This window comes from Physella acuta, unplaced genomic scaffold (genome assembly GCF_028476545.2).
Source record: "Physella acuta isolate Inbredline_101_S28 unplaced genomic scaffold, ASM2847654v3 ptg000511l, whole genome shotgun sequence".
NCBI lineage: Eukaryota > Metazoa > Mollusca > Gastropoda > Physidae > Physella > Physella acuta.
The window spans coordinates 547,878-836,235 of NW_026732030.1; the positions used below are offsets into that span (position 1 = coordinate 547,878).

General features: G+C 36.4%; 12 protein-coding genes, 2 long non-coding RNA genes and 1 other non-coding gene across 34 annotated transcripts in view; 7 read left to right on the forward strand and 8 right to left on the reverse strand.

Annotated features, from left to right (window-relative positions):
- The first annotated feature begins 353 nt into the window (after positions 1 to 353).
- LOC131944824 (histamine H2 receptor) lies at positions 354 to 17,758 on the forward strand. The gene is made up of 4 exons (XM_059305652.1): positions 354 to 1,151; positions 2,593 to 2,830; positions 14,883 to 15,006; positions 15,448 to 17,758. The coding sequence occupies exons 1-4, from the start codon at positions 472 to 474 to the stop codon at positions 16,224 to 16,226; spliced, it is 1,821 nt and encodes a 606-aa protein (XP_059161635.1). The 5' UTR covers positions 354 to 471; the 3' UTR covers positions 16,227 to 17,758.
- On the forward strand, positions 1,786 to 1,857 carry Trnac-gca (transfer RNA cysteine (anticodon GCA)). The gene has a single exon. It is a non-coding gene; the product is annotated as a tRNA-Cys (tRNA).
- A 90-nt stretch (positions 17,759 to 17,848) lies between the features above and the next one.
- Positions 17,849 to 26,034, reverse strand: LOC131944829 (corepressor interacting with RBPJ 1). 2 transcript variants are annotated; one of them, XM_059305664.1, is made up of 10 exons: positions 25,824 to 26,034; positions 22,300 to 22,394; positions 22,069 to 22,147; positions 21,758 to 21,843; positions 21,196 to 21,347; positions 20,669 to 20,772; positions 20,252 to 20,340; positions 20,018 to 20,073; positions 19,480 to 19,551; positions 17,849 to 19,103 (listed from the first exon to the last, which is right to left on the reverse strand). In XM_059305664.1, the coding sequence occupies exons 1-10, from the start codon at positions 25,893 to 25,895 to the stop codon at positions 18,514 to 18,516; spliced, it is 1,395 nt and encodes a 464-aa protein (XP_059161647.1). In that variant the 5' UTR covers positions 25,896 to 26,034; the 3' UTR covers positions 17,849 to 18,513. The 2 variants fall into 2 exon arrangements, with proteins under 2 accessions (XP_059161647.1, XP_059161648.1); XM_059305665.1 differs by having other exon boundaries at positions 17,851 to 19,103; positions 21,758 to 21,825.
- A 1,767-nt stretch (positions 26,035 to 27,801) lies between these two features.
- On the forward strand, positions 27,802 to 118,547 carry LOC131944822 (leucine zipper putative tumor suppressor 2 homolog). 6 transcript variants are annotated; one of them, XM_059305644.1, is made up of 4 exons: positions 27,802 to 27,888; positions 67,698 to 67,785; positions 97,242 to 98,254; positions 114,112 to 118,547. In XM_059305644.1, the coding sequence occupies exons 3-4, from the start codon at positions 97,259 to 97,261 to the stop codon at positions 115,696 to 115,698; spliced, it is 2,583 nt and encodes an 860-aa protein (XP_059161627.1). In that variant the 5' UTR covers positions 27,802 to 27,888; positions 67,698 to 67,785; positions 97,242 to 97,258; the 3' UTR covers positions 115,699 to 118,547. The 6 variants fall into 6 exon arrangements, with proteins under 6 accessions (XP_059161627.1, XP_059161626.1, XP_059161628.1 ...); XM_059305643.1 differs by lacking the exons at positions 27,802 to 27,888; positions 67,698 to 67,785 and adding an exon at positions 71,502 to 71,693; XM_059305645.1 differs by lacking the exons at positions 27,802 to 27,888; positions 67,698 to 67,785 and adding an exon at positions 71,502 to 71,693 and having other exon boundaries at positions 97,249 to 98,254.
- LOC131944825 (rhodopsin) lies at positions 32,164 to 36,644 on the reverse strand. Its single transcript, XM_059305653.1, has 3 exons — positions 36,524 to 36,644; positions 34,699 to 35,707; positions 32,164 to 33,396 (listed from the first exon to the last, which is right to left on the reverse strand). Exons 2-3 carry the CDS (start codon positions 35,670 to 35,672, stop codon positions 32,676 to 32,678), a joined length of 1,695 nt encoding a protein of 564 aa, XP_059161636.1. The 5' UTR covers positions 35,673 to 35,707; positions 36,524 to 36,644; the 3' UTR covers positions 32,164 to 32,675.
- An 84-nt stretch (positions 118,548 to 118,631) lies between the features above and the next one.
- Positions 118,632 to 128,322, reverse strand: LOC131944831 (protein farnesyltransferase/geranylgeranyltransferase type-1 subunit alpha). The gene is made up of 8 exons (XM_059305675.1): positions 128,071 to 128,322; positions 123,867 to 123,981; positions 123,617 to 123,721; positions 123,193 to 123,303; positions 121,863 to 122,024; positions 121,404 to 121,466; positions 121,061 to 121,235; positions 118,632 to 120,894 (listed from the first exon to the last, which is right to left on the reverse strand). The coding sequence occupies exons 1-8, from the start codon at positions 128,213 to 128,215 to the stop codon at positions 120,784 to 120,786; spliced, it is 987 nt and encodes a 328-aa protein (XP_059161658.1). The 5' UTR covers positions 128,216 to 128,322; the 3' UTR covers positions 118,632 to 120,783.
- A 4,565-nt stretch (positions 128,323 to 132,887) lies between these two features.
- Positions 132,888 to 141,301, forward strand: LOC131944836 (cyclic AMP-responsive element-binding protein 1). 4 transcript variants are annotated; one of them, XM_059305682.1, is made up of 7 exons: positions 132,888 to 132,986; positions 135,009 to 135,181; positions 135,615 to 135,700; positions 135,804 to 135,886; positions 137,761 to 137,934; positions 138,090 to 138,237; positions 138,977 to 141,301. In XM_059305682.1, exons 1-7 carry the CDS (start codon positions 132,911 to 132,913, stop codon positions 139,119 to 139,121), a joined length of 885 nt encoding a protein of 294 aa, XP_059161665.1. In that variant the 5' UTR covers positions 132,888 to 132,910; the 3' UTR covers positions 139,122 to 141,301. The 4 variants fall into 4 exon arrangements, with proteins under 4 accessions (XP_059161665.1, XP_059161669.1, XP_059161667.1 ...); XM_059305686.1 differs by having other exon boundaries at positions 137,878 to 137,934; XM_059305684.1 differs by having other exon boundaries at positions 132,895 to 132,997.
- A 5-nt stretch (positions 141,302 to 141,306) lies between these two features.
- On the reverse strand, positions 141,307 to 157,296 carry LOC131944835 (putative ATP-dependent RNA helicase DDX41). Of its 3 annotated transcripts, none has more exons than XM_059305679.1 (16): positions 157,144 to 157,296; positions 153,302 to 153,417; positions 152,193 to 152,285; positions 149,701 to 149,950; positions 147,645 to 147,719; positions 147,502 to 147,562; positions 147,094 to 147,303; positions 146,793 to 146,946; positions 146,150 to 146,286; positions 145,676 to 145,838; positions 145,363 to 145,566; positions 144,973 to 145,069; positions 142,623 to 142,772; positions 142,442 to 142,513; positions 142,017 to 142,127; positions 141,307 to 141,492 (listed from the first exon to the last, which is right to left on the reverse strand). In XM_059305679.1, the coding sequence occupies exons 2-16, from the start codon at positions 153,314 to 153,316 to the stop codon at positions 141,356 to 141,358; spliced, it is 1,929 nt and encodes a 642-aa protein (XP_059161662.1). In that variant the 5' UTR covers positions 153,317 to 153,417; positions 157,144 to 157,296; the 3' UTR covers positions 141,307 to 141,355. The 3 variants fall into 3 exon arrangements, with proteins under 3 accessions (XP_059161662.1, XP_059161663.1, XP_059161664.1); XM_059305680.1 differs by having other exon boundaries at positions 157,216 to 157,295; XM_059305681.1 differs by lacking the exon at positions 157,144 to 157,296 and adding an exon at positions 156,957 to 156,975.
- A 34,379-nt stretch (positions 157,297 to 191,675) lies between these two features.
- LOC131944848 (uncharacterized) lies at positions 191,676 to 204,089 on the reverse strand. The gene is made up of 2 exons (XM_059305701.1): positions 203,542 to 204,089; positions 191,676 to 192,483 (listed from the first exon to the last, which is right to left on the reverse strand). Exons 1-2 carry the CDS (start codon positions 204,087 to 204,089, stop codon positions 191,676 to 191,678), a joined length of 1,356 nt encoding a protein of 451 aa, XP_059161684.1.
- A 1,359-nt stretch (positions 204,090 to 205,448) lies between these two features.
- LOC131944850 (uncharacterized) lies at positions 205,449 to 206,225 on the reverse strand. Of its 2 annotated transcripts, none has more exons than XR_009387082.1 (4): positions 206,114 to 206,225; positions 205,858 to 205,898; positions 205,708 to 205,732; positions 205,449 to 205,603 (listed from the first exon to the last, which is right to left on the reverse strand). It is a non-coding gene; the product is annotated as an uncharacterized LOC131944850 (long non-coding RNA). The 2 variants fall into 2 exon arrangements; XR_009387083.1 differs by having other exon boundaries at positions 205,858 to 205,919.
- A 3,868-nt stretch (positions 206,226 to 210,093) lies between these two features.
- On the reverse strand, positions 210,094 to 211,884 carry LOC131944851 (uncharacterized). Its single transcript, XR_009387084.1, has 5 exons — positions 211,735 to 211,884; positions 210,683 to 210,815; positions 210,427 to 210,488; positions 210,277 to 210,301; positions 210,094 to 210,172 (listed from the first exon to the last, which is right to left on the reverse strand). It is a non-coding gene; the product is annotated as an uncharacterized LOC131944851 (long non-coding RNA).
- A 36,297-nt stretch (positions 211,885 to 248,181) lies between these two features.
- Positions 248,182 to 254,272, forward strand: LOC131944820 (serine protease 1-like). 3 transcript variants are annotated; one of them, XM_059305641.1, is made up of 10 exons: positions 248,182 to 248,334; positions 248,735 to 248,773; positions 249,223 to 249,268; positions 249,781 to 249,807; positions 250,635 to 250,827; positions 251,143 to 251,185; positions 251,950 to 252,067; positions 252,789 to 252,950; positions 253,677 to 253,813; positions 254,051 to 254,272. In XM_059305641.1, the coding sequence occupies exons 2-10, from the start codon at positions 248,771 to 248,773 to the stop codon at positions 254,213 to 254,215; spliced, it is 894 nt and encodes a 297-aa protein (XP_059161624.1). In that variant the 5' UTR covers positions 248,182 to 248,334; positions 248,735 to 248,770; the 3' UTR covers positions 254,216 to 254,272. The 3 variants fall into 3 exon arrangements, with proteins under 3 accessions (XP_059161624.1, XP_059161623.1, XP_059161625.1); XM_059305640.1 differs by lacking the exon at positions 249,781 to 249,807 and having other exon boundaries at positions 249,223 to 249,295; XM_059305642.1 differs by lacking the exon at positions 249,781 to 249,807 and having other exon boundaries at positions 248,201 to 248,330; positions 249,223 to 249,295.
- A 3,602-nt stretch (positions 254,273 to 257,874) lies between these two features.
- LOC131944878 (uncharacterized protein DDB_G0283357) lies at positions 257,875 to 262,433 on the reverse strand. The gene is made up of 7 exons (XM_059305755.1): positions 261,130 to 262,433; positions 260,891 to 260,955; positions 260,622 to 260,707; positions 260,033 to 260,088; positions 259,569 to 259,597; positions 258,904 to 258,971; positions 257,875 to 258,729 (listed from the first exon to the last, which is right to left on the reverse strand). Exons 1-7 carry the CDS (start codon positions 262,314 to 262,316, stop codon positions 258,622 to 258,624), a joined length of 1,599 nt encoding a protein of 532 aa, XP_059161738.1. The 5' UTR covers positions 262,317 to 262,433; the 3' UTR covers positions 257,875 to 258,621.
- A 731-nt stretch (positions 262,434 to 263,164) lies between these two features.
- On the forward strand, positions 263,165 to 278,704 carry LOC131944863 (protein SFI1 homolog). 4 transcript variants are annotated; one of them, XM_059305732.1, is made up of 30 exons: positions 263,165 to 263,202; positions 264,870 to 265,069; positions 265,426 to 265,606; positions 265,866 to 265,999; positions 266,744 to 266,815; positions 267,353 to 267,463; positions 267,695 to 267,789; positions 268,438 to 268,555; positions 268,735 to 268,837; positions 269,295 to 269,451; positions 269,903 to 270,064; positions 270,273 to 270,343; positions 270,548 to 270,640; positions 270,913 to 271,010; positions 271,178 to 271,244; positions 271,332 to 271,462; positions 271,880 to 271,961; positions 272,231 to 272,409; positions 272,506 to 272,581; positions 273,135 to 273,307; positions 273,481 to 273,583; positions 273,937 to 274,033; positions 274,173 to 274,333; positions 274,480 to 274,629; positions 274,852 to 275,273; positions 275,716 to 275,826; positions 275,918 to 276,002; positions 276,832 to 277,583; positions 277,850 to 277,955; positions 278,162 to 278,704. In XM_059305732.1, the coding sequence occupies exons 2-30, from the start codon at positions 264,876 to 264,878 to the stop codon at positions 278,276 to 278,278; spliced, it is 4,401 nt and encodes a 1,466-aa protein (XP_059161715.1). In that variant the 5' UTR covers positions 263,165 to 263,202; positions 264,870 to 264,875; the 3' UTR covers positions 278,279 to 278,704. The 4 variants fall into 4 exon arrangements, with proteins under 4 accessions (XP_059161715.1, XP_059161714.1, XP_059161716.1 ...); XM_059305731.1 differs by having other exon boundaries at positions 263,170 to 263,257; XM_059305733.1 differs by lacking the exon at positions 263,165 to 263,202 and adding an exon at positions 264,046 to 264,073.
- A 5,754-nt stretch (positions 278,705 to 284,458) lies between these two features.
- The window catches only part of LOC131944860 (uncharacterized), a 7,993-nt gene continuing 4,093 nt past the window's right edge, over positions 284,459 to 288,358 (forward strand). The window contains exons 1-3 of one of the 3 annotated variants that reach the window (XM_059305721.1): positions 284,459 to 284,666; positions 285,021 to 285,114; positions 286,377 to 286,507. In XM_059305721.1, coding sequence (XP_059161704.1) covers positions 284,506 to 284,666; positions 285,021 to 285,114; positions 286,377 to 286,507 — 386 coding nt within the window. In that variant the 5' untranslated portion in view covers positions 284,459 to 284,505. Of the gene's footprint in view, positions 284,667 to 284,786; positions 284,897 to 285,020; positions 285,115 to 286,376; positions 286,508 to 288,358 lie in introns of those variants that run through there. The other 2 variants (XM_059305722.1, XM_059305723.1) reach the window with 2 other exon arrangements.

A 288,358-nucleotide genomic window follows, 5' to 3' on the forward strand; every position in this document is an offset into this window, starting at 1 on the left:
CACCCCATACCACCCCCCCCCCAAAAAAAAAACACATCACAACACTGATAGATTACGACTGATAGGGGGAGGGGGTAAACGTTCGCTTTCTTAGAATAAACTCTAAATAAGAACCAAAACAAAAAAATATTCTTGTAACTCTATTTTGGAGCAGGACAGACGGTAACGTGATGGAAAATCTGGCACTTTTTACCTCACGTTATCAGCGTGAGCAGAAGTTGCCAGGAGCAAGCCGTGTATATAAGCCAAAACCTGGTTCAGCGCTGGACTAGTTTGGTGTAGCACTGGTGAAAGGTGGTAGTGGTTCCTTAGATATTTTTAAAATGAATCTGTAGAGTTATCGTTCCTTCTGGGGAATTCTACTTATCTTCTGCGTTTTTTTTAAAGATTTTTAAATTAAGATCTCACAAGATTTAAAGTTGTTTTCTTTTAAAAATAAAAATTGTTTAATTATAAACTTATGTGGCTGTAATGATGATGGGATTAATTGGAGCGACATTTGCTGATAACTCTAGCAGCAGAAACTCTGTTCGAATGGAAGTGGAGAACCGATCAGCGATGAACAGCACGACGACCATCGGGCTCCAGACACACTCTCTGACCAACTCCTGGAGCACCGAGTTCGTCACCATACTCGTCATCGTCAACATCTTCGCCGACTTCTGCATCGTCGTCGGCAACTCCATGGTCCTGCTCGTCATCGTCCGGCACAAGAGGATGCGAACCAGGACGAACCTTTTCCTGGCGAACCTCGCAGTCGCCGACCTGCTGGTGGGGCTTGTCGTCGTCCCCTTCACCATCACCACCCTTATTGAGCAGACGTGGATCTTCGGCCACACCGTCTGCTTGATGAACGGCTGGATGAACAGCTTCTGCCTGATCGCGTCGTTCCATACGTTGATGTACATCAGCGTCCACAAGTACTTCTCTATCGTCAGCCCCCTGCGCGAGCCGCTGACCTTGAAGTACATCCTAGCCATGATGGCCGCCGCCTGGCTGTGGGCGGCCGTCTGCTCCAGCATGAACGTTTTGGGCTTGAGGGTAGAGTACAAGGTGGGCACGTCACAGTGCGGCCCGCGTTACCCCCACGACACGACGACGTACCTCATCCACGGCGTCATCCAGTGCACGTGTCTGGTGATTCCATTTTGGTGAGTAGCCCCCCCCCCCTGTGTCTGTGCAGGTTACTTGCTTGCCGTAAACAACATGTCAGTCTCTTCTTATAAGCTATAAATCTTACAGCACGTTATGTGTAAGTTAACGTAAACTAAAAAATGTGTTATTTTTTCACATTTCGTATAAGATAACGTAGGCCCTAAACTATGATTTCTAATTTCCCTTTTTGTATAAGATAACATAGGCCCTAAACAATTACTTCTAATGCACATTTTGTATAAGATAACGTAGGCGCTAAACTATGATTTCTAATGCACCTTTTGTGTAAAACAACGTAGACTTAAAAACGAATGACGCCCTATTGCACACGGGTATAGATTAGATCAGCTCTCCGTGTCGGTGCGTAGAACAGGATGCTAAGTGCAGTATGGACGTAGTTACGTGTGTTATCAGGGTTTTCAAGTATTGAAATACATTTTTTTATCTAACATTTAAACGTTTTACATTAATAACGTATGTATGATATATCTGAATGTATCTTTACACCTCCACCTCCTCCACTACAACTCGTAAAGCCTTACCTCATTAAATACCTGCTGTGATAACACTGACCAGTTTATTAAAACACGGGCTGTTAGGTCAAAATAAAATCACATCGATTATGTATATGGGGATATAGCTCAGTGGTAGAGCATTCGACTGCAGATCGAGAGGTCCCTGGTTCGAACCCGGGTGTCCTCTTTGATTTTTTTCCCTTTTTTTTATTGTTTTATTTTATTGTTATTTTGAAGCTGCATGTTATATCGAACATATTTTAGTTGTTGCTTTTATTTTACTTGTGTCATATAGGGTCTTTTAACTGGCTTAATTTGTTTAAACGTAAAGCTAATGTATACATTATTCCCCTTTTTCTAACCTTGTGTAATGATACCCATACACTTGTGAGAATAATTTCCTTTTAGAACCTCCTGATCTTCTAATTACTCCCCTTTACAACACATCCTAATCTTCAAATTACTCCCTTTTACGGCATCTTGATCTTCAAATTATCCCCCTTTACAACCTCCTGATCTTCAAATTACCCCTCTTTACAACCTCCTGATCTTCAAATTATCCCCCTTTACAACCTCCTGATCTTCAAATTACCCCCCTTTACAACCTCCTGATCTTCAAATGACCCCCTTTACAACCTCCTGGTCTTCAAATTACCCCCCTTTACAACCTCCTGATCTTCATATTACTCCCCTTTACAACCTCCTGATCTTCAAATTACCCCCCTTTACAACCTCCTGATCTTCAAATGACCCCCTTTACAACCTCCTGGTCTTCAAATTACCCCCCTTTACAACCTCCTGATCTTCATATCACTCCCCTTTACAACCTCCTGATCTTCAAATTACTCCCCTTTACAACATCCTGATCTTCAAATTATTCCCCTTTACAACCTCCTGATCTTCAAATTACTCCCCTTTACAGCATCCTGATGTTCTGCTACGTCCGGATCTTCTGGGAGATCAGGAAACTCTCCAAAAGACTGATCGACCACTCGTCAGCTGAGACACAGGCCATCATCGCCCAGGAGAAATCCGTGGCCATCACCATGTTGATCGTGCTGGCCATCTTCGTCATCATGGCCCTACCGTACCTGGTCTACGCCTCCTACACGACGGTGGTGAAAGACAAAACCCATTTCCCGAGCTTCATCAACCCGCTGGTAGGTGTCGTCTGTCTTTGGTAGTGTTGGTGTTGTGTCGTCTGTCTCTGGTAGGTTTGGTGTCGTCTGTCTGTGGTAGGTTTGGTGTTGTCTGTCTGTGGTAGGTTCGGTGTCGTCTGTCTGTGGTAGGTTTGGTGTCGTCTGTCTGTGGTAGGTTTGGTATCGTCTGTCTGTGGTAGGTTTGGTGTCGTCTGTCTGTGGTAGGTTTGGTGTCGTCTGTCTGTGGTAGGTTTGGTGTCGTCTGTCTGATCTAGGTTTTGTGTTGTATCGTGTCTGTGGTAGGTTGATGTCTTCTGCCTGTGGTAGGTTTGGTGTCGTCTGTGGTAGGTTTGGTGTCGTCTGTCTGTGGTAGGTTTGGTGTTGTGTCGTCTGTCTGTCATAGGTTTGGTGTCGTCTGTTGTAGGTTTGGTGTCGTCTGTCTGTGGTAGGTTTGGTGTTGTGTCGTCTGTCTGTCATAGGTTTGGTGTCGTCTGTTGTAGGTTTGGTGTCGTCTGTCTGTGGTAGGTTTGGTGTTGTGTCGTCTGTCTGTCATAGGTTTGGTGTCGTCTGTGGTAGGTTTGGTGTCGTCTGTCTGTGGTAGGTTTGGTGTCGTCTGTCTGATCTAGGTTTTGTGTTGTATCGTGTCTGTGGTAGGTTGATGTCTTCTGCCTGTGGTAGGTTTGGTGTTAAGTCTTCTGTCTGTAGTAGGTTTGGTGTTGTGTCGTCCTTGGTAGTTTTGTGTCGTCTGTTTGTGGTAGGTTTGGTGTTGTGTTGTCTGACAGTAGTAGATTTGGTGTTAACAAAAGTTAGCATTAAGCACAAAATCACAAAAAGCACATCGAATCTTAAAGTTTAAAGCTATGCATTACGAACCACGATGCGAATACGAATAAATTGTCAAAGTAATTTAGAGAAATATTTCTTTTTAAGAGTTCTTCGTATGCTTCATATTCTTCGCCAGACTAAAATAGACAGAGCAATATTCTCCACTGTGATAAGGTTTACATCTGACGTCACGTCATAGCAATGTGAAACTGTCTAAATATAGGCCTCGTCTAACGCTTTTAAAAATAAGAGTGAGCATCAACAACGGCACCCACTGTGTGTGAGAACAAACCCCATTGGTTTATTTGTTAAGCTAGATCAACATCCTGTAGGCCAAATTTTTGTCAATATTTGCCGTCAGAATGGTCGTAAAATATGTATTTAAATTTAAACTTGAAAGAAACGTTACATTTTAATAATCAATATTAAAAAATGTCCAAGTGTGGCGAACTTTTCTTACATTTTTATTTATTTATATTTATTTATATCAACTCGAAATTTTAATCTAAAGTTTGAATTTATTTAGAAAAAGTTTGGCTATTTTATTAAATGCTGGTTTTTAACTCCGCAGCTCCATTTTTGTTCAAATTTTTACCTGTAATTTTTTAAAATAAACTTTCAGTTCTAAACGTCAGCATGGACTATAATGTTGCACATTTGTTTACATTTCCATTTGAAAATGAGATAAATAAAAAACAAATTGTTTTTGCCTTTTATTACTTTCTCGTATATACGAAGTAGAGAGATAGTCTAGTAATCGTGCAAAAAAAATCGAGATTTTCGCAAATTTCATATATAAGTATTTTATCAAAATCGTAGATCCGTATAAACTTTTGAGCGATTTCCGATAACCGGAAGTGGTACTTTTTTTACTTTGAATTTTTCAAAAGCCTATTACATGAGTACTATTTCAGATAGATAAATGAAATTTCAGATGTAAGTAGAAGATCTAATTCTCTACCTTCTGTCAAATTTTGAGTAATTTCCGATTTCTCAAAAACTAATGTAAATTTATAAAGCACTAATAATATTCCGCACTATTATGCACATTTTATTTGGCGTTCACTGGTGTGAATTATTTTTCTACGAGATTTTTTTTTTTTAAAGTTTGAAGTATTTAAAATGTATTATAATTCATGTCTATATCCCGAGTTCCCATCCCCCTTTTTTTACTTTCTCGTATATACGAAGTATAGAGAAAGTATTGTAATCGTGCACAAAAATCACTTGAAATTTTAACAATTTTCACCGTATTACACCTCAGTCCTTCATCACATCCGAAGTATAGAGGACTTATTTTAATCGGGCAAAAATTATCAATCCAGATGTATCAAAATTAAGAGGTTTTGTGTGTAATCCAGTCTGAAAAACTGGGCTTTGCAACTCTGTCCGTATGTCTGTGTGTGTGTGTGTCTGTGTGTCTGTCCGTGTGTAAACACGATTACTTGAGTACCGTTACAGCTAGGTTGATGAAATTTCATATATAAGTAGTTTATCAAAATCGTAGATCCGTATCAACTTTTGAGCGATTTCCGAGAACCGGAAGTGGTACTTTTTCTACTTTGAATTTTTAAAAAGCCTATAACTTGAGTATTATTTCACATAGATAAATGAAATTTCACACATAAGTTAAAGATCTAATTCTCTACCTTCTGTTAAATTTTGAGTAATTTCCATTGACCGGAAGTAGTAATTTACGCTACTTCCGATTTCTCAAAAAACTAATGTAAATTTTTAAAGTACTAATAATATTGCGCACTATTAAACACTCTTTTATTTAGCGTTCACTTGGTGTGCAATTCATTTGTCTACGAGATTTTATTCTATTTTTAAAACTTTAAGTATTTAAAATTGATTAAAAATCATGTCTATAGCCCGAGTTCCCATCCCCTGTTGTTTTTTTTTAGAATATTCGAGAAAGTTTAGGGGAGATCACTCCCGGTTTATTATATAAAAATATTCGAGAAAGTTTAGGGGAGATCACTCCCGGTTTATTTTTAATTTTCATGACCAAACATATTTTTAAAAACATAAAATGAATCCAATCTTTAGAAAACTCATACAAAAACCACAAAATCAAGTTTTTAAAACCACATCTGTTTTAATAATACCGCATTGCTATAGAGTTTTCCCAGTGGATGCTATTGGGGATTATATAAATAAAAATTTTCTTTTTTTAGAATCTAAGAGTAAAAATTCTTGCTCTTCTTAATTCTTTTTTTTAATGTTCCAAGGGTTAGGCAATTATAAAAGACAGCCTAAAACGAAAAACACACAAAAATTGCATATAAAACATTATTTATTTCAACTTTTCTTTAACGACGCAAGCTGAACACACTATTTAATCGCGTTTAACCTCACACACACATGCGAACTAATTTTTTAAAGATTAAAGATGATTCGTAAACTCGAGAGAATCTAACGTTGGAGCGATAGACCAAGTCACTCTCAGATATTAGAAGATAATCTCAGATTTGACAACTAACCTGCGGTGTTAAATCAAGCATGTTAAACACATGCCAAGGTAAATGTTATATCAAATAATCTTAACCAGCACCGCACAGCCGAACCTTGGCTAAACAAAACTTTCAATCTAAACTAATCTTAACCAGCACCGCCACACCACACAGCCGAACCTTGGCTAAACAAAACTTTCAATCTAAACTAATCTTAACCAGCACAGCCGAACCTTGGCTAAACAAAACTATCAATCTAAACTAATCTTAACCAGCACCGCACAGCCGAACCTTGGCTAAACAAAACTATCAATCTAAACTAATCGTAACCAGCACGTGCAGTTGATATTAGGTTACACTAAACTTAACCAGTCTAAGGAACACATCTGGTCAAGCCACACTTAACCTAACCAATCTAAACTAAACTTAACCAGTCTAATGAACTGATCTGATCAAGCCACACTTAACCTAACCAATCTAAACTAAAGCAGCCCAAGGAACTGGACCTAGCCAACCCACATTAAACCTACCAATCTAATCTAAACTTAATCAGCCTAAGAAACTGGACCTAGCCAACCCACATTAAACCTACCAATCTAATCTAAACTTAATCAGCCTAAGAAACTGGACCTAGCCAACCCACATTAAACCTACCAATCTAAACTAAACTTAACCACCCTAAGAAGCTGAACCTAGCCAACCTACCTTAAACACAAACCAAACTAAACTTAACCAATCTAAACTAAACGAATCTAAACTTACTCTAAGTCTACGGACATTGATTTCTCGGAACTTTGCTATCACATGCCGTTAAGCTTATCAGCGAGAGTATAATTGTGTGGTGCCCACCTAGGGTGTATTCACCTGCTGCCCCCAGGTAAGACCTAGGTGTAACATTACTCAACCAAAAAAAAAACAACATTCGCTGCAGACTCAGATTTAGCCTGGGCCAAATAATTTTTTCTTCCAGTGTTTCCTACCTGATGGCTTGCTTCGATGCAGGGAGGGAGAAAAAATGTCAAGTTTTTTATAATAAAACACGTAAACCGCCAGCTCATTTTTAACAGCCTAGTCGACCTCACAGCATTATTTTTATGTTATTTACCTTATTTTTTTCTCTTTATCTCAAACAAAGTCTTTTTTATCTTTCTCCTTTAAGGAAATGATAGTCGGATGATTCAGTCAGTCGTAATTTTTGTAATGATCATGTTTTTTATAGTCCATCATGTTTGATAGATCATGTGTTTTATAGTCAGTCATGTTTGATAGATCAGCTGTTTTATAGTCAGTCATGTTTGATAGATCAGGTGTTTTATAGTCAGTCATGTTTGATAGATCAAGTGTTTTATAGTCAGTCATGTTTGATAGATCAAGTGTTTTATAGTCAGTCATCATGTTTGTTAGCCAAGTGTTTTATAGTCAGTCATGTTGTTTGATACATCAATTGTTTATATTCAGTCATCATGTTTGATAGATCAGGTGTTTTATAGTCAGTCATGTTTGATAGGTCAAGTGTTTTATAGTCAGTCATGTTTGATACATCACGTGTTTTATAGTCAGTCATGTTTGATAGATCTGGTGTTTTATAGTCAGTCATCTATGTTTGTTAGATCAGGTGTTTTATAGTCAGTCATCTATGAGTTTGTCCAATGATCAGATTTGTATCCTTGTGAGCAAGCAGATGTAATGTGGTATCCCCGCCTCTACAACCCAAAGGTCTAAATTTAAGTTAAATCGCAAAATTAAAACTAGTTATAGCAGTTAAGTAAAGTCGCGGCATCACCGTGAAAGTAACAGTGACGTTTGCTTGTGGAAGACATAATGCTGCCGTCTTTAATTACATCTCCCTGGCTATTAATTCGGCACACACGGTGCCAAGGCTAGTATATTTCAGGCAGACTCTGAGGTAAAAGTCCCCGGGAAAACACACGAAGCAACATGTCAGGCTGACGGACATGTTTATCTCTCCAGCAAAAAAAAAAAAAATCGCGAAAATAAAACAAGACTGCGAGAGCACATAGATCGAATGAGGAATTTTTTTTTTAATTTATCTCTCGAGCAAAAAAAAAAAAAATGTAAATAAGTTTTTTAAACTACCTCAATCGCGATTTGTGTACAGGAATTTTAAAAAATCTTCTTGGGATAACTTAGTCACTTGGATCAAACGATGAGATATTTTTTGTTTATTTCTCACAATTTTTGTTGGATGTGTGTGAAATACTTTCGTTGTTTATACAATATTTTATTTGTAAGAGTAAAAGGTTTTCAATGTTCAGTTATATTTGAGTTAGTTTGTTTGTTTATCCAATAATATTTTTTAAATGTGTGAACTGTTTTTGTATTTTAAATCCAATATTCTCCTATATCTATGTCACAAGTTATTGTTTATTTATCAAATGTTTATTTGATATGTGTGAAATAATATCTTTTATTTAAAAATGTTGTTGTACATGTGAAGAGAAAACTATATCAAATATTTTGTTGTGTACTATGTTTGTGTAATTGCTATTTTTTGTGTTTGTCTTTATGTGTATGCGTGCAGATGTCAATTACACATAGCGAAAGTAAAATTTAAAAAAAGGAGATTGATTCTCTCCCTAGCCAAATTGTGAGTACAAATTGTATTACCTTAACACTGGCAGGGGTTGTTGTTGTGTTCCACGGACTAGACTAGAAACTAAATATGTTTTGAGAATTAGAAAATAGAAGTTACGTACGTCACGGATAGGTGTGTTTTTACAATCCCGCATTTAATAACGATATTCTATTTTTGTGTAATATAAGGTGTACTCTTTATTAGGAAGGGATGGTAAAATGCGAGTGCACCGCTAGAAAGAAAAAAAACAACCTCTATCTTTCTCTTTCCCTCCTAAATTTCACCCCTACCCCCTCCCAATATACACTCACAAAGACGTACTGTCTGGGACAAATTTTATTTACTTTGCTCACTCGTGCATATCTGCTGCTAAAAAAACGTATGCAGATCTGGCGCCAATCTCTCGCCTGCCGGTTTCTGACGGTTCAGACTCAAGTACAGCAGGTCAATTGCTGGGAGTGACCTTTGACGTCATCGACCTCAAGATTATTGTGGAACTGAGGAGACTTTAAAAGAGTCAATGAAGCCGAGGTTTCTCTTCGTCCATCTCTCTCTCTCTCCCTCTCTCTCATTGATAACAGAAATGGGGAGGGGGTGGGGACAGTGTTTCTTCCAGACTTTTTTCGCCGGGTGGGGGTACTTGATATATTGGGGGGGGGGGGGGGGGGGGGGGACGGTCAACATTTTCCGGGGGGGGGGCGGACACTGGTAAAAGTATATGTTTTCTATATAAATTCCCCCCCCCCCCCACCCGAAGAGATGCCTGGAATAAACTCTGGGTGGTGATTGTTTATCTATTAAATCTTAAATTTCTTCTAACAACAATCTCTAATTATAAATTAGCACATGACAAGCCTCATTCTCAGTAGCGTCACGAGTCACGAGGATGGGGTGCGGACATCATTTAGGGGGTGACACCAAATCGAAGAAATCGTACAACTTACCGCCCAAACAATTTTTCATTCAGTAAAAACAATAAAATGGTAGAAGGTGGGGGTGACACCAAACCCTAAATGCTACATTATTGAGGGAGTGGGGTGACACCTTCAGTTACCACAGTGAGTGTCATCCGACCTGGTGACGTCACTGCTCACACAGCCACATGTCTGGAGCCTGGACCTTAGACAAAGTGTTCCATTCCATGTAACGGCATCACATCTGGACCAGTGTTTCTTCCAGACTTTTTTCTCCGGGGAAGGGGGGGGGGCACTTGATATTTTCGGGGGGGGGGGGGCGGTCAACATTTTCCGGGGGGTGCGGACACTGGTAAAAGTATATGTTTTCTATATAACCCTTCATTTCATGTTGTATCAATTTTGATACAAAGTGAAATAACCCCCATTGAATCTACACAAATGTTAAAATCTGAGTTTTTAATATGCCATACACTAGCTTGATCACTTTTGAGCCAAATTCATACCCGAAACAGACTATAGGTGTTTTTCGTCTCACACAATTCGAGTTTGATTCTGTTTTTTTACACTGGTCGGACAGCTGTGATCGAGGTGTTTTTGAGAAAATAATAAAAATTCACAGGCCGTGTTTTTCTTCTTGAAAAAAATATTCACCAATCTCAGGTGAGTAATTTTACCTAAAAATAAGTTGTTTGCATATTATTTCTTTATATTTGTGCTGATAATGTCCAATTACGGTATGTAACAGTTTTGATACACCATGCAACGGTATGACCATAGGGGGTGTGGCCCGGGTGTGGCACATCGCAATTATAACTTTATATTTCTGTGTTTTATGACTATATTTGTTCACAATCAGCATGCTATGTTTTTAAAATTGATAAAGGGTAAGTATACCAAGTTACAAAATCTGCAATCTAACTAATAATTCATACTTTCAATTTAAAAAATAATAAAAACAATCATCAACGAAGAAAGCGTAAACATTCTATTTTTAGGTGTGACATAAAAAACAGTCATAAATCTAGCCAAATGATTGGATTCTTACGCGGCACACATTTTCCCGCGCCTCGTTTTCACCAAACAAGAATATAATAAAATGGCATTATTACTTACAGCATGAAAAACATTGTTGTCAGCCTAATTATATTAAACAATTCTATTTTTATTTGATAGTAAAGATGTTATAAAAATTGGGTCTAATAAAAAAGTTATTGGATAACGCACCTGCTTTAGTTTATTCGACTTGAAACGCAAGCTAAGTAAGCGTGACTTTCTCTCGACGGCCTCGTTAAATACAAATAAAGAAATTAGGTCAAAAGTACATCTGGGAATTCTTAAATAACAGACTGAAATAGAAACGGATAGTTCCGATGTCTAAAATTAACGATGGCCTCGTTATTATTAGTTTTATCCCTCTACCGTTTAGTGAAAGCGAAACTGGTCGCCATTTTGAGTAAGCGCATGAGCCGTGAGATGCCACAAAAATGACAAACCCGGAAGCGTTGAACCGAACGGCCTAGTAGGCTTTTTGATGAGAATTACAGAATGATTTTTTTATTAAAAATGTATCAATAATAGCTAGAACACTAGTAAACTAAGCTAATTTAGCATATTTTAACTTTCTGTGCAAAGTCATTATTACTGAAAAAAATTCCAAAGTCAGGTCAGCCTGTGGCACCCTCCACTGAACGTGACAGAAGGAAAAAAAAACTTCACCCGTGACCTTCATTAAAACAGAATTTGCTTTTTTATTTTTTTTATTTTTGGTAAACATGTGCTTAATCTTACCCAATAAGTGATAAAAATTTGAAAATTAATTTTAATTACAGTTGTAAAGTAAGATAAACAGCTTAATAAACACATGCTTTCTTGAGGCCTCATTAGCTGGGACTACTGTATAGTGACTTTTCTGTAGTATAATAATTTGTTGATAGAACAATTCCTAACACATAGTAGATAGACTCTAGTCAACTGTTGGTTCTTACACTAGCTTAGGTTTGTTTTTCTTTCATATTTTTACAATAATAATATGTAAATTATAGAAGAAAAACAGTGTCAAAATCTGTAACAATAGTAACATAGTCAAGCTGTAGACTATTGTATACTAATTTTACTTAGATTTAGCACTTACTCAATACTATATATATACAGATGATCAGTGTGCTACTATAATAAGCCTATAATAAAGGGTGTACAGTGTAGTGCTGCTATTGAAGACCAAAAAAGTGTCATAATGTATAACAATAATAATATAGTATTAGACTGATATTTGCTAGCTGCTGCTTAGAATAACTTGCATATAATTCTCTAACCATACTAATTCATACACAGAGACAGTGTTTGGGTCTAATAAGCTTAGAAAGTAGTATAGTAATTATTATGGAAGAAAAATAGTAATAATATTAGGCATAGGCCTACATACTTAGTCTACTTATTATTTACTTCATACCGGTACGCAAACAGTAATAATTACTATAGGCAGTGGTGGTTTACTTTTGTTTTTAATAGTAATTAAAACTTAATTTATAAATCCATGAAGTTCATGAATGATTAGAGATTGTTTTAGTGCTGACATTGTTTTATTTATTTTTACAGGATATCTTTTTGTCTAGAGCGAGCGATAAATTTTGTCGCAAAACTGTTCTGAATGAAATAGATGATAGACTTCAAGGAGAATGTAAATGAAAGTGAAGTTGGTGTAATATTTGATTATTCATCTTATGAAGTTACAATCTAATAACTAGGCCTATAGTAAATATTGTACTTATTACTTGCAATTATTGTTTTTAAAAAAATGGCATAATAATATTTGATTGACATTCTTGCATATAGTATTTATACTTGCAAATAAAATCCTAATCCTCTAGTATATAAAAAGTAGCAGTGATACATTATTTATATTTAAATTATAATTTAATTTGTGCATGCATGAAGATAAAGTAAATAAATCTAGAAATAATATATAGTTTATTTTAGTAGTGAATTTTTTTTTTTTACAGGATGGGTAAAGATTCTCACAAAAGAATTCTGTCTGAAATAGAGACTGCATATTTCTTTGGTCACTAATGTCTAATTATTCATCTATTTATTTACCTGATGTTGAAGGTGTTACTGTAACTGAAATTGAACACTTAGAAAGTGATGTAGAGAGAATAAAGGGATTGGTTCGAAGCAAGTAAAGCGGTAGACTTTATTCTGATATACATTCATAAGCTGTAGGCCTACATTTATAAGATGTACATTCATAAGATGTAAGCAGATGCTAGTCCTGCAAAGTGGTTAACTAAAACACATGAATGTTTTCTATTATTTGTGAGGAATAGGAACTGACCAACATAGTTTTTAGAGCAAGGCCCTCCGGCTGTTCAAGATTATTTTATTTCACACCATGGATAAAGACTATCTTAGTATACTGGGTGAAAGGATTTTCTAGATCTACATTGCACAGAGGAATCCAGATAAAGCTTGAAGTCTTTGATATAGCAGAAATAAATCAATTCATTGGCTTCTAACAGTCATGTCTCTGGTTTCATTGCATAGGAAAAAGTTCTAATAATGGCCAAATATCAGCATTGTAGATATATTCTAATTTCTTTCATATCAACAAGTTTGAGTCATTAAAAACTACTTTGCATTTAAATCAATAACAATTTCAAATTTCTACTAGATAGAGGTCCTGCTGAGCAAAGTGATGCTGCTTATTGACTTACACAATAAAAAGATGCATGATTGCTAAGAAATATGACATAACTGGAAATAACAATTTTGTGAAAAAAATGTAAATTACTATCTTGTAAATGAATTTCTGATGCTCCAGATTTGGGATGAATAAGTGTTTTACTCAAATTAATAATTACTCAATAAATTTTCAATGATAAGTAAAAAATAATTTGTTGTCAATTTTAACAAATTTTTACCCACCGTTGCATACTGTATCAAATCTGAGACATACTGTTATTTTGCAAAATAAACATTATTTGATAAAATAATTCAATTTCCTCTTTATTTATGCTCTCTACACACCACAGCCCACCTTGTAAGATTTTTTTTTCTCAAAAAGCTTTCACAAAATTAATTCATGAAATGAAGGGATAAATTCCATTTTGTTCGGGGGGGGGTAGAGATGCCTGGAAGAAACTCTGATCTGGACGCTACAGGAACGAACTTTTTTTGTGTGTAACAGCGCTAGATCTTAATGCTGCATGCGTCTAGCATTAGACAAATAAACAGAGACGTAGTTATACATCTCCGCAAACTAGCGGGATTTCTATTCTAACGTCCAGTGGACAAATAAACATTGGAGAGTACACATGATTTGGCTTGACTTCATATAAATGTAGACAACCTGGATCTGTCCGACCTTGGCTTTCTGAATGCATTCTGGCAACATCATTTTTAACTATCTAATTTTCCGCTTTGTTGAAAGATTTTTCTAACGTTTCGAAACCCGGGGGGGGGGGGGGGGGGGCATTTTAAGGAAAGCCCAAAATCAGACCCAAAACAAAAAAAAAAATTTTTTTTGCACCATGATAGATTAATGGTTTTTTAAAAGAAAAAAAACAGAACTTCTATAGCAGTGATTGTTCTACAGTAGCTAACACACACTGTTGCATAGACAAAAAAAAAACTACATGAGTTGTGGTATGAAAGATAGGCAAATCTTCAAACCACTACTCTCCTCTTTAAATAGTATAATAGGGGTGCTCAAAAAGCTCACTAAGCAAATTAAAATGCAATTTCTTCTCTTAATTATTATTACTAAAAATTACACTGGTATAAAAAGTACACCCATTAATTAAGTACCTCTTTCCCCATTAATTAAGTACCTCTACCCCCATTAATTAAGTACCTCTACCCCCGCCAATTAAGTACCTCTACCCCCATGAATTGAATATCTCCCTCCCCATAAATTATGTACTTCTAACCACATTAATTAAGTACCTTTCTCTCCATTAATTAATTCTACCCCCATTAATTAAGTACCTCTCTCCCCGTTAATTAATTACCTCTACCCCCATGAATTGAGTATCTCTCTCCCCATTAATTAAGTACCTCTACCCCCATAAATGAGTATCTCTCTTCCCATTAATTAAGTACCTCTACCCCCCCCCCATTAATTAAGTATCTCTACCCCCTCCCATTAATTAAGTACATCTACCCCCACGAATTAAGTACCTCTACTCCCATTAATTAAGTATCTCTACCCCCACGAATTAAGTACCTCTACCCCCATTAATTAAGTACCTCTACCCCCATAAATTGCCTACCTCTCTCCCCAGGCCTACACCTTCCTGTACCTGAGCTCCATGTGTGACCCCATCATCTACGCCTTCAGGTCCCAGTCGTTCAGGGAAGGTTACAAGGAGATTTTGTGTCAGCCGGTCGATTACCCCGCAGCGGACTGTGAGTATTCGTTGGGTGAGAGGTGGGGGGTTAACTGTCAACTACATTATCTATTTTTATCTGGGGTAAGGGTGGAGGGGAAGTTATATAAAGTTCAAATTTCTAGTACTGCCATGAAATACCGTATATGAAATTAAATTGAAAAGACAAATGGTATTTTTTCGTATTTGGTGATATCCTGATATCAGGTTGTAAAAATGTGATAACCGATAGATCAGATTTCACATGCCGCCTTAGCTGATAAAAATAAAAACAATTTAATTTCCATTCCAAACACCTTTCCCTTTTCATCTTTATTCTTCAATATCCTATTATTATTTGCTGTTGTTGTTTTGTTTATTTTTATTTATTTTTTCATGGCTTATTATATAGCTTGATGTCTTCTTTCATGTTTGTGTAACAAGCTTGTGTGAATGCATAATAATTTTTTTTTAATTTCAGCCCCCCACGCGCTGAATAAAACCAAGAGATTCTCGACTCTGATCTCCGTCCTTCAACTGAAGCGAGGGACAAGCTCACAAAAACAAACGATGAAAAACGGAGACATCGTGGTCAAAAAGGGCGGCAAGATCGTGTGTATCAGGAGGGCAGCCGTCGAAAGAGAAGACACTCTCCAAAAAAATAGGTCACGGCTACCCTCCGGGGTCAACGTGAATCTCATTAGCGAGCGCATCACGGAACTGGATGAGGAGAAGTCTACCGGGAAATCCCTGACTGGTGCGGAATCAGAAGAAACGCTGGGTGAGGAAAGAGCAAGCATTCCAAAGTGCCAGAGCGAAGATTCGTTATCGCAGGCGTACGACAACTCTGTCGCTAGCTCCATGTCTAGTGATGTCCAAATTCAAGCAGAAGATGAACATGTTGACGACAACAAAATCAAAATGTCGTACCTGGAAAATCTAAAAATGTCTTCACCAAAGCACAAGCACACATTCAAACTATCGCCCCCTCTCAAGAAAGCAGACAAGAAACACATCTCCCCCGATGCTAACTCGACACCGGCCTTTAGTTCCCAAGCTCTAGTTGTGAGCCAGGAGCGTAGGTCTAGCATGTGCGATATTTGGATACGAGCTCAGTCGGTGGAATGTTTGGACGAGCCGGTGCAGATTTTTAGCAAATTCAGGAACACTGTACGAAATTTCGATCGGACCAAACACCAGTCTGAGCCGAAACCTCTGCTGGTGGCGAGATTAAAGAGCCCTATAAGGTACACTAAGTAACCTTCAAGCAGCCATTTGACTAGATCTGCTTCATCGGTGTACTGGATGATATAAACTGGTTTTGTGTAATAAATTATATAAACAAGTTTGGTCAGTTTGATGTACTGTGATATAAACTGGATTTGTAAACTAGGTAATATAAACTGGTTGGGAATATTGTTATTAATGTTATAAACTGGTTTGGTGTACTAAATAATATAAACCGGTTTGGAATCTGAAGATAGGAGCCCTCATTAAACTTGACATTGAACTTGTTGTAGGAGAGAGATCATAATGAAATAGAAGCGTAATGAAACTCCACACAAGAGCTCTGTGTTGAAGAAACCCAGCATCGCATGGTTGTTTTGTCATGGCTCTATCAAGTACAGTACAGCAACTGAACATAGAACACACAGCTTCATATGTGACCATACCACTGCTTTAGGGACACCTACTGACCAGTACACTAGGAACAACTGGACATAGATCACACAGCTCCACTTGTGGTCCTACCACTCCTTTAGGGGCACCTACTGACCAGTACACTAGGAACCACTGGACATAGATCACACAGCTCCACTTGTGGTCCTACCACTGCTTTAGGGGCACCTACTGACCAGTACACTAGGAACAACTGGACATAGATCAAACAGCTCCACTTGTGGTCCTACCACTCCTTTAGGGGCACCTACTGACCAGTACACTAGGAACAAATGGATATAGATCAAACAGCTCCACTTGTGGTCCTACCACTCCTTTAGGGCACCTACTGACCAGTACACTAGGAACAACTCGACATAGATCAAACAGCTTCACTTGTGGTCCTACCACTCCTTTAGGGGCATCTACTGACCAGTACACTAGGAACAACTGGACATAGATCAAACAGCTCCACTTGTGGTCCTACCACTCCTTTAGGGCACCTACTGACCAGTACACTAGGAACAACTGGACATAGATCAAACAGCTTCATTTGTGGTCCTACCACTCCTTTAGGGACACCTACTGACCAGTACACTATACTAACTGGACATAGATCAAACAGCTCCACTTGTGGTCCTACAACTCCTTTAGGGACACCTACTGACCAGTACACTATACTAACTGGACATAGATCAAACAGCTTCATTTGTGGTCCTACAACTCCTTTAGGGACACCTACTGACCAGTACACTAGGAACAACTGGACATAGATTACACAACTTCACTTGTGGTCCTAGCGCTTCTTTAAGTTTGCCTATGACAATTCAGACACCATTTGACATTAATGGTATCCATCATTTGGAAAGAAATTTCACTATTTTATTTATAGGACTTGAGTCACAAAGACCCAAGGTTACTTCCCTTAATGTAATGAATCCCCATCAGTTTTATGAATATTTGTAATAGATATCTAAATGTTGCCAATTTTCATCATGTTTTAAATATTAATTGCTATAATAAATGACATTCTGTGTATTTAAAAGAAAATTTCTTGTTGGTGTATTTCAAAACAATATATAATCATTCTTTTATTTAAAAACTAGCATTCATTGATCATATGTGGTACAGCTATAATTAACCATACCATTGAGTAGCACAGTGAAAAAAAAGCATTAATAAAGTTAAATGAATAAAATAACAAGGAAATAAAAAGCTTGTGGTATTGATTAAATGTTTATTTGTTGACTCTCAGATTTTAAAGCCTAAGACATGAGGTAAAAACTTGTTTTATTTCATGTTTTATACCCCTTACAAAAATATGTGACCTAGTCGAATTTTGTCTGACACATTTTCTTTTAAAAATACATACCATAGAATTGAGTAATTCTCTTTTAAATTACATTCTACAGGAATTTAAAACACATGATTAAAAGTATGATAGAACAATTTTGTTACAAGATGATTAGTGATTTTTTATTTAACTTATTAAATAAATTTTAAAACCCCTTTTAAAAACTAGATAAAAACAGAGAATAAATCATCCATACAAAAAAGATAATCCAATGTTGTTGCACTTACAACCTGACAAGCTACTAATAAGTCTGAATGTGCTGTAACTTTAAGAATAATTACTGACAGAATCCATGACTTCTGCAATACAGTTATGAGCATTTCAGACAACACAGTGTCGTCAGCAATTTTCAGGAAGTTCAATTGACAATAACATTCCCACATTCATAAACTGAACTTTTTCGACGTGCATGATGCATTCATTTGAGTGGACTAAACTTCCATCAAATACAAAATATTGTAGTGACACACTCAAGTTCTGAAGCATCACCATGGTGCATATAAATTCTTCCTAACCAGTGTACACTACACATTTTCACCTTCTATCTCTCTTTCCTTTATGTTCACGACTTCTTGATCTTTCTCTCTTTCTGTCCCTGCTTCTAGACCTATCCCTTGTATCATTCTTCCTGTCCCTGCTTCTAGACCTATCCCTAGCTTCATCCTTTCTGTCCCTACTTCTAGACCTATCCCTTGTATCATTCTTCCTGTCCCTGCTTCTAGACCTATCCCTAGCTTCATCCTTTCTGTCCCTACTTCTAGACCTATCCCTTGTATCATTCTTCCTGTCCCTGCTTCTAGACCTATCCCTAGCTTCATCCTTTCTGTCCCTACTTCTAGACCTATCCCTTGTATCATTCTTCCTGTCCCTGCTTCTAGACCTATCCCTTGTATCATCCTTTCTGTCCCTACTTCTAGACCTATCCCTAGCTTCATCCTTTCTATCCCTACTTCTAGATCGTTCTCTCCTATGTCTCTGTGGTTCCCTGCCAGAGGGCCCTGGCTTTGGCTCATCTCTTCTTGATTTCCTCCCCTGCTCCTCATCCTCAGAACTTGTAGACGTCTGCCTGTCTCTGTGACTTGCTTTGTGTGAACTGCCAGATAATTTTTTGGGGTTCGGTTTATCTGAAGAGAACAATAGGAAATTTACAATTCAGACATAACAATGGCACAAGTCAATTTTTTTTTAAGGATACTGACTAACAGCTTCTAAATCAATCTATGATGAAACTTGGGGAATGTGGGCAGGAATAGAAAAACCTGTTATAGTTTAAAGTGAAAATAAATGAAGTTTCTTTTCTTCTAAAAGCACTTTTTTAAAACCAAGATTTTTGCACTTTAGAAAAACGCTCTATTTTAGGGCAGCTCTGTTTACTAGACAAATTATTTTTATGTCTTATATACCAGCTATTTCACATAATATTATAACAATTAATTGCTTAAATACTTTGTTGGAGAAAGCAATATAGAAATTCATGCAAACAGATAAGTAGGTTCTTACCTTCAGATTCTGATGATGAACTATGATGATGTTTTGTCTTCTTTGACTTCTTACTTTTATGTTTGTTTTCACCTTTAGAGAATAAAAACAAACAAATAATATGAAATGACAGTTCTAGAGATTCAAAAGATTAACTACGAGGTAATGAGAAAATGTTTGTAGTCTAGATAAACATTGTTTTAGCTGGGCTATACAACATCAAACTGTCATATTTATTCAACTCGCTAGCTGACATATTCTAAGCGTGTGTGTCAACAAAACACCCTTATGAAATGTATATTTTCAGTAAAGATTAATTTGCCACACACAACCAAGGAAAATCTATTACAGGCTATTATTTTCAGCCATTTTTCTTGTGGGTAACAACCCCAGTTATTGTTGAGTTATTAAGCGAAGTAGAAGGTTTTCATCTAGATCCATGACGTCTTTGAATTTCAGAACAAATTAAAAAAATAATGTTGACTAGATCCTTTAGTTTTTAAAAGCACGACATGAGGCAAGAAAGAATTGATGAGAGATACCAATTTCTTTTACTTACTTTGTTTAACTTTTTTGCTTATTTCCCCTGACTTTGACTGTAACTTGTTCAGCTTTCTAAACATAATGAAAACAATAAAAATACAAAATATAAAGAATTGTGCAGTGCAACAAAACATGCAAGTTTTCAGTAGCATTGTTCTTTATCTACTAATAAAAATACAAGGCCAGTACAGTTTTAAAAGCTGAATAGTTAAAAAATACATTCGAATTTGAAATTGAATTGTTAACTCACTTGAGTAATTTCTTCTTCTGCTTTGGTGTAAGAGACTTGAGAAACTTCACTTCAGGGTCTTCATCATCTTCTTGAGATAAAATTTTGTGCTGCAAACAAAAGAATAAATGTTTTAATGTTTCATAAAAGTGTACAACCAAAAGCTTCAATAAATGCACTAGAAAGAAAAAAATGTAAGAGGTACTATATATAATTCATTTGACCAATTCTAAATGTAAACAGGTCTACAAATCGATAGATTCTTAAATAATGGTGTTGCCATAGGTTGTTCGTATATAATCCTACATGAGATAGTAAAACTAAGAACTTAAGAGTGACCCCCCCCCCTGCAGTTTACTGCAAATAAGACTTGCCATCAACAACACAATTAGCAACCAAAGAAAGAACCAGACAATGAGATAACAACATCTGAATTACCTGCTCTCCAGGCTGTGACTCCATCATTTTACTGAGAACACTGTTCTTCAGGGTAAATCCATCTTCTCTCAAACCATCCAACAGGCTCAAGTTGCTGGATTTGGCTGGGGATTAGTAGTCAAAATTGTAATAAGACAGTTTAAATTTTAACTGAAAACAATTGACAGAAGAAACTTGAATTAGTGATACACAGACAAAAAAATCCTAATGTTCCTTTGAACTGAGCCTAAACAGATCAAGAAGTCACTAGAACAGTTGTTGAAACTTTAAGAGCACGATAATATATAAAACAAGGCTATACCAAATGCGTGCACAAGACCTAGAGAAAAACACTAGGATAATGGACACAAACCCAGAAAACTGATGTATGCAATGCACTAGTAAGTGACCAAAGCTCCAAAAAAGGCTAAGTTACATGAATAGAATTATTGACTGTTAAAAAGTCTAAAACAAAAAAATCAGTCAAAATTAACAGAATGATTATATGAGCTGTTAAAAGAATTTATTAACAACAATACACTACTTACGCAGTTCTGGCTCAGCTGTTAAATTTTTCCCATAAAGAGGACAAATTTTATCCGTGTTCACATGTCCCCATTGTCTACACTTAATACAGCGCACATTTCTTACTTCAATACCAAAAGGCTGATCTCGAATGGTGTCATCATCTTTGGCATAGCTGTTAACAAAAGAAATATACTGATAAAAATTAAGTGATAATATGATGTGCCTTGAAATCAGACTCCTTGTGCCTACCCAGCTCTGATGTGTACTTGACTCAAGTTATGGAACATTAAGGTAGTAAGTATAATTACTCAGCTTACTGTTCATGGTTTTATATGTCAGCACCACACCCCCCCCCCCCTTATAAACCATTCGATCAGTAAGTTTGAAATGATAACTATTAGTAAAAAATATAGCATACATGCAGCTATTACTGCACAATACAGAAATATAGGTCTATTAGAAAAAAAATGTATTTTAAAATTCTGACAATATCATCAGTTATAAAGAAGATAAAGTCGATGCTCTAAAAATGAGTAATAAACAACATTTTTTTAACTAATGAAAACAACAAATGGAACTTACGCCTCTCTGGGAGCATTATATTTTCTCTGCCACTCAAATTTAACTTCCTGTTGCAAGCCCTCTGATTCCTGGAAAGTAAAATCAATCTCAAAAAAATCAACAGAAGCCAGTGGGAAACTGCTATAAGATTAAAATCAATCATTATAAATTTGTCTTTCTACATCAACAAAATGTTAAGATGAACATAGGAAGACAAATTTATAATTTAAAATTTAGTAATAATTGAGCTTGTAAATAATTTTAAGGTAATTTTTAAACCAGACAACTTATGTTAAATAAAGACAACATAATGACTACTAAGAGTGACTTACTTCCTTTTTCTTTAGGCCTGGTGGAGCGTCATATAGGAAACTCAACCCTAATTTAGCCTTCTCATCACCTAGCAGGGCTCTGTAAATAAATGTTACTTGTAATTTTAAAAATGTCTAAGTTTCTCTGTTGAAAAGTAACAATGTCAGTTAATCAAAGTAAGTCAAAAGATAAAATAAAAATGATACATATAAGCATTGGTCATGATTATTAAAGATTCTGTACATTCATACCTATTGCTAAGAACTTCTTGCTCTTTCTGATACTGTGCAAGCAATTCTTCTTGTTGTTTTTTTTCAAAAGCTGTCTTCTGCTCTGCCATCCATTTCTAGCAAATAAAGTTAGTAAAATTTTATTTGAAGAGCCGACCACACAGCTTAAAAATGAAATGATTTATGAAAAATAATATTAAATACGAAAATGCATTGTGATAAAATTGCACAACAAAAAGCATAGTCCTATTCAGTCAGTTTTAAATAAATTAAATAGCGCCTAATGACGTAGTTATTTATATCACATAGGCCAATTAGTTAATAATTTTTCCACCTGCGTTTCCAGTAGTTTTTTCACTTAGCATCACATTTGCTCTCTTCTTTTAACTTTCTTGTATAAAAAGTAAATAGTAAGTACTGTAATCGTGCAAAAAATCAGAGATTTTGACAAATCTTGATGATTTACATTTACACCTCATGTATGTCTATCTCAGTGTTTGTGAACATGATAACTTAAGTACCGTTTCAATTAACATGACAAATTGGCAGAAAGCCATAATGCTTTATCAGGAATAAAAATTGTAGGTTTCTACTTCACAGCATGTATTTTGATATCAATTTAGTGAAATCCATTTCAATTTGTAAAAAGATATGTTTTATTTTGCGGTAGATTTTTTTTTTTAGCGTTTTTCTGTTGTAGAGAATCGATATTCGCTCTATGCACGCACATGTTGTAAAACTAGACTTATCATTAAAACAAAAGAACTTTGAGTAAACTTTTGACTGAAAGCCATTTGTTATAATATAAATCAAAATTAATTGATAATGTAATTATTTCAAAGTAAAAATTTTGACACTTATGCGGCGTTTCATTTGATTACTTATGTTGGTGTTCAATGAAACAGCCCCCACACATCTATCCCTCGACCATTTAAATATATGTTGTTATTTCTGCAAGCTTGCTGTCTTGAAACTTTCGGCCCATTAAAAATTTATTAAGCTCCCACCGTATAGAGCTAGACTACCCATATTAAGTTCCAAAAGAAGCTTGGTGAAAACGGGATGGCCGTCCGATTTTAAAGCTGCTCTGCGCTTTATAAAAAGCACAATAAACGATAAGATGACACTTATATTAAAGTAAATTATAGTTCTGAATCATGATACATTACAAGTGATATTCAAAAATTAAGAGCCAGACAGTCAACATGATATTTTATTTTAAGTCCAAGAAAAAAAATGTCATCAAACATAACTAAATTTTCGTGCAGTTTCGCGAAATTGAATTAAAGTATTTACGTCACCTTACAAAGCGCGATAGCCTACTGGTGCTCTAGCGCGGACCCATGCTAATGGCCGTATTCCTAACGCCCCGCATTAGACGCGGCTTATTCGTCGGTATGTATTTGGTGGCGAGCCTTTTGACGGGGTTGTGTTGAGGCCATTTTGCCAAACGTCTCAAACTAGCAGGCTTGCAACATTTATGATGATTCGTTTTGAGCAAGGTACACGTATAGGCCTACTTATGCTTATTTATCGTTATTTTGATTGAACAAAGCATTATAGAGGTTCTCCATCAATCACCTAGGTATTTTTCCCCGTTCACCTCCTTTCATGAGACCGACACGTCATAATTTGCGGAGCCGCGTAGCAAACCATATGCGACATCATTTATGGACAACCCCATATCACTCATTTGGTCACTTGATATTGACATTTTGACAACAAAGGATAACCAGAATGTGTCTGACAGATGGAGACTTGCGATCGACTAAAATGACAACACGCACTTAGGGGTCATCCATAAATGACGTCACGCTTTTTTTGATGATTTTTACGGATGACCCCTTAAGGAGTGGAGTGGCTGATTGTTTTAGATGATGTTTTACAAGGGAAGCTGATGGTTAATACATTCTGTCTCTCTGTATATATAAATGATGACAAACATTTATTGTTGTCAAAATTATGGCTAGAGATCTTAGATAATGCAGAGCGAAGCCAAATTTTTTACATTATGACTTGTTGTGACATTGAGAACAAAAATATGATGGAGGTTGGGGTTTAATTAAGGTAAAGAGAAGTAAAAAAAATTGCCATAAGTTACAATAGAATCACTAATTGATGAAAAGAAAAACCTGAATTGAAAATAGTGAACATTCAAACAATAAGAAAAAACTCAAACTATATAGTAATGATCAAATAAACATTAGTACAAAAAAAACGTGATTTTGTACATGGATACAAGTTGCATCTCACAATACTTCTAGAATTAATAAAGCTGTTTGTTAGGAAATTAAGTTTTTAAAGTAAATTAAAGGGCAGAATTTTAAAAAATAATGCTTTGTAGGACGGACTATACCACAAGACAATCATATTTAAATACATTTTCATACGAATAGAAATGAAAGGAAGCTACTCTAAATAACATTTTCTTAAGATGGCTGCTGTTTTTAATAGCAAATTTTCAATCTCAAACAGGGTTGATAAAAATCAATTTCAGGATATTTAAATTGATTTAACCATAAATGGCATAAATGAAATGGTGATCTATTAGGCCTATTCAATTATCGGTAAAACCTTAGTTTAGCGTCGGTTATTATTCCGGAATCGTATAGCAGTAAAAAACAGTAAAACAATGCCAAAGTCTGTCACACACTTCCGGAATTCACCGGAAGTACTGTAGTAAACCATACTTTATTTGGCGTCATCTTTTATTTTTATACAGAATGTTTAAAATTTGGATAGATTTATTTTTGTAATCATTTTTACATTTTTTAATCATTTTTACTATTTTCGTAATCTACATTTTTTTACTTGGCCTAGCAGCTAGATAACTAGCTAGATCTAGATCTAATTAATTAATGGTCGCAAATCCGTTGCAAGCAAAAAACATTAAATTATTACATTTGACTTCATTATTTATATTTATATATGTTTTTTTTTTATTTTTAGATCTACTTATTTAAATCTACGGATGATATTTATTCTTGTTTCCTTTTGTCGATTAAACTTAAAAAATTAAAACATTAATTTACTACAATCGACTTTCAATTGATTTATATTTCAATGGTCAAATAAACCATGGTTTACCGTAACTCTAGTTACCGAAACTCAACAAACATTACCTGATAATTTCCGACGCTAAACTAAGGTTTTACCCAATTATCTATAATATTTTATCAAAATATACAAAAATATAGGCCTAGGCCTACTCATATTTAATAACATATTGTCATATTCATTGATTCATTATCTCCCACATTAAAGTGACATTAGGCCTACTAGTTTTCGCCGAATTTACGACGCTAAACTAAGGTTTTAGCAAGTTTTTAATAAAATTTTAACTTTTATTATTTTTATGGTCCTAAATCTAAAAAAGCACATTTTTATTCCATGTCAACAACGTTATATATATATATGCTTACGGAAGAATTTTCGTCAACTCACTGGCCCTGGTGTCCATTACTGAACTCAACTGAACTGCATTTGACTTAGATTCAGACTTAACTTAGATTTTAGAATAGATAATAGATTACTTAGTAACTTACCCGTTTGATATTATCTTTACTGGCAGGATGAAAGAACTTCTTTGTCATATAATTATTAAATCCTTTACCCATGGTTGAGTTTTTTAAGGGACTTCAATAAATTAAAAAAACGTCGTACTGACGTCCTGAACGCTTTGGTTTTCAAGCTACTGGGCTAAGATCTAAATAGTAAATTTTGATGTTCCGCTAAGTACCGCAACATACCACACCTAACGCGGAAGTAGAGGTTGAAAGTAAAAAGGGGCAAGTAATTACTTCTGAGCTGATAAAATGCGCTTATCAACTAACTTGGGCCTTTTTGTCTATTCCTATGACTTTCAAAAACTTAGTACATTTGTATGTTTTACGCATAAACACATAGATCTATATAATATAATGTTTCTGCAACCATTATCTTATATGCAGATTTTTTTTTTAAATTAAGAAATTAGGCCCTTTAGGTCTTTAAGTATTCCTGTTGAAGCACACCACAGTCGTTTTTACTTTCTCTTATACAGAGTATAGAGGAAGTATTGTAATCGTGCACAAAAATCAAATGGAATTTTGACAGTTTTCATCGTTTTACACCGAAGTACTTCATCATATACGGAGTATAGGGGAATAATTTTAATCGGGCAAAAATAATAAATGCAGATTTATAAAAATTTCAGCCATCTATAATGTGTAATCGAGTTGGAAAAACTTGGCTTTGCAATTCTGTCTGAATGTCTGTGTGTATGTGTCTGTAAACACAATAACTTGAGTCAGTGGCGTTGCGAGGTCGGGTGTCACCCGGTGCGGCACTTAATGGTGTCACCGCCCCCCCCCAGAAGCGTAGCGACTCTTCCCGGAGACAAACTTTCAATTTTCGATTTGCACCCCCCCCCCCCCTCGAACTTTCGATTCGCACCCCCCCCCCCCCCCTCAAACTTTCGATTTGCACCCCCTTCAAATTTTTCTCTATATATTTTACTATTTTTGGCCTTGGGGTCACCCTCATAAATGGTGTCACCCGGTGCGGTTCGCCCCCGCCCCCCCCCCCCATCGCTACGCCTCTGACTTGAGTACCGTTACAGCTAGGTTGATGAAATTTCATATACAAGTTCAAGTATTATATCGAATTTGTAGTTCTGTATCAACTTTTCAGGGATTTCCGGTAAACGGAAGTGGAACTTATTATACTTTTGGTTTTTTAAAAGCCTATAACTTGACTACTTTTTCAGATAGATAAACGAAATTTCAAAAAATAAGTACAATATCTAATTCTGTGCCTTCTGTCAAATTTTGAGTAATTTTTTAAAGGTAACATGCAAAGTAATGTTATCACTGAGTTTCTGAGTGAGTCTATTGTTAAGTTACCATTAGATATGGCAAAACGAGTAGCAACCGGGTAGACAATTGATTTAATACGCTCTAAAGCATGGGTCCAAAAAAATATATCACGGATAAATTGCTAAATAGTTATAGTACTAATGGTGCCTTAACCGTCCCTACTTCCTGTTATTAATTTTTTTTTTAATTGAGCTATTATCATCTGCTGTGTAGAATTAGAATAGAACACTATACTGGCAGCATCAGTACAGTATAACTCAATCTAGACAAACAAATTATTTTTAAATTTTAAAATTCGAGGTTGTCCGTACATAATACTATCAGAGTTTATTTCAGTTTGCTTAACCCGGCTCTCAAAAAATTTTAAATGATCCCCTCCTACCTCCCACTGTGAAGTCAATAATGTTAAACATTTAAAATATCGGACGATATAAATTAATTTAATAAACCCCAATATTCAGAGTTACTGGATGGTAAGAAAATAATACGTTATTTAAATTATTGTAGTGTATCAACTACACCGCTAGCCTATGGACATTTAAAAGGCTGATATAAAACTAGGTATTCACCGCAATGATTTGAGAAAAAAAAATTAAACTTTTGTTGACATTTTTAACTTCCTGTGTAGCTTTACGAATCAAAAGATACCATGGTAATAAATTCGGCGTCTGCGTCGATGGATTTGAAAGTTTTACACAAACAGGCTTAAAAGTCAAAGCTGTTTTGGAAATTCGATTTTAATAAATATTTTTATGTAAGTAGCGTTAACACTTAGATTCTAACAGTGAACTGAAATCTAGATTTAATTTTTTATTTACGATTTTATTTAATTTAGCTTTTTTAAAATTAAATGCTGGTGACAGTCTGGTAATCTATCGTTTTAGGTAGGCCTACGTAAAATCGCCCGCGGCTACTAATGTACAAAAAAGTTACCTCGTTGTCAAGGCTTTAATAGAAGTATACTGTGATATAGTTGTGTCAAATATTATATATAAATGAATAATAAACCTAAATCAATGGCTAAACATATCAATATTAGGTAGGTAATCTATCGTTTTGGGTAGGGGCCTACGTAAAATCGCCCGCGATTTGTAATGTGAAAAACAGGTGACTCCTTAAATTTTAATAATTATTTTACATTTTGAGGAAGATTTATGTTTTAAAAAATTCAAAAATGTTTCCTTGATTCATTTATGTACCTGTTTTTTAAACAATTAAATTAAAACTTTTCCGTAATAAATGAAGACTAGCGATGTTTCCAACAGATGCAACCATGCTCATTTACTATAGCAGCCATCTTGTCTAAGTTTTATTTTCATAAGCTTTTAGCGCCAGATTCAGGGGGAAGCCACTCTATTTTACAAATGGCTGCTGTTTATATAGCAAATCTTGCTCTCAGACACTGCTGTTTAAAGTTAATTTCTGGCCTATATCGATATATTTAGCCATTGATTTAGGTTTATTATTCATTTATCTATAATATTTGACACAAAAGTATGACAATACACTTCTATTAAAGCCTTGACAATGAAGTAACGTTTTTGTACATAAATAGCCGCGGGCGATTTTACGTACCCAAAACGATAGATTACCCAATATTATTATATATTGCCAGAAATTAACTTTAAACAGCAGTGTTTCGAGCAAGATTTGCTATATAAACAGCAGCCATTTGTAAAATAGAGTGGCTTCCCCTGAATCAGCTATAAGTTTACATGAAAACAAACTTAAACAAGATGTCTGCTATAGTAAATGAGCATGGTTGCATCTGTTGGTAACATCGCTAGTCTTCATTTATTACTGAAAGTTTTAATTCAATTGTTTAAAAACAGGTTCAGAAATGAAACAAGGAAACATTTTTGTATTTTTCAAAATGAAACCCTCTTCAAAATGTGAAATAATTATTAAAATTTAAGGAGTCACCTGTTTTTCACATTACTAGTCACGGGTGATTTTACGTACCTAAAACGATAGATTACCTATAGTCTGTAGTTACACTGTAGTCACACTTCACTTTAGTGTGAAGTTGTGTTAGTCTAGTAGCTATAGATCTACTATAATACTAGTTATATTATTAATAATATTATTTAATATTTATTATATAAGCCTAGATAGATTTACAAGTACTATCTACTAACTTTTTTTAGTTAGCCTACTACTTAACCTTATGGTATTTCACTAATTGTCAATAGAAGCGACCAGGTTAAGTCCCAAAGGTATTTGAGAGGCCCATTAAATAAATATTTAAAAAATCATACACGGCGTAGTTAAAAACTTTATCTGCAAAGTTTTGTAAACAAATAAATATCGATCATGGAGTTCCTGTACAGCCAATCAATATTTGTCTTACGAAAGTGAAACATCATGTTATAACTTAGGCTTGATGAAAATAAATAGAAATGTAGCCTTAAGCTTAAGTTTTTACTTTTTATTATTTTACCGGTCACTTTGATTGCAAAATCTAAAAAAGCATGTTTTTAATCCATGTCAACAATATGATGGATGGATTCTCCTCAACTCGTTCGCCTCCATTGATGAATGAATCTACTATATGTAACTACACTATAGTCTATACTTTTAAATTTTAAAATATAATCTAGATCTTCTATACTGTATACTATACACTCTATACTCTATAGTTATATAATATAGAGTGTATACTCATTGCCCAGGGTGTTAGTAAATTGCGAAAAGAAAATGCCAGATAAATCTGCAGAATCACTGGTAAATAGCGAGACACAATTTGCAAGACATTTTTTTTTATGGAGTTTTGTATGTTGTTCTTTGAAAAAAATAATTTTTGTTCTAGTTTAGATTTTTAAAAAAAGATTGTATTTAGATTCTATTTTAAATATTCAAAATCTGAACATCGACATGTTTTCTTGTCTCAACAATATAGATGCCTAAGAAGATGTTATGTAACATTACACAATGGGTTAGGAGGCGCTTAAAAAGGGATTTTGACAACACTCCCCTCCCATTAATTAGCCCCCCGGTCATTTTACTGTCATTACCCCCTGTCAATTACCCACATTCCAAGACATTACCGGGACCCAAAAACATTACCTACCCCCTGACAGTTACCCATCTGTCAGGGTAATGGTAACACACCAATTAGCGGTAATGATAGGATATAATAATAAAGATGATGGATTGAAGATTTTGGATAAGCATTTGGTTTTGGTTAGAAACAGGTTTAGGAATTTGGAGGAGGTTATGGGTAAAGAAAGGGGTAGGCATTGGTATAATGTAACTGGTATAATATGTATTTTGCAGTGTAATAACACATGTTAGTAATTGAGAGGAGGTAATTGATCTCGGGACTAATGACCAGGTGGGGGTATGGTAGGGTATCGTCTTACATATTAGGTTGAATTTTGGTTATATGCTTATTTTATGTTGGCTATTATTATTATTGGCATTTCCATGCATATAATTTAACATTTAATACATACTGGTTAGTTATATTGTTGTACTAGATATAGAGTATGCTGTATGTGTACAATGGTCTGTTACAATTTATTATATTTTGAAATTGTTTTTTAGTCTACATTAATGTTCTGCTTTGCAATTGTTTGCTATTACTGTGTAAAAAGCTGTATACTCTTACATCATACTATTCTGATATTTTATGTTTGTATATTTTAATTGTATCATATGGGGTTGTCGCTCACTATGAGGGAGAAAGTAAATTAAAAGCAGTTTTCTGTTTAATGGTTTTTACCTCGATGCTTATCTTATTTGTGTAACAAAACGTGATAATGAGGAAAAGCAGGTGATGTGTAGGTTAATTTTTAGAATCACTTGCTGTTCTATCATAGCATTGTGTAATACTCTTTAATTTTTCTCTAAACATTTTGTAAACAAACTGCATTAACATTTACATTTGGACATGGCTGGACCAAAGCCTGGCCGGTAATGGCTTGTAATGTATATGTATATGATTTATATAGGTCAACTATCAAATTATATAAATTTGAATTAATATTATACATTTATACATCAATCAGAAATTTATTTTTCAAAAGCATTTTTAATAAATGTGTAAAGAAATGTTTTCCCACTTGACACAAATAAAGGGATGTAACCATGCTAGGTTGATTTATTTCAAATATATTATTGAGTTGCATCCCTTTACACGAAAATTGCGAAATTTTTAATAAACATTCGAGTAACTTAATTAATTTTATGTCAGATTGCATTGTCATCGGGTCTTGACCCACGTCTCAAGGTTGAAAAAATTAATCAGCTAAAAGTGACCCATGACTAAGCACGACAGCCAAAGGCTTGAAGTAGGTTAAGCATTAATCACCAGAAAGCAAGTTAAATAAAAACATTACGTAGCAACTGTTAGTGTTAACTTCTGGCTTTTTAGGTTGATTTAACACTGAAAATGTTAGCGAATCAGGGTCAATATTAGTTATTAGATTAATGAACACATTTTTATTGTGACATCACCTTGCCATTTCTGTGTCCTGAACCATATGAACAAGCTTGGTGGACTTACCAATACCAAGGGTTTTTTTTTTATGACGGCTTCTTTTCTACATCCATTTCCAAATGTACAGATGTGTTTTAACTCCAGTAGAGGCTACACAATAATTTTCCCGAAACTTTTGGTTACCCAGTATATGAACTCCCCACCAGACTACCAAAGTATTCACTATGTAATCCACGCTGTAAAACATAAATGTAGAAATAAACGTTGAAACTGTTCCCTGATTAAATACCTTTACTTGTACTCAGAGCGAGGGGTGGACTGGCTGTGTCTGAGAGGCCCGATACATTTTCAAAGGGGTCCCTTACCTCTAGATTGAAATGTTCATTGTGCATTTTTTCCCTGTCCAGTCATGTTCAGAGGAATCGATTTTTAAAATGAACTGTGTAAAACAGCGTGGTTACACATTAGTTTTGTCACAGCCAGTAAGAAACTAAGTTATCGGTTTACACTCGTTTACCAGTTAAAAATTAGCGAGTTTATGAAAGATCTCGTGTTAAAAACCACTTTAGATCAGTTTTTAATACCCAATAAAGCAATGACAACTGTTTATTAAAAGAAAGTTAAAAATGTACGTAAAACATCATAAGCATTAGAAAGCTGAGAGTTTGTACTTAGTTAATGGTGACATGAAGATATGGAAGTTTAGAAGAAATGTGACAGAATATACATTTTATTTATTTTAATTAAAAAATAAATTTAAAAAAAAAGTTAGATTTGTGGATTAGAAGGCGGGAGGTAGTTGTTGTGGTGTGGGTTTTTCTTTATTTATAGACGAATTTCTGGACCACCCCTAACTCAAAGCTGGTAAATATTTACTCTTTCAGTCAATCACAGTGTTAAAAATCATATAGTATTTAAACAAGGTGAAGCAGCAGTCCATTAGTTAAGTCAAGGAGAAAATAAACTACAAAATGTCTGAACCAGTAACGCTTGTACCAAGGCAACTGGTCTTTCAAATTGAACACAACCTCTAACAAAAATTCAACTGATTATCAAAGTGCTTGAAACAATATAGTAAAACATCATGTGGTCGCGTCCCTCTAATCCCGCTCCTCCAGTCCAATGTAAGCCTTCCCCGAAACCTTGCTGGCCCTAGACTTCCCACCCGCCTCCCCGCCACTGGCTGTGCTGTCTTCTGTTCCCTGACTAGCGGTGGCGAAGCTGCTGTCACCCTGGCTGTCGCTGCCGCTTTTCTCCTGGTGCGGGTCGACGCTGGTCCCCATCCACTTCTCGGCTTCCCTCTCCAGCTCCTGCAGCTGTCTGGCCGCCCCGCTGCTCATCTTGAAGTCGTCGCTCTTCTTGCTCTTGCTCTCCGCTTCTGTCAGCGTGGCGCGGCCTTTAAAGATGATGCTCAGTATCGTCTCCACACTTTTTGCCGACTGACGGCTCCTTCTGACCACGGTCGTCCCCTCTTCCTTGGAGGACTTGGCGGGGGGATCGCTGTCTTTGAACTGCACACTCACGTGACTTTTTTTGCTGGTGTTGTTCTGGTCCACGTTGGACTCGGTCTTCTCGACGAGTGGTTCGCTGCCCGCGGAAGAGCCGTGCGCTTCGCTCTCGGCCTCTTCGCCCGCCGTAGACTCGGGTATTATAGACAGGTTGGGGACGAAGCGGTTCTTCTCTACCCTGGCAGCTTGGTCCTGCTCCCCGAGCCTGTTTCTGGGAGCCTTGACGGGTTTGCACAGGTACTCGCAGTAGGCGTTGATGAGCGTACTGTGCCACTTGCACGGTCTTGTGGTCAGCATGTGGCCATACACGTACCTAGTAGTAATAAAAACATGTAGCGTTAGTCTGTGGTCAGCATGTGGCCATACACGTACCTAGTAGTAATAAAAACATGTAGCAATAGTCTGTGGTCAGCATGTGGCCATACACGTACCTAGTAGTAATAAAAACATGTAGCAATAGTCTGTGGTCAGCATGTGGCCATACACGTACCTAGTAGTAATAAAAACATGTAGCATTAGTCTGTGGTCAGCATATGGCCATACACGTACCTAGTAGTAATAAAAACATGTAGCATTAGTCTGTGGTCAGCATGTGGCCATACACGTACCTAGTAGTAATAAAAACATGTAGCATTAGTCTGTGGTGTGGCCATACACGTACCTAGTAGTAATAAAAACATGTAGCATTAGTCTGTGGTCAGCATGTGGCCATACACGTACCTAGTAGTAATAAAAACATGTAGCATTAGTCTGTGGTCAGCATATGGCCATACACGTACCTAGTAGTAATAAAAACATGTAGCGTTAGTCTGTGGTCAGCATGTGGCCATACACGTACCTAGTAGTAATAAAAACATGTAGTGTTTGTGGTCAGCATGTGGCCATACACGTACCTAGTAGTAATAAAAACATGTAGCGTTAGTCTGTGGTCAGCATGTGGCCACACACGTACCTAGTAGTTATAAAAACATGTAGCGTTAGTCTGTGGTCAGCATGTAGCCATACACGTACCTAGTAGTTATAAAAACATGTAGCATTAGTCTGTGGTCAGCATGTAGCCATACACGTACCTAGTAGTAATAAAAACATGTAGCATTAGTCTGTGGTCAGCATGTGGCCATACACGTACCTAGTAGTAATAAAAACTACAAGTACGGTGGGTGTTTCGACCCAAGGTCATCTAAACAAAAAAGACAAAACCTAGTATGAACCGCGTTTCTGAGTCGCCGTATCGGACAGCGGTAGCACAAAAATCTCTTTATGTTGTGTTTCTTCATTTCAAAGTGACCAGCTACTGGAATATTGGCATAATGCTTTTTTTTTAAATGTCACATAGCTTGCATTAGAGGACGTAAACCACATTAAGGCAACGGCAGTTAAATTGATGGTAAATTTTAATAATAATCTACCCTAGGCTGAACTCAAATGTATTACATATGCGCGTGCATAGTATAGTAACAACTCTGGTGGTGATTTTAGCTGGCTGATATATCCGGAAAAATAGGTATCGTATATCGCTTTTCCTTCTAAACACAATCCAATAATATATGTTCTAATTGGGGGTATAATTTCAGGATAAAATAGTTTTCAAGAATAATTTCCATTTTACACGTACCTGTGTTCTTCACTGAAGATGGCGAAGATTGGCAAGCACATTAACGGGTTTGTAAACCCTAGAAGAAGAGATATTGTTTTTGATATTTCTAAATGTGCCGCCGAAGCCTTTTCGAATTGCTGCATGTAAATGACGACCATGAAGGGGGACCATAGCATGAGTGAGGCAGCCAGCAGAAACACCGTCAATTTAGCGTGGATGGAGCGGCCGTGTGTTGGTTTTTCTATTTTAGCAATGTCGTTTTCCTGAGCGGGTGGTCTCCATCTTATTTTGACCAGATTTTTTATGCTTATGAGAGTGGATACGGCAAGGCTGCCCATACTTGGGCCTATGAACGTGGCGTACAGAAAAACTTTAGATAACGTACGGAAAAAGTTGCAGTTCTCAGTTGCGATGTCGTTCTTGAGCGCCTCCTCGAAATTGTTGAACCCTACCAACGGAAGAGATCCGACAGCCAGTGCTATGCTCCAAAAGAAGACGATGAAGAGCAGCATCTTCTCTATGCTGATCTTTTTCTGGTGGCAAAGTGGTTTGCTCAGGTACAGATACTGTTCGATGGTGATGAAAAACAAGGACCATAACGATCCGCCGGCCGAGGTTATGAAGGAGGAGAACCGTATGAGACAGCCTACTTTACTGCCGAGCAGCTCTTTCCTGGCCGTGGTTGTGTAGCTGGAGCCGAACAGGGGGACACAGTAGAAGCCCATCAGCAGGTTGGCGATGGCCAGGTTCATCAACAGAACGTTCAGGCTCGTCTTGAACCCGGGGTACATGACGATGGCCAGGAAGAAGAAGATGTTGGTCACGACGATGATGGGGGTGTACATGAAGCAGACGAGAGAAAAGATGCGGTAGGCGAGTTCGATGTCCGGGTTGGGCGAGTCTAGCCGGGCCTCCAACAGGTCGTCCTCTGGGTCGCGGGGCGGCCTGGTTGAGTAGGCCGGAGGGGGGAATAGACGTTCGGGCCGGGACATTTATGATGTGTGCAGCTCGCCCATACTAGTGGAATCTGAAAATAGATGTTTAACATTTATGATGTGTGCAGCTCGCCCATACTAGTGGAATCTGAAAATGGATATGTAACATGTATGCGGTATACAACTCGCCCATACAGCTGGGAATCTAATGTTACATAAAATCTGTTCACCGAATTATTTATTTTTACCATTTGTTAGTTATAATGATTGTATTTTAGTTTATTTATTTTTTTTTATTTAAAGGTTGAAACGGGGTTAGACAACATGAACTTAAGGAAGTAGATATTGTTGGCCACATTTTTTAAAGTTAGTTTTTTTATCGTGCGAGTTAAGATAAAGAAATTCACTAATTAGTAAAATTACTAGTGTAGAACTTGGGAGAAGAGTTAGGGGAGCACCGTCCACATACTACTTAGGGTGGTCTTGAAATATAATCCAACTGTATCATATTCTAAAGCATATTTAAATACGGTATGTTTTCGTTTTTTTTTATTCGTTCTTTGTAATAAAAATTCGTTTTTCTTAAGCCGTATTCGAATATCTAGTATTACGTAAAGTGTAAATCATATTATAAGGAATATCTTTGTTTCTTTCCCTTCTGGCTTCGTGATATGTACTATAACCAATGTATCATTGCCCTGTCTCAATATGAAAATTTGTTTGAATTATTTATATTAAGTTTTTTTTTTTTAAATTATACACGGCTTAGGTTCGGTTAAATTAATGAGAAAACGGGCTGAATTTAATATTATCAAGTCTCAGTCTATTTTTGTAAGCCAATATGATATGGCTAATCAATGACCTACTGACGTCAATAAAGAAACAGTAGCCTATACAATATCGAGCACCTTGTTTGACTAACGAACCAGCGGTCTGTTGAAGAAAGCGCCAGTAGGAAGGTAAACACGAACTAGGAAGTCATCAGCTCCAATGTATCGTCTCAAAAAGAACACACAAGGCTTCTGTTTATCTGTCGACACCTACATCCGCTTCCGTTTTTCTGTGGACACATTTGGTGCTTCAATGTTAGTGTTTTGTATCCCACCAAAAAAAATATGTGTAAATATTGATTCGCCCTGACATAGGCCGTTGTTGTATCAACCAATATTTCATGACAGAGATTTTTGGACATTACTTGAATGGAATCGATAAGACCCTTCTCCGTACCCCGCACCCCATCCCTCTCCTGATAGCCCACTATCCCTGGCTAGTTACAGCTCCTCAGCATTTAATTAACCGGGGAATTTTGCTCTTATCGTTGTCTGATGTTAAAATGGGCCGACCGTCTTCCGCTCTGTCAGTCACACGTCCACTTGAGTAACGAGGGGAATCGGAGCGGCGAGACGTGACAATGTCCTCGAAATGGTTAACAACAGGGTGTGGGGGGATCGTTACCAATTCCCTTTACTGGGGTTAAAGGTTAGACCAGGGCAGTGACACAGTAAGTGTAATAGATGGAGATGCAAGTGTGTATTACTGTAACAGTAGAGTACATTGCTGTTTTATTACTTACATAAAGAGAGATAACTCATCCTTACATAACCTATTGATTTTAAACCTCGGTTTACTCCCCCCTTTAAAAAATGTAAATTAAAACGAAAGACGTGCTGGTATTTTGTTGATGTTTACTTATTCTTTAAACTTTCACCGTTATTCAACTTTTAAAAGATAATTTTTAAATTACTATTTGATTAAATTAAATAAGTGTTATGCCCTGTTCTCCTATTTAACGAGTGTGTACGATTTAAATATCCATAATTCAACTTCGAAACCGACGTATGTCGCTTACCCAGAACCAGACAGTTCTTACCTAATTTTTTAAAATGTTCCAAACAAATTTTAAAAGTTATGTTTTCCTTAATATTTCTATATTTAGCACTTGATGAATGGTAACAATGGTAAGAGATATGGCATCAGATAATTGTTCCATGATACTTTGATGGCTTTCGAACAAAACGGGTGAATTAGCATAATAATATACAGATAAATATTGAAGACCTAATAAAAGGAGAAAATTAATTGGCAAAGAAACATATAATACATTTGAGTGAAATAATGTTAGCACCCCTCCCCGAGTTATGCAAAACCTATCTTAAACTACTGACCACCAATCTGTAATCGGTAATTTCTTCCTGCCCTCGTCTTTCCGATGTAAGTCATAGGCCTAGATATTGCGATAATAATGTATAAGACCTCGCTTATCTTTCTTTCCTTACCTGATAACCCTGACCTTGGCCCGGCTCATGTTTCCCATGATGTATTACTAAAGCTAAGATAAAATGAATGCTAGGTTGGAGAGTGGGTGCCACTAAGAAATGTATCCCGTGGGCTGGAGTTTTTAAGGTTGTTTGATTTTGCCTGCTGCTTGTAGGGACGTTTGTCGAGAAAAATGTGTCCACATTGATGAGTCCACTAATAGATTTTTTTATGGCGTTTGCAAAACAAAAAAATTTAAAAGATTAAATATTTATATGAGTCTTTGTAGGCCGGTGGGGAACAAAAAAAACGGTAGTAGTGGGTACGTAAAAAATAAAATGCATGACTTGCTCTATTAGTTTCTGTTTATTTCTTAATTTTGTGTTAATTAGATCAACATTTAATTAAATCAACAATATGTGAAAACCCTTTTGGAAGCATTGTGTCTAAATTTCTCGCAATTCATTGTCACAAAATGTCAGGTTTCTAGAAAATTTATTGTCACAGAAAGTGTCTCACAAAATGTCAGGTGTCTAGAAATGTGGCTCACAAAATGTCAGGTTTATAGAAATGTGGCTGACACAAAATGTCAGGTTTCTAGAAAATTTATTGTCACAGAAAGTCAGATTTCTAGAAATGTGGCTGACACAAAATGTCAGGTTTATAGAAATGTGGCTGTCACAAAATGTCAGGTTTCTAGAAAATTTATTGTCACAGAAAGTCAGATTTCTAGAAATGTGGCTGACACAAAATGTCAGGTTTCTAGAACGTGATCTAGTCAAATGGTTTATATCGAGTGTGATATTTCTTCACGATTAGGTAAAATCATATGACAGAATGTTTGTCTTCCAATCACATTACTAGTCTGTGTCAATCTTTAAACCCACAATAATTTATCAAACAGCTGCAGTGCCAATTAAACCTGTTAACATATGCACACGTAATCGCTGTTTGAATTGTAAATGAACGAAGACAGTATAATCTGTTGATATAACGTCAATTAGTTCGCGTGGACTTAGTGAAAATTATTCAGAATCCAGCGCTGCATAATGTTAGATCGCTGACCGAATAAAATTCAGTTAATGCTATTGACAGCTTTGTTTTAGAGTTACTTCCCTCTACACAGCGGCCCAAGCCCAATATTTTAGATGCCAAAAGCAAATAATAGGAGTACATAAGGTTATTGGGCGGGATTATTAATGCATTGAAAGCAGGCTGGATGGGCCCAGGTACATTAGCATATGAGCGCGTGAGCTGGAATCAATAGGAAAATTTAAATCACTGGACAATCCGATCTGTCTAACCTTTTGGCGTGGGTGTGTTAGAAAATATTGCCTGGTCGCGCCGTGTTTTTAGTGAATAAATAGCGTGTCCTTTAAATTACACGACCCCACCATTATGATACCTATGAGAACAGATTGTGTATCATAATAAATTAATAAAAATATTTCGTGGTTGTAGACTGTGACTATATGTACGTAAACAATATTTTGGTTTTGCTGTGTTTCACAATTTATTTTTATAATTTACCACCTTAAACGAAAGTAGCTTTTGACGCTGACTGCCCATGTCGTATCTAGCCGTATTTAGATGTCCATTAATTTACCACCTTAAACTAAAGTAGCTTTTAGAGACAGCCTAATGCTGATTGCCCATGCCACTATCTGTCGTATCTTGCCGTAACTAAGTATGTAGATGTCCATTAATTTACTACCTTAAACTAAAGTAGCTTTTAGAGACAGCCATATGCTGATTGCCCATGCCACTATCTGTCGTATCTTGCCGTAACTAAGTATGTAGATGTCCATTAATTTACCACCTTAAAGTAGCTTTTAGAGACAGCCATATGCTGATTGCCCATGCCACTATCTGTCGTATCTTGTCGTAATTAAGTCTGTAGATGTCCATTAATTTACCACATTAAAGTAGCTTTTAGAGACAGCCTAATGCTGATTGCCCATGCCACTCTCTGTCGTATCTTGTCGTAATTAAGTCTGTAGATGTCCATTAATTTACCACATTAAAGTAGCTTTTAGAGACAGCCATATGCTGATTGCCCATGCCACTCTCTGTCGTATCTTGTCGTAATTAAGTCTGTAGATGTCCATTAATTTACCACCTTAAACTAAAGTAGCTTTTAGAGACAGCCTAATGCTGATTGCCCATGCCACTATCTGTCGTATCTTGTCGTAATTAAGTCTGTAGATGCCAAAGCTGCAGGAGGCGGGTGTGCCTTAACTTTCTGCTTCCTCTAGTGTCCCCCGCCTATAAACGCTATCTCAGTGTGTAACGCTTGAGACTGATGCCTTCTTTTTATGCTGTTTTAATTCTCTCTATTCGCGCTTGTGCGATGCTTTCCTTTAAAAAAAAATGTAGCGAGAAGACGGCTGGGTACGACTTTTACCAGATGTCTTATGTGTTTAAAAAAATCTTTATCGCTATTTTCCCACGGTTAGAAACGTGTCGTTGGTTGCAGGGTGTTTTTTTTTTAAACTCTCAAACTTGAAGGCGTTAAAACAATATCATGATACAAAAACTTCTGCTTTCAAGTTTTTAAATGTAGGCTATTACATTTTTTCCCTTTCATATTTTTATTTAGAGAATACAATACATTAGACAACATAATGGCTCGTTATATATAGTTTTTGAAACACCTAAACTGATTGCAACATCTGTGTGGAGTTGCAATGAAATATGTAAAGAACATACATTTCAATTGAAGACCACATAGGATAAACTTTTTAGTTTTATGGTAAAATGACATGTAAACAATGGACAGCCTTTGTTGTACCTGCTGTTAAATTATTATTTAGACGTAGTAGTTTGATGGGACTCTAACAGTAGTATAGTAGGTCGTGTTTGGGTCGATTTTGTGCAGACATGTTTATATAGTAAAATATTGAGCAGCCAGAGCAGACATGTTATATAGTAAAATACTCCAGCTGGAGCAGGTGTTCCCCTCCTCCTATTGTCTTCCGTGACGCTCCTTTACGGCCGCGACGACAAACAATAGAGTATCGATTTTTTTTGTTGAAAGATATGTTTAAATAGTCATTAAAAATAATTTATTCAGCTAGGCTTGCTTTACAATAGGCCATATTTCTCATACAGTTGATCTATAAATAGCCGTTACTATTTACTATCAGTCTGTTTTTGTCCTGTTTTTTGTCTAATCGTGTTAATTATGTTAAGTGGGATTGCTTTATTTGTTGTGGCTGTTTGCTTTGTTGGTTTTTAATATTTACATATGTTGTAATCACAACGTTTTCATTGTTTTCATTGTTTTTTTATTTATTTTTTAACCACCTTTTAAGGTTCTATAACCATCATTTTGACGACCACTTATATATATTTAAATACATTTTGTTTATATTTTTATAATTTTCTAAAAAATATTAATATAGAAGATCAACAAATAATTTTTTTTCTTTCTGTGATCTCGGCATATGAAGTGATAGTGTGTTCATCACTATGTCCAACCGCCTTACTTTCCCTAACGTAAGTTAGGTACCCATCAGAGTTGGGTAGACTCGGGGACAGTCTACTGTCTTTGAACCTGGATTCGAATTCGGGACTTTTGGGTTAGCAGTCGTAAGTTCTACCACGCTGCCCCCTTCATTCATGACTATATAAGTTCCTATTGATTTGGTCAGAATAATTGTCAGGGGCACAGTTATCTCTTTACTAAATAAAACTAATATAGAAACGAAGGCAGAGTCGAATTTTTCTAGAACAGTCTTGTTAACAACCACGAGTAGCGTCCCGTAAATTTAGGATCCCAATGGTTTAACATAGAAATGACACTAAACACCCTTGGTGATGTCTTTGGAAACGAAAAGTCCGTTAAGTTTCAAATCTCAAGTTTTGTAAACGTCTTTGTTTAAGTATTTACATTGATTTATGTAGGTTCAGAAGTATTTCATAGCGACAATGGAACAGTGTCCGTGCGCGTTTGTTTACATTTAAAAATACATGTCGCGTGCTTTGCGCGCGTCTCACGACGTTTTAAGTTTTCCTAGTGTTTTTAAAACAGCGATTTCTTTCTAAAATAGTGACCAGGGTCAGACATCAAAGAGTATATTAATCAATTATCATTAACAATTTAAAAAGTAATTTAGGATGTCAATGGTTTAACATAGAAATTACACTAAATACCCTTGGTTATGTCTTTTTGATTTTGTAAACAAAAAGTCGATTATGTTTCAAATCTCAAGTTTTGTAAACTTCTTTGTTTAAGTGTTTACATTGTTTTATGTAGGTTCAGAACTAGGTTTATTTTATTAAAATAAAAGTTTTGTCTTAATTAAAAATAATTGTCAGACTAAATAGCTAATTAAAATGATCAATAGCAGTTTGGTTTAATAAGTAATATATGTGTTACACCAGCGTTAGACTTAGAAAAATATTTTGATTGTTATGATTATAATTGTTTTTTTTTCCAATTGTCTTATTAATACTCGGCCCTATGATTTGTGAGATAATGACCAGCATGGTATATATTATATTTATATACACTGTTATTATTTTTTTAAAGTCATCACTACCCCACTGAAACCTCTTAAAATAAGACCATTTTCCTATGATCAAAATTTTAGCTCAAATCAGTGAGAAATAAATCGGGTCTAGCATATATTAATCCAACTGATGTCGTTTAGAAGAAAAGCTGTACCTACAATTAAATTTACTGAAAGGTTTGCTTAAAAGCTTTTATCAAAATGGTTGTGCATTTATACTTGTAATAAGTTATAATTTTTTTACTTTTCATAGATATGTATTGAATTAGTCCATTTTGATTATGACTTGTTGTCCTGGCGTTGACATTTTTACACTTTTTTTTTGTTTTTTTGAGACTCACATATACACATACATACACACACACACACACACACACACACACACACACACACACACACACACACAAATGAAACTAAAATCAAATCACAACAAGTCTTGTTTAATTTTATTAATTTTATTTTCCCTAAGCCGATAAAATACTATTGTATAATATTTACAAGCTTGCAAAACATACACGCGTCATTCACTCTATGTATTTTTTAAGTGCAACGAAGGCACGAGACCGCCTTTTATTGTGTGCCGTGAGCACAATACCCATTGTATGGGTATCTGAGCATAGGGCAATAGCTATACCCCAACGCACATGGGCGGTTAGATAATAAGCGAGGTAGCTTTTCCGCGGAGCAAGCTGTGAAACAGGTGAAATAAAGAAAGTCGCTTTTTTTTTTTTGTATTTTATGTCTCAATCAGGGTGGCGCGATATTTTTTTTTCTCTTTGTATCCGTGTTGTAAACAAAATGAGGAGGAGAAAGGGTAGTGACCTACCTTCCCACCCGTGTGTTCCATGATGGCAAACACAATTTTAAATGTGTATTTGTTAGGTTTTAGTAGCGATACATCTTCTACTTGTTTCTTCCTTGTGACATCATTAGCAGGGGAGACGATTCGTTTCAGCGGAGCGAGTCGTGCGTCATTTAAAGACATCAAATAGGGTAATGTTACACAAGACAAGCTTTTAGTACTCTGTTGAAATTAATTAAAGGGAGAAAACCCTAAAAAAAATATTTACTAATGTCCCTCTGGTGTAATCTTTACAAGCTAACAAAACATACGCCGTCATTCACTCTACGCATTTTTTTTAAAGTGCTACGAAAGCACGCGGCTACCTTCCATTGTGTGCCGTGAGCACAATACCCATTGTATGGGTATCTGCGCATAGGACAATGAATCAAACAGACAGTGTCGGAAAAATACTTCCACACAACACCCTTCTCTCGAAGAAGACAATTTATTTTTAACTTCACGTTGAGTAATTTTTATTTTTTTTATTTTTTAAAAGTGTTTTTGGTACGTTTTAGTAGCGAGATATCGTCTACTCGTTTCTTCCTTACGATGTCATTAGCAGGGGAGATGATTCGTCTTTTACAGTGAGCTAGACCATCTCTTTTCCAAGTGCAACGTACGCGAAATAAAGACACTAGCTTTTGTATTTTATATCGCAAGCAGGTGACGGGATATTTATACATCTGCTTGAGCGTTATCGGCGAAACTTGTTTTAAACATTATTAATACGCTAAAATTTTAAAATATTATTGTTTCATACACCGATCTCAAGATAGAGTTTTTAATCAGATCTATTATTAACAAATATTGTCATTTTAACACACTGCGTAACCATCAAGTTGAATCAACCACACCTGATGTTACCACTCGTAAAGTCAAGTCTTCAAGACAAAACACTGATACTAAACAAGACATTCAACTGAATTATATGCCACTATGTGATACAACTAATATTATCTTTGCAATGTTAAAAGAGGGGGTATAACTTGTATTGAGTATAGATGTATAGTGTTTAATATTTAATACATAGAACACAGGACAAAAAAAAAAAAAAAAAAAAAAAAAAAAAAAAAAAAAGATTTACATCACCGCAACATCCGACATAAGGGTTGGGGTGGGTACGGGGAGGGCGGAGGAGAAGAAAAAAAAAACACCATAAAATGTGTAACGCTACAAATGTTTGGCTTTATTCAACGACTTAAGAGTAGAAATGTGCTATAATTTTATGTAGTCTTCATTGTAACAGTCACCATAACCAAGGATTAAACTTTATGATTTTTTTTTGTGTGCGAGAAATGCTACCAGTGTGATTGCACCAAGTCCTGCCACTGACCATTTAATTAATGTTTTAAAAGATGCCCAATCTCTCTGACTTTCAGTGCGGCGTGAATAAAACTCAACCAGACCTTGCTGTAGAAGATAAAAATAAGAGAGACTCAATTTCTTAATTTCTCTATCTTGAAGATGGGTAATCAGTATACTTTAAAGTCATGGGGAGAGGGGTGATAAAAGATGATAGAGATAAAATATAGCTGTAGCATACATAACAATTATCCTAAACGCAATATGCATTCTAATGAAAACACAGCACATAAATTTGAATTAATCAATATTCTGTTGTTCAAATGTATCAGTTAAAACAAGTCAATATACTGATTTAGATTCTTCTTAACAGGTGATATAATTTTGATATTATGATGTATGCAAATAGAAACTATTCTTACCCATTTATCATTAGACGTCAACCATTCTTGTAAGTTAGTGTCGATATATGAGGTAACCCATTCAACAACATTATCCGCCAAATGGCTTTTATTATGTACGAAACAATATACCACAAACCATCCAGCGAAGCCTAAAAGCGCCACAATCCTGCCCCAGTTAACACCATCAGAGAAGGTTTCATCAACTATTATTTTAAAAGTATCATAAGCGTTGTTATCAGTAATATTAAGCTGTTCAATCAAATCATTGAATCTATTTCGAAATCGTTCCTCAAATTCATCACCAAGATTACGCATTGCCGCTTGGACAACATTTGGAGTAACACTACTTTGTCGCCCATCATTTTCCCACTGAAAACCTGCCTTCGCTACTCGATGTTTGATATAATCCACTACTATCGAACGAGTATTATAAGATTCCATGTTTTCAGACAATTCACTCGAACTTAACACATCTGTTTTTAAAAAACCATCTCAAACTTTAAATGAGATTCATTTATATTACACAAAAACAAAAATACCTAATTCAGCAAACAAAAAAAGTGAAGACCTTTTGTTATTCGTAGCAACTAAATCGCCAACCAATCTTACGGCCACCTGCATAATCGATCAAATTATAGAAAGAACGTGGTTTGCATCGCAAATTTAAAAACATGGCGATGTTTACCTTTGCTTACAGACCTCAACCAAAAAAGGCAATGAAACTATAAGAAGGAGGAATATATATCTTAGTCATGCAGCAGATTACCTGCCCATGTTCGCTTTAGTATTACAGTTTTCATTTAATTTCTTTTTGACTTGAACTTCTTTAATTTAAGAAGGTTTACTTATACATAATACATTAGGTCTAATTACAATTTTTTTATTTTTACCACTCAATGTATTTTGTTTTTTCTATATCTTGCATTGTCATCTTAATTTTTGACCACCTTAGTAAAAATTTGCTTAAGATTATAAACTTCAAGTTTTAAAAAAACATCAACGTTATAGTACGTCGTGTCAAATGACACACCGTTTAAAATGTCTACATTTAAAGTTCACCAACATAATGACGTAAAAACTAAATATGATATGACGTTAGCATACATATCATTCAATCTAATCACTCTAAAGTACAAATCAATCATTTTTATTGATTGAGGGGCTGGGTGAGTTATTTTTATCACTATTCGCCCTTCCCCTTCCCTTTGTCCGCAACCCCTTTCCCCTTCTCCCATTCCTAACCTCAATACCAACCGTTAGATACACAGACCGTACCACTACCCATTCTATTCCATTTAAGAGACAAAGGATGTATGACAATCTTACAGACAAATATTTATTCAACTAATATCACAACTCCTAGACACTACTCCAACAGACTGGGATATTTAACTTATAGACACCACTCCTCGTTGAATATCTCTTGCAGCCTAGCCACCTATGTCCGCCGCCCTCGCACCATCCCTAAACACCTGCTAGATAAACACACCGTACCTCTACCCACACTATTACTTGGACAGACAAAGGACAAAGTAACAGACAAACTTGTATCTGTATTCAACTAATGTTACAAGTGACATCGTTCTCATCCAACTCCGAAACATTCGTGGCCCAATTTCGAAACCAGCCTCGTTGAAAACTCCCTGACCCTAGTTTAACTTTGCCTCACCGATTCCAAAACAGTCCTGTACCAAACATTCATGTACCAACTTTGAAACCTGTCTTGTTGAAAACAAAGACCGTCCCACTCTAGTGTAAACTCTAACACAACCAATTCCGAAACATCGATGGTCCCAGTTTGAAACCTGTCTAGGTGAAAACGAAATCCATCCCACGGTAGTATAAGCTCTTCCCCGATCACTTCCAAAACATCCATGTACCAAGTTTGAAACACGCCTCTGTGAAACCCAAACTCCCCCGACACTAGTTTAAACTCTACCCCCATCAATTCCAAATCATACCTGTAACAACTTTGAAACCTACCTAGGTGTTAACAAAACACCTCCGACCTTTGTATAAACTCTGCCCCTCATCTATTCCAAATCATACCTGTAACAACTTTGAAACCTACCTAGGTGTTAACAAAACACCTCCGACCTTTGTATAAACTCTGCCCCTCATCTATTCTTAAACATACATATAACAACTTTGAAACCTACCTCGGTGAAAACTTCACCGACCCTAGTATGAACTCGACTGACAACAATTCCTAAACATACATGTCCCAACTTTGTAACCTGCCTCGGTGAAAACTTCACCGACCCTAGTATGGACTCTACACCTACCGATTCCAAAACAGGCATGTTCCGAGTTCAAAACCAACCTTAACCGACACTAGTATGAACTCGGTTACCAACAATTCCTAAACATGCATGTACCAACTTCGAAACCACCCTCGGTGTAACCAAAACACCTCTGTCCCTAGTATAAACTCTACCTCATCCAATTCCAAAACATGGATGTCCCAACATTGAAACACGTTTCAGTGAAATACAAACTCCCACGACTCTCGTATAAACTCTCTACCTATCAATTCTAAAACATGGATGTACCAACTTTGCAACCTGCCTAGGTGAAAACTCCCCCGACCCTACTATAGACTCGAACCCTAACAATTCCAAAACATGCATGGTCTAGCTTCGAATCCTGCCTCGGTGAAAACGTCACCGACTCGTGTATAAAATCTGTCCCAACCAACCCCAAACCTTCCCTGGGCACCCGAATAAAAATAACTCACCCAGCCCCTCAATCAATAAAAATGATTGATTTGTACTTTAGAGTGATTAGATTGAATGATATGTATGCTAACGTCATATCATATTTAGTTTTTACGTCATTATGTTGGTGAACTTTAAATGTAGACATTTTAAACGGTGTGTCATTTGACACGACGTACTATAACGTTGATGTTTTTTTAAAACTTGAAGTTTATAATCTTAAGCAAATTTTTACTAAGGTGGTCAAAAATTAAGATGACAATGCAAGATATAGAAAAAACAAAATACATTGAGTGGTAAAAATAAAAAAATTGTAATTAGACCTAATGTATTATGTATAAGTAAACCTTCTTAAATTAAAGAAGTTCAAGTCAAAAAGAAATTAAATGAAAACTGTAATACTAAAGCGAACATGGGCAGGTAATCTGCTGCATGACTAAGATATATATTCCTCCTTCTTATAGTTTCATTGCCTTTTTTGGTTGAGGTCTGTAAGCAAAGGTAAACATCGCCATGTTTTTAAATTTGCGATGCAAACCACGTTCTTTCTATAATTTGATCGATTATGCAGGTGGCCGTAAGATTGGTTGGCGATTTAGTTGCTACGAATAACAAAAGGTCTTCACTTTTTTTGTTTGCTGAATTAGGTATTTTTGTTTTTGTGTAATATAAATGAATCTCATTTAAAGTTTGAGATGGTTTTTTAAAAACAGATGTGTTAAGTTCGAGTGAATTGTCTGAAAACATGGAATCTTATAATACTCGTTCGATAGTAGTGGATTATATCAAACATCGAGTAGCGAAGGCAGGTTTTCAGTGGGAAAATGATGGGCGACAAAGTAGTGTTACTCCAAATGTTGTCCAAGCGGCAATGCGTAATCTTGGTGATGAATTTGAGGAACGATTTCGAAATAGATTCAATGATTTGATTGAACAGCTTAATATTACTGATAACAACGCTTATGATACTTTTAAAATAATAGTTGATGAAACCTTCTCTGATGGTGTTAACTGGGGCAGGATTGTGGCGCTTTTAGGCTTCGCTGGATGGTTTGTGGTATATTGTTTCGTACATAATAAAAGCCATTTGGCGGATAATGTTGTTGAATGGGTTACCTCATATATCGACACTAACTTACAAGAATGGTTGACGTCTAATGATAAATGGGTAAGAATAGTTTCTATTTGCATACATCATAATATCAAAATTATATCACCTGTTAAGAAGAATCTAAATCAGTATATTGACTTGTTTTAACTGATACATTTGAACAACAGAATATTGATTAATTCAAATTTATGTGCTGTGTTTTCATTAGAATGCATATTGCGTTTAGGATAATTGTTATGTATGCTACAGCTATATTTTATCTCTATCATCTTTTATCACCCCTCTCCCCATGACTTTAAAGTATACTGATTACCCATCTTCAAGATAGAGAAATTAAGAAATTGAGTCTCTCTTATTTTTATCTTCTACAGCAAGGTCTGGTTGAGTTTTATTCACGCCGCACTGAAAGTCAGAGAGATTGGGCATCTTTTAAAACATTAATTAAATGGTCAGTGGCAGGACTTGGTGCAATCACACTGGTAGCATTTCTCGCACACAAAAAAAAATCATAAAGTTTAATCCTTGGTTATGGTGACTGTTACAATGAAGACTACATAAAATTATAGCACATTTCTACTCTTAAGTCGTTGAATAAAGCCAAACATTTGTAGCGTTACACATTTTATGGTGTTTTTTTTTTCTTCTCCTCCGCCCTCCCCGTACCCACCCCAACCCTTATGTCGGATGTTGCGGTGATGTAAATCTTTTTTTTTTTTTTTTTTTTTTTTTTTTTTTTTTTTTTTTTTTTTTTTTTTTTTTTTTTTTTTTTTTTTTGTCCTGTGTTCTATGTATTAAATATTAAACACTATACATCTATACTCAATACAAGTTATACCCCCTCTTTTAACATTGCAAAGATAATATTAGTTGTATCACATAGTGGCATATAATTCAGTTGAATGTCTTGTTTAGTATCAGTGTTTTGTCTTGAAGACTTGACTTTACGAGTGGTAACATCAGGTGTGGTTGATTCAACTTGATGGTTACGCAGTGTGTTAAAATGACAATATTTGTTAATAATAGATCTGATTAAAAACTCTATCTTGAGATCGGTGTATGAAACAATAATATTTTAAAATTTTAGCGTATTAATAATGTTTAAAACAAGTTTCGCCGATAACGCTCAAGCAGATGTATAAATATCCCGTCACCTGCTTGCGATATAAAATACAAAAGCTAGTGTCTTTATTTCGCGTACGTTGCACTTGGAAAAGAGATGGTCTAGCTCACTGTAAAAGACGAATCATCTCCCCTGCTAATGACATCGTAAGGAAGAAACGAGTAGACGATATCTCGCTACTAAAACGTACCAAAAACACTTTTAAAAAATAAAAAAAATAAAAATTACTCAACGTGAAGTTAAAAATAAATTGTCTTCTTCGAGAGAAGGGTGTTGTGTGGAAGTATTTTTCCGACACTGTCTGTTTGATTCATTGTCCTATGCGCAGATACCCATACAATGGGTATTGTGCTCACGGCACACAATGGAAGGTAGCCGCGTGCTTTCGTAGCACTTTAAAAAAAATGCGTAGAGTGAATGACGGCGTATGTTTTGTTAGCTTGTAAAGATTACACCAGAGGGACATTAGTAAATATTTTTTTTAGGGTTTTCTCCCTTTAATTAATTTCAACAGAGTACTAAAAGCTTGTCTTGTGTAACATTACCCTATTTGATGTCTTTAAATGACGCACGACTCGCTCCGCTGAAACGAATCGTCTCCCCTGCTAATGATGTCACAAGGAAGAAACAAGTAGAAGATGTATCGCTACTAAAACCTAACAAATACACATTTAAAATTGTGTTTGCCATCATGGAACACACGGGTGGGAAGGTAGGTCACTACCCTTTCTCCTCCTCATTTTGTTTACAACACGGATACAAAGAGAAAAAAAAATATCGCGCCACCCTGATTGAGACATAAAATACAAAAAAAAAAAAAGCGACTTTCTTTATTTCACCTGTTTCACAGCTTGCTCCGCGGAAAAGCTACCTCGCTTATTATCTAACCGCCCATGTGCGTTGGGGTATAGCTATTGCCCTATGCTCAGATACCCATACAATGGGTATTGTGCTCACGGCACACAATAAAAGGCGGTCTCGTGCCTTCGTTGCACTTAAAAAATACATAGAGTGAATGACGCGTGTATGTTTTGCAAGCTTGTAAATATTATACAATAGTATTTTATCGGCTTAGGGAAAATAAAATTAATACAATTAAACAAGACTTGTTGTGATTTGATTTTAGTTTCATTTGTGTGTGTGTGTGTGTGTGTGTGTGTGTGTGTGTGTGTGTGTGTGTGTGTATGTATGTGTATATGTGAGTCTCAAAAAAACAAAAAAAAAGTGTAAAAATGTCAACGCCAGGACAACAAGTCATAATCAAAATGGACTAATTCAATACATATCTATGAAAAGTAAAAAAATTATAACTTATTACAAGTATAAATGCACAACCATTTTGATAAAAGCTTTTAAGCAAACCTTTCAGTAAATTTAATTGTAGGTACAGCTTTTCTTCTAAACGACATCAGTTGGATTAATATATGCTAGACCCGATTTATTTCTCACTGATTTGAGCTAAAATTTTGATCATAGGAAAATGGTCTTATTTTAAGAGGTTTCAGTGGGGTAGTGATGACTTTAAAAAAATAATAACAGTGTATATAAATATAATATATACCATGCTGGTCATTATCTCACAAATCATAGGGCCGAGTATTAATAAGACAATTGGAAAAAAAAACAATTATAATCATAACAATCAAAATATTTTTCTAAGTCTAACGCTGGTGTAACACATATATTACTTATTAAACCAAACTGCTATTGATCATTTTAATTAGCTATTTAGTCTGACAATTATTTTTAATTAAGACAAAACTTTTATTTTAATAAAATAAACCTAGTTCTGAACCTACATAAAACAATGTAAACACTTAAACAAAGAAGTTTACAAAACTTGAGATTTGAAACATAATCGACTTTTTGTTTACAAAATCAAAAAGACATAACCAAGGGTATTTAGTGTAATTTCTATGTTAAACCATTGACATCCTAAATTACTTTTTAAATTGTTAATGATAATTGATTAATATACTCTTTGATGTCTGACCCTGGTCACTATTTTAGAAAGAAATCGCTGTTTTAAAAACACTAGGAAAACTTAAAACGTCGTGAGACGCGCGCAAAGCACGCGACATGTATTTTTAAATGTAAACAAACGCGCACGGACACTGTTCCATTGTCGCTATGAAATACTTCTGAACCTACATAAATCAATGTAAATACTTAAACAAAGACGTTTACAAAACTTGAGATTTGAAACTTAACGGACTTTTCGTTTCCAAAGACATCACCAAGGGTGTTTAGTGTCATTTCTATGTTAAACCATTGGGATCCTAAATTTACGGGACGCTACTCGTGGTTGTTAACAAGACTGTTCTAGAAAAATTCGACTCTGCCTTCGTTTCTATATTAGTTTTATTTAGTAAAGAGATAACTGTGCCCCTGACAATTATTCTGACCAAATCAATAGGAACTTATATAGTCATGAATGAAGGGGGCAGCGTGGTAGAACTTACGACTGCTAACCCAAAAGTCCCGAATTCGAATCCAGGTTCAAAGACAGTAGACTGTCCCCGAGTCTACCCAACTCTGATGGGTACCTAACTTACGTTAGGGAAAGTAAGGCGGTTGGACATAGTGATGAACACACTATCACTTCATATGCCGAGATCACAGAAAGAAAAAAAATTATTTGTTGATCTTCTATATTAATATTTTTTAGAAAATTATAAAAATATAAACAAAATGTATTTAAATATATATAAGTGGTCGTCAAAATGATGGTTATAGAACCTTAAAAGGTGGTTAAAAAATAAATAAAAAAACAATGAAAACAATGAAAACGTTGTGATTACAACATATGTAAATATTAAAAACCAACAAAGCAAACAGCCACAACAAATAAAGCAATCCCACTTAACATAATTAACACGATTAGACAAAAAACAGGACAAAAACAGACTGATAGTAAATAGTAACGGCTATTTATAGATCAACTGTATGAGAAATATGGCCTATTGTAAAGCAAGCCTAGCTGAATAAATTATTTTTAATGACTATTTAAACATATCTTTCAACAAAAAAAATCGATACTCTATTGTTTGTCGTCGCGGCCGTAAAGGAGCGTCACGGAAGACAATAGGAGGAGGGGAACACCTGCTCCAGCTGGAGTATTTTACTATATAACATGTCTGCTCTGGCTGCTCAATATTTTACTATATAAACATGTCTGCACAAAATCGACCCAAACACGACCTACTATACTACTTCTAACACAGATATTTGTTAAAAGGTCTCATTAACGAATGCTGTTATAGAATATCGATTGGCTGTTACAGCATGGGCGACATTTCTTAGACAAGTGAACTTAGTATTGTATTATCATCTGGTAATGCCCTTTACATGGCTGGCCGGTCATTAAGTAAATGAGATAAAAGTTCATTTTGCCATCGCCCAATGTTCACTTGCCGCTTCTCCTTAACTAATGTAAGCTGGCGATTGTAGCTTGAAGTGAGAATGTCTGGGTCAAATCTTAGCATGGCCGGTACCCGACCTCAGTACCCACGGGCGGTACCCGACCCCAGTACCCACGGGCGGTACCCGACCCCAGTACCCACGGGTGGTACCCGACCTCAGTACCCACGGGCGGTACCCGACCCCAGTACCCACGGGCTGGTAAGTGGATGCTCTACCACGACGTCCACGAAACACGAGCTTGACACACGTGTAAAATAAACGAGTCAACGTCATCTGCACAAACTTTGCTCATTCCATATCCCCCCCTCCCCGCCCACCATCACTCCGCCGCGTAAAGGAAGTGTAAGACCTTCACCTTGGCACTGGTGGAACCACCCCGCCCATCAACATTCCACAGGTTCTAGCTGAGCCGAGAAACCTCATCCAAAGGTTTATTTTTCTTGTGTCCTTCGGCAATTTTTTTCTTCATTTTTAAAGTAGAATTTTTTAAGACTTTAAAAAACCTTATATCTAGACTCTACATCATTTAATTAAATAGCAGTAGGCTTGTGAAAACGATTGACACACCACTATAGTAAACTGTCGATGTATGTCTTTAAAAACATTTTGCCAATGTCTTGAATTTTTTGTTTTTAAACAGTCTATACCGGAAGCTCAGCGTTTACTTGTTGTAACTGCGCTAAAAGTTGTTTCACTCCTGCCATTTTGAACTCCCTGGGAGGGCAAGGGTAACGAACCGCCAGGTCAGGATGACCCCGTGAAACACCTCACTCTGCCTGTAGTTAACACAATCGGATATGTGGCCAATTTTTATTTAATAAATGTTTGATTTTTTAGTGCTCATAAAGCATTGAATGTGTTTCTGAGGGTTGAAAATTGTTTGGGCTGGTGGTTATAAATTAATCTTACAAACAAGTTTAGCTCTATTCATACATCACTCCTCACTGTTTACTTTACATTTCATTGTATGTGCCCAATGAGCGTTAGTTCATACACTACTCCTCACAATTTACGTTTGACTATATGTGCTTCACTTCATACATTCCTCCTCACTGTATGCTGTATATCTCTTCAGTTCACTTTTCACTCCTCACTCTTTAGCTCACCCCCCCCCCCCCCCCCCCACACACACACACACACACCCACTAAGACTTGAGATTGCATCTCACGTCCGCCAAAAGCACGTGTACATGACCCCGCCCTATACATGCAGCACCCGACAACAAAGAAGACAAGAAACACATTCCTTCCCCCCGCCGGCCATCTCGTCCCGTCAAGAATTTAAGTGCTGATTGCGTTTCTTGTATGTTTGTATGTCATATACTGGTTAGGTCAGACAGTGCCATTTTTTATGTTATCTCGTTATGTTAATTTTTCGAAACCCTGTCGAAATATCTGTAATCTAATTTTCCGAAGACGCCATTTATTTATTTTTCTTCCATTTTCTTTGCGTTTACATTTTTTTTTCAGTTTGCGTTTATCTTTTTTTTTAAAGAAATAACAATTAAATTGTGAAGCTAATTAATCAAAGCTGAGGTCTGCAGCTCGTCAAGTTAGATAAGGAGCTCAACACGTTTTTTATAACAAGAACTTTATTCATCGCCTCTTCAGCGGGACTTTTTTAATGGTAAAACGTTGCTTTGTGTATATTTTTAAAAGCTTTATTCCTCCTGTCGTTTAAAGTACTTTCGCCTAACATTTCCCATCGCGTGTTGAGTTGCGCATAATTGACACCCCCCACCCCCATTTCAGATTATTTTTAAAACACCCAAGCCCAATTTCTAGCAAAATAATCTAACGTCGACACATTTTTACAAATTTCTTATGAATGCAAAAGTTTTTACCACATGACTTTCATCTGCCACTCTCTCTAATGTAGCCCGTCCTTAGTGTAGTCACAACCCCCACCCCATAAGTGTCTGCAATCATTTATGCCCTGGTCATCTTTATTGTAAGTGTGGCCTACCAGAAATAAGTGTATGGAATTATTCTTCCAAAGGTAGTCCATAATCAATTACAACTTTTTGGATCTGAGGTTGAAATTTTAATTTAATACAAAAACTTGTCCGAGTGCAGTGGGAAAACATTATATCGATCATGTGTTCACCTGTAATATTAATAGATCGATTGTGGTACCTGTTTATATGAATGGATCGACCGTGTGTTGATCTGTTGTATCAATAGATCGATCGTGTGTTCATCTGTTCTATCAATTGATCGATCGTGTGTTCATCTGTTGTATCAATGGATCGATCGTGTGTTCATCTGTTATATCAATGGATCGATCGTGTCATATGTTCTATCAATAGATCGATCGTGTGTTCATCTATTGTATCAATGGATCGATCGTGTGTTTATCTGTTATAACAATGGATTGATCGTGTCATATGTTCTATCAATAGATCGATCGTGTGTTCATCTGTTGTATCAATGGATCGATCGTGTGTTTATCTGTTATAACAATGGATCGATCGTGTCACCTGTTATATCTATGTTTGTAGTAGCGCTGTCCACGCTAATTGCAATTAACATCTGTGCATCTCAATCAAAGCACAATAAATCATGCAGTATTATATACACAGCTCAACACAGAAGCATGCACGAAGAGATCGAAATCAAATTAATGGTGTCTGGGTAATTTGTCCATTCAGCACGTAGAGAGCAGCACTTATTTATCTATTTAAGCAATACACGCGCCACTCAATGAACAGGCGATCCCCATGGTTGGTCGTCGGGATGTTGGGATTCTACATGGCTAATAAACTAAAGTTAACCTGAACTCTTTAGGTGCAGAAATTAGGATAAACTTATGATTCTATTTTTTCTTCAAATGTTTTTAAAACCTTTTCTTTGTGCACTAATTGATCTCACACGATCCGAACCCAGAGCTAATTACCCCGCGTTTCTCAAACTTCACATGCACTCCTCATGAAACGCCTCTGTTAAAAGCCATCTCCCATCCTTCCCCATCTATCCTAGCATGTAATAGATCACTTGGACAAAGACCAACTCGTTTTATGTAACCGCTTTGTTTAAAAAAAAATCTTGACATTATAATATCAAGTGATCCAACAATGAGCTATCCTGTAAGCGACTCAACACAGTTGTGTAACTGGCACAGACATCTCCGCTGATAGCGGTGTTGTTTGGGGAATGTTTGCCACTGTGTGAAACTAAATGTTGACGGTACGAAAAATACATACCAGCTGCCAGATTTCTTCGCATTGTTACAAGTGGCAACATTGGCGTCATAATTTCATTTTGTGCGGCGTTCCCTGTATGTAGTTCTTTGGGTAATTAATGGTTATAAGATATAACATGTTAAATGGTGCGGCGTCAATTCGGCCAATGACGAAACGGCCCCGTCAAAACGGCCCCGTCAAAACGACCCCGTCAAAACGACCCCGTCAAATCGGCCCCGTCAAAAGGGCCAACGACATATGGACCCCGTCATATAGGCTCCCGACAAATAAGCTCCCGTCATTTAGGCTACCGACAAATAGGCTCCCGTTATATAGGCTCCCGACAAAAGGGCTCCAGTCAATAAGGCTCCTGACAAATAGGCTCCCGTCATTTTGGCTCCCGACATATAGTCTCCCGTCATTTAGTTTTTTCCACAAAACGGCCCCTGTCATTACGACTCCCGACAAATAGGCTCCCGCCATTTAGTTTCTCCACAAAACGGCCCCGGTCATTACGACTCCCGACAAATAGGCTAGCGTCATTTTGGCTCCCGACAAAAAGGCTCCTGTCAATTTGGCTCCAGACAAAAGGACCACTGACACAGTGGCGTAGCTACCGTAAAGCTAGCGTAAGAAAGGCATGGGGGCCCAAGGTACATAGGGGCCCTTTTCCCTCATAAAAAATTAAAACTTTTACAATGGAATTTTAATATTTGTTACATATAAATAATTTTAAAAAAGAAAAAGGTTAAAAGTTCCAAAAAGCCCCCCCCCCCCCCCCCCCCCCACCGTTTCGGCAGTGGGATTCAGTGTTTGTGGGTCAAACAGAGCCCAATCGTTATAATAACACTACAGGCGATATCACTTTGTCGTGCAAGACATTGAGAGAATCAGCCTATAAATAAACTTTTTAGCAGTAGTAGGCAAGCATAATAATATAGTATAAATACAAAATCAGGACATATAAAATACAAAATGTTGCCTTCAGAATATTTATATATTAAAAAATATCCATCGTAAGTAGAAGTTGATCTCTTCGTTTAACTCCTCTGTAGCCTAACGCAGAGGCGTAGCGAAGGCGAGGCGGGGGGTGCGGACCGCAACGGGTGACACCATTTAGGGAGGGTGACACCAAAGGCAAAAAATTGTAAAATTTATAGAATAAAATTCCATTTTCCAGATCCATTAGTTAAATTTAAATAGTCTTCTAAATACAAATCGAAAATTATATCAAGAGGGGGGGGGGGTGTGACACCACGACGTAAACGTAAACTATAAAGAAAACAATGCTATATCCAACTGTATTATAAACAGACTGTAGATAAACATCGTTACTATTAAGTCAGCAGTGATTAAAGCTTAAACACGTACGTGTACCAGTATGTGGCATATATATATATAAATTTTAGGCCTATGTAGGCCGACACACACACACACACACACACACATATATATATACATATATATATATATATATATATATACATATATATATATATATATATATATATATATATATATATATATATATATATATATATATATATATATATATATATATATATATATATATATATATATATATATATATATATATATATATATATATATATATATATATGCTTTGTTTCCTGAGAGGGGGTGACAATACGAAGTGCCGCACCGGGTGAGACCCGACCTAGCGACGCCACTGGCCTAACGGCTGACGAAGGGGCCCACTGATAATTTTTGCATAGGGGCCCAAAAATCCTAGCTACGCCACTGCACTGACAATACCGTTTCTGTAGAGACTAAGTCTCCCGGCAAAGCGGTCTCATTGAATATGACATCTGCCAGTGGGACCCCTTCATCAATATTCTTTAGAGTTAGCTTATCCAACGCTCTTATGTAATACAACGTATGCATCTCTTGTTCGGCAGGCCTTATTTTTATATTAGTTTATCTATTATAAAATATAGTATGTTTTAATTTAAGGGTCATCTATCTATGACATCCATAATTAAGTCGGTTATTGGCTGTTCCAACTCATTGTGTGGGGAGAAGGGTCCACGCTGTACCTTCCTAACTGCAATATGCTTGTACAGGGGCGTAGCGAGGGGGGGGGGGGGGCGGGGGGTGCGGACCGCACCGGGTGACACCATTTAGGGGGGTGACACCAAGGCAAAAAATAGCAAAATATAGAGAGAAAAAGTTGAGGGGGGGGTGCAAATCGAAAGTTTGGGGGGGGGGGCAAATCGAAAACTTGAAAGTTTGTCCCCGGGAAGGGTCGCAACGCCTCTGGGGTGGTGACACCATTAAGTGCCGCACCGGGTGACACCCGACCTCGCTACGCCACTGTGCTTGTAGGTTATCAAAACAAAATGCTGTTATCATGTTAACATCATGTATATCATACATTTACACTTCTGTGCTCGCTTTTAAGCAACAGATCTTTTCTGTTGTAAATTAAACATTATCAAAACTTTAGAATTGGTGGAATTTAGCTGTTAAGGGCTCGATTTGTTTGTGAATTAATGTTGGTTCATGAAAAAATAATTTCATTCGGGCATTAAAAAGAGGTTATGGTGGTATTGGAGGTAGGACACAATGGTTACTTTTATGCCAATAGTGGTCATATCATTCATTTTTCTGGAGCCAATATGTCGGGAGTCATTTTGTCAAAAGCCAATATGTCGGGAGCCCAATTGCCGGGAGCCAATATGTCGGGAGCCCATTTGTCGGTAGCCAAAATGTCGTGAGCCCATTTGCCGGGAGCCCATTTGTCTTGAGCCCTTATGTCGGGAGCCAATATGTCGGGAGCCGCTTTGTCGGGAGCCAATATGTCCTGAGCCTATTTGTCAGGGGTTAATATGTCGGGAGTCCATTTGTCGGGAGCCTAAATATCGGGAGCCCATTTGTCGGGAGCCTATATGTCGCAAGTCAATATGACGGGAGCCCATTTGACGGGAGCCAATAAGTCGGGGCCCTTTTGACGGGGCTATTTTGACGGGGTCGGTTTGTCGGGAGTCGATTTGACGGGGTCGTATTAACGGGGCCGTTTTGACGGGGCCGATTTGTCCCGGGCCGTTTTGACAGGGCACCGCAAAAGTCATAGATGTACGAGGTACATTGAAAGGTATTCATTCTACTATGTATCGGTTTTGTTGTTTACTAAACGTCTTGAAACTTTAAACGGATGTATCAAAAAACATATATATATATATATATATATATATATATATATATATATATATATATATATATATATATATATATATATATATATCCCTGATTACTGTACTTACACTATTGGTATTAATGTAAATACATGTTTGCCCTTTCTTGTTTACTAACTTATGTGACACATACTGGGTAAATAATACATAGTTTTCCTTATTCTTTGATGATTCTTCTAAAGCAGTGCCGTCACAACAAACGCCACGTATGATTTCACCACCACCCGCCCATCCGTCTACCTGGCGTTTGTGTAAACATTGCTGTCTTCTGGTTTTTAGACACACCGGTTTGATAAGCGCATAGCACCCCGGGGCAAGAGGGGGGGGGGGGTGTGCCTGCCCTGTGGATCGTGTGACCTAACAAACAAATGAGAGCAGATACCAAGCATCTCTCCGGCACTAGAGCGGTGGTTCTGTTCATGATATGTAGAGATGGGGAGGGTGTATATCTGGAGCACCTCTTCACCGGTAGTTGAGTGGTTATGTACTAGGTGAGTGGTTATGTACTAAGTAAGTGGTGATAGACCCAAAAAACAACTCAAATATGTCGTAACATATCCTTAAATATGAGTACATATACCGTACTTTATGTAATAGAAAGACTACTTGCTTAATTTTATACATTAATTCAGTTACCAATTATCTCACCCAAAACTACCCCACATCACTAATTTTTATGGTTATCATAACCCTTAAACCCCGTCGTCTCCTTGTCTCTGGTTAAACCCGGACTTACCACATACCAAAATGTCTAGTAATAATTCCTTAGCCTGCAGAGCTTCACTGAAAAGAGCAAATACATGGACATTTCTCTCCGCCCCCCCCCCCCCCCCACGTGTGTACACATCTAACACAAGTCAGACCTACCAGAGCCTGGTTCCAATTTGTGTCTTGTATTCTAACCCTTATGTGACCCAGCGATTGTTTCCTTTAACCCACCCCTCCCCCATCGTTGTACGTGCAATGTAACATGTGTCCCTAGCTCTGCCATCTAGATCTACACATAAAGTGATCAAAATGTTTTGTTTTTAGTTTCTGTTAGAAAACTAAACATCGAGAATGTAGATGAATACGAAATAATATATCATGTAGATAAATGACATGTGAGCATTTGATCCGTCTAGCTTTAATATGAAAATGACATCTAATTGGATCCCTCTAGAAGATATAGGAAAATGACGTTATAATTTTCACCCCTCTAGCTTGTATACGAAAATGACATGTATTTACTTGAATCCATCTCTCCATAGCACATCTACATGATGACGCTCTATTAAAACGGTGGATCCGTCTGAGGAAATGCGATTTAATTAAATACAAGTAAATTAAATCGTGTAAAGTATTTTATTGAAACTTATAGAGGTGGAATAAGTGGTTATGTTATAAGGCGGTGGAGTAGAAAGTCAGGGAAATATAGAACATATACGGCGGTGGAGTCAGGGGGTTAGGTTAATACAGATCATGTGGGGGGGGGGGCGGGTTAATACAGATCATGTGAAGGGGGGGCAGGTTAATACAGATCATGGGGGGGGGGGGGGCAAGGTAATACAGATCATGTGAGGGGGTCAGGTTAATACAGATCGTGTGAGGGGTGTTAGATTAATACAGAGCATGTGAGGGGTGTTAGATTAATACAGATCATGTGAGGGGGGTTAGATTAATACAGATCATTTGAGGGGGGTCAGGGTAATACAAATCATGTGAGGGGGTCAGGGTAATACAAATCATTTGAGGGGGTCAGTGTAATACAGATCATGTGGGGGGGGGGGGTCAGGGTAATACAAATCATGTGAGGGGGGGGGGGGTTCAGGTTATTACAGATTGATTATCGGATTGGTGTCAGAACATACAGAGACATGTAATTGCTGTTGTCTGTCGTTGAAATATTCGCGATATTAACTGTTATTTGAGGTGGGGTAGGTGTGAGCTTCTCTGAACTTGCTGTTCGTTAATTAGTGGGTACTTGAGGTAAATAGTGGGTGCATTCCGGTCTGTTTTATGGGCGTGTTGGCTACAACCCTTGATTAAAGGAAGAGCAACGTTCGTTGAATACTGAGACGATATAAAGGAACAGTTGGACTACACGAATTTATTTTATTTTTACTTGTTTATTTTTGTTTTGTTAAGATATTTGCGATAAAAGTTGATTTTAGTTGATTAAGACCCAACCAACAACCACTGTACGACCATCGAAATCAGTAGGAAATAACCATCAGTAGCTATGCGACCATCCAAAACTTGGATTTAGTTTAGTCCAACTAGAATATTGTTAGTGAAACATTTGCAGAAATAGAATCCAAGATGGCGTCTTGGGATGGCTGGAAATAAAATGAAGAGATAACTCTTGTTGATTTCTTTCGAGTTACAGCGTGCTGACGGATAGCCGCACTAATGTCTTGTACACTCTGGCTATGTGGCTGAAGAATGTAAATCGTTCGTTTTAGGAACGGTTCACACTTGATTTATAGAATGGAAAATTGTTCGTTTTAGGACCGGTTCACACTTGGTTCCCAGAATGAAAATTTGTGCGTTTTAGGAACGGTTCACACTTGATTTATAGAATGGAGAATTGTGCGGTTTAGGACCGGTTCACACTTGGTTCCCAGAATGGAAAATTGTGCGTTTTATGACCGGTTCACACTTGGTTCCCAGAATGGAAAATTGTGCGTTTTATGACCGGTTCACACTTGGTTCCCAGAATGGAAAATTGTGCGCTTTAGGAACGGTTCACACTTGGCTCCCAGAATGGAAAATTGTGCGTTTTAGGAACGGTTCACACTTGATTTATAGAATGGAGAATTGTGCCTTTTAGGACCGGTTCACACTTGGTTCCCAGAATGGAAAATTGTGCGCTTTAGGAACGGCTCACACTTGGTTTAAAGAATGGATATTATTCGTAAAAGAAACGGTTCACACTTCGTTTATTGTCGTTCGGGTGTGTGTGTCGGGGGTGGTGGGGGGGGGGGGGGGGGTGGATGCCTATGTTTAACTATTTCTCTCATCTTCATTCCTTCCCCCCCCCCCCACATACACACTAGCATACACACATTAAAGAGACGGCATGTATAAACAATGAACTAGCGATACCGGTACTTAGATAAACACCGTCTCAATCAGGACAACGCGCATGTAATCCATTTCTAGTCCAGCTTATCGCCAAGAAAAATAAAACACCTTCCCCCATGCACCCACACCTCGCCGATACTGAATAATTATTTTCCCTACACAATCAGAGCCCTGAACGGGTTATTCATTCTTCGAGATAAATCCTCTTTAGATCTCCCGTTCAAGATCTACACCAGCCTTAGCGGACAATAAAAAACACAGGCCGTAAAAAGAACGGTCAGCTGAAACGTCCCGCTTTGTAACGCTGACACGGGATAATAAAATAGCACTTTGTTCTGGCCTGGTAGCCTCTCGTCTATAGCAATAAATACACGTATATAAACAACACACGTACATAAACTGCCATAAACAATACACATGCACTCTCCCATAAACAACACACGTACACACTCGCATATGCAACACACGTACACACTCGCATATGCTACACGTAAACACTTCCCATAAACAACACACACTCGCATATACAACACACGTACACTCATAAACAGCACACATACACACTCCCATAAACAACACACGTACACACTCCTAAACAACACACGTACACACTCTCATAAACAACACGTACACACTCCCATAAGCAACACGTACACACTCTTAAACAACACGTACACACTCATAAACAACTCTCATACACACTCGCAAACACGACATACATATACTCCCATTAACAACACATATTCGCATAAACAACATACACACTCCCATCAACAACACACACATGTAGCACTAAGTTCTTGGAATGGTACCAACAAAAGTATATTTAACTGAAGATGTGTTGCAGTTTTAACATCTTTAGAAATGACCCACACTACTGGTATTGTGTACTAATCATGGTAAAAAAGTTTATACCTTTGGGTCTTTTTCAATTGTTGGCTGGTTTGAACGAATATATTAATCGTCATGTTAACACAACAATGTCATTTTTAACGAATTAGATACGAATATATTTATGTCATACTAACGTATGACATAAATATATTCGTATCTAATCCAAAACTATCACAAGTGTATCCCAAGATAATAGTCTAGCAACCCAAACATCCAGTTAAGTTTTCCCAGCCACCGGCAGACCTCTGACTGTAGGACTGGGATACAGCAGTGAGGCTTCCTACTGAAACCTTACCAGATCGTGGCCTGAAGCCGACAAACTGAGACAAGTTTTAAAAGTCTGTGTCTATAAGTTTATGTGCTTGAATATACCTACACTAGTGTGGGAACATTTAAGACTTCATATTGCGGACCAACACTTTGATCGGCAGTTTTCTAACTTTTTTGGTCACTGCGCCAATTTTGAAAAACTAAGAGAATCGTGGCGCCCTCTCCTTCACCTCCCCCACCCATTACCCTCTTGAACTAATGAAACACATTTTGTATCCAAGTTTATATAGTTGTTAATATTATATTTATATTGTATTGGTCAATATTTCAAAGATGTAAGCTGTCGGCGATTAGAAAATATAGAAACTGACAATAAAATAGTTCAAAAATTGATAGTCTTTTTAAAGTATGCTGTGGACAAGATTTTTTTAATGAAATAAGTATGTAACTATTTTTAGCTGTATATTTGTATTCATATAGAATTTATTTTAGATTTTTTCATGGCTTCCTGGCACTTATCCGTGCGACCCACTTTGGTAAACGCTGATTTAGATGTTGCGAAAATAGTCCTCTATGACCATGGTCACATAATGGTCACTAAGTTACATGACGTTAACTAATTTACCTTTAACCCCGCCCTGTTCTCGGATACCTCTGTATGTCTCTTTTCCAACACAGTTTTAAACCATTTTATTTTAAATGATAAGGCTATTTTAAGAATTTCAAATAAAATGAATAACCTTTATTCTAGAACTCAGTTTTACCTTTTTTGTTTTCTTTACCTTAGAGAGACAAATTATAATTTCAATGTCCTACCAGAGTATGAACAATGATGAGTTTTATGTCAACACTCATAGAAGAATGTATGCCATCACCTAAGTTTGTTTTTATGGTTTGATCGATAGTCTTATCTTTTTATATAAGTTGCACGATTTAATGCATCTTGAAAACGTCATTATTCTCTGTGAAAAGGTTGCGAAAATTTATCATCATACATCATATACATCTTTTTTAGTGTCACAGTTCATTGTGTTTTCTGAAGCATCTAGTCATTAAAAACATCAATCTAATGTGGTTCAAGCACCAGGGGACATAACATTTTCCTGCCAGACACCAGAGTTATCTCTCCCCCAGCCTCCTCACATCTGTTTCCACTTGTCTCATATACCCTCTAGGTGCCGGGGATGGCCGCAATTAATGATAATAGCCCACCGGCCTTGATTAGCGGCTACCGCTGGCCTTTTGACTCTGAGATTTGTAAACAGCGACTTTGATTTGGCTGGCTGATTAGCCGTTGATTAGTCTGGCCACCAGCTGCAGCTGTTTGCTACAACACATGTAGATAGTTGGCGCATTCGGCCACTCTAATGAAATAAAGTGCGTGCTTTGTTTTGATGTCGGCAACTTTAGATGATAGATGAGGGGACTCTTGTGATGAACTGGTGTTACGGACATTTAGCGCATTAGCACGTTTCAGTTGCGTTGACTAGTGCGCTGTGATAGATTTTAGACGTCCCATTTGAAAGTGGGGTGTTATTTTGAGGATTGACCATTATAAGTAGACATAATATGGCAATGTTCTGTCACTTGTGTGAGGCCTGCTTTAATGGCGGATACCAGTTAGCTAGGATAGAGATATGGTTGCTAAGTGCATACCATGTTGCTTTGATGTCGACATGGTTGCTATGCTACAGACAGAGTTGTTAATGTACATAGGATGTATGTAATTTAAGTCTAATAAAGTAAGTGCTAACAAATCTGTAATCACAGTCTCCATAAAATTTATAAGAAATAATAAAACAATGAAGCCGAGCTCATAAACCTCTTTAAAATATTTTTAAATGAAGTAATCTTCTGTACCGGCGAGACAATGACTGACACCCAGCTTGCGTGCTGCTCCAGTGTTCAGTGACAACCAATGTCACATCAGAGCAAGCCTTCCAACAACCGTTTTGGTGTAAAAGAAATAACTCCTTTAACAACCAGTACCCCACTGGCTCACGTTCGTTTGGCCACAAGTAGACGTCGCATGCCGGACGTTATTAATAGACTCGTACCGGGCTTTAATAGTAAATGTCTTCAGAATGGAACGTGATGTTTCCCCGACTAGAGGGCTTTGACCTTAATTAAACCGGACAAAAATCCGAGACCGTCTGTCGACTTGTCCGTGATGCCTCAACTAATCGGCTCCAACTCCCCCCCCCCCTCACTCTCCGGCTAATCTCCCCATCACTCCAACGCCCCCACCCTTGTCCTTAGGTACCTTAGAACGCTTTCTCGCGGGAGTCGACTGGTAGTCACTATAGGGCGTGATGATTAATGCCATGGAAAAAATATTCGTTTTTTTTTTAAAATTATTTTGTCAAACGGCATTAATGATAAATATTAAACTCACCTTTAATTGTCCTGATGAAGTCATTTCTTCAATGGATGTACAGATCTATGCTTAGGGGGTGCCCTTGACCTTACATGTCAGAACTAGGTCCTGATATACGTAGAAAACAAGCCAACGGTTTTACTTTGTTTTACTACAATAAGAAACAGATGTTTGTATTCCTATATGATGTGTGCTTGTCATCGCCCCTCAAGTGTACTGAGGTTACTCCCCATCTCCCACCATACTATCAAGACTCTTGTCTTCTCTGGTCAGCTGTCTCAAGTCACGGCCCTTATCATCACGCCTTTGGGGGTACGCTCCGTTTTGTGAGGAGCTTTTTAGGGTTCCTAAATGTGTCGCAATTAGGTTTCCATGATATTTATTTAAATTTTTAAATAAATCTTGAATCGTCGGATGTGTGATTGTGATCTACATGTTACGTTGAAGAAGTTTAGTTGTTTTAAATCATTTGTAATTGTAGCTCATCTTTTCGGCCTCTTTTATTTCCCTTTCATCGATTGTAGGCCTACACCTCTCATTCTCGTCTATTTTTTCTGCTTCATTTAATAACTGCTCCCCTCCTCTTGTCACGTCTTTTGTTCAGTAGTTGATTAATATTCGCTGGTCTCATAGTCGATTCATGTCATATCCCCTAAACATCCCCAAACAAACCAGTCTCGAGCCAAAGGGAGAGAACTATCGTCCCCAGGACAAGTAGCGCCCCTTGGACGTGCCAAATGTTCGCAGTTTGCTGGTGCCCTGATATTTGGCTCGACTAGCAGCGCCGCCTCCCACATAACTATAGCATAATTAATTGTCGTCTGCCCAGCCAGGGTGGGAGGGAGGGTGATCAATTGTATGCACCGAGTGGGTGCATTTGTTACGTCATCACTGTCCAGCTCAGTGGTTCTACAGCTGAGTTAGTGCTGCCCACACACACGAGACAGGGTCGTCTTTTACCTCCATTTTTAAACATAAATGACACTTTCATTGTTAGCAGCACACAGGAGGTTAGTGAACGTGAGGGTTTAGGTTAGGATATTGTTTCGGCTAACTACGGGCCCAGCACACAGGAGGTTAGTGAAACGTGAGGGTTTAGGTTAGGATATTGTTTCGGTTAACTACGGACCCAGAGCTACATGCAGATTTTTAAATAGTCGAATGTGGCGATTTTAAAAAGCTATAATAACGTGTCACAATACGCAGTAAACATCCTACAAAAGTTTTAATGGTTTCTACATTTCTGTTAAAAAAAATCATGGTCTTAGCCCTAAACTCTTGTGTCAGTATCTGTCTGAGTGGGATTGGGGGGGGGGGGGTAGTCTGTCGGCGAACATATAAGACTTATGTTTGTGCACATTGACAAATGTTTTGTCTATGTCCGCAGGTGGTGCATGTCAGCATGGACTAGCGGCGAGAAGAAAGAAAATTCCAGAACGAAGCTCAAGTGTTAACCTGGAGCTTTACTTATGTGGGTGAGTACTCCCTTGTGTTTTTTTTATCGAAGGTCGTCTCATAAAAACACGATTGTTACATCATTTTATATTTTACATATACTCATGCAAACTCATCCAAGTGTATGTGCAATATTAATTCACGCAATAGCCTAGTTCGGTGTCAGCTTATGCAATAGTCTAGGTCCAGTGTTAAAATGACTGTACTCATGCTAACATCGCGACTGTCTGTGTCTATGATCACATCGAGATGTTTCTCTATCCCGGATAACATAACATCACCACACTGAGGATAACATCAGTGTTGTGACCTGGTGTATTGCAGTACTTGAGTAACCTGACTACATTATCGGATTACTTCCATCAAGATAACCGCTAGACCGTGCTTTAGGTAAAATCTTGGGTTACAGAAAGTTGTTGTAGCAATCTCTCCCCTCTCCACTACCACTCCACTAGCCCCCCCCCCCCCTTGCTGTTTGTGCCACACTGTTGTCTAGAAGAGGTAGGGTGAGAAAGAATTAGGGCGGCTTTGTTTACCAGGCGTGTGTGCCGTCACGCTTGGATGCACCAGGGACAGTGAACTGAAAGTGAACCTTACAGAGCTAATGTCCTGTACGTCAGAGGTTTTATCTCTTTGGGGGCCCGGGGGAAGGGGGGAGGGGGGTGGCGCATTACGTGGATTTTAGCAGAAGATGCTAGCAAGTTTCAGTCAAACTATGTCACATTTTCTTATAGTGTTCTGTTATCATTGTTTGCTTTACTTGGGTGACTTGACTTAGTCCTCTTTGCTTGGGTACTGCTTACAATTTACGCAGTTCTAGTTAAACTCTTGTTGGATTAGAAAGAGCGGGTTGCGTTAAATATCCTGTGTGAATCCCCATCCACAACCACCCTCAAAATATCATCTTTTAAACAACGACTATAACTCTCTACACGAGAAGAGTGTATTGTCTTAAATAACTTGAAATGTATTGCAATAAATTATTGATGGACAGAATGAAAGCGGGTATTGCGGCAAGGCATACACTTATTTTTGTTAATGCTCTGTTGAATGGGGAAATAATTTGATTCTATTACAAATGTGATCACCTTTGACATCTTTTTACTTCTTGAATAAATCACTTTCTATGTCGGTTGTAGCACCACCACAGTCAAATGTTCTAGTCAAAATGCGTGTACCGTGTGTTGTATGGACATTTCGCTTATTACTAAATCATAAAACTGCATCTAAACTATAGGAACTTTTGGTTCAATAAAATTCGTGGTTTAACTAACTCCAGGTGCTGAACCTGATGGTTAGCAAACAAGAGTTCCTTCCCCTTCTCCTGGTGACTCGGTAACCTCCCCTACCACTGAACTGTGAAACCGCCTTGAGGTGGGGAGATTATTTGTTGAAAGGAATTTTTCCAGGCACTTTTCCTACTTGTTTGAAATCAGATTTTCGACGGCAGGCACGAAATTTTTCACATTAATCCCTTGGGTTTTAGCTTCGTTGTCTTAAATCCCCGCTCCTCCATAGTAACTTGATTCTTAGTACCCACACTTCACTTTGTTTTGTCATGTCTTCTTACCCCTCGAAGCTCGACAATAGAAGCGGAATAAAAGTTTAGACAATCAAAATATTTCGAAGTCAAACATAAACATATTTTTTTTAATAATGCACCTCTAAAAATATTAAATAACAAATGAAGTAATATTTCCTTATCAAAACGCGATTTGTTGTTTTGTTATTCTTTGATTCTTTTATATACATGTGTGTTTGTTGGTGTGGGATGGGGGTAATTAGGTGTGAGTGTGTGGGATATGTGTGTGGGGGTGTATGATGCATGTATAGTATACACACCCGCCTAGTTTACTTTTAAAGGCCTACGAATTCCATTCAACTTTTTTTTCTCTGGGTCACTAATCGCGAGCTTATTTTCCTGGTATGAGTCGTATCGTATATCATAACGGTGTGTGATGTACACAAATCACACCCCGCGCCCACACCACCCAATTAAAAACACGCCAGTAACCCGCGCCAGCTGCTGCCGAGCCTTTCAAGTGAATGAACCATCACCCGTAACACCCTGCGTTAACTTTATAAAGGCAAGTTGGTTTCAAAGCCACGCTTTCACATTTTTCCCCCCACATTAAAAAAAATGGCTACGATTGTGTCCGATAAACACGTTCACGGCCCTCCGGTATCGGACTGGTCGTGTTGTCGGCACGGTGTCATGTGTGCTGGTGTTTGAGTGCCTCCTCACACCTCCCCCACCCCCTCACACATCCCACCCACCCACACGATGAACGTTTTAAAGAGGCATTAGCCTCATGTTTGTTCAAATTTCAACCTCTGTTTCTAAACGAGTTTTTTTTAAATATTATTTTGTTCTAAAGTAGCCTTCTTTTTTTATGCCCCCTCCTGGCTCCTTCCTTAACGGCCATCTTCTTTCTCTGAAAGAAGTGAAAGCAGTAACTTGAAGGTAATTTACATCAGTGTGTTGACTCGTGAACACACGACGTGCTTTTACTGCCTGGGGACTCGTCTGTTTTAATAAAGTTAGTGTCCAATCATTTCATGTGATTTTAGTTAGGGATTTGGGTATTTGGGGCACAGGGGTAACTAAATTGTCTAGTCATTTCATGTGATTTTAGTTAGGGACTTGGGTATTTGGGGCACAGGGGTAACTAAATTGTCTAGTCATTTCATGTGATTTTAGTTAGGGACTAGGGTATTTGGGCCACAGGTACAACGATGTGGTCCAGTCATTTCATGTGATTTTAGTTAGGGACTAGGGTATTTGGGCCACAGGTACAACGATGTGGTCCAATCATTTCATGTGATTTTAGTTAGGGACTTGGATATTTGGGGCACAGGGGTAACTAAATTGTCTAGTCATTTCATGTGATTTTAGTTAGGGACTTGGATATTTGGGGCACAGGGGTAACTAAATTGTCCAATCATTTCATGTGATTTTAGTTAGGGACTTGGATATTTGGGGCACAGGGGTAACTAAATTGTCTAGTCATTTCATGTGATTTTAGTTAGGGACTTGGATATTTGGGGCACAGTGGTAACTAAATTGTCCAATCATTTCATGTGATTTTAGTTAGGGACTAGGGTATTTGGACACAGGTATAACGATGTGGTCCAGTCATTATAGTTTTTGTGTGTTAAGACTCAGGTAATTGGGCCATAGATCACAAGATAACACAATAACTAAGAAAACATGTTCTGCTTTTCTTCAAGATCCTCTTACCACTTGTCATAAAACAATCGCAGCTGATTTCACTCTATCGATTTGCCTACCACCGTTTAACTTTTTTTTTTGGATAGCTGCTTTTTTTAACCTGAAATATTTGCTTTATGTTAAGGGTCAGGGTTACATTTGGGGTTAAAGTGTTGTTATCGGTAATACTAGCCATGCGGATAATAAAGACTCCCCCTTTTTAACACTATCTTTTATACACAACTTAAAATTATAAATATTACTCTGACTTTGCAACTTAGACATGTTTTTTCTTAAACCGAAAAGTCAAAAATCTTTTTTTTTCGCTGTCAACTTTTATATTGTTACGATATCACAACACAAAAACAGTACTTTTTGTACTTTCATTCATCCCCGCCCATGGTCCCGCGTTTATCGTCGGGTTTTTTTTTCTCCCCGGTGAATCGGGAGTTTGTGACGTGCCACGCCTCCTGCCCTCCTGTCTTTGTGCTGACGCGGCCCACAGTTGAGCTCCCGACTGCGAGTGTTCACAACAGCGGGGAAAAAATGGGCAACGTTTAAAAGTGTCCGAGTTTCTTTTTATTTTTCATCTAGTCTAGATCTACCCAGATCTACGTGAAGCTGTTGTGTTTTCATTACGACGATTACGTCTTTCGCTGGATAATTCTGTGACCATAATTTTGTGATGTTTAAAGGGAAGTAATTTGTCTCGTAAGGGTAAGAGTTGTTTCCCATTTACTTTTTGTTTTGATGTCATTGTTTACGTGGGTTTGTTTACATTACTGGTGAAAGAAGAATAACCCCTCCACAACACAGCTATTGGTATTAGTAGGTTGCAGCAGATTCCATCATTTGGTGTGTAATGTGTTTCATGCTTGATGGGTGTAGGTAGGGGTTGGGGTTCTAAACATAAATCTAGGTTTATCGTTAATCTTCGTGTTTGGGTGAATCAGGGTGTTATCGTCATATCATCTAGATCTAGGTAAGACTAGACGAGTCGGGAGACTAGCTTTATCATTGGTGCATATGGAAGACTCAAGTTCTCGACTTCTCTAATAGATTCGGTTTTAGGACTTGACATTTTGTGTATACATACATATATTAACAGTGACCACATAGGCCTACCATGTGTAGATTGATAACCACATTACTAAAGCGATATGAGAGCAGTTATTGGCAGTGTTTCTTCCAGACTTTTTTCTCCGGGGAGGCACTTGAAATCTTCGGGGGGGCGGTAAACTTTCTTCGGGGGGGGGGGGGGGGGGCGGACACTGTTAAAAGTATATATTTTCTATATAAATTATATAAATTTCATTTCGTTCGGGGGGGCGGTAAAAATTTTTCGGGGGGGGCAAAGCCCCCCCGAAGAGATGCCTGGAAGAAACTCTGGTTATTGGTATGGTATAAAGAGAGTTGTGACTATGGAGGACGTACTTATTCAGTACGTATAGCTGTATGTATAGCTGTAATACTAATTTTGTAGTTGCACGAGTACTAGACCTGATGACGGAGAGAGAAAAAAAAAACAGGACTGTGAGTTCAGGTGTCTGTTACCTGGATGCTAGCGGTATTGATTGGTTTTACAGTAGTTACATGTTGCAGAGAAGTTTTTAATACATTTTAAAAATCTTTACATTACGCATGAGGTATTGCAACATGATCATATTCAGCCTTGCTTTTATTATGGTTTTACCAGCCTTAAATGTTGGTTGCCATGGTGACAGCCGACTCTTGGCATGTTTATACACGGTATTATCTCAGTGTGAGATTCGTGTTGCCATGGAGATTCAGATTTCTTGTGGCGTATGTCTAGCGCAGTTTCACGTTTGAAATGTATTGCAGCAATAAATAGTCAGGACGGGGGTTCTCTACTTATCTACCGTGGGGTGAGGGATGGGGAAGGTTGTATACCCAACTGTTTTAGCTCTTGAAATTATGTACATCGGGTTGTATAACATAGTCAAATGTTTTAGCTCTTTAAATTATGTAGATCGGCGTGTGGGTTGTATAACATAAGTTAAAGTTTTAGCTCTGGAAAGTCTGTACATCGGGTTGTATAACATTAGTAAAAAATGTTTTAGCTCTTGAAATTATGTACATCGGCGTGTGGGTTGTATAACATAAGTTAAAGTTTTTTCTCTTGAAAGTCTGTACATCGGGTTGTATAACATTAGTTAAAATGTTTTAGCTCTTGAAAGTCTGTGAAGTTCTAGATGTTGATCACGTTTGTCTGAAATATGATTCAGAAATGTCTGCTCTGTTTAGACTGTACACAAACTGGTCAAGAGTTTGCCTTGACCTTTCACTGGACATACAAACAGTTTTTTTTTAACCCTTGGAGTTTTTAGTGAAATATGTTACGTCCAGGCCAGAAAATGGCTGGGAATTTCCCCTCTCTTGTAGAGCCTTGTGAAATAATGAGCCAAACCAGCAGTGGGTTGAACAAATCATTATAAATAACGAGTGAAGAGGCCTGCATAAGACATTGCTTTAATTTAGTTTCTATTGCAAAGGGACCAGGGCTAAAGATAACATTTAGCGTGCTCGCTGTACGCTATTTAAATTTATTTATTTTAAAATAATTTTAAAGCGAGAGATCCTGCTATTTCGTGGAGCTACTGTATGACCAACCTTCATGTTGCCTACCGATAGCCATGTACACGTTTCTATTTTTCAGCATTCGTATATTTGACCTAGTCAACGGCTTTAAACGTAGAATTTCATGAATTGTTTTCGTATTGACACAAGGTCCGAACAGATATGTTGTTGACTGTTGTTATAAATAATTTTCTGAATAATTCGACGTGTTTTTTTAACCGGGGTTAAAGTAAAGTGAAAAATTAAATAATATAATTAACGAGTGATCAGAGATCAGCAAATTCCAACGCTCAAAGACTAAACCAATTATTTTTTAAAAATCACGTTATCTCCTATTGCGATCCGCGCTAATGGTAGTCGATGTCAATGGAGAAACGCTCTCCTGTGATAAAATGGCTCCTCTTAAAGTTATACCTCCGTAATTAAATTCTGTTTATTTTATAACTTTTATTTAAAACCCCCATTAAGCTTATTGCCTTTTCCTCCCCGACCTCCCCATACTTTCCATATTACATGCCCCGTATTCCCCAAGAACCACAAGAGCTATCTACCCACAATGCACGGTTTCATCACTGTCCGTGAATTCATTAGCTCCCCTGTGCTGTGTCTAGTGTAATGGTATCGCCTCCCAATCCTCGAGCTTCTCTCCCTTTGGATCCATTAAAATTCTCCGGCTTCGCGGATTTGTATCTGGCCGAAGGTAGTGGGGTGGGCGCTGAGAAGGTTTTTGAGTGCTGCTCCACGAGATAAAGTGCTTCATGGCTCGGGGTGCCGTGTAATCATGGCGTCACCCCGGACGATTTCATTGTCCTCATGTTTTCTCATTTATCTGATTTCTCTCTTGGTTGGTTGCTAGAGATTAAATGACGAGAAGGGTTGAAGAATTTTTGCTACGATCTTAGTGCATAGCCACAAATAAAATTTGGCTCATTGTTTGTGTGTGTGTAAATTATAACGTCTCTTGTCAGAATCGGCATATGTGTAAGAAGGCGATGGGGGGGGGGGTATTTTAGGAGGTGTCTATTTGGATGACATTTTGTCGCGAAGATAATTATATATGTATTTCAGGTGATATGACAAGATATATAGTTCATGTCCACCCATTTGTCGGGCGAAGTTGAGACATTAAGGTATAAAGCTGAACATACAGTTCTCATGTATACTTTTCAGAGGGGGGGGGGGGGGGGTAGTATTCTATTTCATTTGTCATTTAGACCACATAAGTCTCAGCGTGGCTCCTAGATTCGAGAATAAAAACCCGATTCGTCTATTCTAACCCAACACCCCAAACTTCACACCGCCCGCCTGTGATGTCAAAAATCTGACGGTCCTTTTGTGCATCGCCTCCCGCGTCTTCTGACAAAAATATTGAAAAGCCCGGGTGCACATGTTGCCAGATTTTTTTCTTTATGTTGTGCCAAGTTGGCGATCCGCAGACTAAAACACATCATAAAACCAAGTTATGAAAGGTTCGGGTACACCATATGGTCCCGTTTCCGGCAAATCTGTTAAAGTCATATTTTAAAAAAACACAACGCTCCTCGCTTGGTTTCAATTTTGTACTTAGCTCAGAATATTTATGTGTACAATACACAGTATAAAATGTTTGGTCGTTCTATGCTATTTTGCTACCTAGACTTAATTAGACCTGATCTAACCTAAGTGGGAAACAAGTAACTCTAAACTTACATCAGTTTAATCCCCAGCAACTAATTTGATTCCGTTATTTATTTGCATAAACATGTACAAGATAAGTTATAACCCAGCCAGAAAGAATAGGAGTGCTTGATGGATCCTGTACAACTGCTAACGATCTTGAGTAGTTTAAACTCCGACAAATACCCTTCTTTCCTTTCTACTTCTCCTCACTAGACCTACAATGCCATTGTCCTTATCTCAACCTCTCTCTAGCGTTGTTTTATTTTAATTTTTTGCCTAGTTGATCTCGAGATTAAACCTTTATTGGAAAACAAAGACCTGCTCTAGTTGATAGCTCTACATCAAATGTTATTTGAAAGTGCTGTAAATCTATCGGGGGCTAGGGGCTTGATTGATTGTTTCTAATTATACCACGTGGTGGGACATTTTGTAATCGTTGTGATCCGGGGGTTCAGCTTGTCACGATTGTACCGATAAAGAAGTTGCGTTTGTGTGTGTGTGGGGGGGGGGGGGGGGGTTAGTCCTTAGGCTAATTCACGTTTGAATGTGTTGCTTAATTCAAAATGTAATCATCGGCGTTTAGACTTTGTTTCCCTTTTATGTCGCGTTTTAGATTTGATAACAATCTTGGAGGCTGTTTTGGTGCGTGATTAACGAGAGTGTGTTGTGGTGTTTTTACTAGTTAGTGTTATATGTAGTGGTATTACTAGTTCGTGTTTTATGTACTGTTTTTATTTGTCAGTATTGACATATATAGATGGGAGGTGTAATGTATATTGTCACATCTAAAATGTATCTGTTTCTTTGACCAAGGTATATGGAGAGAATGTTTACCCGACTAGAGTAAGGTACCTTTAAGAACTGAGTGTACCCGTGGATATATATGGACTTAATGAACTTTGTATTATCTAAGGTAATTCAACATGTGTTGCTGATGGAGACGAAAATGGTAGTCGAGTTGTACATTCACAAAGTAATAGATCTGTAAAGTAACTGACTTTGTAGATCCAAAAATAATCGAGTGTTTAATCCAGCACCTAATCGAGTTTGTAGATCCACAAAGAACTCCATCCAACGTAATCCAGTATTCAGTGTATACCTGGGCATGTGGCCAAGACCCCTTGACTGTTGAAGTAATCAGCCTCCTGATCACCTCCCCTTATAACGAACCAGCTGACCCTTGCAGGCATCGCGTGCAGCGTTACGTGTACCTAATCAATAGATTGGTATGGAACCCGGGGACTACGGAACTCTTGGGAGACTTTGGTCTACATTGGTTGGGTGGACTGCCTAGAGTTTAGTCTTAGAGACTTCAGACATCCGTTGATCGTAGGGACTTGAAACATGCCTTGGTCTTAGGGACACAAGATATGCTTTGGTCTTAGGGACTTGAAACATGCCTTGGTCTTAGGGACACAAGATATGCTTTGGTCTTAGGGACTTGAAACATGCCTTGGTCTTAGGGAGTTTAGTCTTAGAGACTTCAGACATCCGTTGGTCGTAGGGACTTGAAACATGCCTTGGTCTTAGGGACACAAGATATGCTTTGGTCTTAGGGACTTGAAACATGCCTTGGTCTTAGGGACACAAGATATGCTTTGGTCTTAGGGACTTGAAACATGCCTTGGTCTTAGGGAGTTTAGTCTTAGAGACTTCAGACATCCGTTGGTCGTAGGGACTTGAAACATGCCTTGGTCTTAGGGACACAAGATATGCTTTGGTCTTAGGGACTTGAAACATGCCTTGGTCTTAGGGACACAAGATATGCTTTGGTCTTAGGGACTTGAAACATGCCTTGGTCTTAGGGACACAAGATATGCTTTGGTCTTAGGGACTGGAAACATGCGTTAGTCGTGGGGACTTCAGACTTGCGTTGGTCGTAGTGACTGTAGGCATGCGTTGTTCGTAGGGACAGTTAACACGAAAACATAAATTCTATTATGTTGGGAGTTTTAATCGAAACCTTTCACATAGTAATGTATGGTGAGTGGTAAACTGTATGATCGATGAAGAAAGGAGAGGCTTAGTGTAGTAAAAACATACTTAGTGTAGTGTACATACTCATGGTTTACAGTAGATAATTATTTATTTCCGTTTATTGTATTAATTTTTTTTATATTCTTTACAACACAAACTTGTAGTTGATATTACAACGAATGACGATATTGCCTCCTCATCGCCAGCTTCCATCCCACATTTCTGGCCGCCCATTTTTCCACTTTCAGCATTCGACTTTGGACAACATCAAATATTTTGCCATCCGTCCGTTCTTTGCACACACCTGCCAGCCTTTTGCTCGCTGTGTGTCGTTGAGAATGATTAGGGGACCTGCTGACCCTATCGCATTCCATGACGGCCGCATAGGACGGCTCGACCATTGTCCAGAGTGTTGGCATAGACGACAAGAGCAGCCGCTCGGGTGATGTGTGTTTGAAACTGTGGTACTTCTAGACCAGCGGCTTGAGTGATGTGTGTTTGAAACTGTGGTACTTCTAGACCAGCGGCTTGAGTGATGTGTGTTTGAAACTGTGGTACTTCTAGACCAGCGGCTTGAGTGATGTGTGTTTGAAACTGTGGTACTTCTAGACCAGCGGCTTGAGTGATGTGTGTTTGAAACTCTGGTACTTCTAGACCAGCGGTCCGCGTTTAATATATGCGAATAATATTTAATACATTACAGTAGTAAGATCTTAAGTACAGCTTGTTTTGTTCTTTAATGTATTTAATGCATATGGTATAAATGTATTCTACTCATATGAACTGATATACATTTAAGAAACATTTGATTCGGTGACATGAAACCATTTTTTTTTTTTAAAACAGCATGATTTATCTTTTACATTTTGATACACTCGTGAGATCTGTAAAATGCTTGTTTTACTTGATATATCAGAGTGAGGTCTTTAATCTAATAACTTGTCTTCTCCAGCCCAGCTAATACCAGCTCCATTTGATAGCCCAGTAACTGTAACCTAACTCAGACTATGACAGCCCTATAAATGTTATTTAACTGTGAAAGCCCAGCTAATATAATTTTAACTGTGAAAGCCCAACAAATGTAATGTAACTGTGAGGGCCCATCAAATGTCGGTTATGTGTGAAACAGCTCAACACACCGGTTTGAAACTAGCACGTCAGTGGTGAGCTCACCAAATAGCTTGAGCACATGTTAGCCAACACGCGAGCGATACCATCTGGAACTCTTTGATAAGTCAAAACATCCTCCACCCACCTCCCCTTCACCCTCGGCTGCCTGCCTCACGGGTTAGAGTTTACGCGAGCTGCCCGTGTTTTGACGTGAAATAAGTTTCCAGCTATGTGAGGTAGATAATTACAGGTTGTGGCCTCCTGACTTGCATTTTAACACCTCTGTTGTTTTTTTTTTTAAATTTATTTTCACGGCGTTTAAACTTGAGTTGATGTTTTTAACTACATAAAATAGGCAGAGAAGATAAGCATATGATAGAGACTGTAGTGAAATAAAAGTCACCGTGTTAGTGGTTGTGAGTGTAAACTGGCATTAGCACTAGAAAGAACACGTAGGTGAGAGCTTTGGTTAACTGTCAGGTATTTTACATAGGTGAGGGGTCTGGGTTAACTGTCAGGTATTTTACATAGGTGAGGGGTTTGGGTTAACTGTCAGGTATTTTACATAGGTGAGGGGTTTGGGTTAACTGTCAGGTATTTTACATAGGTGAGGGGTTTGGGTTAAACTGTCAGGTATTTTACATAGGTGACGGGTTTGGGTTAAACTGTCAGGTATTTAACGTGCTTCAAACTTTTAAAATTGCTTTCTTTTACTCAACAAAACAAAAGATGGAATCAACTATCACTTATATATGTATACTGTTAGTGTTAACCGTTTTATTTATAGTTCATTAATATTTTAAGACAAACTAATTTCATCATAAGCTAAGCGAAATGCCATTTATTTTATTTTATGTCGAAAAGAGCAGCGGATTTTGGTCACAACAGGACAGCTAGTGTATAATGTGTTGCCTCTATATTGTCCGCTGGTTGACTCTGATACATTTGTCAATGTTAGTGCTCGCTATTGTATAATTACGTTAAAGCTAGAAACAACGAATCAGCTTCTCAAAGCTAGCAACAACGAATCAGCTTTTCAAAGCTAGCATCAATGAGTCAATTTACACACTGTTATGGTCTTTGCTATGATCAGCGTCTTAAAGCTAGTATCAACGAATCAGCTTCTTAAAATAGCTAGCATCAATTAATCTATTTACAGTGTAATGGCCTTAGTTGTGATCCGCCTCTTAAAGCTAGTATCAATGAATTTATTTGCATAGTGTTAAGGCATTGTCTATGATCAACTTCTTGAAGCTAGCATCAATGAATCTATTCACACAGTGTAATGGCCTTAGTTGTGATCAGCTTCTTAAAGCTAGCATGAATGAATCTATTCACACAGTCTAATGGCCTTAGTTGTGATCAGCTTCTTAAAGCTAGCATGAATGAATCTATTCACACAGTCTAATGGCCTTAGTTGTGATCAGCTTCTTAAAGCTAGCATGAATGAATCTATTCACACAGTGTAATGGCCTTAGTTGTGATCAGCTTCTTAAAGCTAGCATCAATGAATCTATTCCCATGTTGTTAAGGCCTTGACTGTGACCATGATTGATAGCGCCCGTGTTACGCAGGTATGTTTAAATCGCCGATGTGTTTCTCTGGTATTCGGCCCGCGGGGTATGTACATGTAGAGTGTGGGAAATGAAATCGCTGCAACGGCTCTGTAATTACGTCAGCGACGGTTCTGTAATTATATCGTGCGGCATTAATTACACCCCGTAGCTTCTATTTTAGGGTGTTGATAACACTTGATACCGTTAATGCCACCAGTTCCGTGTATGTGTTAAGGGTATAATTACCACACAGCTAATTAAAGACTCGACCCGGCTTTTGCGGAAATTCCCCGAGCAGACTAAATTAGCTGTGGCATTTCCCGTTGGTCAAGTCAAGAAAAAAAAATAAAGCGTGCAAATCTGATTACTGATTTACCCGTCACATTAGCAATTTCACGTTTACCCGTCCAGACCAGTATTTTATTTGAATTCACAATATTTGTGTGTTAAAATAGAATACAATTAAAATAACTGCTGTAAAGAGTCAAATCGCGTCAGCTGTTCCTTAAAAAGCGAAGCGTGTAATTGTTTGCCTTTTGTCTGTGTACCGTCGTTTCTCACTGTCCAGTGTCCTCTCCTCACAGGCTACTGTTATTCTCTTCCCCCCCCCCCTACGATAGCCACTACTGTCCCCTTCCGCTACTGTTGACTGATCCCCCCCTCCCCTTCCCATCGCCATTCACACCCCTCCACCAATTTCACTTTCCTGTGCTGCCATCTGTGTTTGCCGGCCTGACGTGTAGATGCGCCCATTAAAAATGTATCACTCGCCACTTGAAACAAAAGATCGATATCCGAATCCCGCGGGGGAATCAAATTTACAAGACGCCCGTCCCCGGGGTGGTCGCTTGAGTAAATGTCAAGTTTACTTGTCAGATATCACGTGACTGTTTCAATAGTGAGCAGCACATGAAACAAGACGAAAGTGAGCACTCATTACCATTTATCGAGATCATATCTAGGCTATACGAGCAGAGAGCCATAATATACACTTTTATATCTATGTGTGGTTGATGCAGTTAATTTATCCGCTAGTTTTTCGTATAGTAAACTACAGCTTGTGAAAACCACGGACATTCCTTTGGTTTGGTTTGTCAGTCATTGAATCAAGACATGGTTCCCTGCAAACAGGTCACCCACATGAACCACTCACACCCATGGGGTACCTCGGGTATCTTTTTCACCTTCCTTCACCCATAGCCACAATCACTTTATCTGTCAGACATTATTTAAACGTTTACAATTTAAACGCTTGAGAACTACTGCCTACAAGGACAGGTTTTTTTTTCTTCTTTCGCATGCAATTTAAAAAAAAAAACTTTAAAAAAACAACACAGTGAATGCTGAAGTTACAGGGTCAGGCAACGGTTTCCTGTTTGACCCGGCATTCACGATTTTTTTGTCCTGACTTCCTGTCTTCTACCACCCCCGTCGTTAAGGCTAACCCTCTAACGTTCAACGGGCTAACATTGTGCTGCTCGGTGGATGGGGTGGGGGTGTTGCTGGGTGGGATGGAGGAGAGGGACATTAGTTAGGACATAGATCTAATAGCGCTGTTAAATTTACTACCCCCCCTCCCTTTTTTTCTACCCGCATTTTTCTTTTTAAAGAGTGGGGCATTATTTCGGACACAGATCTAATAATATCGGTGTTAAATTTACATCTCCCCTGCCAAAATGTTTTGTTTGCTATTGGAAACGTGCTTTGTTATATCTTTGATTTCTATTTCGAGTTCGATGTGAACAATTTTAGAAATTGCCCTTAAAGTTTTGATGACTTTATAAACGTTTACAAAAACAGTAATCTTGAATTCTGATTTGTATTGACTGGTTGGAATACAATCTGAAAATAAAACTAGTGTCTATTTTACTTTATTTTTATTGCTTGATTTGTAGCCCCGTGTTTCTGTTATTCCTACTTAACTTGCTACGGTTAAATTCATCCTCCTAATTGTAATAACTTTTAGCTTTAACCCCCCCCCCCCCCCCCACAAACACACACGCACACATAACCACAACCACACCCCAAACCCTTCATTGAATACATGCATGTCGTCCCAATACTTAACTCGTTCCATCAGCCATAACAAGATTCAACTCTGACCCGTATGCTGTGTGAGTTAAAAATAACCCATCATAGTTTGCTACTCTACATGCCTGTATAATGGCAGCCCAATTTACTGATCAGCTCCCTCCACCCCACCCCCACCCTACCCCTCCTCCACCCTACCAAAGGGAATGTGGGAACCCAAGGCCTGTCATGTAGCCTCTCCCTTGATACATACCACACGGAACGTAATCAGCGGCCGTCACGCCTGGCTTCACATCATCGTCCAGCCCTCCCCCCCCACACACACCCTTGTGATGAGGGTGAGTACCCATTCATCTCCATTACCCGCTGGTCGGGCTTTGAGTGGACTAGCACTTTACTGACCAGCGCCTGCTGGCTAGTGACCATTTGGTATGTCAATACAGCCAGCCCTCTCCACGCGTAGTGGTGTCCACTAGCCTGCACATTTGGGGTTTGATGAATTGTAAACATTAGACGTGCTGCAGGCTTGACCACAATGTGTAATTAGAAGTAGCAGACAAGGGACAGAGCTATAGGCTTGACCACACTGTGTAATTAATTTTACAAGACAAGACCTGTAGGACTACCAGATAAAAGCAGTGCTGGACCACAATGGTAATTAGTTCTACCCAGACCACTCAACAAGATCTTTCTACGCGCAACTTGTAGGTTTATCCATCCAAAGGTACAAATATATCTGGTCTTTTCGTCTTGCTCCATCTATAAACTATAACCCAACAGCAACAGCATCTAACCCCACCCGAGAAACACATAGTTTACATGCTGAATACCAAGTCTACGTGTAGGATGACTAACTGTGGTTTTGCTAGTTATGTGGAAATGTTTGTGTATGCTGCGACACTAAGCCATTTTTATTGTTGTACTTAAGTGTGTACATTAGCGGGCAGAGAAAACATAACCTTACGCGTTCCTTTCTAAAGTATACCATGCATGAATAATGCGAAGACGATATCCGATCTTTACGATGTAGTCATTGATTTCAGCGCTTCTCAAACTGTCTACGCTGGCCTACGTGTTGGATATAGAACACAAGGGAAAGCGTTTAAAGGATAGTTACAAACACGGTACAGTTGACTCGTGTCGTAGCTGACTCGTGTCGTGCGTGGTGCTACATGTCAAGAACCTGTGTACCTGACTTAAGCACCTTGGTATCGTGTTCCATCAATCTGCCATGCTATAAAGTCACTGAAAAGCTCTTGCTAAACACGACTTGGCCCGATATTCAAACACACTAATAATTATTCTAACCTTTGCAGCAGTAGCGTACGCAGGGGGTGGAGCAGGGGGAGCAGCCGCTCCCCCTCTGGCCATTTTCAGCAAAGTGGCGCCTTTTTGGAAACTTTTTAAACTCTAAGTTTTAAACAATGATATTTGTTAAAAATATTTTTGGTCGGCACATCTATGTAAATCTCAAGATTTCTTTTCATGCAGCAATTAAGCATTTTTGTACTAGTCTAGTAGTGTTTACGTTTACAACACGTATTAACAGCTGCATCAGTTTGCCATTCTAAAAATAACCATTACGATGCATTGCAATGTTTAAAAAACCTTTACGGGTAGTACCACTTGGCAAGAGGGGTGTTAAGTTTAAGGCAACTGTATAATTTATTTGCTTACGAATAATTGAATTACAAAATGTTATACATAAAACTTCACACATAATTACTTTGTATATACAGTTGGAATCGTGTGATCAATTAAAAAAGAAATTACAATACAGAAACAAATACAACTGATGTGGCACCTCTATTTAAATTTACTTATGAGCAAACTGCGTAGTGGTGGGGAAATTTTGACAAGGTCAAAAACGTCATCACGATGAAGTAGTAGTATTCTTACAGTTTGGACGATAGTGATTACGATTACAAATTATAAGAAACAGTTACAACCCCCCTCCCTATTTCTTTAATATGTATTTGTGTAATATATATATTTGTGTAATATCCTATATGTATGTTTAGAACAGTCATCTAAAAACTGACGCTATGTTCACTCTGAGTTGGTTATCTCCACAACCCCCCCCCCCCCAACACACACACACACCCCACCACCGCAATTGTGTAGAGCGACATTAATGTCACACCTAGGTATACACTGGGTTGGATAATTGACCTAAAGTGACCGGACAGTGGTGAATGAAGTTGAACCCCCCCCCCCCAACCCACCCCCAACTGATCTGTTAAGTACATGTAGAAAAACGCGTAATGATGTACCAAAGTAATATGCCGCCAGAAAATCAGCTTTTTAAACGTAAAACTCTGAGAATACTGTTTTTGCAATTACCAGTAAATAGGTGTGTGAACAATACAGTGATCTAACCCATACCTATCACTAAGTTAAAAAATGATCTTTCAAGAACACAAAGAAGCAGTAGTTAATTAAAAATATATGATCTGAACTAAAAGACAAATGTTTAGTTAAATGTAGGCTGTTATTCCGAGCGTTTTTTTTATTATATTGAAAAGTGTGGTTTTATACCAACTCTGATTTTAAAAACTTTCATTTTGCTGTAATACTTTAGCATTTATGATGACGATATATTAAATTCTGATTATAGACAAAAACATTTTGTAAACACGAATAGTGTTAAACAATTTCATTATATTCTAAAGTAACTATTTATTTGTTTTGACATTTATAATTAAATTTGTACATATTTATATTAAGAAAGTGATTATTTCCCCTATTTCACTTGTCTTAAATAATTTCTCAGGAATTATTATGTAAGAAATTTTTTTACAAGAATTACAAAACAGATTGTGATACGTTCATTGTTTTTGGTTGTAGTGTGTGTTTTTTTTTTTTTAGATTGATACAATTTTTGTTTGTCGGCCTACATTGTGTGTTTTTTCTTATTTACATCATAGCGAAGTAATGACATACAGCTAGTAATTATCTCTCTCTCTCTCTCTCTCTCTCTCTCTCTATATATATATATATATATATATATATATATATATATATATATATATATATATATATATATATATATATATATATATATATATATATATATATAATACACGTATATAGAACGTGTTAAAAATTCGGCGCCTTTTTTTGCTCTTTTCGCTCCCCCTACAACGAAAACCTGGATACGCCTCTGCTTTGCAGTCGCTCCCATGAATAAGTTCAAATAAACACCGTGCAGATATTTCTAGTAAATCGGGATTGTCAGAGTGCAGTGGTTTTTTGGTACTCGCCGATTAGCCATACCCGCATACACTTACGGTTTTAATCGCCCACAAATATTGTAACTCAACACACACCATTAACCCCAACATTAAACCTAACTGTTATCGAGCTTCTCTCTTTCATAATGTGAGGTGCGGTTAATCAATAAGGCGGTGGGAACCATGTCGTCCGAAATATTTGTTAACACCAAACCCCCTGTGGTCCACGTGTTACGTGAGCAAATATTTTACATAAGCTGTACAGTATGAGCAAATATTCTACATACGCTGTACAGTATGAGCAAATATTCTACATACGCCTTACTATATGAGCAAATATTCTACATACACCGTATTGAATGAGCAAATATTCTACATACACCGTATTGAATGAGCAAATATTCTACATTCGCCATACCGTATGAGCAAATATTCTACATACACCTTACTGTATGAGCAAATATTCTACATTCGCCATACCGTATGAGCAAATATTCTACATACGCCGTACCGTATGAGCAAATATTCTACATACGCCGTACAGTATGAGCAAATATTCTACATTCGCCATACCGTATAAGCAAATATTCTACATACGCCGTACCGTAGAAGCAAAAATTCTACATACGCCATACCGTGTGAGCAAAAATTCTACATTCGCCATACCGTATGAGCAAATATTCTACATACGCTGTACCGTATAAGCAAAAATTCTACATACGCCGTACCGTATGAGTAAAAATTCTACATACGCCGTACCGTATGAGTAAAAATTCTACATACGCCGTACCGTATAAGCAAAAATTCTACATACGCCGTACAGTATGAGCAAAAATTCTACATACGCCGTACAGTATGAGCAAATATTCTACATACGCTGTACCGTATAAGCAAATATTCTACATACGCCGTACCGTAGAAGCAAAAATTCTACATACGCCGTACCGTAGAAGCAAAAATTCTACATACGCCATACCGTGTGAGCAAAAATTCTACATTCGCCATACCGTATGAGCAAATATTCTACATACGCTGTACCGTATAAGCAAAAATTCTACATACGCCGTACCGTATGAGTAAAAATTCTACATACGCCGTACCGTATGAGTAAATATTCTACATTCGCCATACCGTATGAGCAAATATTCTACATACGCTGTACCGTATGAGCAAATATTCTACATACGCTGTACCGTGTGAGCAAAAATTCTACATACACCGTACAGTATGAGCAAATATTCTACATACGCCGTACAGTATGAGCAAATATTCTACATACGCCATACAGTATGAGCAAATAATCTACATACGCCATACCGTATGAGCAAATATTCCCCATACGCCGTACCATATGAGCAAATATTCTACATACGCCGTACCGTATGAGCAAATATTCCCCATACGCTGTACCGTATGAGCAAATATTCTACATTCGCCATACCGTATATGCAAATATTCTACATACGCCATACAGTATGAGCAAAAATTCCACATACGCTGTACCGTATAAGCAAATATTCCACATACGCCGTACAGTTTGAGCAAATATTCTACATACGCCATACAATATGAGCAAAAATTCCACATACGCCGTACCGTTGTTTTTATGGTGGAGAGATCAGACGCTCCTCCAGTTTTATGGCTTTGGATTGGTGTCAACAATGTGTGGCCGACATTCCTTGTACCTTCCTGACCTGGCGTCCTATGTTCCCTCACAAGTGGCAATCAGTTCCATCTGTGTTCCCAATCTGATCGGGAACTCAAGTTGTCAGCAAAAGGAAGGGGTTCCAATCAGGCACGCTGGGGGGTAGGATTAGATTGGAGGGGGTGCGTGGGGGTCTTTACATTATTTACAAGGATTGATCTCTCCAGTACTCCGGACTTTGCACATTTTTTAAATGAGCTTTTTAATGACTTTTTTTATATGTGTGTTATCTTTGGGCCTCTATAATTGTGGTAATTGTGTTTGCGTCCCCTCTTATCAGTGTCATTCAGATTTCAGTTCAGCCAGCAATTACCTCCCCTCCATCAATCTGCTTTTCTTCCCTCCCTTCCCCTATTGTTTTGCGAATTAAAATACTATTTATAGTCACCGGTTTCTTTAGTCTCCTGACTCCTTTTCTATTTCTATTTTTAATCATATATAATCAGTATTTTTTTTACTGTAATGTTAAGTTTAACAAATATGTTTTGTCTAAAATGTAGTTTTAGAGCTAATGTGAATTTAGATAATTCTGAACAATGAATGGCATGTTCGAGGTCATCTGTTACTCTGTTTTAAGAACTACCTGCACATTTTTAAAATATCTACATCATTGAGACAGAAGTATGAAAACGTTTATATGAGCTTCAGCTTTCTAGCTGTCCTGTCCAAAGTTTCGGCCTAAAGTCTCCGTCAGCACTAAACATGACATCGATGTTGGCATTATCAGCGTTACCCAATTTGGCACGTCGACCTGTTATTGTATGTACTCTGCTTTTCACTTGGGTCTGCTTCTGGGTGGTGGGGGGGGGGGGGGTGATTGCTTAGGTTAATTAATTCTAGATAAGATTTCCGCAGATTGGACGGGTAGTGTTTCACTCGAGCTGACGTAACGGATAGCCTCTCGGGTAACGGAAACGGTTCGTGACGTCACCATCACGTGATCCACACGTGCTGGAAATCTGCAGCAGATAGGCGTATACGACATATAGGCATATAGATATCTGTGGGAAGAGGAGTTGATTGGGGGGGGGGGGGGGTGCAGGCACCTTGTGGGAGTTTTGTTGTTGTGATCCTGTTCTCTATTGTTTACGTTAGGGTATTTGTAAGGGTGACGAACGGTGTAGGACTTGGGTGGTGAACTGGGCAAACGTTATATACTTTGTGATGATAAACTGGGCAAATATTTAAGAGTTATAAAGACACTGGACAATGTTACATGTTACTAGCTAGCTAGACACAGGTGGTCATGTTTCTTGCTAGCGAGCCATCATATTTAAGGGTTAGAGTTTAAAATATTGCCGTATAAAACAGCCCCATCACGTCATATTTAACACCTGTGCATTTTACACTAAGGCGGTGATACAAATCCAGACGAATAGTTTCCCTTGCGTGTCTGGGTGTTAAATAACCTGCCCTATTGTATCTCCATTGCCAGCATAGCTAGACGTGTGTCAGGTTGTTGACTTGAATTTGTCTCTCAATTTTATGGAAAGGGGGGGGGGGGTGCCATGGATGGGGAGGATGGTCATAGACTGCCTGGCCAAGTGTGGCCAATACGTCCACAGAAACCTGGCCATAATTTCGCCTTGGACAACCCGGAAACAGTTGGACTGAAAAGGCCATTGTTAGTCCTATAGTAGTCAGTCCAATTCTAACCTCTGATTCTAGAAGTATTTTAACACGTGTCCTAATTCCTGCTATGTTTGTGTGTTCCCCGTCGTTTTAAACTTGCAGCCAAATAAACCCGTGATGTAGGTTAACGATGGTGCCTTAAATACAGGTAAGTCAGCTGATCCAGCCAATGAAATAGATTACAGTAAGGCAATCAATAAATACACCCCCCCACACACACACATACACCCCACACACACACTCACACACATATATACACGCACCTCGGTGTACCTTATACTTAAGTTACCATATTCTATGCTACTATGTTCCTTAACATTTTCTACCACCCAAAACTTTGAATGATAGAATCTCATCATGTACCTGAAAATGTCTGAAGTCTGATACCTGTATCAAGGAGGATGTGTAATAAATTCATTAAGCATAACATCTCTGTTATTAAAATCTCTTAAGCCTGACAACTATGTTATAAATTCCTAAAGCCTGACATATCTGTTATATAAATTCCTTAAGCCTGACATATCTGTTATATAAATTCCTTAAGCCTGGCATATCTGTTGTAAAAATTCCTTAAGCCTGACATATCTGTTATATGAATTCCTTAAGCCTGACATATCTGTTATATAAATTCCTTAAGCCTGGCATATCTGTTATATAAATTCCTTAAGCCTGACATATCTGTTATATAAATCCCTTAAGCCTGACATATCTGTTATATATAAATTCCTTAAGCCTGACATCTGTTATATATAAATTCCCATATCGCCTGCACGCAGCGTCTCACGTCTGTCACGTGACTCAAGTTACTCAGTGTCTATTGATTGACGGGGGAATTTCTCGCCTGGTTAATTTTAACCACAGGGGAAATTTTTACCGGGATTTTCATCAATGTGTGAGTGTATTGAGGTACATCAAATGGTGGTTTCATCTTGTGTGACAAACCTGTTACTTTCACTATACCACAAGCCGCTGGCTATGTAACGTCTTCAGGTGAGTCCGTGTATATACCATGTATGAAGGTGGGGAGGTAAAAATAAAGATTCGTTGTTTTGTTTTAATTGTTTGAGCTAAATAATAAATGTGCACAATCTAAATTTTTGTTAGCGTACATGTAACTACTTAATATTTTTTTTTAAAATGAATTGATCGAAATGTATTTCGATACCTTGATTAATTAAGTATTCAGCCAATTGGCAATATATACATGAGAATGTGATTTACCTTTATTGGCCTGAATAGGACACCTGGTGCAGTGCAATGAATGGGACGTGAAGAATGTAAAGATTGGGTTTTATCGTGGTGGTGGTGGTGTCTGTGTGGTTTCTTTGGTGGGGGGGGGGGGGATGATTCACGTGTCGGATAAACAGCCCAACTTGAACAATTGAAGACACAGATCCCTGGCAGTTATAAGAACTTACAGACCTGTCACAGAGTAGGGTTTTGATTTGATTTGAGTGTGAACAAATATTACAAAAACGAAAAAAATAGTAAACTTATGTATATAAAATTTAAACTGTGTACAAATCTTTGGTTAAAAGAATTATTTAGTGATACAATATTTATTTGGATAAGAGAACTATACAGTAATACGATATTAACTGACATTAATAAACGTTTCATACATAAAAAGGATGCCTAATTGTTTGATTAAGTTGTTATTACCATAATTTAGCCATGGCACTTAAGTACTAATTGAAAAACCCTTGTGAAATTACTAACAACAATAATTGGCAGAACTTGTAAAAATTTATGAAATCATTACTAAAGTACCCCGGTAATTATCTTTCGAATTGTTTAACAGTCAATTAAGTTTGATAGCTGCAACTTGGCATTTTATGGTTGTTAAGTGCTGTTGTTTTATAACCTTCTCTCAAACCTGAACTTAATATAAGAAACTGTAAGCACTTAACCGTAGAAAAATGTGAGCAGTTTTGTTGGATGCAGCTATAGTAGGCACATTCCACAGAGTTGTCTAATTTTTCCCATTGATGTGTCACCCCGTCCCATCCCTACGCCTCACAACTTACCCTCCATCCCTACCTGCACATTAGCGCTGTAAACACAAACATTATTGCAGGTATTCCTGGTTTTACAACTCTGGTTTAATATTTTTTTAAATATGGAACGAACGAATTTTTTGTCTTTGTTGTTGCTTGTAAGCCAAGCAAATATCCCCTAGTTTTATGGCCCATCATAAGATTGGAGCCATTTTTTCAGGAGTTAATCACGTGATATTTCGGGCTCGTGTAATTGGTGTGCGTGATTTGTACCTCCTACTGGACGGTGCTAACAGGGTTAACGTCCAGGCCGTCGGTTCAATTCTTCTGATGCACCGTCCACGCCCCCGCTACTACGCGCAGTTGCCTCCCCTGGCGCTGTTTCCGTATTCCGTGCGAGTTGCTTTCCTTGACGTGGTTATTGTCCCTGGGACCGCTTGTGTCCCCTGATATAAGGAAATCAAATTAGCGCCGACGTGCCATTTCTTAGCGGCTATTGGCAGGGCTTTGTGTGGACTAGGATGTACAGATGGAAGGGTGATGTTTTATTGTTGTTTCTTCAGTTTTCGTATTTTTTGTATACATTACGTAAATAGACTCGCGTTAATAGAGTTGTATATAGGTACATAAATTAGCATACACAAATGTGAAAAATCATCATAAACAATATGAAAATGAAAACATAAGAACTGTTAAAAGTACCAGTATAATATTCGAGTACTGGGGTGCGTTTTGATGAAAAACAAAACTTCCACACGGGTATACTATTCCAAATCGTGAATTTTAAAAAAATTAAGTTTTGAAATTTAGGATTAAAAATTCTATGAAGTTTTTTACCGTTCAGGGTAAATACATCCATTAAATACATCACCATGTGATTTAAATTATAGTACTAAAATAGTCCGTGATGACCTGTGTGCTGGTCTGTTTTCGAATTTGAAATGATCGACTCATTAATAAAAGATGGCTTTTGTTCATTTAGGAACATATCATACCATCTCTTACTAACAGTTAGTATGGCTTTCGTTGATGGGTGAACTTTATTAGATTACTTCAAAGTAAATACGATTTTTCTCGGTCTGGCCATGAAACGAACTAGAAATGACACAACAGCGCCAGCCGTAGTTTGGTGTGAGGTCATCGTGACATTCATTGATTCACGTCTCTGGCCATCACGAGCCAGACAAAGCCCTGTCTTGTTTTTTGTTTTTTGTGTGTGGTGCCTCCTTTGGCGCGCGTGAGCTGTTAAAATTGGGTTTCTTTTTTTTTTTTAAATTATGGTCGTTATGAATCATTCATTGGGCTGGCTTTGTCCTTCATGTGTGTTGTTGTGAGTCGACGGTTTGGGGCGTCCTAAACTTTTAGTGTTATAAATACATAAACAGATATATATATATATATATATATATATATATATATATATATATATATATATATATATATATATATATATATATATATATATATATATATATATATATATGCGTGTGAGTGTATGTATGTATATATATGTATGTATATGTCGAGGTTACAGAAACAATTCTTAACTTGCCCCATTGACCGTCAGGTTCGAAAGGGAACTTTTCTACTTACTATGTATGAATGTATTTCTGTACGAGTGTATGTATGTGTTTATGTTGTGAAATTGTGATGTATCATGTCTTGCATAAGTTGTAAACTTAACCACACATGACGCCAACTGTGCTCACACTTAAGTCACGGGCTGATAACGCTTGACCCGGCAGTGTCTTGTTTTATCAACTATGGCCAAGATTTTTTTTTTTTTTGAAGTCCAGTGCTCTTCTAGACAACTTTTTTTTTATCTTAACCACTGAGAAATCTGATCTTGTTTGTCACGTGATTAGATGAGAGTTATCTCCCCGTGTCGTTTTAGAGGTTGTTGGTTTTTTTAGTCAAATTTTGTATTTTTCTTGCTTTGAATCAAGACCTAGATTCCTTATTTTGATCTTTTATACAATTATACTCTTACACATATATATATATATATATATATATATATATATATATATATATATATATATATATATATATATATATATATATATATATATATATATATATGGCCATCTAATGTAATATCCTACCTGAGTTAAGAAAAGATTACATTAAGGTTTACAGAGCCACAGGCTGCGCGTGATGATAGTACCTGAGCTCCGCACCTGAGTTTACCTGGGGGTTTGTCTGGCACCTCCGCAGGTAGCAACATTTCAACAACACGCCGCCTGGTACCAGGTCAGTTGGAGCCACCTGGACAACACACCAGGACCAGACTTGCAGCAATCGCCTGCCAGATTCTGGGAGTGCTAGTCTTTCATTTGTTTTTCACAAGCCACTCACTTTGTTCAGTTTATATTTACTTTGTAAAAAAAAAACATTACTTATGTAATAACGAGCCGTAATAACCACCTTGCTTCTAGCAATGTCAAATCGGCATACTGCTGTGATAGCTCTACATCAAGTAACGATAACTGTGCATCATGTGAAAACTACATCAAGTAACGATAACTGTGCATCATGTGAAGATAAATACATCAAGTAACGATAACTGTGCACCATGTGAAGATAAATACATCAAGTAACGATAACTGTGCACCATGTGAAAACTACATCAAGTAACGATAACTGTGCATCATGTTGAGCTAACTACATCAAGTAACGATAACTCGACTCTGTATGACGATCATCGTGTACTCATAACTCTTCATCATATAAATATAGATCAAGACATCATCGCCGATATCAAATCTATTATCACTGGTTCAAGTTACGGTTGTGTTTGCTCGCAAAGTAACGAATCAACTACTCTAATTTTTTAGATCTTGGTATAAAAAAAATATGTAAGTGTTGTGTGAAGGGGGAGGGGGATAGGGTGTTTGGTTTACTATTTAAACTTGAAATATACGCAAGAATTTGTCTGCGACTTGTATTGAGGACTAAAAACTGGTATCCCTGGATTCCTGTGCTGTAAAAATGTTTGGGTGAAGCGAGCCAACCAACATTGCTTAATGTAACCTGAACTTCACCAACTTGTTCCATGTAGCCCAGCCACGAATACTTTCTGCTGGTGTGGGTTTTACGTCAAGTCTGGGACATTAAAGGTGTGGATTGGTGGGGGGGGGGGGGTGTATTAATTTGGTACTAGTCTATAGGCCAGGGCCTCCTTTTTGTACAACTTGTCTAGCATTTACGATACTTAAACTTTAAACTTAAGAGTAAGTATCGTTTAAGGCAATCACTCACACAACTGGTAGTATTAAAAGGCGTACTTGTTTAATCGGTATGTCAACTTCATTTCCTATTGGTGTAGTTGGTTAGCCTTAGTGTGAGGTATATCGGCGTGTGGGGGGGGGGGGTACCCTTCAGCAGCATAAAATAGTTTTAGTGAGGGTGTAGTTGGTTATCTGTGTGGTATATGGGCGTGTAGTTGGTTAAGTGTATGGTATATTAGTGTGTAGTTGGTTAAGTGTGTGGTATATGGGCGTTTAGTTGATTATGTGTGTGGTATATGGGCGTTTAGTTGGTTAAGTGTGTGGTATATTGTCGTGTAGTTGGTTAAGTGTGTGGTATATGGGCGTTTAGTTGACTATGTGTGTGGTATATTGTCGTGTAGTTGGTTAAGTGTGCGGTATATTGTCGTGTAGTTGGTTAGGTGTGTGGTATATTGGTGTGTGGGGAGAGATGGGTACCTATCAGCAGCATGTAACGCGTCAACTTTTGTCTCATGCGCCGCCTATCTAGTTCCTAGCACATTTCCATTTCACACATCAAAGGCATTTATCTTCTTTTTGCCACTTGAAGTTCACATTTTATAGCTTTTTAAAAAATATCAACTTTCTTTAAAGATTCCAACTTTATTTTCTGAATGCATTCGTAATTTTTATTTAATTTTTTAATAGAACTGTATTATAATTCTGTAATAGTTATTTTGAACTTGATACTTGAAATGTTGAAGTGTTTGAGCTTGAATTAATTGCTTCTTAATAGTATAACGAGGTGGCTTAGTTTTTTTATAATTTTTTTAATGGAAAATTTAATCAGCAACATGTAAATAATCAGCCAATTAATTACTTAATTAAATCCAGATTTTTTTCTCTTAACAGTCTAAGCGTTATCTCCCTTCATTAATTGTCTCCCTTGCCCACGTATAAGATTCGTTCCGTTTAATTGGCTGTGGAAGTTACATAAAGTTTCCAGCGTGTTGAAATTTGTCAAGCAATGCTGGTTTTATTTATACATCTTTATTTATAATATGTTGAATAATGTACTTTAATAAAACAGTTAAATCTGTTTATTAAAAATGTATTCTCCCGTTGTTTCCATTACTATTAAAAAAGGGTAGATCTATATCTTCCACAAAGGTAGAACACAGTTATTATGTCTTTCTTCTATAATTTTAGAAGAAAAAAAAATTGTAATAAAAATAACTGAAACGCCGAACATATCTTTTATGTAGTAATTTTTTTTTAAAATACGATTTGATATTATATATATATATATATATATATATATATATATATATATATATATATATATATATATATATATATATATATATATATATATATATATTAAAAAACACGGAACTAATTAATTCGCTACTTCATAAATCGAACATCTCGATTTCCTTGACATATATGATGATATATATAGTTATTATAGTACGATTTGCTTGCACGGCAACGATGTGTTTAATAGGGGAAGTCACCCATACATTTTTATTTTTATTATTATGACAAGATTCGTCTCCCTTGTTTCATTCCCTCTGTAATTGACTTGGATTTTGTCAATTGTTTGAGCTCCCCGCACGCATACTAGAAAACGAATAGCTGGTAACCTTATCTTACAGATCTAGCAGTAGCTTAACATTATGATTATATCATTTTTAGCCAAAAACTTGAATTTTTAAGACATGTAAAGAATATAAAAAACTAATGCATGCAATAAAATGTTACATAATTTTTAAATTCTATGACGTTTTTTTTTAATGACACAATATCAATGCCATCTCAACTGTAGGTGCAGTTTAAATATTCACTTGATCTACCTGGTTTCTGTAAATCTGTTTCATCGCTTGCTTGCTCCCTTACTCTCTTGTCACGTTCTTTTTCTCTTCCAATAAATCATTTCAACAAACAAAACAAAAAACTGGTAGATTTTAAAAAATGTGAGTTTAAAATATGAGGGAAAAAGAAAATCTCCTCCTTACCTACTTTCCCATGGTGTTCCTCCCCATCTCCTACCCTCCCCAGCCCCCCCACTTACCTGGCTTAATGTTGACTGTGAGAGACTAGTGCATGCATCTTCTGCTGCACAAGCTCATATTTGCAGTCTCTGGCTGCTTGCTGTGTAGATAGATGTTCAACAGTTCACATTCTCTAGCTGTTTAGTGCGATGTCTTGGTATGCACATTGTGTTGTTTACACAGTGGGGTTATATTCCTTTGCATCACATTATATTTAAACTGCTGTGATGAAGAAAATCTTCATAATTGATAGTGTACATAAGTTTGACATTATCTACTTATACTAACTGTGGACATTATTTACTTATACTAATTGTGTTGGAAGTTTTTAAAATAAGTTTTATACTTTGAGTCTGGTATATTCTAAACTTTAAAATGGTAAGTTGGGATTTTGATACTTTTTCTGAATTTTTCTTGTTTCACTTTACAGCAAATTTAAAGGTAAAAAACAAAAATGTATAGCAGATTTAAGTTAATGCAAAGTAATTTTGATTTGTTAAAATAACAGCATCTATCTCAACTCTACTTTAATGTTTAAGCTAATATTTATAGTTTTTTTTTTTTTTAAATAGCTTGGAGTAATTTAGTTTTACTGAAAAAAATGTTCCAAAATTGCTCAAGAATTTGAACTTGGAATATAAGTTTTAAGAATAAAATAATTAATAGTTATTTGGAGTATTTAAAAAAAAAAAGGTTATTCAAAACATTAATTTCAGAAATATGTGGGGCCTAACTCCCATTTAATTTTCTATAATCCTTTTCGTTGCATTTTATTTAACTCCTGGCTGATCATTCTAGTTGCCATTAAGTTAAAAGCAGCATAATTGTAACAGGTGTAAAATGCATTTGCTTTCAAATGCTGCACAACTAATTGGGTGGTTAAAAAATACCTGTGGAATTTTTTCTTATTCTTCACTGGTGTTTCTTCTGGATTGTGACCAACGCATTTCCATTAGAACTCTATTTATAGTGCCTCCTCGTGTCATCTTGTCTTTGCTTGTACAAGAGCTGTTTGAGAAATTTCAGCCTTTTCTTTGAAGATTTGCCCTGCTTGTTTAAAGTTTGTTTGCTTGAGTCATTCCCTGAGTGTTTGTGTTTTAGCTGTGTCCAGGCACTTAGAAAGTTATTGAAGGTTTTAATTGTTTCTACTCTGATATCATTCAGAGAATCTTATAAGTAGTTTCTGTATTTAAATGGCTCCTGTCTTTAAAGTATGTTGATTGTTTGCTGTTGTGTTATATATTTTCTGATTTCACATTCTTGTCATTCTTGAACTAAACTGGTGTATTTTTTGGTTAACAATGTAACTGTTTAGACCTCTATAGCTCATGCTAAATAGAAAACTACATGATTCAAAAATTGATTGTTTATATTTTATATTTTGTGATTAAATTAAATTTATTATTATAGGAAGCACAACATTTACAGTTTAATATGTAATTTTATAATGTTGATTTTTTTTTTTAATTCAAACTGAACTAATTTTTGAACAATTTTCTATTAGACTGCAGGCTTTAAGTCATGTCCCTTGTTGTGGAGGGAGGGATCAACCTTGCCATGGGAGAGACAGAAAGCCGTGAGGTCTACAGCCCAGCCTCCAGCTACTCCACCTTCTCACATGAGGTCAAGTACATCTTTGACCCTGAGGAGGACAGCCAAGACCAGTATGCAGATTACTCACACATAACACCTCGAGCCAAGCAGGGCTACCTCTCGTACACCCCTCGGACACTGAGCGCCACCTCTCCCATGTCAGGTAAAGAGAACCAGACCCCGCTAGCCATGAGAGAAGAGCAAGAACCACTGCAGGCAAACTCTAGAACAAACAGCGTCATTTCCTCTGGTTCACGGGACAGGGGACCCATCAGTCCTCGCATGGAGGAGGTTCTGTACTCCTCAACAAACTATGGCTACGGGCAGCGCAAGTCTGCCCCACACCCTGAGCACGCCCCCAGGGAGAAGGCCTACTTCAGCCCTGTCACAGAGGCCCCATCCTACCCATATGCTAAACAGGCGTATCCAGGTTGGAAAAACAACAGCAACAAAATAAACAGCCACAACAACAACAATAACAAAGTGAACAACAACAATCTGCCACAGTACCAGCAAGGCATGCACCAGAAGAACTCAAACTACCACCAGGAACAGAGCAAGCAGAACTGGTCTGGCGGAGCAGCGCCTGTCAACACCTTCCAGACACACCACCCATTAAACAACCTCCACAGCAACTACCACTACCATCAGCCTCACCCTCACAACCAGCCTAACCACGAGCCACCGTACCCGCTCCCGCCCCGGTACAACCACCAGCACCACATGAGGAGAAAAACATGGTCGCCCCCCACCCTGAAGATGAGCCTGCTCAATGCTGGTTCTCAGGGCTCACGGGTCTGCTACAGCAACGACTCCATAGACTTTACTGAGGAACCTGGTGTAGAACGCAAGAGCCAGAGTTTTTCAGAGGACCTGGATGTAACGCCACCCAAACTGGCGCCAATCAGCGGAGTACTAGCCCAGGTATGTACTCATTCATGACTTTCTTACATCTCCTACATTTCAAATTTTGTTTAGCAGCTTTTAGATTAACAAACTGCTTTTGGTTATTGAATGAACTCATCTTCTGTGCATGAAATATTGTGTACTGCTTAGCCAGTCACCTTTGGGGTCACATGGTAAAACTGTAAGGAGATTAAAGTTAAGGAACAACAAGCCATTCTAACTGTAGCGGCTCCAACACCATTATATAACAAACATCTATGTTGAATGTAAAACAATAATAGCTCATTAATAAAATATAACAAAACTCATTATTTCCTGTGTTATTAAAGAAAGAAAATGTGTTTCCCAGGTAAAATAGTGCTTTTACTTTGTAGCAAACCTTAATACTATCACTTAAGTTTGTTGAAAATATTACCAGATAACGTTAGAAAAAAATCTTACCAACAGAACAAACTTAATTCCGTTTTTCAAATATATTTTGTTCAATATGATAGACAGCTAGGGCTTAGTGTGTTGCACTAGTTTTGATGTATAGAAAAAAATGTTTCTCTATGGAAAAGTTTTGCCAGCCTAGGCATTAAAAATCCTGCCAGATGTAACATGTTTGTACATGCTTGCCCGAGCTTTCATTTTTTAGCATTCATGTGATCATTATTGCTTATACAAAGGAAATTTCAATTTTTAACATTAAAGCCAACTAAAGCTGCTGTTCTGTAGTTTAAAGGATGCACATTATTTTTGTTAGCTACATTGTGAATAAAAAGATTTCTCTTTAAATTTTTGCAAAAATCTATAATAATTTGTATCCTCTAGTTTAAATTAAATGATTTTCTTTCAGTAAACTAATTATAAACAATTACTTACTCCAATCTATATTTTTAACGTGCTGATTAATCTTGTCGGTCAATTATTATGGTACAATTAACTGGCCTGTTAATGTTAAAATTAATTACACGTAGTAATTATTGTAGCAGACAAAAGTTAAGACAGCCAGACAAGGTAGACAGACGTGCACAAACTCTCTCTAGAATTACGTGTCTCTAGCTTGCAGACAACCAGGCAATCAATCAGTGGGGGTTGCCTTTTTTACTCTCGGAAAAACCTGGCATAGGTAAAGGCACGTTTCTAATGATGAAATGGGAAATGACTTACGCCAAGGGGGGTAATGAGGCGCTTTTTCAAGACCATCTTGTTGATATGTAAAGACTAATGTTATTTTAGTTTCTTCGTGACTGAATTTTGTTGGCATACGTTTGCTTGAATGGGCAGACGCAGTGACGTGGCAAGATATGAACTTTGCTTTGGCTAGATGAATGAGATTGAGAAGGCTCTCTCTAATATAACCTGTTCAAGTATCTAACGCTAAACCAAATCCAACTCCAACATTTTGTTTTGCTTCTTAGTTTTTACTTCTGCAGTAAATGTATCGAGCATCATATTAAAAAAGAAGGCTCCCAGTGATGTTTTAATGCTGGATAAATATAATTATGTGTTAATAAGGGAATGCCTATTTTCCTTACCCAATACATTTTCAAATAAAAACAAGTTTGTGTTGGAAATTTCGATAAAAAACAAGTCTCGTATTCCGGGTGGGTAGCTGGCTTTAGCTGAGTAGAGGTTGGGACATGCTACTGGACACATTATCTAACTTAATGCCGATGTCACATAAAGAGATGAACATTAGGCCCTAGGCCTATTATGTGCAGTACATATAAAACAAGTGTTACGTCAGTGATAAAAATAGCTACGACTATTTCCCGGGGGGACAACTGTGATGAGACTGGATGTAAGCTAGGCTACCCCCACTAGTGTAAATACTGTCACATCTCTTTGTGTTGAGTGCTGGTCTCATGTTTCACTCAGGCTTTAGTTCGAGTCTTAATCGTATTCGTGACTCTATGTGGTCAGTATTTTTTCTATATCAGTCAAGGTAAGGAAAGATTTGGATCCTCTTTCTTGATCAGCCCGTCGTCAGAAATTGTGTTAAGTTAAACAGAACTAGAGTCTATGTGCATTCTCTAGTCTCTAACTAACCTAGCATAGATCTGCTTTGTTACGAAGCTCAATAAAACTTCTCTAAAACCCTATAAGGCGGTATAAGCTCACGTGTACCGGGAGTCAAACTTATCTGTGTCCTCTGTCAGTATTTACACCTTTGTGGTTTATTCCTTAATATAACACTAACACTGTATTCAGCTGGTATAAACAACACTACAATCGTATACTTGTTGACATCATAAGATTGTAAACACACATAACAAATCAGGTGTTGACGTCATAAGATGTTTTTTTTTTGTTTAAACTTACCATCTGACATATTTGACACCATAAGCTGGTACAAACAACACTAGTCACATACATGTTAACATCATAAGATTGTAAACACGCATCACAAATCAGGTGTTGACTTCCTTAGAATTTTGGGGTTGTTTTTTTTTTGTTGTTGTTGTTGTTTTTTTTTTTTTTGTAAACTTACCATCTGACATATTTGACACCATAAGATGGTATAAATAACACTATAATCAGGTACGTGTTGACATCTTAGTAGTCGACTTAACATCTAAGTTGGGGGGGGGGGGGAACACTACACAACGGTCTACACTCAGACGGCCGACCCTCGCTGTGTCATGTCGTGGCTGAGACAAAAGTTTTTCATTAACCCCTGGCTATGTTGTCAAATCCCTCCCACCCCCTCTCTCCAGACGATTGTGAAATCCCCTCCCCCCTGAGGCTAGTATCAAATTTCCCCGACCCCCACCGAAGTGTCACATTTCCCCGATCCAATTGACCTTACGTAGACCAGTCACCACCGACCACTCTGGCCCACACTTCCGGTGCGCTGATCTCCCCCTGACGCCGTGTTCCCGTGGCTTTGTTTATCAAATAAACCACTTGCCAATGACACGATGTCATGTCATTTGCCTTCATTTCACACGACGTTTGGGGGGGGGGGGGGGCTTCTTGAATAATTAATTGAACGATCATCATGACTAACGCATCTCGCAATCAGTTTCTGACCCGCCTTTATTTCTAATTTATTTCTACGCTTTTTTTTTTGCTTTTAATTTTAACCTAATTGTTATATAGTCGATTGTCTAAAAGGGACTTACTAATATTTTAATTTTTTAATCTCCCATCAAGAAATGTTCATATTAAATAAATCCCATACTATAGCTATCAACGTCACTATAATAATCTACCAATAACATTAATTCTTTTTCAATTGGATACGTTGTTTTCTCTATTGTAGTTGTACTATGTTTACGACATATCCGTTTTAAGTAAATAATGTAAGACATTTTTTTTCTCATTGTAAATGTAAGTGTACCTATGTTATGAGCTGGTTCACACGCTAGCTACTCAATGTGTCCAGTGGCGTAGCGAGGTCGGGTGCAGAGTTTCTTCAAGGCATCTCTTCGGGGGGGGGGGGGGCGAAAGGAAACGAAATGAAATTTATATAATTTATATAAAAAATATATACTTTTAACAGTGTCCGACCCCAGAAGAAAGTCTACCGCCCCCCCCCCCCCCCCCGAAAATTTTAAGTGCCCCCCCCCCCCCCGGAGAAAAAAGTCTGGAAGAAACACTGGTCGGGTGTCACCCGGTGCGGCACTTAATGGTGTCACTCCCCAGAGGCGTAGCGACCCGGGGACAAACTTCGAATTTTCGATTTGCACACCCCCCCCCCAAACTTTCGATTTGCACCCCCCCCCTCAAACTTTCAATTTGTACCCTCCTCAAACTTTCGATTTGCACCACCCCCTCAAGTTTTTCTCTATATATTTTGCTATTTTTTTTGCCTTGGTGTCACCCGGTGCGATCCGCACACCCCCCCCCCCCCTCGCTACGCCTCTGAGTGCGTCTTTTCCTAGCGGAGTACGCTTGTCAACTACATCAAAGTTAAGTTAAATTAAACATTTTTATACAGGTGGCTTTTCCTTGTTAAAATCTAAAGAAGATGTCGAAGCACTTTGTAGCATAAGACAAAACATATTTAATTATGGTAATTTACGATTTTTTTAAAGAATCGTACAGATAAGGCGTATTTTTTTGTAATGACGTTCCATTTGTCATTATTTACGTTTTTAGAATGACTTGTCTCATGTCCGTATCATTGCACAAAAATCTGGCCACATTGGTAGGTGGGAGGCGGGAGAGTCAGCGGTATTTCATACTCCGTCATTTTCCCCCTCGACCGTACGAACTCGGCTTAGCCTCGAGGTATCATGACGTGTGGTTTCAGCGTTCCACTCGGTTAATGTCAGCTTTGGGAATTCCCGCAACATACGCAGTGGCTTTTGTTTACATTATGACGTAACGGTGCCTGGTGGACACCGAGTTTTGTTTGTGTGTATCCTTGCGCGGAATCAGAAAGTTGTTATCATTGTAATTAGCAGCTCGCACTGGGTTCACAGCCGTGGCGTTGGTGTGTGTTCGTGGGGGGGGGGGGGGGGGGGGGATCAACACAGTGAACGTGTCTTGCAGTTAAACTTTTTTAAAATTACACTAGTAGGCCTAGACATACTTCAAATTCTCACTTTAAAAGATCAATAATTTACTATTTATAGTTATAACCTAACGTATACGATTGGTAACATTAACCTGACATATGCTGTTTCAATCAAAATGTAATCACTTTTACATGTTTTAAACAATGCTGTTTTAATTCAAGGGGACTTACTCGTGTTGTTGCTTCCCCTTTGATCTTTCTAACCTCGTCTTTGATTAGCCTACATTTTTTTCCTGGGAATATTGTACTTTCTTTCTATTTTTTTAACCGAATCTCCCTAATTTTTCGCCCCTGGGGTGTGGGGTTCGTACCTTCTACTGCGGCACGCACTGTTGTCGGTTTGTATCGCAGTCACGCTAAGCTCGGTATTGTATTTAATCCCATTCGCCTTCCCGCGTTGGCGAAGGGTTAAAAATTGCGCCTGTTTCCAACAACCGAAGCGGGGCTGACGTCACTGCCCTCATGGCGTAGGATGAACATCTTCTCAGGGGCCGTAACCTCGTGTGGGTAACATGTGACAGGGGAGACAAGTCAACAGAAGTAACCTTGTCGTTGCATTCAGCGTGACTGATACAAGGCTACACAGGCTGATTCGAGTGGAGAGGTGGATATTTTCATAGGGCAATCACATTTTATTCGTGGCTCATGTAGGATAATCACATTTTATTCATGGCTCTTGTGTGAGGTGGATATTTTTATATGGCTATCACAATTTTTTTATTATATTCGTGGTTTTTTGTGAAAAGTGGATATTTTAATAAGATAATAACATATTATTCGTGGCTCATGTAGGATAATCACATTTTATTCGTGGCGCTTGTAAGAGGTGGATATTTTCATAGGGCAATTATATTTTTTATTTTCTTCGCGGTTTCTGTAAAAAGTGGATATTTTAATAGGTGGATATTTTCATATTTTTTTTATTGTATTCGTGTTTTTTGTGATAAGTGGATATTTTAATAAGGTGATCATATTTTATTCGTAGCTTTTGTGAAGTGAATATTTACTATTATATAATTATTTACATAGTCATAGTACTAGTATTAGTACAATCACAAGATAGAGAATATTTTATTTCCTGATATTTCTTGTTGTGAATGGTTGATATTGTGTTAGAACAGCTAGATTTGGATCTATGTCTTGTTCTCTGGTGCAGTATGTTGTATCACTTTATGTCTATCTAGAACAGCTAGATTTAGATCTATGTCTTATTCTCTAGTGCAGTATGTTGTATCAGTTCATGTCTTTCTGGGAGCTAATACAGTTTTCGCTTCTCGTCCTATGTGATTTATATTCACGATAAGCCTAGTTTTTTTAATCAGTCGTTTTTATAAACTTCGTTGAGTGATAACCATTGTATCGAGTGTCTCGAGCTGCAGGTGTCTAATTACAATAGCCTACATTAATTCCTTTTTGACATATTTTTATATTAAGTGTAGTTTTTAAACTCGTACAACAGGTTTGTGGGGTGTTTTTTTTTCTCCGCGTAAACATCTGTCATTTTGATTAGCTTACTAATGTCTTCTTCATTACTTTATAATGATCGCATACCTTGGTGTAATTAGTTACCTGCGCTGATGATGTGTTGAAATGTCAAGGTCGACCTTGTAGTAATACTCAGAGTCTAAGAGTTGAAAATGAACTAGCCGGTTAGCTGAGTGAACCAGCCGTTTTGTTGACAACGTGAATCTGCCCACATTGACTTGCCTTTAATTTTATGTCCACGGTTTTGTTTGTTTTCAGTTTTCATGTAGGAAATAAATAATGCGCTAGTTACTAAAGATGTGACATCGTGTTCTCGTGGATTTTAGTCGGTTGCTGGCTGCTTTTGTTAAAGCTGCTGTTTTATAGCAGGGGAATCCCTAGAACAAGTCAGAAATAAACACAACAGTTATATTACGTTCATGTTTGGTGAACATATCTTTAAGTACCAACCTTGATAACTGAACAGCTTATAATTCCTTTAAGTCAGGTGGGAGGTGGGAGGATTAAAATGTCAAATCACTCGTGTAGAAATCAAGCGTGGAAATATGACAAGGGTGGGGACCGCTTTGTTTTATCTTACCCTGATAGTCTATCTGTTACTGGTTGATTTGTTCTAGATTGTGTATCATACAGTAAATTGTCTTGTTAGATACAGATTGTGTATCATACAGTAGATTATCTTGTTAGATACAGTCTGCGTGAATTAAATGGACCAAACAGCGGGCTCTTGGAATGGAGCTTTGTGTACTTGTGTCAAGACCACTTCTGCTAGTGTGGTCAATGTTGTAGCTCTCAGTTGTCAGGATTTTGTCATAGGCCAGGTTTTGTCTTGTTAGGACAATTACTGTCAAAAATTTATAGGAGTTTTTTGTGTTGTGGCAAATGTCCTAAGTCCGGATTTGGTGTGTGTAATACAGATATTAGGTCAGGATTGTGTTGTGTGTAGTACATTTAGTGTAATAGGTCGTGTTTTGTTGTGTGTAGTACAGTTACTGTAATAGGTCGTGTTGTGTGTAGTACAGTTATTGTAATAGGTCATGTTGTGTGTAGTACAGTTAGTGTAATAGGTCATGTTTTGTTGTGTGTTGTAGTTATTGTAATAGGTCATGTTTTGTTGTGTGTAGTACAGTTACTGTAATAGGTCATGTTTTGTTGTGTGTAGTTTAGTTAGTGTAATAGGTCATGTTTTGTTGTGTGTAGTACATTTAGTGTAATAGGTCATGTTTTGTTATGTGAAGTACATTTAGTGCTATAGGTCATGTTATGTTGTGTGTAGTAAAGTTATTGTAATAGGTCATGTTTTGTTGTGTGTAGTACAGTTACTGTAATAGGTCATGTTTTGTTGTGTGTAGTTTAGTTAGTGTAATAGGTCATGTTTTGTTGTGTGTAGTTTAGTTAGTGTAATAGGTCATGTTTTGTTGTGTGTAGTACATTTAGTGTAATAGGTCATGTTTTGTTATGTGAAGTACATTTAGTGCTATAGGTCATGTTATGTTGTGTGTAGTAAAGTTATTGTAATAGGTCATGTTTTGTTGTGTGTTGTACAGTTATTGTAATAAATCATGTTTTGTTGTGTGTATTACAGTTAGTGTAATAGGTCATGTTTTGTTGTGTGTTGTACAGTTATTGTAATAGGTCGTGTTTTGTTGTGTGTAGTACAGTTAGTGTAATAGGTCATGTTTTGTTGTGTGTAGTAGTTAGTGTAATAGGTCATGTTTTGTTGTGTGTAGTACATTGAGTGTCATAGACCCGAGACAAGTTGTCAGGCTGAAACCTTGTACTTACCGCCTCCACCCACCCAGGTGACAGCTCTAATCCCCGTGTTGTCACCAGGTGAAGAGGGTGCACCTCGTCTCGTGCGTGTCTTTCAATTCATTAGAAATTCTGGGATTTTCCCGCATACCTTTGTGATAGCAACTTTCGTTTTTGGAAGCTTGCCAGCTTCGTTTTATTTACATTTCGCAAATAAGAATGCATGTTTTTATTTTATTTTTATCAGTTGTCTTGGGATACAAAACTCTACTCGTCTATAATCTGTGTGACTAATTCAGTGTTCAAGTCAGTTTTAATCATAGGGTAATCAACTAAAAATAAGGGTACACTTTTCCTTTATAGGCCTACGTCTTTGCTTGGCACCCTTAGCTAGGCGAATTGTCTAAAGTGCTGAACACTTATGTGCAATGGATTCTAAGATTAGGTTCGGATTAGGATTAACGACGCTTAGTAGCTGCCTGATACCCCATACAAAAAAACACGCTAATAATTATTGCTTCTATCTAATAATATATATAATCATATGTATATATAGGTTTTATATATATATATATATATATATATATATATATATATAGAGAGAGAGAGAGAGAGAGAGAGAGAGAGAGAGAGAGAGAGTTGATGTTTTAATAGCTGGAGGTCTATATCCTTGCAATCAATGATAAATCTATATTAGTGTTGAGTCAGTTTTTAATATACCATCTGTGCGCCAGTCAATACGCCAATAAGCCTTGACAGGCGGGCGCCATATCTCTCTAGATATCTCGACTCCTATTAGTGGAGGAAATGCTTGAGGTGGCGTCTGGTATTCACCAGGGCTAACTGCGATGTTTATCTGTGTCACCGCCCGTGACAGCAACAGCACGTTCATCGCTGCCATTTTCCCTTCTGTCACCGCCCGCACGCTCAAGGAAATTTGAGCATTTAATGTACGCGCTATTGGGCTCGGTGTTTAGCGCGGTGGTAAAGCCAGATTTGTGTTTGTTCTCGCGGTGGAATCCTAGTTATGTAGACTTTGATGATACACGGTGTGGAATTTTAATTAGCGGTGTTATATCACACAATAATTGCGTAGTAGTTCTTTGTGTTTTTATACGTGTGTATTGTAAATTCACTTTTTAATAGAACTGTGTCTGCTGCACACAATGGAGAAAACGCTGAAAAGATTTAAAGTGACAAATGGTGAACTTACTCAAACCCGGATTTCCTATCTGTGGCATATTTATGTCTAGACGGGTGCGTGTGGGTACATGATTTCTATCAGTACTGTGTATCATTTTAGTTATTAAGGTATGCGACTAGAAGACTTTGTTTACAATGCTCGGATAGAGTTGGATTGGATGTCGAGTATGTACAAGACGGACATTGAACCTAGTGTGACTAGTCCACTGTGCTGATGTGATGTTATTTATTATTTGTTACGTGTTTTTAATTTGAACATTCTTAAATGGATTAGACGATTGGAATGCATGCATGGATGAACAGGATTTAACAGATTGAATTTTCACAAGTCATGAAAGTTTTGAATAGTTAAGCCATAGTTGCCCATCAATAGCTAAAGTACTGTGTAACTAGCGACGGATAGAGTACATTGTATAGTTTACCCAGCCATGGCCACCTACACGGCCAAGCCGTACGCCATCATGGAGTTCGACAGCCTGCTGGCCACGGCACTCTCCAACAAGTACGTGGACGCCAGCTACCACCCTACGTCCAGGGACTTTTTTGAAGGACGCTCATTCGACCATCGATCGGTCGATCAGGGAAAACGACGCCCGCCCAGGGCATTACCGGGCGCTGAGTTGCACGGGGCTCCCCTTGCGGCGGAGCTCAACTCCCCAAACGCCCTGATCCACAGCGCGTCCTCCTGCACGTTCACCAGGTTCGAGTACCCCGTGCCCCAGCACCGGCACCACTCGGCGCCTGACATCCTGCCACACTTCCACGACAGCCGCCTGCAGTACTACGACCCGTACTCCACCAACGACAGCGGCACCACCAGCTCCACCTTGCAGTCGGACGGCCCCATGCCTATAGGAGACGGAGTAAGTTGTTAGATCCACTTCACCTTGTCTGTGTCCACTACTAGCCATGTACAACCCTACCCCACCCTCATTTCCTTACCTTTTATACGCCAGACCAACAGAACCACTTGAACGCCCATCTTAAAGTGGCCACTTAATTAAAAATTAATCTACGAGTATCGCTGTTAAATTAATTATCCAGCCATTAGGAAATGAAGAGGGCAAAAAGGTGTTTAACTAGACATATATAATATGTGAACAGCTCTCATTCCACATACATAAGTGTTACATATTTAAATTACGTGTATGTGAGTGTGCGCGTCTTTGTATTTAGGTATAGAGTAGACACGAGTGGTAGGACAGCACGTTAAGACATGAATCAGCTGTCTGACGAGTGTCTCAAGTATGTAAGACATGTCGTTACAAGACGGTCTCAAGTTTTCATCCCTCGGCTGTAGACCGTGGACGCCATTTCACGGCTAAATGATTCCCGTGGCTCTAACAATGTGCTACACCCCCCCCCCCGGGATGTCACTGGCACGTCGTTGTTGGGACACGTCCTGTGTTTTTTTTTTTACCTCGTTACCTGGATAGGTAAGTGGTTGTGGGAGGGGAGGTGACACAAACAAATACTGGACCTGTGTAGGGTTAACGTTAGTATATGAACCCGGCTTGTATCTTCGTGTTTTTTATTGCGGTTGAGTTCACATCGTCCTACTCCATGCGTTTTATAATTGTGTTGTTTCACGCTTCGCTAATCTGCCTAGCGTCAGAAACAATATATGTCGTGTGTATAGGGATAAATGAAAATGTCTGATCGCCAAGTCAAGTATCATAACAGTCTATATTCGTGCTATTAATTAATTACCGAACAGTTCGAGACGTTATTGTCTGCTAACAAACTTGTTTTATGTTTATACCAGCCGGCAGTCAAATAACACCACTAAAACGTTGAATACTTTACTGTCAACAATGTCTTGACCAAAGTGTGACTCCATTTAAGTTAGACGTACAAGCTGTTTTACTGGCAAGCCCCGTCATTAAGTTGGCCGATTTCTTGTAAGAAAAGCTGGCAATATGATTATCAAAGAAAGAACGGCCCCACCAACAGCCTTACCCCCAACTGTTTAATTAGCCTACAACCATCTAGTTGACCAACCTATGTTCTCAAAGCCAAAATGAAACCTTTGTCAGCATCGCTTCTAACGACCAGCCGTTGTCCACTCTTTGAATGACCAACTACGTTCACTTTCGCCGTTTCAACTTTGCCCCACCAGTCCCGCGACTTTTTATGGACCAAAGATTCACTGCTTTCTCCAGTGACCATTGCAGGTCCACGAGAGCGGGGTTGTTTGCTGAAATAAGTCAGCGGCCCAGGGTTATTATTTGGCTATCAACTTGTCTCAGCTTGTGTTAATGTTCGCGGCCCGATCTCCCCCATTCACCGACCTTTCCCCACACAAAGACCGTAACAAATTGTTGTCCACCAGCCTAGTTTGTGGCAGCTTTTTGCCGGGACTATCGCGCCGGTTATTGCCGTCTTGTCGCTCTTATCCTGGTTTCCGATCGCCTCCGGTCAGCGGGATTACGCGCAGTCTAGCGGTCAGCAATGATGCGTCACACGTCCAGCTTGATTGACCGGACGTGGATACGGACGGCTTCATTATCTCGTCTGTCGTCTAGTGTTTCCCGCCGGCGGCAGGGCTAAGGGCAGGTTACGGCACAGTTATATATGGGCTGTCAGGGTCACATACTATAAGCACATACAAGGTCATGGGCAGCTTACAGCACAGTTTTATATGGGCTGTCAGGGTCACATACTATAAGCACATACAAGGTCATGGGCAGGTTACAGCACAGTTATATATGGACTGTCAAGGTCACATACTGTAAGCACATACAAGGTCATGGGCAGGTTACAAAACAGTAATACATCGGCTGTCTAGGTCACATACTGTAAGCACATACAAGGTCATGGGCAGCTTACAAAACAGTTATATATGGGCTGTCAGGGTCACATACTGTAAGCACATACAAGGTCATGGGCAGGTTACAGCACAGTTATACATGGGCTGTCAGGGTCACATACTGTAAGCAATGTGAATAATAATACAATGTATTCAGAAAGATGGGAGAGGGGTTACGTATATAAAGCTACTATGCACTTGATGCACTTAATCTCTAAAAGTTTCTCCGAGGTAGAAGCTACATTTCTTATACTCTATGGTATATTACAGCTGTTATCTTTGCTTCTAGCGTAGTAAACAAAAATATAATGTTTTAACCAAGCTGATGTCTCCGTAATATAAGGGTGAAACATTGACCATAGCCCTATAGCTCTTCCCTTTCTTTATGCAAACCCCATTATGTTGGTGAAACCTGAACTTGTGTGTGTTTTTCTTCACTTTTCAAGGTTTTTAAACTTACTTTGAACACTGACATTTGAGTATAACCTGATTTCCTTCATTGCTACACACGCACACTCACGCATGCAAAGATACACAAAACACAGATACAAAAACACACACACTGAGTCTCTGACTTCTGACAGCGCAAGTTTTGTATGAACTTTTCGTTTCGCTGACATCAGCCCGGAGTTCCTATTTTAAACAACACTGGAGTGTTTGCCTCGCGAGCGTCGTTGTTTGGTTCGTCCATGTGGGGGTTAGGTGTGTGTGCGTGTGTATGTGTAAGGGGGGGGGGGCTAGGGAACAAAATACGGTCACCAGTTGATATTTAAAATTAACTTTATTTATGTCTACTATCATAAAATTAATACCAGTTTTTATTATGATCTCTTTATAAACATAACTCCATTTGCTGATAATAAATGTCTTGTATAAAGTTTTTTAAGCCAAAATCCGAACGATTCTCTAAAAGATGACTGTAAATGAGCAATGTTTAATGTTTTGCTGGTGTGTTTCTGCGCTGACCTCCCGTTAATGAAGTTACCTCCCTGGACAGGTGTTAAGGCTGGCAAAATTCCGTGAAATATTTGTATACACACAGGGCGTCAACAGCTGAGATACGTCTTGATGTTTGTACTACGTCATCTCTTTACCAGCTGAAACAGGTGGGGGGGGGGGAGGAGGGGGGGGGGTAGTTTTATTCGACCCCTCCCTCTATTTACCTGACTTGTAAAGGGTACCCTATACCTTACCTGAAATGTAACTGGATCAGTGGACTTGATTACCAAGGGGAAGGGGTCTGCAATGGAAATTTAAGACCTGTCCGATTCTTTAATGTGTATAGAATTATATCGTCGTCCTTGACATTTCCTGTTGATTACTGCTGCTCTTTAGTCTGCTGACCGTTTGATTGCTGCTCTTTAGTCTGCTGACCGTTTGATTGCTCGGGCGGGTGGCCACAGACAACCGGCCGTTGATTGCCGCTGCTGGTCAGTCGCCGTCAGGAGTGGCGCCTCCCACGGTGGCTGCTGGTGACCCAACCATTTGTAACGCCCGTGTCGGCGCCGACTTTGATGTGCAGCGGTACATGAATGCCGGTGTACGAGTCGAGTGCGTCAGCTCAGTTGTGCGGACAATTCAATGGGATTACTGGGACAATTCAATGGGATTACTGGGACAATTCAATGGGATTACTCTCAGGGCGGCGCTGACCTCAGCAGTCAACCAGAGCCTTGGTCAAACACGCTAGGAGCGCATGAATAGGGAGGTTTGGTCTTTTGAAGTCGACCCTGCCTTAGAATGGTCATTTATTGCAGCGGCTCTTTTCCCTCGTCCACTCGCCGTTTATCCGTTACGTCTGAGCGTGTGTTAATTAGAGTTGTGTGACCGCTGGTCAGAGGACCCGTAGGTCTAGTGATGGATGAATGCAAGTGTAGTTTGGAAAATGTCATTCAGGACGGCCAGTTGGTATGTGGTCGCTAAACTGATGACCAAAGGACTGGTTTAATATATTTTATGACAAGGCTTGGCCTCTGGTATTCGTCAAGTATGAGTCGTTAAGTTTGCTCCCCCGTCCCATATGTCAGGCAGGGTGGCCATTTGGTACTTGGTTAAATTAAAGATGGTGTCGTCGGGCATGGGTGTCGCTCAAAACACTCGTTTGTTTTAGATCTGGGTCTGGCCTCGGGGATAGTATGAGCAATAAAGTTCGCTCTTTCATCCAACCACACTCGAATATTGGGGGTGTGGAGGGGGTTGGGGAGCGTACGGTTGCTAACCCTGTCCCGAGACCGGACCCTCGGGGAGATGAGGCACGTTATCTGAGGACAGCAACCCATCTGAGAGAGAAAACGTCAAAATTAAACCACTGCTGCCGTGTAGTTTGTTCTTGGTTGGACAAAGGCTATTGACGCTAATCCAAAAAGAAAAGCAGGCTGAAATCGGGAATCCACAGACCAGATATGGCGCATAACTTGTTGTCACGTGTGACTTCATTATATTTAAGGAAATGCCCTCGTATATATCAATTATGAAGGGGGAAGAAAAAGCTACAATACTCCAACGTTGGTCTCTGATATGCTAATATAACCATCTCGCTGGGTCCACATGTAAGCATCCACGCTTGGCTATTGTTAACTATCATAGCGTGTTGACACATGGCTTGCTCCTCAATATACCCCCCCCCCCCCCCACCAGCCTGCTGGTTTGGTCCACAGTGGCCGTCAACACGTCAAAGCATTCTTTATAGAGCACGTCCTGCCGCGATTAGCTGTCCTTGTAAATACTTTCTGGACTTGTCCATATGTGATGTCTACACTGACAAAACGGGTTGTCTAGTGTCTAAACGGACTAAAGGGTTGTCCACTGTCTGTACTGACAAAACGGGTTGTCCATCGCAGAGGCGTAGAGACCCTTCCCGGCGCCCGGGGACAAACTTTCGATTTGCACACCCCCCCCCTCAAACTTTCGATTTGCACACCCCCCCCTCAAACTTTCAATTTTGGCACCCCCTAAGGTCGGCGCCCTGGGACATATGTCTTCCCCCCCCCCTCGCTACGCCTCTGGTCCATTGTTTACATTAACAAGACGGGTTGTCCACTGTCTACACGTACAAAACGGGTTGTCCACTGTCTGACTAAATGGCTTATCCAATTGTTATATTATCCTGAGCACTGACCGAGACGTAGACTCAGCTGACACAATCTATTAATATCTAACAAGACCCGTGGCACCCAACGATAGCTGTGTAGCTGTACGCTGATGACCACAGCAACAGATGACCGTTGTGTTTACTAAAAATGACCATTAGCCTTAAAAAAACTAAACAACACGTCGAATCCAACTCAAGATGGTAAATAATTTCTTACCTTGCTGCGGTCTACATAGTTTCGAACTTTAAAATATGTCGTAGGCTACACGAAACAATATTGAAACTTTTTTTTTAAATGTAGGCCTATCGTTTATTCATGTTGAACAAATAAAACATTTTTTTTTAAAAGAGGGTGGACAGGGGAACGGCGTTTTTTTTCTTACTTCTTTCCACCTAGACACCAGATTTGTTTTATTCACGTGACCTTTAGTCTGTTGTTCCCCCCACCCCCCCTCCCGTTTGACCGAGCGAGTATCTACCTGACTTAGCTTGTTCACTAGTGGTTACCTATCTGGTCCAATCTGTGATCTTTTCATCGAGCCAGCAGACGATACAATAGCCTCCACAGGTAGGATGGTCTTATCTGTTGTACCTGGCCATAACAAACACAGGTGTTTCAGCCATTGGCAGGGTTTTGTCTAATCTTTTGCACTCAATAATAGAAACTAGTTGTATTGACTTGTGGTGTTTACAGGTAGGAGTCCTAAGGCTTAATTTACACCTACAATAACTAGTTACTTGACTAGCTTCCTCTTATTACAATTCAACATTTAATACATAGATTATCAACACTATTACATGCTGGTGTTTTGATGTGCTGATTGTTGTTTTATCTATAGTTGTGTAGTTTTCCTTATCTGATCTTTCATGTCTAATACATTGGGTTTTTTTTCCCTTTAGTTATGGTGGCTGTTTGCTTACTCTACTAGTATTTCTGGATTTGTTTTTCTCTTCAGTGAACTTTTTTCTTGCTTGATGTAAATTAAAAAGGTAATTTAATAAATAAATGTTTGTGTTTGTTCCAGAAACCTGGGCCAAACCTGATCAAGCCTATAGCTTTTAAACCGGTGCAAGTGAGTCCAGTGGGCCAGTCAAACAGGAGAACATCAGGGCTAGATGAGCACCTTGCCAGCTCTCAAGAAATGACCAGACCCAATGCCATGAAGCTGGGGGTCAGCATGCTAGGGGTCAGGAGCAGCCCCGACTCCCAGACAAGCAAGACCAACCCTGGGGCCTTCAACTCCATGGCCAAGAGCCAACACCATGCCAGCCCTGGCCAACAGGGCCACCATGCCAGCCCTGGCCAACAGGGCCACCACTATGGCCCTGACCACCACTACCCAACATCCCACCCTTCCAGTGTCAACAGTTCTCACAGTGGTTCTCAACACAATTCCTCCTCGGGATCTTACCATAATATTTCATCCAACTCCTACAGCAATATCCCTGCCAACTCCCAACACAACATGTCGGCTAACTCCTCCCACCTCTCGGCTAACTCCTCCCACTTGTCCAGTGCAGAGGACACCAGCTTTTCTAATGAGTTGACCCGTGCCTCAGACAGGCCTGAGTCTGTGCCCTCCATCAACACAAGCAGGGTCTCGTCACACACAGTGGAAGGTGTGCTGCAGACACCTTCTCCCAGTGACAGCGGGGTGGGAGAACTCGAGGCTATACTGCGGGAAAAAGACGCTGAAATAAACACTTTAAGAGAAGTCATGGACAGAAATGAGCGTGCAATATTTCAGGTGTACGAAGAAAGACGCCACGTCTGGCTTCAAGACACTCAGGAACTTCGAGATGAGTATGAAAGAAAGCTGAAAATCCAAAGCCGCAAGTCATACAAAACAGAGCAGGTTCTGTCCCTTCAGGTTTACAAGCTCCAGCAAGAGCAGAAAACTCTGCTGGAGGAGAACCAGAAAATCACAAATGAGAAGGAGCTGCTACGACAGCAAGTGGAAGAAAATCAATCAGAAATACAAGAGCTGCAGTCAAAAGTTGCTGCCCTTGAAGCAGCTGGTGCCAGCACCCTGACAAAGTCGGGTAGTTCCAGCTCCAGCAGTTTAGAGAACCAATCTCTAATGGAGGAGCTGGCTTTAAAAAACAAAGAACTGATCACGTTGAAGTCACAGCTGCACAACTTTGAAGCAGACATGGAGAAGAAAAACAAAGAGGTGGCTGAGAAAGTGCGTGACGTGGCATCCAAGTCGGAACAGCTGAAGTCTCTGAAGGACGAGCTGACCAGGTTGAAAAACCCACCCGTGTTTTTAGAGGCGTCAACTCAGACTCACGTTCCCAGCGAGGTAGCGCCTTTAGAAAATATGAAACCCACAATGCTTGGGGAGAGGGACAGGACAATCAACAGCCTGCAGGAGGAGCTGCAGGAGATCAAGGCGCAGGTGAGCGCACTAAAGCAGGAGCATGAGAAGGAGAGGGAGCAGTGGCTGGATGAGAAGAACAAAGTTGTCCGCTATCAGAAGCAGCTCCAGCTCAACTACGTGCAGATGCAGCGCAAGAACTCTGCGCTGGAGACAGAGGTCCAACAGCTGACCCTGGAGCTAGAGAACAGAGATATGAAGTTGATAGCACTTGATGAGGAGAGTATGTGCTAGTGCATGTTGCTGGTAGCACTTGATGAGGAGAGTATGTGCTAGTGCATGTTGCTGGTAGCACTTGATGAGGAGAGTATGTGCTAGTGCATGTTGCTGGTAGCACTTGATGAGGAGAGTATGTGCTAGTGCATGTTGCTGGTAGCACTTGATAAGGATAGTTTGTGCTAGTGCAAGTTGCTGGTAGCACTTGATGAGGAGAGTATGTGCTAGTGCATGTTGCTGGTAGCACTTGATGAGGAGAGTATGTGCTAGTGTATGTTGCTGGTAGCACTTGAAGCTAGCACATGAAGCTGGTAATACTTGATGAGAGGAGTATGTACAAGCACTTCACATTAGGCTGGTAAGACTTCACACATAACTTGTAGCCCTCCATGAATCTGGATTCACTTACTGAACAAGTTTGTGTTTAATTATGCACTAAATATTTTTTCTTATATTTGACATGCACATCACCTATAGGAATATAGAGAAGAAACATTTTCTTTTGTAAATTGCTAAAGTCTGTACTAAAGTTGAATGTAGGTGTAGATAGCTGGTGGTTAGGCCTCATGAATCCACATGGTATCACATAACAAACTTGTCTCACAGGAATTCGTGGCACCCAGCTGTTGCTACTGAGCATATTCTTGTTCATCCTTTTTTTTTTGTTCTTTTCTAATCTGTGATTTAAAGTTCTCCAAGAGATGAGTTTACTAACAATGATAATTCAATCAGACTTTATGTAAGACTGGCCACTAGGAGTGACCTAACCTAGACATGATCCTGTATTTTCATCAGATTTGTAGCTTTCATTTGTTTGTTGTTGTTTGTTTTTTTTTTTATTTTAGTAAAGAAAATTTTAAAAACATTTTAATATAAATAATGACTGCATTTAAAATGTTGAAAAATATATCTAAGAATGTTTTGCGAATGTGTTTTGAAATTATTGATAATAGTGTAGTTGTAGACTTAGTATTTAGCAAGAACAAAACATGGTTTGTAGAACAGTGAAATCAATAAGCTGCTAAAAAATATTGAGACAGTGGAGGGTGTTGTGCAATATGTGTCTTCAGTGGGAATACACCAGCAGTTTAAGTTATCTCATGGGGAGTTCACACTCCATACCAAATACTGTTAGAGAAAATTTTTAGAAATTACTGGTTTAATTAAAATAGTTCAGCTTATCTGTATGTACAATAAAACTAAATGATTCCAATTGTACATGTAATTTCATACATGGAGTCATATTTTATGTTAGTTATTTTTTAAATACTTAATTCTTCTTCATTCAAAATGTGTGTGGAGTGTTACATAAATGTTGACCAGCTAGTCTTGTATATTGAATAACAAAGTGCCTGTGTTTTATAATTCAAGTCAATGCAGTGTTTTCAACTCTTTATTTTTTTAAATGTAGTATTTAAAATTGATTCCTACATTGCAAAATTTCAAATGTATTGCTAAAATTGGGAGACAATTTAATTAAAGTCCCTAGTCAGCCAAGTGAACAGTGCCATGTACTAAGAACATCATTGTTCCTGATATTACTATTTAAATGGGTTATCTCTCAACATTATTTTTTAGTTCTATATTCAGCCAACAATGAATGTTCACATTTAAAATAAACCAATGTAAAAAATACTTCAAAGAATAAAATAATGCTTCATTGTTTTTCATATATTTCATTAACTTAAATCTCATTGCAGTACCAATTGTTGTATAAGCTTACAAAACATCTTAGTCTGTGTATTAAAATGTAAATAAAATAAGTAAAGTATTGGTTCCTGTTACATGTATAATAAAGATTTCATTTTTTATTACAAAAATTTTCAAAGTTAATTTAATTATTTATGTTACCCAACAGTCAGTTTATAGTGATTTATTATAACCTTTTTCAATTAAAATAAATTATTAATCAGTTTTTTAATTACATAAAGCAGTATTAACAGTTCAGAGTTTGAATCTATCCTGGCATTAGTTTGATGATGACTCATCTTTTATTTTTGTCATATTTAATCCAGAGAAATTTTGACGCAGAAAACATTTAATCAGTGACTTATTCCAATCAGTGTAAGATTGGGAGTAATACTTAATTATTTTATTGCTGGTCCCTTTTACTGAGTTACAGTACCATATAAGCAATCATATATTTTATTTTCTAAAAATGACCCTGAAAAAACTATGGTCATATGTTTCTGTTTTAATACAATTAAGTCTGTTTAAGATAAAGCTTCAGTACTTAACATTTGTTGGCACACAATTGTTACAGCAGTGGTTGATACTAGCCAAGTTAACTGACAATCTTCCATACTCAAGGTTTTTACTATGTACAGCCATCACAAGATGTGATGACATTTTTCACTTGTTTATTTGTGTAATTAAACCACATAAATGTGATGCAATAATCATAATTAACCACCAATCAATGATAACTTTTTTTTTACACAGAAGTCATCTGCATGTCTGATTTTATCATGTTTGTGCCTTGTTATCTGAGTATTACAATATTAAGAAAAAATCCTTGTTTTGTTTGAGCTATGCATGTTTATTTAATTGTAAACAGAATATAAGTAATTCATCAGTGCCAATATTTAGTTGGTTGTGAACTACATAGCAGGTCAGAGTGTACACAGCTTTTAAGTATCTTTTTTTACAATCTTTGCTAAATTGAATAAAAAGTATTTCTTAACATAGGGATAACAATTTCTTCAAAAATATAGTCAGTAGGCAACTAACTCTGTATGAATGGCAAAACTTTGAAGTATGTTGAATGAATCAAGTGATTATTTTTTTTGTTTCCTAGTCATTTATGTTAAATACAATTTTCTGCCTAGAATGATTGATCATTAATAAAGTAATGTTTATAAGTTTTCTATCCTGAGTTTGTTTTAGCCTGACTTGAACTACCTCTGTAAATTAAGCTTAACTATGTGTAATAACGATTAAGAATGAACCATCTTTCCCACAAACAAGCAAGCAGGAATGACTGAAATATTATTTCTCACTAAAAAATGTAATTGGCTAAGAATAAACATAAAATTTGAGAACAGGGTTCATATGTTTTAATATTCAACACTTGAAGGATATTACAATCAATACAACATCAACCTTGCAAAACCCAGAAAATTTGTTATCTTCTATTAAAATCTTGGCCATGCTCTATCAAAAACAGGAAAAGCATACTAATTAAAATAATGAGAATTTCACATTAATTAAACTAACATTTTTATTAATTAACCATTTTAGTTTTTCAATTTAATTAGAAAAATGAACAATGAAAAGTTATAATCACTGAGAACAATTCTATTGAGAGAAGCTAAAAAACATTTTGGTTCTTAAGCAATATTTAAAAAAGATTTTAAAAAAATATTTTTTCACAGAATTTTTAAAAAGTAGCCTATTGTGAATTAAATCAGGATACTAAATACAATGGGTTTTTACATTATTTGCAATTATAATTTTCTAAATATCATTGTAGCACCTTTTATATTTTATAACATTTTAAAAACAGATTTCCATAATTAATTTTTAATCTATAAAAACAATTTTAAAACTCAACCTGAAACTATGAAGAGAGATTGAAAAAGAGGCATTCTGATTAATTGTTAAAGTGCTGTTTTATGAGGTTCTATAAACGTGTGGTTTTTCATGTAATGTATTAAAGAGAGCTTAAAGTAAAAAAGGCTTGATTACAAAAACGAATCAGAAAATAATCTGATTACTGTCACGAATAATTCAGTTTCATTTATTTACTTATGTGCAATTTTATTGGTAGAAATTACTAAAGAGATTAATATAATCAACTTAATGTGTAGTGATATGCAGTCTGAAAAAAAAATAGAAATTTAAACATTATAATATATCTAAAGTTTTTATTAAACCATATTTTTAAACAAAATAATTGCATACTTTATATAAGTCACATTCATAATAATGTAAATGCTTACTCTAGTAGATCTAATAACAGAAGCAGATTATGAAACAAAATAAACGCTTCTAGAAATATAATTCAAATACTATTCAAAAGTGCACTGTTGAGTCTGAGAAAAATCTACCTAAACAAGATAGAAGAAAGCTAAAGCTTATTTAATACTAAACGTAGATTTGAAAAATTCAATGAAATATAGGTAATATACCTGCATTGCAAGTTAGAAATGTATTTTATATATATGCTTATATATATATATATTACATAAAATAAAGATAAGTTTCAAAATTCATTCCACAGAAAGCAGGTACACCATCACTTAGCTCCACAGCAAACACAGTTACCATAATATGTCCAATAATATTTCACACCACAAAAGAGTCTACATGACCATGTTTAGAAGTGTGGAAACCATGTTACTACACAAGCGCAGCTTTATATGAAATACAATTGAGATAAGATTTTTATTGAACTTTTAAAAGTTCTATCTTATTTTAATGACTAAAACCATTTCATTAAAAAAATATGATAATCAAGAAATAATGAACACTTTTGAGAATTTAGGCCCTTCTGTTGATAAAGAAGATTTAAATGGTTTCAGCAACAGCTCATTAGGTTTCTAACCTTAATGTTCAGGTGAATACCAGAACTGAGCCAGAATAAAAACACTCTCACAAAGTTTTAGGTCCATTCTTGAATACTTAAAGAGTGAACCAAGTCTTTAGGTATAAAAATAAACAAAATGTAGTGCAGGATAAAACAAAACTCGTTACCTGGATGAACAAAAAGTTAGTAACAGGGTGTATGGGAAAATGGCTTTCAACTTTACAAAGGATTAAACCCTGTTGTTACAAAATCCAGCAGTATGTAATTATCTTACATGACGATTTTTAATTAATTATAAACCATTTGACCAATCTTAATATTAGATTATACACATTTTCTTATGTGTCATTTGACAAATTATTTACTTAAATTATCTATTCATTGTATCATTAGAAAAGTTTAAGAAGCTCTCCAGATTGTGAAAAATAGTAGTATAAAAAACTAAAAAAATCAGCCAATGCATTATTTGAGGTCTATTATAAAAATATAAAATCCTGACTGAATCACTAAACATATAAAGCTTAAACAGATTTCCTCACTAATATTTATTAAAACATCACTAGTTTCTATTACGGCTACGAGTCTCCTGATACTTCAGTGCCATACTTAGAAGCTAAAGAGCGGGCCATGTACTGCCAGTATTCTCGTCTCAAAGTGTCATGTTCTTCAGCTAATTCATTACACAACTGTACAAAAGAAAAAGGATAAATAGATGAATATTTTCTCCCATATCAATGTCAAATACTGAATTATCAATCAGAACAGAAACAAACTACTGCTGGCTATAAATTGTCTGCTTTAAATTAATAATACAGTAAAAAATTTGAGACTTAACAAAGCAAATCTGCATACCTGTGTTGTTTTCTGTAATGTCTCTTCTTTATTGCACTTGCCAAATTCTAAGGTTTCTTCATAATTATCAATCATGCAAGCAATGAGAAAAGGGGAACGAATCTGCTTGGAATACAACTCATGACAGAACTCCAGAATGCTGGGATAGTCCATTAGTTTTTTATCCAACACAACCCTACAGAAGAAAAATTGGACAACGTGAGTTAACTCCCCTTAAATTTGTAACTTATAATTCCCAGCAGCTGTTAAGAAATTTTATATTTTCTAACCATATAAATTTATAAAACCATATGGCTCAATAAAAGTATAATTTCTTCACTAATAAAAGTAGTAAATCAATTACCCTTTCATATAGTTCCATGAGCTTTCATTGTTAGGGGCTTTTCTTATGAAATCTTGAACATATCTAGAATTATTAAAATTTAACATTTATTAATTAGTCTAACCTGATAGATAAAATAAAAAGATTTGACATATCACCATTGTATCTAACAGAATGATAATACAAAAGAGGAATGGTTCAGTTTATCAAATTAATTTTATTTGCTGTTATGTAAATGATAACACAATAACCTACACAGGTGGGCAGAAATAACCATGATTAATAGAAAATAGATGTAAACACATAATTCACTAAACAAAAAAAGCGATCAATGTCATTTTCAATTGTATATTTCACCCCATGAAGTTTGGGTACATAGTTAAATTTTAACAGGTACTGAGGAAATTAATGGTAAAATCATTCCTAGGACTAGAGCAACATGTAATTAGGAGCTGTATGCGTTTTAAATAAATCACTTACTTTAACTCTTTCTGTATGACATCATCAGTAAAACCAGTTGTATTTTTTATGACAAAATGGCGCTGATTCCAAGCTGAATTGTTGCGGAGATCTTCTTTAAGTAATTTATCAACATAGTCCAGTTCTTTGTCCCACAGAGAAAATTGCTGAATACACCACTGCCTAAAATTGAATTATAGCAAAATAAGTTTTAAAAGCATAGTATTCCATTTTTCAAATATATAGAATAATGAGAAAAATTGCCAGTCGAGGAAGGATACAACGGGCGCTAGGCTGATAGTGCTGTCTCTTTTCTCTAAACTAAAACCACCCCACCCCACAACCGCCCCCTCCCCGAAAATTCTACCCCCCGCCCCCGAAAATTTCAAGTACCCCCACCCCTCTCCGGGGAGGAAAAAGTCTGAAAGAAACACTGGTGTCGCGCTTAGCCACTACCCGAAGAATTGCATTAAAGAAATTGCAAGAAAACCACTTTTTAGATTAGACAAATTAATTAGGCGGTAATTTTATTATAGAGTATCGATGAAGAAATTTCTTTTGAGTTGGGGAGGGGGGGGGGGGGGGGGCTCGGACGTTCTTATGCGGGGGTGGAGGCTTTGCCCCTACCCGAAGAATTGTATGAAAGAAACTCTTCACGCAAACCACTTAGATTAGACAAAATTTCCTTTTTATTCAAAGTTTACTCGAGAATCAATGACGTCATATTACTGTGTGCACTCTCCGGCTTAAGATTATTTTCTACTCTTATGCTAAATGTGATGACGTCATACTTCGTTTTTCGAATTACTATGCATGTTTTTAATTTGCTTGTGTTTTCTCTAGAGCGTTCTTGTCAGATAGATACACAGACAGCGAAACTATATATAGAATAATTTTAAAGGTTTAAAATTAAAATGCTTTTGTGCATAAAATACATGATTTAAAAATGCAAATGTGGACAATGACATTTAGGTGCTAATGCAGATTGCCATCTTCTTTAATAACACAGATTTTAGACATGTATAGGTTACTTCCTTATGTATAAGACTATGTAAGTGACTGCAGTAGAGAGCACATGATTACTAGCCTAGAAGTATTGTGTTTAAATTGAAATCAAAGAGCTTAAAATAACTCCCATTAACTTTATTACATAAATCCAATATTACAATTACTACACTAGAAGTGTTTGTATTTAAAGTGAAATCAGACTTTAAATAACTTTCATTAATTTTAGTACATAAATCCAATATTTTGCCCCACTTGTTTAAAACAAAGTAGGCTACACCAGAGAAAAAATTTTCTCCACAAAAAGAAAACAATGTAATGAAATTAGTGAATATAAAACACTTACCTATGCTGCCATGCATGATAGTTTTTGGCATCATCTTGCAAAATTTTTTCAGTAAACTGAAGCTCTTCTTTTGGATCTTCCAACCACTCAACAATGACTCGTCTATGATGCCTTCAAGATTAACATAAGCATGTTTTTAAAACTCTAAAAAATTTACTTTATCTCAAATATATTTCACAAGGGCATTTTAACAGACACAATCAAACAATAACAACATTTTTACATTAATCGTTTTTAACTTTTAAACATCAACCATATTAACCTATTTGGTTTCCTTTTTGAAACCTACATTCTTAGGGAAAAAAAAGAAAAACTGATCAAAGACTAGTAGCAAATATCTTTTTGAAAATTATGAAGAAATAAATACTACAAAACAAAGAAAGAAATGTGTCACATTATGTACATTTTTTTAAAAATTGCATACCATACTTGATAATTTTTTGGGTTATCTTCTATAACCTGTGATATATACTTTAATTCTTCTGCAAGGTCTTTGTTTAATTCTTGTATGATGTTTCTTCGGTAGTTCCTAAATAATCATAATATTACAAATAATTCTTACACATAATTTTAAAAAATTATATAACTGACAATAGGTTTAGATGATATATAAAAACAAATTAATTTACTAAAAAAAAAATGTATATGGATTCGTTACTTTTAGCCAAACTTACCATACAGAATAATTAGCTGGGTTTAACTCTGCTGCTTCTTTAGTAAGGGCAAGAGCTCGTTCAGACTTTTCATCAGCAGCAATCACAGCCCGAAAATAGTCATACACATCACGAACTGAAAATAATAGCAAAACATTATTCATCACAATATTTTTCAACCTAGAAATTAAATACAAACTGTAAGTACATGCTTCACATAAAGCAATAATAGAAAACCTGAATTAGTTAAATGAATTTGTAATATTTCATGGGATTTAAATATATTAAAAAATGGTAGAGTATGGGATCGTTATCCGGTAAGTGTTGAGTTTGGTTCAAGGAACTCATGTCACTGAGTTCAACCAGTTCTAATGGTCACTTGACCCAAGTTTGAGAAAGTAGAGGCGACTTGGGATGGAACTTAACCTAATATGAACATTCATTAGCTGAGGATACTGGAACAGGTGAACTTTATCTGTAATTTTAAAATGTGTGACTTCAACACAATTTTTAGTCATTTTTTTCTTCATATTTTATGCAGGCCTGAGCAAAATAAAATGGCTTAATATAACCATATCTATTTTAAAATAACAGAAAGTTGAGAGAATCCTACCTTCATGCAATAGTAATAAGCATGTAACACATATATAACTTATATCAGCTTGTCACCTGACCAAAGGACTGAAATTATGACTTAATGTAAGCTATTGTTTTTTCTTTTTCATATTTTTATTAACTAGTCAGATTATATTAAAGTGAGACAGACTTTAACAGAAACGGTTTCGGTCTTACTAGATCTATGCTGATTTACTTCTTACAATAATCAATCAATGCATATTACAGCTGAATTAAACCTACTAAAAAGTCTTCTTAACATTAAAGGCTCATCCTCTTCTCAGTACAGAGCTTTAAGTGTAATAATATTCTAACTAAGACATTTACAATAGTATTTTTATATTACATTCTTAACCCTTTGAGCACAGGCCTCCCTGGCCTAATTTCTCCCATTTCTTGAGCTCCCAGGCCCAAAACAATTTTCACTTATCTGCTTCTAACTGCCTACTACAACTTTTGAACCGTTTGAGATAATCAAGCCACATATGATATCAAGGCTCAGTATTAAACAACAATTTAGCAAGATTCGGAAATTCTGTTTTTTTTACAAATCAAAATTATTTTTTTATTAAAAAAAAGTATCAGTAATAGCTAGCACACTAGTAAACTAAGTCAATTTAGCATATATTAACTATCTGTGCAAAGTCATTATTACTGAGAAAAATTCCAGTCAGGTCATTAAAACATAATTTACTTTTGTTTGTTGTTTATTATAAGTAAAAATGTGCTTAATCTAACCCATTTAAGTAATAAAAAATTGGAAATTAATTTTAATTAGGCTACTGTTGTAAAGTGAGATAACAACTTAGTAAACATGTGCTTTCTTGAGAGGGTGTGGCACATCCAAATGGAACTTTATATTTCTGTGTTTTATTACTATATTTGTACACAATCAGTATGCATTTTAAATTGATAAACGGTAAGTATACCAAGTTACAAAACCTGCAATCTAACTAATCATAGTTATTTTCAGTTTAAAAAATAATAAAAACGATCATCAAAGAAGAAAGCTTAACACGTCTATTTTTTTTTAATTGTGACAAAAAAATAGTCATAAATCTAGCTGTCTAAAATTGACGTAGGCTTCATATTCATAATCATTAGTTTTATCCCTCTACCGCGTAGTAAAAGCTAAACTGGTCGCCATTTTAGTAAGCGCATGGGCCGTGAGATGGCACGAAAACAACAAACCCGGAAGCCGTGAACCGAATGGCCTTGTATACTAGTATAGGATAGGCCTAGTTTTATTTAGAATCTAGATCGGTAAAACTCCATTTTAGCGTATTTTATTCCCCGCTCAACGTTCACTTCAAGTTGAGCGTATTTTATTGTAAACACAACCGAAACATACAAAAACGTTAGGAAAACACAGATCTACTTATTTTTTTTATGAATGCGATTTTTTATTAGAAAAGGTGAAAAAACAACATAAAAAAGCATTAGAACTGTTCCAATTAAATGTCGTGTGATCGTCAGCGGGAGAAAAGTCCTTACACGGTCGCGGGTTCGCCGTGAGTTCACATTGACTTTAATTATCAGCATACGTCATAGCTCTGGCAATATCTGTTTGAAATTGTGTTGGCCTCAGTTTTGGGGTCATTGTAAGCTCATAAATGTTTATTTATAGTATTAGGGATTTTGGTAAAAAAACACTAATCATCATATAAAAATAAAAATTACATATTCTTGTAGAGCTCAACTATATGAAAACAAAACAAAAAAGATTTTCTGTCTAGCTCAAATAGTTTTTTTTTAGCGAATTTTTTTGTGAGGGGTGGAATGCCCTTGCTTTTGCATTGGCCAATTGTGACAAGTCATGGTATACCTGAATAAATTGAGCATAGTTATTTTACTTGCAGTTGTATTTTGTTCATATTTGCAGAGTTGAGCTAGAATGATATATAGAACTTGTATATGCTGTTGAAATAAATAAAAATAATACAGAAGTATATTTTTGTGTTGGCTTCCTTCCATAACCCCAAAAAAACTGTGCTGCGCAAATATGAAAATGTTTCTAAAGCAATGTTTTACAGTGAATGAAAGAACTACAAAGTTAGCAATCTAAAGTAAATGACTTGAACACTGAAATGTGCATATAACTGCCCCATTATTTTGGGTAGGTGAAGTAGAGTCCATCTTTAAGACATTTTGTTATAAAACTGTGCTGCGCAAATATGAAAAAGTTTCTAAAGCAATGCTTTATATAAATACAGTGAATGAAAGAACTACATAGTTAGCAATCTAAAGTAAATGACTTGAACACTGTAATGTGCATATAATTGCCTTATTATTTTGGGCAGGTGAAGTAGAGTCTATCTTTAAGCCATTTTGTTAAAAGTGAACTGAAGTTATCTGATCAATGTTTTATGTGTGTATTGTGTATGAATTCTGATTTTCAGCATATAAATATAACTAAGTAAGGGTAAGTAGAACTTGAATACTTAAAATTACAGTTAGCACATAGCTAGTGTAGTGTATTCTAGCAACAGACAGGTAACCTATGTCTGACTCAGCAAAATTTTACTTCAAGCAAAACTAGAAACAGAGTTGAAAAAATGAAAGACAGGTAGATCTATATTAAAATATGTTTAAAACAACAAGTAGGAGATTTGTTTGTACATTACATAAGAATACTGTTGTTAGTGTATCAAAACTAAAAGCCGGCAGATCGGGATGAAGAAATATAACATTGGAGTCAATGGGGGCAACGTGACCTACTTACGGTGACTACTTTCAAATGAGTATTTACTAACGTCAAAGTCAAAATATCCAAAAATAAATATCATTTCTATAAAAATGGGATGTATATGCTTTGGAAACTTTCATTATCTAAATGGAAACTTTTCAAAAATCGCGCTTTTAAAGCATTTGAAGTTAACCTTTATACCGCGGTAAGACCAAAGCAGAGACAGCATGCAATCAGATCGCTAAGCCATCAAAACAACTGGAAAACCATTCTACTTTTCATTTAACATTAGGAAATGACCTTTTAAACTTAATTAATTACCATAAATTAAAAACTTATTAGTATGCAAAACTAAATCTCGTGCGCCCGGTATCAGAAAGTAATGGGAGATTTCGGATCATGTTTTTACCGCGATCTCGGCCGATACCGACAAGCCTAATAGTATCATGCCTGGGAGATACTTGTAATAATACAAACTTAACCGCCTTGCAATTGTGAGTTTCGTTTACGTACTTCACCCATTGCACATTCAATATTCTAAATTTGGATTTTTCTCAACTTTTAACAAAAGTAAACTATCAAAATCTTAAACAAAGGTTAAAACAAAAATACAATACAAATAGGCCTAATAAATCGTGTTTTCTTGACTTAATGTTTTGGTGTGTTTCAGTTGTTATAGGGGCCCCCAATAAAATAATTTAAAATATGCTCAACTGGAGGTAAACAAGAAGCGGAGAATAAAATACTTTTAAAATACGCTAAAATGGAGTTTTACCTCTAGATCTAGAATTCTAGATCTAGATTCTAGAATCTAGATGTAGGCCTAGATCTAGCTAGACTCTAGACTCTAGAGTAGAGTAGATTTTAATTTTAGTGCGTGCATGAAATATCAGAAATAAGAAATTTAAATATAAAAATACACACATTGTTCGGAATATGCTATTTGAACAACAGGATCTGGACCATCGTCTTGTGGGACTGGTTTAACATCGTTCCATTCCGGCCTATCTTTAAAAGGTATAAAAGTGTTACGGTTGCTACTGTCATCTAATGCGCCTTCCGACATCATGGTTGTGAAATTGTTTACAACAGACCACCAGAAATAGATTTCTGTACTCTCTACAGCCCACTCCAAATATGAACGTATTAGGTGCGATACCTGGTGGTATTGTTCTACGATTACCAATATACTGAATATAGTATGGTAATCTACGTCAATATGCTTTTCGCATTTTATCTTCCTTAAGGGTTAACGTCAAATTATGTTTAATATAAAACATTAAAATATATTTTTATAATTAAAAACACATATTTTGATTTAACTTAACTCTTAACTTTACATTCAAAGATCGATATATCTAGTGCATATTGTCATATGCCTGTTACAGTGGATGTTTTAACTTAAGGTAGCCAGCTTTTTAAATCACTCGAAGTCAAAATAATAAATGACAAATTCTTTCCCCCCCCCCCCCCCTCTATGCAAAAAGGAAAAAAAACAACTTATAGGCCTATATTTTATATTTAACATGTATTTTCAGGTGCTGATCATTGATTTTTTAAACAATTAGATAATCATATCATTAGACTAATTGACAAAATTTATTCAGTTGTCACTTCCTTTTATTTTTAAATATTTGCTCGAACGGTAAAACAATATGTCAAATCAGCAAATTTAAGAAATGTTCGAGTAAACAATGTTTTCAATTACAAATTTCTTGAAATCATTCACCTCCCATCATACGTTGAGTTTTATTTAAACAGCTAGCGGTACATAGCTTCACAATGCTATTTTACTAAACAAATGCCAGCAGTGTTTTTTTTTCTATTTGAGCGTTGGCGATTACCTGCATTTTCCTTACCCGCCGTTAATAATGAGTAATGATGGTAATACTTAACATAATTGGCCTTTTTCCAAAGCACGGTTTCGTATCGACTATTATTGGGAAAGCAAAATCTTCACTAAATGAGGAACTCCCTATCCGTTATATAGGCCATATATATATATATATATATATATATATATATATATATATATATATATATATATATATATATATATATATTTACAGAGGGGTCGCGAGAGGGTGCGGTCCACACCATCGGGTGACACCATTTATTAGGAAGGGGGGGGGGGGGGGTAAATCCAAGGCAAATAAAATGCAAATTTTACTGAGAAAAAAAATTGCCAGTTCAGTTATTGATTAAATTTAAAAAGTCGTTTAAATACATGTTGGCGATCTCAACAGGGTTGGGAAGGTGACACTATGATGTAAACTTCTAGCTTTAGAGGAAACAATGCAACATCCAGCAGTATTAATAGCCGACTATAAACATTGATACTATTAAGTGTGCACAGATTAAAGCTATCCCCGGCCCGGGAGAGTGTCACCAACTGCAAACTTTACTTTATAGAGGTGGGAAAGTTTTTTAAAAAATATTTACAATATAACTGATACGTAAATCAACGACCGGGGGAGGCTGAAACGATATAAAGGAATTGGGATCAGCTGAAAAAAGTGGCATGAGAAGGAAAAATTGTTGATGATGATGATGATGAATCAACGACCGGGGGGGGGGGGGGGGGGTGACACCATATCTAAGAATTCACTATAGCATCGAGGTTGTTTTTTTATACCTTGAATTAATAGGCGGATTAATATAATGTTTAATCAAATTGACGACATTAGGCAATGGGAGGAGGGGGTGACACCAATCGCAACTTTCACAGGCAAACAAAGTACTGATCAGAACGAAAACACAGTCCACTGGAGTGGGTAGGAGAGACATGCTTACCAGAGGCGTAGCGACATTTTGGCGCCCCCTAAGGTCGGCGCCCGGGGACATATGTCCCCCCCCCCACGCCCCCCTCGATACGCTACTGATGCTTACCGCATTTTAAAGCTAAGTCATTGTATAGCTTTTCAACATTTGTTTCATTGTCAATTTGTCATATGTATTTTTAATAAGTAACTTTAAAAGTTGTTTTTTTTTTCTAATTATTATTTAGAATTATGTTTTAAAATTTCATAACTTTTGTAATGTTTTTATTCGTTGTAAATTTAAAAAAAATTAACACACTAAAATGAATAATGTAAACCAAAAGAATAGCAATCGAGCAAAAGTCAAATACATCAGGTCGGCTTGCCACATTTTCACGTTCTGCGCCGGTCGTTAAATAAAATAAGTCGTCAAACGTTAACTAAAGCGGTTTAGTCCTTAAAGTTTGGTATTTTTTAATTCAATAGATTTAAGTTAATAAAAGGTAAAGAGCTTCTAAAGGATTCAAACATTGGAAATAATATCTTTGGTCGCTATATAACTCATTTCCCTATAGCTCAAAACTGAGAAACTTCAAAATTTGAAAATACAACGAGAATAAAATACGGTGTTAATACAAATCCATCTGCAAGCGAACCTTTAATGAATGTGGTGTATTTCTGCGTTGGTAGCCAGCTTCGCAATACCCACATTTGTAATATGCGATGTCTGTGTGTACTTTAGCATGATGTCCAGCGAACTGTATGCTTTATATCGGCTTCGCACAGTGTGCAGCTCGCTTCTCCCCTATTCTGATTGTGTGTTGAAAGGGAGTAGGCAGTATCCGCACACCACTTTACTTTGATGTGACTGTTTTTAACGCTTTCTATTTCTATTTCCTATGATCTGTTATATTTAAGGCTGATGTTTTGTCTTCTTTTAACTGTGTTATGTCTGTATCAACGTTAGCCTGTAGTTTTATAGCTTGAGATTTCTCAATTTCTGAAACTATTCATGAGGTTCTCTGCATTGTGCCGTGCTGATATTGTGAGTTGTCGTCGATTTTTCGTCATTTGCTTTTTGTATTGAATTTACCAACTGAGTTGCGTCTGTATCCTTACTTCTTACTTAATCCTCTTTGTATAGGGCCTCACCGTAATCTTCCATTTTGTCCGGTCCCTGACTGTTAATTTTGCAATCTCCGGTAGATGACAATTGTTAGTCCAATGCTGAGTTGATGAGCACCTTTGACATGTATGTCTTCTTCCAGGGAGTGCTATTAGAATATTATTACTTTATATTTATAGTTGAGCTCGATGGGATGGATGATGAGTTGTCTGAATACATTGTGAATTTTAAAACGGAGTTTAAAAATTGTTTGAACAATACACTTTCACGGCATAATTATTTTTAGAACTCTAGTTCCGACGTACATTGGCTGCTGGTAATTTATCCACATGTTTTCATGGGGCGGTGTGTATTGGGCAGTGTTTCTTTTAGGTATTTCTTCGGGGAGGTGGAGGGCGAAGCAAATCTACCCCTACCCCGAATGAAATAGAAAAGTGCATGATTTATAGTATTTATACTCGGGCAGATTAGACTCGACAGATGGTGACAGGAACTCTTCTATGAGAGACAACTCCATAATCAAATAACTGCTGCCTGGTAGAAAATGTAGTTTGTTCTTGGTTGGACAAAGGCTATGGAAGCAAATCCAAAAAGAAAAGCTGGCTGAAATCTAAGTCAGCGGTCTATATGGCGCATAACCAGTTGACAGGTATACTTAATTGTGTTAGAGGGAATATCTCCCAACACTAAAATTAAGAACGCAGAAGAAGAATAGAAGAATAAAGAAAATATTAAATTTAAGTCCGCCCCCCCCCCCCCCGGAAAAAAATATTCTGAAAGAAACACTGGTTTCTGATGAAGTAAGTGGTTCCCTCGGACATCTCTCCGGCGGGAGTGTGTGTGTGTGTGGGGGGGGGGGGGGTTAATATTCTTCAAAGGAACATAATATAACCACCGTTAAAATGTCTCATAATTATCGTGCTAAATCTGCCTTTGGCCGAATATTTACACCAAAAGCGTGAAATAATTTATAGATGTTCTGAAATTTCTGTAGATGGGTTTAAAAAAATAATCCTAATTTGGAAATCCCGCGAAAACTATTAAAAAGATACCTAGGACTTAATCGTCTATTTTTCACTATTGTGTTTTCATTATTCATATTGATTATTAGGCGCTATATTGTTTACTAAATAGTTTCTATAAAGAATCACGCAATACACATTTAATGTGGTTTATAGTAATTTAGTCTATAAGCCTACACAAAGAAAAGCAAAATAGTTTATTAATAATCAAGGGAACATTGACAGTTTTTTATAGATCTAGATCTAATAGTTTATTATTTAGAAATGAATGTGCATGCTTTTTTTTTTCAAGATAAAGCTTTAACTTTAACGATTAATGAAGAAGTAGATCTAAATATTTTAAATTTTAAAAAAAAATGAAAAAATATAATATCTTTATTCATTAGTTTAAAAACGAAATGAAGTGACAGATTTTTGTTAGATTATAGAACTAGATTCTACATTAGATCTAGACTCTAGAGATCTAGTCTAGATTATTATATCTAACTGTAGCCTAACAGAAATCAGATGAATCCTCAGGAAACAACGTAATTATTGCTAAAATCTTAAGTACATACTCTATAAAAAAAAGTTCCACTATAAAATACTTCAGCCTAAAGAATATTGCTTAAATGTGTTATAATTTATCTTAATTAAAAATATTTTTTATTTTAAAAGTACTTTTGATTTTTTTTAAAAGATTATTTAGTCAAATATTTTATTTTAAAAATAATTATTAATCTATTTTTAGCTTGCAAGCGTCAGCAGTGGCTTTACTGACGTCATTCCATAAATTTCGACCAATCAAATTTGGCGAGCGTATGAATACTCCAATATTTCTATGTAGAACGGCCTTGTTATTTGGCCTTGTGACGCTGATGGTGTATTTTGACGTGGCGACTACGTATTCTACAAATTTATCCACTCCGATTGCAGCAAAGTTGGTGACGAAAAGTACGTAATTGGTAAGAACTCATTGACGAATCACAACAATCGAGCATGGTGATGGTCCTGGAATACGTGTGTGCTGCTTAAGTCTGATTTTTGTTTTAATGGAAATTTAGAGAACAGACATTTCTGAATCAGGATGAACGTTATTAACTGGAGCGACAACAGCTCGAGGTTGGTCCGATTCAGTGGGTGGCCTAATTTCGATTCTGAGACCATTTTTCTCAGTTTGTTGATATCAGGCAACTACGCTCATCCTCGAATATCTGTCGCTAAGACAAGCATGAATGAAAGAAATTTCGTTTTAGAAAAGGAGTTGTATCCTACACTTATCACTAATAAAGAAACGACTGTTTTCAATGCTAAAATAATTCGAGAGAACTTAACATGAGTCGAGTTTACTAAAAATAAAAATTCATTTTATTAGTCACTCTGTGTGACACAGCAGGCATGGATGATTCATAAATTTTTCTGAAATTTTTACACATAGATCTAGTGATAGCTAGACTCTAGATCTAGATTCTAGCTCTTCTTAGTCCTGCTAGTAAGATCTAGATCTAAATCTAGACCAAATCTTCTGAATCTCTAGATCTAGTAGTCTACTGATTGTTTCCTATGGTAAATGCCACTAAAATTTAGTGACTAAATGGTTAGACATCTGAGTCTAAAGTTGGAGTACAAGAGTATGACTATGAGTAGATATTATAGTATAGATCTAGAGTAAGTATACTACTCAGTAATACTGTTCATTTCAGGACTAGATCTAGACTATCAGTCATTGACTGTATTAGATTCTAAGCTGGAGAGCTATACTAGATCTAGATCTTCAGAGATCTCTTAAGCCTAAATAATTTTAAAAAATGGACGGCATTTTCATACATTTGGTACATCTATATTCTAGAATCTGGATCTACTTTATGAGCAAGATCTGGATTCTCTAGTCATTTTATTAGAATTTGCCAGGCTAGTTTCAATTTTTTAAAATCTTTACTTTTCTTTAGGCTACCGGCTACACACTACACAGAAGAGAAGTCATTTAGATCTAGAAACATTGATTAGTACCAGATGATTAAACATGGCATAGATTTTAATTTGACCTATAAAATAAAACAAATCAGAAATTAAAACAAACAATCCTAGTAACTGCTGTATGACATGACACAAAGCTAAAATTATTTAATTAGATCTACATCTAGCTAGGCCTATGTGAAAACAAAACTAAGCCTGTAACTTTTAAAATGGATAGGCCTATATTTTTATTAGGCTACATTTTTATAGTAGGGATACTATGTTGGCCTATACTGTATGTAGGCCTGTGCATTTAGGTTGAAGCATACATAAACATTTGATGGTCGATATTTCCAGTCAATCCTTTGTATCCCTAGCAGGACATCTCCCACAACGAGAAACGTGGGTGGGGGCGAAGGTTTAATTTTTTAATTTGTGTCTGTTTTGTAAAAAGTGCAATGGTTTACTAATTTCTAGTTTACACCATCGTGGTCTGCAGCTGATAATTTTCACTTGCTGTTGTTAATCAAAATACAAGTTGTCTCTTCTCAGTGATTCAATAACTTGTCGCTCTTTAATCCTTATTCTAAAACCTATTGATCAAGTATTTGATGCCTGTCAACAATTGGTGATGACATTTTTAAAATATCTACATAAGCATAAAACTGATCAGTTTCAAACAGGCAGTTCCTTTCTTTCTAAATTGTAAAACATTTTCCTCCCAGGAAGTTACTAAAATGTATTCAGAAATTAATGCTTGTTTGCAGTGTTATCAGTGTTGTATAAAAAGCATACTTCATTAAGGGGGAAGGGAAAAGGATCTGTGTTAGTTCCACCAGACCTATCTTTTATATGTAATGGAATATTACATTATTTGACCCCAGATAGGTAGCCCTTGTATTGTTTGTTCAAATTATTTGAATGAATGAAAACTTCTGTAGGACTCCAGTGACCAATGTAAAATACAAATGGTTTGCAACAAATGACCACTTTGATTTTCTCTCCGTTTCTTTTTCCCAGACATGTCAGCAGGGAATGGTCCTGGAACAGCTGACATTGAAAATGGCACCCAGGGCATTTCAGTGGTCCATGTGAGCATTCCTAACCAAGCCATACAGGTTCAGCCTGTCATTCAGGCAAATCCAACTATCATACACAGCGCAGGCAATTATCAGACAATCCAAGTTGTCAGGGTAAATTGTCTATTTTAATATCATAACCTGAAATGGAGGTTAGGAATAGTTTGGGAAATTGGAAACCTTTCAAATGCCATTGCATGCATATTTTTTTACTAAGCTGTTGTGTATGTGTGGTTAATAGAAAGAAAAAAACGCCCCCACCACAATCATTCTTTTTAAAGGGCCGATAGGTAGAAACTGTTGAAATTTCTTTCAGATCCGTGAGGCGATTTGTCCTCCTACTAATTTGATCAAATCTTACACTATTCTTATTTTTTTTAACCAGCAAGGTGTGGTTGCTTTGTTGGGATTTTCATGTCCCAACTACATTTTTGATAGCTTTCTTGATGTTTATAATTGGAATGGATTTTGATCAATTTTTTCAGCGATATGAATATTATTGATGTAAACGTTTGTATTAATTTTGGTGTTATTTTCTAAAAATCAGGTTGCCGCAGTTGACGACGATTTATCTTCTGATGACTCAGATGCCAAGAAAAGAAGGGAAATCCTAGCAAGAAGACCATCATATAGGTAGAATGGCATATATTTTCAATTGTTATGACTTTTTGCACACTTGTCTACTTAATAAGAGAAGTGTTATTCTTGGTAAATAGTCTATATTCTATATTCTCAGGAAAATTCTTAATGACCTTTCCTCTCCTGTTACAAAAATGGAAGATGATTCAAATAGTAGTCAAAGTCAAGATGGCCAAGATTGTAAGTATTATATTTTAATGCAGGCAGCTCCCGATTAAAGAATAATTGCTACCCCTTTGGTAAAAGGTTTGAGTCTTAAAAGTCAAACCACCAAGAAAGTTAATTGCATTCACTGGGCAACTATTTATTTTTTACATCACTGTTGGAATTTGTTACATTTAAAAAAATTGTATTGGTACATTAAAATGTTAATTTTAAGTCAGTGTGTAGTTTTATATATTTTTGTTATCGAAAGCTGCCTGTTATTATTTTTATTATTATTTTATAAATGTTTTTAAGAAGTGTGTTAAACAAAAATATTTCTTGATTCCATTATTGTATTTTTTAAAACAGTGAATACATTAATGGCTTCTTTGTATAATCATCTTTATACATGTATTTGTAGCAGATATTACTAGAATTCCTTTTGCTTTGATGTTAAAGGTTCATTCAGGCCAATGTGACTGCAGATTTTTAACGATTCTTTTTAATTCACAGTGATATGACAAGTACAGGAATGTGACTTTTCCAAATTTCTGCGGATTTCAGAATTCGAATTTTCCGTTACAATTTTTTCTATTTTATATTTGCACCAAAAATATTTTGGGTGTTTTTTTAATAGCAGGCCATTCTAAAAGAATAAATTTTTTGCTCAATTTTAAAAAAATCTTATTTCCAAAACACTTAAAATAAATTGATCTAAAAAGTTAAAATTACAATTTTTTTTTTCATGGTCACATCCCTGCAAGTGTTATTAGTATATAGGCTGGATTTAGTTGAAATTATTCTTTCTTTGGTATGAATGCGAATAGCATATAATGAATTTTTAAAATTGAGTTTTACAGTTTTGGGTAGTGTAACCATAATATAATGAGGTAAAGGTTTCTACTCCTGATGTCTAGGTGCTTTGATTAATTATCCAACCAGCGCTGATAAAAAAAACAACCGCTTCCATCAACTTCTGTTTGCTGTGTTTACTTGAACAGTTATGGATGAAATAATCAACAGACTCGTCCAGGTGTCGATTTCTCTCAACAGATCACATGATGGGATAATACTTGATTACTCTTCTTCGACTTAAGAATCCTGGGATCACATTAAGCTTTCCTTTTGGTGTAATAGACAAGACTTTTTCTAAATAACAACAAAAACTGTCACCTACCATGTTATTTCATGCTCCTTCCAGTATACAGGTACTCATATGCCCAAACAACACTTAAAAGCATAGACCATGTATCATACTAAAAAAAATCATCACGTAGCAGATTTTCAAAAATATTTAATAATAGACATGTTTTTTATTGATGTAGGTTGCGAGGATATAATTGTCATATGATGCAATAAAAATAAATTTGGGATACATGTACAAAGACTGGTGGTTCTTCTATATAATTGTTTTTATACTTCAAATCAGCAGGATGCGGGATTCAACATGCAAGTCACATTGGCTTAAATTTATTTTTATATAACCTTTGTTTACTTCTCTTTTTGATACATGCACATCGGAATTGGAAGGGCCTTTTATTTTATTGTTATATTATATATTTACATGTATTGGTTTCCATTACTAAAAATATGTAATGCTGTTTTGCCAATTGTTTATGTTCTACAAAAATCCAACCTGACTGTCTGGGATGAAATCAAACAACAAATTTATTGGAATTCATGTAGATAAATCTGTTCCTTTAAACATTAAGCTGCTTTAATGATTCGGAAACTTTTTCTAATTCCTAAAAATATAAAGAAGTATTCTTTCACTTCAGAAATGAAGCCCACGAACAAAGATACAACCAATAATTGCATATGGTCTCATACTATTGGATAGTATCTTATCTTTTTCCCATAATTTACAGCGCGGATATTTCCAAGACCATTACAATTTGATTTTTCAACAGACGGTCAGGGTGGTACATTGCAACTGAGTGCACATGGAGATGCTACACCAGCAACTCAAGGTCTGCAGACATTAACAATGACCAATGCAAGTCCTACATCTGCTTCTAATTCCACAGGGGGAACCACAATTGTACAGTATGCCCAGGGGCCAGATGGCCAGTTTTATATTCCAGGTCTGTATTATAATATTACTGTATTTTGTGATAGATCATAATAGTATTTATCTGGTAGCAGTTTTAGGTTGATGCAATGGGCTTCTATATCAATTATTCAACTAAGATGTGTTGGCTTTTTCATTATTAGTAATCATTATCACTTTAATTTACAGTTGGAGGAACTAATGTTCAAGCCTATCAAATAGCTACACCTGGATCCTTAGCACAAAGTGTTGTAATGACAGGCAGTCCTATTTCTTCACCGCAACACATGTCAGAGGAAGGTTCTCGGAAAAGGGAGTTGCGGTTATTAAAAAATAGGTTTGTAATATTTCACAATAATCTTTTCATAATTAAATTTTTAATGCTCTAGATCATTTAACCTTTTACCAGTTGTGGCATCAAAACTATTTTACTTCCCACACAGCTGGGCAAAAAGACGACTCATTTTATAAAATAATTTTTTTGGAAATAGCCACTTACGTTAAAAAAATAAAATAAAAGTAATATTCATAAAACTGGTCTAAGTTTATTTGCATGAAGTTAAATAGCTTAATAATTTTCTAGTTTATTTGCATGGGGTTAAATTGCTTAATAATTTACTAATTAATAAAAATTACACTTACCTCAGAAGAACTTATACAAAACACTTTTTCTAATATTATTTCTAAGAAAAAAATTAATTTAAAATGCTAAAAAAAAAATTCAGCGTAGTCGCTAGAGCTTTCTTTTACAATAGTTACATTATAAATAAGGCCTGATTTAAATTTAGATTTAATTTTAATAATTATATTGCCCATAATTTTGAGAGAAATATCAGAAAATGAAGCACCAGTGATAGAACTAGAAAACATTAATACAACTTTCCCATTTGTGCCGGTATATTCAAAATCCACTACTACTCGTAAATAAATATACTATACATAGTAGGACAACCACACCAAAAAATTATCTGGTGACCACAGGTGCATAGTTATGTAAAGGGTTAATGTGTGCCTGTTTCAACATGTTTCTAACCAGGTTGCTGGTAATAAAAATAAGAAAATATACACATTTTCAGAGAGGCAGCAAGAGAGTGTCGGAGGAAGAAAAAGGAATATGTCAAATGTTTAGAGAACAGAGTAGCTGTATTGGAAAACCAGAACAAGACATTAATTGAAGAACTTAAAGCATTGAAAGAGTTGTACTGTCAAAAAGATGCATGACTTTAATTTTTACCATAGCATTTGAAGCCAGAGAATTTCTAATGGCAACTCCTGTGTTGTCAAGTTTGGACCAGGGCTATGTTCCCTAAAATGTGATACTAGGAAGCTTTAAGCTTTTTATTTGGTCCACGGCACCAGCCATTTCACATTTGAGGCTCCTTGAACTGCAAGAGAAAACCTCAGAGATGCCTAAATAAGAGGCATTCAAATTGATAGAAGAATTTATTGACTTTTCATTTAAAAGTCAGTCTTCTGTTGTATTTTCTTTTGTTTGTGTTTAAAGAGGTCAAAATATATGGTGTTATTTCCATACTTGAAGAAGCGCAGATAATTTAAAATGGCTGTGATGAAGAAATGTCTGTAGTTTATTTTTAATTACATTTTTTCTGTATGTTTTTCTTTTTACACTGTCAGAATCAGATTATATAGACATTGCTTTGTTAACTCATTGTTGGGTTTACTTTTTATCTTGTTCCTGTATTTTTTTTTCCACTGGTTCATTTGTTTATGTTCAAAATTTCGAAAATGTATTTTTCTTCTCACCAAACAATATGGTACTCATTTAAGTAAGGATTTGTTTTCTATCAAAATATAGTAGTTTTGCACTGTTTTGTGTACTGTTGGAACATATATTTTATTTAGGCGTTTTATCTTGTACATTTCAGCATGAGCTAAAATACTCTAGCGCTTTTAAATTTGTAAATGTTCATTTTTAATGAAATCCAAATTTATTTCATTTTTTTCCCTTGCAGCTGTAATCAAACTTAGCACCTATTTTTTAAAATGCCATCTTATTCAATTTATGGATTAAATTTTTTTTTTTCCATTTTTTTTTTGTGTTGATCATGGCATTTTAATGGTTTGTCTTCAATTAAGACAGACTAAAGGGTAACTAAACAAAGTAGCCATTTTAAAACTTTTCTTTTATAAAATATAACATTGAGTTATAAGTGAGTCTTGAGTGTCTTCACCATTGTAAAGCTCCATTTGTTCCTATTTCATGCACAATTTGCTCAGACCAATTTAGAGGCATGTTTTGTTTACTCAGTACCTAATTCATTATCATGCCTTTTCATTCTATGCCTTAGACTTCCACAATTTACTTCATTTCAATGATGTATAAATGCTTATGTGAAGTGCTTTTTTAAAAGAAAACAATTGAATGTTCAGTAATCTCAGATTTTAAAAAAATGTTAACTATTGTTTTAAATAAAGTTCAAATTTTGAACTGGAATAATTTGAAGATGTTGTATTTAAAAAAATGGTCTGTTAAGATCTACAAATATGTTGAGATCTTTTAACTTATTTTTTACAAGCAAGATCTTAGGTTCTGATACAGTGGTAATGTCAAGATATATTGTTTAAATAAATATGCAGCTTGTATTGTAAATTCTCAATGTATTTTTAAATGAGCAAATTCATTTTCTCAAGACTGTTAAACTTCAACAATGCATACTGTAGAGTGGTATTTAAATGTACATAGGAATAAGTGATTAAATAGTAATTGTTATTGTGTGTGCACTGTATGTCATGTTGAGGAAATTTCTGTACATCTTGAAAACTGTCATAATTCCGGTTACAGAACTTATAAAAAGTTTTACCACTATCTGTAAGTTTCTTTTGATGTTTTTTTATTTGTTGTCTTAATCACATTTAATTCATGACTAGTAATGTTTTTACAGGGGCTAATTTGTAATATTTTACAAAGGCTAAAATTTGTCTAGTAGGTTTCCATAATGTAATCACTTAAGCAATCATGTGAAAGTGGTGTGTTAAATAAATACTCTGTGATAAATACTAAACGAAATGCCAGGTGGGTTCTTATTTAATTCACCACTCTCCATTAATTGCCATCAAAGTACTTCTCCCTTTTCTTTAGCACTGTCAAAGTACTTCTTTAAAAATCATGTCTAGCCTAACTGCAGTTTCTTTTCTAAAAAAAAAATCACGTTTGTTTATGGGGGTATTTTAAAAGATGCATTTTGTAGTGATCTGCATAGTTAACTACATTCCATAAAGCTTGGTGAAACACCTTGAAAAATCTGGTTTTGTAACTAAATTTCTTAAAAAAGAGTTAAATTATTTTATCTGTCTTCAGTGTATTTATATCGTCATGTGTACTTTTGGTTTATTGTTGATCCAACAAAATTAATGATATAATAAAATCTTACTGAACTGAAGCTAGGATTTTCTTTAATTATTTTATTTGGTAAATCAGAACGTTTTTTATGCCATTACCAATCTGCACTGTTATGGGCCAGGTAATCTTTGCGTCCAATACCCTGGGCTTGTTTGGTTTGCATTGCTTGAAGTTTAGGACAGTCAGCAATTCTATGGCCAAGACCACCACAGTAGGAACAACCAACTTCACCTGCAGATAACAATTTAGTACATAGCTGGGATGATGAACATTGAGAAATATGCTTAAATGATGAGGCCAAATCTATTTAGCATGACATGCTTTTCTTACTATATTACTTCTGAGCGTAATAGTGCTTTTTTTTTTAAAACCATGGAAGAGAATAAATATAAGTATTAATCTCCAAATGTATTAATCAAAATTACTTAAAATCTCATCACTGTGTGAAAGGAGTCTATCATCTAATTCTGTTAGGTATGTAAATTTGGCAATGAATTTGAATTATTTAACTTGTCTGTCGATTTATTTTAAATATATGCTTTGCAGAGAAAAGGAAAAAAAAGTCAGCTTCTTCAGTGGCTTGCTAAGCCCCAACTGCAGTGAAATGATTAGGCAGATTCAACTATAAGATTTTAAAAATAGAATGGTGAAAAAAAATATCAAAAGACCTTTGTTTTTATAAAATATAGCATCTTTTAGAACTTCTACATCTTAATGGGTTTAGTTTAATCTGAATGAAATTTTTAAAATATTACCTGAAATATCCAAGTATTTTTCTGTTTCTGATTCCATTGTTGCTAAGAAAGCTGGAACCTTCTGATTGGCTTCAATTAGTAAATGCTTTAAATCCAGCAATATAGATTCATCTAAAAAATTTAAAAGACAAATAAAGCAAGGCTTTTTCCAGATTTAGATACCATAGTGGCATTTTACTTTAGTATACTAGTATTTTTATATAACATGCTCTTAGGTAAGTCCACATTTTAAAAAAAAAATCAGTAGATGCTAGCCTGCACACTCAATTCCAAAAGAAAAACTTATGACTGGAAACTACATTCTTTTGTCTGCATCACTTCAAATTATCTTGTCATTTACAATAATTAACATGTTAAGGGTGTTCATCAGGAAACTAACCAAAAAACCACACTATGTCTAATCATGTGCTCAAGTATAAACTTACCAACTGACTTGTTCACAAATGTTGTAGCAACACCCCATTGGCCTTTTCTTCCTGTTCTTCCAATTCGATGGACTGGTGAAATTTAAATTTATGTTTTCACTTAAACAGCAATCATAAGGTTTAAATAAAAAATCAAATAATATAATTTCTTAAGGCAGTTCTAATCAAGAAAAGTAAATACCATAGTTTTCAATGTCTTCTGGCATGTCATAGTTGATTACATGTTGAATTCCTTCAAAGTCTAAACCTTTACTAGCAACATCTGTAGCAACTAGCACATCTTTTTCCCCTCTTTTAAACTCTTCAACAGATCTGCTTCTTTCTTCTTGATCTTATAAAATAAATTCCATACTTTAAAAAAATACTATATATATATATATATATATATATATATATATATATATATATATATATATATATATATATATATATGTATATAATTAAATTATTATTATTATTCATTACACAAATAAATTTAAGCCAAGTCAAAGCAATATACAGATGAACATGACAAAATCTATATAACCATAGAAGATCTTAGGTACAAACTGTTTGCATTTTCTCATTAATGCTTTGTACAAAATAACCTCTTGAACTATTCAATAACAGTGTTAAAAATAACTTTACAACACCTTTAAATACCCCTGCTGTGCCACAGAATATGCAAACCCAACTCATTAAAGAACTGCATTGTTTATCTGTGATGCTTTTGCATTGTTTACAACAGCCATGAGTCAACTATTAAGGGGGAAGGCTCCGGTAAAAAAAACTTTTTTAATACTCGTTAGAAAACAGTTATTTCTTTACAGCTTTATTAAGATACACCCGCATATGCATTTCCACTAAAAATTATATTTTTTTAAATCTTGGTAACTATGACAACGGCGGCCATCTTGAAAAATTAACCCCTTCGTAGGTTTTCCACCATTCACAAAATATTACATTTTAAGTCCAATAAATAATCAATTCATAATCTTCTTCCATATTTTGGGGTAATCAGCTAAAAATTTTAAGTGCATATCTTCAAATTAATTTTTTAAGAATTTTCAAAATTTGTGTCCGTTCAAAACACTTAACTTTGGGGAATTTTGGGGCATTAAAACTAGTGTTTTGAACGGACACAAATTTTGAAAATTCATAAAAAATTAATTTGAAGATATGCACTTAAAATTTTTAGCTGATTACCCCAAAATATGGAAGAAGATTATGAATTGATTGTTTATTGGGCTTAAAATGTAATATTTTGTGAATGGTGGAAAACCTACGAAGGGGTTAATTTTTCAAGATGGCCGCCGTTGTCATAGTTACCAAGATTTTTTCAAAAATTTTTTTTAGTGGAAATGCATATGCGGGTGTATCTTAATAAAGCTGTAAAGAAATAACTGTTTTCTAACGAGTATTAAAAAAGTTTTTTTTACCGGAGCCTTCCCCCTTAATAATTAGTAATTATTATTTTATTTTCAAATAGCTTTAAAAATAGTTTAGTTTAAAGGAACTTTACTATTATTCAAAGGTTTTCTTTATTTACTAGCCGTTGGTACTCATTGCACGTGATTTAAATGCCTATAAATTTTACAGTTATGCTTGTTTGAGAAAAATATTTTAAAATTTTATAAAATAGTTATTGGTCAAAACACAATGAGCTTTACTGTTGAAGGCTATTAGTGACAAAGCAAAGAAATAACTAAATAATTAAAAATCCAACACATTTAAAATAACATAGGCTACCAATAACTATTAGAAAAATTAAATTATATACATTATTAGTCAACACAACACCTTATTAAATGCACATACTGATTAAGAAACTTAAAAGAATCCGTTAAAAACACGGCTGTTCAATGGCATTTATGTAGTTTTTTAAAGTAAATTGTATTACGATGAAAATTGTATACATTTCATAGTGTACGTCTTGATAAGTAGATCTATAGATCTAAATCAAACTTGAATGAAAGTGTTCATTTTCTTCATATTCTAAAATTGGAAGATGATGCCATTAGTTTTGTGTACTTTCCATAGTTTAAATATGTGACATGTGATGTCATTGTTTTTAGCATTCTTTTAACAACAATAAACACTTTTCCGATTGCATATTTAAAGTGTTTCTACATTCGAATATGCCTTTTTTTTTAAATTTTCTTTCTTTAAATAAAATTTAGTTTATACATTTAAAATATCTAACATAATTTTCAACAAAAGTTTGTATCTTAAAGTTCTCTGTATATCGCTGAACATACTGATCACTTAGCCTCAAAAATGTTGCAGATAGAGAGAGAAAGAGAGAGAGAGAGGTGCGCACAGGGGATTTTATATATTAAGATTTTTGTATTTAAGTCAAAGAATGGGGAAATTAAAAGTTTAAATTTTTTATGCAGTCCCTTCAATAGATAAGAAACGTTTGTGTCACAATCTGAAAGTGGTAGCTCTAATATAATTTAATTGCTATGTTATAAGTAATGTAAAAGTTAAATAAAATAAAATAATGCTAAATTACAAAGCAGTAAGCTTGAGAATATGAAAAACTTAGTTACCTTTTCCACCATGAATAGCAACAGCTTCTACACCTTTTAACAATAAATATTCATGAATGGCATCAACATCTTGCTTTTTCTCTGCAAATATAAGCACCTGGAAAATGGAAATATCACATTAAAAAATCAATTCTATATCAAAGAATTAAAATTTACTCAAATGGAAATAACTTTAAAATATTAAACATGCTAAGTATTAGTTTATACTATAATTTCAAATTTAAAAAGGATTTTTTTTTATAAATTCAAATAGTGTTGATCATAAAAAATAAACTTCTCAGTGATGCTGATTTATCACTTTAACTACAAGACATTCCCCACGACTACAACTCCAAAACCAAAACAAAATAATTGTGTTAATGATATGTGGTAATTTAAAATGAGCCATACTGGTGGAGCTGTTTTGCGGAGACATTGCAAAATATAAACCATCTTTGCTTCCTGTTTGACATATTCAACTTCCTGTGTAATCTCTTGACTAGCTGCACCAGCGCGGCCCACATTAACAGTCACTGGCTTCACTAAAGCACTGCGAGCAAAGTTTTGGATTTTTTTGGGCATTGTAGCAGAGAACAACAAAGTCTGTCTTTGTCCCTGAAGAAAAGAAAAGTCAGCAGTTATAAAGGTATATTTTTTAAAAATTCCCTAGTTATTGTAGTAAGTAATGTAATAAAAAATGTGGGTCTAAGTCTAAGAAGGCTACCTTAAAATATGAAAAAATGGTCCTGACATCTTCTTCAAACCCCATGTCAATCATGCGATCAGCTTCATCCATACACAGATACCTACACACATCAAGTGTGACCATTTTCTTGTCTAGCATGTCCATTAGACGACCTGGTGTGGCTACCATTATGTGTGTACCTCTTTAAAAAAGGCAAAATAAGTTTAAATGAAACCAGTAATAAGCTAGTGTTTCATAACTAAAATAAATTTATAAAAATTATTTCATAATATTATCTAGTCTATTATAACTACTTGCAAAGGAAAACAAAAAATTTGATCTAATATTTCATAACATTCAATCAATAATTAGTTTTATTCAATGGCAATTAGCAAATTTTAACTGCCAATAAGTACTAGGTTATTTTCTTTAGTTTCTATACAAAATTGTTTTTTCTTTTCTTTTTAATATAATAAAATCAAAGGCAAATTTAAGGCTAATTTTTTTTTTTACCTGTTGATTGTATCCATTTGTTCTTTAACAGGCATTCCACCAATGCACAGTACAGGACGAAGAGCTGGGTACCCAGCTGATGATAAACAGTCTCCAAATAATTTGATGATTTCAAAAGTTTGTTTCGCCAGCTCACGCTAAAAAAAAAAAAAAAATTTATTTGATGGATTTCCCTTTTATATCCCCCCAAAAAAAGTTAATCTTTGAGCATTGTAAATTATGGTGTACTTTGAAATATTTTTTTAGGCCTAATAAATCATTTATTTTTAAGAACACAGTATAGGAATTTCTATAATTTTCAATTTTTTAAAAATTGAAAGTTGTATCACACATAATATCTCTGATAACGATAGTCAAATTATTTAATCAGTTAACAGTGATTCATAAAAATCTGTTAAAAAAATACACTGTGCTTAAGAAATATTTCCCCACAATCCAGCATTTTAGTGCTAACCCAACTATCGGCAGTTTGGATCCCGAGCTTAATTCTGTAGAGGCCTGTGAGTCAATACAGCTCCATTACGGAAAGTAAAGGCAGCTTGGGTCAGAGAAACAGGTGAACTCTACTTCATATACCCGATGGCACGCCAAGTTTGAAATAGTAACTTTCAAAAGAAATATTTATCTTTTACTATAATCTTACTGAAGGGCAAATAATGAGCCCATATGGTCCCTCCCTTTTCATGAAAGGCAGCTTCTTCTCTTGCTCTACACAAAACATTATAATAGGCAGGGTAAAGACTAATGTTTTTCCTGATCCTGTGAATGCTATACCTATCATGTCTCGACCACTTAACCTGAAATTGTAATACAAAGTATCTTGTTAAGAAAGCCGTCTGAGTTATTGAATTAAAAAAACATTGTCAATGCAAATTCTTCAAGCAAATTGTAAATCTTAAAAAAAATTAAAACAATAATATTATAAACACAAACACTTGACTCACACAGTTGGAATGCCTTGAATTTGAATAGGAGTTGGAGTTACAATGCCTTTTTTCTTGAGTACATCAATAATTGGCTGAGGAAATTTCATGGCTTTAAATGATGTGATAGGGGGAGGTAAATCATCCCCTTCAACAAGTATGTGGTGTTTTTTCCTAAGCTTTTCCCATTTCTCAAGAGGCTGTTCCAAGACAAATCTGGGTGGTCTCCACCTGACATAGCAAAATAAAATTATTGTTTATTTTCTAGGTAACTTTTAAGTAAGAATCACTACATTTTAAGAGTGTATAAGACATTTAATTATAATCAACACATCTGAGATAAAACAACTCAAAAACAGCTATACAACTACAAAAACATGGCATATTTATGCATTTTACATGCCACTTCTATAATGAATATATAGTTACCCTGTTTTAATAGGTTCTGTGTATTCAATACCTTTTGCCAACTCAGCCACACCCATCAAAGCTGAAATTTTAAAATGTAAATATAAATTACACTTTACATTTTACAAAGCTTTAAATTAAGTATTATGGCTTCCACAGCTCACCTGTTTTTTCTGCGACACTTTCTAAGATCTTCTCCTCTTCCTTCAAAATTTTCTCCCTGTCGGTTTCTTTACGAGCTAGTAAAATGAAAGTTAATATAGAACAAGTTAATTAAAAGTTAAAGACTCCTTTTTCAAAATTAAATTTCTTATAACCATTTACAAAAGAAGTAATAGCACAACAGAATAGTACAATTTTAAACACAAAATTGGTTGACAAACATATAATAAACGAGAAAAATGGCCCGTTGAGGAAGGGTACAACGGGCGCTAGGCTGATAGTGCTGTCTCTTTTCTCTAAACTAAAACCAACCCACCCCCCCCCCCCCACACACCACCCCCACCCCACCCCCACACACCACCCCCACCCCCCACCACACACCACCCCACCCCCACCCCTCACCCCCACACACCACCCCCTCCACACACCGCCCCCCACCCCCCACCCCCCCCCAAAAAAAAACATGTCTACCGTCCCATTCAACGAAATATAATTATATACTTTTTCCAGTGTCCGCCCCCTCCCAGAAAATTCTACCCCCGCCCCCAAAAATTTCAAGTACCCCCACCCCTCTCCGGGGAGGAAAAAGTCTGAAAGAAACACTGAAACCAACCCACCCCCCCCCCCACCCCCCACCCCCCCCCCCCACACCACCCCCCACCACCCCCCATCCCTCCACCACCCCCCACCCCCAAAAAAAACATGTCTACCGTCCCATTCAACGAAATATAATTATATACTTTTTCCAGTGTCCGCCCCCTCCCAGAAAATTCTACCCCCGCCCCCGAAAATTTCAAGTACCCCCACCCCTCTCCGGGGAGGAAAAAGTCTGAAAGAAACACTGAAACCAACCCACCCCCCACCCCCACCCCCCCCCCCCCACACACCACCCCCCACCACCCCCCATCCCTCCACCACCCCCCACCCCCCAAAAAAACATGTCTACCGTCCCATTCAACGAAATATAATTATATACTTTTTCCAGTGTCCGCCCCCTCCCAGAAAATTCTACCCCCGCCCCCGAAAATTTCAAGTACCCCCACCCCTCTCCGGGGAGGAAAAAGTCTGAAAGAAACACTGAAACCAACCCACCCCCCCACACACCCCCCCACACCACCCCCCCACACACCCCCCCCAACCCCTCCACCCCCCCCCCCCCCCCCAAAAAAAAAAAAAACATGTCTACCGTCCCATTGCAAGAAAACCACTTTTTAGATTAGACACATTAATTAGGCGGTAATTTTATTATAGAGTATCGATGAGGAAATTTCTTTTGAGTTGGGGAGGGGCTCAGACGTTCTTACGCGGGGGGTGGGGCTTCGCCCCTACCCGAAGAATTGTATGCAAGAAACTCTTCACGCAAACCACTTAGATTAGACAACATTTCCTCTTTATTCAATATTTACGCCAGAATCAATGACGTCATTATATTACTGTGAGATTATTTTCTACTCTGTGCGCTAAATGTGTCGACGTCATACTTCGTTTTTCGAATTACTATGCATGTTTTTAAATTGCTTGTCTTTTCTCTAGAGCGTTCTTGTCAGATAGAATTTTTTCTTATGTTTTCTCTAGAGCGTTCTTGTCAGACAGAGCGTTCTTGTCAGATAGATAGATACATACACAGACAGCGAAACTATATAATAAATTATACATTTTTACAAGTATAATGAATTATATCAAGGCTAAAAAAAGGAGGATTACATGTAGGGTTAGCACCTCTTCCCTCTAAAATAACTAACAGCTAAAAAACGTACACTAAACCAACAAAAGCTTGGGAAGTTAGAGGTCATTCCTCTCTAGTAGGTCACATGATGTGAATTAGTAAAAGCCTGTGGGAAGCTAGTATGTCAAGAGATTTGATGGCAACAGCAAAAATCAGAAACAGGACCTGGAATATCCATCCTCTAGAAAGTGGCAAAGCTTTCCTTAGGAGTGACATGAAAAGATACAACATGAAAATTCACTGCTTATGTGAACCTGCCAATTTATTGGAAAACCATTGCCATAGGTCCAATAAATTGGGAAAGCAACTAAAACACAAGAAATTCATAGTACCTTCAGCTTTCTTTTTTAAAACACTGTGTTGATCCAGAAGGCTCACTTGTGCCAAAGGACCCAAATCTTGCTCTGAAATTTCATTTTCTTCATTAGAAGCAACATCTCTGTTGTCCTCATTTTCTGAGTCATCCATAATTAATTTTTTGACAGGTTCTTTTTCTTCTTCATTTCCACTACTGTCTGCCTTTAACAGATCTTCTCCTTTAATTGCTGCAACATGTCCTAATTTTTTCTTTATTTTCAGCAGCTGCAGTAAATTTAATGAAAAAGGTGTAAAAATATTTTTTTGATAAAAAAATTACTGCCTATTTATTAATTGACGAAACTAAAGGACAAATTATTTAACAGATTTTTTACTATTTACTTTTCTACTAAAATTAAAATCTAATACAAATTAAGCAAGAATTACATTTTTACTTTTTTATTGTTTGTTGTTGTGCAACACACCTTTTTTTAATCTATTCAGAATTAATTGTGTACTCTAAAACAGTGGTTCCCAACCTTTTTCGAGTGGCGACCCCCTTTTATAAAAAGTAAGTGACCCGCGACCCCCATAGAATTAAAAAGCCGAAATTAGTATGGAAATTAATAAGCACTAAAATAAGATTTTCTAGTAGACTTTCAATATGAACTACTCTTGATAACTGTTTTAATAGCATGAGTAAAATTGCATACTATTCACTAAACCTTCGTGGTTAACTTTTTAATTAATTTTTTTATGATAACGCCAACCTATGTCATTATAATTATCTTAATTTTGTTTTTAATCGAAGAATGGTGTTGAAAATATATTCTCGAAAAGTCAATCAATTTTACGTTTGGGTATGAATGGTGAATACTACACCAAAATTTTGTCTGCAGTTTTTCATCTTACTCTGAATCATTCTGCAAATCAAAGAATTCATCTTGTAATTCATCGGGGATGCTGGCAACATCAAAGGAAGAAGAGAATGGGTAATGCATAAATGCAGATTCTTCTTTTTTCAGCTCAGAGAAATAGCGATGCAGTTCGTTTTCAAGAGATTCAAGATGCCCAGAAATCGCTTCTTTCAAAATTTTAATTATCTCACAATCAGATTCATCTACCACACCGCAGAGTTTCTCAAATTTACAATATTTCCAAGATTTATTTTCTTTACCGATTTTGCAGTTTTGATAAAATTGCCCCGAGATTATCATGGAAAGTTATAATATTCGTTCATTTTCCCTGAAGCTTCAGGTTAAGCTTATCTTGATGTTCGAACACATCTGCTAGGTATGATACTCTCTCCAACCACTCTATGTCGTTTTAAGTATACCAAAAAGTCTTATTTACTTTGCACTTCCAAGAACAATTTGATTTCAGATTTCAATTCAAAAACACAATTAACAACATTTTTGCAGCGTACTGTAGTGTAGAAGAGCAGAACCTCGTGATCTATATTAATGTTTTTGCTCAGTTCTTTGAAGGTTCCAGATTTTATATAATTTACGACTTATACTAGCAATGGACTCTTGATGTCGATTGGTTAGGGCAGTGGTTAGGGAGCTAAATCTTTTCTGTTTTCTGAAAGCCCGATTTTGAGCTAAACATAGATGGCGCGCCATCCGTACAAACCCCACAGCCGTTCTAACCCATTTTAATAATCCAGTTTTTAAAAAAAAGTATTTATTTTCTCCATGCTATCTTCACAAAAGAGCAACTCTTCTTTGCTATCATCCGCATGAATATAGACACAGACCAGCAACTGCGAACACGAACTCACGTCTGTTGATTTATCAACTTGAAAAGCAAACAATTGTGAAAGCTTAATTTCAATAAAAATGTGTTATTTAACATTTACGTACATGCAGCGTTTGATGAGATTTTCTTCTATTGTTTTTTTTTTTTTTTGCTTAGCATTTTCTATCGCGACTTCATGTGATGCTTGCACTAATCCTGGTGAAAACTTCCTGTTCGATCAAGTCTCTGGCGTTTGCAACTAGCTTCATAACGACGAAAGAACTCCATATATTTTTTGGTGTGTTCCGAATGACTCGTCTCAAATGAGTATTAGTTTTGAAGATTTCATAGATTCGTGACTGAGAACAACTTTGTACAGTGCGCTTTGTTTCTTCTCTATTACATTTCCAGTGATGTTAATGAAGCCGAATTTAAAAAATTCTTCTAAATATTTATGTTTTGTTTCAAATTACTAAGGTTTAGTATACCAGTTGGCGACCCCCCAGAAAGACCTTTGCGACCCCCAGGGGGGTCGCGACCCCCAGGTTGGGAACCCGTGCTCTAAAACATAAGAATCCAGAGAAAATAAATTGAATGAGTGTTTTGCAAAAAATGATTAAGAGCGTAAACTTAAATTGGTAAATAATTAACAACTATCTTGTCTTTTGCATACAGCATCAACATTTTTTAGGTTGACATTGTTAAATGAAATATTCACATAACTTTACTGTGTTTTTATCTATCTATAAACACTGGGAAAATAGTGGTGTGCTAAACTAGTACTTACTTCCATTTTCTTTCTCTGTTTGATAGGGATATATGGTGTGTAGTCTTCATCGTCAGTAGATATTTCATCATCTTCCTTATCTGCTGTTGCACTCTATATAAAGAAACAATTTTAAATTTTTTGAATAAACCAGTTACATTAGTTTTATAATTTAAAGGTGAGAAAATAATTACAAAGTATATTATATTTAATGTTTGAACTTCTTCTTTTGTATAATTTTCTTTATGGTATATAGTCTCTAATGGGTTAAGCTATGTTCAATACCCAGGCAAATTTGAATCATGGTTGAGAATCATGTATCTTTCTCACAAAGTTACATGTCACCATGGGTTTTCACAGGAAGAGATGTAACCAACACCAAAGAAAAAAGTGGAATATTTTATTTTTACAAGTGTGTGAGAGTGATAGGGGGCAATGACAGCAAAGGTTTCTCAAGCACAATATTTCAAGGTTTTTAAAACATATCAAGGACATTTTATAACATTTGAAAAAAAAAAACTATTAGATCAAGACCCTGATAGATTGTGTAACCCATTGCAAGCCTACATAAATGTGTTTCAAAACCTAAAATGATATAGATCTTGATCTATTTTTTAAAATCTAGTAATAAAAAATAACGAAGTTAAAATTAGCTATTTAACAGCATGTGTAAAGCTTTAATTGTCTAGACACAACTATGCTTGTGTGGTCTTGAGTTGTAGGCAGCTTGATGATAAAAAGCAGGTTTGAGGTGTGTAATAGAGACACATATATAGCAAAAAGTGCATGTAAAAAACCTAAAGTAGAGTGTTCAGCATTATGCCTAGCTCAGTAGCTGCCTTTTCTTTCCCTAACGCAAGTTAGATACCCATCAGAATTGGGTGGACTCAGGGACATTATATTGTCTTGAACCTGGATTTAAACTCATTCTTTTGGGTCAGCTTTACCACTAGGCTAAATCATCCCACAAAAAATGTAGATAAAGTTGATTAAAACATATTGATGAATCATATTTCATATTTATTAAACAACATTCCTACATTATTACTCATTTAATAAATTATCATTCATATCATTTTGGATTATTATTAGGCCCTACTACATACGTTTTTATTTTATTGATTTCTTACCCGTTTTAATGACATGTCAGACGTCTAGTTTGTTGACATGTGATTATGTTACACTTGTTAAGTTGTTGGTATGTTATTGGTTCTTCCTCCAAAAGACCAACACAGACATCAAGAGACTGGAGGAATTAATTTAATAAAAATGATAAAAAAAAAACAGTCTGAGTCAGTAACATAACTGCTCACTGAACCTCACAGTCAGACTACACTTACACTACACTACATTTGACTACACAGTTGACAGTTAAACTTGAGTTTAATAAGTTAATAGTAAATTACTAAATATAGAATATAGAGTCTAGACTCTAGAGTAGGTACTAGGATTGGCCTCCCGATTCTCGCTGAACGGCGTATTTTTTCTCCCGTTACCGAGCGGTTTGCGTGTGCGGCTACGCGAATTCGACGGTTTAGTAAATTTTTTTCCACTCCGTTATTGAACGGTCAAATTTAATGTGGAAATTGTTTTTCTACTTAAAAATGGACTTTGCCTGGCTTTTTGTCTTTTGTTTTTATTTTCATGGATTATTCAAAATGGAGTTTTTCATTGAAAATAAGGTAAGTTTGATTTATTTTTTAAAATTAACTACTGGACGCATGTCTTTTTTTATTGATTGCTAGAGTCCCTACACCATTTTCCTCTATCATACTGAAATTTGAAAGTGTTTGGATGCAGCTCATAGAAGTTATATGCTGCCCCGTGGGGTGTATGGTTTAGCGCTGTCTTGTGCTTACTTAGAAAGCGAAAGTAAAAAACCGGAAGGAGTCGGGTCTCTTTATTTCTTAATACTTTACGCTTACACGAGAGGGGTATGATTATGTGATGTGTAGGGTCTACAGTCTACTGTGTTGTGGATGGGGAGAGAGTGGGGGAGGGGAGGGGGCTTGACTAATTGTATGACGTCATACGGTGATAAGCTTAATCATGTTTAAAGACGGCCATTTACTAGGAAATTATTTATTAGATTGTGGGCAAGATATGCGTATCAACTTTGACTGTTGTTTTTTTTTAATTTAATATTTGGAACATCGTAATTTGTTAACTTATTGTAGGTTTTTTTATTATATACAAATCGTATAGGCCCTAGCGTGTTTTATTTTTTTAAACTGTGTTCACCGGGAAACAGTCAATGACCGTCCTATTTGACGTCACAGAATTACGGGTGAAAGTGAGGTCAAGTTTTGGCTTTTTCTGATGTGCTACGTGCGTGAGGGTTGAGTAAATGTAACTTAGTAAGCATCGGTGGGTGATACAAATTGGTGACGTCATTTATGGACAATCCCCCCCCCCCCTGATAGGTACAAAGACTTTACTACATTTTTAAGTTTCTCACCACTTGTGTTTGAATGTAAACTTTGTAGCGCCGTGCTTTTTTGGTGTTATCACTGTAGCCTGGGCGACAAAGCTGTTTTACCGTGAGCGTTAATGACGCGAGCGCTTAGCCACGTGCCTTATTGATGAGCGGTTTTGTCGGGGATTTCAATGTCGGTTTTGTCGGGGATTTCAGTGTCGGTTTTGTCGGGGATTTCAGTGTCGGTTTTGTCGGGGATATCAATCTCGGTTTTGTCGGGGATATCAGTGTCGGTTTTGTCGGGGATTTCAGTGTCGGCTTTGTCGGGGATTTCAGTGTCGGTTTTGTCGAGGATTTCAGTGTCGGTTTTGTCGGGGATTTCAGTGTCGGTTTTGTCGGGGATTTCAGTGTCGGGTTTGTCGGAGATTTCAATGTCGGGAGTTTTGTCACATGGCATATGGACAGTAGCATTTTGTGGTGGGATATTTTTAAGGGAGCCTTATATTACAAGGCCATTTATTTTTAACGGGATCGATTTTTCAGGACCTTTAATATTGCCCTGTCGGGGTATTTTTTTTTATGAATGAGGATAATTTTAGCAAACAATTTTTGTACTTACCTACCTTTTTATTTTGCTTTACATATGTGTTTTTATTTTCTAGTTATATTTTATTTATTGTCATGCTAATGAAGTATGTTTTATATTCCAGACAGAATATGCACTTCTAAAACAGAGCAGAAACCATATGTAGAACTATATAAATTATAATAAAGAATAAAGTTCTTTGGTGTACTCCTATATATAAATTGTTCATCATTATTTTTTTACTCTAATAAAACTGCAGTTTATTTTTACTACAAGCATATTCATTGAGATTAAAATAAAAATAAATGAGGCTCAGCAAGGGACAGTATTTGAGCCAGCAGTGAAGAAAAAATTATTTCTTTTCAAAATGACAAATGTTCTTTAGAAATACAAAATATCTTGGTATAAATCAGAAACATTATCATAAACAAAATTAAACTAAATCTTCATTTAAAAGTAGTGTGGTTATGACTATGCCCAGCTGTCTTCAATTTCCATAGAATATCAGGTACTCATTACAGCTGGGTGGACTCGGGGATGTCCTATCAACCTCAGTCCTGAATCCAAACTTGAGGCTTAAGGTTAACATTTGGGCGTTCTATCATCTGACCATGTCATCCCTTCATTTAATTACAATCACTGAATCAGACTAAGGGTCTTAAACAAAGTTAAAGGATTTGCCATCAATGTAACATCAACATATTTATTTTCACTTTTGGGACAATGATAATCATTTACATAATTACAATGTGAGTTGTATCAATTCTTCAGTTCAATGAAAAGAAAAACATACCATGATGCTAATTATTTAGTTAGTATTAATACTTAATAGACACACTTTTAGAACTTCATTCAAGCAAGCTCCGTGCTTGATATTTTTAATAAATAGATAGAACTCACACTCAGATTGTGCGAAAAGTTTTGGTTTTTTAAAAGGGGGGGTACCTTCTTCAACCATATATTTCTGGAAAACAGATGGAGTCACAACCAGTATTTTGATTATTTCTTTTGTAGTATAGAATTATCTTAAGTTAAGCAAATTTTGGAACTTAAATGCTCAGTAGTTTAAATTTGCCATAATTTTGTATTTCACATAAACCAGACTTCGGTTTTGTAGAATCGCATGATTTATCAGCTTTGCATCATGATATACACAAATCTTTCATGCTATGATCAATATTTTGATATTATTCATTGACACACCCATAGTTACTCATTCTGAGTGATTTTGAGCTTAATATTTCTAATAGTTAAAATTTAAACTGTGTTTGTATGAAATCACTGCGTGTTCAAAAATAGGGGGGTACCATGTTTAACTTTTGTTGTTCAAAAATTCTACCCATAAATATCTTATTTTTTGGTTTATTATGCTTCCATATATGATAAAAAAAGATACTGGAAAGTTTAAACAAATTCTACCATGTAGTTTACAGGCTATGATCATTTTAGTGCACACTAAAAAAATCTTTATCACAGAAATTTAAAAAATCCTATGTTAAAAAATGCACCTTTTTTAATAGGAAAAAAAATCATAACTTTTTAACCGTTAGAGCTAAATAAAAAAGGAAAACTGTTCTGTGATTCTAATTTTTTGCTCCTTTTACCTGCAGTCATTGTTTTGCAATCAAACCATTTTTGAAATTATATCCTAGTACCTACTCTAGAGTGTAGTGAGTAAGAAACACGAAATAGACAGTTCTGCGTTCATAGATCTAGCTTAGTAGCTACTAGCTAGATCTAGTAACTAGTACTCTAGTGCTAGTACTAGCCTAGTACTGATTACACTCAGTACTCACTACCGACTACAGATAGATCTAGATCTAGATAAGATTATCTGGTAATCTATCGTTTTGGGTACGTAAAATCGCCCGCGGCTATTTTACTTTTTACGTACCTAAAAAAAACGATAGATTACCGGAGATTATCTATACTTAACTATACTAGAATCTAGTATATACTAGCCTACTAACTATACACTATATAGTCAGACACAAATTGAGTCGTAGATCTAGTATAGTAGTACAAGTTGTCTAGTAACTAACAGTATTAAATTGGATTCAATATTTATATTTATTTAATATTTTTATGTTCAGCCTAAAAGTTAGTTGATATTCTGATATTTTTTTTTTGTAAACTTTGAATAAGAAGAGCACTAAAATTATTTTCGCACTTACTTAGGAACCCAGTATTTAATTAATTTTTCTCAAAATTGTCGTTGTAACTCCATCAGGCGGGGCCAACATTTCTTTTAGATTTTAGGCATCTCTTTGGGGGGGGGGGGAATGGGGCACTGCCCTTCGGAGTACATCCACCCCTTGAAATAATATTTATATAGATTCAAGAAAATACACCGCTTACTTTGACCAGTGTCCCCCGCCCTAAGTTTTAAGTGCGCCTCCCCCCCCCCCGGAAATATCAAATGTCTGCTCGAAGCCCAGCGGCTAGTGGCATATAAAGGATCTTCGGTGTAGTGTCTCGGTGGGTAGACCTTGAAGTATCAGCTGTCCAGTGTTTCTTCCATACTTTTTTCTCCGGGGGGGGGGGGGGGCGGACAACATTTTCCGAAGGAGGGTGTACACCCCCCCCGAAGAAAGTCTACCCCCTCCCCCGATAATTTCCAATCCCCTCCCCCCCCCCCCGTAGAAAAAAGGTCTGGAAGAAACACTGGGAGGAGGGAGGGGAGAATAATGTATTCATGTAAATATGGGGCCTACGTTCAATCTTCGCGGATTTCTGTCTATATTCTTGAGAAGCTCCACTTTCATAGAATTTAATACTTATTCTTAATATATACGCGACATATACTTCAAATATCGGTGAGAATGGTCGAGCTGTTGACTGTTTCCCGTAAGGTCTCAAGTACAGATTTCAGTTCAAGGCGTCTTTGAGTCCACCCAGCTCTGGTGGGTACCTGACTAACGTTAGGGAAACAAAGGCGACTGGGCATATAGTGCTGACCACACTAGTATCAGTCCCCTTTATATGCCGAGGTTATTGAAACAGATGAACTCTACTGCACCATGTCTCCTCTCTCCGGAAATTTAAGTCAGTCCACCCCCTCCCCTCATGGAAATGTTCAACTGCCACCTTCCCCCACCCCTCCCCTTATCTCGAGAAAATATATCTGAAAGAAACACTGTTAGAGTGTTAGAGTTAATAATTGGACCTGTAGGTTGTTTAAAAAGAAGAAGACTCTCAACTGGTATGAGGTTTTCCACAAATTTGTGCATGACAAAATTATTGAAAAGAATAGAAGTCTAGGGCAGAGTTTCTTCCAGGCTTCGCCCCCCCCCCCCCCCCGAACGAAATGAAATTTATATAATTTATATAGAAAATATATACTTTTAACAGTGTCCGCCCCCCTCCCGAAGAGAGTCTACAGCCCCCCCCCCCCCCGAAAATTTCAAGTGCCCCCCCCCCCCCCCCCCCTAGAGAAAAAAAGTCTGGAAGAAACACTGGTCTAGGGGAATAGCACAAAAAATTTAAAATGATTACATTTCCAAAATGTGCTCCTTTTGCTAGCAATGAGACTTCCAGAGGAATGCAAATCTTTGGCTCTAAAGGTGCTGGCGTTTTGATAAGTTTTGCCTAGGTCGCTAAATAAGCTGGCACCGGCACTGGATATGGCTATGAGACGGCGTGGTCGATATGGTAAAGCGTAAGACTGTTAACTCAAAAGTCTAGAGTTCGAATCCCGCGAGTGAGTCCCTAAACGCTGATGGGTACCTTGCTGATGTACAATATAGTTTCGAAAGTTGTGTACAGCCGTTAGTGTGTCGGGGTTGTTATTGTTGATGACCTTGGTTGAACTTGTTGCGACAGTTCTCTCAGCCTATACATGTGACGAGGACTTATTACCATGCTTTATAACACACCATTTATTAATTATATACTTAATGTTATAGCAATACTTTTCCGTACAACACAATATCTGTCTGGTTTAGTCACTTTAACTATCGTCCTAAAGATTCGCATTCCGTCTTTCTTTACTGCTCTACCTTCCAGCCTCGACTCACTGTCTTAACTTCTTTGTCTTCCCCACCAAGCTGGACCTAATCCATGTCGCCACAGTTCTGTGATATTTGATAAAAATGTCAGGCCCAGTTAATAAACTTTCCCACAACAGTCATCCCCGTTCAAATATCTTCATAGCAACTACAGCTTACCCCATTCATGCCGTCTTCCGTAAATACCATCTACTTCTAACACGCGCATCGTCTCCATCTAGACCTGTTAAGTCTGGTCACGTGCATTGTCAGTGTCAACCCTACACCTGCAATCTACGCCACCACAGTTTGCGTTGACAGTTGCAAGTTTTAGCTTACTACCAGTATTTCTTCCAGACTTTTTTTCTCCGGGGGCGGGGGGGAGGGGGGCACTAGTAAAAGTGTATGTTTACTATATAAATTCCATCTCGTTCGGGGGGGGGGGGGGGGCGGTAGACTTTCTTCGCCCCTCCCCCAAAAGAGATGCCTGGAAGATACTCTGCTTACTACCAGGAAACAAACAGTGGCTCGAAATATCTCCCCTACCCCTCTCATAGACGTGTTTATTATTATGTCATTGCCCGGCAGTCTAAAAATAACTTCCCAAGGTATCAATAACAGGATGTTTAGACTCTTATCAAACGATTTGTTATCTTACTCAATCGAAGTAGTGAGTACAGCTAATGAAATGAATTAAAAAATTCACGCTTTTAAAGATTCTGCAATGTGGAAAATTTTTGTTGCCCCTATCCCCTCTAAACCCAGTTTGTCTTGAGCCCCCACCCAATGTCGGCCACATCAGCCAACCCGCCCCCTTTTGCCAGGTAATAGTGTCTAGACGTTGACCCACACTTGTTTTTTTTTTTTTTTGCACGGACGACTTTATTTTTTTTTAAACACACGCCAAGGTCAAGTGAGCATAACTCACCGTGGACCGTGACAAGTCACGTGTCGTGTAATTGCGCAGGAGCAATCAAGACGTCGAGCGAGTCAACCACAGAGCTCATTCATTACTCTAATTGGCCTCCTGATGAGGTACAAGAAATTACGGCAGCCTAATTCACTTTTTGAAAACGGCCATCAAGATGGACTCATGTGATGGGCACCAATGTGACTGGAACATGCGGGTGAGTCAGACCTTGTGGGCAATTAGATAACTCTCACGGCAACCATTTATTTAAAACAATTCCCTGCGATTCGATTATTTAATGATTGACGACGCGTGATTGAACACGGAGGCCTACATTATAATTTAATTCAGTCAATAGGTCTTAAGTCTTTTTTTCAACTCTCAGCTCCCTGAGGCTAGGCCATGTTAATTAAATCATTCTATGCTTTTCTGTCCTTCACGTTAAAAAAAAAATCTTTCCAATAATATTTCCGTATTAATTTTACTTTTCCTGGTAGTGCCAATGTTTCCATGCTGACTCCTAGAAACTAGTACACGTGTTGCAGAGGCGTAGCGAGGGGGGGGGGGTCGGGGGGATGCGGACCGCACCTGGTGACACCATTTAGGGGGGGGGGGTGACACCAAGGCAAAAAATAGCAAAATATATAGAGAAAAACTTGAGGGGAGGGTGCAAATCGAAAGTTTAAAGGGGGGGGGGGGGGGGGAAATTCAACTCGAACGTTTGAGGGGGAGGGGTGCAAATCGAAATTTTGAAAGTTTGTCCCCGGGAAGGGTCGCTGCGCCTCTGGGGGGTGACACCATTAAGTGCTGCACCGGGTGACACCCGACCTCGCTACGCCACTACGTGTTGTATGTTCTTAACTCGGCTACTTGATTTACCTTCCCTATAGCATGAATTTACATATGTTTTAAAGTCCATTGATTTATCTAGAATGTGATCTAAGCGGCGAATGTCTGTGATGTGCATCTTCCTTTCTGTGTTTAACTGATCATCTCCATAATTCGTTTTACATGTTATGTTTTTGTGGCACTGTTGTTTTTACTCATAACCAAACATGTAGGCCTACTACTTAGGATAGGCCTAGCCTAATCTGCAAAAGTGTTGGGCTGACCCAAGTGCCAGTTAAGCATAGGTTTATATTCAGTGCAAGTTCTCATATTTTTTTAAGAACATTGTTCCCTCTTCGGGGGATTTTTTTTTTATAGGGCTACGTGTCCGATAATAGAATCTTCATAAAAAGGAGTGTTAGGTTACAAAAATACACTTGGCTTGCTAATATCAATACTAACCCTATCCCTAAACCTAACCCTAATTTCCAACCATAAAACTATTCGAGATTTCAATCCTATACAAACAACCTAACACACCTATTTTTTAGAAGAGTCTACTATTATCAGACATCGGATTCGGTATCTTCAATCATCGCTCTCTTCAGGCCTATTATCTAGTAGTACTATCACACCATTGCATGATATAGATCTAGATCTAGGTAATTATTTAATCAAGTAAAAAGTTTGAAGCTATTTTCTATAAACATCCATGTTTTTCATCAGATTAATGATTTTAAAAAAATGTTTAACAATTTATAGGCCTAAAACTTTAAAAAATCTGGCTGCACACGCTTATTAGTTCTTCTAGGGTACACACTGTTTAAATTTTAGGGCTAATTTACTCTAATTCAGATTTAGATTCTAGATCTAGAAGATGAGACTTTCTAGATCCAGGCCTAAGTATTATTTATATTTAGACAGCTAGCCAAGTCTAGATATAGATCTAGATCTAGATTATAGATCAATATAGATTTAAAATTTAAAATTAAGTTCCATGCTCTCGTCGTTTTTCGCTTTTCTCGTCTGTGCCTCATGCTTCTTTTTGCCTCTTCCTCCTTTTTCTGTAGCCGCTCTTTTCTTTCTCACTCAATGCCAGTCAATGGGGATGCTTATTACCCACTGAGGTGTTGTGTTTAAAAGGGCTGACCCTTAGTCTAGATAATAGATCTAGCACACAATGGTACAACGCTGTTGTTGTCAACTGAACTAGAGGTCTAGAGTCTAGACGCTTTATTGACATTAACATCAAGCCATACATTTTTAAATGGTAGATCTGAGTGTAGAACAGTAGAAACACAGTAGAAAACAGTTTAAACAGTAGACAAACTACTGTAACTGATGACCAAATATACTGTAGAGAACACAGCGAAAACTCTAGCCCTAGCCTAAAACAAATGTAAAAAATATAGGTTACATCACTGGAAATACCACGTGTAGGCTACACAAATACACGGGTGTAATAAAATATGTTACTGCCAGTGTCCGCTTCTTGTTTACCCCCAGTTGAGCGTATTTTATTATAATAACCGAAACACACAAAAACATTTGGAAAACACGATTTATTAATTTGTATTGTATCCTTGTTTTAACAAATCCAAATGAATAAAAAAAAAATAAAAACAATAAGACTGACTTTGTTTTAGATTTTGATAATTTTATTTTGTCAAAACTTGAGAAAAATCCAAATTTAGAATATTGAAGGTGCTGTGTGTCAGTTAGAATTTTCACAGCAATGGCCCAATGGGTGAAGTACGTAAACGTAACTCACAATTGCAAGGCGGTTAAGTTTGTATTGTTACAAGTATCTCCCAGGCATGATACTAAAAATAAACATTTATGAACTGACAATGACCTCAAAACTGAGGCCAACACAATTTCAAACAGCTATTGCCCGAGCTATGCCACGTATGCTGATAATTAAAGTCAATGTGAACCCTTGACCGTGTAAGAATTTTTCTCTCACTGACGATCACAAGCTATGTAATTGGAACAGTGCTAATGCTTTTTATGTTTTTTTTTACCTTTTCTAATTAAAAATCACATTCATAAAAAAAGGAGATCTAGTGTTTTCCAAACGTTTTTGTGTGTTTTGGTTGTGTTTATAATAAAATACGCTAAACTGGAGGTGAACGTGAAGCGGGGAAATAAAATACTCTAAAACTGAGGTTTACCGAGACTCAGTACACAGTACTGCCAACAATTACCAATAAGTAGTACAATAATAAATACTTAAATGAATGTAACACATATGGTTACCAGCCAAGGGAGGGAATAATGAAGTTTTAATTCATTGGGTTGCGGCCGCTGTGGGACCGCAACTGAACTGTTGACATAGTTTTTTTTCATGCTCTTGTGAGCGATGTTACCTGTGTCCCATGTCATGTGACATGGGACTGTGGGTAGTTTCGTGCCTAGCCGTGTCAGTCACACGCAAGGCTGCTGTCTGTGGACACGGTGACCAAGATGTAGACCTAATGAAGGTAGTGCAGTTATATAAATTATGTTTGTTAAAGTACTTATTTGTGTATTCCTGCTAGTGCTGCATGTGCACACTAGTTAGGGTGAGTATTTATATAAGTATTTATTTGTAGTACTACTTATTGGTACTTGTTGGCAGTACTGTGTACTGGCCGAAACATATTTTATTGTACCCGTGTATATTGTAGCCTACACGTGGTGTTGTCATGAATGTAACTTTTTATTTACATTTGTTTTAGGGCTACAGTTTTCTTGGTTTCTTGTTGCTTCAGTATTTTCTCTTTGAAATCGTCGTACTACTGTGTTGCATCGCCGTCATGGCTCGATGCAGTAAATAAAGCGAGTACTTGACAACAACTGTCGGTGTCAGTGTGTTCTAAATCTCAGGGTCAGCCCGTCTTAACCACAACACCTCAGTGGGTAAAAGCATCCCCACTGAGTGAGGGTTACATAAATACTTAAACTAACTAGTGTGCAACATGCAGCACTAGCAGGAATACACAAATAAGTACTCTAATAATAAACATAATTTACATTAGCACATTACCTATACTATAGGCAACGTCACCCTCCGTGTCCACAGCAGCCTTTGGTCTGACTGATAAGCCACATGCACGAAACTACCCATAATCCCATGTCACATGACATAAAACACAGGTAAACTTCACTCACCGAAGACTCCGAAGAGCATGAAAAAACTACATCAACAGTTACGTTCCCACAGGGGTTGCAACCCAATTAATTACAACTTATTGTTTATCCCCCTGGCTGGTAACAATGATATGTGTTACACTTTCATTAACTTCTGATACTCTTTTGATTTGTGGGTTTTTTTTTTTTTGGCCTCTTCTCTCAATAATCTGTTGCCTACCTTTTTTCTCTCATTTTGTTCCTTTTCAAGTAATTTCTTCTTTAAATTTTTCCTGAACTCATGGCCGCTAACGAGGTGGGCATGGTTGGCAATCTTATTTTGGCTTTGGCCTCCCCTTTTTTTGAGGGGAAAGAGGGAACCTTCAAAATGTCCTCCACAGTTACAGTTACAGGCCTTCAACTTTCTCTTCAGGAACATTTATTTCGCCAGTTTTAATTATGAGATAGTGACAGGTGTTTGAATTTATTAAAATCTTTATCGTGATAACACGAAAAAGAAGACGTTTGGCTCCCTGCCTGCCTAGAAAAATATTACACCAGGTGTTTTTTGGACAGATCTTCTTTAAGGAAGAAAACTAATTCAACGCTTTACTTTAAGCTGCTGGGCACTGAATTCCGGTTCAAATCCAGCATTTGTTGGCAATGTAGAAGACGATGGTTCAGTGTACATGTTAAAGTGTAATGAAGATGTTGATGGTTCTGTGTTGATTGTAGTGTTTGGTGCGTCTGTGTCGAAATCAAGAGGAGGCAGTATAATAATAGTAATACATAAAATAATACATAATACAATAAATAAATGACTTACAAATATAAATGCTAACCCTATCCCAAACCTTTTCTAAACCAAGTGCTATTTTAATACTTGTCATACTATACTATCCATAGTAATATCAACATTCTATAAATTCTACATATAGCTTAGTTATAACAAAAAATAATGTAATTTCTCAGAATTTCTGTTAAAAGTTAAAAAAGATAATTTTTTTCTAAATTTATCTAGATCTAGCATGAGTTAGATTATGGAGACCTTGTCTGACTAATTGCCTTATTTTGTAGATTCAACTAACTGTAAAGAACATCTTCTGTGCTTGAATGTGGTAGGCCTACAATATCCTGCTATAAAGACAAATTTTACAAACGAGCTTTACTCTGCTTCATGTGGTAGGACATGGACATGCAAGGCAACTTGGTCAAAAGTAAGGTATGTTAATAGATTTTCTTAAAAATATATTAAGCTGCAATTTCCATTTTTAGGTGGTCAGTTACATCTTTGGTATTTTCAAAAATGTTGGATGGTTGTAAAAAAGATGTTTCAGAATTGCTACTTAAACACTTATACTAGCCCTAATCCTCATTTTAGAGTTGATGCATCTTTATAAGAACATAATTTACTGGTTGTAGTCTTCTAACTTTAAAATATTATAAGTTTGGGCTTGTTTATAAATGATGTTGCACAAACTTTTTGTTCATATTTACCCTTTTTCTGATCAAGGCACATTACAAAATGCTAGACAACCCAAAATTAACAACTTCGCGCACCCCATAATTCCAATAAAAGTCAGAATGTTTGTATTATATTTACCCTTAAATGCAGTGTTTATATTACATCACATTTCTTGAGCCACTTCACTTCCTACATAGCAAACTCTAGGTGTCTTATAATCTTCAGACAAGACCCTCTTCCACATGCTGCAAATTTGAAAAACCTGGTTACGCTTTATAGGATCTCTCTGATCACCAAAACCTATTAAAAAGATTTTACACATAACAAAAGGGTCTTCTTCTTCGTTCTTAATTGTGATTATGGTGGAGGATTCAGACAAGTCCAACTTCGTGAACAAACCGGACTGTGGTCTCCAATTTGTCAGGTACCCCATATAATTTGGGATTATAATGATTATGTTGATTATTCCAACCAATTGTTCAGCAAAAACTTCCAAATTATGTAAGGTAATAAAGGAGATTAAAAGTAGAGTGTCGCATAAGATTTTAAACTTCATTATTGTTCATAATGACTTTAAAATTTAAAAACTACATATATTTACCTTTAATTTTATACCAATTTTATTTATCAGATTTAATCGGTAGCCTAGAAAATGATTTGTAAAAAAATGTTTGTTTTTAAATGGCTACGATGATAAGACTGATTTTCAGTGATACGGTGGGTTAGTTTTTAAGGAGTGTTTTTGTGACGCGATTGATTGTTCACTGCCGTTCAGAAGAAATGTTTTGTCTGCTAGATTTCTCCCCATTCAAAAACACGGCGGGCAAAATGGGATGTTGTCTTGATCAAGTTATGTTTTATAGGTTTCGATTTTACCCTGCATGTTTTTTAAACATTAATGACATTTGTTTAGTAGAAAGCAAGTTATAATTTTCTGTAATTTAGAGTATATTTTTAGTAAGTTTAGAACAATATCAAATACAGCAATTCACGTTATGCTTACTTTTATTATGTTCTGCTCAATTTTCTCAGCGATTAGACCAAAAAATGTACAAATGGCAATTTAGCATCAAACACTAATCGTCCATTGTTAAAACTAGACCGGTATCGGTGAATAATACACAAAAATGCTGTTAAGTGTATATTTCTGAAATGACCATGAAACATTGTTAATCACGTAATTGTCCTTTTCGGCAGCCATTATTATCATGACGATGAAATAAAAGTAGGTCAAGCGACAACCTATTAAAAGAAAAAGTTGGGGTTGGTGGATTTAGTTAACACAACCTCACATCTTCTTTTCTTGTAAGTTGGAAGGTCGACACTGGAAAAATACTCGTTTTGGTAAAAATACTAAACCATTTTCGAAACGAGGGTAGGGCAACTTATGTTTTAATCTATATTAATGTAATCTTATATTTTCTGTCAGGCATACTTACCTAAATCATTCATTTTGTATCTTATCAATTAAAAAAAAAATGGAATTACTTTGCAAAGAAAGTTAAATTTCACGTGTGGCTGAGTTTTAGTTTATACTATAGTCTCCCGAAGCTGATCTGAAAGCTAGTAAATTTTTTTTTTTAATTGGCTAATTTAGTTTAATCCCCTACCCCCTTACCAGACACCCTTTCAGGGATTAGCCCAAATTGTTGAAGCAGAGCTGCAGAAATTCCCAAATAGCCATTTATTTCATTTGATATGTTTTCCTCTTTTAATACAAAAAATGCACAAGCTAATCTTTAAACAGTAAAACATAAGCATTTAATATATATGTAAGGGTCACACCACTTTCCACACAACTACAAGTTATCTCCACTTCATACTGTTCTTGTTTATCAATTTTTTTTCATGTGGATATAGATTGTAAGAATTTAAGGTGGTGTTGGTAGTGTTTTTTTTAGGCTAGGGGTGTAAAGAACTTTTTAAACCAATCTTTTCTGTGAACTAGTTTTCTTTTTATAGCCTTACACATGTGGCACACTAAGATTTTTATAGCAGATGTTGTTTACCTAAGTCTTGAACCACAGAACATTTCTCACCCCCCCCCCCCCCCCCCCCCCTTCAATACCAAGGAAAGGGGCACTACTCTTTAAAGCATAAATATAAGGTTTCTTTTTAAAAATTCACAAGAAAAATTATCAACACATTTTTAAAAAGTAAAATATAAATGAATTCTCCATTGCAATTAGTTCAATAAATAGAAATTAATTTACATCTGCACCAAGTAAAGTCGAGCACTACTACTATGAGCATTTTCAATTGTTAGAAATAGCCAAATCTGCAGATAATTTTATTATTTATAAAACTAAATATTACTACTGTTATTTATTTTCTTGTAAATTGTATGTATGCTCATTAAACCTTACAACATAATACCGCCACATGAAAAAATGTGAAAAATTTGTCAAGATTTAAAAAAATTCCTATAAATCTAACCCATGTGCATATTATCATTGCTAAAAATACCAAAAGAAGGATCATTTTGTTTTTCTAATTTCTGAGTTCTTTTGGACACAGCTACTCAACAGAAATATAAATTAAAAATAAATATAAGTTTTATGAGCTGTGCTCATAGACTGTTGAGCCCACTTTAAAAAAATATATAAGTAAAATCAAATAAATACAAGTAAAAATATTACAAAATTATAATCAGATTAAATCCCTTCAGGACTATAAGGATTGAACACAATTTTAAATATCTCAGCACACAGTAGGTAGTAAATTACTAAAATGACACATAGAATTTAAAACTGTTAACATTTTTGAGGTATAGCATGGGACATGTGTCCCTATGGTCCTAAAGGGAAAAAGTATCAATAATAGGTTTTGTAATTACACGTTAATGGTTGCCTTGGTACATTAGAAATGCAAAATATCTGTAATGAGAAGACACTAATTAATGTCCTTTAAGAGTGTATAGGTATATACAAGTGGAGCTTCTGGAAGCAGTTATGTGAAGTTATGTAACATACATGAATATGGCAACATTATATTGTTTGTTCTGTTCTCATTCTCTTCTCTTTCACATTGTGCATACCTCCTGCGTTTTTCTTTCTTTGAGTTACCAACTGGTGTTCAGCTTGTGGGGTTGAAGGGAACTTCTTGTTGCAAAGAACATGTCTTGAGGTGATGTTTCTTTCATGTTATCCCTAAATGAGAGCTCCTGCTATCATTTGTCTGTATTCCATCTGGGTTATTTCATTGTACCCAGAATAGCATTCATGTCTCATTTACGTATAACACAATTTCGATTTCAAATTTATTTCTTGGCATTACATTAGCAGCGTATGACACCTTGAGATCAGTTTCTGTTGACAAGTAGTCTCAAGGTTGGAAGCATATGATATCCCATTGCTTATTTCATACTTAAAATTTCATAGGTTTCTTGCAAACATTTGCCCCAGTATCACTTAACAATTCTATCCCCTACCCAGCACTGTATAGTACCCAATCTAGTACTACTGTTTAGAAACAATGATAGTCATCTACCACTAATAAGGTGATTAATACCCCTGGAGGACATACCACCCTTCCCACTTGACAGTCTCTCTTAAAGTGACCAAAACCTTGACACCCAAAACAATGAATGGTCCTGTCAATGTTTGCCTCCCTATTTCTGCAACTTATAGTTGTGTGTCCTGACTGTCTAAATCGGGAAGAATATCTCTGTCCTGGTATATTTATGTTAGGCCCCAAAAGACCATCTGTTGTGGTTAATATCCTGAGCTTGTGCAGATAAGATATTTTATAGTCCTGCATTCTCCTAATCGGTCTGTCAGAGTGAGCCGCCTGGTATTTCTGACATAGGTCTGTCACAGTATCAAGGGTTCTTGGTTTTCATTCTTGTAGATAACTAAACACACCTTTGCACACAGATGTTAGTACTTTATTCATGTCATGTCATGTTTGCCTGCCTGTCGTCCATACTGAGACATAGGCAGCTGACAAGAGCTTTCCAGGCGTCTCTGTCCAGGGCTAGTCTCTCCAACTGTCCCCAGGTGTATCCAATCTTCTTGGTGTCTTCTTCCAGGTTACGTCTCCAGGTCTTTCTTGGTCTGCCTCTCCTCCTCCTGCCTTGTGGATTCCAGTTGAGGGCCTGTCTTAAGCTGGATACAGGCTTCCTGAGTGTGTGGCCAATCCATTTCCATTTTCTCTGGAGGATCTCTACTTCAACTGGCAGTTGATTTGAAATGATTGTATTTTCTTCTTATTTATAGCACTTATTCTCCATGTCTCGGCTCCATAGAGTAAAACAGGTTTTACTAGTGTGTTGAAGATCCGGATGTGTATTCCAAGGGTTAAATCTCCAGAACCCCAAACATTTTTTAGTTTGTTGAAGACTGCTCTTGCCTTGCCCGTCCTTATTTATGTCTGCTTCTGTCCCACCCTGCTTATCAACAATACTTCCAAGTAGTACTTTCATAACCAGGATAAATTCTTTCAAGTTTTGCACAGTCAGCTCAAGCCTGGATAATTCTAACCACTTATCAAAAGCTGTCTTAATGTTGTAGCAGAGCCTGTTTTAATATTTTAAATTCTTTCATCTGTTGTTCAGTCAGACTCTGGCAGGCATACAGCCCCCTACCCCCAATTAGTAAGAGGAGTTGGGTGCCCCATTGGGATCCAGGGACATTAGTGGACCTAGCAACGGTTTCAAACCTGCGAATGAACGAATCAAGATTGTCCCTACTTTCCTCAAATTTCGGGAGCTTATCCAATATTCCCAGTCCTGTACTATCACGATCCCTATTGTCTGTTACATTGTGATGCCTGGCTGGGTTCTATATGTCCCGCAGCTATGCCATTCAATCGTTCATCTTGAAACACGACATTAACGTTTATAAATGATTCGACAGGACTACCTTGTTTACTATTTCTATTTATTGCACTATAATATATACATCGGACGACTTGAATAAACAATACTAGACTGGATCACATTACAACATCCCCCTAACACAACAAGAACAAAACTAATTGAAGCTTCTTCCCCGGCAACAACGAACTCACATTAAAATGTCACTTTTTGCGTACTGCGTCACACTTTCACTTGTTCAATATTATAGCTTCGCACCAGCATTCATGCGTACCAATTTGCCTAGTGAAACATACATCATAACATTACCCCCCTCTCCCTTCAAGCTAAACACATTAGCTTTATTAATTACATCAATAATCCAACATTCTGTTTTGCCTAACAATGGCATCAGTTCCACTGGAAAGAAATTATTCCTAGGGGAAAACATGTCACTACTAATTGGTTATCATTATCTAACAGTCTCTCTAACCTAATGTATTAGACTTAATCTAATGTAGTACCTCTTTTGTTAACTACGCTACATTATTTATACATTACTTATTCCATCTTTTATTGTTCTTCAACCCGCGTTATGATCCTTGCTTCATCTAGTTTCGTTTGCTCCTCAGCCTGTAATTTAACTATCTAGATCTGCAGTCTGAGCCTAAGACTATATTTAGGCCTACCACATTCAAGCCTTCAAGCACAGAAGATGTTCTTTACAGTTAGTTGAATCTACAAAATAAGGCAACTAGTCAGACAAGGTCTCCAAAATCTAACTCATGCTAGATCTAGATCAATATATATAATTTAGAAGTTTCCAATTCAGTGTAAATAGAGGATAATTTTTTCAGCAACCTTAATTGTTCACTCACCCATGTTTCTAACTCCTCACCCTTACAGTCTAGACTTTAGTCCCAATTCACGCAGCCTCTTTGTTTGCTGGCACTCATTTTTGTTCCTTTTGAACAAGTAGTTTCAGCCAGGTAAACTACAATCCTGATTCACTACTGTACACTAAATCTATACACTACAAGCAATTCCTGAATGAAATATTACAATAATATAATGAACCTATTACGGCGCTACTCTACCACTGGTAAAGATAGTGCACGTACCGAATTCTTTTGGATGGTTATAAACTGATGACTTACAAAATTAAAAGAGTACCAGACAACTAAAACTCTCAGTGAACTCGTATCTAACGTCTAGGGGAAAAACACTAACAACTCCTGTAACTAATAACACTTTTAATCAATTTACAACCTTTTAAAATGTATACAAGTCCAAATAATAAACTCTAGATTCTATGTAAAATATAAATATACAAATAATGCAAGACCCAACTTACGAGTTGAAGAATACATACAATGAAAAACCACTTTCAAAAAAAGTTTCCTTGAAAATAACAAGCTTTTTCAACGAAATATGACATTTTCAAAAATCTACAAATTGCAGACCATTTACATTCATGAGACGGCATATCACCCAAATAAAAACTTGAAAATGGTCACAACAAACCAACAAAAATTTCACATGATCAATGTGGACATCAATAACAAGGGTTACATTCTTGATAAACAGTCAGCCACAATATTATTATCAGTACCTTTAAAATGGGATATAATCAAATTGAAGTTTTGGAAATACAAACACCATCTTAAAAACCTGTTGTTCTTTTGTCCTAATTTAGTGGTGAATTTAAGAGGGTCATGATCAGAGAATACCATGACTGGATTTATTGAGGAAGTAACATAAACCTCGAAATGTTGCAAGGACAATACTAATGCTAATGCTTCCTTTTCAATGGTGGAGTAATTTTTCTGATTGTCATTCAGTTTTCTAGAAAAAAAAGCAATTGGGTAGTCAATACCTTGGTCATCTTCCTGAAATAAGACAGAGCCAATGGCTGAGTCACTTGCATCAATAGCCAGTTTGAAAGGCTTATTAAATTCTGGTGCAGCCATGACAGGTGCATTAGACAAAAAGGATTTAATGTCTAAAAAAGAATTCTGACACTCATTTGACCATACAAAATCAACACCTTTCTTTAACAAAGCAGTTAATGGTTCAGCAACCGCTGAAAAATTCTTACAAAAACACCTGTAATAACCTGCCATCCCCAGGAATCTTTTAATTTCCTTACAATTTTTGGGAGGAGGCATTTTCACAATAGCTTCAACCTTAGCTTGAATGGGTCTAACCTGGTTAGTACCCACCTGATAACCTAGATAAGTAATAGAACTTTTACAAAAGTCACTTCTATGTAGATTAACAGTGAAATTAATATCTGACAATAGTCAACTGGACAATGTGCTCTTCAAAGGAATCTGAATACACTACAATATCATCAATGTAAGCATCACTTTTGTTAATATCTGCAATAACAGTTTATGACACATTGGAACGTTTGCCCAGTGTTCCCCATACCAAACAGCATGCCTTTATACCCGTAAAACCCATTTGGGGTAACAAATGCAGAAATATCTTTTGCCCTCTCTGACAAAGGAATTTGCCAATACCCTGACAACAAGTCAATTTTGGAAATAACTCTTGATTGACTGATTTTATCAATCACATCCTCTATTCTAGGTAATGGGTAGTCAGATTTAGTAAGTGCATTGACTTTTCGAAAGTCAGTAACAAATCTGAAAGAGCTATCGCCTTTTGGTCCCGCCTTTTGGGACCAAAAGGCAAGGGGAACTCCAAATTACTAAAGCTGGGTTCTATTATATCATTGTCTAACATGTAATCAATTTCGTTCTTCATGATAACTGCCTTTTCTGGGTTTACTCTGTAGGGATGTTGTTTTACAGCTTTAGCATCACCTACATCAACATTGTGAGGGGGAACATTTGCTTCTTTAGGAATATCCCCAAAAATGTTGGGAAATGTATTAATAAATTGTGACAATATTTGACTATCATCAGTGGACAGATGTACAAACTTGTCATCTAAATGAGCTAACTAAAAATGAGGAACTTTAAGCGTTTCAGCTTGTCATGGATAACATCATCAGATTTATTAGACACACCTATTTGTAAAATAACCTTATCTGTGGAAAGAGAATCAGTACTATAATCATTGTACTTTTTTAATGAGTTAACATGATATATCTGTTTCTTCCTCCGGTCTGGAGTGTTGATGACATAGTTCAAATCATTCAATCTAGCAGTACCTTAAAGATAATGCATCGTTAATGTTAGGCACGAGAACAAGGACTTTCTCGCCAGGATTGAATGGTTCGCTTTTGAGTAACCTTGTCATATGGTTCTTTCAACACAGGAGTAGGATACAACGGGGCCTTGGGGATAGTTTGATTGGGCTCCCTGGCCAACTGACAGTTCTGTGTCTTCACTGTGACGTCATGTGGTATTTTCAGAGGTAACTCTACTGGCAGAGGTTCCGGATTGGGAACTGGTTTCCTCGATAACGATGATTTGAGTGGATCAGGGACTGCATCAGCTAACCGCTTGGCTTTACTTCGTGTTACTACACATGCAGAACACAGTTAATTTTCTTCATCGGGAGCTGTAGACAACAGGTTCTGGACTTTCTGAGGGTAGACTTTGCTTCCATATTAAGTCATTACCTAGGAGCGGGTGCACTCCTGGGACAGGGATACAGTCGATTACCCCTAGGATGACCTCTCCTTGGACAAGCTGATGAGACAGGTTAAATTTATGCAGAGGGATTACAGTGGGTTCTGCCCCCACTCCTTGAATAATGGTAACATTCCCAGTGTTAGTTTCCGGTGCAATGTCCATCGAGTCTTTCAAGACAACTTTGTTCCGCTTGGATGACGGATCACCAGGGTTACTAATAACAGCATCTGCCAGGAACAATGAGAAGCCAACCTTTCTTGGTACCCCGAAATTTGTTGCCTCTGAAGTAACTGGTTGGTGGAGTGGATAGTCAAACGATGACTGTACTTAGGTGGTGGAAACTTCTTCCTTTCCTGTGGACACTTAGGGGTAGTGTCATCCCGAAGAGTAGTGTTCACCTTTGAACTTGATGCCTGAAGGGGGAAAGCATTATGTGCTGATGTGCGCACAACCTCTGTTGTCTTGTCGCCGCAGATAACAGTTTTTTATGAAGTGGCCAGGCTTCTTGCAGTACCTGCATACTGCTAGTTGATTGGCTGTGGTTCTGGGCTTTTCTAATAGTTCTTTAATTTCCTTTTGGACCTCATCCCTGTCATGCAAAGGTATCTCATTCTGCTGTAATTTAATTACAGCATCTGATGGCAATCTAAATTTGTGTAAGAGTTCGAACTCCCGCTTTTCTTTTTCAATTTCCTGCTCCTGCTTCATCCTTTCTAGTTTGATTGCTGCTTCCGCCTTTATTTTTTCTACTTCTATTCTCGCTCATGCTTCCATTTTCTCTTGTTCTATCTTCATTTTTTCTTGTTCCACCTTCATTTTTTGTGTGTTCCATTTTCCTTTTCTCATTCTTTATCTTAATTCCTGTTTCCATTTTTCTCTTTCCCTCCTGCTCCATCTATCCCTCCTTTCTCCAATCTCATTATATCTTCTCTTCACCCACTTGTCCAACATCTCTCCCTCCTATCCATTGCTTCAGCCCAGGCTATACATATTTACCAAATTTACTGGTTCCTCCATGATCCTATTCGATAATTTTTAAACAACACTCAACTCTAAGGGAGGTTTGTTGGTTCGATAGGTCACAAAACTTCTATTTTCCCAATTGTGGGTGCCGCTAATTTTGTTTTCAATGCTTGTATGGGTGCGTGGTCTGCCTGTAACTTAAAATGGGGGCCAGTACTTTTTCCTGATTGCCCAAACTATTGGTAAGCACTCTTAGGGTACTTCCACCATATCATCAAGAAGTCCTCGAGTTAGCACTCGACTACCCGATGTCTGCACACCCAGGGGTAAAGAAATCATTATGTTACGTGCTTCTACTACTACTACTAATTTATCTAAAGTAACACCCGGATTGTTAATGGCTGGCATGAGAATGAGGAGTTTCTTGCCTGGACTGAATGTTCAATTTTGACTGATCTTGTCGTAGCGTTCTTTCATTACCTCTTGGGCATTCCTTAAGTTTTTACGAGCTAATTCACATACTGCTTTCAAACGGATGTGTAAATCACCAAAGTTCTCCACTGGATGGGTTCGGGCTTCTGTCCAACGGTCTTGGATAAGTTTCAGAGGACCACGGACAGAATGACCGAACACGAGCTGAAAGGGTGAGTACCCTAGAGATTCTTGAACACAGTCTCTAGCGGCGAAGATAACCCATGGAACTGTTTCATCTCACTTGGCGTTACTTCTAACGAAGGTTCTCAGCATAGTCTTCAGGGTCTGGTGAAATCTTTCAAGTGCACCTTGAGATTGTGGCTGATAAGCTGAGCTTGTGACATGAGTGATGCTTAGCTTTGCTAACGCCTCCTGGAAGTGATGGCTGGTAAAGTTACTACCTTGGTCTTTTTGAACGATTCTGGGTAGACCGAATGTAGTAAAGAATCTTGTCATGGCAAAGAGTCTTTGCCTTTATGTTCCTCAGAGGGAATGCTTCAGGGAAACATGTGCTCGAGCATATAATGGTAACAACTCGTTAACCGCCTTTGTTTTTGGCAAAGGGCCGACGCAATTTATGATGACTTAGTCGAATGGTTCTTCCAACACTGGAACTGGGTGTAACGGGGCCTTTGGGATATTTTGGTTAGGCTTCCCAGCAAATTGGCAGTTCATGCATATTTTGCAGTAGGGATAAGTCATCCCGCATCTTCGGCCAGAACAGCTCTCTGATCTTTGCTAATGACGTAGTTCTTCTCATATGGTGTCAGTTTTCTGCTTATGTATTGCACTGGTAGAGTTTGGTCGCCAAGTTTCTGTAGTTTCCAACTGAAGAGGCATCTGTTGTTAAAATAAATGACTTAACGTCTGATAGACTTAAAGTTAAAATTGGCTTTGTCATAAAAGCTTGTTTTATCAAGTTTAATGCTTTGTCACTACTTTCATTCCAGTTGATTTTACGCTTGCTGGGTCCCTTAGTTGGTTTTGTTAAATTAGCTAACGGTTCCATGATGGTGGCATAGTTGGGTTAAAAAAATTTCATTAGTAGTTATATAACCTAATAAGGCTATGAACTTCATTTATTCAGGTCTTACTGGGGACTGCAGATAGGACCTGTATTCTGAAAGGTATAAGGTTTAGTTTTATGTCTAAGTAAGACTCATTATTGGAGGGTATGGTCTGAATTTGTATGTATCATCTTTATCATTGTCCTTGTTAATCTTAACACAATTTATTGTGACTGTATCTTCAAGTATCTCTAAATCAGAGTCTCATATTGAAACGGTTTAGTATATTGTCCGTTGATGGTAGTAATACCCCAACCTGATCACCAACTTCAAACTTCCTTAACTTCCTACCTTTGTTCATTCTTGATCTATATAATGGCCTAGCTGCCTTACATAATTTGATGATTTGCTGTCTCAAATTTATTACCTGTTTGTATTTCGACTGAATTCCAGGGTTTAATCAATCATTCATAAGTAAAGACATCATAATGTCCATTAGACCCTTTGGGTTTGCACCATAGACAAATGCATATGTAAAGTGAGGCACTTCTCTGTAAGGAGATAACTGGCATGGTAAATACCAATCCAGCTCATCAACAGATATTCTGGTTAACACTCAGTACTTGTATCCCTGTTAGATGGTTCTAATTTAGCTAAATCTAATTTTAATCTAATCTGATTGCCATAAAAAAAAAAACATCAAGTTTTTGAGGTTTAACATTTGTTAAAACTTTGGATATTTGAACATATTACTTAATTAAAATTTAGCCTTTTTGAGTTTTAAACTTGCAAAATTATTAACTTTGTCAAAATCAACACCCCTTTAATAATTTTGCTTCAATTGACAAGGTGGATAGATCGAACAGCAGAGGTGAGGTAGTTTTCATTAGTTTTAACATAAAAAAACTATGCTCATGCTGAAGACCAAGTGAGACAATAAGGAGATTATAAAAAGTCGCATGCAACAATGAATTTTAAGAAGTCAGACGCTGACCAATTATTGCATTTTCTAGATTTATCTGCTGCTTTCAAGTGTCTTTGTGTGGAACTTCCTTCAAGAGTTCAGTAACACTACCTCAGTGAGGATATGGTGTAATGATCATCCACTGAAGTGTAGTGTTTACGGCTGACCCTGATAGATAACAATACCTACGATGCTTCTTGCTTATTTGTAGCAATCACATCGTTGCACAGAAAAAGTACAATTGCTAGTACATAGATAGGTATATCAAGTACAAGTACTTGTAGCCCTAAAACAATGTAAACAAAAATAGATTACACTTTGAAAACACAACCACGTGTAGGCCATATCAAATACATGGGTGCAGAGGCTTACCAAACTAGTAAAAAGTTACGGCCAGTATAACAATCTACTGCTAACAAGTATTATAAATATACTTTATTTCACATATCTAGTCCACAACATGTGACACTAGTAGGATAATATAACCACAAGTATTATGAAATCACAATACCTTCAATCGGTCTTTATACAACTTGTTATTTAATGCCCATGTCAACAACTCCTGGTCATCTGCAGCCTTGGGGTTTGAATGCTGTGGACACAGTCGCAACTACCCGGAGTCCCAGAGGTCACGAGGGGGAAACGGGCAAACATTGCTCAACAAAGAGCATAAAAATAACAGTTGATATCCCACTGGGGTCGCAACTAAATAACCTGTAAATTATCCCCCCTACCTGGTAACCCCTTTTATGTGTTACAGTTTACTCTAATAGTTCTTAACATATGTTTGTTTAGAGACAAAGACACCAGTAGTTTTTCATTTGTGGTTAAGAGTCAAATTTTGGCTTTGACTTGCTCTTTGACTTTGTTGCTCACTAAGAAAATGATCAATATATTTAAACATAGTTTTCTTGTTTTGATCTAATAGACTTAAGACCTGCATCATTTACTTTCCCTCCTGCCAAGGGCCATTTTATTTTTCTCCACTGTTATTTAAATTTGTACCCTCAATGTGTTCTCTTCAAACCACCTGATAGATAAGATTTAATCACAGTAAAATTAATAAAAGCAAATTTAATATGAGCAAAAATTTAGAAAAGGTTTAAAGAAGCATAGTAAAATAAGAATAAATCACAAAGATCTCCTTGACTTGGTACACCACAGTTCCAGTTTGTAATCCACAGAATCCACTAAGATCCATGCAGCAGATCTGCGTAGTTAATTTACAAAAACTCCCTGTGTATGCTGTTAAACCCATGTTTAATACAGTACAAAGTTATGGCAAGTATAACAATATTATACTGCCAACAAGTATTATAAATATACTTAACTTCACATACCTAGTCCGCAACATGCGACACTAGTAGGATAAATATAGCCACAAGTATTATAAAATCACAATACTTTCATTAGGTCTATATACAACTAGTTATTTAATGGCCATGTTAGCAACTATCCTGATCACCTGCAGCCTGGAGTTTGAATGCCAGTTGACACATTAGCAACTACCCAGAATCCCAGAAATCGCATGACATGGGGGAAAACAGGGGAAACATTGCTCACCCCAGAGCTTAAAAATAACAACAGTTACTGGGGCCGCAGGGAAATAAGGTGTAAATTATCCCCCCTGACTCATAACCCATGGTATGATCTAGTGGGTGTGTCCACCAGTTTACACCCTTAAAATAGGTATTCAAAATGAAATTTTCATAATAAAATAAAAGATGAAAATCTATCATTTATTCGCATAAAAATGAGCCGAAACATAATTTCAACAAAAACTTGAATGGTAGACAAAAAGTCAATTTACAGTCATTTATAAAAAAGCATTAAAAATCAACTAATTGATCCACAATAACAAGTGTCATATGAAAGGTTTTTCAAAGCATTTTAAAGTTAACTTATAAGGCAAAAGTGAAAGTCAATACCTATTTAACAAGAATTACTTTAGCAGGCTAATGTAAAAAAACTAGAAATTTCATACATTTTAAAAAAATCATACAAAATTAATTTATCAAGATATCTCAAAACATTTTATACCATTTTATAGCATATATAGCATATAAAATGTACAACTGAAGCAATAAACATAAACAATAAAATTAATCAATACGGTTCCTTATCACAGCAAATTGATAACTTTTGAAAAATTAACATTTAAAAAAAAAAAATACAAAGTATGCAGGAAACAAGCTGGAATAATTTAGTAAATAAAATCAATTCACAGCAAAGTATAGTCAATATGTATTACTACAGTAAGGTATGTTCACAGAAAGTGAACAGGCAAATTTAATTTAATTAAAAATTATTTCAAACATAAATATAAATTATGTGACTATTAAAAAAAATAGGAGTTGAATTAAAAACAATAAATTATAAACTGTTTTTGTAATTCAGACTTCAGCTGCGTAGTCATAAAATCTAAATCTCCAAATTGCTAACATTTTCTACCTAAAACTAATTTTTAAACACTTCCCTAATAATAGCTTTAGATTTGTTTTTGTTGTATAATCTGTTCAAAAGTTGATCAACATCCTTTGATGTTTGACAAGGCCCACCATGTTTTATTACCTTCTCTCAGAGCTAGGAATTTTTATTGATTAACTTCAGTTCTTGCGATATTTTTTTATCCTGGTTGAGTAAGAATTTTTGCGTAACCTTATGCCTAACCTGCTGTTCCGCTTCTCTACTCACTATCTTTGATGTTCTAGATAACTTTCTGGCCTCACTAAATAAACTACTTTGTTGACTACTATTTGTTCCCCCCCCCATAAATTTCACAGCCTTTTTTTTTTAATACAGTGTGTGGGTGATCTATAGTGTAAAGATATATGCCTTCTCTTATTACTATCAAAATCTAATTCCCCAAAAGCACTATCTCCTAACAAATTAGAGAGTTAACAATGTCTTAAGTTGCTATTATCTTTTTGATTTAAATTTGTTAAATAACCTTCATTAAGAAAATCATTATGCTGTCTTTTTGAAACAAAAAAAGCTTCATGACAAAATTTAGTTAAAATTTTATTAAGTGAAGATTCATCACACTGATAAATATAGCAATGTACAGAGTCCTAAACTTCTGACTCATGGTGAGATGAAGTAAAGACATATTGAAAAGATTTAAAATCAGCATCTAACAATGGATAAGCATCATTCACACTGACTTCCTAAAAAGTCAATCATACATTTTACATATTTATGAAAATCAAAGTAGGCCTATTTTATTTCACAGATATTTACAATATCTTAATGTGGGCCTGAAAGTTTTAAATAAAATAAAGCTACCCCAACAGTCATCAAAACATTACTGTTATGCTTAGCTTTCCATTTCATAGTGGAACAAGGTATGACACAATTTAAAACACAGTTCAAATGTAGTAATCCAATATAATTTTCCAAATACAACAGAGAAACAGTGAACATTCACGAAAACACTGACTACATGCTACCCTAAGTTGACGATACCACACACTCCTTACACATTAGAGTTCACACACTTGTCAGGGGAGGCAACTCTCACACCCAATCTCTCCGTGCCTACACGCTTTCGCTATGAACATCTAGGCCACGTCACATTACCTTTAAATCCAACATGACACTTTGTAGCTTCCTTGCATTATCACATTCAACATCTTTTATTAATACAAATTTGACTACACACATACTCTCAAACCCATTCAATACACCTAGTGTGATGGGGGGATTAAGTATGTATGCGTTATATATGTGACCAAGGAGTAGTAGCAGCTATACGTTACTGCACTCTACGTTACTGTCCTATACGTTACTGCACTATACGTTACTGCACTATACTTGACTGCCCAAACGATGTTGTCTATACGATATACCAATACTACGAACAACCGTCGCCTTTAAGACCATGTCTTTAAAGCAACCAGGCCCCTCAAATTCCTGGAAAAACTAGCTCCACTTTTCCATGGTGAAAAGTATCAAGATCCGTCTTAGCGCCATAATTACTGAAGAGTCTCAAGCTCAATAATGCATGAAATAGCTACATTATTGCTATAAAATATAAATTTAAAGAAAAATGTAGTCTATACGTTGTTGAATAAAGGATGTGGTCTACACGATCTGGTCTAGCAGCACGTGTGTCGTTCTTTGTTAGGTCTTGTGCGACCCCTTCCTCGCGGCACCCAAATGCGACAGAGGCGTGTACAGCCTCCTGTCTGTAGGTATTCGTCAACGGCTTAGGAAATCCCACCTCTAGGCCAAGGACACCTCATTTGGTACCGATTCACCCACCTTATATAAAGAAGCACACTCTGCCCGCAGGTTCAATATTACTTCACTTTATTTCTTCATGAATAATCACAGTTCAGATAATTAGGTGAATCTCAAGAGACCTCCACTGTCACAGGCCCACACACTGTATCACCCGGTACCTCAATCTACTAACACTTGTATCTCACATCTTCTGTCTCTCAGCTCACTTCTTCAATTTCTACGTTTCTGCATACATCTGTCTCGCTCTACATCTTCTGTCTGTCTCTTTCCTCATACCCAAAAACCTCGCGCTTATATGCACACACAGTCACACGCAGATGTGCATCCGGTGTTGTCAACAATGTCAAACCATTCTATTTCGATACCAACTATTGCGTCATTTCTAACTTAGTTCAGTCTTGACCTCTATGACAACCAAATAAGTTACTAGTTACATATATAATCTATATTCTGAATACTGCCATTATTATCACTGCAACTATTAAACTAGTGAAGGAGGATGGGAACACTTATTTTTCCGCAGACACTAATTAATGATATTAACAACTTCGTTCATGAAATAACTTTAACTGTATAATCACACATTTATAGATCTATTACACAATATCAAAATAAGTCCGTCTTCTACTATGGCTTACCTCCAACTGCCTTCACTGCTGCGTCCCACATTATCGGTAACATTGTTGCGTCATGCTCACGTCACACTCATGCCACAAATATTTTATTAAACATGCGCACAATACTCTCGCATCAAATCGTCTACCGTCAAGTTCATACTGTCCTCAGTAACCTCTACTAGTCTAGTCTAATTCTATATATCCAGCCATGACACCAAGGTCCATTTACAATATAACCCATTCTACCCTACACTCATTCTTTTGATCCACCCTTTGTCCCAAAGCATCACAATTGATTCTAATTATTGTATTTGTAAAAGTCTCTGCTACAGCAGCATATGATTTAAACCTATTGTCTTGATCCCTCCCTAAACTACTTAGTTTTATATTTAACTCTACAGATTTAATTGCCACTTCACAAGAGTGAAATTCCTAATAAAAAATGAGCATTACAAAATAAAATTTTTTTCACATTTTTATCAGAAGATTTCATTGTTGCTGCCATATCAGACATAAAACTAGTTATTTTTAGCAATTGTTTATAAGTTGCATTACATTTTATAAGTTTCATTACATGTATTTTCATTCAATCAATCATAACAGCTAAATTTTTAAAACAATTTCTGGCTACATCTAAAAGAGTATTAGCATCTTCTGAAGCTACTGATGTAAAGCCAAGATAGTATGATTCATGGGAATCTAAAGTTAATTGATGACCAATAATCTTCTTGTGTTGTCTAGATGTCTCATCACTATGTAATGTACATGCATTTGATTGTATAACAAGCCTCAGCTTCTTAAAAATTACTTATTACATACTCCTCCTTAGCATATTAATACAAGTTAGAGTAGAAGGAAAATCTTTCAGGACATAGTGAAACATATTTTTAGAAACAATATGAATAACAATTAGAAACATTCACAGCAGAAACTTTACAATAACACATAAGTGCAATACCACATTTGCATGTATCATTTGAATAAACATTTGTAAAGATTTTAAGTTGAAATCTTTGACCATCACTTCCCCCACCCCTGTCCATTGTTCTATTAATCTAAAAGAATCTTGCTGTGCTTTTTGAAAATCAACTCTTAAATGTTTGAACTTACTTATTAATACATTATTTTTGTTTTGGACTTTCTTTAAGGGAAACTTCTGAAAAGATACACTGTTTCTTACCTGAGCTAATTTCTTTTTAAATTTAATCTTAATATTTTTATCAATAAGGTCAAGTTAACAACATGGTTCCTCTAGCTGTTGAAGTTTTTTTCTCTAAAATTTTCCGGTTAACAATGATGGCGATAACTTGAAACTTTCACTACGCAAAGTATCATACTTTTTACGCTTTAAATCACTAGACTTGGATTGAATTAAAATAGAATTAGTAAATGTAGGGCTGCTTACTGGAGTTAAATGGAAAGAAAATAAGACTCAAGAAATTCTTTTAATACTGTAGGATTTCTGCTTGCCTGCCTACTTAGAAAAGTATACTTTTTAAAAATATATTCAACTGCCAATGGTAATTTGTCCATACTCAGACCAGTTAAACTATACAATCACTTAAGTACAGTCATTTACTTAATAAATGTGTTTCTAAATATTTGTAGGTCAACAATTAGCTCTATATTAACAGGAGGATCAAAAAGTTTATCAGGACTTGATGTAAATTCCCCTCAAATTCCTGCATTAAACATGCACCAATACCAATTGATGCGGCATCTGTAGCCAACGTGAATGGTTTTCCTGTGTCCGGTAGCTTTAAAATCGGTTCAGATGCGAAAGCGGCCTTAATCTGGGCCGAGGCTTCATCATACAACTCAGTCCATACTAACTTCCTGTTTTTCCCGGTACTGATCTGGTCCTTGCCTGTTCTTGTTAGATTTGTTAATAGTTCTATAATCATGGCAAAGTTGTGAATAAATTTTCTGTAATAACTACATAGTCCTATTAGACTCCTGACCTCCTTTATAGTTTTAGGAACTTGCAGTTGTAAAATTCTGTTAACTGTGTCTTGAATAGGTTGTTGCTGTCCATGTGATATCGATTGGCCTAGAAATTGTATTTCTTTCATGCCTACTTCTATTTTGCTGGGTCTTGCTGTAAGGCCGTGTATCTTCAATAACTGTAGCAGTGACTCAAATGCTTTAATGTGTTCATCCCAGGTTGCATGGAACAAACATATATCATCGAGATGTTAAACGTCGCTGGTGCATTCATCAAGCTAAAGCTCATGTAATTCCACTGAAACAAACCAAAAGGAGTTATGAATGTCATTAAATGTCTAACCTCCTCCTTGATTGGTATTTGCCAATACCACCTTGATAGATCCAATTTCGTAAAATACTTGGCCAGGCTTAATCTGTAGAACAGTTCTTCTGGGTTGGGCATCGGTTCTGCGTCAGGTATGGTGATCTTGTTAAGATTGTCTGTAGTCTATGCATAGTCTAATTCTACCATCTTTCTTTTTAACTAACACTATTGGTGCCGCATACGGGGACTCCGAAAAACTGATTATTCCAGACTCCAATAATTCGTTGATTTCTTGTTGAACATGTTCCCTGTGATGTAACGGAATGTTATAGGGAGCCAATTTAATTGGTTTATCTTGTAACAGCTTTGTCATGTGATATGGTCTCAATTTTTCCTGGCTTAGATGATAATACATCTTTAAATTTTTTTAATATTGTCATGACTTGTTGTTTTGCTTGCGTAGGTAGGTTACCTATTTTTATATCTTTCCATGACTCACGTTCTGTAGGAAATATGTAAATTGGGTTGTGAGTGTCTGTGTTGTTCTCTTGATCGGCTATTATGGCACAGTTGATTATCGCCGGTTCTTGTCTGACCGGATAGTAAATGGACTTAAAAAATTGACATGGAAGATTTTCTTTTTCCCTTTCATTTCTATCTCGTAGTCAACATCTGTTGTTTTACGAGTGATAGGAAACGGTCCCTGCCATGCCAGCTGTAGCTTGTTCTGTTTAGATGGCAACAGCACTCTAACTTGTTCACCTACGTGGAACTGTCTTAGCTTGCTGTGTTGGTTGATTCTGTGTCTAGCAATATCCCCTTTCTCTTGGAGTGTTAGCTTAGCTTCTTGACAAGCCTTTATTATATTGTCTCTTGTATTGACTACAGTTTCATTTGCGGTACGTACATTGTTATCTATGTTTTGCCTGTAGAAAAGCTTTTTCAGTATGTCCATTGGTCCTCTAAAAATGTAAGCTGACGTTAAGCAGTATTTAAATGTATCCTAGAGACTAGTTATATAGGACTAGAAGCCTACTAATGTCATTAGAGTCATTAGAGTAATTTTTAATTAATTATTTTTATTTTTGACTTAGTAAAGTTGCGTCTGTGCGTGTGTTCCTCTTTTTGGCTTCAAATTCCTCTTTTTAGGCATAACTGTTCCTACTTTTGGCTGACAGGGGTAGGCATGTCTGTCTTAGTAATAACAAACAATTTCTTCTATAGATGATTTTAAGTTGTCAACAGCATTGATAGTGTCAAACATTGTATGTTAGACCTGTCACATGAGCTGAAACTAACTCCCTTCTGAACAACCTCTGTAATTGGTTTATGACTCTTCAATGTAAGGTTTTGTTCAGCTAACAGCTTCCCCAGGTCTTCAAATCATTTATTAACTACCTTGATGTTAAGCATTGCCATCCTACAGTGGGATTCCATTTTTTAATCTTTGTCTTAGTTTCAAGATGCCTTGCTATGTTTCTTACCATTGTGAGAAAATGGCATTTTTTGTATGGAAACCCTGCCTTTGAGGCATCAAGGACCCTGAATACTATTTAGATCTGCCGAATAGGGGGGGGAGGTTGTTGTTGCACCGTTGAACCTGCGCCAAAATGAGAAACGGAGCAGAAATTCTGAAGATACAATTTAAAAGATAAATGGGCGGCTGAACTGCAGTTTTCAAAATATTTGAAGTTTCATTATAAATACTGATATTTCACACGAATATAGCTGTCTTTTTAAAATCGAGGTCAGCTTTCATGTAAATCGCATCCTGTCACAATAACTTTTATATCAGCTTTTCGGTTATTCAACAATCTATCTTGTGTAGCAGATGCCAAACAGCGTTACCCCTATGTTATAGCGCTAATGCTATTTTTAGCATCAGTGCTAAGATAGTGTTGAAAAAAACCTTAAAAAGTGGGTTAGGGGAGGTAATTCAACTTGCCTAATGAACTTATTTCTGTCTTTGTATGTGAACACGATAACTTTGTTTCAGTCGGGTAGATGAAATTTCACCCAAAGGTCCGAGATTTTTATTCTCTAAATCTATCAAATTGTGTGATTTTGCTTTTTCTCTCTCAAAAAACCCTATAAATTTGATCATTTTATACAACTTTCGTGCGCAATTATACCAATGGAATTCTATTCTATTGAAATAGTGTATGACTAGGGTGTATAAGGAAGAATACAGACCAAAAGAATGATCTTGAGGAGATATCTGTGGGTGGTCAGTGTTAAAAATGAGTTGTAGTTCAATCTCAGTAGTGAGAGGTTGAGGTGTTTTCTTCATTGGCCTTTAATACTACTTAGAGACAGCCACTTCTAAATTTGTTCTGAAATATGATGTCAACAACACAGTAATTTGGATAAATAACTAACAAAACAGCTAATGTAATGTTCATTCCATTTTTATTCCACACATAAGCAACACAGCCACTTTTATACATAGATGTCTTTCTTCCAGATATGCAATATCTTCAACTCATGATCCTACTAAACTCCTACACTCTAGGAAGAAAATAAGAGAACACCTAAACACTGTCATTCAAAGACTGCACTCACACCCTAACTAGACAATAGGAAAACATCTTCAATTTAGTCACATTCAATTAAAGACGGCACTCAGTGGTAAAGAGATAACTTCCTTCAACTAACACTACATGACAAAGACAGACTAAAACTTTTATCCATAAAACACCACATGCATCAGCATCACAATGTCACATTATTTATTAATGCTAAATCTTTCCTTTGACGATACTCTCATACCCACAACACCCTACATTCACTTCACAGCATACAATGGGAGAGACTAGCTTAAAATTGACCAGAAAGCTCAATGTTCCAGATAGATGACAAGCCAACCTTTTCTTCACTAAATGTATAGAAAGTTTACCAATAACACTTAATTTTTGTACCCACATTTCAAGAAAATTATTAAAAAACATCTATATAAATCAAATCTTAGTAAAGTGGATGAGATAAAAGGCTAACTACAATTCCCATTTTAATAAATATATTTTTAAATGCCTAAATGAATGAATTAGACTCCCAGTTATTTAATACTTGTAAGCCCCTATTTCTAAAAAAAATTTTCTCTGTAATTTTGGGGTACACATGGTCATCATTACATGCTTCTTTTCCTACAAATTACTAAATACATTAAATAGCTTCAAACATACAAACACGGCTATTTAATTCACTCCTTGGCATAGCCAATTATAAAGTCTTACCCCTCAACTTTCGATTTAGATTTGTTTAAACCCGTTTTATCTTCATGTTTGTTGCATATTGAATCGTATGGATTTTCTTGAGTGAAGTGATATTTTTTACTTTCTAGTAGAAATCCTTCATTCATATGCTTTTACTGAACTATTTAATTAGCTATTAGCATAATCTGCTTAATTTCTCTTTTAGTATTTTTACCGATTTAATACTTATTTGCCTTCCTTTTAGGTATTCAACCTTTTTGGTATTCAGTCATTCTTTCAGTAGTATATGTACTTTAACACCCATTGAAAATGTAGGATATAAGTGTATTTAAAATCTTTTAAGGTTTACTGTTTAGTTCTCTACCTGATATTAATTTAATCTTTATTGTTACAGGAGTTAACTCTTTCTCTTATTGCCATCTTGTGTATACAGCTGTTAAATCATTCTTCTATTTCATTGATTGTTTAAAAAACTTTCTAACTATTCGATTCAGTCTTTCAATTATTCATTTTTATCCATTATTTTTAGCTTGGCATATTCTGTAGAAAATCTCAATCTTTCAGTGACTTCATACCATGCACCCTTCAGTTGCAAATGAACCTTTCAACCAACATTACATTTTTAAATGCCTTTTTGCAAATCTGTCTTAGACCAGATAGCCTATTATATGACCATTTTAAATATAAATTTTTAGTGCATACCCCCATTTCATTATCTTTGCCTTTATGGTAGACCAATAGTAAATGTTTGAGATTAAATTTTTCTTAAAAGTGGCGGCCTGTTGTTAAACAATAAATTTTTTGCCATCCTAGTCTAATGTTGCATTAGGTTTTTCTTAATCCTGTATGGATTATGCAATCAATTGACAGTCTTAAAAGTTTCTCAGTTAGGGTCGTGATCACATTCTGTACCTTAAATGACAGGCTGATCTAACCCTTGAGAAAACTTGCTGGCTTATATAACTACACTCTGACTTGCAATGGTCAGGCTAGTCCTCAAATGTTAAGAAAATGAAATAAATATTTTAATGCAACATGGCAGGTATGCTAACATTAACCTCACTAACCATTGTGTGGGAATGAACCACAGTGTGAATTTTGAAATCTGATTAAATAAATTTAATAAAATCTAAATGGCATGCAAGTCACTTCTAATCAGCCGTTAATACCACACCCCCTCTCCCCAATTTTGGATAAACATTGAAGGCAACTGCAAGGGAGCACAAGATTGACTTATCTTTTGCCTTAACTTCTGCTTGATGAAATGGCAATTAACATTCAACAGTTTCTCCTAATGTGGTGTAATTGTACTAGATTTTGTCAAAAAAAGTTTGATTTGCTATATTAGATCCCTAGTTTATTTTATAGTTGCATTCTTGGCAATTTCTTCTTTAAAAACAAAACATTCATGTATTATATTATTTATATTCTTTCTTGTCAAGTCAGTTGAACTCTAAACATTCAGCAATTCCATTGAAAACTTGATAACTTTCCCCAAGAATGAATACATTTTCCAAAAAGGAAAATTTTAAAATATTCCACTCAACTTTTATTATACATTGTTAAAACTTTCATTACACTTTATTTTGTTTCTTACACACTGCTTTTATAGAGAGGCTTAATGTAATAATCCATGTGTACCAATTATCTTAAGCTTTTTATTCAAACCATTATAAAATTGCAACATAATTATCATGTAATAATCCATGTGTACCAATTATCTTAAGCTTTTTATTCAAACCATTATAAAATTGCAACATAATTATCATTGAAACGAACTAAATAGTCTTATCCTTATGTACTTCGTTACACAGTCACAACCTTTTATTAATACAAAGCATTCCAGGCAGCAGTTGCTATGCCTACTTAATAATAATTTAATAAGATGCAACAAGATACAGATACCTGTTTGCATGCTACCTCCAAAACTGCTCTTGCTAGAACTTCAGTGTCTGTGCTGTTTTCCAGTAAATTGCTTACCTCCATATCTATGTGGGTATTTGTGTCCAAAAACAATTTTTTACAAATATTTTAGCAAAACTTGGTGTCACAGCTCCTTGGACAAATTTAACCGCCTGGAAATATTTAACTCTTAATGTAATGCATGTGCATTACCATTGCCAAATATCTTTAAATAGTTTTATATTTAATAAAATATCAATAAAAAAATTAACCATACCTTGTTCACAGGAACCTATATATTTTTCTAGTAAGTGGTACAGTCTGTCATGCCTGGCAGCTAGCTGTTGGCTCTTAGCACAAGCCATATACATGTTTTATGTCACTTTCACCTAGATAAAAAATATGAAATTAATGACAAAACATAAAAAAAAAACTTTTTGCCAAATGCATTTATGGTATGGTAAAATAAGGTAGGGTCTCCATCCAACTCTGGCAGAAGTCTGAAACAGTAAATAAACATCTCCTTAACAGGCAGCAGTTGCTATGCCTACTTAATAATAATTTAATAAGATGCAACAAGATACAGATACCTGTTTGCATGCTACCTCCAAAACCGCTCTTGCTAGAACTTCAGTGTCTGTGCTGTTTTCCAGTAAATTGCTTACCTCCATATCTATGTGGGTATTTGTGTCCAAAAACAATTTTTTACAAATATTTTAGCAAAACTTGGTGTCACAGCTCCTTGGACAAATTTAACCGCCTGGAAATATTTAACTCTTAATGTAATGCATGTGCATTACCATTGCCAAATATCTTTAAACTAGGCATGCTGCCCAGCTTCGCTTCATCATCATCATCACTCCTTTATGGCCCCTGGGGAGCAAAGGGCTGCAACCACACATCTCCAGCGGACTCGGTTTTGGGCTGCTCCTCTAATCTGTGCCCATGAGAGCCCAGCTGTTTTTGCCTCTTCCTCAACCGTTCTCTTCCATGTTTTCTTTGGCCGGCCCACCCTCCTTTTCCCCTGGGGATTCCAGTCCAATGCATGTTTTGCGATGTTTTCTTTTTCTTTTCTTAACGTGTGTCCGATCCATCCCCATTTTCGGGCCTTAATATCTTTCTCTATTGGCTGTTGCTTTAAAATTTGCCACAGGTCATTGTTTGATATTTTGTCTGGCCATCTTATTTTGAGTATATGTCGTAGACATTTGTTTATGAACGCCTGTAGCCTATCAGTATTTGTCTTCGTAACCCTCCAGGTCTCCGAGCCATAGAGTAGCACCGCCTTAACATTTGTGTTGAAAATCCCAATTTTGCTCCGGAGTGACAGGGCCGTGGACCTCCACATCGGGTGCAGCGAGTTGAAGGCACATCTAGCCTTGTTGATACAGCATTTTATGTCCTCGTCTGCTCCCCCGTCCTTATTGATCACGCTTCCCAGATATGTGAATGTGTTTGTTTCTCGTAAATCTTCTCCATTTAGCTGTATCGGCAGGTCCTGGCTGTTATTGATTCTGATGACCTCTGTTTTGTTTTTATTGATTTTTAGTCCAATTTTGGAGGCTTCTTCAGACAGCCGATTTAGTTTGGCTTGCATGTGTTGATGCTTATGAGATAGTAGGCAGATGTCATCGGCAAAATCAAGATCCTCCAACCTTTTTGTGAAACTCCACTGGATTCCTGTGTCGTTTTTTGTGGCCCTCAGCATGATCCAGTCGATTACCATCAAGAATATCATTGGCGATAGCATACATCCCTGTCTTACTTCCGTCGTCACCGTGAATGGTTTTGTTAGCTTTCCCTTGTGTATTACCTGACTGGTGGAGTCTTCATATAGTTTCTGTGTGATAGATATAAATTTTTTGGGTATTCCATAGTGGCTCATTAACTTCCAGATAGCATCTCTATTCACACTGTCAAACGCCTTTTCGAAGTTGACAAAGGTCATGAATAAGGGGGATTGCCACTCAAGGGACTGTTCGATAATGATGCGCAGCGTGGCAATGTGGTCAGTATATGACCTGTCCTGACGAAAACCAGCCTGTTCTTGTCTCAGCTTTTTGTCCAAGGCATCTCTAAGTCTCTCTAGGATGATTCTTGTCAGCACCTTACTTGGAACTGAAAGAAGCATTATCCCTCTCCAGTTGTTGCATTGTGTCAGGTCTCACTTCTTTAGCAGTTTTATCAGGTATCCCAGTTTCCAGTCAGATGGGATTATCTCTTCTTCCCAAATCTGCTTGAGTAGAGGATGTAGTATGTCTGCTGATATGGCTGGGTCTGCTTTGAGTGCCTCTGGTGGGATGCCGTCCGGGCTAGCTGCTTTGCCATTTTTCATGTTTTTTATTGCTCTTGTTTCTAACTTTGTGGGTGGATCTGTACACACATCTAGTAGGTGATTTGCAGGTGGTATATCCGGGATGTTTGATGAGAGAGGATGGTTTGAAATCTCATCAAAGTGCTGTACCCATCTGTCTCTCTGTTCTGTGTCACTTGTTAAGATATTTCCTACTTTATCCGTTACTGGTTTGTTGGGATTAATGTTCTTACCTGATAGTGTCCTGGTTACTTCATAGAGCCTCTTCATTTTTCCTTGTCGTGCCGCAGTTTCTGCCTCCTCTATCATCTCCTGTATGAACTGTCTTTTGTCTTCTTTTGCACTTTTCCTGACCATGCGATTTACTTCACAATAACGTGTTCTGAGGTTTATTTTCTCTTTTTCATCCTTACATTTGTTAATCTTCTGCTTTATCTCTTTTCTATCTTCAATTTTGGCCCATGTCTCTGTTGTAATCCATTCTTTTTGTTCATTTTTTCTTCTCCCCAATATGTCAGTGCATGTTGACTTCCATAGTTCCTGTATTCCTAGCCATTTTTGCTCAACTGTTTCCTCTACTGTATCCTCTACCAGGCTGGAGAGTACTTCATACCTATTTTTTACTGCGCAGTTAAAGTCTTCCTTTATTTTTGGACACCTAAGAAATGTTGTATTGAATTTAAAGTGCTGTTTATCAGCTCGATCCCTGTAGGATTTTAGTTTTAATTTTAGTATTGCAACCACGAGTTGGTGGTCTGAGGCTGCATCTGCACCTCGTTGCGCCCTAACATCCATTAAGGGGATCCACGGGTCACTGAAAGGTCTATAAATAATAAAAATATCGATTTTCCAATTCTCGTATTTTGTATTAGTTTATTATCTTGCAAATCGTTTTTCGAAGTTTGATTTTAATAAACATATCGTTTTTACATTGAAAATATGTTTGAAAGGGGGTGGGGGTAATCATTTTCCTTGAAAACTTCACAAAAATTGGTTGATTTGCTGCGTTTATAAGTTTGGAATACACGATACCATAGTATCATGTTTGGTATCGTTGGAAAGCTGCGCATTTCTTCTACCAGAATTTCCCGGCCAAAACTAGATCTATTAATAATCATTGACCTAAAAAGTCTTCATTCACACACTCCAATCTGTGCAATGATTGGCTAATCCGTTGTTAGTAACAATTCTGAGTATTTTGATTGGTCTCTGACCGCCATCCTGCCTCGCGTTTACACTACCCCGGACAACAATGCATTGCGCGCATGTCGATTCAAGGCATCGAAATCCTTTGTTTTGTTTCAAGACTGACTGCATTTTCTCTTTCACATTAGCGGTTTACTTTTGATTTCGTCCAATAATGTCGGTAAGGAAAATATATTTCAAGATCTACATCGTGGCTCCCTAACAATGAGAATGGATTTGTGATGAGGTGTATCTCTGAAGTCTCTGGTATATATAATTGCCCAAAAAACAGTGTCATGATTAAAAAGTCCGCGCCTACCCTCAGAAGTTCAAGCCAGAAATCTAGAATCTGAATCTGAATGAAGAATTACTAAATTAGCCCTAAAATTTAAACAGTGTGTACTCTAGAAGACTATTCCCTAATATGAATCTAAAGAGATCTTTCTTTTATTGAGACACACTGAGGCTTCTTCTGTCTTTTTTATGTAGCCTTTCCCCTCACAATCAAATGCCACTAGGCATGGCTTGTTTTTTATTATGCTATCATCGCCAGCGTGGCTCCCTAACAATGAGAATGGATTTGTGATGAGGTGTATCTCTGAAGTCTCTGGTATATATAATTGCCCAAAAAACAGTGTCATGATTAAAAAGTCCGCGCCTACCCTCAGAAGTTCAAGCCAGAAATCTAGAATCTGAATCTGAATGAAGAATTACTAAATTAGCCCTAAAATTTAAACAGTGTGTACTCTAGAAGACTATTCCCTAATATGAATCTAAAGAGATCTTTCTTTTATTGAGACACACTGAGGCTTCTTCTGTCTTTTTTATGTAGCCTTTCCCCTCACAATCAAATGCCACTAGGCATGGCTTGTTTTTTATTATGCTATCATCGCCAGCGTGGCTCCCTAACAATGAGAATGGATTTGTGATGAGGTGTATCTCTGAAGTCTCTGGTATATATAATTGCCCAAAAAACAGTGTCATGATTAAAAAGTCCGCGCCTACCCTCAGAAGTTCAAGCCAGAAATCTAGAATCTGAATCTGAATGAAGAATTACTAAATTAGCCCTAAAATTTAAACAGTGTGTACTCTAGAAGACTATTCCCTAATATGAATCTAAAGAGATCTTTCTTTTATTGAGACACACTGAGGCTTCTTCTGTCTTTTTTATGTAGCCTTTCCCCTCACAATCAAATGCCACTAGGCATGGCTTGTTTTTTATTATGCTATCATCGCCAGCGTGGCTCCCTAACAATGAGAATGGATTTGTGATGAGGTGTATCTCTGAAGTCTCTGGTATATATAATTGCCCAAAAAAAAAGTGTCATGATTAAAAAGTCCGCGCCTACCCTCAGAAGTTCAAGCCAGAAATCTAGAATCTGAATCTGAATGAAGAATTACTAAATTAGCCCTAAAATTTAAACAGTGTGTACTCTAGAAGACTATTCCCTAATATGAATCTAAAGAGATCTTTCTTTTATTGAGACACACTGAGGCTTCTTCTGTCTTTTTTATGTAGCCTTTCCCCTCACAATCAAATGCCACTAGGCATGGCTTGTTTTTTATTATGCTATCATCGCCAGCGTGGCTCCCTAACAATGAGAATGGATTTGTGATGAGGTGTATCTCTGAAGTCTCTGGTATATATAATTGCCCAAAAAAACAGTGTCATGATTAAAAAGTCCGCGCCTACCCTCAGAAGTTCAAGCCAGAAATCTAGAATCTGAATCTGAATGAAGAATTACTAAATTAGCCCTAAAATTTAAACAGTGTGTACTCTAGAAGACTATTCCCTAATATGAATCTAAAGAGATCTTTCTTTTATTGAGACACACTGAGGCTTCTTCTGTCTTTTTTATGTAGCCTTTCCCCTCACAATCAAATGCCACTAGGCATGGCTTGTTTTTTATTATGCTATCATCGCCAGCGTGGCTCCCTAACAATGAGAATGGATTTGTGATGAGGTGTATCTCTGAAGTCTCTGGTATATATAATTGCCCAAAAAAAAAGTGTCATGATTAAAAAGTCCGCGCCTACCCTCAGAAGTTCAAGCCAGAAATCTAGAATCTGAATCTGAATGAAGAATTACTAAATTAGCCCTAAAATTTAAACAGTGTGTACTCTAGAAGACTATTCCCTAATATGAATCTAAAGAGATCTTTCTTTTATTGAGACACACTGAGGCTTCTTCTGTCTTTTTTATGTAGCCTTTCCCCTCACAATCAAATGCCACTAGGCATGGCTTGTTTTTTTATTATGCTATCATCGCCAGCGTGGCTCCCTAACAATGAGAATGGATTTGTGATGAGGTGTATCTCTGAAGTCTCTGGTATATATAATTGCCCAAAAAAAAAGTGTCATGATTAAAAAGTCCGCGCCTACCCTCAGAAGTTCAAGCCAGAAATCTAGAATCTGAATCTGAATGAAGAATTACTAAATTAGCCCTAAAATTTAAACAGTGTGTACTCTAGAAGACTATTCCCTAATATGAATCTAAAGAGATCTTTCTTTTATTGAGACACACTGAGGCTTCTTCTGTCTTTTTTATGTAGCCTTTCCCCTCACAATCAAATGCCACTAGGCATGGCTTGTTTTTTATTATGCTATCATCGCCAGCGTGGCTCCCTAACAATGAGAATGGATTTGTGATGAGGTGTATCTCTGAAGTCTCTGGTATATATAATTGCCCAAAAAACAGTGTCATGATTAAAAAGTCCGCGCCTACCCTCAGAAGTTCAAGCCAGAAATCTAGAATCTGAATCTGAATGAAGAATTACTAAATTAGCCCTAAAATTTAAACAGTGTGTACTCTAGAAGACTATTCCCTAATATGAATCTAAAGAGATCTTTCTTTTATTGAGACACACTGAGGCTTCTTCTGTCTTTTTTATGTAGCCTTTCCCCTCACAATCAAATGCCACTAGGCATGGCTTGTTTTTTATTATGCTATCATCGCCAGCGTGGCTCCCTAACAATGAGAATGGATTTGTGATGAGGTGTATCTCTGAAGTCTCTGGTATATATAATTGCCCAAAAAACATTGTCATGATTAAAAAGTCCGCGCCTACCCTCAGAAGTTCAAGCCAGAAATCTAGAATCTGAATCTGAATGAAGAATTACTAAATTAGCCCTAAAATTTAAACAGTGTGTACTCTAGAAGACTATTCCCTAATATGAATCTAAAGAGATCTTTCTTTTATTGAGACACACTGAGGCTTCTTCTGTCTTTTTTATGTAGCCTTTCCCCTCACAATCAAATGCCACTAGGCATGGCTTGTTTTTTATTATGCTATCATCGCCAGCGTGGCTCCCTAACAATGAGAATGGATTTGTGATGAGGTGTATCTCTGAAGTCTCTGGTATATATAATTGCCCAAAAAACAGTGTCATGATTAAAAAGTCCGCGCCTACCCTCAGAAGTTCAAGCCAGAAATCTAGAATCTGAATCTGAATGAAGAATTACTAAATTAGCCCTAAAATTTAAACAGTGTGTACTCTAGAAGACTATTCCCTAATATGAATCTAAAGAGATCTTTCTTTTATTGAGACACACTGAGGCTTCTTCTGTCTTTTTTATGTAGCCTTTCCCCTCACAATCAAATGCCACTAGGCATGGCTTGTTTTTTATTATGCTATCATCGCCAGCGTGGCTCCCTAACAATGAGAATGGATTTGTGATGAGGTGTATCTCTGAAGTCTCTGGTATATATAATTGCCCAAAAAAACAGTGTCATGATTAAAAAGTCCGCGCCTACCCTCAGAAGTTCAAGCCAGAAATCTAGAATCTGAATCTGAATGAAGAATTACTAAATTAGCCCTAAAATTTAAACAGTGTGTACTCTAGAAGACTATTCCCTAATATGAATCTAAAGAGATCTTTCTTTTATTGAGACACACTGAGGCTTCTTCTGTCTTTTTTATGTAGCCTTTCCCCTCACAATCAAATGCCACTAGGCATGGCTTGTTTTTTATTATGCTATCATCGCCAGCGTGGCTCCCTAACAATGAGAATGGATTTGTGATGAGGTGTATCTCTGAAGTCTCTGGTATATATAATTGCCCAAAAAAAAAGTGTCATGATTAAAAAGTCCGCGCCTACCCTCAGAAGTTCAAGCCAGAAATCTAGAATCTGAATCTGAATGAAGAATTACTAAATTAGCCCTAAAATTTAAACAGTGTGTACTCTAGAAGACTATTCCCTAATATGAATCTAAAGAGATCTTTCTTTTATTGAGACACACTGAGGCTTCTTCTGTCTTTTTTATGTAGCCTTTCCCCTCACAATCAAATGCCACTAGGCATGGCTTGTTTTTTATTATGCTATCATCGCCAGCGTGGCTCCCTAACAATGAGAATGGATTTGTGATGAGGTGTATCTCTGAAGTCTCTGGTATATATAATTGCCCAAAAAACAGTGTCATGATTAAAAAGTCCGCGCCTACCCTCAGAAGTTCAAGCCAGAAATCTAGAATCTGAATCTGAATGAAGAATTACTAAATTAGCCCTAAAATTTAAACAGTGTGTACTCTAGAAGACTATTCCCTAATATGAATCTAAAGAGATCTTTCTTTTATTGAGACACACTGAGGCTTCTTCTGTCTTTTTTATGTAGCCTTTCCCCTCACAATCAAATGCCACTAGGCATGGCTTGTTTTTTATTATGCTATCATCGCCAGCGTGGCTCCCTAACAATGAGAATGGATTTGTGATGAGGTGTATCTCTGAAGTCTCTGGTATATATAATTGCCCAAAAAAAAAGTGTCATGATTAAAAAGTCCGCGCCTACCCTCAGAAGTTCAAGCCAGAAATCTAGAATCTGAATCTGAATGAAGAATTACTAAATTAGCCCTAAAATTTAAACAGTGTGTACTCTAGAAGACTATTCCCTAATATGAATCTAAAGAGATCTTTCTTTTATTGAGACACACTGAGGCTTCTTCTGTCTTTTTTATGTAGCCTTTCTCCTCACAATCAAATGCCACTAGGCATGGCTTGTTTTTTTATTATGCTATCATCGCCAGCGTGGCTCCCTAACAATGAGAATGGATTTGTGATGAGGTGTATCTCTGAAGTCTCTGGTATATATAATTGCCCAAAAAAAAAGTGTCATGATTAAAAAGTCCGCGCCTACCCTCAGAAGTTCAAGCCAGAAATCTAGAATCTGAATCTGAATGAAGAATTACTAAATTAGCCCTAAAATTTAAACAGTGTGTACTCTAGAAGACTATTCCCTAATATGAATCTAAAGAGATCTTTCTTTTATTGAGACACACTGAGGCTTCTTCTGTCTTTTTTATGTAGCCTTTCCCCTCACAATCAAATGCCACTAGGCATGGCTTGTTTTTTATTATGCTATCATCGCCAGCGTGGCTCCCTAACAATGAGAATGGATTTGTGATGAGGTGTATCTCTGAAGTCTCTGGTATATATAATTGCCCAAAAAACAGTGTCATGATTAAAAAGTCCGCGCCTACCCTCAGAAGTTCAAGCCAGAAATCTAGAATCTGAATCTGAATGAAGAATTACTAAATTAGCCCTAAAATTTAAACAGTGTGTACTCTAGAAGACTATTCCCTAATATGAATCTAAAGAGATCTTTCTTTTATTGAGACACACTGAGGCTTCTTCTGTCTTTTTTTATGTAGCCTTTCCCCTCACAATCAAATGCCACTAGGCATGGCTTGTTTTTTATTATGCTATCATCGCCAGCGTGGCTCCCTAACAATGAGAATGGATTTGTGATGAGGTGTATCTCTGAAGTCTCTGGTATATATAATTGCCCAAAAAACAGTGTCATGATTAAAAAGTCCGCGCCTACCCTCAGAAGTTCAAGCCAGAAATCTAGAATCTGAATCTGAATGAAGAATTACTAAATTAGCCCTAAAATTTAAACAGTGTGTACTCTAGAAGACTATTCCCTAATATGAATCTAAAGAGATCTTTCTTTTATTGAGACACACTGAGGCTTCTTCTGTCTTTTTTATGTAGCCTTTCCCCTCACAATCAAATGCCACTAGGCATGGCTTGTTTTTTATTATGCTATCATCGCCAGCGTGGCTCCCTAACAATGAGAATGGATTTGTGATGAGGTGTATCTCTGAAGTCTCTGGTATATATAATTGCCCAAAAAACAGTGTCATGATTAAAAAGTCCGCGCCTACCCTCAGAAGTTCAAGCCAGAAATCTAGAATCTGAATCTGAATGAAGAATTACTAAATTAGCCCTAAAATTTAAACAGTGTGTACTCTAGAAGACTATTCCCTAATATGAATCTAAAGAGATCTTTCTTTTATTGAGACACACTGAGGCTTCTTCTGTCTTTTTTATGTAGCCTTTCCCCTCACAATCAAATGCCACTAGGCATGGCTTGTTTTTTATTATGCTATCATCGCCAGCGTGGCTCCCTAACAATGAGAATGGATTTGTGATGAGGTGTATCTCTGAAGTCTCTGGTATATATAATTGCCCAAAAAACAGTGTCATGATTAAAAAGTCCGCGCCTACCCTCAGAAGTTCAAGCCAGAAATCTAGAATCTGAATCTGAATGAAGAATTACTAAATTAGCCCTAAAATTTAAACAGTGTGTACTCTAGAAGACTATTCCCTAATATGAATCTAAAGAGATCTTTCTTTTATTGAGACACACTGAGGCTTCTTCTGTCTTTTTTATGTAGCCTTTCCCCTCACAATCAAATGCCACTAGGCATGGCTTGTTTTTTATTATGCTATCATCGCCAGCGTGGCTCCCTAACAATGAGAATGGATTTGTGATGAGGTGTATCTCTGAAGTCTCTGGTATATATAATTGCCCAAAAAAAAAGTGTCATGATTAAAAAGTCCGCGCCTACCCTCAGAAGTTCAAGCCAGAAATCTAGAATCTGAATCTGAATGAAGAATTACTAAATTAGCCCTAAAATTTAAACAGTGTGTACTCTAGAAGACTATTCCCTAATATGAATCTAAAGAGATCTTTCTTTTATTGAGACACACTGAGGCTTCTTCTGTCTTTTTTATGTAGCCTTTCCCCTCACAATCAAATGCCACTAGGCATGGCTTGTTTTTTTATTATGCTATCATCGCCAGCGTGGCTCCCTAACAATGAGAATGGATTTGTGATGAGGTGTATCTCTGAAGTCTCTGGTATATATAATTGCCCAAAAAAAAAGTGTCATGATTAAAAAGTCCGTGCCTACCCTCAGAAGTTCAAGCCAGAAATCTAGAATCTGAATCTGAATGAAGAATTACTAAATTAGCCCTAAAATTTAAACAGTGTGTACTCTAGAAGACTATTCCCTAATATGAATCTAAAGAGATCTTTCTTTTATTGAGACACACTGAGGCTTCTTCTGTCTTTTTTATGTAGCCTTTCCCCTCACAATCAAATGCCACTAGGCATGGCTTGTTTTTTATTATGCTATCATCGCCAGCGTGGCTCCCTAACAATGAGAATGGATTTGTGATGAGGTGTATCTCTGAAGTCTCTGGTATATATAATTGCCCAAAAAACAGTGTCATGATTAAAAAGTCCGCGCCTACCCTCAGAAGTTCAAGCCAGAAATCTAGAATCTGAATCTGAATGAAGAATTACTAAATTAGCCCTAAAATTTAAACAGTGTGTACTCTAGAAGACTATTCCCTAATATGAATCTAAAGAGATCTTTCTTTTATTGAGACACACTGAGGCTTCTTCTGTCTTTTTTATGTAGCCTTTCCCCTCACAATCAAATGCCACTAGGCATGGCTTGTTTTTTATTATGCTATCATCGCCAGCGTGGCTCCCTAACAATGAGAATGGATTTGTGATGAGGTGTATCTCTGAAGTCTCTGGTATATATAATTGCCCAAAAAACAGTGTCATGATTAAAAAGTCCGCGCCTACCCTCAGAAGTTCAAGCCAGAAATCTAGAATCTGAATCTGAATGAAGAATTACTAAATTAGCCCTAAAATTTAAACAGTGTGTACTCTAGAAGACTATTCCCTAATATGAATCTAAAGAGATCTTTCTTTTATTGAGACACACTGAGGCTTCTTCTGTCTTTTTTATGTAGCCTTTCCCCTCACAATCAAATGCCACTAGGCATGGCTTGTTTTTTATTATGCTATCATCGCCAGCGTGGCTCCCTAACAATGAGAATGGATTTGTGATGAGGTGTATCTCTGAAGTCTCTGGTATATATAATTGCCCAAAAAACATTGTCATGATTAAAAAGTCCGCGCCTACCCTCAGAAGTTCAAGCCAGAAATCTAGAATCTGAATCTGAATGAAGAATTACTAAATTAGCCCTAAAATTTAAACAGTGTGTACTCTAGAAGACTATTCCCTAATATGAATCTAAAGAGATCTTTCTTTTATTGAGACACACTGAGGCTTCTTCTGTCTTTTTTATGTAGCCTTTCCCCTCACAATCAAATGCCACTAGGCATGGCTTGTTTTTTATTATGCTATCATCGCCAGCGTGGCTCCCTAACAATGAGAATGGATTTGTGATGAGGTGTATCTCTGAAGTCTCTGGTATATATAATTGCCCAAAAAACAGTGTCATGATTAAAAAGTCCGCGCCTACCCTCAGAAGTTCAAGCCAGAAATCTAGAATCTGAATCTGAATGAAGAATTACTAAATTAGCCCTAAAATTTAAACAGTGTGTACTCTAGAAGACTATTCCCTAATATGAATCTAAAGAGATCTTTCTTTTATTGAGACACACTGAGGCTTCTTCTGTCTTTTTTATGTAGCCTTTCCCCTCACAATCAAATGCCACTAGGCATGGCTTGTTTTTTATTATGCTATCATCGCCAGCGTGGCTCCCTAACAATGAGAATGGATTTGTGATGAGGTGTATCTCTGAAGTCTCTGGTATATATAATTGCCCAAAAAACAGTGTCATGATTAAAAAGTCCGCGCCTACCCTCAGAAGTTCAAGCCAGAAATCTAGAATCTGAATCTGAATGAAGAATTACTAAATTAGCCCTAAAATTTAAACAGTGTGTACTCTAGAAGACTATTCCCTAATATGAATCTAAAGAGATCTTTCTTTTATTGAGACACACTGAGGCTTCTTCTGTCTTTTTTATGTAGCCTTTCCCCTCACAATCAAATGCCACTAGGCATGGCTTGTTTTTTATTATGCTATCATCGCCAGCGTGGCTCCCTAACAATGAGAATGGATTTGTGATGAGGTGTATCTCTGAAGTCTCTGGTATATATAATTGCCCAAAAAACAGTGTCATGATTAAAAAGTCCGCGCCTACCCTCAGAAGTTCAAGCCAGAAATCTAGAATCTGAATCTGAATGAAGAATTACTAAATTAGCCCTAAAATTTAAACAGTGTGTACTCTAGAAGACTAAACTAATAAGCGTGTTCAGCCAAGCTACGCCATGTTCTTGCCTTCTTCTCCCTTCCTCTCGCCTCGCGCATGCGCACAGCCACTGTCTCTCTGATGCAATCTCACACACACACTCCCAAGATACGATCCACCAATGTTTCACTGTTATAATATGAACTTGTGAAAATCTGCGCCATTAGGGTGAACAAGGCTTAGAAATCCCTGATATCAATTCAGTATCAAGTATTCATGAGGAAGGTAAGGTTGGCTAAACAAAATTGAAGTGATAGGATTGCCGTAATGCATGGAGCGGGTGGGGGAGTAAGTAAAAAATGTAAGCCTGGTGGAGATTATATATGTTAATAACTTTCATTGATTGTTTACATTTTCTTAACTGTTTGTTAACATATTTGTATTATTATTGTTGCATGATAAAATGTGTCATAGTATGTTAAAAAAGGAAATTCGTTAATTATTTTTTTTATTTTTTAAGGGGGGTGCATTGTTTTATGTGCTCTAAGTAAGGATAAATTATTTTAAATGATTATGAAACCATGCTTTTCTACATCACAGGTGAAGTGCCTTGTGAAAATATGTATTGTTTTGTTCTTGTGATGTTAACCTGTTATCAGAAATTTGAAATTAAACCTATTTTTCGGAAAATAAATTTTTTTAACGCATACCATTTGTTTTATTTTGTGTTTCTTAAAATGTGTTCGTTGGATTGTGATGAAACTTTGTGTACTTGCTTAGAGGTGGACAAGCTAATTAATAACAATAAAGTTTTTGAGAAAAGTGATATGTGAGTTAAAATATATTTTTTTAGTGATTACTGAAACCGAAAAGTGACAGTTTGCGAACAATTTATAATGTCTTTAAGTAAAAATGGAACAAAATCAAAACCATATCGTCTACCTCAAAAGTCTTATCGTTAGAACTTTAAAGAACCATTCAGTAATTTAAATACAAAGATTGAAGTTCCTAGTTACAGAAGTTTTTTAAAAACACGTGGGGTCACGTTTTTACTCTGTAGACCCCTAACCACAAACCAAAAAGGTGAAAATATGAGAAAATTTTTTTTTTTTAAATTTTATAAGTGATATATAAGTCTGTCTGCACACACTGAAAGTGTTCTATCAGTAAAATTGTTCTTTTTAAAAAAAGTAATATTGAACTTAGTTGACCCCCTTAAACTTCTTCTCCACTTTCTGGAAACTGTGATGTGATCAATTTGGTTTTTTGTTTTGCCATCGGGTGACGTCCAGGTGGTCTTATGTATATCTTTATGAGAGAAAATTGTCCCCCCTATAATTAGATCATTAGCTGCGCAGAAATCAGCAAAGAGTTCCCCGTTTTCATTTATTGTGCCTATTCCATTTTTCCCCATTGTGAGCTCCCGTTCTTTATTTTCTGTTCCAACTTTGGCATTCATGTCTCCCATTACTATCTTTATATCTCTTTTTGGTGATTTGTCGATTTGAGCCTGCAGGGCGCTGTAGAAGTCCTCTTTCTCTTCATCTGTTGCAGCCTTTGTGGGTGCATAGCACTGGATTAAAGTTGTTTTCCTTCCCTTGGCATTGAAACGAGCTGCTATGAGTCGTGGCGAGACTGGTTCCCATGCAATCAAAGCATTTGTTGCTTCTGGAGACATCATTATGGCTACACCTTGCGTGTGTTCATGATCTTCGTCCTCGTGACCTGAGTAGATGACAGTCTCTCCCGAGACCAACCTAGTTTGGCCACTGCGTTCCATCATGTCTCACTTAATCCTAGGACTTTTAATTTATACCTCCTCATTTCTTTGGCGACCTGGGCTGATCTGCTGCCTTCATATAGGGTTCTGATGTTCCAGGTCCCTAATCTGGTTTTGGTCTTGGGCGTTAGGAGATTAGTCAGCAAACTAGCTTCCGTTAGGCTTTCACTAGTAGGCATCATGGGCTCTTCTAGAGAGGATCCCCCTTGACCAAGTCGGTGTTGGATTTGTGTACTTGCAGTTTCTATAGCGGTATATTTTTTTTACGAGATAAGGTTGCTAGCTTATGTTTCAACCCCCAACCTGGAGGACCAGGGTGTTAGCTTTGGTCTGATCTCTACCCGCGCAGACCTTCCCAGCTTGGTTGAACCTACCAGGAGTTTACACTCCCGCTGGTATAGCTCTGGGGGTGGTCAGGATACACAAGCTGCCAAGCCACGACAAGGCTCTAACACCGGATGGCAGTTTATTTACATATATTGGTTCAGTTTTTCAATGATGTCAGGTGCGTCGATGACTCAGCGTTTTACCTTTTTACCATCTTTTACCTATTTGTCAACTATTTAGATAGAACCATCAAACACACTTATTTCAGAGCTTCCATCTGGTTAGTTTTTAGCTTTAGATTCAAATAGTTTGGACCTAAGCTGATATTGTATGAACAAATTTAGTATTTAAAAATAGGGGGTGTACCCTGTTCCACCCCTTATTTTTTGTCAAACAGATAGATTTAAACACATATTTTGATTGTTTCTGTTTAAGAATAGAGTTATCTTGAGCTAGACAAATTTTGAGACTTAAATGGCTAATAACTCAAATTTGCCATCATGATGCATTTCACATCAACAAGACTTCGGTTATGTGAAATTGTATAATTTATCAGCTTTGCAGCAGTTAAAACAAAAATCTTTTCAGTTATAAATATTATTTTGATTGTAATAACTGACACATCCATAGCTCATCATTCTCAGCAAGTTTGAGCTTAATTTTTTGAATAGTTAAAATTTTAACTGAGATTGTATGAATGCACTGTATATGAAAAATTAGGGGGGGGGTACCCTGTTCTACTTCTGTTTTTGTTTAACTCTGCCCATAAATTTCTAATTTTATTGTTTATTATGCTCCCATACATAATAAATAAAGATATTGCAAAGTTATAACAAATTTGACCATATGGTTTACAAGCTAGGACAATTTTAGTAAACGCTTAAAAAAACTCTATCACAGAAATTGAAAAAATCCTGTTAAAAAAAATCACATTTTTTTTCAGTAATACTTGTTTTAAATAAGTATGAAACATTCTTGTAATTTATTTTCACATTAGTAGTTATTAGGTAATTATGACTACAGTGATAACAATTTTAAAACAATTCCTAGAAATTCCTATTTTCTTTGCTGATATGCTAATTTTCTTGAAATTTTTTGGGGAATGATCAAATTCAAATTGTCAAAAGGTTACATGATGTCTTTTTCTGCCATGCATTTCTTCAAGTTGGTTTCCATTTCTTCGAAATCTAAAGCAATTGGAGAAAGATTTATTAGACAAAGTAAAGCTTACTCAAACACAATTAACTTATAACTTATTTAATTTTCTAATTTGATGTTGAAAAATGTTTACCGTGTTTATCAAAATAACATAGAAACTGAAAAAAATAAAAAGGAAAATTATGTCAGAAAATAATTCACATTCTTTGAATAATTACTAAAACAATATGAGTCAAAAGCATTTTGTTTTAAAATAAAAATGTTATTAATAAAAAAGAATCACCTCTTTCACTTTATCAATTGTTTCTGGACCTGGCTCATTTTCTGAAAGATGGGTGATCATATCTTCAATATAAATGTAGAAAAATGCAGACATTGAGTCTTATTTTTCAAACCAAACATGTTAACTTAAATTTCATTTATGTTTTTAATATCAAAATATAAAAGAGATTAATCTAAAAAAAATGATAAGATTTGTAAAAATTAAATTGCGCATCAACTCAATAAATTTGAATAGATTATTTAAAAATTACCAAGACAGATAGCGCTCTCCCCCAGATAAGTGTCTGGGTCTGTGTATTTTTCAGAAATGACACAGTCTTCAATCCACTTCTTGTTGACAATTTTAAGTTTTCTTTTTTCTATCTTTTCTTGAAGCTCTCTTTCTAAACAAGCTAAGGAAAAAAAATGATAGATGTATACATATTGATAGCACAAAAACAAGTAACAAAATTCACAAATAGTAGTTGTAAAACAAAGATTTTACAACAAGAAAAAAAAAAAAACTTTAAACAAAGTATTTTGTCAAGATTTATAGTTCACTAAAAAGGTTTACCGCAATCTTTTACCACACAATGTGTGCATTCCTTGAGCTCCAGTGAGGTAGTTCCTGCTGCAATTGGTACATTTAAAGTGATAACATTTTATCATTTTTTAATCCTAATATTACTATAAAATCCTAGCTAGCATTGTTTTTAATTAGTGTCTGATAAAAAATATATTACTGTAATAACATAAATATTAATTTTTTTTTAAAGCTGGTTTTAATCAATATAAAAATTTAAGTCCATTATGTTTACCTGGCTTTACCCACTTCAAAGCAAAAGCCCTTCTAGCTGTAGAAGAGTGTAGAACTGTAAAATCACCTAATAAAACTTCAGCCCAGTCATGTCTAATCCAGTGATTGCTTCAGGGATTACAAATCTTGTGAATAATGTTCTGAGCAATTTATGCATTTTTCTTCTGATTAAGTGAATCTGAGGAGCTGCTAATTCCAGGTTGACTTTGATAAAAACTGGTAGAGTTCACTGTAAAAATAAAATGTTGAGCTTTTTAAGTGGAGATTTCAAGATTTCCTTCATTCTTTCAAAACAATCAATAGGACAAGAAAGTTGATTGTCTTTGTATGGGAATGTTCAAAATTTTATCTTATTCCTCGGAGGTGCTATGAATCCACTTACCATTACATGATAGAAAAGGCTTTCCAGATCATATCCTAACTAGTTTTGAAGCTTTATAATTAATCCCTCTTCCTTAAATCTGCGAAATACTGCTTTTAATGTATTCTTTCCAATATTACTTTAAATTCGACCCAGATTTTGCAACTATCGGCTGCAATTTTCTTTTAGCATTTCTTGAAAGTGCCATTCCACCTTTCCGCTGCTCCATTGTTTTGCAATGCGAGTTTGGGATTGGGTCTTTCTTGTAAGACAACATGGATTTATAGACAATGACGGTCTAATACGAATGACTGAACAGGACTACATTGGTTCATTCTATGGTTTATTGCACGGCAAAATACACATGGACGATCACTTTTCACAATGCATACAAAGTCTATGTTCACGACAAAATTACCAGCTAGAAGATCCTACTCTCACACGTCATATCCTTATGTACTTCGTTACACAGTCACAACCTTTTATTAATACAAATCATTCCACAGCATGCATACTCTCATACCTGTTATGATGTGAGTTACTCGGACAGGGTCGATGCTGGTAGTTGACGAACAACGTACGACGATCCAATACAATTACAAATAAAACAGGACGGCGTTCTTAATTTTTCATCTTTAATCGTATATATAATGTACAACAAATCAAACAGGACGCATTCTTAATTTTCCATCTTTAATCGTATATATAATGTACACGACTACATTGACGATAGACTGGACGAAGTCTTCTACACTCTCTTGCGACAAGAACAAGACTCAGACTGACTTAAACTATTTGTCCTAGCAACCAAAACATACTCTCCCACGTCACATCCTTACTTGCTTTGTCACACATTTAGAATCTTTATTAATCTCACTACACTCATACTCTCAACCCCTTTTATTAAACACATTCCACTACTGACATCCTCTCAAATTCATTCAATACAACAAAGTCCTTTCACAACAATACCCTTGCAATACTCAAGATACCATTCATAATACATTCGACATGTTGTGGTTAGCTGATGAATGCACAATTTCAATCCCTATTAGCTTTAAAATCTTATTAAAATATTTGGACCTGAATTGGGACTAGTTTCTCATCAAGATAACCTAAGTTCAGTTTCAGAAAAACGGAGACACAAACTACTATAGTCATAGTTTTGAAATTAATTAATTCCACACTGTACTACACTAAGACCATGTTATCAATTCAATTTTTTTTTTTAATGCTTCTAACTCATTGAGCTCCCACATTACTGATATTACCCAATCTAAAGTACCTTTATTTGCACTCTACTGGAGTTTAAATAAATGCTTTTGTATTTTAAATGTATCTAAAGTTGTTGGTATTTAGCCTCCCTTTTCTTAAAATTTGCCATAAATCATTTTTTCTTTGACTTGTATTAAACTTTGAGATATTTGGATTTTATGCCCTGGACAAAAAAACTTAGACAAAACAAGCTGGTTCTTGACAAGACAGGTCATGCCCTGACCACATTGCTATGATGCGCATCAATATTGAACAGTCCCAGAGTCCCTTGAGTGGCAATATCCCCCCTCCCCCACCTTTTGTAAACTTTGAAAAAGTGTTTGACTATTTATTCAACAACTGTACTCATTCTAAATCTATGATCAACTACTCTTGATTTCAAGACTACATGGTGTACCTCTCACATTCAATACCTAGCCCTAACTCCCTAGCTTTTACACCATAACAACCAGTTCCTGCCACATTGCCTTTCTTCTGGATCATCAATCCATGCATTTATTATATCTCTCGCACTAACATTCATTCGCATCAAAACACCCAGATAAAACACATAACAGTTACTCTATTGCTAGACCAAACATTTTTTGTAAGATCGGTTACGCAGTTATTATCCACATTACAATTAATTATCTTGTCTTTTTTTAAGTATAATGTTTGGTTAACTGCTGCAATTAATTGAGATGTTATAATGTTCTGTTCTAAAGTGATGTCATAAAACTGGCCTATTGAATCAACCAGTAATTAATGTTCATACACAGATTTTAGTTTGACACTTTTATAAATAGTCTAGATAAATTGTCAAATGTGTTCTCAGATCTATTCTAGAACTCCTATGACAGTAATTGATGAAGTGTGTCATACTTCCTTTTCTTTACCACTGGTCAACCCAACATTGCATTTACTTAAGTTTATTGTGTCATGCAAGATCTGTCATTAAGCCATCAAACAAAAACCACATACTTGGATGGCTACAGTAGAATAAGAAATTCAGAGCATTGTGGAAACCCTCACAGCAATAGTTTTCTAGTCATTCAATGCTGGTATGGAAAAAGGGAGATATCTCTAGCTGTAAAAAAAAAATAGCTTCATTGGGGGAAATTGCTGCTAGTTATTCAAAGATATCTCTTACATCGACTAGAACAAAAGCTGTAAGAGACAACGGGTTCAGCTTGACTTCCACTATGTATTCATAATTACTCTACAAGCTGACACTGTTGATCTTCCTCACTAGTATCCGTCAGAGATGGAAATGGCACCCTTTAAGTGCAGCATCCGGGAAAAGCAGTTATTATATCATTCACGCACCCTTTTTAAAAACCAAGATTTTTTGTAAAACTATATTTGGAACTAACTCTTTGAGACATCCTAATGTACATTTCTAGAATACTTTTTAGAACACAACCTATAATCATTGGAGTTTCCTACTTGGCACGCCTACTGTGAAATTTTAGCACTGATTTTTAACTAGTTTTAACAGATTTTTATTTTAGTAAAGTGTTGATCACTTATTTTATTTAGTTAACAATATAAAACGTGCAAAAAAATACATAGATTGCATCAACAAATAAATAATTATGCATAATTTGAGGTTGACTTTTTCTCAATTAAAAATGAGTGTCCAACTTGGTAGTTTGTTTCAGTAATACTTGTTTTAAATAAGTATGAAACATTCTTGTTATTTATTTTCACATTAGTAGTTATTAGGTAATTATGACTACAGTGATAACAATTTTAAAACAATTCCTAGAAATTCCTATTTTCTTTGCTAATATGCTAATTTTCTTGAAATTTTTTGGAGTATGATCAAATTCAAATTGTCAAAAGGTTACATGATGTCTTTTTCTGCCATGCATTTCTTCAAGTTGGTTTCCATTTCTTCGAAATCTAAAGCAATTGGAGAAAGATTTATTAGACAAAGTAAAGCTTACTCAAACACAATTAACTTATAACTTATTTAATTTTCTAATTTGATGTTGAAAAATGTTTACCGTGTTTATCAAAATAACATAGAAACTGAAAAAAATAAAAAGGAAAATTATGTCAGAAAATAATTCACATTCTTTGAATAATTACTAAAACAATATGAGTCAAAAGCATTTTGTTTTAAAATAAAAATGTTATTAATAAAAAAGAATCACCTCTTTCACTTTATCAATTGTTTCTGGACCTGGCTCATTTTCTGAAAGATGGGTGATCATATCTTCAATATAAATGTAGAAAAATGCAGACATTGAGTCTTATTTTTCAAACCAAACATGTTAACTTAAATTTCATTTATGTTTTTAATATCAAAATATAAAAGAGATTAATCTAAAAAAAATGATAAGATTTGTAAAAATTAAATTGCGCATCAACTCAATAAATTTGAATAGATTATATAAAAATTACCAAGACAGATAGCGCTCTCCCCCAGATAAGTGTCTGGGTCTGTGTATTTTTCAGAAATGACAGTCTTCAATCCACTTCTTGTTGACAATTTTAAGTTTTCTTTTTTCTATCTTTTCTTGAAGCTCTCTTTCTAAACAAGCTAAGGAAAAAAAATGATAGATGTGTAAGCCCTGCTAGGGGGGGATACCTTAAAATCTATCTAACTGTCCGGGTCAGTGCAACCATGGTGAAACCCACGGTGGTTATATCTTATCCTTAGTCTAAATAAAAAACTACTAAAATAAGACAAAAACTTTAACAATTAATAAAATTTATTTATCAAAAATATGGAACCAATAAAAAAAATTATAGAAAAAGAATAGATAAAAACTGACACAAAACAGACAAAACAAAACCAAACAAAACACCCAATTTCGGACCACCGTCCTAGAAAGAGGGAAAATAGACAAATCAATTCAAAATGTAAAAACAGTTATACACAAGGCACTAAGAAGTTGACACAATTGAAAATAAAATGGATATTGTACAAAATGAACTTTCAAATGAAAGTAGTACAAAGAACACACTTAAATGTAAATATTAGGTCACTGAGCATAAAACTACTAGTTCAGTGCACACAATAATCAGCCTCAGCTACAAGTACATAACCAAACCCTACAGTCCGGAACGAACCGTGACTGTGGGTCAAGTAACAATAACTCCACTACCTAACCCAACAGCCAGGAGTAAACCATAGCTGCGGGTCAAGTCTAAAAATACCTTTATCCCTGCCTTAACACCAGCCCAAGGGATACAATCAATAAAATGTGTGTATTACTTAACCCAACAGCCAGGAGTAAACCATAGCTGCGGGTCAAGTCTAAAAATACCTTTATCCCTGCCTTAACACAAGCCCAAGAGATACAACAAAGTAATAAAATGACCATAACATAATAAAAACTCAGAATCTGAGTCCACATGGCCTGACCACAATGGCGGTCAGAAAACAGCCACAAAAACTTATGGCCAGTAACCAAAATTAACAGCATAGCAAAAAAGTAAACTTATTTCTAACTTACCAGGTCTATGACGAACACAAACACAAAATAAATACGGCTGGATGGTGTGAATTTGTTGTTCTTTACAATCGATGACCAGAGAGTCTTCCTGCTCTCTTCATCGCTGCTTTCTACACACCAAAAGACAGACTCGAACCAGCCGGAAATCAACTTCCACACACCTCACACACTACACTTAAACAAATAGTCCCTAATTCACGGATAACAAACCAAACCCCACGAAACATGCAACAGAATTATATAAAAAGACACTTAACATAAACAATGACAACAATATAAACGAAATATATACAAACTAGCTATAAACAGGGACATAAACAGTGAGACAGCGGCGCCATAATACGGGACTACACAACTAAAAACTACGAACAATTTACGACATGAAACGAAACGATACATTCGCCTTCTAAGTTACAAATAATAAAAATACACTCCAGCCGCTCACAGATGTATACATATTGATAGCACAAAAACAAGTAACAAAATTCACAAATAGTAGTTGTAAAACAAAGATTTTACAACAAGAAAAAAAAAACAACTTTAAACAAAGTATTTTGTCAAGATTTATAGTTCACTAAAAAGGTTTACCGCAATCTTTTACCACACAATGTGTGCATTCCTTGAGCTCCAGTGAGGTAATTCCTGCTGCAATTGGTACATTAAAAGTGATAACATTTTATCATTTTTTAATCCTAATATTACTATAAAATCCTAGCTAGCATTGTTTTTAATTAGTGTCTGATAAAAAATATATTACTGTAATAACATAAATATTTTTTTTTTTTTTAAAGCTGGTTTTAATCAATATAAAAATTTAAGTCCATTATGTTTACCTGGCTTTACCCACTTCAAAGCCCTTCTAGCTAACAAAAAATCCCCCCCCCCCCCCCCCCCCCCAACAAAAGTTCACACTGCTTTTACACCCATATTTGGCCTTAAAGTGAACATAATACAGCCTGCGATCTGTAGTGTTTCAAACCTAGCTACAACAGTTGTTCGTTACATTTTACTCCACCAAATAAATTCATAATGGTCCACTGACCTTAAGTATCAGGTAAATACAAAAATTAAGAATAAAGGGCTAAAATCTGAATTACAAATTCAGCATACCTCCTTGTAAGATGATCATTTTCAGCTCATCTTCTTCCATTTTGTTGAAGCCATGTTTAAAAAAACAGACTCCATATAAAGCAGGGCACCGATAATGAGTCATATAAAATGTGTCCATTGGGTTGATGGAACTGCTTAATAAAAAATTGGATAAACCATTGCAATAATCAAGAAAGGAAAAAATGTAATTTAGCTAATAAACTTTAAAATATAGAATAGACAGCTTTGATTTTCAGAACTAATTGAGTATCACACACTGGAGAGCCTTTAATTTAAATTGATATCATAATGACAAGTTGTGTTAGGAGAATTTCCCATTCTCAGGGGTGAAAAGAAATAAATAAAAGAACTAAACAATGGAAAACAATAGACCAACCTTGTTTTAGAATCTGCTAGGACCTGGTCAATCCAAGCAGGTAACATTATAGGCACCTTTAACTTGATAGCTTCCTGGTTTAAAAAAGATATAGAAAAAATTGTGCTAAATCTCAATCAAATTATACACATGTCTTGGTTGTAGGGTACTTTTTTTTTAACTTTTAAGGATGTTTGAATGGGTGTCCAGGTGAGGCTGAAAGTGTTTTGGTCTTTCATATCCTCAAACACCTATGGAAACTAATAACCAAGTTACATTATAAACACTTTTAACAAGGAAAAAAAGTTGTCTCCAAAATTTATTTTGTTCACTTCTGTAAATTATATTATATAGGACCCTTTTAAATATAGTAAATTTGGTACAGAATAACGTACAGATGCCATGTCATTCCCAGATCTGCCAGACTGGCCTTCAGTCCAGACACAACAGTAAATAGATTTGTCTACCGAGAGATGCGCTGTCATGTTATAAGAAGAGAGCTTCCTTAGGTAAAAAAAATTTGAGACTTCAGCCTTCGGGAGGGTTATGACTTTTTGCAAGTCAAAGGAAAGAACAGGAACTCCTGACTCTCTATCTCGCTTTCGTTCTTCACGGGCATCTTCTTTAAGTTCAATGTGTTTGAAATGTCGTGATTGCTCTTCATCATTGAACGTACCTTCAGAGGCTTTAGTATTGAATATTTCACATTTTTCACATCTATCCTTTTTTTCTACAGGGGAACGAAATGTTAAATTCTGTTGCAAAAATATTAGTGTACAAGTGTTTATTACCAGCTTCATATCCCTTTTCCTGACAAAATGTAGTGTATAATCCATAACGCCGACTTGCAGATAATTCGGATTCAAAATACTTTCGGTTTGTTTTAGCTCTGCAATAGTGTGAGTCTACACAAGGCACACTCTTAATATGTTCTCTTATTCCTTCTCTAACATTGTCAGGAATCCTTTTTTTGACATGTTTTCCTTGTTTCCTAGCAGCTGGTGTATTGGTTGATGTTTGAAAATGATCATAGAAGTAGGAGATTCTACGTTGGCTTATGTCCAGTGTGTTCAAAAAAAGGGTTTGCAAACTCTGATGGCAGCACCATCTATATAGAAAGAGTAGGAGAAAGAGTACTGCCGCCTCAAGTCCATAACTGTTGTTTTTTAAGTTTTTTTTAAAAAATACATGTTGTGTTTTTGCTGTAGAAATGCGATTTTCTCTCATCAGGGAGGCTCCAGAAATGTGCAAATAGCAAAGCCCTTTGTTCTTCTGAGAAGAATGTGCTGCATTGAATTTGCATGCTGTGCAGTCCTTTGTATTTTTCAACTCCCTTTTTCTTCTTACTGTTTTGTTTCTGCTTTGATACTCCTTGCCTGCTTGTCTTTTCCCTTTATTTATGTTACATTTCCATGCCTGTAGATCTTTTGTTCTTTTTCGTCCTTTTCTATGGATGAAAATAAAAGGTTGGATACACTGAAATTTGTAACAAATACAAAAACAGGACGCTCCCATTCTAAGAAATAAACTAAACTTAAATTATGCTTTTAAAGACTTATTAGTTACTAATAATTAATTACCTCCGATTTTGATTTGTAATATCATTATCCGTATACTCAAACAACTCCTCGTTTTGAATTGTATCATTCTGTTGTGTAACATTTAGACTGGAAACATAAAGTAAAACGTAATGACTACAAGAGCAATGTGTTTGAATATATAACTAAAATGTTTACTAACAATTCATTACCCTAAATTCTGAGTTGCAACATCCATATCTGTATACTCCATCTCTTCATTCTGATACAAATTATTCTGCTATACAATATTTAAACTGGAAATACAAAGTAAAAAGAGAACTTTAATCCTGAGTCACATTGCACCTATTATCACCACCAGGGTTGCTACAATACCATGTTGACATAAATGCAATAGGTGACCTCACCCTTCAGGTGGAATCGCTCCAGCGACAAAGGAAAACGTCATTATTTATTAGTATAATCAGAAACAGATCATGTTTTCTAAACAGTTACTTATCTACTATCTTGTTAAAAATATTTTATTTAAGAACAAAAATATAGTGTCCCAAAACAAATCTTACACTGTCCTTAAGACTGCTTAGCAAATGACACAAAAATTCGTGCGCATCCTCTTGGTCACATCTTAAGTATTGAACGTAGGCTGTTGACAAGGAGCCCTGCAATAGCATAAAACAAATCAAATGATTACATCAGGGCTAGTGAAGCCAAGCAATCTCTCATAAAATTATTTTACAACTTAACAAACTATCTTTGCTAAAATAATACAAAGTGACCTGTTCTGAAGCACTAAAGAATTGTTTACCTTGAATTTTTTTGGATTCACAGACTTAACCCCAGACCACAACTTCTGAACTACAGCTCTAAGTTCATTAGAAACTTCTCCCTTCAACTCAATGTTGTTGTCTGTTCCCAGAAGAAAGCATAAATTTAGTAATAAAAAACATGGTGGTAAGACTTCTAGAAAACTGTCTAAATCCTAGATTTACCTAAGAAAATGTGCTTTAATTCAGTATTGTTGGCTAAAATCTGGGTTATGCTATTCAAGTAGCATGTGTTTCCTAGATTATCCAGGCCAGAGAACCCAAGGGACACAGTTGTCTTTGGAAAATCTATACTTTCCTATAAACTCTGATACAAAAAAAAACCAGGTAATAGTTATAAAGATAATTATGCGCAAGCATTTTTACAAAATTTTACTAAACAACATGAGGATAAGTACCTGAGAACTTTCTTGTAAGACAACTTGGATTTATAGACAATGACAATCTAATACGAATGACTGAACAGGACTACATTGGTTCATTCTATGGTTTATTGCACGGCAAAATACACATGGACGATCACTTTTCACAATGCATACAAAGACTATGTTCACGACAAAATTACCAGCTAGAAGATCCTACTCTCACACGTCATATCCTTATGTACTTCGTTACACAGTCACAACCTTTTATTAATACAAATCATTCCACAGCATGCATACTCTCATACCTGTTATGATGTGAGTTACTCGGACAGGGTCGATGCTGGTAGTTGACGAACAACGTACCACGATGCAATACAATTACAAATCAAACAGGACGGCGTTCTTAATTTTTCATCTTTAATCGTATATATAATGTACAACAAATCAAACAGGACGCGTTCTTAATTTTTCATCTTTAATCGAATATATAATGTACACGACTACATTGACGATAGACTGGACGAAGTCTTCTACACTCTCTTGCGACAAGAACAAGACTCAGACTGACTTAAACTATTTGTCCTAGCAACCAAAACATACTCTCCCACGTCACATCCTTACTTGCTTTGTCACACATTTAGAATCTTTATTAATCCCACTACACTCATACTCTCAACCCCTTTTATTAAACACATTCCACTACTCACATCCTCTCAAATTCATTCAATACAACAAAGTCCTTTCATAACAATACCCTTGCAATACCCAAGATACCATTCATAATACATTCGACATGTTGTGGTTAGCTGATGAATGCACAATTTCTATCCCTATTAGCTTTAAAATCTTATTAAAATATTTGGACCTGAATTGGGACTAGTTTCTCATCAAGATAACTTAAGTTCAGTTTTAGAAAAACGGAGATACAAACTACTATAAAATAATTTCTTCTAGAAAATGGACACTTTATTTCAATAGTGTAGTCCGTTTTGATAAAATCATAGTTTTGCACTTAATAAATTCCACACTGTACTACACTAAGACCAGTTATCAATTCAATTTTTTTTAATGCTTCTAACTCATTGAGCTCCCACATTACTGATATTACCCAATCTAAATTACCTTTATTTACACTCTACTGATGTTTAAATAAATGCTTTTGTATTTTAAATGTATCTAAAGTTGTTGGTATTTAGCCGCCCTTTTCTTAAAATTTGCCATAAATAATTTTTTCTTTGACTTGTATTAAACTTTGAGATATAATTGGATTTCATGCCCTGGACAAAAAAAACTTAGACAAACCAGGCTGGTTCTTGACAAGACAGGTCATGCCCTGACCACATTGCTATGCTGCGCATCAATATTGAACAGTCCCACAGTCCCTTGAGTGACAATATCCCCCCTCCCCCACCTTTTGTAGACTTTGAAAAAGTGTTTGACTATTTATTCAACAACTGTACTCATTCTAAATCTATGTACAACTACTCTTGATTTCAACATTACACGGAGTACCTCTCAATACCTAGCCCTAACTCCCTAGCTTTTACACCATAACAACCAGTTCCTAACACATTGCCTTTCTTCTGTATCATCAGTCCATGCATTTATTATATCTCTCGCACTAACATTCATACGCACCAAAACACCCAGATAAAACACGTAACAGTTACAGTTATTGCTACACCAAACATTTTTTGTAAGATCGGTTACGCAGTTATTATCCACATTACAATTAATTATCTTGTCTTTTTAAAGTATAATGTTTGGTTAACTGCTGCAATTAATTGAGATGTTATAATGTTCTGTTCTAAAGTGATGTCATAAAACTGGCCTATTGAATCAACCAGTAATTAATGTTCATACACAGATTTTAATTTGACACTTTCATAAATAGTCTAGAAAATTGTCAATGTGTTCTCAGATCTATTCTAGAACTCCTATGACAGTAATTGATGAAGTGTTTCATACTTCCTTTTCTTTACCACTGGTCAACCCAACATTGCATTTACTTAAGTTTATTGTGTCATGCAAGATCTCTCATTAAGCCATCAAACAAAAACCACATACTTGGATGGCTACAGTAGAATAAGAAATTCAGAGCATTGTGGAAACCCTCACAGCAATAGTTTTCTAGTCATTCAATGCTAGAACAAAAGCTGTAAGAGAACGGGTTCAGCTTGACTACCACTATGTATTCATAATTACTCTACAAGCTGACACTGTTGATCTTCCTCACTAGTCTCCGTCAGAGATGGAAATGCAACCCTTTAAGTGCAGCATCCGGGAAAAGCAGTTATTATATCATTCACGCACCCTTTTTAAAAACCTAGATTTTTTGTAAAACTATATTTGGAACTAACTCTTTGAGACATCCTAATGTACATTTCTAGAATACTTTTTAGAACACAACCTGTAATCATAGGAGTTTCCTACTTGGCACGCCAAGTAATGCAGTTGTAAAACAAGCTCTCTATCTCAAAGTGCCATAATCTCTGGATCATTTGATCCAGTGTCATAGAGAACAAATGATGTCTGGTGTGTCAAAACTAGATGATGTTGAACTGCTTATTCTTTTGTAAAGCAGGCTTCTACTAGACAGTTAGATGAGTTTGGTTTGTTGGCAAGTACATCATTGTTGATTCTTGATAATGCTTCACAGATAACTTTACAAAAAGTTGTAACTGAATTGGATTACTAGATAATAGATCTAAATTAAATCAAGTTAATCACCTATAAAATTCTCAGCTAAAATGATAAAATATAGCCAGCGATACTCATGAAAATATTTCATCGCGCTCATGGCTCATTGCTGTGACTGTTGTTTAGAAATGAAAGAAAGGAACTAGCCAGTGCATTTATAATTGTAATAATACAGACTGTTACAGTAAGTCAGTTTGCTCCTAACCACCTTAGATAGCTGTTAGTGTAGGTAATTTAATTGTAAACAATATATGAATAGATGAAATTCTATTGCGATGCTAAGCTTAGGTGAAGACAGATCAGAATTTGTCTTTTTGTTATGGATGGACTTAAGTAAAAACACCAAAGCTAGTTAGCATACACATGTGGAACACATCATTACTTCCATACTGCAGTCATAGAAGCTATAAGAACAGTCTGGAGAAGACCTTTCCAAGAAATAGATGCTAACAAAGTGTCTAGTTAGGTACACCCAAAACCAGAATGAGTCACTCAACAACATGATAGGGAAGTGATTCCCAAATAAAAGGAATCATTCTGTAATATTAGGAGACTTCTGTAGCAATGGCAGCAGCTATCTTTAATAATGGAACACTAAACTGGTGGCTTGCTGAGGGTGAAAGACATACATCTGTTGACATTCTGCCAATCCTCTCGTTTCTCTTGTTAAAAAAATTACCCAAACTCAGACATTTTTGGCTTCCGTGACTGTATGCCAGGTCAGAAAGTACAGGAAACTAGCTGCTGATAAGATAGAGGCTGAAAAAGAGGGCCAACCATACCAAATTGAAGTGCATAGACTGTTTTAATGCAAGAAAATCACTTTTTTTAGTATGCGAAAAGTTGTCAATAAACGACATATTTGCAAACTATCTTCCAGTTTTTTTCCCACAATTATTGTCAGAATGTGATGAAATTTTGCACACACATTCCCTCATGTATGTGCTATAGTTTGAACCAAAATCTTTTACTTATGTGTTATACTTTCTTAGATATGTAGGACTATGTTCTGCTATTTTCTCAAACTTTTAGCCCATTTTTCAAATTTGTGTCATGGAAAAACCATAATGGTCAGTAACATGAGACTGGTTCAAAACTATAGCCATACATGTCTTTTAGATGCATGGAAAGTATTATAGCTGTGTACTTGATACTTGGGTTCAAACACCATATTTTCCATATAGTGAAACATATAAACTATACTATTACCTAATTTGGCATCTGTAGGTCTAATGCCGCGTTGACATTTTGCATATGTATACTATAGATTGTTGGAAAAAGAAAACTTCGCAATAAGTGAGTAGGGCTCCCCTATTAACTTAGGCCCTATAGCGAAGTTTTTTTTTCTAGAAATGTATAGTATACATGTGCAAGTGTTAACGCAGTATAAGTTTTTTTTTTTGTAATTTTTTTTAGAAATGTAACTATGTTCTGGCCGTATGTGCCCCCATATAAGTTAATCTTCTTTATAAGATTAAGGTGAGAATTATTGTGAGGGCGTTCTTCCTTGTTTCTTCCTTAGGTTTAACCCTTCATTTCATGAATTAATTTTTTGCAACAGATTTCAATGCAACAAGTTAATTAAAAAGTCTAGTGACAATTTTAGCGCAATTTCCTTATGTTATCTAAAAATAGCTCTGTCGTAGCGTAAATCAAGAGCAGGGTTAGTAAAACCATTGGTTAGTTATTAAAACGTTTTTTATTAAATAAACCTAACTACTAACTAAACTAAGCACCTTGAAATCAAGAGCAGGGTTATTAAAACCATTGGTTAGTTGAACTTGATTATCAACATGATAATCATTAAGATGATAGATCTCTACTTCCGGCATGTATATACAACCACACCACACGCGTCATCACGTTCAATAGATGCGTCATCGCGTTCCATGGCTGCGCCATCACGTTCAGTAGGCGCGCAAGTTAATTAAAAAAGTCTAGTGACATTTATGCGCAATTTCCTTATGTTATCTAAAAATAGCTCTGACGTATAATGATGGGGTGCGTTCAAGCTAGAAGAGCGATCGGTTTGTAGGTGTTTATGTAATTTTAAAATTTGTGACCGAACGAGAGGATATTTTTGAAAACTTTCTTCGGCAATATTGTTCTAAATTATGGCAGGAATCGATTGGTACATGTTTCAAGTCGCTAAGTGGTCTGGTTGCCAAGATATGGGCCAAAAACTGCATTTTTTCGAGGTTTTTTGGCTTTTACGGGAAATACATGAAAGAAACCCGGAATTTTTATGGCCTATGCTCATTCTCGTAACTTGCTTAACATAATTGCTTTTGGAACTAGTCATCGATATTGCTTCGTTGAGGAGGAGATACGACTTAAAGCCCGGACACACATTCATCCATTCATTCATTCATCCATCCATCCATTCCCAGAAATGACGAGTTAATTAACGCAATTCTCCAGAATGGAAATAACGCTAAAAAATACTGAGGGATAGCTTATAGTATGTAGAATACAAAAATAGTAAGAAAAAGCGATTTTCATTTCATGAAAATTTTATTTTGTAAAATAACGGTATGTAGCAAAATTGCAACAATATGCAATTGTAAGGAAAAATATTTTAAAAAAAATAAAAAATCTACTGATGAAATTTCAAAAAACAGTTCTTGTTTTTAGTAAAACAAAAGTTACATTTACATTTTGTACACAAATAGCTGCTAAAACCCTTGCAGCCTGGCAATTTGCACCTTTGTCGTGCATCACCATGAACCATCCAATGACCACTTTGGTCAGTTCTAATGTTTGTGGGTGGGACAACAGCTGTGCGTCCTCTGTGTCTTTTAACCTCAACCATACGGTCAATGTCAGAGGGCCTTCCTCTCTTTTTACTTTGGGAGGTTCCCATCTTACAAAGAGCAACTTCAGCGCGGAATTCCCGTAATGTCATTTTTGCTGTAGCACCGGTTTGGAAATTTGCTCTTCTATAAAGAAGCCAAGCATTTACAGATGTGACATCTATCAAGTGGCAAAAAATTCTGAAATACCATTTCCTTGATCGTAAGAGTATTCTGTGTCTGGCAATATGACTGTCCAGTAAATCAACACCTCCATGTGTTGATTATATTCCTTTATAATATTGGGGCAGTCAATCTCAATCATTTCTTTTCTTTTCCTGTCGTAACGTACAACTTTTGTTATGGGAAGTTCTCCAGAACAGGTAGATAGTAATGTCACTCGTTTGTTGTCTTTCCATATCACATTGCTAACATCAACTCCATCAACTGTAGCTGTGAACTCTTCAGAGGTTCCTCTAGGCAGTTTTTTAAATTTTGCATCATCCATCAACTTGCAGTCAAAAGGGCCCCGACTTATTGGCTACCGTCAAATGGGCTCCTGTCATATTGACTTGCGACATATAGGCTCCCGACAAATGGGCTCCCGACATTTAGGCTCCCGACAAATAGACTTCCGACATATTGGCTCAGGACATATTGGCTCCCGACAAATGGGCTCCCGACATATTGGCTCACGACATAAGGGCTCACGATAAATGGGCTCCCGACAAATGGGCTCACGACATATTGGCTACTGACAATTGGGCTCCCGACATATTGGCTCCCGACAAATGGGCTCCCGACAGTTGGGCTCCTGTCAAAAGGACTCCCGCCATATTGGCTCCAGACAAAATGGCTCCCGACAATTGGACTCCAGACAAAAGAAAACCAGACATATTGGCTCCTGACTAAATGACTCCCGACTTATTGGCTCACCATAAAAGGGCTCCGGTTAAATAACTCCCGACTTAAAACACTTACAGACAAAGAAACCGTTTTCTGAAGAGTTATCACATTTTTATCTTTAAACAGTTCACTTTCTACAAAGTTTCGAGTATTGTCATTTTATATTAACCTGATTTAAGTGCATGCTGAGCTGTTGTTTACGCCACACGACCCAAGCCCAGCTGTTTCATTTTAAAGTTAGCATGCATGTTACACATTTTGCGTTTGTTGTCTAGGTTTTTCACATGTTAATTTCAATGTATGGATGTCCACATGGACCCCCTCCCTCCTTCCCAGTCCACGATAGTCGATGTTAATCGACACTCCACCCACCATGTTGACGTCATAAAAGGATGACAGCTAGCAAACATGCTTTTGAAAAATTGATCCCTGGACTACAAAAACAACACACGAAGATGTCAACAATCATACTAGCTAGTATTACAAGGCGTGGGGGGAGGGGGTGGTCTGTACAATATGCATGCATTTGAGCAATGTGTTAGTCTACCTCGAAATCGCAAGCCTCTATAGAGAGATGTTATTCGGAGAGGGGTAGATGGTTATCTGCTAGTTTGACATCAATGACAGGATGAGATGTGGTATCAATGTTAGATGAAGAGCGGTAAAGGTTTTGTGTTAACTTGGAGTCAGTATGACATGTGGAGAAGGTTAAAGATTTGTTAGTATGACATCAATGACAGATGGATAGTGATGCAGATGTTGTATTCGTTTCAGATTCGTTTGAGATTATTAAATCTTATGACCAATTGTATAAAGACGTAACCAATTTACCCCCACCTACCAACCACATTAGGTTTCTCACATCACACACTACCGTAGATTCTTTTTATGTCTACTACAAATAAGTAAGTCGTAGATCGTTGAACTCAGATACACATTATTTTATTGACAAGTACGTTTTTATTAAAAAAAGATTATATGTCAAAACAATCCACAAATTATTTAGGCAAAGTCTTGTTCAAGTTAAAATGATTATTGCTATTTACTTAACAGCAGTATGAAAAAAATCTTCAGAATGTTTGGCAATTTAAAAAAAAAAATCAACAATCCCTAGAAAAGTAGTGAAAAAAATATGAATTAACCAAACATGGCACAACTATTGGAAATTGTTATCCTACATTGAAAGATTGTGAGCAATTCGTCTCAGGTAATCCATGTTTGCTATCATTCCATACATAGGCAAAATTGACGTTGCAGTTGTATTTCAACATGATCCTGCTCTTTGCGAAAATGCTTAACAATTTTATAAATGGATGGGTGGTGGCAATCAACACATTGCTGAAACGCCCTGTGCCAGCCTTCGACAGAATTGTTAGTGCGAGGCAGACCTTCTGTGACCCTTGAGTAAACATTCCATATCTGTATGGGAAAGCGTGGATTAATTCGAACGTTTAATCTTAGCCTTCCAATGTAAGTATCCTCCCAATAAGCAATTGAATCGTTCATTGTTGGTGGACAGTTTAGAGCAAGATCATCAAACACAGCGATAACATTTACAGGAGGGACTAAACTGAGAGAAAGCACCATTTTGACATAGATGCGAAAGTTTTCATCATTCTTATATTCCTCCTCTTGGTTTAGTTGCTGTACTTTTCGCCAAAGACATTGTCCAAAATGAAATAAGCACCCAACGCTTTCAGTTGTTGGAAATACACGTTGAACAGCATTTTGACTAGCTTTTTAAAAGTACTTTGAGGATTTAAAGCAGGCTGTAAAGTTTTAAGAGTATCAAATAATCGAAAATAAGAATCTTCAGTTTTGTTAGTCAGCAGCACATATACCATTGGAAGAGCTTTATTTTGTATTAATCTATGAATCGTAAAAACCTGCATGTATAGTTCCGGAGCAACTTTAAATGTCCCATCTATAAACCAGTGTGAATTGACTCTCAGTGCGTTTAAATTATCATAAGTACCAAACATTAGTATTCGATGTGGGTCCAAAGCTCCAGAATCCCATAATAGAAACGGTGAACCTTGGTTTGTCAGTTGTTGGTGTAGAGGAATAACTATATCTGCTACAGTCCGAGGAGTTACATATGTTTCTAGAACAAGCTTCCTCTTACGCTCTATAACACTGACAGGCATTATATGATGGTAACAAAGCAACCGCATCCATGGATATGCCTTCTGTGGCGCTTCTAATTATTTGTTTTGGTCTGCCGACTCCAGTGTCGCCTTTTCACGCATTTTCACCACTGCCTTGATTGTCTGTATCTTTTCAGGATCAGGCGCGTGGTTGTGCTGGGACACAACTGTTATATTTTCATTCAAAACTTTGACTCGCCCGCAGTGTTTCTTCCAGACTTTTTTCTCTGGGGGGGGGGGGGGGGGGGGGGGGGCACTTGAAATTTTCAGGGGGGGGGGGGCGGTAGACTTTCTTTGGGGGGGGGGGGGGCACTGTTAAAAGTATATATTTTCTATATAAATTATATAAATTTTCGTTCGGGGGGGCGGTAAACATTTTTTGGGGGGGCTTTAAGAAACTCTGCTCGCCCGTGACAGTTTGCTTGCGGGCATCTCCAGGAAATACTCCAGTCAGCATTACATTTGGCAAATTTATAGCGATATCCTTCATACAAGAGCATATATTTGCCTTTCTGGGTTGTTTTTTCCATTCTCTGAAATAAATGAAACAGAATTTTGTTTGTCATTTTTAGCATCAGCAATGAATAAAAATGGAGAAACTGGAATTTATTGTTATGAGAATGCTGGTTGTGATTTACAAGTGTCTTCCACATAGATAATTAGAGATCCTCCGTAGACATAAGATGTAATACGATCTTTACACCCTTTCTTCTGCCTCGGTATAACAAAACCCCCAGACTTATCTTGAAAACGTTATGTTGACGCTTAGATAAGTTCAGAAAAAATATGTATTAGTATTTAAATTAATTTTTTAAATGAAATGTTATTCAGAGTCAGTGGCGGAACTAGAAAAAAAAGGCCCTCAACCGCAGATTTTTTTTTGGGCCCATATATATTATATATATATATATATATATATATATATATATATATATGTAACTAGGGGAAGTTACCAGAGACATAAGAACGCAGTACAGCGCTGTCAACTTTGACACGACTGATGCAATAACGCAGGTGTTGGCTGATAACGATCAGAAAGCCAAGGCGTAGTATCTTGGGAAGCGATACGATAAGAACGCAATACGGTCTGTCAACTTTGATGTGACAGGATGCAGATGGCTTATTAAATCGGACTGTACGACAGAAGCGGCGTAATTAACATTCTGATGCAACGATTAGAATCGATTACGATTACGATTATGATAGAACCGAATACGATTACGAATACGAAGGGGATATATAGGAAGGCGACGGCTGAGCTCGCGGTGTCTCTCTCTCTCGATCAGTCAGTCAGTGTGGCAGTATCAAGTTGGTTATTGAACGGGTTAGCCGTATTGTGTTAAGAAGGACGATAGACATGTGCATTCAGTTATGTGAAGACTAGTGAGGACTGTTGGGGGTCAGTTGATTCAGACTATTATTGTGAAGCATTCCTTTTGATTCATTATATTATTGTGAAGCATTTCTTTGATTCATGTAATAAAAGGATCAATAGCGAACCTGCATCTTCGAGTATCTATACTGTGGTCGATGTTGTGTAGAATGAGTGGTTAGACTCGGTAACATTTGGCGTTGTCGAGCAGAACTCGTTAACATTTGGCACTACAGGCAAATAGTCTCGTTACATATATATATATATATATATATATACCATTTGGTTATGTTTAGCTATGCAATAGTACATCTTGAGACACGACGACATCAACGCTTATTAATGGTTTGACAGAATGACATTGGTTACTAATTCTATATATTGCACAATAAGAAATGGACATCGGACAGCTTGAACAAATGATACTAAGACTGGACAACCTAACCCTAACATACCACGAACAAGACTAACTCAAGCTTCTTCTCCGGCAACAACGAACTCACACTAAAACGTCACTTTCTTGCATACAGCGTCACACACTAACTCGTTCAATATACGGCCACACCATCAATCATGCGCACCAATTTCCCTAGTCGAACATGCATCATAACACTAACCAATCAGTTTTTCTGGCTGAGTGGTCTCATTTGACTAGCAACTGTTATGGTGTCTGAAATCTTCTTATATCAGCATTCTTTGTTAGACCATCGAGCATAAAATGTTTCTGATTTGTTGCTGAATCCTTGTGCTCTGGCTTCTTTGCCTGTTGATGGGGAATTTTGCTTTCTTTCATCATAATGAAATCACAAAAAAAAAAAATATTTGCAGAAACAGTAAGGGTACACACACACCTTTTTTAACATACTTTCCTTGTTTCCTAGCAGCTGGTGCATTGGTTGGTGTTTGGAAATTATCATAGAAGTAGGAGATTCTATGTTGGCTTATGTCCATTGAGCTAAAAAAAAAAGGTTTGCAAACTCAGATGGCAGCATCATCTTTAAAGAAAAAAATAGGAGAAACTACTGCCACCTCTAGTCCACAACCCTTATTCGTTTTGCTTAAAAAAATATGTTTTATGTTTTCGCTATAGAAATGCGATTGTTGCTCAGCAGGCAGGCTCCAAATATGTGAAAATAACAATGCCCTTTTGTGGCAAGGGGAATGAATGCGTGATTATTTGTAAACAATACAACGGATCATGACGATGTAGATCAAACGAAGGTGATGAGTAGACCTTCTGATAACGAACCGTGGATGATGCAGGTCAAAACCCGAAAATCAAGAATTCTCCAAAGATCATGCAGAAAATCACCTGCAATAACGATAAATTCCCTCACTACAAAATTTCAAACAGCACGGCCATAGTTGTTAACTTGAAGGTCAGGGATGAGAGGCGATGACATCATAAATAAATGCCTCTGACAAAATTAAATCTATACCGGCCTACAAAGTTGAAAATACTTGATACAATGACTAGAGCTGGACAAACTCAACTGAAGACAGGAAAATATGACACTGTGACCATGATGAAACCTTATCAATGATTGAACAGCCGCACCATGAAACAGGAAGTTGCATAGAAGATGAAGGTCCGATCTGCACAGCTGATTATTTCCATTCAACAAATTACTATTTCGTGGTCGGTCGCATGATACATTTTGATGCCTTGAAAATGGACTGGTCGCAGGATAATTCCTTAGTAAAAAATTTAGTCCAAGCTGCTGCTTTCACCATGTTATGAATGTGAGATATGGACAGGGTAGAAGGACTTGAAGTACAACATACACAGACATTCCATTATGAATCAGAACAGGATGGCATTGTTAATTTCATAGTTTCATTGCATACAACAGACATGACTACATCTATGACGATAGACGAAGACATCCGCACCCTAACAGGACAACAAGTCTTCCACACCCTTGCGCGACAAAAACAAGACTGACTTCAACTCCTTCCCCTAACAACCAAATCATCCTCTAATAAGTCACATCCTTACTTGCTTCCTCAAGTTCAACATCTTTTATTAATTTAACACATTCACTACACACATACTCTCATACCCATTTAGTATACTAAAATAACATTTACAACAGTGATGAATTACTTCTATTACTATTATTCCAACTATAATCGTGATTAGGACGGTAACACTCTTATTTCAGATGACACTAATGATATCAATAAGTCCGATCATGAAATATAATCTTTATTATCAACTACTAATATTAGAATCTAGATATACACTACAAAATGTAAAACACCTCCCTGTTATATAATGGCAAAACCCCCAAATGTCTCTTCAGTTCTGCGTCCTACGTCATCGCTAACATTGTCGCATCACACTCATGCTACAAATATTTTATTAATCAAGCACACATACTTTCGAACCAAATTGCCTACCGTCAATACTAACTAAATGGAACGAAGTGGTCTAGCGGTAGAGAGCTGGACTGCTAACCCGTAAGTCTGAAGTTCGAATCCGGGTTCAAGCCAGTAGACCGTCCCTGAGCCACCCAACTCTGATGGGTACCTAACTCACGTTAGGGAAAGTAAAAGCGACTGGGCATAGTGTTGACCACACTTTCTCTTCATATGCCGAGGTCACAGAAACAAGTGAACTCTTCTTCACTTGCCCCATAGACCGTCAGGTTTGAAAGGGAAACTTTTCTTTTTTAATACTAACTAAAGTTTTTACACTATCCTTATTAACCTCTACCAGTCTAGTCTTATATCTATCTAGCTATGCTATGACATCTTTCATCTTCAGAGAAGAATGTGCTGCATTTGAATTTGCATGCAGTACAGTCCTTTTTATTTTTAAATTCTCTTTTTCTTGTAATTGTTTTCCTAATTGTTTTTCTTTTGATTGTTTTCTTTCTGCTTTGGTACTCCTCGCCTGCTACTTTTCCTTTTGTTTATATTACATTTCCATGCCTGTGGATTTTTGGTTTCTTTCGCCTTTTTCTATGGATAAAAATGAAAGGTCAGTTACATTAAAATTTGTAACAAATCCAAAAACAGGAGGCTCCCATACTGAGAAATATACTCAAATTACATTAATGCTTTAAAAGACTTTTTAGCAACTAGTAATTAATTACCTCAGATTTTTATTATTAACATCCATACCTGTATACTCCAACATCTCGATTTGATTTGTATCATTCTGCTGTATACAATTCAAACTGAAATATAAAGTAAAATGTAATGATTACAATTACATTGTTTGTGACTATATTACTGAAAAGTTCTTATTATTAACTATATAGTGTTTCATATTAAGCGTCTAGGGGGAGCTACCATCTCCTACCAAGCGTGTCCCCAGGTGGCGGATTGGGGAGAGGCCCTTAGATATTAGGGATCGCTGTGAATAAACAGCTATGTTCTTTTTTAGGTTTCAGAGTCTTTTTTCAATTCACTTCTGTACATGACTAACACATTCCAGTTTTTCAATCAACTTCTCACCATAAGGTTTACTGTCATACATTTTCTTATATGTGTTAGTATCCCCATCTCCAACTTGTACTGCTCAATTGATCTTCAAAACATATTGCATGTACCACTTGCTTCAATGGATCCGCTTGAGCCCTAATGCGTCAATGTGCAGTCTGCACCATGGTTGGCTGCCAATTCTGTATAGTTTTCTGTATTATGGTCCTATTTCCAATAGTCACATGACTGCATATTTTATTCTTTACTTCAGTGTCAACTTGTCATGCCAATAGCAGTCACTAAATCTATTTTGGATGTTATCCATGTCCCATCACAAGAAACATTAATGTCTCTAATCTCCTCACCTTCTATCTCCTCTGACTGCTCATATTCCAATGCTGCAGCTGATTGCATGCTAATCTTTTGTACAGTTATACAGGCTGTATGCACTGTTTTGTTTATAATTATATAACTACTCTTAGCCACTGGTTTTTGCAAGTCCATTACACTGCAGAAAGTCTCTAGCTCTGCCCTGTCTGCGCCAATGCTTCGCATCGCAAATGCAGTTCGTCGGTTTATTGCATTTACAAAGAGTTGCCTTCAGCTATCTGTGGTGATGCTTCTTAACACTTTAGACCAGGGGTCTCAAAACTTTTCACCCAGAGGGTAGTTCAGGGACCAACTATGCACTTGAGGTCCAAATACAAAAAATAAAAACATGGATGTTGTTTTTAATTATATATTTAATATTGTTTTATTTGGTTATTATTCAACAACACATTGATAAACTACACATGAACACCTATATTAGTGTGAATGGTGAAATTGTTTCCTGGATGCCAGAATAGCAGACATTTCTGGCTTTAGATTTGATGTCCATGACAACAACAGTGACCTGAAATTATCATCGGACTAGTTTATTCACACATGGATGTAGTTCCAAAAATTGAAAGGTACCTTGATGCAAGTGTTTTGACACAGGAGAGCCTTCCTTGGGCAAAAACTTGTAAAAACCCGCTGGTCCTTCTTTGAACTTATGTTTAAGAAGGTCATGTGCTTGCAATCCAATGACCTCCAGCTGCAGTTCATCTGACCAACTGGCCACAGCAGCTTCAAATAGGCTTTGAAACGGTCTCACTTCTTCTGCTTTGAATCCAAGTAAAAAAACCGCTGCTGAAACTGCAGCTGGAGGTCTTTGATCTCACATGCAAATGACCCTGGGGAGCCGTTGCTTCATCCATGAAGACCTTGCACTGCTGAAAGTGCATCAAGTTGTTGTCATGTACTTGTACCAAAAACAAGCCAAGTTTGGATCTGAAAGCCATTATGTGGGTGTATACTGTATAGATCAGAAACTAGATTTTCCTTTCCTTGTTGCAGCAAAGGCCAATTTCCATACCCACTTTACATCAGCATTGGCAAAGCTAGGATTTTTGTGCCCCTATGCAAAAATTTATCAGTGGGCCCCTTTGTCAGCCGTTAGGCTACAACGATGTGGAACGAAGAAATTAACTGCTACTTCTGTTGTAGGGTTTTAAATAATATAAATATTTTGTATTTTATACATCCTGAACATTTATTTATACTACATAATTATGTAGGCCTACAACATTGTAAAATTTACCGAACATATTATGTTGTATCCAGCTAAAATAATTAAAAATAAGTCAGAGTGGAGTTACACCCCATTGAAAATGAAAAGTTGTTGGGGATGATAGGGTGACATCTGTGGTAAACTCGTAGGGTAACACCCGACCTTGCAACGCCACTAACACAAATTATTTTTAAAAAACTGCTAATGTTTTATTTAGATCTGTTCCTTCACATGTTTTTAATTTTGCAAAATGATTAATAAGTTCCTTGAGATCTATTTTAGCTGCTTCTGTATGTTAGTTACTTAGGATGGCTAAGTTACAGACCCAATGGACATATCTACAATTTGTTTCATAACAGCATCATAATGAACAAATAATGAGATTAAAATTTTTCATTATAGACATTAACATTCCACTATGATCAGGAAGATTTCTAAGAATGTGTATCTCATGGTTGCGATCTAGTCACACATAGTATAATGAAACAATTTCAAGGGGTTTCATCATTTTGTGGTTTGTACACTTTTTCAATTATGTAAGCAATGTAGGCACTCCACATAAAAAATGTCACCATCAAACGCTGCAGCCATTTATAATGGTCTATTGATCGCTTTTGTCAGTCCCTCCCATGTAAGCATTATATGCTTTCACTGCAGTTGGACACTACATTGGAATTCTTTTCCCTTTTCTTTTTTGTCATAGCGCAGCACAGTTACCTCCGTATCTTTGATATACTTTGTACATACAATTTAATTGTTTTCTTATCACCTCACACAATAGCTGCCGTTTTGCCATTGAACATGTTATGAGTACCACAATCCATTTTCTGTGTCATAAGTTCCTTTGGAAACTGTTTACGGTTTGCCAATGCTGTACCAACAAACAAGTACTCAGCTAAATTGACAGATGTATAGAATCGATAGGTAAATATGCAAACACGTTCAATTCCACTTTTCCCAAAATCTATGTTTAGAATCATAATCCCGCACTAAAAAGACATGTACAGTTTTATTCAGTCCACCACTAGTTATATGTAATTAAACAGTATACCAGCCACTAGGACTATGACACTAGATCATCGGGCTGGAAAACCGACTTTTTGGACATATATTATGATATATGCCTGATCTTGAAGCCGGTTTTCCGGCTGGTCGGGCTCAAACGATTAACTTTCTTAATACTCTGCTCAGAACTCTCTCACAACTTAGCCATAGCAGCAGTCAATCACAACTGAAAAACTATGATCAAAATAATAAAATCAAAACATTGAGACCTGTTTGATTAACCAAGTGGTCCTTTACTTAATACAGTTTATTCCTCCTTAAGGTATTTTTAACTAACAAACTACTGAACTAGACAATTTTTCAAATTATCAACTGTTACCAAGTATAAAATCTAGATCTACTAATGATTCAGTGTTATTCTGGTGAGGGAAAAGAAAGTTGAAGTGAGCATTGTGGTGAGCGGGAAGTGGTGGTGGCGTAGGAAATTTGGTTCTCATGGTGGTGAGTGTTGGAGGGTTAGTGCTAGACAATTTTGTAACATGGTATCTCTGAGTAATCCATAGCACAGTGTAGCAGATGACTGTAAACTGGTTGATGTACAGATGAAACAGTGAATGACAGAATCTACTCTTACATGTCAACAAGACTCTAGTGATTGCTTCTTAACACCTGGGAATTGCATATCAGAAGAAAACAAGTTACATTAAAGCTCCAGTCAGATATTTGAAACTACAGGACTATAGATTTGATGAATGAGATGAGTATAACAACATCCTAGTAACATACAAAAACCTCTTGTTCTCAGTGTATTCACATTGCCTTGTTATTTGATGTCATGATGCTAAATTATACTATCTTTCAATTGAGGCGAAAATAAAATGAAAATAATTCTTTTTATAGAGACAGTTTGAGGCCAAGGTCGTCGATATATATTTGGTTTTTTTTATTTTTTAAAAAATGAAGCGTTTTAGTTACTTTCTCCCATTCCAATTCCTGTGAGAATATTTTGTTCTCTTTTAAAACACATTTTTGAATTAAACATTTAAATGTGATTTTAATCTGGCATAAAAAAATACAAGACAGTGTGGTTAGAAAGTAAATCATAAAACTGCTAACCCAAATGCAACAAGTTCAAATCCTTGATTCTTGTCTGTGTAGACGTCTGAGTCCACCCAGCTCTGATAGGTGACTCACATTAGGGAAAGTAAGGGCAGCTGGGCATAGTGCTACCACTTTATCATATCATATACCAAGGTCACCAAACCAGGTGAACTCTACTTCACCTGCTCAAGGACTGTCACAATTCAAAAGCATACTTTCCCTTTTTTTATTTGAAAAATCTACCCATGGGTGGAGTAGAAACAATATTTTACATAAATAAGAAAAGTTGTTAGGCTTAATTAATGTCTAGCATTTTAAAGAGTATAGTTAAGTAACTCGTCATTTAGGACTGTTCTTTATAATTTTTATATCAGGTTCATCATGGGCAAGCTAAGTAGGCAAATCAATTGTAGGGGAAATACACTGACCTGACACTGGGCTGTAGTGTGTTAAATGGGAGACAACTCTTTTACTTGCCCACACAGTTCAACAAATCACCTGCTGATTTGGCTGATGTGGCTACAGAGGTTTAACAAAGCTGAATAAACAGGTAAGTGTCTTTCTGTATACTATTGGATTGATCCCTATTGGGCTGATGTGAACCAAATCCACTCCTGGTAAAAATTGTGCCTGCTCCACTCAAGCTGCTTTGTAACTTTAACAAATTTGGAAAAATTACAGAGGCAACATTTTCTATGTAATTATGATGAATTTGATTCAGTTCTTAGCTTTTATTCATTTCCTCCATAGAAATTATTTAAAGTCTCTATGTTAAATAAACCAGGATTGATTTCTCCTAAACTTATTTAGTACTATACAAATTCATATGCATTTTTTTTTTGAGAAATCGGAAATAGCGTAAAAAAAAAACTACTTCTGATCAACAGAACTTCATCAAAATTTGACAGAAGGCAGAGAGTTAGATGTTTTACTTGTATGTGAAATTTCGTTTATCTATCTGAAACAGGTAGTCTTTTGAAAAATTGAAAGTAGAATAAGTTCCACTTCCTGTTATCAGAATAGCTGAAAAGTTTATACAGAACTACAAATTTGATATTATACTTATATATGAAATTACATCAACCTAGCAGTAACGGTACTCAAGTTAGAATTTTTGCCTGATTAAAATAAGTCCCCTATACTCCATATATGACAAAGTACTGAGAAGTAAAGTGAAAATTGTCAAAATTTCATGTGATTTTTGTGCATGATTACAATACTTTCTCTAAACTCTTTATACGAGAAAGTTAAATATTATAAGTCTCTGATTCTTTAGTAATTATCGTCTCTTTTTATCTTCTTCAGAAATATAAGAACTGGCAAACTTAGTAAATCTTAAGGACAAGATGTCTACTTCATGTTGTATGCAAATCAATGTTTAAACAACACTCTTGATGACCATCACTGATAAAGGTTTCACCATCTACTGCAGATGGAGATGCTATTAAATGTCCTAGAGCTCCAAAATTTGTGGGTGCATTGTCTCAGACCTGAGCTGCTGAAAACTTCATAGACCACAGCTGCACTCACTAGGCTTATGACCATCATCATCATAATCATTTCCTGTTTGTGCCCAAGACATGGAGCAGATGAAGTAGAGTTCATCTGCTTCAGAGACCTCTGCAAATGAAGGGATAATGTGGTCAGCACTATGTCCCGCCACCCTTGATTCCCTAATGTAAGGTACCTAGCTCTCTACCACTGGGCCGTGCAGTCCCACGGCTGATGACCATAGGGACATTAGACACATGGCCCATGCACTCAAGTCTGACTTAAAGCTCCTTTGTCAGAGACTCTCAAAGCAGGACCTGAAAATAAAATCACAGCCATAGTATTGAGATGTTACAGTAAGTTACTAGCTAGTCTCACAAAGACTGCATATCCAATTATGTGTGGAAAAAGATCATCAGGACTTATCCTACAAGTCAAAAATAGTTTTAGCACCAAACTACTGGACTTAGAGGGTTATGTTGCTATTTATTTTGTTACATTCCCAATAGTAAATACATTTCTCTTATTTACCACGAGCCGGCCCGCGGCATAACATACGCCGCTATTTAGTTGTTTCTAATTTTCAATAATTCATAATTTGTGAATTCGACAGTACCAACGCTGACACTGAAAATATTTCTTTAAAACACTATAAGTAGCTCGTTAAGGACCATAACCCCCCCCTTCCTTCCCCCCCCCCCCCCCCCCTACGTTTAAAATCGTTGGCTCTGCTTGTAAACATTTAGAGTGAACACAGCTCACTAAAACCATGTAGGGGTGGGGAGGTAGGGAGAGCGTTTGCAGCTTGTTTTCTAACGGCTCGAAGAAGAGAATTATATATATAGATTACTCCCCTTTTAGGACATACAATTGTTTCATTTGAAACCCATTTCATTATCCAATTAGCTGAACTAGCTGAACAATACTTAATGAGACTTTTTTTTATCCATTCTTAAACTTGTTTGTTAGAAGAATGATTTTGTCTGTTATTTATGAGACTTAGGTTTTCTGAAGGATCAGTTTTTTAGTTTGATTTTTTAAGTGGGGTTGGGAGAGGAGGGTAACAAGGCTGGTGTCTATTAATTTACCAGTAGTGTAGATGTTTACAAATAACATGTTTATAGGGATGTGGCATACACTTTGATTGAATTTATTGAGATGAAATAGGCTGTTGTAATAAAATATAATTCATGTGTCTTATTACCAATTGTTTACAGGATTATTTGACTGAGATTTAGGTTTGTGTAATCAGACTATATAAACTGAAGTTTGGGTCTTGGGGGCAGATTGTATTTGTATAGTGTGGGGTGTCCTGGGGGCAGAGTGTATTGGTATAAGTGTGGTGTGTCCTGGGGGCAGAGTGTATTGGTATAAGTGTGGGGTGTCCTGGGGGCAGAGTGTATTGGTATAAGTGGGGTGTCCTGGGGGCAGAGTGTATTGGTATAAGTGTGGGGTGTCCTGGGGGCAGAGTGTATTGGTATAAGTGTGGGGTGTCCTGGGGGCAGAGTGTATTGGTATAAGTGTGGGGTTTCCTGGGGGCAGAGTGTATTGGTATAAGTGTGGGGTGTCCTGGGGGCAGAGTGTATTGGTATAAGTGTGGGGTGTCCTGGGGGCAGAGTGTATTGGTATAAGTGTGGGGTGTCCTGGGGGCAGAGTGTATTGGTATAAGTGTGGGGTGTCCTGGGGGCAGAGTGTATTGGTATAAGTGTGGGGTGTCCTGGGGGCAGAGTGTATTGGTATAAGTGTGGGGTGTCCTGGGGCCATAATGTATTGATATAAGTGTGGGGTGTCCTGGGGGCAGAGTGTATTGGTATAAGTGTGGGGTGTCCTGGGGCCATAATGTATTGATATAAGTGTGGGGTGTCCTGGGGGCAGAGTGTATTGATATAAGTGTGGGGTGTCCTGGGGGCAGAGTGTATTGGTATAAGTGTGGGGTGTCCTGGGGGCAGAGTGTATTGGTATAAGTGTGGGGTGTCCTGGGGGCAGAGTGTATTGGTATAAGTGTGGGGTGTCCTGGGGGCAGAGTGTATTGGTATAAGTGTGGGGTGTCCTGGGGGCAGAGTGTATTGGTATAAGTGTGGGGTGTCCTGGGGGCAGAGTGTATTGGTATAAGTGTGGGGTGTCCTGGGGCCATAATGTATTGATATAAGTGTGGGGTGTCCTGGGGGCAGAGTGTATTGGTATAAGTGTGGGGTGTCCTGGGGCCATAATGTATTTGTATAAGTGTGGGGTGTCCTGGGGGCAGAGTGTATTGATATAAGTATGGGGTGTCCTGGGGGCAGAGTGTATTGGTATAAGTGTGGGGTGTCCTGGGGCCATAATGTATTGATATAAGTGTGGGGTGTCCTGGGGGCAGAGTGTATTGGTATAAGTGTGGGGTGTCCTGGGGGCAGAGTGTATTGATATAAGTGTGGGGTGTCCTGGGGGCAGAGTGTATTGGTATAAGTGTGGGGTGTCCTGGGGGCAGAGTGTATTGGTATAAGTGTGGGGTGTCCTGGGGCCATAATGTATTTGTATAAGTGTGGGGTGTCCTGGGGGCAGAGTGTATTGATATAAGTATGGGGTGTCCTGGGGGCAGAGTGTATTGGTATAAGTGTGGGGTGTCCTGGGGCCATAATGTATTGATATAAGTGTGGGGTGTCCTGGGGGCAGAGTGTATTGATATAAGTGTGGGGTGTCCTGGGGGCAGAGTGTATTGGTATAAGTGTGGGGTGTCCTGGGGGCAGAGTGTATTGGTATAAGTGTGGGGTGTCCTGGGAGCAGAGTGTATTGATATAAGTGTGGGGTGTCCTGGGGCCATAATGTATTGATATAAGTGTGGGGTGTCCTGGGGGCAGAGTGTATTGATATAAGTGTGGGGTGTCCTGGGGGCAGAGTGTATTGATATAAGTGTGGGGTGTCCTGGGGGCAGAGTGTATTGATATAAGTGTGGGGTGTCCTGGGGGCAGAGTGTATTGGTATAAGTGTGGGGTGTCCTGGGGGCAGAGTGTATTGATATAAGTGTGGGGTGTCCTGGGGGCAGAGTGTATTGGTATAAGTGTGGGGTATCCTGGGAGCAGAGTGTATTGGTATAAGTGTGGGGTGTCCTGGGGGCAGAGTGTATTTGTATAAGTGTGGGGTGTCCTGGGGCCATAATGTATTGATATAAGTGTGGGGTGTCCTGGGGGCAGAGTGTATTGGTATAAGTGTGGGGTGTCCTGGGGGCAGAGTGTATTTGTATAAGTGTGGGGTGTCCTGGGGCCATAATGTATTTGTATAAGTGTGGGGTGTCCTTGGGGCAGAGTGTATTGGTATAAGTGTGGGGTGTCCTGGGGGCAGAGTGTATTGGTATAAGTGTGGGGTGTCCTGGGGGCAGAGTGTATTGGTATAAGTGTGGGGTGTCCTTGGGGCAGAGTGTATTGATATAAGTGTGGGGTGTCCTGGAGGCAGAGTGTATTGATATAAGTGTGGGGTGTCCTGGGGCCATAATGTATTTGTATAAGTGTGGGGTGTCCTGAGGGGGCAGAGTGTATTGGTGTCAAGTGCAGTTACAAAAATTTGTCCAGTATATTCTGGGCCAAACCTTAAGATAATCTCACAGGAACCAACTTCATGACCACAGATATGAATTTAGTGTCACTCCCTTAAAGAAAAATAAAATTGTATGCTATAGATATTTATATATAAAAATAAGCCTACACAGGCCTATAGATAGTTGCAATTGGTGTTTACCCCTCTCATTATGAGCTTTTATTTGTGCAAACCTTGTATTGATTAATGTGGAGAAACGCCTTTTTCATAATAAATTATTAGATTTTATATCTTTGTCTTATTATTTATTGAAAATAGTTGACAACTTTCTGATTATGTTGGCCTTGTCCAAACTTCCCCACCGCTATGCAGTTTTGTGTCTGTATTGCAATTTTTAAAATTAACTCTTCCAACTATATAAAGTAATTTGTGGAGATTAATTTCATTTTTCTAATTCAATTATTCTTATCAAATTAATACAGTGGACTTTAGATTAATACCCCTCTAGTCAAGTGTTCTACCCGTAGAGGCTTTTTAAACATCGCAATGAACCGTACTAATTTTTGTGAATGACAAACTGATACTTCAGTTGTAAACGTGGACTACTAGTCTAGTACTATGCTTAAATGCTGCATGAAAAGAAATCTTGTGATTACGTAGATGTGCCGACCAAAAATTTAACATGATTGTCTAAAACTGAGTTAAAAGTTACCAAAAAGGCGCCTTTTAATCTGATCCTTGCCTACGACAGTCACCTAATTAAGCAGTCTGTTGCTGCTTCATATTATACACATGCAAATCAAATATCTTACCCATTCATACAGTCTTATGTGTAATAAAAAGAACAAGATATACATTTACATCTTTTATTCTATCAAAAATATCTTGATTAAGTAGAGATTTGTTATTGTTTCACGTCTGCCATTTGACTGGACACTTGGCATTGGTCTCTAGTTGACTGGATACTTTGAACTACAAGAGAAAAAATATAATCTTTAATTCAACCTGTATGTTAAAGCTGCAACAATTGTAAAGAGAAGGATCATGATTTGAATGAAAGTTTTAAAGAAAATGTTTATATAGAATTTGTACAAGTAATGGAAGATAGTAGTTAACATTGACTCACCAAAATTGTTGTAGATTTAAGTTTTCATAGCAGACAGAACTGTGCTACTGTTCCACACTGCCATTTAATTTAATATACATGACTGGAGGATGTTCCTCTAATCACCTGGAAAACCTTTGGGTCAGGGATGGCTGAAAGAAAGAAAAATACATTTTGAATACACCATCAAAATGAAAATAATATAAATCTATGGTGTTTGGAGATGTTCCAGTTTGCTAAAAAGAATAAAATTAGTGCAAAAATAAACAGTCAAAATATTTTTAAATTGACTAAAAAATTTAAAAAACATTTTGAAAAAAAGCAGTTGTCAACCTACCTGCCTTTAAATTTCCAAAAAATGGTAGCTGCAGCGAGGTTTATTATTGGATACAGTGATTAAAAAATGTGTAAGGATGGTAACACTACCTGCCTTTAACTTTAACAATACTTGTTTCCCTTTGAATGGCAGAGTTTACCAATTCTAAGTTTCTTCCCTTGGCTAATCTGCTTTACCTCAATGTTCAACTGTATCATGTAGTTGTGTCCTGACCACTATTTCTATTAAACAAGAACAAAAAAAAAATAGTAATCCACGACACAAAGATATATTCAGGGAAAATACAGTTATTCTATGCCTGGAGATTTCATTAACGTGATAAAAAAAAGTGCAAAAATTAACGATAAATGCTATTAAAAAATCTGTCCCAAATGAATTAAAGCTGTATTTAAACCTACCTGCGGTAATGAGTTCATTCTGTAACATAGAAAATTTTTTTTAAAAATTAGCTTAGAGAAAGAAACATGATGAAAATACCTCAGCTTTATTACAAACCCCATGTTCAACTTTATCTTGTTGCTGGATCTTGACATCATGACAATACATGGAGTTATGTTCATCGAGACTTCCAATAAAAAAAAAAGCATCGCTAAATAAGAGTTAATATCAAAATTAGTTTTCAAGAACAATTATGCAAAAGGCTTAGGTCACTACCTTCAAGAGAACAAACTGTCCCTTTATTTTCTTGTCCTTGGCTGTACCTGGTTTGTCCTAAGTTTATGGTCAAGATGTATGTCCTAAAAAGTACTTATTCTACACAAATAACTAAAATCATGTGCATAGTTTGGGAGTGGGGGAGTTTTCCTTCTGAAATAAAATTTATGTAAAAAAAAAAAGACATTATTTTATTTTTAAATTGTTTATACATCTATATTTAAAGACTAATCAAACTACTTGCTTAAGGGATGGAAGCTTGACAAAAACTGTAGTCCAGTAAACTGAATAAGAATTGTGCTTGTGATATTTCGTGGATCCTGAAGAAAGAATAATTTGTGGAGTAATAAATTACATGAGTAATACCCAGTAAAAGCACTGCTAAGGGAAGGAACTTTGAAAACAGACATCTCTGGATCCTGTAGTTGTATGAACAAGCGTCCATATTTTAAATACACACATTTGAAAAGGAAATAAAAATTAGTTAAACTACTTGCTTAAACAATATGGACCTTGTTTGGCCTCCAACATCTTTTAAAAAAGATGGTAGCTGTAGTGAGGTTTATGCCAACCGTGATTAAAAGTATGTAAGGATGGTAACACTACCTGTTCTTTTACTACCTGTTCTTTACTACCTGCCTTTAACAATACTTGTTTCCCTTTGAATGGCAGAGTTTACCAATTCTAAGTTTCTTCCCTTGGCTACATCTGCTTTACCTCAATGTTCAACTGTATCATATAGTTGTGTCCTGACCACTATTCCTATTAAGCAAGTTAAACAAGAATAAAAAAAAAGTAATCCACTACACAAATATTATATTGAGGGAAAATTGTGATATTCTATGCCTGGAGATTTCATTGAACATGCTTAAAGAAATAATTTGCAAAATTTAAGTATGATAAACTCTGTTAAAAAAAAAATCTGTCGCAAATTAAATATTTTAAAAAGCTGTGTTTAACCTACCTGTCGCAATGTGTTCATTCTGTAACCTAGAAAAAAAAAAACTTATGGAAGGAAACATGAAGTCAATACCTCAGCTTTATTACAAACCCATGTTCAACTTTATCTTGTAGTTGCTGGATCTGGACACAGCTTGTCCTTATACAATCATGACAAAATACTAGGAGTTATGTTCATCGAGACACTTTAGAAAAGATAAAAATTGCATCGATAAATTAAAGTAAATGTCTAAACTACTTTTCAAAAATAAAGTATACACAAAGGCTATGGTCAGTCTACCTTCAAGAACACCTTTTATTTTTCTTGTAGCTTCTGTCCGTGGCTGTACCTGGTTTGTCCTAAGATCATGGTCAAGATCTGTGTCCTGAAAAGTACTTTATTCTACACAATAATACTCAAAAGATCATATGCATAGAGGAATGCATATTCCAGACAAAGGAAGGAAATTGAAAACACGGACATACCTCTACTTAGCTCCAAACACATCTCAACTCCTGTAGTTTTATGAACAAGCGTCCCCTATTTAAAATACAAAAGTTTGAAAATGAAAGAAAAATAAATGAGTTAAATTACTTGCTTAAACAATATGCACATTGTTTGGCCTCCAACATAAGGGAAGGAAGCTTGACAAAAGTTGAAGTCCAGTAATAGTAATAGGAGGTAGGAGTTGTGCTAGTGATCATGGATCCTGAAAGAAAAGAAATTATGGAGAAATATTAGATGGAATAATATTTTCTGAAAACAATACCAATTAAATTAAGTACTCACCCATCTGGATTGGGCATTCATCTATCTTGGCATTGTATAAAATCGGCACGGGGAAGAATCCTTGAAATCATGGACTACCTCTGTAGTTGTGTGAACACAGCCTCCTCTATTTTAAAAAAATGTTAGTGTCACAGTCATAATGAAAACAAATTATTGGGTGATAAGGGGAGGGAGTGGTGGTAAAAAACATTGAATAATGTGCAAAAATAAACAAGTCCATACACATTTCAACAAGGCTGTCCAAAAGTATGTTATGGTCAAGCTACCTGTTTTATAACATTTTTAGAGTTTCTTCCCCTGGCAGGACATCACATCTGAACCAAACAGTGTTCCATGTAGTTGTGATCTGACCAGTCAATGTACAAAAGTTTAGTAGCCCTGTAAACAGATACAAGAAAAAAAGATGCGTGTTGCATAAGGAGAGGGGGGGGGGGGGTCAAGGGGAAACCCTAAAAAGTCTTTAAAATAAATTTGTACAAACTAAAATTAAAATGGTTCTGTAAAGAATTAAACGTTCAACATACCTTTCTGTTATATGCATTTTTTTTTGGTTACATGAAACCACCCTAATGAAGAGATGAAAAACAGACTATGTACCCAAATAACTTGTGCAGTTGCACAGACAATACCTCTAGTCTTCTCCCATCTATCTCCTGTAGATTTGTCCTGACCACAGCTTCACTTATAAAACAGTAGTCCTATACACAATCAGATGTGCCTGTGGGTGGGATTCAAGAAAAATCAGTTGTAAATAACACTAAACTTAACTGTCATGGAGATTACTTGCCCTAGATGTTGATGTTAAAGCAAATTCAAATACTGTTCTGACATCCAACTACAGTTGCACTGGATAAAATGGATGACGGCTGAGGATATTTTGGAAATGAAAAAAGTAAGCATAAAACAGAACAAGAAAAAAAACCTTATAAAGATCCTGACGTTTGATTGGAAGGAGCCTAGGAATAAACATAGATAATTGGTTTATTTTTTAAGCGCGAGAACATACAAATGAATATTACAGCATTTGGACAATGTAAACAAAATATCACTCATATAACCATCTAAAATTATTGTCTTTTGAAGTCAAAAATACGGTACTAGCCAAATCAAGGACACTTGCTAGCTACGTGTGGGTTGGACAGCCCACGTTAAAAGGTGTACAACTATGTTATTAAATATGCAAAATATTACATAAAGCTAAACAAAACTGGCCATGCTTAACTTACCTATCTCCAACAATTTCCGTTCTCATAAAAAAATCAGCTAGGAAGAAAAAGTATTATTAGATCCACTTGGACCCAAACACCACACAACCCCCTTCTGTAGTGGAGTTGGAGTCTTCAATGATCCCCCCTTCCCGAAGGCAGCGCTACCAACAGGTAAAGGCTTCACAAAGTGACACACAAGTGATGTTTGGTTTTTTTTCCAGAGAACTGCAAGCTCCTTGAAGATATCTTCTGCAGAAGAAAATAAAGATGTTATAATATCAGAAGGAAAAGACCTGAATTATACAAATACCTTAAAATGCTGTGGAAGAAAAAATGCTGAGGAAGAAAAGCATGAAAATATTTAATACATTAAATAATTTTGATTTGCTTGGACCCAAACACCACCCGACCCCCTGCCGGAAAGTTGGGTGCCACCACTGATCCCTCCTACCCACGGCAGCGCTACCGCGATAGGGCTTCACAGCTTGACACTACGTGATGTCCAGGACTTCCCCAAGCACAAGTCGAACTACTGCCTCCCCCCCTCCGGCAGCGCTACCTTCAGGAAGGATTGGTAGCCCAGTTAGTGCTGGAGAACTACAAGCGGCCTAAATTGAATAGATTTAATAGAAAAATAAACAGTACTCCCCTGAAGTTAAGAGGTCCCGTGCTACCAGCACGTATGTTGGGTGAATCCAATTCGTCTTTTTGGATCCTAAAGTAATGAACACATTAAAATACATCATACATCATTGCATAAAACAAGTTAGTGTGTCCAATGAAGTCGCCACAAGTGTCCTTGATTAGCCCGTGAAATATTGAAATAGTTGTGTCGAGTAGAATGATCGTATAGCAGATTCGACTGAAGTTAGAAGTTATAAATTAATCGCAGCGGATTACAAATTGAGCCTGCAAAGCTTTATAAATCATACCATTAGCCATAGCAGTCGAAACTAAATAACATGATTGCGGCATTGCACTTTTGATCTATTCAAGACAAATATCTTGATGTCTTTATTATGTCAGTTTAGTTTATGACATAGGTCTCATAGAATCGATATCAAAAAAGGGCTTGATCTATGCAAATTAATAAACTTCATACTTACCAACAAAAAGAAAGTATCTCAAGTTAACAAACAATTAGCTAATGTATAAACCTACTTATTTACGAACCACACACGACATTTTGACGACGTTACACCCAAGTTGACTGGACAGGTAATAAAGGCCTTCAGTCTTGTGTTATGTCTCATATATACCGTTGGCTTCAACACGGCCGTGAGCTGTATTCACAGGGGCGGAACTACTTTGTCGTTAGGCCCAACGATAGGAAGGGTGGGGTGTGTGTGTGTGCTAAAACCGCTTAAAAAAGACGCCATTAAGTGATTTTGCAAAAAGAAAAAAAAACATTTAGAAAGAGAAGTTAAAAAAAACACTACACGACCTGTTGTGTAAGGAAGGAAATAAGGAAGGTTAAACTATATCCATGTGAAGAATAATTCGTTTTTATAACACGCCTTCAAAATAGCCTATTAAAGGCCCTTAATACCCATCTAAATAGTCAGGTAGGGTGACTATAACCAGAGTTCCTGTCTGGCATCTCTACGCAGGAGGGGTGAAAATGGGAAATAGTGGGGGGTGGGGGCACATTGTCTCATGAAAACCGTCGACCTTTCTCTCTCGGCGATTTGAAAAAAAAAAAGATATAATGTATATACAAAATATATGCTTTAACAAGTTTACGACCCCCCCCCCCCTGTTTAAAACAGGCGTGGAATAGTTTTAACAAACTGAACTGCGGGCTTGATGTTGAAATAAAATACCCACGTGTTGAGAAAAAAAATAACTGAATTATATCAGGCCCTAAATGTGCTTGGTCCTTATTTTGTGTGTTTTGATACAATTTGCAAAAGATGGAGGGTATAATTACTACATTAGGAGACCGTTTTATATATGGAGGAGCTTTTTTTGTTTAGTTCCGTCACTGTTTGTTTACCTCCTGATTAAAAACAAAACTGCTAGGCCTTCTAAATTATTATTCCTCACACATGCCGCACAAGGTCAAGCGAGCTGTATTCACTTGTTTACAACTTGGTTTAAAAATCTCTATGAAGAGAACTACACACGCAACGTTCATGTTATTTTTAGAAAGTTATTCTAGATTGTTCGGTATAATAATACTGAATCTAAACTTACGATGTTTTTACACACAAAATTGTTACGAATTCGACGACTGCTACTGAATACTTCTACATACCAACCCACAACCTTCCTCCACCCCACCCTCTCTTTACATTTTGCCTATAATCTTTTAGTCACTTTATCACAACTAGATATAGAAAGTATGTCTTCTAGCTAATAGCCTGGTGTTTTTTTAGTCAAACAACCAGAAATTAAACTCAATCTTGTAGCCTATTTGATTATAAACGTAATTAAGAAAATGTTTTCACTCGTTAAGATGTGTGCACGACCCCCCACACCCCCCCCCCCACCCAGCCCTAAATACAATTCGGTTAGTCAACTCCCACTATGTGTCATTAGCTGCTTGTAACATAAGTTTATTTGATACGCTTTTTCTTATAAATATATGAACACTTGTACACACCTGCCAACAACCTTCCTACACCCTCCCTCTCTCCATACCTTTCTTATATCTAGAATCTTTTAGTCTGTGTATCACAATTAGTTAAGATATATTCAGTATTTTTTCTAGCCGTTAGTCTGTTTTTTTATTCATTGTGTGTGGGGGGAGGGGGGGGGGTCGAACTTCGTGTTACTTTCACGCCTACACATGAAGGGCCGTTCATGTGTTCTTTAAGATGCATCGTTGTCAGAGGGGTAGCGACCTTTCCCGGCGCCCGGGGACAAACTTTCAATTTAGCGCCCCCCTTCGGAGCAAATTTTTAATTTGCACCACCCCACCCCCTCAAACTATTTATAATGCAAAAATGCAGCTAAAATGACATTTTAATTAGTTTTTACAACCCATTTTGGCGCCCCTAAGGTCGGCGCCCGGGGACATATGTACCCCCTGCCCTCCCATCGCTACGCCTCTGATTTTTGTCATCGTTTTGTGCATATCGGTGCTTTATACTTTATATGGTAGTTAGTAAAGCGTTTTAAGCATTTTTTTTTTAAGTTTGAGAAGAAGCAACGGTCAAAGGGATATAACCAAAACAATATTTAACATTTTTTAGAAGTTTATGGTTAATTCCCCTAGTTTCAATAAAAATGTAACAAAAAACCTTTGCTTAGTAAATACTTACATTTAATTATTAGCAGTTTTAGTCCCATAATTTAGCTCAATGACCGTCTTATCAAGACTCTGAAACTTTGTTACTGGCGCTGACTTTTTACAAACAGAATATTTGCTAAACCTCTCGATCCCCTCTTTTTTTTTGCCAGTCCCATATTTAAGCTTCAAATTATTATTACACAATTACAAAATCATTACACAATTACATAGTCATAATAATGACTGAATAAACATTACTTAGTTACAAGTCTTTCAGGGAAATTATGTTAATTTTCGTTCACAAAATGCATAAAATATTGACGATCATCAGCTCATATTTAATTATTTGTTTGATGAGACTTGAGAGGTGAGTCACATCTCTAGCTTTTGTGGCGGATGGAATGTGCACGCATAGTTGTATGCCTAGATGTGACATTTTGTCACTGTAAAGATCTGACATATTGTCACTCTAAAGATTTGGCATATTGTCACTCTAGAGAACTACTGAATAGGTGTCCTAAAATTTTATGTCTGTGTTTGTTTGCAAAAGTCTGAAAATATAAAATGGAAGAATGTAGTAAAAAGTGCACGGTGTATCACATAATATATGAAGTGGATAATTATATGAGCATATGAAATGGAATAATATATAAGCATATGAAGTGGAAGAATATATGAGCATATGAAGTGGAAGAATATATGAGCATATGAAGTGGAGTAAGAGAGACGCGACAAAACGAAGAGTAGGTTGAACAGAAGTTCAAAGTTCAAGTGTTTTAAAAAGAAAAGTGGCTCTATAAATTTGGTTGGGTCAATTTGGTAAGGTATGTGGCTAACCAGACCCCCGACCCCATTTTAGTGGGTTGTGTGGCTAACCAGACCCCCGACCCCATTTTAGTGGGTTGTGTGGCTAACCAGACCCCCGACCCCATTTTAGTGGGTTGTGTGGCTAACCAGACCCCCGACCCCATTTTAGTGGGTTGTGTGACTAACCAGACCCCCGACCCCATTCAAGTGGGTTGTGTGGGTCTCGTGGTCTTGAGATATTTCATCCGAGAGAGAGAGAGAGAGAGAGAGAGAGAGAGAGAGAGAGAGAGAGAGAGAGAGAGAGAAGGCGAGATTTGTGTGTGTGTGCGTGTGTGCGTGCGTGAGTGCGTGTGTGTGTATAAACACGATAACTTGAGTACCATTTCAGTTAGATTGACGAAATTTCAAATGAAAGTATTACATTAATTTTGTATTTTTCTTTCAAATTTTGCGCGTTATCCGGTAAATAGTAGCAATTCTTTTTTCGGTTTCTCAAAACAAGGGTTCATTTAAGTCAGGCGGATTAAATTTTACGTATGTTACATTCTATGCGCATATTTCTTTCAACGTTTGAACAATTTCCGAAAAACGGAAGCGGTACATAACTCCCGTGTGAATACAATCAGTATTTCTTCCAGACTTTTTTCTCCGGGGGGAGGGGGGGGGGGTGGTTATCTGAATACGATAACTTGAATACTGTTTTAGTTAGGTAACATGTAAGATCTCATACTTTGGTTACTTTCAATTATTGAGTGACCTCCGATAAGGTAGTACTTTACTCTATTTTAGATCTCTAAAATACCCATATGGGGCCATAACTTGAGTATCATTTCACTTATGCAGACGGCATTTCATACAATGGTACACGATCCTATTCTTTTGATTCTGTCACATTTTGAATGAATTCCAGTGATCTGATATTTTTTATGAACTGGCCTACGTTTCGTCATCTTACCCCCCCCCCCTCTCATCCACTTTTCTTTGTTTACTAGTCCTCATCATGAATTAACTCGAAAAAATGCGCATTTATTGCTCAATTCATTCCTGACCCCACCCACCCCTTCATGATCTCACGAGAACGTGTTAATGAGTGCGACAGTCTAAAAAAAAAATGAAATATTTTGAATAACGTTGTAGTACTTTACTCTTTAAGTGGCTAGGTCCGGGGAACTAAGGGAAGTAACTGTAGCAGCAAGTTTACAAAAAATAATTTTCACACTGACTACAGCTATTGTCACCAGATTGAGGTTACTTTGATAGAGGCAGCCCTTTTACAAGTGTTAGTATGTATTAGACTAGGCCTAATTTTATCATTTTTTAAAAATTAATTACGGACGAATATTTGTTTAAAATAAACACTTCTCAAGTGGATTTTTCTTTACATTTCTAACTATGTGATTGTGTTTTCTTACTTTGAATTTTAGTTAACAAGCTATCAATATTACATTTTAATAAATAATTCCTACCACGTGGTCTGCATTAGGGTATACCGTTTTGATAATGAACCCATTCCATGCCGACCGTATAAAGATGATCCTTGGATGCAGGGCCATGGGATAGCTTTTGATCAAATAAACTTTTAATAAACCACTGCTTTATTGACGGTTATCAATGTAGACATTTTTGTTTGTTTCACATATAAAATATTTTAACTGGTACTTAGTACATTCTTTTCTCAAACAGAAAACTTGCCCACCGTTTTCCACCGACTTCATTAAGATGGTGAGTTTTATTGCATTTTTTTTGTTTTTTAAAGTTTGTTGCAATCCTTTTACAATTGATGTACTTATTTAAATGCAAATTGTTGTACACACTTAAACAGTTTTTGATTTGTAAAAGTTGGCCAGACTTGAAAAATCTACTTATGAAAAGGGCAGGCTATTTTTTAGTTCATCTCTCACTTCTCTCCCTTAGCGGGATTGTCTTTACCTTGGTCCAGAGTGACCAAAAGCTTGTTACAATTTAACTTGGTCAAGTTTGTACAAGATTTTGTTACAACTTAAATTAGTCTTGCGTGTCCAAGATTTAGTTACAACTTGACTTAAATTAGTCAAGCGTGACCAAGATTTTGACATCCGACAGTTGTTGACTTCAATAAACAGCGCCTGACACCACCCAGTTGCTGATATTCTCCTCACACCATCCAGATATTCTCATCAATTTATTTTTAGGTGAAAACATCAACAGCTTTGTTTACTGCCGTCTTTGTGGTGGTTGGTGCAGTCATCAATGTACACGCTTCCAGTAAGTCTGTTCACCGGATGTGTGTGTCTGTGTGTGTGTGTATGTGTGTGTATGTGTGTGTATGTGTGTGTGTGGTGGTTGGGGCAGTCATCAATGTACACGCTTCCAGTAAGTCTGTTCGCCGGATGTGTGTGTATGTGTGTGTGTATGTGTGTGTGTATGTGTGTGTGTGTATGTGTGTGTGTATGTGTGTGTGTGGTGGTTGGAGCAGTCATCAATGTACACGCTTCCAGTAAGTCTGTTCACCGGATGTGTGTGTATGTGTATGTGTGTGTATGTGTATGTGTGTGTGTGTGTGTGTATGTGTGTGTGGTGGTTGGAGCAGTCATCAATGTACACGCTTCCAGTAAGTCTGTTCACCGGATGTGTGTGTATGTGTGTGTATGTATGTGTGTGGTGGTTGGGGCAGTCATCAATGTACACGCTTCCAGTAAGTCTGTTCGCCGGATGTGTGTGTGTATACGTGTGTGTGTGTGTGGTGGTTAGAGCAGTCATCAATGTACACGCTTCTAGTAAGTCTGTTCGCCGGATGTGTGTGTGTATGTGTGCAAACTATAATTTAATTATTTTGTTTTATTTGCGAAGTTAAAAGGGAACTTCTAAAATCAATGCTCATGCTCATGGTCATGGTAATGACATGGTACTAATACATGGCATAGTACTGATACATAACCTAGATAGGATGGTAAAATACATAACCCAGAATTCAAAGTATTTAAACAGACACAAACAGCATCAATATTAAAGACATGGTTTTATTTAATTTAGCAAAGAGATGCTTTTCTAAACGTCTTGGCCGATTTTAGCGCGTGGGCTGTTGTCTGTTTACAATTGATGTGGGCTGTTGTCTGTTTACAATTGATGTGGGCTGTTGTCTGTTTACAATTGATGTGGGCTGTTGTCTGTTTACAATTGATGTGGGCTGTTGTCTGTTTACTATTGATGTGTGTTGTCTACTTACTACTGATGTGTGCTGTTGTCTGTTTACTATTGATGTGTGTTGTTGTCTACTTACTATTGATGTATGTTGTTGTCTACTTACTATTGATGTGTGTTGTCTACTTACTACTGATGTGGGCTGTTGTCTGCTTACTATTGATGTGTGCTGTTGTCTGTTTACAATTGATGTGGGCTGTTGTCTGTTTACTATTGATGTTTGTTGTTGTCTGTTTACAATTGATGTGGGCTGTTGTCTACTTACTATTGATGTGTGCTGTTGTCTGTTTACAATTGATTGTGGCTGTTGTCTGATTACTATTGATGTGTGTTGTTGTCTGTTTACTATTGACGTGGGCTGTTGTCTGATTACTATTGATACATCGATCTCAACACTCTCCAGATCGCAACGAGAGGGCCATCGGTGGCCAAGAATTCAAGCGGGGCCAGTGGCCATGGCTGGTCCTACTAAAAGGGGAGATAGTCACGAGCCGACTGTTTGGTCTTCTCCCCCTCGGCAAGAGATACGCCACCTGTGGGGGTGTCCTCATCTCTGACCAGTGGCTCGTGTCTGCTGGACATTGTTTTGAGGACAGGTACGTCATGTGACGTCATATCCTGCAACAACACGAACAATGCAAACAGATACGCATACAGACTTATATATGCCTTTTATATAACTTTTATACAATCTTTATCTACACATACATCCAAGCATACATATAATTATATCAAAATAAACGACACATTGTGTATCTACACATACATGCATACACACAGCATATCATTCATATATACATGCATAGGATCTACACGTTTTAAATAAATAATACACATACCCGTATTTGCCTTATGTTAAACATGTTATGATAATTATTTTCCTATTCCTTTTTTTAAACAAACTACACCAGCAACTGGAGATGGAAAGCCAGTCTGGGATCTGTGAGGTACAAGGTAGGCAAGTCTGTCGGCAGTGGAAGCCCCCCCCCCCCCCCCTCTTAGGCTACCATTCTAACAGAACTATTCACTTCCATGAGAGGTGTCGAGTTCGAACCCTCGGGCAGATAAGGCTCGATCCCTCCCAACACTAAAAATTAAGAACGAAGAAGAAAGATCTGACAAAACCATTTAGTATCAGAAAACTTACGCTGTCAACGTTAAAGTGATAAACCTACGCGGATATAAAAAATGAAGATAGTTTTTGCTTAATTTTTTTCTATCAATTTTCCCTAAAACGTTTCTTATTTGATTTTCCCCGCCCCCATCCCCACTCAACTGTGTCTAACAGGGGGGGGGGGGAAAGGAGATTACGCCCTTATCAATACCCCCCCCCCCCCCACACACACCTTCCCTATATTGCCAAAAAGATTGAGATATCACACCCCCCCCCCCAATCCCATTACTGTTGGGGCTAGAGTTACGGAAAAATAACTTGATTCAATTTTTACCCGGTTCCTCTGCTAGGCAGTCTTAGAATGCTTAGGGAAAATACAAAATCCGATTTGTTCAGTGTCAGCCTATTTCAGGCAACTTACAGCATCCCGAGTTTTTCACTCTGTCGGGAACATGTACAATATGTTCTCTGGAAGGGGGGGTGGGGGTGGCAGGGTGAGGTAATAATCATGACTGACATTTACAGGGGGTAAACGTAATAGGAAGGGGGAGGGGGAATTGTAGTTTACAGGTCTAACTGAAACGCTTTGTCTTCAATCTTTTAGCCGTCATTCGGTGATCGATTCTTCAATCTTGTCGGGAAAGTGATCGATAGCGATCGGCTCAGAGTCTGGGAGGTGAAAGTCGAGAGAATCATTATCCACCCCCACATCAATCGCACAGGTAACAAATCATTATCCACATTCTCATCAATCGCACAGGTAACAAATCATTATCCACCCCCTCATCAATCGCACAGGTAACAAATCATTATCCACCCCCACATCAATCGCACAGGTAACAAATCATTATCCACCCCCTCATCAATCGCACAGGTAACAAATCATTATCCACCCCCTCATCAATCGCACAGGTAACAAATCATTACCCACCCCTCATCAATCGCACAGGTAACAAATCATTATCCACCCCCTCATCAATCGCACAGGTAACAAATCATTATCCACCCCCACATCAATCGCACAGGTAACAAATCATTATCCCCCCACCCCTCATCAATCGCACAGGTAACAAATCATTATCCACCCCCACATCAATCGCACAGGTAACAAATCATTATCCACCCCCTTATCAATCGCACAGGTAACAAATCATTATCCACCCCCTTATCAATCGCACAGGTAACAATACTATTGTAGTGGTTGTATATGCAACACGTCTGTTTAAAAAACCACGCATAAAGTTGAGTAGGCAACATTTGAATTAGTCGGAAATCGCCAAAATTAGCCAACATACATACACACACACTCACACGCATATATATATATATATATATATATATATATATATATATATATATAATATATATATATATATATATATATATATATATATATATATATATATATATATATATATATATATATATACACGAATCCAATAGAGTTCAGCAATGACATCGCTTTGGTGAAGCTATCGAAGGCTGTGCCCGCCAGTGGCAGATACTCCAACATCAGGAGCATACCACTGCCATCAGAAGAAGACAGCTCCTTCCCTCAACCTGGTCAGGTCTGTGTCACCAAAGGCTGGGGGTGCACCACTAAAGGTGAGCTCACGTTTAAACTTCACACAACCTGTTCAGGTCTGTGTCACCAAAGGCTGGGGGTGCACCACTAAAGGTGAGCTGGGGGTGCACCACTAAAGATGAGCTCACGTTTAAACTTCACACAACCTGGTCAGGTCTGTGTCACCAAAGGTTGGGGATGCACCACTAAAGGTGAGCTTAAACTTCACACAACCTGGTCAGGTCTGTGTCACCAAAGGTTGGGGATGCACCACTAAAGGTGAGCTTAAACTTCACACAACCTGGTCAGGTCTGTGTCACCAAAGGTTGGTGGTGCACCACTAAAGGTGAGCTTAAACTTCACACAACCTGGTCAGGTCTGTGTCACCAAAGGTTGGGGGTGCACCACTAAAGGTGAGCTCACGTTTAAACTTCACGCATTTGCACGTGTTTCCAAGTAACTAGTTTCAAGGCTGCCAGTGCTAATTTTATGGTTATAGACTATGTAAAGGCGGATGCAATGCCAAGTTTCAAGTTCAATAGCGGACTTTGTGTTTTATGTGACGTTATAAGTATAAGTATATACAATGAAAATTTAAAACAGGATGTCAATTTAATTTTAGTATTAGAACAGTGAAACAAAAAAAAATCGAGTTTATGTCTACTGTCCAACCAGGACATCACATGCTTCAACATCTACCAACCCAAAACCTCATTACTTAAACATCTACCCATCCCGACCCCCCCCCCCCCCATTACTCTAACCAGATCAAGGCCCATCTAGTCATGCCAGACAGATAGAGATCCCCGTCTTAGAGCCGGCAGTTTGCAACTTAACATACAGGAAGTCAATGGACAATAGAATCTGTGCTGGACACATCAACATGGGTGTAGGGGTGTGTCAGGTAAGTTGTATGTAATATGTACCAGCGAGATGTAATGTCATATGTACTAGCAGTAAGCACGTAATACATACCAGCAGTATGTATGTACTACGAATCAGCAGTATACATGTCATATGTACCACGTACCAGCAGTATGTATGTAATACATACCAGCAGTATGTATGTTATGTATGTACTACGTACCAGCAGTATGTATGTTATGTATGTACTGTACCACTTCCCACTATTTTTGTTCAGGGTGACAGTGGAAGTCCTCTGGCCTGTAAAAAGGGAAACAACTACGCCCTAGCTGGGATTGTCTCATTCAACAGCAAACACCACCCTGAGAACTATCCAGCCGTCTTCACCAAGATCCACTCCTATATCCCATGGATAAAATCAGTGATGACAACATTCAACTAACTTGTCCACCCAACAAACTAGTTCTTTCCTTGTGTACAATAAATTTTGCAAATAGTTTTTAGAAAATAAAACCTATTTATACTTTTCTCATAAGTTCAAACAGAAATAAATGTAACTGCTGCACAAACTTGTTACTTTAAAATGTTGTCATCCTGTTGGTTCAATTTGCAACAGTGTGAAGTGAAATTATTTGATGTGAAATGTGAACAGAAACTTTAGGCAACATTGGTAGGACATTTTTTTTAAAATTTATTATTTGATAGTTGCCCTAGGCCTAAAAACTAAACTCTGATGCTGTGTTATAGCTGGCCAACTTGGCAGGTGAGTTATATCATAGCTGGCCAACTTGGCAGGTGAGTTATATCATAGCTGGCCAACTTGGCAGGTGAGTTATATCATAGCTGGCCAACTTGGCAGCAGTTATATCATAGCTGGCCAACTTGGCAGCAGTTATATCATAGCTGGCCAACTTGGCAGCAGTTATATCATAGCTGGCCAACTTGGCAGGTGAGTTATATCATAGCTGGCCAACTTGGCAGCAGTTATATCATAGCTGCCCAACTTGGCAGGTGAGTTATATCATAGCTGGCCAACTTGGCAGCAGTTATATCATAGCTGGCCAACTTGGCAGCAGTTATATCATAGCTGGCCAACTTGGCAGGTGAGTTATATCATAGCTGGCCAACTTGGCGGCAGTTATATCATAGCTGGCCATCTTGGCAGCAGTTATATCATAGCTGGCCAACTTGGCAGCAGTTATATCATAGCTGGCCAACTTGGCAGCAGTTATATCATAGCTGGCCAACTTGGCAGGTGAGTTATATCATAGCTGGCCAACTTGGCAGCAGTTATATCATAGCTGGCCAACTTGGCTGCAGTTATATCATAGCTGGCCAACTTGGCAGCAGTTATATCATAGCTGGCCAACTTGGCAGCAGTTATATCATAGCTGGCCAACTTGGCAGCAGTTATATCATAGCTGGCCAACTTGGCAGGTGAGTTATATCATAGCTGGCCAACTTGGCAGCAGTTATATCATAGCTGCCCAACTTGGCAGCAGTTATATCATAGCTGGCCAACTTGGCAGCAGTTATATCATAGCTGGCCAACTTGGTAGTAGTTATATCATAGCTGGCCAACTTGGCAGCAGTTATATCATAGCTGGCCAACTTGGCAGGTGAGTTATATCATAGCTGGCCAACTTGGCAGCAGTTATATCATAGCTGGCCAACTTGGCAGGTGAGTTATATCATAGCTGGCCAACTTGGCAGCAGTTATATCATAGCTGGCCAACTTGGCAGGTGAGTTATATCATAGCTGGCCAACTTGGCAGCAGTTATATCATAGCTGGCCAACTTGGCAGCAGTTATATCATAGCTGGCCAACTTGGCAGGTGAGTTATATCATAGCTGGCCAACTTGGCGGCAGTTATATCATAGCTGGCCATCTTGGCAGCAGTTATATCATAGCTGCCCAACTTGGCAGGTGAGTTATATCATAGCTGGCCAACTTGGCAGCAGTTATATCATAGCTGGCCAACTTGGCAGGTGAGTTATATCATAGCTGGCCAACTTGGCGGCAGTTATATCATAGCTGGCCATCTTGGCAGCAGTTATATCATAGCTGGCCAACTTGGCAGGTGAGTTATATCATAGCTGGCCAACTTGGCGGCAGTTATATCATAGCTGGCCATCTTGGCAGCAGTTATATCATAGCTGCCCAACTTGGCAGGTGAGTTATATCATAGCTGGCCAACTTGGCAGCAGTTATATCATAGCTGGCCAACTTGGCAGGTGAGTTATATCATAGCTGGCCAACTTGGCGGCAGTTATATCATAGCTGGCCATCTTGGCAGCAGTTATATCATAGCTGGCCAACTTGGCAGGTGAGTTATATCATAGCTGGCCAACTTGGCAGCAGTTATATCATAGCTGGCAAACTTGGCAGCAGTTATATCATAGCTGGCCAACTTGGCAGCAGTTATATCATAGCTGGCCAACTTGGCAGGTGAGTTATATCATAGCTGGCCAACTTGGCAGCAGTTATATCATAGCTGGCAAACCTGGCAGCAGTTATATCATAGCTGGCCAACTTGGCAGCAGTTATATCATAGCTGGCCAACTTGGCAGCAGTTATATCATAGCTGGCTAACTTGACAGCAGTTATATCATAGCTGGCCAACTTGGCAGCAGTTATATCATAGCTGGCCAACTTGGCAGCAGTTATATCATAGCTGGCCAACTTGGCAGCAGTTATATCATAGCTGGCCAACTTGGCAGCAGTTATATCATAGCTGGCCAACTTGGCAGCAGTTATATCATAGCTGGCCAACTTGGCAGCAGTTATATCATAGCTGCCCAACTTGGCAGCAGTTATATCATAGCTGGCCAACTTGGCAGCAGTTATATCATAGCTGCCCAACTTGGCAGCAGTTATATCATAGCTGGCCAACTTGGCAGCAGTTATATCATAGCTGGCCAACTTGGCAGCAGTTATATCATAGCTGGCCAACTTGGCAGCAGTTATATCATAGCTGGCCAACTTGGCAGGTGAGTTATATCATAGCTGGCCAACTTGGCAGCAGTTATATCATAGCTGCCCAACTTGGCAGCAGTTATATCATAGCTGGCCAACTTGGCAGCAGTTATATCATAGCTGGCCAACTTGGTAGTAGTTATATCATAGCTGGCCAACTTGGCAGCAGTTATATCATAGCTGGCCAACTTGGCAGGTGAGTTATATCATAGCTGGCCAACTTGGCAGCAGTTATATCATAGCTGCCCAACTTGGCAGCAGTTATATCATAGCTGGCCAACTTGGCAGGTGAGTTATATCATAGCTGGCCAACTTGGCAGCAGTTATATCATAGCTGCCCAACTTGGCAGCAGTTATATCATAGCTGGCCAACTTGGCAGCAGTTATATCATAGCTGGCTAACTTGACAGCAGTTATATCATAGCTGGCTAACTTGACAGCAGTTATATCATAGCTGGCTAACTTGGCGGCAGTTATATCATAGCTGGCCAACTTGGCAGCAGTTATATCATAGCTGGCTAACTTGGCAGCAGTTATATCATAGCTGGCTAACTTGACAGCAGTTATATCATAGCTGGCTAACTTGACAGCAGTTATATCATAGCTGGCCAACTTGGCAGCAGTTATACCATAGCTGGCCAACTTGGCAGCAGTTATATCATAGCTGGCTAACTTGGCAGCAGTTATATCATAGCTGGCCAACTTGGCAGCAGTAATATCATAACTGGCCAACTTGGCAGCAGTTATATCATAGCTGCCCAACTTGGCAGCAGTTATATCATAGCTGGCCAACTTGGCAGCAGTTATATCATAGCTGGCTAACTTGGCAGCAGTTATATCATAGCTGGCCAACTTGGCAGCAGTTATATCATAGCTGGCTAACTTGACAGCAGTTATATCATAGCTGGCTAACTTGACAGCAGTTATATCATAGCTGGCTAACTTGGCGGCAGTTATATCATAGCTGGCCAACTTGGCAGCAGTTATATCATAGCTGGCTAACTTGGCAGCAGCTATATCATAGCTGGCCAACTTGACAGCAGTTATATCATAGCTGGCCAACTTGACGGCAGTTATATCATAGCTGGCCAACTTGGCAGCAGTTATACCATAGCTGGCCAATTTATAGCTGTACCAGACAAGAACCCATGGTGCACACGTTTACATGTAATACAAATCAATTTTTTTTTTTAACAAAATGAAAACAAATTTTTAAAATGAGTTTTTGAAAAGTGTGAGAAAAAATTAAACAGTAAAAGATAAAAATGCTTAGCTGATATGTGCAAAATTTAATAAAAATTACACTAAAGTAAATCAAAATTTAACTGGCTGCAGTTGCATAAAAATAATGGTAAGAAACCAAAAGATTTTTTTTATAAAAGTGCTACTTTTTTATCAGATGAAAAAGTCTAACACATTTGATAATAAAACATTAATAATTTTCTTAAAAATCATGGAGATAGAAGTAGGTTTTGTTCCTAGATCACATATTTCAATGACAAGTTTGACTTCAAATCACAAAGAACATATTTCTGTGACAAAATAGCACTTAAAAAAAAAGGTCATGGTGTATGCTAGTTTTTAATCCTGTGTGCTCCAATACAAGCTTTCCCATTCACAATATTATAAATATATATATATACGTTTAAGCTTAACTTCTTTTATGTGGATTCATAAAAGAGTCACAGTCAATTAAAATTTTGCTTTTCTGTCAACTTTTAAAAAATCAAAAACTTTTGCAACCTTAAAAACAACTCACCAAAAATAATTAAAATAAAACTTAATGTTGACAATTTAAAATATATTATTGCACCAAAGAGAGTAGCACCAATAATTGAGTAGCCTGACAATGTCTTATCAACTGTATAATATCATCTGTGTTTGTATACAAGTACACCAGAACTTGTTGAACTTCGTTCTCTGGTTGATGCACATGTGGTGGAGTAAGATTCTAATTTATTTGGAAGAAAACCAGAGGCCTGTAGGACATACAGAATACAAGATACAGATCTTAAAACTTTGGACTGTAACACAAAAATATAAAACATAAACAAAAAGTGGACATACAAATCTTAAAACTTTGGACTATAACACAGAAAAAAAAAAAAGAGTATTATACATAATGAATAAAATTAAGCACAAATGTTACTGACCTTTGCAAAGACACAGAATCCACCTTTAGCTAATATTATTCTTTTCTCTTCTAATGTTAAACTTTTAGCTTAAGAGGCAAAAACAAAATAGAAATTTTTAGCTCAAAAATTAGGAAGAAATTTTTTAAAATAATGTCATATAATTATAAGCAATTATAAGCAACTTAAAACACAAAACATTTAACATGCATACAAAAAGAACACATTTAAAAGGCAGTGCTTGTGTTTAGTATACATAAAAACAACATCAACAACAACTCCTCAACAGGTAATTAATTCACAGTAACTTTAATGGTTATAAATAATAATTTGTATAGAAAAAAACCTCATCCTAATATACCCCACACTACTTTACCTTAAAAGTTCTATGACCACATGACAAAAAGAGGATATTTTTTTAACTAGCTTTTTATAAGAAAAACTGTTCATGATGATCTTAAAATGAAAACAATACCGAAGGTCCCTATTTACTTACACAACAGCTAAAGAAATTAAACTAGAAAACAAAAACTCATAATGCTTACCATTTTTGTAATATTTAGCTATCATGAGTAAAGTTCTCGACATTTAAAGTTCACTTTTCAAAATTACATATTTCTACAGACCAAGAATGTCAAGTTGTAAAGAATTCTATAAAAATTGAATAAAAAAATCATTTTACTCACAATCAGTATCAGCTTTTCTGTCTTCAGGTCTGAGGAAATTTTAAGATGCAACAAATTATTATTCATCAAGTCAAATTAACTCAGAACAAAATAATTATGTATTTAATAAGTAGTTCTATAAAAATATGGAGTTTTACAAGCTAGAGAAAGAGTTATAAAGTAAAATCGTTGTGAAGTGGATAAGAATTTCTAGGTGTTATATTAAGAATACAAGAGAAGGAGAATGAACATTTTTTTCTAATGTTACCCAGTCACCTAGCAAATAATGTTTAAAATTATGGACAAAACTGCTAATGCCTTCAGAAGTAATACATTACTAACTGGAGCTTTTTGAAAATGACAAAGAGCAAATAAATAAATAAAAGTATTATGTGCATTTTAATTCTACAGAACCTACCAGGGGCAGAAAATTAAAAAAAAAGTATGATGTAACAATTTAACTCCACATAAACAATTTCTCTTACCTGGGTAAACCTACAGAACAAACACTGTTGTAACAATTGTCTTGGACTCTGGATCCCTTAAATGAAAGGTAAAGAATTAGCAAAAAAATTGAAGAAAGAAGTTTAAGAGGAAAGATTAATACTTTAAGTTTGTAACCACACTCTCAGTGGTCGGTAAGACTTGCCATACCATAGAGACGCTCTCAGGTGTAATTTTGAATAAGAACACAAGTAAAATAATTCTTATCATTAATTTCCTCTAAAAAAAATAATTCTTTATTTTTTATTCTTTAAAACTAAGTGATCATCTTTGCACAAGTACAATAAATAATTTCTTAAAATTAATATTAGTATGTAGGGCATATTCAATTGTGATTAATTTATATCAGTGATGTGTGGGTTTTAAATCAACGGGTAAAAAGTTATGAGTCATTTTTCAGCATAGGTACTGAAAAAAATTAAGTGAAAATAAATAATTCCAGTCAAACATGAAAATAATTCCAAGCTTAAAAAGTTAATAAAGTTTTCTTTTTGTCTATCTGACACTGTAGAATTTTTTTTCATGATACAGTGAATACATCATTATTTAAATTTTTTTTTTCATAAGTACCTTTGTTGTTTTGAAACCTGAGAACCCCATACATTTTTTCATTTCTTCCTCTTCTTCTGTTAATGCTGTCTTGACAACCTCTTCATCTAAACATTTTTAAAATTTCAATGGTAGCAACATGGGTCAATAAATAACATTTTTCACAAATTATGCAAAATTTTAAATTGAGTATTTATATTAATAGAATGAATGAATGTATGCAGTTTTTAATACCAAGTAAAATGATGATTAAAAAACAAACAAGAGTGACAGCTAATATTATGAAATACCTATGCAAGTGTAGTCATTCTTGAAAAACCTTTGTTTTGGTCTACTGTAACTTTTTTCTTCATGTCTATAAAAGTAAAAAATTATAATATTGCACAGCTGAGTTAGCTGATAAAAAGTAAAAAATTTACTTTAGTGAAGCATGAGAATACTACTTAGCATACAATATCTATTATCTTTAACAGTAAATTGTAAAAAACATTTTTTTTTAAACTCTGAGCTTATTAATTTACATCATTACCTGTTTGTACACTGAAAGCAGCCCTTGTTATGCAAACTAAATAAATATTGTGCTAATTCATCATCACTTTTATGGAGTTTTTTCTTTAATAATACCCACTGATCAAAGTTCTGTGGACTTAAATAGACAGAATGATTATGATTTAATTCACTTGGATCATTTTCAAATTTTTCACTGGAAGGGGAGCTTTGATAATACACCTCTGTTCCTTTATAATGGTTAGAGTTAGAGGCTGCATCATATATCCTTTTTCTGCTACTATTTACACTTTCATATTTGTCAAGAAAAGCATTCTGAGAATTTCTGTTGGATCCCATTCCAGCAGTTGATGCATTTTGAGAAGTTCCACAATGTATCGCATTGTTACTTCCAACATTATTTTCAGAAGTGTAACTACCAAATGCACTTGTGGAACTGAAATTTTCTGCTGTATTTCCTAAACAGCCATTGCTGCTATTATAAGAATTGATAGTATTAGTATTAGATCCATTCACACTTCCAATGGAATCACAGACACTATTTCCCACATTTGTTCTTAAAGAGTTTCCGCTATTCATAGCACTTCCTACATTCATAACATCAATGTTATTTGTATTCCCATTACTTCCCATACCAGAAATTCCACCAGATGTTCCAACAGTCATACTGGTGGCAGAATTTGTCATGTAAGATTCATTTGGAAAACTATAATAATTGCTATCACAATCACTTGGACTTGGCTGAGTCGGATTTAGTTTAAAAAAAGACTTATTATTATTATCTTGTAAAACATTTGCACCTATTCCTAATTGTTGTAGTTGAATGTTTGATAAAAACTGAGAAAGTATTGAGGCTCCCATTGTTGCTAGCCCAACAGCTGGCGTACTGTTCACACTTGGACTAGGACTAGGCATAACGTTATTATTTGCAAGCCCTTTGAAGTTGGTGACACATGTGGGAAATGAGTTAACTACGGAAGTTGGGTTTGGGATTTGAGGTGAACTGAATCCCATAGGCATATAAGAGGCAGCAGCATTGGATGACTGATTGGTAAAATATTTTTGAGTTTGATTGTTGTGCGGCTGAATTCCGCTGATGCTTCCATTACCAGTGAAATAGGTTTCTTCTTGTCTTTGCTGCCACGTATCTTGCTCATTTCCGTAAATGTTTTGGCTTTGTTGACCAAAGCTAATTAAGTTGTTATGCATAAGTGTTAAACTGACTCCGTGCCAGTGGACTTTACAACTTGTTTACAAATTTAACAGACTGTAAACATTACTGCGAAATCCGTATTTTTTACTTACTGCAGTAGACTACTGCTACAGTACTGCCAGATAATAGCAGTGACTGATTTCTTTTATTCTATTTTAAAATTTAGTTTTAAATTCCATCGTTACGCTAAACGTACCAAAGTTAGAAAATATTTTTGAAAAACAGCAAACAAACAAAGAATTAAAATACATCACTTAAAATAAAACTTAATCTTTTGTTTGGCATAGTAATTTGGTATTTTAAATACTCTAATGCAAACTACAAAGTGGCTCAAATATCACGTCTATTCGCAGAAACTAATGTTCAAAATAATACCCCCACCCACACCCGTTTCTCTACTAGATCAAGATCTAATAGAACGGACTAAGCATGCTTAAAAAAATATAAGGCTCATAATGAATAAATACATTTAACTCTTTAAAGAATTTTTTTCTTATATTTTCTTACATAAAGTAGACATAAACGGAACTGAAAACAAATAGATCTAGATATTATAAGTCTATTAGAAATAAAAGGCCCATATAGTAGATCTAATACATTTTTTACAGATAGATCTATCAACCAAGCTGAGCCTTTTTCTTTATGATTTGTTCAAACCATTTTATGAATCGTATCATCCGTTTTGTACTATTAGCCTAGGCCACTAAACTTTGCTTTTAAAACTAATAATTTTAAAATGTTAATATTTGTTTTATTTAATAAAATGTAGTTTTATATAGTTATATTGTGTAGCTCTTTATTATAGAGTTAAATTAACATGTTGTTTGTTGAAAGATGGCGGTAGATTATAACTTGCCTGATCATGCATATACTATACACTAAGTATTATAATTTGTTAAAATGTCACTGATCTTGATTTTGCTTTTAATTAAAATAAGTAGTTTATAATAATTTTTAGCATTTAAAATAAATTCAGAGGATTAAAAGTACTAATCAAGTGATTTAGATTTATTATTTGACCCCTACTTCAGTTGGGAGTTGGCTTCTGCGGTAAAACTCCATTTTAGCAATTTTATTCCCCGCTTCACGTACACCTCCAGTTGAGCGTATTTTATTATCAACACAACCCAAAGACACAGAAACGTTAGAAAACACTTGGCCTATTTCTTTATGAAGTTTTGTTTTAATTTTTGATAATTTACTTTTATCAAAACTTGAGAAAAATCCAAATTTGGTTATTGAATGTGCACTAGGTCTAGGTTTAGCTTTTTTTTTCTCTTGAAAATAGGTTCGTGTCATTTAAGGAGAAACTGATAAATGCAAGTCGGATAAGTTTTTATTGTTAAAATATCTCGCACTCATGATACTATAAATAAACTCATATAAACTCTCAATGGCCCCAAGCTAATGACGACAATGACGTATGCTTATAATTAAAGTGAACTCACAGTGAACCCTTCACCATCATGGGCATGTAGGGATTTTCCTCCCGCCGACGATCACACGCTATTTAATTGAAACTGTCCTAATGCTTATTTATAATCTTTTTTTACATTTTTTAATTAAAACACACATTCATAAAAAAATAAGTAGATTCTAGATCCTTATCTATCACCTACTAATCCTAGTGTGTTCCTAACGTTTTTGTGTGTTTTGGTTGTGTATATAATAAAATACTGTCAACCGGAAGTGAATGTGAAGCGGCGAATAAAATACGCTAAAATGGAGCTCTACCGACTTCAGCTTTCGTTAAGTAAAGTCCTAACTAAAGTTATAAATAAAGTATAAAAAATAAAATATAAAAAATAGCCTAAGATTGTCTTTGTTCTGCTACAAAGCAAAATTGGAAATGATTTATTTTATAATAAAATGCCACTTTCTGTATCACATTTTACCAGTGATTAATCAGAGTCTCAAGTTTGATGTCTATTAATTAGTTATTCAATTGATAGGCCTAAATGAAATCAGTGGGTTGTTAAAGTTAAGCAAGTTCAAAATTTTGAAAAAGTTGAGTTTAATAAGCTATAGGCTTTTCCATCATCCAGTCCTTAATGGCCATATTAAAAAAACTACTAAACTTCTAGAAATAGCTGACAGACAAGGCATATTTAAAAGATCATTAGGCCTTTATTTAAGTAAGCCATAATAACTTTTTTATTTAATTTAACATTTAGGCCTATTTAGGGCTTATTAAAAGTTTTAAATGTTACTGTTAGGCACAGTTAAGGCCTAACACAATTTTTTTTTTTTACTTTTAGAACTAGATTAATTTAGCTAAATTCTTAATTTGATTAAATTTGATTAGTGATTAGCAGAGTAAATTTACCCTTTAGAACCTGGTGGTCAATGGGGCAGATGAAGCAGAGTTACTCTGTTTCTGTGACTGGTTTATGAAGAGATAGTGTGGTCAGCACAATGCTAACCTCCTTAACTTTGAGAGTCACTTACCCATCCAGTCAGATAGATAATTGTTTACAATGGTTGGGAGAAAGGGGAATGAATCAAAGTACATATTTTTTAAAGTGTTTAAGCTGTTGCTTTATCCACAGATTATCATGAGTAAGGCTGACAAAAAACAACCCTCAAAGAAAATGAAGCAAGATTTAGTGGTGGAGTTAAACAATGTTTTGATGGTGCGTGCTGAACAAATTAGGCAGCGTCTTCATAAAGAAAATCAGACAGCTGGTGAAGGTGATAATGAAGCAGCTGACTTAGTCGAAAGTGAAATACATTCATATGAGAAGTCCAGGTAGAACTACTGATAGACACTGAATCAAAAATGAAAAAATATTTTTAACCTTAAGAATATAAAAAAACATTACTTGTCACTAGGACTTGTTTCTAAACAACCATCTAAGAATATTGATTCCACTTTTTGCAGTTTATTTAATAAATTACATTCTAGTAAATTTAAAAAAAAATTATTGCAAACATTCCTTGCCCACACAAAGATTGTCTCAACAACAAAACATGTAAACATTGTCCTTCAAATATTAAAAAAAATCGCTAATAAAGTTATGCTTACTGCATAGAGGCCTTTCTTACTATGCTTTAATCAAGTGCATAAATGCCACCATATTTTGTGTTGTTCTTTCATTTAACTAGCTTACCAGAGACAACTGCAGATCAAGTTATGGTTATGAATACAAGCAGCTCAGCAATAAAAGAAAGCAATAATACTTCTAATCTGAATGCCAGTCCTAGTCATATCCCAGTGTCTAAAGCTCGTCAAAGAAGAAGGCAGAAAGTTGTAACAACCGTTGCAGTAAGCAAAAAATATTCAGAGGTAGATTTATTTTTACTTGTTGTATTTTAAATAAGGACCTTAAAAAATGCGTAACTAAATTAACATTTTAAAGATTTTCCAATAGAGTATGTAATTTGCTGGACTCACTTTTTGGGTAAAATTGTATTCACTTTTAACTATATAACTGCATGTATACTACATTTCTTTGTTTTATTTTAAAATGCAGTATTAATATCTTGTTCCTTTTATTGTCTTTTTTTATACTGAAGTTTTGATTTTTGTTTGTACACTTATTTAGAGTACAGGTTTGACTAAGCATACCAGTGTGGATCACTCAAAACATTTACATGGGGGGAGCAATGTGAATATAAAAAACTATCGTCCAGGCTATAATTGGAATATGGGAGGTCGTGTTAAAGAGCTACGTATCAGGTTAGTTTATATTTGAAACATCAACCAGCAATGTAGGAACACATCTACCCAACCATTATGGGCTTTTGTTTAATTAACATTTTATTTGTAGAGGGATAGACTGTCTCTTTCATTGACACACACACACACACACATATATTTTTTTGACCTAAGCAATGTGCTTCTGCCGACCCAATCAGAACTTATACATTATGTTAAAATATTCTTTAACAAGTACATTAAAAACATTATTAATAGCTATGATACATTTTATCATGTATTAGTATATTATTATAATGAATATCATTAAGCAATTACATTAGATGGGTGGTAAACTATATTAAATTTATTGTCTCATAAAACATTTAAGATTGTCAGCTGGCAAAACTAATAATTCTCTTTTACTTCCTCTATAACAGACAATAATCTACTGGCTCTTGAACTATATCAAACAAAATACCTAACAATAAAAAAATAACAGTTGAGTCTGGCTGGAAACAGTCTAGAGTAATGGACAAGGATACTTATTCTAAAACACCCTTCTTTTAAGCCCTAAACTATTTAGTTAACAAATTATAAGACCAATACTATAACATGGTTGACTCAGTTGAATGTACACACATGCCAGTCACTCTGTAAACAAATGTCAAAACTTCAAACATAAAATAAAATCTCATAACAAAAACAAATGATATTTTCAAAATTTTGAGTACACAAGTATTGCAAATTAAACATTTATGACATTTTATATTTTTTTGCTTATAGATATATAGCAAGAAAGTACCTATTCATTTGGCAAAAAAATGTCTTTGGTCGTGTTCCACTTGCAGTAGCCAAGTAAGTGTGTACGTTTTAAAAAGTTGTCTTTTTCATGTTTCCGACTTTATTGTGAATGAATCTCTTAGTGAATGAGCCTCTGGATTATTTCCTTTTTAAGTTTGTTGAATTATTTGAAGTCTATTAAATCTCACCTTAGCTCCTTTATGTGCCTCAATGTTATAAATTAGCAGCCTGTGGTGAACCAGCCATTTCAGTAGTAGAAAATGTAGGTGTGTAGCAATAGATCATATCTGTCTCAACTGTTCAATGTGTTAAAAAAATGTGAAACAAAATTGTAACTTTCCTCATTCACCATCTCTTAACACTTTCACACTTTATTTTTACACCTCTGCATGTGTCACATGATGTTTGCTCAGTTTCTCATGTTTTTTCCCTAGGGTTGGGAGCATATTATTTGTGAACATGTTAAACTTTTGGAAATTGGCCTTTTGTTGAACACATGCTTTGATGTGCCTATCCAGAATTTGCCTTGTTAAATGAAGTATAACAGCTGCATTAAAATACATGAATATATTACTTTTAATATTTCCATAGGCAGCATTATGAAAAGAACTTGCTGCATAAGGCATTTGTTGAATGGCATGATTTTTGGTGGGAGATCGCAAAGGAATGGAGGCTGGATGTTAGAGCTGAATGTCATCACAGGTGCAGACATTAGTTTGTATTGGTTGAGCTTATCTGTTAGATACAATTCATGCAGAAATGTGTGATTTAGTAGGTATAAATGACACATGAGACAACTTAAAATATTTTCATTTGACTGGAATATTACATCCAACAGACACCATACAGTGACTTTGTGACAGTCTAGACACCATACCTTAGTAAATTAAATCATGAATAAAATGTAACCTATTAAAGTATTTTTTGCCTCAGATACAAACTTGGAGTGCATGTCTTCACTAGATGGATTCAGTATGTTATATCAAGAAAGGAGAAGAAGGCTAAACTGATGTCTGCTAGCAGACAGTGTAAGTAACTGTTTACATACACATACTAGCTGCCTACCCGTGCTCAGCCACGGTGAATCTTTTTTAAATGTACCAACTTGAGAACAGAATAAAACTAAACACAAACGCTTATACCCGTGCTTTGCTACGGTGTGGATATCGCCACGGTGTGGATATGGATATTACCTCAGAGTTTACAGCACTTTGCATGGATTGCGGTCCCCGCATTGGGGCGGATAATCCATCAGCACACCGCGCTGCGTGCGAGTTCGGTAGCACTCTGGCGCGAATATGGATATTCACAAAAATTAAAGTCTGTTTAAAAAATTCAGAGTTAACGCTCTCACGAACGTCCGCCCAGACATCTCTCCTCTCCCAACCCAAGGCGTCATCTAAACCGCCGCCGAACGACACGTTTACCCGGCCGTCCGCGCCCAGGGAGAGACTTCCAGAATCTATAGCGATGACACGAAGAAGGAAGGACTGACACACTGACGCGTTATATTATAGATAAACATCAATGTTTGATGTAATTCTCAGTTTAAGATTCACATTAAAGAATATACTTGTGAAACAATCAACTAAATATGAAGATACATATACATCTATGTTGGAAATATAATATGTTGGAAGTTATAATATTGAATTGAACAGATATTTTTGTTATAGATAATAATCATGTGCTCTGCAAATGCTGGAAGGGATGGAAAGATTATATCAAATTCAGGCAGAAAAAAAAGTTGTTAGCAAAAAAGGCAGATGAGTTTCAAAACTCTGTGGTTACTAGGTAAGGTACAATATTTTGGTTTCATTCAAAATTGTATTCTATGTTTAATTGTATTCAATCTTTAAGTTGTACTAAATAGTTTTGTTGACAATTTCTAAAACAACTTGTTATTGTATTTTGCATTTTACTGGATATTTTTATTACCCACAACCCAACCCTCTCCTTCATTCATTCAACAGACATTTTTGGAAAGTTTGGAAAGGAAGAAAACAAAATTTGATCGTCCAACATGAAAATTTGACCTTGGCATTACAGTTTTGGGCCTACAGAATACAAGCACAAGTGAATAACATTTTTCTAATTATTTAATCCTGTCATCAGACATTTAAAGAGAGATTATGAAATTAGATAGTAATAGAGAGATCATGTAATTAGATAATCATAGAGAGATCATTGTAATCAGATAGTCATAGAGAGATCATGTAATCAGATAGTCATAGATATATAAGTATACTCAGATCATGGCTTAAAATTACTGTAATCACTCTGATAATCATTAAAATATGGGAATAAGTGTGTGTCTTTAGCGATATTATTTATTAATAATCCTGTGTAAGTAAAACTAATTCATTTTCAGATATAGTAGTGGATTAAAAGTTTTACACGTTTACCTCCATTAGCAGAAAAAGCTATGCATGTGCCAGAGACATATATTTTTACTTTACTTATATATACTTTATATTTTTACATTGGTTGCTATGGAAACCTGCCTAAGAATAAAAGTTTTTACTTTCTTCAGCATTGGTTGCTATGGAAATCTGCCCTAGAGTTGAAACATAGAGAGAAGCAGAGATACATTGATGCTGCTGTTTATCACAACAGTGTTGTAGTCTCCAAATGTCTGAAGGCCTGGACTTTGTACATAGCAAACAAAAGGACCAAGAGAAAACATGCAGGTAAATGAAATTTAGGTTGTTTTTGTTTTATTTATTTATAATCACTTTATATTAGCTAAATAAAGCATCCTTTCACACATGAGCTGTGTTACTGTACCCATGGTATATGGCTGGGTGGACTTAGAGTTGACTGCTGGTAACTAAAGTTTCTGTTGAGACTTTGTATACTTACCACACTGTTATGCCATTCCTTTCCTTTAAGAACAATCTCTGAAATAAAAAACAAACAAAATGGCTAAATGCTTGTCATGAATTTTATTTACAATTTTAAATTATTTAATTGTAAGAAAATATTTTGACCACGATTAAAGTTTTAACAAGTATTTATGTATACTGCCATGGTCTTTTCATAAATGTTTAAATTTTTCCATGTGGTGAGTATGCTAAAAAAAACCTGAAATAAAAATATTATTGTCTTACAATAACAAGTCAGTTCTAAAACTATTTTCAGAGTTTGCCACCCGTGTTTACTCAGCCAATCTGAAAGTTCGGTGTTTCAACCACTGGTTTCAGTCCTGGCACATGCTGAGGTCTTTACAACAACATAAACTCAAAATAGAATCACATTCAAAAAGTTTTAGATATCGTTGGGTATTTTGGAGATGGAGGCAATGTATCCTTTACACTAGGAATTTCCATTTAATTTTTAATTGGCAAAAGAAAAGTTTAAAATAAATAGGTCTTTAACTTTACCATGTTCATACATTTTTAAATTGTTAAACAAAAGTAAAATATTTGGTTAAATAATTGAATTATAAATCTAGGCCACTATATTTTGTTAATTTGGTTGCATGAATGTTATTTTCTTTAACAAGATACAGATGTTACTTTAAATAAAAACATGAAAGAAACAGACATCTTGGCTGTTAGACATTGGCATTTACAGTTAATGGTAATATAAAGATTTTACGAAATTATTTTGTTTATGTTAAATATTTCAAATCTATACAAAATAGGTCTATTCAATAATAATATTTTTAAAAAAATTGTCTCCCAAAAACATTACCCAGCATAAGAAATATTTGTTTTTATTCTATATTTTTTAATCATACTAAACGTTGTTGATCAGTTCAATCTCAAACTTATCATTTTACAGAGGGTTGGTTTTGATGCTTTTCGTCTGAATGTGGTACATGCAAACATAAAGGTTATGAGAGGTCAACTGGTAACACAGCTGAGAACTAAACAAGTAAACAATGGTTCATTATTTCATATTCTTCAAACATTTGGGTTTTTTTTTTCAATCAAAAGTAGTATTTTAAAATAGTGTAGCATATGTCAAAATCATAATGATTTAAAAAACAAACAAAAAAACTTTCTTTTGAGTTGAGGTAGATCTTTTAGTCTTATGATGGGTTTTAAGAAAAAATGGGCAACCCCAAAATTAACAGATATACTTTATAAATTCTTGATTTTGTTATTCAAATACGTATGTAGTGAAATGTTTTTTCTAATGATCAGCTTCAACGTTCAGCTTGGAACAAATGGAAATCTGCATGTGAGAAGAGAGAGGAACTAAAGATGGCTCCACAGACAAAACTTGCACGAGACCATAGAAAGTAATTAAACTTTTAATTTTGAGCATGTTTATTCTGTTGTAAATTATGTTTTCTTGCTTAAAGCTTATAATTTACTCAACAAAGCAACATTATGTATGCTTTAATATGGTATGTAGGAGTTTTAATATTTCAATATTGCAGATGTTGAAAATTTAAAATAATTTCAGTTCCAGGTTATTGCAGAAATGTTTTTCAGCATTAGTTAATTACACCACATGGAAACAACACCAAAAGGTATGAAAATCTTTTAGTATCATGATAATATGAATTTAACATTAAAATAGTTAAACATATTGTAAAAAGTTTTTTATTTTTTAACAGCAACAGTTTGCTAAAGCTGATGCACATTTCTATCTACAAATTATGCCGAAATGTTTATATCACATGCGAGCTTATGTTGATCTGGAGAAAACTTGCAGAGAAAATGCTGTTAAAGCCAAGGAATACAGAAGGTGGGGCTTGTTTTGTGTACAATTTTTGTTTTGGATTTACTTTGACAGTTTTGAAAATCACAAACAATCCTATTGGTGATAACAGTTGATTTTGTGAATTTATTCACATAACATTAAGTTTAAATTTCATAGTTTAATAAGCTATCTTTAATAACATTTCTATCAAGAAGTTGTGGAATGTCTGCTGAAAATAAACTGAAATTAATTATCCTAAAGTAAATATCATAAAGATGCTTATTGACTCAGATAACCATAATCAGTTAGTACTATTCCTTGAATATTTATTACATCTTTTTATAAGCCTTTGTTAACTGGTGTAAATTAATACATCTTTTATAAACCCTTGTTAACTGTTGCAACTTTTTAAAAGCCCTTGTTAATTGCTGTGATTAACTGACTTGATGAAAAACTTTTTAGGTTGAGTGTACAACAATATGTGTTCCAAATCTGGTATAATGCAGCCAATCAGAGCAGGGATGAAAGGATGATGTGCAGAATGGTGGGTTGATTTTTAACCATTTTTAAAATTACGAAGTTGTATTGAAAAACTTGTGTTGTTAGACTTTTTTTTTTGTAGTATGCTATTTATGACCTGGAATAAAAATACATTTTATTTTGAAAATTATAATTATATATATTAGCATCAGCTTGTATTTTATTTTATTATTTTTTACAACATTTTATACTGATAAAAAGGCAATGAAAAGGAGTGACAGCAAGGATTATTCAAAATGATTGTTCTTTAAAAAAAATTGTATCATTGTACAGGCATTGTTACACAGAGAGTCAGTACTTCTTCACTCCTTCTTTGCCTTATGGAGACAGAGGACAAAAGATGTGGAGCAGGAGAGAGAGAGAATAAACCAAGTGAGAGACCACTACCTGTGGACCCTGTGTAGCAGGGTTTGGTGCGCCTGGAGAAAAGTGGTTGAAGATAAGAAGACTCTGTGAGTACTGTCTATGTTCACTGTGTACTGGAGATTTATATTTAAAATAGTTTTTAAAATAGCTCTTTCATTAAAATGTTTAAAAAATAATTTCAGATTGTTAAATACTAAAAAAGCTTGTCGCCACTACCACCTTCGAAAAATGAGGTTGGCTCTCCAGTATTGGAAACAGGTGAAATAATTACATACAATTTTTTTTTAGAACTAAATGTTTGTATAGCTAATGATAGATGAAATAACTATAAATAAATTACTATTTATAACTAACTGTTAGTACAGAGTTAAACACTTTTGCTGTGACTAGTGTGATGACACACACTGAAAAAACCACAATTATTGTTTTAAAACAACTGAAATGACTTACTATTTTGTCAAAACATGAATACAATTTTCTATGTTGGGGTATGTTTTGAAACATCAGTTTTAACTGTCAAGGTGTTATCTTTGATAAAAGCAACTTAATGTGCAAATAAGCAAATTTATCTTTTGTGCAATACATTTTTATATAATTATAGTAATTGTCATAAGCAATAATGCTTTTTTTTCCAATCTGTAAATATTGTTTACGAAACAGTTTAATACAGCTATATTCATAATTAAATATTCTTGAATTAGTATTATAGGACTATAATTAAGATTGTTAGTTAAGATTGTTAGTTAATGAACTTGATTTGTTTCATGTTTGTGTGTTTGTATGTTCTCTCAAATGTTACATGTATTCGCAGTGGGTGAGGGAAAAGAAAGAAAAGAAAGAAAAAATGAAAAAAGCTGTCCTGCATTATAAATTTAAGAGCCTAAAAATTTCACTAAAAAAGTGGAAAACATTTATTGTTGAATGCCGGAAGTTCAAATCTGTGTCAGATGTTAGATATCAGGCGCACGCCTCTCAACTTGTCAGGTAAAGGTTTACCTTGATTTAGTTTTAGACTTAATGAGCATAATCATGTAATGGTGATTACATATTTTGCTTTATGTTAAATTCAAATCTTATATTTCATTTGAGTTTTTAGTGACACATTTATTTGTGGTATAGAGTAGAAAAATTAAAATATTTACTTGTTTTTTTTTAAGGCAAACATTTTTGGCATGGAGAAAGACAGCTGTTCATTTAGCTGCCATTAGAAAAAAGATCTTGGCAGCCAATATACATTACAATAGGAAGTTAATGCATCAGGTAAACATAGACATTTTCTTACATGCACTATTACATTAATTTTAAGGAGAGATGCTGTGTTTTCCAGTAGGTAAGACAGAACTAAACTTTTCCTCTTAAAATATAGAATGGGATATACTGGCCCTATTGTGTGACACACAGCATACAAGACGACCCCAAACTTTTGAGATTTTTCTGGGTTAAAAGTCATCATATGTGCTGGATAATATAGTGTATACACAGACATCTTATTGTATAAACATGTTAATGTAAGAATACACAAACAAACATGTACTACCCCTTCTTACTTAAACCCACACTGTAAAATATTGACTTACTTATTAAGTTAGTACTTATTTTTAATGCTGTTTTAGGTTATTATTTCATGGCATCGACAAGCATCAATCCAAGCCTATAAAACATCTCAGAATCAACAACTCTTGAGGGAAACTCAGGAACACTTAGATCACTGTATGCTTTCTCTGTATTTACTGTACTGTTTATTTAAATTAGGAACACTTAGATCACTATGATTTCTTTATGTCCACTGTGCTGTATTTTATTTTAGTTTAGAATGCAAACATGTCTTTGAAATCTATTATTTCTCTAGTCAAACTTGGGCTTTACTTCAAGCACTGGAAAGATGCCAAACAAAAGTCCAGTGAATTGCAGCAATGTAGTTTGAGAGCAGAGAGCCATTATGGCAGGAGTTTGCTGTGTAAGACACTGAAAGACTGGAAAATGTACTGCAGGGGTTGCCTGAAGAAAAGAGTGAGTACCTACACAGCTTCAGTTTGAACATTTTTTGTTTGCAGCTTTCATTTATTTTTTTTATAAAATAGTTTCCAATACACTCTTAACGTTTGATCTGGTCTATTAATTTGACTAGTTTAGCAATCCTATAAATATCTTTACAGCTGTTATTACGTCAATGCATTTGGTTTCACAATGTGCGTATAACTGCCAAACATTACTTGATATGGAAGACAAGACTAGATGAACACAGGGAGGAGATGGAGAAATCTCAGCTAGCTATGTGGCAGTGGAGCTTAGTTTTACAGAGGAAGGTACGTCAAGACTGCTAGTATTAATTGACTTAATCAGAATTTTAAAATAATTGTTTCATAAAATTAATTTTTTGTTCTGTTAAGGTTTTGTCGTTAGTTAATTTATTAAAAAAAAAAACGTCACGTAAATGATGTTTTAAAATAGTGTGTATAGTACTATTTAATTTATTATTTGTTGTTTTAGTTCTAATTTTTTTTCCAAATATGTCACTGATCTTCTAGGTATTGTTGGCCTTAAAGGTGTATGTACAGAAACGCAGGTACAAAAAGTCACGTTTGGCAGAAGCTGCAGTTTTATGGCGCCAAAATCTTTTACATGAAGCTTGTGGTCAGTGGTTGTCAACAGCAGACAGTTTATCTCACAGGCGGTCAGTGATGGCAGAACAGCACCAGGCCAAGTCTGTGCTGGACAGCTTCCAGCTAGTTCACAGGTGTGCTCTCCACTGGAAGATCTGGGCCAAGAGAAGAGGGGAGACTAACAAGGTTTCAAGGGACATAACTCCCTCGCTGATGTCTTCAGTTTTTATGTCTAAAGACACTTCCAAATTCCCAGTTGTTCACACAATCTACTCAGGGCCAGCCACTCATCCTGTTCCAGCCATTAAGCCAGGTTTTTCACCTGTAAAGCCAGTAAATGTACTCAGGTGTGTAGTGTATCCCAACCATATCTGTTTTCACTAGAGTACCATCCGAATAAAAGCATAAAATTTTGTTAATTAAAATTTTGTCATGCTTCTATCTATATATATAATTCTCTTCTTCGAGCCGTTAGAAAACAAGCTGCAAACGCTCTCCCTACCTCCCCACCCCTACATGGTTTTAGTGAGCTGTGTTCACTCTAAATGTTTACAAGCAGAGCCAACGATTTTAAACGTAGGGGGGGGGGGGGGGAAGGAAGGGGGGGGGGTTATGGTCCTTAACGAGCTACTTATAGTGTTTTAAAGAAATATTTTCAGTGTCAGCGTTGGTACTGTCGAATTCACAAATTATGAATTATTGAAAATTAGAAACAACTAAATAGCGGCGTATGTTATGCCGCGGGCCGGCTCGTCTTTATTATTTTTAATGTTTTTTTAATCTGTCCAGTAAGACTGGAATAATCTCCAAACAGCGACCAGCTCCCAAAAGGCCTGCTTTTTTGATAGAATCCCTTAAACGTGCTGGTCTGCAATACCTTGAACTAGACTTTGAAGACAGGTAACTTTTTAATTCATAGTCTTGTTCAGTGGTTGTCAGTTCTTAAGGTAAAAGCTGGTAAAGTGACTGTATTTTTCTCTTTTGACTATAGTCATTTGGACCTTGCTGTAGAAAATGATCAACATAAAGCTGATAATGACACATCACACAACTTTCTTAAAGACAAGTCTAATGCAGTAAGTATTGGAGTTAATGATGAGCAACTATTTTAAACTCTTTTTTTTTTTACTTTCTCGTATATACGAAGTATAGAGAAAGTATTGTAATCGTGCAAAAAAAAAAATCGAGATTTTTACAAATCTCGACGTTTTACACCTCACTGATACGGAAAAACATAATTTTGCAATCTTGTCCGTATGTCTGTGTGTGTGTGTGTCTGTCTGTGTGTAAACACGATTACTTGAATACCGTTACAGCTAGGTTGATGAAATTTCATATATAAGTTTTTTATCAAAATCGTAGATCCGTATCAACTTTTGAGCGATTTCCGATAAACGGAAGTGGTACTTTTTCTACTTTGAATTTTTAAAAAGCCTATAACTTAAGTACTATTTCAGATAGATAAATGAAATTTCACATGTAAGTAAAAGATCTAATTCTCTACCTTCTGTCAAATTTTGAGTAATTTCTGTTGACCGGAAGTAGTAATTTACGCTATTTCCGATTTCTCAAAAAACGCATGTAAATTTAAAAAGTAATAATAATATTGCGCACTATTATGCACATTTTCTTTTGGCGTTCGCTTGTTGAGCAATTCTTTTTTCTACGAGATTCTATTCTATTTTTAAAAGTTTAAGTAATTAAAAATCATGTCTATATTCCGAGTTATATAAGAATATTCGAGAAAGTTTAGGGGAGATCACTCCCGGTTTATTTTATCTTGCTAACAAAATAACAGCCCCTAATTACTTTAAAAAAAACTTGTATCTTAATATGCCAGAAAAATATGTATTGAACTGTGTCATTTGTAGAGCGTCTACACTTATGCTATCTTTCTCTTTCCAGACATGTGAAGATGTGAGACTTGTTGAGGAACCATCTTATTCACTTTTGCCTGAGAGGGACGCTCCCAGAGAAACTTTACCAACAACCTCCTGTGAAATAAGTGCCTTTATACCCTATTCAAAAACACAGAATGTGTTTACACCATTTGACTTCCATGCAGAAAGAGAACCTAAAAATAAAATCAGAAACAGAGAAGTCAGTGATGGGCAAAAATTTGATGTTTATGGCACAGCTCCAGACTTATTCTCAGGACTAACACTAACACAAACATTTGACACTGTAGCTTCCAATCTACATGGAAATAAAGAAGACAAAATTTTACTTCTGAAACCTGAAGACTTCATGAAAAAGCCTCTTCCTTTAGTTGAATCAAATAGTAGGACTAATACTAGCTTACTGCTAGGACCACCAGACACCTCATGTAGGTCTGTAAAACCTCTAGCAAAAGCTGATCTTCCCAATGTTGTGCTTCCATTGTTTACCCACACAGAAAGAGAATCTGACTCACCTTCAAGCATAGGTTCATCAAAGGAAAATTTTATCCCCATACTACAAGAGGAAAGGTGTCAGTCAAACTCCCCATCTCTAGAGCTACATCATGGGATTTTGTCTGTCAATGTCCCACAAATCAACCCTCACAGAACCAAAAGCTCAGTGACTTTCAAGCTTGACAGATCTTTAAATCCTGAGGAAGAGATCATCAGCATTAGAGACAGGCTTCAGCATTTCAAGCAATGGAAGCAGAGGTTGAGGTAAGTTCTAAGCAAGTTTGAACTAACTCGACATTCATTTGTTTTTTTAGAATGTATATTTTAATTGCCAATTATTTGCAAATATTTTTTTCTCCTACTCCATAAAATTTGATTTACCATTAAAGATTAAGCTAATATTCTATTTTTTTAAATTGTTTTTAAATACCACTTTACAAGTTAACTAAAAAAAATTGCCTGAAGAAATCTAAAATACAAGATGAATTCAAAAACATAATAGGTTTTTTTGTCTTTTTTATCGAGTTCAGGTCTCTGAAGAAGCAGCACCATCAACTCTCTGATTGGCTAGCGGAGCATGCAGACCCTGTACCACAAGATGAGGATATTGAACTCGCATCTAAGGAGTTAGAAATGGTAACTATGTCTTCAATCTATTACCTTAAATACGTAAAATTAAGAACATGAAATGTTTAAAATAAATTTTTTAATGTTTTGTGAAACTCTTTTAATAGATATTTTGTTACATTGTTTTTTTAGTTTATAATTTATAAAATGCTGTTTTTTTTAAAAAAATATTCACTTTTTATTAGATATTGCAAATTTTTCTATTTAAATTAAAGATCAAGCAAGAGATGAAAGAGCTGCAGGCTGTGTTAGACTCAGAGAAACCAGTCTGTGAGAGGCTTATTCTGCGCGCTCAAATCCTAGCTGAGCAATTCAGTTTTTGTAGCAAATAATAAAACTAACTTTAGAGCTCCCTTAATTTAGTTTAATTATGTTTTTGATGTAACTGATCATTTATTGTTGTTCTAGAAATTAGAATTGTATAACAAACAACAAAAAAATTGCTTTGCCACAGTGAAATAAGTCTCTCATTAGAAACATAAGTATAGTTACCAGGGAATCAGCATTTTATCAAATGGCATTTTGTTGCTTGGCATATTTAAATTTAAATATACTTAATTAAAGAAGTGTACTTTAGCTGACTTTTTGTTTAGACTGTTTCATTGTTTTTGTTGATTTAATTAATACACTTTTATTACCTGTAGATTTTGTACAGCTATGAAAATGATAACATGTCAATTAGAATTTAAATAAAAAGTAAAAATAGTTCAACACTGGTGAATTTATCAAATAATTTTTAACTTTTTGTATTACATTAGTTTGTATAACATTAGCAAAAAACAACCTTTTTATTTGATGCCATAAAATAACAAACCATAATAGAATGTATTGTCATGGGTCAATTTCATCTACTGCACGTCCACCTTGCATAGCCCAGTACTGCAGGAAATGTTCCTACCTGACAATAACATTATGACCAAATAATGCCAGCCATATGCAGCTGTCCACTCTTATCTACCACCCCTGAATGACTTCACCTGTGTCCACTTACCTGTGCATATACGCACATCAAGGTTACTGTCAATTACAACAGTCCATTTTTTTTAAAAGAAATGCTGTGCCAGTGAATGTTACCTGTGCAAATTGTTTTCATTCCATGAGGTGACTGTCATCTTCCGGTGGATCAATGTTGTTGATGCACCCCATAGACCTTTATTAGATACTGAGTTGTTGCAGGTTCCATCCAGAGGCAGTGGTTGGCTGCAAACCCATTGATGACAACTTTTTATGATTTCTTAAGTGCGCTAAACTTTTGAAAACTTCATTCCACGGTTTGTATGCACAATTAAAGCTATACTCGGGCCAAACTTTTCAGTTTTTGATTCCCTTACCTTTTGGAATCCTAGAAAACGCGTTTTATAGCGTATTTGTCCCGTGTTGCTGCGATCAAAATTTACATGTTTTATAAGGTTTTAATTCAACTCGTTTAAATTGTGTACCCTGTCTTTCTGAACTGAATTATTTTAATGTGAACAATGTCGGCGCTATAATATTTGGGTCTTTATAATTGTGGATCTGGTTCACACTATCTCCTAAACGTGAACCATTGAGTGTACGTTAATCACCCGTCGTAATAATGAGGTGGAGCACACCTCGGCGACCGAAAAGGTGTCAAGGGCGTCGCAGGGCGCTGTCGTGAGCCACCATTATCGTTAAGTGCTCTTTAAAACGAATGCAAGCGTCATGACGTTCACAGGGGACTCATGGGTGCTCCAGGTCGTTTGGGCGCCGATATGATTTAGCCAACGATTATAGTATAGTAGCCCACCATATACATACGTTTTCGGTATTCTTTAGAACTAAGTAGACGCCATAGTGCTCGCGTTGAATACCGTGTCGCAACGATTCACTCGCCCGCCGGGAACAATGTTTGGAACAGTTCTCATAATAGGAAAGCAAAGGCGGCTGGACAAACAATCCTTTCATGTGCCGAAATTACTGGAACAGGTGAACTCTACTTCACATGCCCAAAAACATCGATAGGGTATAGTCTGCCGCGGGTATTTCTACGACTTCAAGAGTTATGAACTGGTTTGTACGTCCAGATATATATATATTTTTTTTTACAAAAAAACGGTACTATGTTTATAAAAGGAAGTATGGACTCAGTTAAAATATTGTTCCGAGGTTTTCCCGAGGGTAGTACTATTTTTTTCCTGACCCCCTGGGGCCGATGTACATCTCAAGGAGTTTTCAAAGGGTTATGAAGAGGTTCGTACGTGGGAATTTTTTTCGAAATATAGCTCATGTAAGGCGCCGGTCAGTAGAGGTCAGTTTTGACCCCCTCTTCGTGGCCTTTTTGGCCAGCCGGCACGGCCCCCGTGTTCTGTCGCCCCAAGGCAGAATTCTGCCAAATTTGAAGCGCCTGCGACGCCGGGAACTGCCCTATCGGGCACCCGATAACTTTGCTTTATATATATAGATATTTATAAACTTTAAAAGAATTATGGTTTATAACAATAATAAGTAAAAGTACTATAAGATAATTTACAGAGCATCCCGAACTTTTGTTATGTATTTAAATTAAATACGCAGTCGAAATACGCGGTCGAAAATTTAATTCTAAAAGAAATATAGGCACATATGTTTTTGCCATATGCCTTTCTTTGGTCAACTTCTCCTCAGTCGGCCTTGTCCGTCCATATTGTGTGTTGCTGACGTTTTGCGTCAATGACAGCCATTGTACCGCGTCGGCTTTCTGTTTTGATCCTATTCTTTGTTATGATAAATGTGGGCAGTACAAGTGGTTAAACTATTGATAGGATGAGTTGAAGACAGCAAGACACATTAACTACGTCTTTATGCCATTTCAAGCTAAATTAGTATTTAAAAAAAAGATGAAAACCTTTCTATCATATTCTATTAAATATTGTATGTGTAACGCAATTAAAACCTACATACTTCCAGTGGCGGAACTAGAAAAAAAGGCCCCCCCGCAGAATTTTTTTTTGGGCCCCTATATATATATATATATATATATATATATATATATATATATATATATATATATATATATATATATATATATATATATATATATATATATATATATATATATATATATATATATATATATATATATATATATATATATATATATATGGCCCCATTAAGTTTTCGAAGTGAGAAACACCGACTCTCTAAATCTAGCCCAACACACTAAACTGACGATGATTTTTAAGAGGCTTTTATCAAACGTTACCAACCGTGTATTTTTAGACGTGTGCACTGTTTACCAGAAGTTGAATTAAATATTAACAATTTCGGCAGTTCATTTCTACCAACTAGACACGCCAAGGCATGCTGTAAGTCCTTCGGCGACGGCCCAGGTGTCAGGGGAGTCACGGGGCTTTTGGGAGCTACCGGTTACATTCAGAGTTTCTTCCAGGCATCTCTTCGGGGGGGGGGGGGGGGGGCAAGCCCCCCCGAAATTTTTTTACCGCCCCCCACCCCCCCGAACGAAATGAAATTTATATACTTTATATAGAAAATATATACTTTTAACAGTGTCCGCCCCCCCCCGAAGAAAGTCTACCGCCCCCCCCCCCCCGAAAATTTCAAGTGCCCCCCCCCCCCCCCCCCCCCGGAGAAAAAAGTCTGGAAGAAACACTGGTTACATTACTGCACAAGGGATGGGCGCGACATATTGTTTCTTCCGGCAGTCTGGAAGAAGTATTGGTGCAACACTTGATTAGATTTAGTCATCGAGTGTAGTAGCGAGACTTATTCCTAGTGTTGTGGGAACTTTTAAACGACTGGATGTGGGGGCCAACCTGCTCATATGTGATGCGCTCAGGATGACACTGTCGCCGGTGATTTCAAGTAGTAACCTCATCCGCTTATGCAAGATCTAGGGGAGCTAAATCACATATTTCCGTTGGGCGTCCCCACTCCAATATGTAAACAAATGTTAGCCTATGACAGAAACCTTTGCGTGGCTGTCCTCAACAGCTTCCAAAGTTTTCATGGCGATTGGGTAAATGATGCAGTAATGCAAAATAGGCAGAAACATGTTTTTCACATGTACAACTGTATGTGGCCAGCTCACGCGTCGGATAACCTTCTGATTTAGGGGGGGGGGGGGGATCCACAAATGACGTCACATTTTTTAACGACTAACAAAAAGCCAGACCCTCACACACCCCCGCCTCAATAACGTCATTTATAAATAATAATTGACTATTAATTATATAATAATGTTCAATTAATTCTAAACGTTCTAATTAATTTCTAAATAATTATATAAAAAATAATCTTACCTTCCCTGTTTTGTGAATTAGATGTGCCTAATACTAATAGTATGAAAGCAAATTAATATCTGTTGACTAGTGCTGTCTAGTGTCTGACAAAATGTGCTAAAGTGGTGAATCGTACGGTTAGGAAGTAGTTCATAAACGATACATTGATCTACTCGATACTTGCGAGGCTAAAAAAGAGGGATGGGATGGGGGTCGGCTCGGGAAAAATCTTGAAAGAGACAACAAAGCGCCCATGTACCATCGCCCATTGTAAAACTTACTCAGGGGAGATAATTCCAAGTATAGGCCTTAAAAGTTTACTATGATATTTCTTGTAAAAGTAAAAAACAAGTAAACGTATATAAAAACGAAGTTTCTAGTATTATATTCTTTTTTATTATTTGTAGGATACAAGATAGTACAGAATACAAATTCAACCACTATCACTAACACATATTAACATTGAAAAATGTTTAATGGATTTCGGCGGGTCCCTAACTAATGCCGCAAAGAGGAAACGCGCATCATGAAAGCCACTTCATATGTAGCGGCTCTCGTGCTATGGTCTTTGTTGTTTTTTTAAAAAGAATTTTGCCGGCGACAGCGTGGGGAAATAGAACTCGGCCTTGACGATGGTTAAAAAATACAACTATAAATAAAAAGAAATGTTATCCCCATCCCCTGCCCCATCCGCCACAGTACACTTTGGAGGATCGGTCAAACAGTTACATGTCCTCTATTTAGCTATCAAAGGGGGCAACGAGTCAAATGTGTCATTCAAATTTGAAGCGTTGCCTATATTTTACACTGTATTTTGTGTAATGGATTTTATTTTTTTGCTGAAGAGCGTGGTATAGTGACTGTAAAATAAAGATAATCGTACCGCAGCTACAGTGTTTTTCTTTTACAAACTAAATATCAAGGCAAAAATGCACGAAAATTAAATTCAAAATTTTAAAAAATACTAATTATGGTCAGCAGTGGGCCCCTAAACGGCCTGCCCCCCCCCCTACCCGCATTGCGGGGTCTGGGGGCACTGTAGTTCCGCCCCTGTATAGATCTTTTGGTTGTTTTTAGGCTTAAAAGCTAGATCATTGTATCTTAAAATTTTTTAACTTTAATGTATTTAGTGTTAATAACTAATGTTCCATTAACACGTGTACTAATTATAAAACGATTAATAATATAAAGACGAGTCTTACCTTCCTTGTTGTGTGAATTAGATTCGTCAACGAAATACTTCATCAGGTAAATGAACAACTACTGACTAGTGTCTTTAACAAAATGTGCAGAATTGGTCAGTTTACAGTTCAGTATTTCATAAACGGTTCGTTAATCTATGCATTACATCTTATTGTAAGAGTAAGGGTGTGGTGAGGGGTAGAGGTTAGGGGGATGGGGGGAGGGTAGAGAGTTGGGAAGGCTCAAGGGAAGGGGACAAGAAAGCGCCGATGAACATCTACATCAATAGTGCCGACTTTTTCCGGTCGTCTAGAAGACCAGGATAGTCGCCGCAACATTTCCCCAGCCCGATTTTCAAAGCTTTTTTGTTCTCCTAATCGACGCCACTAAAAAAGAACGGTAGGCTGCGTCTTTGAAGTTGTCTATATGTCTGGCGGTCTCTCGAGCAATAGTCTGTGCATTTTTCTCAAAGACGTTTGCCGACTATCGTGTTTGTTTGTAACTGTAGAAGAAAGATAACTCAACATCCACCTATTTTTTTTATTAAATTTTAAAAAAATAATTTTTTTTTTTGTAATAATTTAGCCAGGATTTTTGGGCCCCCAATCGGTCTGGGCCCCCCCGCATTGCGGGGTCTGGCGGCACTGTAGTTCCGCCCCTGCATACTTCATACTAATTTTTTTTTACATATCTTATAAATATTACTATACGCACATTTCATTACATTTAATTTATCGTAAGTTGATTTGGACTTTCTGAATGTGTAATACATAAAAGTATGAACAAGTTCCATACAGATACATATTTGTGACTTTTTCCCTGTGACTTTTTTTTCCTACAATTGAATAAAATATGCTAAAATGGAGTTTTACCTATTATTCAAGTCAACGAAATTCAAAGTTAATCTAGCCTACTTATTTATGTTATGTTAAATCTGATCATATTATTATGCACATATTTTCTTTTATAGTTATGCTGTAGGCCTGTACACTGTATACTCACTCGTTAGTATGCCCATCAGTAGAATATTTTTATATTTGGCTCAACTGGCCGTCTTCATATCTGGCATTATTGACAAGAAATAAACAAATCTTAGCCTAGTATTCTTAGTTTGCCCAAGCTAGCCGTAGATTTACGAAATGGGGATCCTAAATGTTGTAGGGCTACTACTAATTTATCCATCCTCACTTTTTGTCTTTAAATTGGTATCCGCAGAACAGTGCAAGTTTATTTCACCATGTACTTGTTCAACACCTTCTTATGATATATCGTTAGATCCTTTAATGGTTTTAAGAAAAAAGTAAGTTAAAATAATACTATTACTATTATTTTTATTAAAAAAAAATGTTCAGGTCAGCTGATCTGATGCTAGTCACATGATCATTTTTTTGACAGTTTAAGGGGGTGTTATATAGTTATATAGGCCTAATGATGATATATTCAATATTTTTATACTTATAAATAATATTAAACTTAATAAGGCCAAGTTTTGACCATTAATATTGCTTCAATGTTAAAATTGCTCCAGTGGTCAGTCTACCTTGATCTTCTCTCATGTTTAAAGGACATTTACTTAGATATGTTACATATTATCATCATTATGATATTACCAACAAACAAGTTATGAGAAATTATTTAACATTATTTTTTCCAGTCAATCACTTTACGTTGCAGACTCAAAATATGGATACTACTTGCAACCATGCAACAAGAATGCAACAGAATGTGGTCCTGATTTAAGCATGACTGTAAGTGAAGGTTTAGCCAAACATAAGTTTGCTAATTAATTTAGATGGTCACCTGCAATGACATCAAACAGTTGGGGAGGGTGAACTTCAGATTTGAGAGACAATGTGCAGAGTGTAAAGTAAGAGTTTAAAAATTTGATATAGTATATGTTTTATTTATTAGGAACTTCTTTTTAACGTGTTGGGGGGGGGGGGGGGGTTGGGTAAAATCAACTAAAAATTTGTAATGTCATTTATGAAAGAACCGTATTTTGTCAGATAACCACCCATTTTTATGCAGTTAGTATTGCCAATCATCCTTAGACTCTTGCTAGGTTAAGAAAGACAGTTGATGTAGTTATTTATAAGGTAAAACAATCTATATATATAATTCTCTTCTGGGAGACGCTAGAAAACAAGCTGTAAACGCGCTCCCTACCATCCCCACCCCTACATGGTCTTAGTGAGCTGTGGTTCACGCTATGTTTACCTTCGTGGAGTCGGGTTTAGTGACGGCTATTAGGGGCAGATAATTTAGTTTGAAACGATTTTAAACGGCGGGGGGGGGGGGGGGGGGCGGTTATGGTCCTTAACGAGCTACTTATAGTGTTTTAAAGAAATATTTTCAGTGTCAGCATTGGTACTGTCGAATTCACAAATTATGAATTACTGAAAAGTAGAAAAAACAACAACTAAATAGCGCCGTATGTTATGCCGCGGGCCGGCTCGTTAAAAATAAAATACTTAATACTAAGGTCTCTATTATATCTATTATGGATATGGTCAGTGTTAAATATTTGTACTCATTACAATGGGACGGAGTGGTCTAGCAGTAGAGAGCTGGACTGCCAATCCGTAAGTCTCGAGTTCGAATCCAGGTTCAAGTCAATAGAACGTCCCTTAGTCCACCCAACTCTGATGGGTACCTAACTCATGTTAGGGAAAGTAAAGGCAGCTGGGCATAGTGCTGACCACACTATCTCTTCATATGCCGAGGTCACAGAAACAAGTGAACTCTACTTCACTTGCCCTATAGACCATCAGGTTTGAAAGGGAACTTTACGTTTTACACATTACAAAAACAAAATTTGTCATGTTTTACTAGAACAAATATGTTGATATTCTTGGTTCTGCTCACACCAGAAGTTGTCAAAGGTTTTTAATTAATACTTTAATTATGGGTGCTGAGAGGTCCGTAAAAAACATTTGTTATAATTTTCACTTAATTACAACTGGAAAATTAGTTAAACAAATTTAACACTGAATTAACTCTAACATTTTAGGCCTGTCAAGTTGACAATAACACACCACCAAATAAATATGGCATAGGCAAGGTAGATGGTAACACTGCTGAGTCATCAGATACCAATAATTTTACTCTAAAGAATACTTTTGGGACTAACACTGATACTAGGTAAGCAGTTTTTCTTTATTTTATTTTTCTACTTGTTCATTTGTACTTTTATTGTTATCCAAACTAAAGTGAGTCATCTTATAATTAATATATATTTTAAAACAGAAAGTGCAAGCAGCCTGTAAATTTAGGACCATTATGACTAAAAATTAAATCCTAGTTCTAGATTTCTAGCATTGCATTAACACACAAGGATATAAAAAATAGGAAGGAAAAAATACAAAGCCAACTTGTTTGTCACCATGTTTTGTCTAAAGCACCATTTGTTCAAACACACTTAAGTGCCTAGTTGTAAGATAAGTTGCATTTCAAGGCTGACTTAAATTTTAAGATTGTTGCAATAGCAGATAAACTCACACTGAATTTAGAGTGTTAAAGTTTATACTTAAGCTTATCAAAAGTAGTCACTAAGTTTTGATAGATAATAGATTTTGGGTTAAATGTTACACAGCTTAAACTGAACAAATTACAGATTTAAGCAATTCTACTTCCAGTTTTAGGGTGGTGTACAGTACAGATGTTTTACATTTTATGTTGAACATAACTGTTCTTAAACTGGTACATTGTGGTAGGTGGTCAGACTAAGAGGTTGTATTCCTGTTAAAATAGTAATAGGGTTCTAGTTAAGGATGATTCTGGGAGGAAGTGTAATTCAGAATGAAGTCATTTTAACCCACACAAGTACAATTTATTTTTCTATATTGAATTGGCTGAAGGAAGGTTAGATAGTTAACTGTGACTTTATGTGTGGTAAAAAGATTAACCATAGTGTCAAAGTTATGTTGATCAGATAATATGATGTTGTGGATTAACCCTTTGAGCCCTCCAGGCCGGTAAACCGGCTTCAACATTAAACATATATGTCTGAAAAGCCGGTTTTCCGGCCCGATGATCTAGCGTCATATTTCTAGCAGCCGGGTATACCGTCTAATTAAATATAATTAGCGGAAGACTGACTAAAACTGCGCATATGTCTTTTGAGTGCGGGATTATGATTTTAAAAATTGATTTTTAGGAAAAGTGAAAGTGTTTACATTTCATAGCAATGCCGCCGAAACGAAAAGCTGAGCCACAGCCGTCGAATTCATCACAAAAAGTTGGTGCAAAAGATGAAGCAAAAGACCAAAATATCAACAAAAGAAGAATGACTGCATCTCAGGCAATACAACTACTTATTGATTCTGATGAAGAAGATAATATTCCTGGTCTATATTTTGATGATAGTGACGTTGAATTTGAGACTGAACACAGTGACATTGAAATTGACAGTGACAATGAAACTGATCAAGTACGTTTTGATGCACGTGGTGTCAAGGACAAAGATTTGCCGAAACGGAAACAAAATGTTTACTGTTGCAAAACATGCGAAGTTTTTCTTTGCATCGGGTCTGGCAGTGATAACTGTTTTGAAAGTTATCACACAAAAGTGGCCCTCTGGCGTTGAACTAGTATGGCCAGCAATCAATAATAACAAAACAATTACTAAATGTAAATTGGTTTCTTCTATGTTCTATCAAAACAATAATTATACGTTCGTTTTATATACATTGTTCTGTTCAAACATTGTAAAAAAAAAATAAAGAATTTCAGAATCTTGCTGCATTGTTGTTTGGCTTGATTATCTTAAACGGTTCAAAAGTTATCGGCAAAGTTAGAAGCAGATAAGTCAAAATTGGTTTGGCCCTGGGAGCTCAGGAAATGGGAGAAATTAGGCCAGGGAGACCAGGGCTCAAAGGGTTAAGCTTATTTCAAGTATCAATCACAACCATTTACTGTATATTCATCCATAATACTAAATACTGTCATGTACCCAAACACTCACTTGTTGCAGCCCTGATTTTTTGATATTGT

Coding starts and splice junctions, on each gene's coding strand:
- LOC131944824 (XM_059305652.1), top strand. CDS start 472: ATGATGATGGGATTAATTGGAGCGACATTTGCTGATAACTCTAGCAGC. Junction 1,152..2,592: donor TGTCTGGTGATTCCATTTTG/GTGAGTAGCCCC, acceptor TCCCCTTTACAG/CATCCTGATGTTCTGCTACG. Junction 2,831..14,882: donor CGAGCTTCATCAACCCGCTG/GTAGGTGTCGTC, acceptor CTCTCTCCCCAG/GCCTACACCTTCCTGTACCT.
- LOC131944829 (XM_059305664.1), bottom strand. CDS start 25,895: ATGGGTAAAGGATTTAATAATTATATGACAAAGAAGTTCTTTCATCCT. Junction 20,341..20,668: donor AGTCACAGCCTGGAGAGCAG/GTAATTCAGATG, acceptor TTTTGTTTGCAG/CACAAAATTTTATCTCAAGA. Junction 19,552..20,017: donor AAGCAAAAAAGTTAAACAAA/GTAAGTAAAAGA, acceptor TATTCTCTAAAG/GTGAAAACAAACATAAAAGT.
- LOC131944825 (XM_059305653.1), bottom strand. CDS start 35,672: ATGTCCCGGCCCGAACGTCTATTCCCCCCTCCGGCCTACTCAACCAGG. Junction 33,397..34,698: donor ATCTTCAGTGAAGAACACAG/GTACGTGTAAAA, acceptor TATTACTACTAG/GTACGTGTATGGCCACATGC.
- LOC131944822 (XM_059305644.1), top strand. CDS start 97,259: ATGTCCCTTGTTGTGGAGGGAGGGATCAACCTTGCCATGGGAGAGACA. Junction 98,255..114,111: donor TCAGCGGAGTACTAGCCCAG/GTATGTACTCAT, acceptor TGTTTGTTCCAG/AAACCTGGGCCAAACCTGAT.
- LOC131944831 (XM_059305675.1), bottom strand. CDS start 128,215: ATGATGTCGGAAGGCGCATTAGATGACAGTAGCAACCGTAACACTTTT. Junction 123,722..123,866: donor CCAGCTAATTATTCTGTATG/GTAAGTTTGGCT, acceptor ATGATTATTTAG/GAACTACCGAAGAAACATCA. Junction 123,304..123,616: donor CCAAAAAATTATCAAGTATG/GTATGCAATTTT, acceptor TTAATCTTGAAG/GCATCATAGACGAGTCATTG.
- LOC131944836 (XM_059305682.1), top strand. CDS start 132,911: ATGGTGTATTTTGACGTGGCGACTACGTATTCTACAAATTTATCCACT. Junction 132,987..135,008: donor AGCAAAGTTGGTGACGAAAA/GTACGTAATTGG, acceptor TCTTTTTCCCAG/ACATGTCAGCAGGGAATGGT. Junction 137,935..138,089: donor TGGCCAGTTTTATATTCCAG/GTCTGTATTATA, acceptor TTTAATTTACAG/TTGGAGGAACTAATGTTCAA.
- LOC131944835 (XM_059305679.1), bottom strand. Junction 149,951..152,192: donor AACAGAGAAAGAAAATGGAA/GTAAGTACTAGT, acceptor AATTTACTGCAG/CTGCTGAAAATAAAGAAAAA. Junction 145,567..145,675: donor CCATTTTTTCATATTTTAAG/GTAGCCTTCTTA, acceptor TCTTTTCTTCAG/GGACAAAGACAGACTTTGTT.
- LOC131944848 (XM_059305701.1), bottom strand. CDS start 204,089: ATGGAACGCAGTGGCCAAACTAGGTTGGTCTCGGGAGAGACTGTCATC. Junction 192,484..203,541: donor CACATCACAGTTTCCAGAAA/GTGGAGAAGAAG, acceptor AACATTTCTTAG/GTGTCCAAAAATAAAGGAAG.
- LOC131944820 (XM_059305640.1), top strand. Junction 249,296..250,634: donor CATCAATGTACACGCTTCCA/GTAAGTCTGTTC, acceptor AACACTCTCCAG/ATCGCAACGAGAGGGCCATC. Junction 252,951..253,676: donor CTGGGGGTGCACCACTAAAG/GTGAGCTCACGT, acceptor TACTCTAACCAG/ATCAAGGCCCATCTAGTCAT.
- LOC131944878 (XM_059305755.1), bottom strand. CDS start 262,316: ATGCATAACAACTTAATTAGCTTTGGTCAACAAAGCCAAAACATTTAC. Junction 258,972..259,568: donor CAGAAAAGCTGATACTGATT/GTGAGTAAAATG, acceptor TTGCCTCTTAAG/CTAAAAGTTTAACATTAGAA. Junction 258,730..258,903: donor GATTCTGTGTCTTTGCAAAG/GTCAGTAACATT, acceptor TATGTCCTACAG/GCCTCTGGTTTTCTTCCAAA.
- LOC131944863 (XM_059305732.1), top strand. CDS start 264,876: ATGAGTAAGGCTGACAAAAAACAACCCTCAAAGAAAATGAAGCAAGAT. Junction 266,000..266,743: donor GTTAAAGAGCTACGTATCAG/GTTAGTTTATAT, acceptor TTTTGCTTATAG/ATATATAGCAAGAAAGTACC. Junction 272,410..272,505: donor GTTGAAGATAAGAAGACTCT/GTGAGTACTGTC, acceptor AAATAATTTCAG/ATTGTTAAATACTAAAAAAG.